Source organism: Strix aluco, chromosome 1 (assembly GCF_031877795.1).
Source record: "Strix aluco isolate bStrAlu1 chromosome 1, bStrAlu1.hap1, whole genome shotgun sequence".
NCBI classification, from domain to species: Eukaryota; Metazoa; Chordata; class Aves; order Strigiformes; family Strigidae; genus Strix; species Strix aluco.
Genome location: NC_133931.1, coordinates 163,603,246 through 163,891,603, shown reverse-complemented (window position 1 = coordinate 163,891,603; position 288,358 = coordinate 163,603,246). Strand labels below are relative to the sequence as shown.

General features: G+C 40.4%; 2 protein-coding genes across 12 annotated transcripts; both read right to left on the bottom strand.

Annotated features, from left to right (window-relative positions):
- Nucleotides 1-6,192: 6,192 nt before the first annotated feature.
- AMPH (amphiphysin) lies at nucleotides 6,193-129,047 on the bottom strand. 6 transcript variants are annotated; one of them, XM_074843550.1, is made up of 23 exons: nucleotides 128,896-129,047; nucleotides 72,279-72,359; nucleotides 59,773-59,827; nucleotides 53,045-53,139; nucleotides 50,332-50,427; nucleotides 48,866-48,973; nucleotides 48,384-48,469; nucleotides 46,329-46,404; nucleotides 45,356-45,438; nucleotides 42,608-42,746; nucleotides 40,963-41,091; nucleotides 35,975-36,082; nucleotides 32,648-32,671; nucleotides 30,982-31,005; nucleotides 28,907-30,691; nucleotides 28,328-28,360; nucleotides 26,896-26,946; nucleotides 24,734-24,850; nucleotides 18,235-18,291; nucleotides 13,979-14,128; nucleotides 12,008-12,274; nucleotides 10,108-10,209; nucleotides 6,193-7,375 (listed from the first exon to the last, which is right to left on the bottom strand). In XM_074843550.1, exons 1-23 carry the CDS (start codon nucleotides 128,962-128,964, stop codon nucleotides 7,268-7,270), a joined length of 3,843 nt encoding a protein of 1,280 aa, XP_074699651.1. In that variant the 5' UTR covers nucleotides 128,965-129,047; the 3' UTR covers nucleotides 6,193-7,267. The 6 variants fall into 6 exon arrangements, with proteins under 6 accessions (XP_074699651.1, XP_074699675.1, XP_074699660.1 ...); XM_074843574.1 differs by having other exon boundaries at nucleotides 30,191-30,691; XM_074843559.1 differs by lacking the exon at nucleotides 24,734-24,850.
- A 34,136-nt stretch (nucleotides 129,048-163,183) lies between these two features.
- On the bottom strand, nucleotides 163,184-272,708 carry VPS41 (VPS41 subunit of HOPS complex). 6 transcript variants are annotated; one of them, XM_074843535.1, is made up of 30 exons: nucleotides 272,646-272,666; nucleotides 269,129-269,171; nucleotides 268,565-268,603; nucleotides 251,916-252,023; nucleotides 248,879-248,956; nucleotides 230,979-231,053; nucleotides 225,366-225,428; nucleotides 224,161-224,226; nucleotides 213,940-214,059; nucleotides 210,671-210,817; nucleotides 209,396-209,462; nucleotides 201,066-201,163; nucleotides 198,641-198,770; nucleotides 196,799-196,914; nucleotides 195,126-195,182; nucleotides 192,563-192,624; nucleotides 191,712-191,793; nucleotides 187,426-187,518; nucleotides 186,795-186,922; nucleotides 185,738-185,882; nucleotides 184,445-184,486; nucleotides 184,265-184,315; nucleotides 182,867-183,004; nucleotides 179,758-179,812; nucleotides 178,504-178,644; nucleotides 176,889-177,025; nucleotides 167,491-167,590; nucleotides 166,645-166,689; nucleotides 165,095-165,174; nucleotides 163,184-163,552 (listed from the first exon to the last, which is right to left on the bottom strand). In XM_074843535.1, exons 4-30 carry the CDS (start codon nucleotides 251,931-251,933, stop codon nucleotides 163,472-163,474), a joined length of 2,415 nt encoding a protein of 804 aa, XP_074699636.1. In that variant the 5' UTR covers nucleotides 251,934-252,023; nucleotides 268,565-268,603; nucleotides 269,129-269,171; nucleotides 272,646-272,666; the 3' UTR covers nucleotides 163,184-163,471. The 6 variants fall into 6 exon arrangements, with proteins under 6 accessions (XP_074699636.1, XP_074699595.1, XP_074699601.1 ...); XM_074843494.1 differs by lacking the exon at nucleotides 269,129-269,171 and having other exon boundaries at nucleotides 272,646-272,708; XM_074843500.1 differs by lacking the exons at nucleotides 248,879-248,956; nucleotides 251,916-252,023; nucleotides 268,565-268,603; nucleotides 269,129-269,171; nucleotides 272,646-272,666 and adding an exon at nucleotides 245,581-245,702.
- Between the last annotated feature and the right edge of the window lie 15,650 nt (nucleotides 272,709-288,358).

Here is a 288,358-nt window from a genome sequence, read left to right as displayed (position 1 = left end):
CCTGCTTGATCTCTACATTGGTTCCTCTGGCTAGTCTAATGGCCAGGGCTGAGGGGAAGGAAACCTGGTGGAAGATGCCCCACAAACCATCCCTGGCAGGTAGGATTTACAGACTGGAAGAGGTCTGTGGCTTGACGCCCGCTCCCACACAGCACAGGAGCAGAACTTGCTGCCTTCCTTCTTATGCTTGAATCCTACGTAGCAGGACACAGCTGTCTTCTTGTTCAGAGGCTGAGGTTTTTCTCTATAGAGATGGCTATTCCCCCACTGAGGTCAGAGCCAGAGAGATGGAGGTGGAGCTGCTTCTCTGGGGCCTTCCCTGGTAGTATTCAGTGCTGATGGATGTAGGTCGCCTCTGATCTGACCATCACGTTGCAAGAGACTTCAGCATTGCTGCCCTTGTGTGCCTGGTTTATAACAGAGCCCTGCTCCAGGCTAATGGCCCACAGCATGTCTGGAAAGTGAAAAGAAAGCAGCGATGAGGAGGCCATAGTTAGAAATAGGCCCCTCCCTGAGGCAGCAATGTCCACCCCTCGGTGCAGGATGAATTTGTATGCAATTTCGCAGACCTAAATCAAGCAGGCAGTATAGAAAAATGATGGAATATTTTACTCACTGGTGTTATCCCTACAAGCCTCCTGTCTCTCTCTGCTCTACTGTTTTGAGGACTCCATTTATGGGAGAGGTGGTTTGGTGCAGTATTTTTACAGCCTCAAGAGCCAGTGTCAGGCAGCTGAGGACCAACTGACTTGCTGGTTTTGAGCACTCTAACATTAAAAAACTGTGAACATTAATTTATCAGTGCTGTTTTGGTTGGAAGTCAAATACTGCAACACTAACACCCCAGAACCACAAGTCAAGCAGGGTTTTCATTCACCCCAGTGAAACCAGGACAAACTATGGGCAGGTTAAGCAGAGAGAGACAGAGACAGGAGGAGACATGTAAGAAAATTACAAGGGAAACTGTCTTTACAAGGTCAAAGTAGTGTGAAGGAGCTAGAAAATGAAGACAATTTTTAATTTTTTTCCCTGTAGTTAATAATTTAGCTATTTAAGCACTGGTAGAATATAAAATTATTTTAAGCAGAGGTAGCATACTATTTTTACCTCTTAAACCAACACTGTCTCTTTGAATTGAATCAGCTGAGTAACTTGTTACTTGGTGCTGATTTACCATGTTTGTTATACAGCATGAGTTTTAGATGCAAGGATATGTTGTCGCAATGATTTACAGTGCAGCTCGATAATATACTTGTCTGTCTTTGCCTGCAGGGTGAAGTAACCAGTTACTGCATACGCAAAACTGGTTTTGCTTCCATTATTGCACGGAATTTGCCCTGTGTGTCTGCAAGTATGAGCCAACTTCAGATAACGAGAGGTATTAATGAAACAAACTTGCAGCTGAAGATTGATCCAAAGGAGAGCTAACTTGGCAAATGCAAATTCTAGCATCTATCACCCTCTGCTGGGTATGAAGGAGTAAAACCCTCAGAAACCCTTTCTGAGCAGCTGTGCAGATGCTATACAGCATCCATAGGCGTGGATGGATGCTAAGAATTCTTACAATTCTCTGAATTTTTTAAGCAAAACAGGTGTGCATCGGTCATTTTTATTTTCATGAGTACTTTTTAGGTGGACAGCAGCGTGATGTTCTTTCTTGGGCCATGAGATACCCAAAGATCCTCAGCATTTATACAGCCTCTCCTGTAAAACATCTTATAGGTTTAAAATACAGTGTTCTGAATCCCTGCCAATCACTATCGACAATTTCCACTTTCATTTGTGTCTCTGCAAGACCTTGGGAGTCACAGCACCATGCCAGATATGGGATCTGTCAGATTTTAGCCACTGAGAGAGAGAATTTTGTATGACCTTCTCATTTGGTGATCTTGTCTTAACTCACACAGCTTATTCCTCAAGATTACATGTATTTTTTTCATTCACTGACACACAGACAGATTATTCCTTCCATTGCAGCGCAATGTGTTTAAATTTAAACACTTATATAGAGAATTTGGCTTTCTTATGAATAATTACCTGAAATATATGAAGTATAGGAAGCCTGGATACGTTCACCTTCTCCTTTGTAGCATGTACATTGGAAACATAATAATTTAAGTATATAACTACTTACCTTTCCAGTGTTTTGGTCCAGTTATGCCTTGTGCTACAAGCAGTCTGTCTGGCACTATTAGTGACCTGGGCTTGCACCAAAGCCTATGCTCAGATAGCACCAGAAGAGACCCCAGCCTGTTTTCTCCTCTGAAACCAGGTTGAGGACTAACAAGACTTCTGCATTTGTTGACCCTCTTCAGCAGACATGGGTCTCACTGACTCCTGAAGACTCTATTTCTGGTGGCTACATGCTCCTTTGTTATTCTCTGCATTGCATCTAGCACTTGCGGCTGGACGGAAATCCTGCATACACACAGGGTGGTGCTTTTACTACTGCCTGGGCATTTTCTTTCACTGAAGTTTCCCTTAGCTGCTATTAAGCATCTAAATACACAGAATAATTCCTTTTGAGATGGTTTCAGCTTTGCCAAATTAATGTTAATTAAGAGGTCTTCCTGTCGGTTACAGGAGACGTCATTTGGGAAGCGTGGCAGTCTTCCCCCTTACGATGCTTCTGTGCTGATTAAACAGGTCAGAGTGAAGATATCCATGCAAGAGAAACACAGATGGACTTGAAATGCTGCCAGGGACACAGTGCACACAGAGACAGAATCAGGGCTGAAATCACGTGGATGAAGACGCAAGAGAGGAATTTTTGAGAAGTAACTATCTCACCGTACATTTAGCGAGCTCTGAGTCCAAAACCATAGCCCACTTCATATTCTCTAATTCTGAACCCGGACACGCCATCTCCTAAAATTCCTCTTCCTAATTAAACATAATTTCTTTACTCCAGAAAGAACTGGGGTTTAAAACAGAAGCAAAGTGGCTGCCGCATCGCTGGCTTGCTTGCGCCAAGTCCATTGCAGTCCCCTCCTCTGCAGTGAACGCCTCGCCACCAGAGAGCACATCAGAGCTAGCAGTGACACTGCTGATCACAGCCAGCTGGAAAAACACTTCCATGCTCCTTTGCGCTGCTTTCAGAAACGGTGACCCTGCTTAATTCACTTAACTGCTTTCTGTATCTGGGGATTGGCTTATCAGGTAGTGTTTCATCAACTGCCACAAAAGACAGATCTTTTAAATCTATTTTAAAAACTAACAGTAAAATCTGATTTTGTCCTTCAAGCAGCAAACTGTGGTGTTTCGGAGGCTACTGGGGTACTTCTGGCTGCTGCAGCTGTGAACTTGCACATGCTCTGCTTACACATGGGTGCACAGGAGGGGACAGCCCTGTAAACTGTTCCTACAACCAGTGGCTGCTCTTTCCCAACTCCATCCATCTAACCTACCCATCATGGTGACTTTCTTTTGATGCCTTTTTTCCCTGTGTCTGCAAGACGCTAAGAAATTTTCATTAAGCATGCACTTTAATGAGACTATGATTTATTTCACACCCTTCTGGCATTAAGGCATCAGTAACCAGAGCATCCTGGAATCAAACGCCACACAATCTGAGTAGGACCAAACCCCCCAGCCTCCCCTCCATCTTCTTAAGGCAGGGACAGATGCACCCAGCTGTGAGGTCTAGAAGAGGTGGGGAGAGCAAGATGGGGAGAGGAGGAGGAGGGGAAAAGGGACAGAAGTGTCATTCAGTTTATGCATGACAGCTTATTTTTCATTATTCATGGAAGGTAGTAAACCAGAGAAATGAGATGCAAATACACAATTTATTCATTCACTCCCATGAGATGTTTCTCCATCTTCAGTTATTTTGTCTTACTTCCAAGGCCACACCATGCATAATCAGCCTGCGGGATCAGGAGATTGGGTCCCTAAATCTTTGAAGGGTTTATCTTATGTAGAATTAGAAATTATAGCTCTGTATAAGGTTAGTAATGTGTGCTGTCTTAGGCATAAATAAGTCTTTAGAGAAACCAAGATACAATGGGCTATTGTTTTACAATCACTCTGAAAGCATGAAATTTGGTAATTTGCCAAGTCCAATGTGGTGTAGTTAATTAGAAAAGTCCAAGAAAAGAAGTAGTAATTCTGGGCTAATACAGCTCCAGGGGGGAGGTTATGAGGGGTACGTAACAGCAGTACATGCTGGAAAGAATTTCTCTTGCTTGCCCTAGAATAAGTTTCTACAGATCACAGAGAAATAAATTTATTTTCACTATTCATCTCAGGAGCTGCAGACATAAAAGTGTCTGAGAGATAAGTCTCATTGTCTAATGAAACTAAGAAATCGAATACGAGAAGCAGCTGTTAACCCAAAATTATAAATACGTTTCTATTCATGAACTCCTTCTGTTAGAAGGCAAAATTAGGAAAATTATCATTCTGGCTAACCTATCAATGCCCTTCCTTTAACATCTAGCATCTTGGTATATGGAATTTTGCAAGGAATTTTAAAGATACAACATTAATAATTCTCCTCACCCTTCCTGTAAGAAATCTTTGCGTTGTGGCTCTGTGGTACATGTGTGAGATAAGCAGACGTATTTAATGTCAGAATGGTATGTCATATCCGCAGTAACCTGCAGCACTTAAATGACACATGCACCATGTGCAATAGCATGGCTTTTGGGACATTATCAGTACATCTTCTTATTGCCAGCAAATAGTGACAGTCCTTGCAGTGAGATGGGGACATCTGATGGGTTTTGAAATTATATTTTTCTTTATACTGAGGTGGAATTAAGAAATGAAGAGTAGAGTCAAGAAGTATTTCTGAAGAGCATGTCAGAAGAAACCATGACAGCTCTTTGCTGTAGACCAGAGACCCTTTCTATCTATACACAACCTCAGGTATGACGAAACCCCTTACCAGGGTATTTGGCACATCGACCTGTACCAAGGGCATTGGAAGAATCAAGGTCAAGGGTGTTGCCTTTCACTTGGGTACTTTAGCATCAAGAGGGCATAATGGTAATTGCACACAATCAGCAGTGGGTAAAGAAATGCTTTGGGCTGATCACAGTGTCCTCTGCTTCCTTAGGGTTACAGCTGTCATGCACGATGGTCTCGCTTGACTGCAGGCCCCAGACAAAGAACAGTCCACACTGAGGCTCCACCATCCAGTGTTGCTCTCTTGCAGTGATCTGTAGAGCAGCTGTTGATGAAATGCAAGTGTTCAGATGTAGTGAAGCAGAAAACTGGCCAGTGATCACTCCACCAGTGATCTGTAGAGCAGCTGTTGCTGAAATGCAAGTGTTCAGATGTAGTGAAGCAGAAAACTGGCCTGAAGGTCATCAGTCTCACCATAAATGAGGTGTAATTGTGACCACCTCAAAGCAGCGCACTGGAGTCTGGAATTTATTGTAACACACCAAAACAAAAAGAAAGTTGTTTCTCTGGTGAGATTCTTGGCCCTGGATCACTACTGACCACCAAACCTGTTAAAGGAATGAACAGAAAACCAAAGAGCTTTCCTGCAACCTCCTTAGACTCCGATTGCTCATTATGACATTTCAAAGCCAAAACCACAGCTATTGCAGTTGAGCTGTTCAGCTTCTTTACAAAACGCAGCTATCATTAGACTTGCTTCTGAAAAAGAGAGAAACCAACTTTCCTTCTCTTCCAGAGCAACAAAAAAATCTGTTTCTTCAACTGAAATCCAACAAATTAGAAATAGAGTGGAAAGAGATACTGTTTGTACACAAAACAAGCCCCCAACCAAAATATCATGAAAAAATAACCAAACTGCTAGGAAATTACAGATGCTCCTAAATATTTGCAGCTTCCATGCATCAGAAACACACTAGAGCAGATTCATGAAGAACTTTCTTTCCACACAGATAAATGGACAAGCGAAAAATTACTAAGAGGTAGCAATCTTCAGCTGTGATGGTCAAGCACAGAGAAGTTCCCTTGGTGCTTGTGGACAGATACTAGCTGGCGGTCAGAGTCTGGAATAGGAGGAGCAGCTAGGAGATTGCTGAGCTGGGGTTCAGACCTTTTGGAGTTCTGGTCACGACTAGGGTTGAGAGCAAGAATTTAGATGGTGCACCTGTTATGCTGTGTTTCTTTGGAAAAAAAAGGTATTAAATTAAGATTAGATTCTCTAATACAACATATAAAATATATCAACTTCAGTGTTGGAAAACTTCAAAAGCACCACAGATGAAACAGTTTCTTTGGATCAAAGGTTTATTTTTAATGACACAGCACTGGAAAACATAAGTTACAGATGACTTTTTGATACAGGATACATTATATATCTTATTTTAAAAGGATCTGTGAAGATACGCTGCATAAATACATATAGTGAAAATATATTGTGTTTATTTTTTCTCAGAGATTAGTTCTGTTTCTTTTTTTTTTTTTTTTAATTTATTCAGCCAATTAAATAAAAAAGTATAGATTAGCATCATAACAGCTCCCCCTCCAGATTATCTCATTGTAACTACTGCAGCTGGAAGAGGAGACTGAGCCATGCCTTCTCAAAGGTTTAGCAGCTTTGAACATGATGTTATTCATCATCTCAGAATGAAAATTTCACATTACAAACACAGATACTGTATCATGTTTTGGCAATGGAGCAGCTAGTTTTGCTTTGGAACAAAACTGTTTCCTGTAATGCCAGACAGTGAAAGAGCAATGCATGTACTGATGATACTACACAGTCAAAGAACTACGATGAAGTCATGAAAATGCATATATATCCATATGCACTTATATATACACATTTAAGTTCTTGTGTGTATATATATTACGCATGTCCAAAAATAACATTGAAAAACGTTGCAGCAGTTAATTAGTTTTTTAAACACATGAAACTAATAATAGTTTGACCTCATTACTACAGGATAACTAAATCTTCTGCAGTGCAACTCAATACAATACACTTAGTGCAGAGAAGTTAAGGTTTTGGTATTGAGGAGGCTAATTTCAGATTTCATGGGAAAGGACCAATACAGGATCACCATAGCTCTGACAAAGCACAAACAAACCCGTTGCCACGTACGTGTGAACAAATAAGGACATTTCTTTTTTATTTGATTTTTTTTTCATGTACTGCTTCAGAGATTGCTAGCTTAACTGTTTGCATTCATGCTCATTTTGATATGTTTCAACAAGCTTTGTCTGGCACCAGTCTGTAAACCATCAACAGCTTAAACTACAAAAAGGTGGGCTCCTGTGTTTCAAAGAGGTTAAAAACCTACTGACTGATCTTTGTATCACGTTCGTCTGCCTGAGCGGAGAACTACTCCAGATGGCGTGTGAAGTTCTCTGGGAAAAGTCCTTTATAACTATTTGCATCTCTGTACTGAAGCCACTCGGATTCTTTAATGCCTGTCAACCAGCCAGCCTCCTGCAAGGAAAAAGACAGAGTCTCTTAAACTTCAGCTCACCTCACTTCCTTGCTACAAGCTTCAGACCTGAAGACGTTTCAGAGTCACACGGCTAAAAGATTTGGTGCTTTGGTTAAAAAGCAGCCTCTGATTTTGCATAGACCATTTTCTCTGTTCTGCCAGACCACAGTTTTGTGAGACTGAGTGACTGTGAGCATATTGTATGGCCTTTAGCCCATCTAACCCCTAGCTGAACTCAAAACTGGATAATCAGTCTTCCAGGTCACCCAGTATTACACCAGATCTACATTTGTGCAAATCTCTGTTGAGACTTTTTCAAAGTTGCCACAATAATACTGGCACACTTGTGCAGTAAGAGCCCAGCAGTGGGCCAGAAATATTACGTGATATGATAGCTGGGGGAAAAAAGTAGTTGTCAATCTGAGTTTTTTCCCCTGAGAGTTCTTGTCTCTTGTTCATGTATTGGCAGGCAGAAGGAATAATAGTTCTTGCAATCTCTGGAGTTACTATCTCTAGAAACTCCAACTTCGTTATTATGCAATTATTTTTCCAAAAACTACTAGAAACCTAAACCAGAACTTGACATGCAAAATTGCAAACAAATCACCCGCAGTCCAAGCAATCAAAAGAGAGATTTCTTATTGGAAAGTGCTGGATTTTCTTAAGTGTGATCAATTCTACCTGGAATAAAATCAATTCAGTATTTTTAAAAACGATCAACCTATTCTCATCTCACTAACTCAGTAACTCTGTGCTTTGTTCTTTTAAGAACAGGAGCCAGAGCAAAGCCATGACAAACAGAATTTCTAATGCTGCCTTGTTAGCATTGCACAGAGTCCACAAGGAGATAGAGCAGCTTGAACAGATCTTCACAGACACCACCATGTAATGATTGCTCAGTGGCTGCATGTGAGGGTGTACTGGCTCTCTGCCCCCAAAATAAGCATCGTTAAAGCAGATACAGATTATGTATGGCATTGCCTGGGTACATGTGACTGGGGACATGTTTTTGAAGTATGTGGAATATCTGGGATACAGGAGAGAGGAACTGCAGCTTTCTAGCACTGGCACCATAGATTGTACAAAGGAATGAACAGTTTTACTAGATAACAACTTCAACTCAATACTAATGGAAAAACCGAAGCCACTGTGTGGGACTGGTTTGCTTTGAATGGGGAACACAGGCTGATGTTACCAGCAATATTAGAATTATGGTTTTAGACAGGTCAATTTTGAAGGAGAATAAAGAATAACAAAGATAAAAAGACTCTATATAAATCAACAAAGTACCTGGGAAAAGACAAAAAGATTAATCTTTATGGTGATGTTAAACATGAAGGGCAAATATGTACCAAGTAATAAAGATATGACCAGAATAGTTTCAGAAACATGAATACATAAAGGTTTATTTTCTCCATCATTGCACACAATTTACTCCAATTAATGCTAATGGAATTTCGATGCACACCAGAAGAGAAGACTATACTTCATGGATTCACCAAGTGAAGATTAAGCATATTTAATACATTCCTAAGAAAAACAGACTGAAGACAGAGAGCGGATTTTGCTGTCCTTACAGCAGTGTCCTATTCTCATATACTGATAATGAAATCAGTTGAACTGCTCATGAGGTAAGAGGCAGCATAATTTGAGTAAGGAAAACAGAATCTATCCCTATAAAAAGAGCAAAGTGCCCTGCTGAAAGAAAAATGTTTTACTCTGAAATTAAAAAAAAACAAAACAAAACAACACAAACCCCCAATTTCTTGTATTAAAAGAAAGTTCAGCTGAGATGATGAACACTGGTGAACACCTACCTTTGGACAGCATCAACCACTGAAACAATTTCATACACAGTGCCCAGCACTTATATGTGCTTAGGGTGTATTTAGACCTATTTTAAGAAATATTCTTCATTCGGAGCAGTGCTCTTAGCTGCCTGCCCAGGCAGGATGCAGTCCCCCAACTCTCAAGCCCCAGATCATTGGGAGACTTTTCACCAACGCTACTGGCACTAACAGTGTTGGTGCTAACAGTGTGCAGTGCAGTCTTCTCTTTTAAAGCAGTGGCCAAAAATCAATTCACTTCACTGCACTTCAATTTAACACACAGAATAAAACTGTTTAAAAATTCACCTGAAATGCATTGTTAAAACAAAATTAAATGTCTTAAATAAAATTAAACTTCTGTTTAATTCAGGTTCAGGCTTCCAGAGGGCAGAGTTAGCTTTAGAGGTGTGCAGCACACATGGCAGCACCTCCATCCATTGTGGTGTATGACAGCACAATTTGTGTGCAGTCCCAGTGCTCTCTGTGGGTGAATTTGTATTTCTCCAAATCCACACATAAAAACTCTGAACATGTAGGGACCATGTAATCAATTCTACTGCAATGTTAAGACAAGATGATATATAGCAGCATAATGCACAATTTGCAAGTCATCTTCTGTATCAAGTCTTTGTGTGCCTGTATAAAATCCACTACAAAGTAGCATAACACAAAAGTCCTAGAAAATATGCTGAGGTTGGATCCTGCTAGTGGCATATATCTGGGACTTTAGCTGTAGCCAACTGTGCTATTTAGTAACAAATGAAAACAAGTTCAAAGACAAAAAAAACCTTTGTGTTTTCTAACAGTAATGACATTTTGAATACACATTCCCATTAACTATAATCTGTGAGAAAAAAGTTGAGACAAAGAAAATTGTCAACTAAAGAATGACATGTTTTTACCTGATCAGCTGTGGTCTCAGAAGGAATTACTAGTACAATATCTCCTCGTTTTAAATTAAGCTCATCACTGTTAGCTGCCTCGAAATCGTGTAGAACTTCAACCTGAAGAAAAGAACACCAAACATATGGACATGATCTAGATGGAGACATTTTCTCAACAAAATTACCTGTTAAATCTTTATTGAAAAAAAAAGAGAATGATGTGCCTTCTTTATGCAAACATATGGCTATAGACAGGTACATTCAAATGGTTAATTTTGACATCGATTCATGTCAAAGTTTTCTGTTCAAATCCTTGGAAGCAGGGACAGCTTAAGTAAGTCTTTCTAAGACTACTGAAAGAAACCTAAGATCCTTTCCCAAAGTTACTGGATCTCAAGGACAGATGATAGTGGAACACCCCACAAGTCCTGCCTCTCGGACAAGTCCTGCCACCCTTATTCCTTCTGTGTTAGGAAGTTGCTTTCATTCCCCACAACCATTACTAGATCTGAGAGAGGGGTGGCAAGATTTTGCAAATAAAATTTGGAACAACTCCCAGAAACTGATATTTCAGACTCTTTCCCATTCTCTTGTTGTGGCCAGTGGATATTATTCTTGCAGTAAACATCCAGAGAAATTTGAGCGGGACGTACAGGACCCATCTCAACAGGTGATCAAAGAGGCGAGCAATGGGAACCCTGCTTAGTGCCTGCCCTGGAAAGAGCTCTCATTTACTGGCAGATGGGTATGCCAAAAATATCTGTCTTTCAAAGGGGAGATTATTAAAACATTGGCAGGATCAGCATGTCATTGCGAACTGACCATTCTAACTAAATGGTTCTACCTCCTTAAGAGATATGCTATTCTAATTTCTCAAAGCACAGCCAGTTCCATGGTAACTCTGCAATAATGAAAGAAAATGGCATCACAAACCAGATGGCAGGCATATATTCTGCTTCTCCTTATTTATGTCTGACCCAAGAGAGTGTGAAGAAAAACAAAAGATGAACTATATCAGCACTGAGTCAGAGTTGCACGATACCGTTCACCCTCACCTAGATGTTATTCTCAAAGTTTGCTGAAAATATTGAGCAATGAAAATAGACCAAGAAGAATGGCATACTTACGGAATGCTATGGGACTAATTAGTCTGAACTATGCAAATTATAATAGGAAGCATGTAAAGTTCATCAATCCTCAAGGAGCTTTGCTGCTGCTCAGTGATTCTGAAGTGAGAAGCATTATCAAAGTACCTTGTGAACCATGAAGCCCTAGGGGTCTTGCCAGCCAAGGAAAGAATTTCTCTTACGCTTCATTAAACTTTTCTGTTTGATTACCCTAACAGTTTATAACTACAGTATTACTAAAGTCACAGAATGACATTTTGGCTTCATTACCGTGAATTGTAGAAGTCCCATGGGTTTCAATAGAACCAGAACTTCCACTATAGATATTCAGGCCAGAAAAATGCTATTTTTTAATATTCATAGAATCATAAAATGGTTTGGGTTGGAAGGGACCTTAAAGACCAAATATATTGTTCGTGTATCTGATATACTGTTAGCATATATCACACAATATTGCTGATTAACTCTGGCAGTGCAGTTTTACTCCATGTATTCATTTTCAGTAGTAATCTGGTGAGATGAAAGGGTTCTTGTACTTCAGTGAGTCTTACAGCTACATAAGGATATGCACAGCGACAATGGTGTGCATAAAATCCATCTTCTCAGGCTTCATGTGTGAAGCAACAGCCCAATGATAAAGTTGTGTTTGTGTGTATTTGTGTGTGCCTGTGTTTGGCTGTTACACTAAGTGTCCTGTGGCCTCAAGAAATTATCACACTACCCATGCGGACAGACACATCCATAGACGCTAGACCTGGAGGGATGTCTAAAAGAAGAAGGAAGAAGCAGACCTTAAAGAGAAAGCCGGGTGGCATCGCAGAAGCTGTGTCTCCTGCTGGAACCGGCTGATCTTGAGAAGGTGCAGCCTGGATTTCTTCAGTGGGTTTCTGCTCATTTCCAACTTGTGAAGTTTCACTCGGAGAAGTTTCGGTGCCCTGAGTGCCCACCTCTGCTGCGCCATCTTTGGACTCATTCACGATGACTTCGTGTTCTTCTCCCTCCCCCTCGTTGTTTGATGCTGGCTCTATTACTACTGAGGGGATGCTGCTGACCTTTTCCTGGGGACAAAAATAAAAAAACCACAAAAGCACCGCAAGAATATTTAGTACTTTACTTCAAACAGAAAACAGTACTTGTGCAAGAACGTAAAGGAGTGATCCCTTCCCTGTTTTCACTGGTCCCCTTAGTCCTCCTAAGTCCACTTTCTATATTATCACAAATCATTGCAGTAAATAATAAAAATGCTCTACAGGTAGTTTGGGTTTCATTTTCAGTGTGCATGGAAATTAACAGACTTTTCTCCTCCACCCTGATCTTAACTTTGGGTGAATCTGGGTAAAGCCACAAGTTCCAAGAGTCACTGTCCTCTATTTCTTTGGGAATTCAAATAAGCAGGACAACAGTAATATAAAGGTGATGAAAGAAGGAAACATGACCTGTTTCTTTGACTGATTGAGAGTATTTCTCCTGACTTACAGCAATGTAAATGGGGGAGAAAGCAAAAAGGCTAAGTAGATAGTATCTGACCAATAACAAAGCCTAGGACAAAAAGCATTTAATGAAACTCGTTGGAGCATCCAACCTGAAAAGACCATGTTCACCAACCCTCTGCCAGATCACCCTATTCTGGCGCAAGAAGAAATACAACGTGCAATGACAGGAGTTGGCAACTGTCTGCCCAGCTGCAGGGTCTGCTCAAGCAGCTGTTCCCCAGCTCCTCAGAGGATGCAGAAGAAAAGGCAGCAGGTCAGATGCAGATACACAGCTTGACCACTGTGATTTACATAAAACAAAGTAATGCTATTGATAGGACACTGTCATGGTTTGAACCTGGCCAGCAGCCACTCGTTCATTCTTCCCCTTCCCTGGGGGAAAAAGGGAGACTTGTAGGTTGAGATAAAAACAGTCTAATTGCAGTAAAATGAAACAATAACAGAAAGTACAAATCGGTAATGCACAATGCGACTGCTCACCACCTGCTGACTGATAGCCAGGCTGTTCCTGGCTAGCAATCCCGATATACCAAGATCCCACAGTTGCAATCCTGAAAGCGAGAGAACCTTCTCCTTCCCGGACACCCCTCCTTCACATCCTGAGCATAACGTTACATGATATGGAATATTCCATTGGCTAATTTGGGTCTGGTGCTCTGGCCCTGTGCCCTGCCAGCTTCTTGTACACCTGCACACGGGCAGGACATGGGGAGTTGGAGAGACCTTATCTCTTAGCAACAACTGAAAACATCTGTGTATTATCAGCATTCTCATACCAAATCCCACACTGAATCCAAAACACAGCACTATTCTAGCTACTAAGAAGAAAAATTAACTCTATCCTAGCTGAAACCAGGACAGATATGGTGCCAGGAGACAAGAAAAATCCATTACTTTCTCTGCCTGTTCCTCCAGAAAGCCCTGTTAGGTTACATGACAAAGCTCGACTCCACAGAGGAGCACGGAGAGACAACAGCAGGAGGGGGAGCCCAAACAATACCCTGCCCATGCTGCTCCCAGGCCCATCACAGGAACCATCAGCCCAAGTCCGTTTCCACAAGCCCAGGGGAGCACAGGGGCACAAAGGCAGGCAAAACCCAAGTTAGGGACTCAGAACAAGGGGCACCCTGCGTGGGAACCTCCCAGGAGAGCCTCAGCCTTGCTGCTGGGTGGACCTGGGCGCGCAGAGCTGCAGCAGCCGTGCCTCTCAGGCTGCTGAATCTGTCTCAATTGCCCTAATACACTCTCCCATGCACTGACATGAGTTACCTGAGACACATCAGCCTCCTTTTCTTCTCCCTGAGGTTTGTCACCTTCAGCAACACCCTCCTGCTCAGTGGTGGCAGCACCATCACCAGCTCCTGCTGCCACAGCCACACCATCTTCTGCTGCTGCAGCCCCTTCGGTGACAGGTACCACCTACAAACAACAGGAGGGAGGGACCTTTCAGGATTCGAGTTCTGGATATCTGCTGGAGAGACCCTGGACCAGTCTCTGCTCTGAGATCTCCCTGGGTGATGCTAACCCACGGCCTTGGTTTCATTGGGGTTCCTCCCAGTTTGTGGGGGAGAGCAGTGCTGGGGACAAGCTTGTGCAGGGAAGCTGATTAACAGGTGGGAGAGACACATTTATGAAACCTCACTAGGCACCTCTCAGCAGAGTCCTCAGGTGTTAGTAGTGGAGTAACAGTTTGCCAAGGCTCTAGTATTTTTAACTTCTCCTGCCTTCAAGGTGTACTGTGGAAGAACTTCACCACAGGTTCCTGCTGAGGAGAAGGAGCTTGCAAGCTGTCCAGGGCTCCACAGGACCCTGCTAGTGGAGTCTGCTCTTAGGAAGAGGCTCCAAGTCTTCTCCAGCTACTATCACCTACCTCTAGACCTGGGCTGGTTTCAAAAATATTGCCTTAATTACGTGCTCCTTTCTAATAGACAGACTTCCAAATTGGGCTGTATCAGCAGAAGCAAGTATACTCTACAGCTGGATAAAGATCAAAAATCTTCAGATTCAATCAGATATCATTAAAAAATATAACGGTAAAGATCTATAGCAAGGTCAGTATAAAAAAACCCCCATACATAAAAGCCCATTCTGTCTTGATATGACTGAACCTTTTGTGATCAGACCATGTTGAAAAGTTAATGCATGTTTTGTTCCAGTTCTTGAAAGATGAACAGAAAAGTATCTGCCTATAGATCAATGCTAAATCCTTCACCCAGCAGAGACTGTTGTAATTTATGTATCACCCTAACATTTGTGTTGGTACATACTGGTATATGCTTACAGTAGCATACGGGATACATACTTACAGTGGATTAATCTTAAGGGTTGGAGGGTGGAAGGTAAATGACAAAATTCATTCTGTTAAGCCAATTAACTTCAACAGGGAATTTTTTATGTAGGGCAGATAGCACCATGATAAAGTAAAAACACTGAAGAAAAATTACAAAGAAAAATTTTCTAGGTACCAGTGTCAAGATGGAGTTAGCAGAAGTATCTCTGATCTCCAGTTAACAGCCTGATGCTCTTTGTTTCCTAAATTTGATCCTTCCTCCATGGATAAGGCTAACTCAGCTACATGAACTCAACTTGAACTACCTGCAGTCGTTCATGGGCACTCTTCAGGCATTGTTTTTTAGCAATACCTAATATTCAGCACTACTCCTATTTGCTGCTATTAATTGATGTGATAAATTCTTCTGGAGTCCTTGGAGGCAGAAAATACTATAGGGTTTTGTAGAAATCATGGGAGTAGATTCAGTTTAAATTGTAAATGTTGCTGATGAAGGATGCCCGATCGTAAAAAGAAGTAACATCAAAAGACATGGGCAGATGTTGACATCTTCTCCTGTGACTTGTAAGGCATGCAAGCCTGCCACTCACAGTATTACCAATTTTAGCGCCTTGATCCAAGAAGATATTCAAATAAATGATGAGTGAAAAAGCCCTGGAAGAGGCTAGTAGGAAAGAGGGGGAACAGAGTGCATATCAGATTGATTTTATACCATGCACTTCTAACAGCATGCTGCAGAAATTGATCTTGCTGTCTGTTGTGATTAGGATCAACAGTTCTTTTCTATTTATTAGATTTGTATAGCCCATTTTATTTCACTGAGGAGGAGAATACTAATTTACATGAGTTAGCTCTCAAATGCCCCGCAGTGAAAGGGTGACGCTCTCACAGCCTGTAGCCATGAGTCACTGAATGTATACCACAGCTCACAATTGCATAATCGCTTGTTCTTGTGCCTTAGAGTACAAAACCAATGCGAGCTAGATAATTAAAAAAAGCTTTTATAAAAATGCATGTGAGTTAACTCAGAATGAACCTCACTATCAGCCTCAAATAGATCTGATTAGTACAGAAAATAAAATAAAAAGAGGGAGACTCAGCCCACTGAATTCATACCCAGCTATGGTGAACCACATACTTGCAGATGTAATTACCTGTCTTACCTTACTTCATATTGAAAACCAATCCTACAAATCTCTTTTTCCATAGGTCATCTATAATATTAGGCAGTCTAATAATATTCCAAATCAGCTATCTCTAGCAGTATTACTGAAATTTGGACAGTTGTCCCATTACACCAACTGCACAGGGGACAAAGAAAGGGTCATCCAGTATAATGAGGGCTGGGATAGAAGAACCACTCCACTGTTTTAATTGCAGCAGAAGTGAATGTTTCTTCACCCAGGATGCAGCCGATTCACAGGGTTGCCCTCTCCGCTCATTAACATCGCTGTCAGCTCATCACAATGCCACAGATTCGGCAGCAGCCAGAACGAGCCCAGGGAGAGGAGGAGGAGGAGGGGTACCGAGCCTGCTGCTGGGGGTCTGGCAGAGGAGCTCCCAGAGCTATGCCAGTTTTCTAGAGATGAAGATCTCGCCCCATGGCTGGATTTAGAAAGGGATGGAGTAATTTTTATGACAGTTGGTTATAATTGCAGCTAAGCTACCTAATAAAACATCAAGGGGAACTAATCATCATGCTTTAGGGAATACATCAATTGCTTGCAAAGTCTTGGAAGACTTTTGGAGTAGTACTGAAGAATTCGTTATGCAAGTTACAGTATCAAAAGGACCACCCTCCACTGGAGGCCACATATCAGCTTAGCAAGTAGCTTGATCTCTTATGGCAGCTCTTCTGCATAGAGTTATACTGTTATTTCAAACAGAACACAGGGTCACACTCTCCAGATGAGAGACCTCAACTTTATAGGGACAAGTGGTATTAGAAAAAAGGGGAAAGATTTCAAAGACTTAGCCTTGGTGTCACAGGATAGTGAGGAATTTCTTGCATGTTTCTTCTTGGACCAGACTTGGTGGGAGTGACAAGCCAATGCAGGAGAAGCGATGCAACACTCTTGCACTGTGTCAGCACCAAGCTGGGCTTGATCTACTGCTCCTGTCCTGTACTTTCTTGCTAGTGTAATTGCACTGATTCCTACGCAGATGTGGCAGTGATGGTAAGAAGTATAGCACCAGCGAGTCCCAAACTCACTTCCCAGTGACACTGGGATACCCTGGAGCCACAGACAGATGCTTGACTCTAGCAGAGCTAATGCTGTTTTACAGCAGGGTAAAAAGTCCAAGCTGGGACAGCTAGACTTACCATTTTCTGAAACCAAAGTGCATGGAGACCAGTTCATGATCCTTTTGTGTACATTGTGGCACCAAAATGAATAACAACAAAAAGGAGGTTGTCAGCACCTCAAGATACGAATCTGAAGTGATTAATAACTAGGAGTTACAATCTCTTTCTTGGTCCCTATTTCTACCCCTGCATTTAATATGTAGCCATTCCTCTTGTGCTGCTCTCTGTGCACATTTGAACACATTACAATCTCATTTTAGTACAGAAGGATTCAGGGTAAGTAATTTTATCACCTCTGAAGAAATATAAGCAAAACACTATCACTTGAGGCCACACATGCACAGCTTAAAGTATGTCATTGAGCTTTTCGGTTGCTTTGTAATTTGATTTTAACTGTGTCTAACTTGATACAGGATTTGTGCTTCAGCAAACAAACTCATAACATGATTATTTTCAAATATTTGGTTTAGTTCAGGGCATATTGTGCTAGGAAAAATAAATGATTAATCAAAGGTGTTTTTTTCTTTTTATAAAGACGTTTGCAGGAAGGCTAGGCAAACACATTTATGGAAAGTGTAAAGGCTACTGGGAATTTATGCAGCATATTTCCAAATGTCAATAGAAACAGTATTATACCTCCTACCATAGAGCTGCTTTTTTTGCTGCCCTGAGATATTTATCACTCTATACTGCTGCAACAGGCAGTTTCTAAGGCAGGTCCTGCATTGAATTAGAGGTGGTCTGGTGTTAGAATATATACTGCAGATGCAGATATATCTGTGCAGTGTTAGAATAAATACCACAGCTAGGTCACAGTTGCATCGTATCAGCCTGTATATTGATGACATGCAAATAGCAATTATATTTTTTGCCACAATCCTCTTGAAGATATTAAAGCACAACTACGCTCTTGAGGCTGCTCATATGTACCTCGCTTTCTTTCTCAGCCACTCCAGTTGTCTCCTTATCCCCTGCCTCGACACTGTCCTGTATAAAGAGGAAATATGGTCATCACCTTACTCATGATGAGGCAATGGCTGCAGAGGAATTAGTATTAATCAAGCTTAATGGAAGCACAGCATGTATGGGATGCAATGAAATGAATGGCTGGAACTAAATGGGATAGTATATAGCAAGCAGAAAGATTATTGCTGCCACATATAATCTGAAATAAAAGTAGTTATAGGTTAAAAACCAATAAATAAAACCTGTTACACATGTCATCATCATCACACTGTAAGCGCTAAGGACAATTTTATTTACTTTTATTATCAGTACTCTCATTATAGCACCAGCTTTGAAGAATTTTTCAGTAAGCAAGAACCCACAATGCTCTTGACCTTGCAGCTTCCAGCAAGCTCAAACTTCTCCCACCCAACACTCAAACTGTTCTCATTATAACCTGCTGCTGCCCCTACAACTCACCAGAGTTTCAAGGTAAACTTTCTAAATCACTTACTTCTTCCACTCATGTTGGACTGCAACTGATTTAAAGGGGCTGTTCAAAAGAGGTGGGTCACAAAGTTCATCATTTTTTTTGCAGAATCACCTTTCTCTAGGTCCATATTCGGTGGTACATGCAGCAGGTGCCTGACATTTGAAAAATTAGACATGTGTCAGTGGTATTCCAAATCTGACACCCATTTAGGTGTCCAAGGGATGGAATGCACTGAACGGGATTGTGCTCCCCCCCAAATAGTACTCTTCACGCTAACATTACTACTGTCTAACACTAGGTCCTTTTCTACAGACAGGCAACAGTCAAAATCACTAAAATTCAGGCCTGGTTTGGAACAGGTGGAAGTGCATTTTTTCCGTTCAGGTTTGACTCCCTGTGGACACAGTCTAAAGACACTGCTTAGGAAAAAGCAAATCAAAGCCCCATTATGGAAATCCACTTTGCTAAATTTTGAGGCTGCTTTGCAAACACAGCTAGGTCAGATTTTTCAAAAGAGCTCCAAGGGTGAAGACAAGTTATGCAAACAAATGTGAAGGCATGGTGGATTGGACTGTCCGCTTTAGCAAACAGAAATTTGGTGACCTCAAGTACTCAGGCTCCAGCTAATTGCCTTCACATACCCACAACTGCCACCCCAAAATTTCTACAAGTTTCAGCTGCAATGGTTGCATGTTTCTTTTTTAATAAAAGGATGCTGAGTTATATCCAAACTTCATATCACTCATGTTTTTTCTAATCTAATCTTCCAGTATTGCCTGCAGTCATCTCATAAGCCCCAAACATGTCCAGATGCCAGGGCAAGGCAGCTGCTGACAGTGGTGTTACCATAGAAACCTCTCACAGCTTTATCCTGTTAAAATTACAGTGTTATATAACCTTTTTTTTAATGATTAATTCTTTTTTTTTTTAAGCTGCCAAGTCTCTGCCACAGAGTGCTCGATTTTATAGTAAGTTTGAGAACACTGTAGAGTCTTAAATAGAAAACCAAATATCAACAGCAAAATATAATTATTTCTTACTCTAGCGATGCATGCATGCACACAGCCACCCACAGAAGTCTCACTTTTTTTTTTTTTACAGAAGAGATGTACACAAAGCCCATAAAAGCTTGATGTCCAACTGCAAGTCGGTAGATAGATTCCTTCCCTACTTTTACTATCAAAAAGTGCTGAATTTCTGCCATCAGCTGTCTTTATAAGTCAATTTGCTTTCAGAAATGAGCATCTTCCTCAACTTTGTAGTTAGGAACATGCCAGCCTCTGCCCTTCTCTTAATAATACCCTGGCAATATTCTCTGGTAAGAATCCCACCAGCCCAGCTTTGGGCCTTTTTGCAGAAGAATCTAATATATACATATACATATTTTTAAATGAGGACACTTTTCCAGGCTAACTGAAAGCACAGTTTTGGTAGGAAAGGGGAAATTAAGGAGAGCTCCCCTTGGTTCCTAAAGCTTGGGACTTCCCAAAGATAATTTGACTATTGTGCACTAGTCAAATTAGTAGCATTTTGCTTTTGCTTTTTTGATTAGCTGCAAGTTGGGATTTTGTGGATGGTGGCATTTGAGAAGAGAGACACGGTAGCGTGAACTGTACCATTTTTAGGGCATGAAAGCCTAGTGAAAAGGATAACTGAAATAACATCTGAGTAGAGTAACATAAACATACATTCTCTGGTTCCATAAACAGAGAAAAATCTGCTTCCGCAGACTTCAACAGAATAACAGTATTCTACAAGAGTTCTCTCCTGTATATGAGAGCCATATATTTTTAATAGCCTCATGCTCCAACTTTGCACCTGCACTTAGCTTCACACTCAGAATCTGTACACAGTTGACCACTCTTCTGCATTTATAACCATTGCATTGCTCTCCCAAATCACGTGCTCTGCCATTTGCACACTGTGAATTGTACCTACAGTGGGATTCAACCATAACTAGATACCCTCAAAGCTGCAGGCTGTTTCCTGGCCTCTGCTGTACTTGCTCAGTGTCTGCAAAGAGCTTATCAGGAGGTAGTTTCATATATGCTTATACACACCTTTGAAAAACACTGTATTTAGCTGAGTCTATGACTGCTTTAATGGGGAAACAGGCTGGCATCAGACCCAAAGCACCAAAAGGCTCTTCCCAAACTAATGAGCATAACAGAAGAAGTTGAAAAGCTCATCTCTGAGCAGTGCTCTCAACCCCAAGTGCTATGTCTCACATGTAGGAGAAGAAGAAAGGGAAATAACAAGATTTCATAAGCTTTCACTTTATTATAATGTCCTCATGTCATCTTTGTTTGAATGTGAAAAATTGATGTGGTGAGAGGGGTAGTATTATTTGAAAAAGGAATGAATCAGTGGTTAAGGCGTTACATCCTTTAGACTGTATCCTTTGGATTTTACAGCTGCCTTTGGGGATGCTATGGAAACAGGGAGAAAACTGTTTTGGTGTGCAGAAGTCCATGCAAGGACTTTTTACCATAGTTGACTTTGCTTCTGTTGGTGCATATGGTCATTCTGACCCTTTAATTACCAAACATTTTATCCCCTCCCCAAAAAAGATCAACTGTTGACAGCTAGTAATAAAAACTTTATTTGTTCTATGGTATTTTGGACCTGAAGGACCAAGACAAAAATATGCAATGAGATCCCAGGAAGCAATTCTGATGAGGTCTTGTAATGAAGTCTTGGCAATCTTGTTCAGGCAGACTATGAAACAGCAAGCAACTGAAACCAAAACTCCCTGAGAGGCAAGTGGTACCCTATCCTCTGGACCATCCTCTCCCTAAATTAAATGAAAATCCCACCAGAAAATTTACTTCGGAGCTCCAACAATAAGGAATGCATGCCATAAATTTTCTGGGTTAATGGGATGTGACAGGAAACCTGCCACAGAAAAATTAAACTGATTAGTAGCTGTCACTCCAAACTGGAAGTTACTAAACTTGATAAAAGATTCCCCATAAGAAAGTATCTATCGATATTTTACAACTCCACTTCTAAAGTAAACTGTCACTCATAAAGCAAATGAATGCAGAACTGCTGTCGAGAAATGACATGTTTTCATCTTTTGCAACTCAGTGTACTTTTCCTTTGCTTTGATCATATTTGTCATTAATCCTAATCTTCAAAACTCTTCTTTGCCAGTCCTGGAAAGCCCTTCCTGAAATAACAACCCCTCAGAGCCAAATGCAGAATGACTCCAATTCAGACATTTTTAAAATTAACACTTTTAGCTTATTTTCCCAAATTAGCAAGGACAACTTCATATTCAAAAAGCAACTAAAAACCAAGCAAATCTAAACTGTTTAACTTTTATTTAATGCCTACTGTCTTCCTCCCAGATTGCTCTTAAATTGCCTGCCTCTTGCCCTGTGTTTCTCTCTGCCTCTCTCTCAACAGCTCGGCAGTCCTGTGCCTTGGCTAGAGCAGCTGCCCACAGACCATGGACCCAGAACTCCTCACGGAGAGTCAGGCAGCAAAACGGATCATCTGAAAAGGTTGTGTCGCTGAGGAGCTGGTGTGGTGCTGCAGCCATAGCCTGTCGTTCAGCGCTTAAGACGTGCAAGAGGTTTCAGAGCACTGCTTTGTCTTAGTGCGAGACAAAAAGGAGACGGCTTCCTTTTAGAAAAATGGTGAACTTTTACAATTTTTTTTCCTCATTAAATCCTTACAGATAATCAAAATAAAGACTCTAGAAACAACCTTTTCAGTTTCATTAATATCTGTTCTTCCACATTATTCCCTGCCATTCACTCACGGGAAGAGGAGAGGTCCAGATTAATGACTGATTTCCCATTCTTCCTCTCTCCACCTTCCCTCCCTCCTCCTTTATTCCAAACTATCAAATTTACCCTGACTAGGCGTGGGGCGTTCTGGACAAGAGTTTGACAAAACAACGTGCCTCAGACAGGCAATTTCATTCATTGCTTTACTATACAGTTGACGAATTATTACTGTGATTTATATCAACTGAAAAGAGAACACACAGGAAGAGGAGAGCCTGGTCACCACAGACCATGGGGCTTTCTTCATTTGGTTATGTTATTGGAAGGGGATGATCCTGAAGTCTCTTGCTCCAGTGTGTACCATGGATTTGAACAAAAGTGAATTTAAAAAAACCCCAACCAACTCAAAATTCCTGCAAGCGTAATCAGAATTAAACCCTAAACATAGTCTGGGGAACACACTGGGACTGCTTCCCCTCCATAGCTGCAATGCTGCTAGGAGTCCACAGAGAACGGGAAGGGTTGGACAGAGACGGGTATTATCTTCCCTTTCCCCCAAAGTCCTTCCAAAGAGCCCATCCAGCACTGCCCCCCTTTCCTTCTACAATAAATTATTTTCCCTCTCTGAGGAAGATGGGAGCAAGGGAAGCATGAATTAGGCAGGTGCTACAGCTAAAGTTCAGCCTGCCTCTTTGTATCATTTGTGCTGGATACCACTTTTTAATCCCATGGTACAGACAGCTGGAACCACCCAAGCAAGCTCATCAATGAATCTTTAAGAAGGTCTTTAATAAACTACATTTGTATTCCAGAGCCTTGCACACCAACATTAGCACTTACTTCTTTCTGCTGAGACACTTTGCTTAGTGTCACCTGTGGCTTTTGCACAGGTTTAACACTGCCAGCAGATAACTAGCCTGTCCTTGGCAGGTTGAGCTACCGGTCCTAATGCTATCCCTCCTAAGTTAATGACACTACCCAACCTGGAATCATCGATAAATATCACCATTAGGTTTGTGGTGTCTGAACCATTGCCATTAATAAAAATGTTAAACAAGATCAGCTTCAGAGACAGATCCATGAGGAGCTACAGTAGCTGCATATCTAGTACGTCTTCTGTCCATGCTCTGCACTGCCACATCTACAGGTGCCATATACTTCACATCTACATCAGCTTAATATTGCTTCCCATGTGGCACTGTATCTAGTGCTTACTAAAAACCACCTAATTTTATAAAGAATTTGGTATCACCATCACTATTTAGCAGATGAAGATACACAGGGACTCACCCAAGGCCAAGAGGGGTTCAGCAAGCTGAACCTTGTTCTTCTTGGAACACCTACGGCACCAAACGGTGCTTGATGGTCCAAAAGCATCCACTGGCTCTCTGGCAGAGGAACCGACCCACAAAACAATCCCTTTTTCTGTCCAGTTTTTCAGTAGTAATCTGCACATTCTATCAGTGACAAATGCTCATTGGAGACTTTGAACATGTTATTGTCTTGAGGAAAGCATGAAAACTGTCAGCCTGCAAAAACAGATCCATTCTTCCTCCAGTGTTTCCTAGCCTGTGGGTATCACCCACCACCAAGACCTTCTGACAGTAGTATGTAGAAGAGGATAAAAAGGATATACACAGAGATACCTGTTATAAAAAGGGATGCTAGTCAGCAGAAAAACACCATCTCAGACCACCTCTTAATTTGTAGTGATATTGGATGCCCCGCTTTGTTCTTCTTGCAGAGCTCCCACTTTCTGAACGTTGACATGTAAAAATCTCCAAACTGGTGCTTGGAGTTCCCCCTTCAGCTCACGGCTGGCTTCTAAAACCATGAGCCTTGTAGACATACATATTACAATCACATTTTTCTAGTATTTTCACGTTTTAGCAAGGACCGTACAAGATGTACATTGGCTTAGTGCTTACAGCTCAGCTTGAAATGAAATGAGAAAACTGCTAATAAGGTCACTTAAAAATGGCATCAATTCTTTCTCCTTCTGAAGTTCATCTGCAAAACCACAATCACTCAGCTGAACTCCAGTCTAAAATGCCAAACATAAGAGGAATGACATTTTAAGGTTGAAAGGAGGACACGTGCTGAGGCATGCTGTGACACAGCTGGGCGCTGGGGAAACCAGCTATGGAGGGTGGTGATGATGGAAAGGATGGCTGAAATGTAGCAGGCACATTCACCATGACAAAAGGTGGCTGGGATGAGGCCCAGGAGGTGGCATGGGGGACAGGTCACTCACCGCAGCCTGCTCTGCTGGCTCAGCAGGCTCAGCAGGGACGGCCTCCTTTTCTGCAACAGCAGCAGCAGGCGTTTCCTCGACCTTGGGTTCCCCAGGTGGAGCTTCTTCAGCCTCAGTCTTTTGTTTTATTGATTTTTAAGTAGACAGTGGAAAAATTGTTGAGGAGCACATGACAATGGGGAGGGAGGAGGGGAATGGGAACTGTGCCTGGCACAGTGCTGCTTCAGGCTCAATACTGCCGAGCTTTGCCAGGGAGAGGACAGCAGTGCTTGGCCTTACAGCATCTAAAGGGCATTTTCATCCTCAAGGTTCTATAAGCAAACTCATCCAGTCCTACGTCCCTCCCTCGCAAGGAATGAAAGGATCAGCTTCCTGAGTTACAGAAGGAGCGACTGATGTGGGAGGAAGGCACTCAGTTTGCTCAGAAATGCTCTAGAAACTGATGGCAAGGCCAGGAGTTGAAACTGGCACTCATGTGTACCAACCCCGGGCTTCAAATATGAGTTTTTAAGATTATCCCCTATTCCCTAGTTCTGTGTGTTCCTAAGACAATATAGTCCCTTCTCCAGTGAAGGTAAGAAGCAATTAGCAGAGACTCAAACAATTTTTATGTGCACAGTGGCAACCACTGACTGGTTGAATTCTGGCAGTGTGAAAATCAGCCCTGGTTTCTTATTAAAACGCATTCCCTCTTGAGCTCTCAATCACCTACAAGGCATCCATTTATCAACCCACTACTGGGATTTCCACCCTTTTAAATTCTGACCTAAACTTGGTTTTTAGCAAGAGGATCTAACAAATATCACCAGTCCTGCGACACGTTCAGTCCTGTGGCAAAACAGCTCACAGCAAAAGTGCGATCTCCAATGGAGACATCACTTTGCAAATACATGTGCACACAAGAGGAGAGCTGCAAGCTGTGCTCAGCGTATTCCATTTATAAGATGGCTGACTCAACCAGATAAAATAACCCCAGTAGATTAATTTGCCATGAACAAATTGCTCAGCATAATATGAAGCTCAAAACCTATTTAGCTGCTTTGCAGTTGATAACAGACAGCTGGCTAGAAGGTCTCCTGTGATGAAGAGACAGCTTCCATGAAACTCTTAAAGATACAGAAATCTTCTCCTCCCTGATATTTTTCAGAAAAAAACCTCCATAGCCTCTCATTTATTTTCTCATATTCCTTAAGCAGACTGATTTGTAATGAGGTACAGAGAAGTCTGTCCAAGCAAGACCTCCAGGATTTGTCATTGCACAACGAAACATTCATTATATTATATCATGTTGTGCAGAAATCTCTGTGTAGTGTATTAATGCCAGCTCTAGGGAATTTCACAAAGAATAAATAGGACTGAAATGAAAAACACAAAGTAGATTTATCCCAGGTAAGATGACTTATGAGTTTCCTGAGGTTTAACGCTGGAAGAAACTTTCAGGCTTAAAAAGGGCAGATTGCATTGATGTGCTTCAAGTCACTTGTTGACAAGCAGTCTTCAGACTAGTTACCACATTTCAGCTACAAGTAAAAATATTCTCACCATATTCCACAACCATTATGAACAGAAGCACCAGAGATTATATAAAAGCCACATTAAATAATACTATCACTGTGCTGCTATTAACTAGCTATAGCACTCTCCCAGCAATGCTGCTATTCCACATCCCTACTCCAGGCTAACCAAAGACTGTAAGAGAAACTAAGAAACTGCCCAAGTATGATCACTTCCAAAAAGGTTCTCCACTCCTTAGAAGTAGACTGTGCCTACTATTAGTATGTGGAGAGTGGATAACACTACAGCAATACTGGAGACGTTTAAACAGCCATCATGTACTATCACCTGCTTGCTGTACACTGGGCCATAGTACTCTTGTCATTTCTTAAATGCAATAAATGAACAAACTGTTTGACTACACCTTTGAAAAGCAAACATATCCTAGAATATCCTGGTTTTCTTTTTCTCTGCACTATCCTTGTGAAAGACTGTTTCAGGGAGTAAAGATTTACTAGCACATGATATCACCCATCAACTCTTCCAGGTTAAGGTTTTGTGATTTAGAGGATAGAAAACACAGGAAAGGAGAAAATATCTTTGCACAAAGGAAAAATGTTGCCATTTTTTACAAGGTATTTAAAAAGGAAGCAAAAGCCACCACTTACCAAAGGCTCTGTCACATTCTCATTTGATTGCACTGTGATTGCAGAGGTATCCTAGATATAGAAAGGAAAAAAAAAATGATGCAAAAATATTTGAGATGGGATGTTTGCAGGCGTCTGTCAAAGACCTGACTTTTTTCAATGGTTTATTCAGGTAGGGACATAAGTAAATTCACATAGAATAAGCTGACAAATAGATAATCTAAATAGGTATTAATAATAATTATTAGATAAGCACTATTAAAGCCATGCCTTTTTCAACTATGTATTCTATGCTTCTAAACCATGCAATGTCATTAAAGGCAGTGAAAAACCCTTTGTTAAATACACACTAATTGCAAGGACTTTGTTTCAGGCACAATGCACTTCTAAATTGTGAAACTCAGAATCTTTTTTTGCAGACTACGTGTGCCTGTGTCTGGGGAGTACACTAGCTCTAAGCTACCTTCACATCCTCTTGATTCTGGGCTTTTATTTGAATAGTAACTATAGTAATTACAGATACAAAATTTTACCTGAATTAAGAAGGTACAAAGATGGAGATGTTTTCCAACATCTTATTCAGAAACAATTAATTTACAAGATACTGATGGGCCAAATCCTTCTGCTACTGCAGTGGGGGCATCAAATTTTGATTTCCTTGGGGCAAACATTTTCCCTTAATTATTAGAGGTGGTAGCCTTGTGCTTTGCTTCTTCCTTACAGATCCTTTACTAATTTAAACATCCTGGAGCAGAATCGTTAATCACTGGAAGACTCATTTCCATCCTTGTATTAGCTAAGCCTTTTTGCTTGCTTTAAAAAAAAGGTGTACAGTGTGTGCTGTGGATGAGCCAGTCTCTAAAGGGATGCTGGAAATCAATGAAGCTCCAGGTTATCCACCTGAAACCTGGGATGTTGGCACAGCCCTGGAATTTGAAAGCATGAACGTGGTATCTTCATGCACTGTACCTCTGCAATGCCTAACACAGAGTCTCACCACCAGCACAACAGCAAACAAATAATATAGGTTTAGCTTTCAGATTAAAATATATCTTAAGTGAAAATAAAGATGCAGAAACAAATAGAACTCATTTTATATGACACACAGAGTCACTGAAAGTCTTTGAAACTGATGAAGCCATGCTTACAGGATTTTGGAACTGTGAGAAAAATCCACAAAAGAGCACAATGAAAAAGCTAAACCAGTCCTTTTAGTAGAAAAAAAATCAGTCCCACTAAGGTAATGCTATTAAATTCACTCAGGCCAAGATTACCAAGAGTATTAGCATCACTGTCGTAAATTCTAGGAATAATTTCTGAGAATAGAAAAGGTTTGGATTTGAGTCAGTTCAGCTCATCTGTAGAACAGATTTCCTGAAATTGTGTACCAGTCCTAATCCCTTCCTAACAGCACAGAAAAAAAAAAAAATCTGAAAACATGTTTATTTCTTACCTGTGCAAATCCATTAAATGCTGTGCTGGATGCCTAAGTAGAAGTGAAGATCAGAACAAATTATCATTTGTTTACTAAACCAGAACATGAGTCAAAACATTTTTATTTTGCAAATAAAAATGTAGGCCAGACATTAAAAAAAAAAAAAAAGAAGAAAAAAATAATAAAATGAAGGGTAAGGCAGCAAGAAATTTGATGACACTGCTATTTGATAACAGGTGTCACAGGCTTAAAGAAAACAACAAAAACAAAAAGCAGAGTAACTTAAGTATTTTTATAAAATGATAATAATAAAAAATGCATTTAAAGTTATACATATGGAACATAAAACCTGTGAGACACTACGTGCCTTCACAGTTCAAAGCTTCATTCACTGTTTTGAAACACGTTTTTGTCAGCCTGCTTCATTACACGGCTGAAGGGCACCACACTATGAACAGCTGCATGGCAATTTCTCAAAAAAAGAATAGCACGGACTTAGGAAGGGCAGTGGGAAACACACAAATGGATTGTTTTAAACAACAAGGTTATGCCTAAGGAACTCTTTGTCTAGACTAGGCTACACACTGGGGTAGGTACCTCTTCTTTATCAGCCTCAATTTCCTGGTACAACAATCCATATCTCCGGTTAGCAATTTCATCTTCAGATAAATCTGAGTTGTTGGTCTCATTGTCTTTGGGACTAGTTGAACTCTCGGTGCTAGGATTTCTGGAATTTCCCATTTGAAACAGAGCCAAGGGTCTAGCTATCTCCTTGCTTGCTCCAGGATTGCTAATGCCTGCCTGCTCCCCAGGCAAGCCTTGTTTTACTGGTGCCTCCTGACTTCTATTGCTTATGCTCACACCTACTTCTCTCCAGCTGTTATCAGTCCCTTCTAAGTCTTGTGTAGACCATCTATCACTAATGCCTAACCAAACCTTTTCCAGGCTACCTTCTGAGTCTTGCTGCTTGGGGAAAAAGGGCCAATTATCCAGTCCATTGGCTTGGCCATCTGACAGATTAGAAAACCCCCAGGAATCATTAGTAACTGTTGGATCCCAGTTTGCCAGCCAGGGGTCTGTTTCCAAGGCTTCAGGAACACCACTGCTACTAGAATGCTCTTCAGCGACAGCTGCTGCTGCCCTACCTGTCACTTGGTCTTCTGCATTATCTAGGCAAGGATTACCACAGCTTGTGCTAGCAGCATCAGCTGTCTCGGGCAGCAATGCCCATGCTTCTTCAGCAGTAGCTTTACCTTCAGCTGCAGCACTACCATTTGGGAGCAGGCTGATGCTATTGTCTTCAGTTCCTTTACCAGACTCTTCTGAACTGAGTAATTCAGCATCACACAGAACGTTTCCAGTATCTGTAGGATCCTTTTCTGTGTGGTCAGTTACCTCTAGGTCAACACATGCTGTCATGTTTATACAGTCCATGGATGTACTCTCTCCAGTACCACTGTCAGTTTGGTCTAAGCCATCCCCAAATGTCCTTTCATGGTCCTGATCCCAGATACCAAAGACTTTCTCAGGTTCAGCATCAGTGCTTTCTGTAGTTTTACAGTTGCTCTCTACTATTTTGTCCCCACCTTCCAGTCCCGTGATCAACAATGGTATTTCTCCACCTGTCTCCTCAATGACATTGACCCATTTGACTACTTCCCTAGGGCTTTCTAGGTTAGCACCTCTAGCTCTCCCAGAATCCCCATCATTATCTTCCAACTCATGCAAATTTTCTACCTCTGTGCTGGCTAAAATTTCAAGATCTGATTTTGCTAAACCCTTATGAAGTTCTGCCTCACTGTTTCCTTTGATTTCACAACCTTGCTCTTCCTGTTCCTCTGTACTTTCTACCTCCTTGTACTGAATAGCTTGGGTCTCTACCTTTTCACTTGGCTTGACACCTGCCCACTCGTCTTCCTCCCGCTCTTCCTCTGCCTGTTGCACATCATATGGGTGGAGTTCATCCAACAAGCTATCAGTTCCCAGGATGGGTGTCTCAAAACTGGTTATGTTCTCTAAAGGCTGATTGGTCACCACATCTTCCCGTGGGACATTTTTGGCATCCAACTGGTCCTCCCGTGAAGTCCTCTGGCTTTCATTTACAGAAGCTGACCCTGGTGCAGCATCCTCCTGCTCTCCTACAGCAGGCCAAACACTAGCAGGCAGAGTACCCGTGGATTCGCTTGAGGTTTGCTCTGCCCCAGGGAAAAGCAAAGAACCGCCTGCAGTAATTTCCTGGCTGACACTGGGTGTGCTAACATCTAGGCCCCAGTTGAGTGAACCTAGATCAGTTTGAGATCTGTTAATATCTTCTGATGACCCACTGTTTGGGGTTTCCTCCATGACCAGGTTACACAGGGAAAGACTTTTTGAAGAATCAGGCTTTAGGCAGACAGAAAAGCAAAGAAAAAACACAAGATGAAAAAGATAAAGGAGGACTTGATGAGAAAACACAAAATTTATATTTTACTAGAGCAATTTTAATTTAAAGAATGAAAGTAACTAAATTAAACCATTTAAGGAAAAGCTCTGTGGTTTGCAACATTTGGAGGCAATAGACTGCAATGTAAAAGAGCAGCACTGATACACAACACCAGAAAACTATATATTACATCACACTGAATAAAGCATGTCTCTAGAGTGGTTGCAATTTGGGGGGGAGGTCTGCTTACCGGCTGCACCAATTCGCTGCTTGTCTGTATAGAAGAAAATCATACATATGAAACACAGAAAAGAAGACATGATGTCATCTGTTACAGCAGCAGTTAGTTAATTAACAGTTCTCTGACCAGCAGCAGTTACCAAATTGGTGTGGGGAAGAAGCAGCAGGTCCTTTCTTGCCACTTCACAGAAGACTAATCCCAGGCCCCTGAGTTTAAGCCATGCTTCCAGCCTCTGCTTTACATTATAAAAGAAGTTCTACATGTATGTTGAATATTTATCACACCGTACTTTCTTCCGTGAGCCACCAACATTTTTATTGCAGGAACCTTACTACATCTTGGTTGAAAAGAGGGGCTGCTCTGGGAGACAGTGGCCAAGGAAGGAAACAACGCAAGTGGGAGTGGGGTTTATTTATTTACACTAAGGCATCACTGCATCAGCCGGGCAGTGCAGAGTGCCCTGAGCTTGCAGCTCCAATTCTCCATTACCTGTGCCATACAGAGGCATTTGCATCCACGCAGAGCAAGGCATTGTGTCACAAAGCCTGCTGTCTACGCTGCCACTTTGAACAGATATAAAAGCTGCAAGGAAGACCAACAGCCACTCTGCACTCAACTTATTAAGAGAAACTCAGTAAAAGGTTGAGTATCCCTAATTTCAAACATTTAGCTGCGAAGCTCACTACTCTATTTTTTTTTAAATAGAGCAAAGAGGAAAATAATATAGTACAGAATACATCTATATTATTAACAAGCTATAAAGAAAACTGTGTGAAAGGAAGACATTGATAAAGCTATCTAATATAAGTTTAAAGCAATAAATTCAAAACATTTCTGGGTTATTTTAGCTGGTCTAGATATTGGCAGCCTTGAAATTTTGGCTAGTCTAACATACGTGACTGTTTTTTCAGGCTTTATTTAACCTTTTCCAACAGAAAGAGATGAGCATTTAATATACATCACATACACAATGTGTTCCCAAAACAATGCTGCAAATCTGAATGTACGAGAAACATCCACAGATTTCTGTGCTGGCTGAAGCTGCAAAAGGTCAAAAATGAGCATAACAGGCTCCACGTCAAGTCAAACCAGCTGTCTCCATGACATAAAGTCAAAGGAAAGCTCACAAAAATGAGTTGTTTTCTTCCTGCAGATCATTGTATCTGATTTGGCACCAGGAGGAAGAAGGAAGAATTCATGCAGTTTCCTAAAGTAGCAGCTTCTTTTGTGAATAACTCCAGTTCACTGTATGCTCACAAAGACAAGTTAAATTTTCTCTTCACTCCTGAATTTTGAGAAAATGTTTGTCCACTGGGTTAAAGTCCTGAGGAACTACACCTTCAGACAATTAAAACAGGTGACTAGCATCCATTCTTACCCTCTAACAGCTGTAATTCAGGCATGAGAATAAAAGCAACACACACTTAGCTCTAATGATTGTGAATCTTATTAGCCTAGATTTCTGACATCATTTAGGTTTTGTAGGCCAAGCAACAGAGATTATTTTTTGTTGGTGGTGGCTTTAAAAGATCCCCGGTGGCTTCATATACTTGAAAGTGTTTGTCATGGTCTGTAAATTGGCTTTTGGTAAAAGCATTGTAAATCTGAGTTTAGGGTGTTACAAAATCAGAGGCACAGAAATATCCCAATTCACAATGCTAAATGTCAGGCTTACCGTCCATAGATCCCATGGCAATGTCTGAAAAAAGGAGCGGAAAAAAGAGACTCTTAGAAAAATACTGTTCATATACTGTATGTTCAACATGCTACATAACTGTGTGCATTAACAAGAGCTAACTTATTTATATGCATAATATGTATATATATTTTATATATTAGCACGTGTGTGTGGGTACCTGTCTGCATAAGACACTTCTTGGTTAAATAGGATGGGCAGTATGTGATGGATTGTCGTATTTCCCACTTCAAAGTAGCTGCTGCTTTCCAGCACATTCACACCACCATGTGCTTAAGTAACAGCCAGATTCTGAGCTGGTGACTGAATGGCTTTCAACGGGTAGAGGAGTCTCTGCAAGGTGTAAGCTTTAAAGAGCTTGCATAGGTCAGGTTTTTAGCCAGCTAAAAAATGACCCAGTTATCCTCTGAGAACAAGTGGGTTTTCTCATAACTCTGACACCAGGAAGGAAAATAGCACGCTTTTTGGGAAAGAAAACAAGCAAGTTGACCAATGTTTTCACTTTTTTGTCCAATCTGTTAAGTAATAAATGTTAGTGACCTCTCAGCAGAAGAGCTGAATAGACAGATGAAAGAAAAGCAGCAGTCTTCATGCCAAATATTAATAGCCCACCACAGCAGAAGGAACTCTGCTGGTTGGTCCCAAAAGCTGTCTGAGATGCTTCAAAACGTATCTACTCTAACCTACACACCTAGGTTAGAGTCCATGAAAATCAAAAAATAAAGATGTTTATAAAGTAAAATGTAAATCTGTTCCTGAAATATTTGCAAATCTTAAATGTGACATCTAACATCTGCCTGAGAGAAAGGATTTCTGCATTTAGTTTCTTTTCTTGCCTGCTTCTTATTTTAGAAGGACAGAATGGCTCTCTGAACAACTTCTGCTTCAACGAACAAGAGACACAGTAGTAACTCACTACTCAGCTTTACAGCCAATTAACATCAACAGACATTTCTCAATCAGTTTAATTTGGTTTAAGTCCAGGTATGTGCTTCTTCTGTGGATGCAATTTATAAGGGCACCTGCTTACTGCACTGTAACATTATTAACTCCACATTCAAGATTTAAGGAAAAATGATAGGTCTGCTCTTATAGTGCTAACTGGTACAAACCTTAGACAGCCTACTGACTTTCATGGGAGGAGAGTTTGCACATTTTCCATTTTTTCATTTTTCTTTCATTGCTCGTGAGACTTTGAGCATGAGGGGGAAGGAACAAACTGAAGGAAAGGTGAAACAGACCACAGCTAGCAAAGAAAGGCGAGGGCCAGCCACATTTAGAAAGGCCACTTCTGAAGCAGCCATAGAAACAGAAAATCAAGTTAGAAAGGGAAGACCGGGGCTCACTTACTGTGGTCTGATCACGTGGCAGAGCAGTGGAGGAAGGTAAGTAATTAAATGATCAATAGGGAAGCCATGCCAGGCCTCCTGAGGCATCATGGCACAGATGACTACTCCTGTCTTCACGTCACTACTTCAGCAGTTTGCTGAGGCAAAAATATCCATGACTGAGGCAAAAACGATGCACATATAGAAACACCACTTAATGCTCTCTTCTTATTCTCCCAGCAATGTAGCACTGGGCTCTCCAAAGACTGCAACGACAAGTTTCCTTCTGTCTATGCTGTCATAGCAATAATCCTGCCACATCCAGTGAGTCCAAGACCCAGACTGCAGGGCTGTCTTCCCTTCTTCTAAAAACGTGGTGCTCTGACTCACACACATGCTCTTGTGGATGTGGACCATTCTTTCTCATATACGTATGTTGGGAGGAAAGGTGAAAGGAGAGGAGAGGTTGAAGGTGCTCGGTGAATGCTTCCTATGCACCTAGATGAAAACTTACAATGTACTTTCCTACATGGAATTCTATTGTGCATTTCATGGTACCGTTGAAACTAAAATAACTCTTTTTCACTAAACTAATAAACTCTTCTACAATATGATGTCAGGACAAACGTCCTCCGTCACGAAAGTTAAATGTCTTTGGTTTAATGATCTCACTGCTCTGATCAGCATTATTACAAGACAAGCTGAACAGGCAGAGTTAGCAAAGTCACAGCTAGAGTTGTCTGTCACTGCTGAATGCCAAAGAATCCCCTTCCCCTTCCTCTTCCCTGTTTAGAGAGATCAAGAAAAATAACAAGAAAAATGCGCAAAGCCTCTGCTGTAATTAAACACTTCTCCTGGCAAACCACAATGAGAAATTTCAGCCAACGTTCGGAGTGCTGACAATACGCTGTTTTTCTGACAGTGCATAACCCATCAGAGATCACTACAGATCTCATTACATAACTAGGACTGCACACCAAAAAAGAAATTAATTGAGGAAGAGATCAGCAGAGAACCAGGACTATTTCAGTCTTAAAGCTTCTTGTCTTCTCACTCCTTTCCCAGTGCTGCATTCCTGAACAGCTGATTAGTCCTCTCATGTCTCACAGTACAATCCAGGTTAGTGATAGCCACAGGGATAACAGGTTTTCTGAACAGTGTCTTAATATTGTTTCCTTCTCTGTGTACAACACAAGCTACAGCTCTGCTGTTCAGGAGAACTTCCCCACTGTACTATCAGCCCTACAGGTATTGAGAGCAAGTTCTGGATCTTAAAATAGCAGGTCCCTTAGGGTAAGCCAATGAAAATCAGCAACTTGATATATCAGCCTTTTTTTTTTTTTTTTTTTAAACTTTTCTTCTTTTTTTCCACATTGCTGCAAGAAACTTCCATGGCAAATATTACCACAGAATGCAGAATTTCTTTAACACAACATCCTGCAAGGAAACATACTATTCCATCCTCTCATTTTCCTTGAGGTTAGGTCTAAAACAGATTTATAAAAGCAAAACCACTCAGATCATATCCACTGCTTGGTACAGAAACTCCATCACAGCAAAGCAATTGCATGCTGACTCCACAAGACCTAGGTCCCCTGAGGCATCTTTCCAGACATGAAGAGTCAAAGCCAGGTCAGAAAAATTGTCAGAAAAACAGGTGCTGGAGAATTATAATGTTGGCACTAAGAGTTATTCTAAAGATGGAAAATAACTGCATGCCAAAGTCATGGCCAAGGTCCTGCAACCATCCTCACTGGCAGATATCTCATTTTACCACCTGACAACTTTTCCTTCCAGTACATCATCAAGTACAGGGCTACTGAAGGGGAAAGATAGATGGCTGACTAGAGCTGCTCAGGAAGATCAAGTTTTTCAGACACCACAGATACACTGCTCATTAGCACACGAGGCAAATCTTTGCTCCCAAATACAGCGCGTTGCATTCATACGCTTCGCCTACCTCAAGGCAAAGAGATACCTGAGACATGGGTGAATGAGTGACTCCTGTTGATACAACTTCTGGCTTGAAAGGGTCGAAGTCCAAATCTAGCAAAGATTCCTCTTTTTTAGCTTCAGGAACTTCATTCTGTTAGAAGAGAAACATAGCTCTTGAAAAACTCATCTTTCAAAAGCTGCCCTGGGCAGCAAAATATTAAGAGGCCAAGAAAAAAAAATTAAAATAAAATCACAGACTTTCTAGCTATGGTACAAGCCAGGAGGGAAGGAAGCTCTGAAGACCTTCCTGAGCTTTAGTGTAACTTTTAATTTTATTTTTATGGGCTTCACTCTCATGATGCCTTTGCTTGCTCTGTAGTACAGCTTTGTCTTTTCAGGCTAAACAAATCACAGCCTTTTTGAAAAAGTGCTGAGTGTTCAACCGTTTGACTGTGAAGGCCCTTTTAAAGTGATTTGAGACAGATACCAAAATTAAAACTACATAAATGGCACCCAATGTCCATACATTCTAATAACTGAATCTCTCCCCAAAAACTAACATTAGTAAAAAGCCAATATAGAAGGACATAAATGCATTTGAATTAAATTTCAGTGCTGAACATGAATACAAATTCACATTTAATGCTGCCTTAGCTCTAAACTTTAGGAAATACCTTACGTAACACTAATTAAATCTTGCTACACTGGTCTTCTCTTACAAAACTAGATTACATGGTAGAGCCTTTTTTTATTTGCAATTAATGAATTAGCCAAGGCCTCTGAGGATACTATAAATATATATATTGGTTCAATGGGCTACAGGTCTTTCCCACTGTAAAGTAACAAGAACAACGAATTAGCATGCTTCAACATAAAAGTTTAATTAGTGTGAAACTGTAGATGAGATTTAATTATCACTAATGCTAAACATTCTAAGCAAGCACCTCGGCTTTGGTAACAAGGCTAGTACTGCCTACTGCTAGTTGTTCGGTGTTTATTAAATAGTGAGAGAAGTTTGTCTTTTGATGTACAGAATACGTAGATAGAAGGGTATTCATTAGAATGCTACTTTGAAAGGTGTTCAGATTAGAAACGGTACCATGGGAAATTACTTTTACACACACATTCGCATGTAACCTTATGTAAGAATGGTAACACTGGGTCAGACCACATAGTCCTGTCCAGTTCCTGACTGCGACCAAAGTATATGCCAGGGGAAGTCTACAACTGGGCAGTCATAAGAACAGCAAAACTAGGAGATAATAGTAATGATGATAATAACAATAGCAAAATAAACAAACAAAGCCTTTCTATTATTAAAAAGTTTAAGAGTGTAAACTCTCCAAATTACTGTTACTATTGGTAAACATGTTCAAATGCAGGCAATTAATGGCTTCCATACGACAAGACAACTGAGCTCTCTGTGTCACCCAAAAATGTGGTCAAAATAGCTCCTCAGCTCTCATTCTAGGAATGACAGAGTGACCTGGAACTCTTCAGTTTGGAAGAGGGGGGTGATGTGAGCAGGGTCTACACCAGTGTGAGAGGCACAGGGGTTTGGCTGCTCCGTGACTCCTCCACAGCAGGAAGGCAGGTGGCAGTGAAGTTGATGGGGGCAGATGTGGAATAAAGAAAAGGTGGTGGTGCTCCACGTGGCACAGAGTTCAGCTGGGGACTCCTTGCCATCAGGTAGTATGAATGTGAAAAATTTACACCTGCTGAAAGAGTGAACAAATCTGTGGCAAAGCAGACTGTTGAGGATTACTAAATAGGTAGAAATCATGTTGAGGAAGTCCCTGATCTCCAAATGGCTGGAGGCTGGGAAACTATAGGAGAAGGAGGTGTAAGGAGTACCAACTTTACTTGCCTTGTTTTATATTCTTCCCTTGGCCTCTGCTTTTGGCCACTGGTGATGACAGATACGTGGTCTAACACACTGAAGCCACTGTTACGGTCTCACACTTTAAAAAGCCAAAACCAAAACATCCCTTCCCACCAGCATTACGTTAATTCTGTCATAGCTTTTATCTGATGTATTTAGATTTCATCACATATGCCTTTGAGGCACTAGTACTCATATGGTCATACAGCTTGATGAAACGACACAACATTAGCTCGCATATCATCAGAAATGGATGGAGATGGAAAAGTTAATTATCTTTCAGTGATGTTCCAGAATGAAGTTGTTATTTATGAGGACCGAATCAAACGAATAGGAGTCTCACTTAGGCCATGTGTGATGACAGTTAAGGTGTCTGTAGTGACAGGGTACCGATAACTGAATGCAAAATTTACCACTACCTGTTACCCTCAGATCAAAATTAAGAGAACACTTGTCATAACTTTAGCAGCAAAGACAGAAACAAACATATAGAGTAACTGAGATATCATGCTAGATGAAGATTTAGGAGAAACAGGAACCTCAGGACATCCCTTGATAAGGGACAAAGCTGTGACAGGAAGGCCTGCCAATCATCCTATGTTAATTCCACCATAGCATGACGAAGCATGAATAAATGCCACATTTGAAAGAGGTGGCTGTGGCAGAAGCAAGGCTGTACCTCTCAGAGGACATGTATGCACAAGGGATGGAGAAGGCACAAGAAACCTGCAAGGACCACCAGAACTGCCAACCCCTCTCTGCACACAAGCCTTAAAATAGCCCTAGCAAATATGAGTTGTTCATTTCAGAGCTGCTGGACACACTCAGACACGTTAAGTACCTGGAGTGGGCATACTGTAAATGCCTACAATGTCCAAGCTAGTAACTCAACACTAGGGAGCAATGTGATGTGAAGAAGACAAGAAATAAGGCAAGGAGCACTCACCTCTAAATGATCCTTTCATCTGGTCACCCAGATATCACATCTTCTCACCTCTTTCTTTTACTTACCAGTAATTAAATCTATTCTTGGCAATGAATAAACTGGAAGTGTGAGCTGCTTTGTTGAATCAGGGCCAAAATATTCAACAGCATCAAGCAGAACTGCCTTTCAGCATCTTGCACAACGCCAAATGCATTAGTACTGCTTGGTAAAGAAAGATGAACAACAACAATTACAGGCTATTTGTGTTCCAGAGGAGAAAAGTGTTTGGCCTGTTCGTAATCCTCTCTGAAACACGGGATTAAAGCAGCAAAGCTCTGTTCATCAGCCTGTTGGTTTCGTGCCTCTGCGTGAGCACACCAGGGACACCAGCGGTGGTCTTTTGGGAAGTCCTGCACCATTAGCAGGCTCTGCAGGCTCAGTAGCTCCCTCCACACTGCCTAGCTCTGGGAGTATGGGAGATGCCATAAGCACCAAGAAGAGTAAGTCCATGTTTCCTGTGAATTTCATGCAATATTTTCAATAACTGGTTCTCTTACAGAAGGATATAAAACCTATACATCACACCATCCAGGTTTGCCTGTACATACTCAGAGATCTGACATACAGTAAGGATGCTTTAGTGATGGGGGTGGGTTTTGTGGAGGGAGAAGTGCAGATGAATCATGAGAAGGTGACCAGGGAATTGGTTAGGTCATTCCCAGGTCATTGACTGTGGGGGAGGGAACAACACGAATCACTCACTGAAGGGAGATCAATTTTTTCTTGAGAGACAAGGGAAAGATTGCACTTCTCAGAAGCATGCCCTACCTTCATTATACCATTCAACTTTTATACCAATCTCTCGTAGAAAGGATGTAAAGGTTCTGGAAATGTGACTTACACTTATTTAAAGCCCTGTTCCAGTGTCAGCTCTTAATGGAAAAGCAAACCAGTTCCTTTTCTGCTTCCCTGGCTGGCCTGACACGTGAAGGTTAGGTGGATACAGCATTTAATGCAGGGGGCCATATCCAGCACAGGTTACACCAACTCTTACCACTGATGTCAAGGCTCACACTGCCAGAGTGATAATTCCCATGAAGTCAGGGTACAATGATGCAACAGACCTGCAACCTCCCTTCAGCAGGAGGGCCCAGCAGTGGCTGCATACTGGGAGCTGCCATTAATTCTTTAATTGCATGGGGACTTAACTATAAATAACTCTTTTCTCTTCCAAATAGATCCCTATGGACAGCAATGCCTTTTTTCTCCCCTCCACAGGAAAACAAAACATCACATGTTCAAATTCTCTAAGATAATTTTGTTTTTCACTGCTGTGCCTACATTCTCCTGTGTTGTCAAATGAATTAGTACAAACACAATAATTCACACGAAAACAACAACTCATAAACATTCTGCATAAGCTTCAGATCTGCATATTTCTCCCCAGTCTATCAGACACAGGCTCAGAGTTGTAATTACCATAATAGAAAGGGTCCATTGTTGAACAACCAGCAGTTACCATAACTGCATAAAAACTGAATAACTGAATACAAATTATACTGACTTATTTTCCACAACTCTGGATTTTCTGTGTTATATGCAACTTTAAAAGATTTCATAATTTCATAATAATGAGATAAAAGTAATTTTGATCACTCCTCTGCTGTGTAACTACTGTTTCTATGATTCAAAACCAAGTGGATGAATAATCTAGCCGAAGCAGTCTTTTATACCTGCAAAAAGTTGATTAAAACAGCCATGTTCCTTTTTTTTTAAATTACTCAAAAGAAAAAAGGAATACTTTTTATGATTTTGACTGCAGAAACAGAAATAACGAAGGATCGCTGTAAAATGCCACTTGAGATGCTTAGGATTAGAAAAAAAGCATCTTAGATGAACTCTCAGCTTGTAATGCAACCGGGATGCAGTTAAATCTGAAACATGGTTGCTTCACAGTATTTTTAGTCAGGCCTCTCAGGAAAGCTCTAATGTATTTCAATATGTTAGCAATGCTAGCCCTTTTGAGAGATTACATGTGGCCTATTCAAAGATAAAACACCATATGTGCGACCCTCTCAAGAGAAAATAAAATGGTAATTGTGTCTCTGCCTTCTACCTGCACCCTCCTCCTCCCTCCCCACGGAGATCAGCCCCAAAGGCCACTATCTTGGAGAACTGAGGGTTATTGCAAGGTTGGACCCATACACCATCCTCTGAAGCTTACCTGTGATGGAGTTGTCACATTGATTTCTGGGACAAAGTTGTCGTCAAAGAAGTTAATGATGTTCTCCTGCTGCAACTCCTTGGTGGGAGTGAGTTTAGGCAGTGGTGGGACTGGCGGACCTTTCCTCAGCTAGGCAGACAGCAAAAATGTCACAGACTAGTTCAGGGGTAAAAGAAAGAGCTTTAAGCTACGCCTAAACAATTTGTGTTAGGTTTTTATCTCTGCTGCGTCACCTTAAATGTGGGAATAAGCCATGGTTTGAAAGGAACTGTTCGGTTGTTCACCACCAAATGCCTTGAAATAAACATTGTGGGAAAAGCAAAACAACTTTATGTTTCAAACTCATTCCAACTCAAGTTTAAGATTTCATACAAAAGCATTTCTTGGCTGATATTATTCTGCTGTGACAGGCACACAGTGCAAGACACTTCCTCTCCTATGCAGGCCATAGTTGGAAGGGCAATACTGCAGAACCAGGTCTCTGCAGCTTTTTGGTTTCTTAAGTTAATTCTTGTTTAGCTTCGGGATTTTGTCCCTGCCCACCTGCCACTACCTTTAAAGCCTACTTAATGCTAAGACCATATCATCTCTCGGAACCACAGCACCTCAAAGGTGCTTAGGTTATTAATTCCCCCTGCTCTCCAGAGATTCACATAACTATGACAAACTAATTGCTTGGAATAATACCAAGGACTATTGGATAATTTTAAAATCTGTCAAAATACCAAGAAAAAAAAAATCCACAAAAAATCCTCAGGTGGTATAGTGACATAACACCATTGGCACCAGTAAGACTAGACTGAGTCCTACTAGATGAATGTTGCGGCAGTGAGGTGTCACATCGTGGGAGACCAGAGAAAACAAGTGTGCTTACATGTAACTAAATGCAAAATTAAATTTCTTCTGGTGTGCTCCCACCATAGAAACAGCAATCAGCACAGAAGCTATCCCAATTCTGAAAACATCAGCAGCATCAACACAAGTCTTTGATATATTCAGGAAGTATCGCATACAACTCTTATGCTACAGATGAAACTGATGCGTGAAACTGATTCTTATTTCACCAATACTGGTGAGAATAGAAATGACTCCAGTGACTCCAACAGCGTCAAACTTCTCAATCCTGTGATAATAACAACCAATAAGCTTTTAGTTATCAGTAATTATCACAGAAGTATTTAAGCTATTATTTACTGTTTTAGAGGCTGGCCAGACCAGTGATACTCACTGGCCAGTTTTTTCCCAGGGTAAGCATAAATTTGTGAATGAACAACGAGCAGAAATATATAATGTACTGAAATTCACAAGGAGGTTTTAGAAATATGTTTTTCAAACTATCACTGCTGGGATACGGGTCCTTAGAGACAATGCAACTTTTTCACAAGTGTTTTGCTTTGTCACCACAAGTCCCCCCAGTTCACCAGGCACGTTACATTTTCTTTATTCCCCCTTATATAAAACCCACTTTCCACCCATGCTCATGACACAGGGATTAACAACCGATGAACTGAACAGAGTGCAACAGAGCCAGTGGCCTCCCTGACATTTCTCAGTCACAACCTAGATGAAAAATCCACCACATAGATCACCTCAGCTGTCTTTTATCACACAACAGGCCAGTTTCCCCTGCTAGGTTTCCGCTTACCTGTGTGGGTGACTTAGGTCGGGCTGGTGCCGGAGATGCTGGTGCCAGCATATGATTGGGACTAGCAGTAGGGCTGGGCAGGGGAGAGACCTCCTCTGGTGGTGACGGTGTTTTTGCAATGCGGAGTGGACCCGAATCACTAGACAGAAGCAAAGCAATGGCGAGGATATACATACCATGCTGACTTATTACCTTGACAATTTGATACAACAGTTGAACTGCATCCCTGCTGTAATGCCAGTGACCACAAAAGGCAGTACACACTGGAGACGAACTGAGCCATTTTATAATGACCAAAACTAAAATTGAAAATAAATTAAATTAAAATTCAATGATCCGCAGTGTCAAAGGAAGTTTTAATTTTGAGTGATCTTGATTTTTGGAGCATCTGTTTACCTGATCATTATAACTCGATGGAAACAGAACACCCATATTTTTTCAGATTCTGTATTTGAAATAATGTTTCGTTTATGTTTTTAACTATCACAAAATGTGAGATGGAATTATTGTCTTCGTTTCACACAGTTCTCGAATAAAAGGGTCTAAAGATAAAAACCCCCGGGGAAGGCATAACAATGAATAATGCAAATAATTTTAAAAGCTCAGCAACTTCAGAAAGGTTTCAATAAAATAGAACACAACCAACATTACTACAAAGATACCATTATTTAGAGGGACAACTCACCCCAACTACAAACAAGCAGTAGTTAAGTGACTTCAACAGAGCTCTGCTGTTATTAACAAAAGTTCTGCTGAAGTCCTGAGAAAGGATCTGCCCTTCCCGTGAAAGGACCTTGTGCAAACACTGAGACATATTCAGCTACCTAGAAATGCTGAAAGCTTACAACTCAGGGAGGCTATAAACTACAGCACTCAACGACCACAGTACTGGATAAGAGAAGAGCAACTCCTACACATCTTCAGGAAGAACAGAAGCGCTACCTGATTGAGGAGAGGACACCGTAAACATGTTCCTAATGCTAACACAAAAAAAATTTGTTCTTTGGAAAGGACAGATTTAGCTCACACTCACCACCTCTTTCTGTGGAAATGTTAAAAAAGAAAAAATAAGCAGTTATTAAGAAATTTCTTTCCCAGGTACAATATTTGCCTTCAGGATAGAGTAGACAGTAGCATATGAGTTTTCAAGATGTTTCTTTTTATACAGTTCTTTAAAGGAAAGATTAGATACTATACTTGTCTAGCATCTATTTCTCATGCATCTAAAAAGGAAAGCTGTTTTATCTTACAAAGACTCCCTCCTGAGTAGTCTTTTAGAGCATCAAAACTAAAAATGTAAGTCAAAATCTATCCAGATTTTCACACAAGGCTCTGTGAACAGTACAGCAAAACAGAGTAACATGATAACTAAAATAATAACGTATTTTTAAAAATCATTTTCAAAATAAGATAAGAAGATCACACCACATTAACCTATGCCTACTCGTTTGCAGCAACAATTATTATTTTTTTGTCTCGTTGATGGAATGAGTAATTCAGTGGGAACGAGCATATGCATGCTCGACATGGTCTAGGAGACACAGATGACCAAAATACCTGTTTATTACAAAAACTGTTCAAAGTTTTCTAACACTATCTTATTTTTCATCCCATAGAAGTATTTTACAAATCCTTTATGGAAACATAGTCCAGCTCGTGAGTCCATCCTAAAGGGGCTGGAAGTGGTGATGCATGAGCTAACAACTCCAGAGGCAGCATGTAAGTATATATGAGCATGGATTAACATTGAACTTATCCAAAACAAAAATTTTGGACACATTCTTAATAAAGTAGATCTGAACCTTGCAAACAAACAAATGTAGAAATATCAGCCATATGTTTGAGGCAGATGTTATGTTGTTTGGTCAGTCTTAATTGTTGCTAATCTGAGCCCATCTTGAGGGCAAATTAGCAGTAGTTATTGTTCAGATTGCTTCTGGATTGGCTGGAAATATGGGATTTATATATTCACTCTAAATGTCGTCATGTTTTGATAAGTCTCCCTGTTTTATAATTTCAACCTCTTTTGCCTATCACTATTACAGTACCAAGAGATCAAATTATGGCAGAAAGGCTACATTTGCTGCAAGCAAAATATCAGAAATACTGCACTGGCATCCACTGACCTTAAGAAAGCACCACCTGATTTTGAACTATTTTTGCTTTTGGTTTTATTTTAAGAGAAGATTTCTCTTGGAATTAATTTAAAATATGGTATTTTGTGACATTCTTTTTACTTCAGCTTTTCAGCTGCACTCAGAGATCACATTTCTTGACTTTTCCCCATGAGCAGAAGAGATAAAAGCTGACTTACAAAAGGAATTCTCACCTAATCATATGCCTTTAGGAGCTAAAAACACATCTAAATATTTCAAGGCTTTAAAAAAGAATTATGAGAGTTAGCAACATTGCTGTAAACTAAACATCTAAGAATAAATGAGCTATAGATTAGGTGGTGCAAATCGGTGTAACAGTCTACAATGAACTAGGCTAAATTGCAACAGCTGAGACTCTGGCCTTTATTCTTTTTTTGAAAGGAAAAATAAGTGGGTGATGAAGGAAGTTTTGCACCTTTACTCATGCTGAGAAGAACTTCATCCAAGGTACCTTCATCCACCATCCTGAACGAACAGACCCAGTGACCCTGTTGTGCAGCAATCCCTACACATGGTGCAGGCAATTACTACATATGCTGAAACCCACAAAGCCTACTGCAGTGCAGTTCATTCAAAAAAGCAGTAAATTCACCTTGGTGCCCCTTGAATGGTGAAGGCCTTGTCAGCGTGCTGATCTCCCAGCTTCGTCATCACTTCGTATAGTTTGTGACATAGCTGAGAAAACAAAACACTTGCCTGAGTTTGTATGAAGCACTACCATCATGATTAAAACCACAGGTGATAAATCTGGTCTGATAACAGATAACCTGATAATATATAACCTGGTAACTTTAACATGGCATCTAGATCCTTCCAAAAATACTCAGTGCCGTGTATATCAAAAGCCTAAGTGGAAACCTATCAAAATCCATAAAATCAAAGATAACAGCAGTTCTTCAAAACATAAGCTGTTTTTCAGAGAACAAGGTTATAAGCGTGACTGATCTCTGATGAAGGAGGTTGCCTAAAGTTTAAAGCAACACAGGTAGTGAAGAACATTGATGTTTTCTCCTCAAAAACCTAATCCCAATTTAATGGGACTTCAGTCAAGTGAGTTTTCCAAACAATTTTGGTTCCTATTAGTAGGTTACTATAGATACTACACTACCACTTTGCAAGGTACATTCAGAAGATCCTCACTGAAACTGCTTGATTTGCCTAACAGACACAGATATCATGTTGCATTGCTGACAACGTATATAGCAGTCCTGAAGGGAATGCTTGACATGGTTTTCTAGTACTGATTAAAGCAATGAGATGCTTAGCAATTGGACATGGAAAAAATACTGATGGCAACAGCATGCTAAAAAGAACGGAGAAGTTATAAAAATAGAAAGTGAATTTAGTGCTACAACGGATGTAAAAGTGTATGGGCTGCCTTTTCCTTAAGGAGAGTACAAAAATGGCAAGTAGAAATGAATACAAATGTTACACTACAAATGTGGATCTAGGGCACATTCTCATGTGTGCCTCTGCTAGGTTTCTCTTGCTGCATTACAAGACAGTTGCTTGCTGTTACGCATATCACATAAGTCATTATACACAAGATAGTAATTTTTACTCACTAAAGCTATTTCCTTGTGAAACTTGGCTTCGAGGCTGGATACATTTTTGAAGGTGTTCACATAGAAGCCAACTCGTCTACAGAGGATGGCACAAAGAAAGGAAAAAGAGAATAAAAGATAGGGGTGGGAGGGCCACAAAGGCAAATTAATTATTTTTTTTTCCAGATTACGAGCAACAATCGACTATTATTCTCAGCAAAGCAAATAAATGGATTGAATGTCAAAATTTCTAATTCATTCATCATTATTTCTGTTTGTGTTAAGAACCATCCTATTTCACACTGCACAGTGTGAACCGAGTTGAGACTACTCCACAGCAGGGGGCTTCAGCTTGTTTTAGAGAAGGGGAAGACTGGAAAAGGATTGGCATGAGTGCGGCACAAGCACAGGGAAGGCAAGGTGCTCTGGGCAGCCCGTCTCCCACCGGACAGCAGTCAACCACTGACTGAAAGGAGGGAGGTACCACTCTGGCACTGCGTGTGCCTGCGCCCTAGATGCTATCGCAGCACCAAGGGGATGGATGCAGGTGCGTCTGGAGGCAGCTCTAAGGTATACAGCTCACTATGGCCTGCGGGTGGGTGTCCCATGCTCAGTCCTCCTTACATAAATTAGCCCTGAAATACATGCATATGTATGTAAGAGAAAATAATTTCTAATACAGGCACATGCAGTCAAAAATCTGCTTGCTTAGGGTGAGTGATTACATACCTCTTGTATACTTTGAAAGTAGAATGTGTTTTCTTAGGTTTTGAATTATTCTTTTTCCTATTTAAAACTTTCATGTGTAATTTCTCCAAATAGAAATTTATTTTTGTTAATAAAATTTTGGAGAAATTACACATGAAAGTATGATTTTTGTTACAAAAATTATCTTTGCCATAAGAATAAACCTGCAAAATGTCAACTCAATGGATTATTTTCTTCCTGAAGAATTGTAATAACTTAAAAAAAAAGGACTCTGAAACCAATTGCTTTCTAAATTATGCCTATTGCTCAAATTAAATTATTTCTCTGAGACTAGTGGGCAACACACATATTGAAATGGAAGGGCTGTTACTCTAAATCATTCACATGCAGTTTTACTTTTAGTAAGCCCATAAAATAAGTATCTTGAAGTGCTAAGAAGCTTTTCAACTGAAATAGGCAGAAACACGGCAGAAAACCCCTCTTTTGATCTGAAATTTAACAGGAAATAATTTAGAAGCAGAGAAGACAAAGGATACTTCAGTGACTCACAATACATTTCCATGCCAGACTGTCATTTGTTAAAGAACATAGCACACTAATGAGATGCTTATTTTTCTACTGCTTTTGTTCTCCAGTTCATTTTGTTTGCATTTTCTGTATATACACAAGTCATGATTAAACATCTCGAATGAATGATCTATGCCATCAAATGCTTTTATATCGCAGACGTAGTCAATGCACTATGAAATGTGTATTCTGATGTAGTAATAATGCTGGTTTTCCCTTCTACTGCTTTGGTGGTGCCTTAGAGGAACTTGGAAACAAAAATTGCCATAAAATCTTTATACATTTGTACGGTTCTTTGTTTTGATACCTTTTACAGAAAAATTACCTATAAGTAGACTCATTGCAAATCTAGGAAAGCATGAGGCTGCTCTGTACAATTACTTTTGACACTGAAAACATTTGATCCTTTTTATTAACAAGTGGCTTTTTTTGTTCTTGAAAGGATCAGGTATTCACCACCAAGGTGTCAGAGAAAGGTTATAGAAGCAGTGGGCAGTCACAATCTGCCATTCTGTGCTCTGACACAGTTCTTTACCCATAAAATGGAGACATTTTGCACCTCAGAATGAAGATAATGATTCTTAAGTGCCAAGATACACTGAAGGGAATAAGCATAAATACCTTATAGTAAGTACAATTTTGGATCATTTGCAGGTATTTTCCCTTTTACTATTTCAAAAAGATAATGGATGGGATCTTCAAGGAGCCATCACACTATTTTCTATCAGCTCATTAAAATCCCCTGGTTCCCTTTCCTTACTCCCTCTTTAGGCCTTCCAGACAATCTCTGCCTAGACTTACCGTGACCACAGAGATGGCAACTCTTCTTGTAAATCAGTGTTAAACTCTTCAAACACTTTCTGTGCTTTCTGAAATTCTTCTTCTGCCTAAACCAAAATGAAACAGGGTGACTTCTGCAATCACTATGACATAGCAAAACCTGCCAAAATTGGTTTTCTGCACTTTTTTTGTGGGTCTTTTACAATTTTTATTAACAACGGATGTGACTCAGTCCCATGTCATGCAGGCTGGCCAACACAGGACTTGCTGTCCCCCCCATACTCATCAAGAGACAAGGTTAGGGCTCAAATGGGACCCATTCCTGAAAGAGGCTGAGCACACTCTCCCCGTGCACCAAAATACTCAACAGACATTTATACTTAAGGCTATCATTATTTCCGAGAGAGGAAAAAGAAGAGAAACTTTGTGCTCTGTTTCTGCACAGAAACAAATGCCACCCAAGCTCCCTAAGTCTTCTGCCAGCACCCGTCTGATTGTGCTACCTTGGTAATTCTGCCTTCATCTTTCCTTTTTGAGCTCTGCAGGGCTTCTAGATGATGTCTTGCACTGTCGTAGTCCACCAGCTTTCTGCTTCGTTTTGCAATGCGAGTCTGTACAGGGGTAGAAAGTCAACACAAATAGCACGGTTTTAGAAGCTATTTTACCTACGTTGTCATTTAAGTTTTTGACATATTTTTATTCTCCCTTATCTGCTGTTCATATCTGAATTACTATATCATGCAGGAACAGTACACGGTAAAAGAAACAAATTAATCACCTTATTTTAAATAAGGAATCCATTTACAGATGGTTTGGAAGGGGTTTTTGTGGGTGTAGAGCTTACAGGCCTTAGAAGTGAGATATCAATGTTATGCAAGACTTGTCTCATCCTCCAGAATAAGTGGACCTGTTAAACTCATGGTAACACCATCATTTTCCCTTATATATAGCATGAAAATTTAATAAATGATTAATGTAATTTTTTTCTAGAGTAGGAAAAATGCTTAAAATATACTTCTTGGCATAGTTGCTCTGACACATAACTAAGATAACTGGAGTCCAACATACAATAGGAATTCTAATTTACCTGCTATAATTCTTTTAAAACTAAAGAAAAGTCTTTTGGTATATGCTGACTTTACAAAGCTATATATTACATATAAATTCCACATGCTGAGAGGGCATAAGAGCAATTTGATTTACAAGCAAGTTCAAGACTGAACGTCAGTAATGTTGGGATGTTTAAATTATTTTTTCTTTAGTCCTTGATGTAGATGACAAAGGGGATGACTGCATGATACCTACTCAGCTATAAACCATCACAAAGAATTTCCAGCTAAGTCCATTCAGTCACATTCAAATGTAAAAGTGTCTTACCTTTTGCCTGTAATGATTCTTTATCCCCACACATTTCATTTAGCAAACATCTCCCTGGACTTTACACTGGACAAGCATCTGGGAGAGGCTAGAATCTGCACAAAAGTCTCTCCTGATGTGTATTATGAAACCTCTTTACAACTAATTGAAAGACAGGAACTATGGCTTAGTTAAGAGAAAGATATTTAGATATGCACAGGTGCATCTAGCCAGTAACAAAAGGCCTGCTTTTCATGTTGTATTTTGTCTGGTGTTTTAACAGCTGAAGAGCTTGATGTGTCCCTCTTGAAGCTGGTGAGAATTATCTCATACCAAATAAACAGGAGCAGGAAAAAACACAAAAGTTTTCTCTGTGAAGGCTAATTTACTTCCAAGTACTACTGCATGAAAAATATTTTTGTTCGCTTGGAAATCAGTGCAGCCTAATGTCAGAGATTTACTTACAGGACAACATTTTTTACATCGCAGAAGAGAATGACTTCCACCTTCCCTTCTTTTTTTATTTTTCTTTGCTTGTAAACTCATTTTCTATTTATTTTATGGCTAAACAGCAATTTTACAAATTGTCCTTTATAGGAAATCATTACTGTACTTTGATATCAGGAAACTGTCCTAGATATGTATCCAAAGTCAACAAGGAGCCATCCACCAGTTTTTGATGGAAGTCTTCCCAAAGTTCATCACATTTCTGTAAAGGTAGAAAAGAGAAAAATGAGCTTAGTAGTTTAACTCCACTCCAAACCTAGGAGAAACAGAAATGTAATTTGTAAAGATTAATCTTTCTGAAGTTCTAAAACCTTCTTTATGACAATAAATCAGAGTGCACTTATAAGGTAAATGAAAAGGAATACCTTGACATTGCAAGTTTTAATTCACAACAAAAGAAGATTTAGCTTAATAACTAATTTGTGTTTTCATTCTTTCAAATAATAACTCCTATGTGAAAATAAGGATATCACAGATTCAAGGTCTTCCTCAGGGTTTCAGGTCCCTGAGGGTCAACAACACAGACTCTGAAGATGCCCTAGTTCTTACACCTAAGTATGTTCACTGATGATGAACATTCCTTACAGAGAAAAGAAGTTCAACTAAAAATATAAGAGTAAGTAAAATAAAGGAAAAAATAAAGCGCGTTTCCCATCAATTACAAGGATTTGTAAGCTTAGCTTTGCTTGGTCATTTTGAAAACAAAAGCTGTGGAGAGCCACCCTAAGAAAGGTCTCTCCACCCCATATTTTTTTGCCAATAAGGTGTATTTGATGAAATGGCCAATGTACAGACAAGAAGTCTATCTCACAGTGCTAGAGAACTGGGATGCCAGATAGGAAACGTGCCAGCATCAGCAGACAAAACAAACAAAATCCCCTCCGGAACCTACAGTGCTTTTCCCCAGTTCCCTTTGCAGCTCTGGGGTAGTCACCAAGAGACTCCCTTTGTAGTTTTCTGTTCTTTAAGAACATGTTAATGCAGCTGATGTGACAAGGACCCCGTGGGAAGCAGAGTGAGATTCCTTGCCAGAGCAAATCCTGTTACATAGAGACTTGTGGTGCCGGGTTCTCAACTGAACAAGTCACTAGCACGTGTTAAACATCCTTACCCACCTTTTCTTTGCAAATTTCAAAAACCACTGAACTCCCTTTGGTGGGAGGGAGGCTAAAGGGGGCAAGCACTGCTCTGCAGGGCTGTTATCCTCACTGGCAAGTCTGGAAAGCTGTTCCCTAGCATTTGTTTTATCATGAGCTACTATAGGGCATATTATAAATGCTGTGTGATGCCGGCATCCAGTTCATTCATTTCCTACCCTAACAGAGTCCCTAATGAATAATTACAATCTATTAACCATGCTTAAAAGAAACACCTCATTTATTAACACAATATTTAATCACAGTGGTCTACAGAGCAGTACAGCATTAGATCATAGCAAGCAACTGCCGGTCTTGTGCATTTGCCTTTGTATCTTGCTGATACATATTTCAGACACATTAAAATCATGGAGGTTTTCTGAAAGCTAATGGGCTCAGAAACACTGCTGAAGCCATCCTTTAAGCCATCACCTTTCCTACCATACAGAATAAGGTCACTTAGGTGGATCCCTTTTGGAATAATCATTTATATCCTGGACTGCACAAATATATCATTCTTTTTTACTCTAGGTTGAGGGGTGCATAAATCTACATTTGTGATTATATAGGGAAAAAATCAGGAGCAGAGATTTAGTAATATTGCCCACATGAGTCTCTTATTAAGACAACACATCTAATGTTTATCCCTATATCTAATACAGTTTAAGAGACAAATTTTGGTCCTTTCATACACAATTACAAATTTCTGAGTGTAAAATCAAATAGTCTACAGATACGAGATGAGATGCTACAGCAAGATGCAGCAGAAGATCTTCCAGCTGTTTAACTTAAAACAATATAAATGGTATGGTATCTTAACTTACGCAGTTTGTAAGTTGGGTGCTTTTAAAATCAAAAACACGTCATGCCTTCAGCAGCAGGGAAAGGGGCAAGAATGCAGTCACAGAGAATAAAAGCAATCATTACACAGATTTGGGAAGACTATTTGTCTTCCAGTTTCTTGTTAATTTTATTATCCAGAAGGCCTTGCAAACTGAATGCCAGGTGGTTAAAAGCTGCACTGGTAACAGTTTGCACTTCCTTGTCACCATCAGCACATCTGCTGACAGACTTCCCACAGAATTAAGGCTGTTTAAGCAGACAATTCAGAGCACCTCAAGGTTCTGTAATCCTGCAGTGCCCTCTAGAAAAGCCTATTCTTCTCTAATGACTAGAAGAAGCTAGAAAGGCTAAAATGAATAGTGTCCTGCAGCTTAATTTGCCTTTAAATTCCAGATTCTTGTCAGAGAGAGGTTAGTGTCCCATCAGATATCCTGTTAAGTGCTACTGGCTCAACAGTTGTTGATATCCTTGTGCACACAAGGATAAGCAGATCTGACAATTTTTAACATTCAGTTGGATTAAGAATCCTGACTGTAAAACTGCATGTAAGACACCTCGTACAAACTTGTCAGCCAGTTGCTATCAGGACCAATTCTGCTCCTGCTGATGTTGACCTCACTGGGAGCTTACGTCAGCTAGTTCATAAAACAGACATTGCAAATGTGGCATCTGGTCAGTAGGAGGTGCCTTTCACAAGACCAATCATTTCTATGCTCAGAAAAGAGGATTTAACATGCAACAAAGAATTAAGGGAAATTTCAGTTGCACACTTCTCCTCAACAGCTCAGATTAATCCATTTGCAGCCAAAACACTTTTTTCCCGCTCTCCACACATCTTACCTCTCCGATCATTTTCACATCTTCTCGTCCGTACCAATCTGGCTCATACACTTCATGAAGAGACTCTGTAAGCTTCTTTGAGGCATCTTGCATTCCTGTAATTGGACAGAAGGAGGAACATATAACTGCAAACTACAAGAAGCAGTTGCTAAATATCTTTATTTTGACCCACACGTACCCACTACACTATTCCCTCTGGCATGTTTAGAATATCCTTTTCAAGAGCTGAAACAAAATCTTTATTTTCACCCAGCTCCCCCAGGTTAATGAGGAATGTTCCTCACAGAAGGATTAACCCATATTTACATGCAGGAAAAAAGTTTCTATCAAATTAAGGATTCCATTTTCTATTCTGAACTAAACATACCTGAACATGAACATGAACAACAACTCAGGGTAGTCCTGCCCACATGTAATACCCAACTGAAAGACCATCACTGAAAATACAATCAAATAGTGACCTGCCTTTGGTTATTCTCAGCTCTTCCATCCTTCAGAAGTTTCCCACCTTGTCTGTAAATAAGTACCAGGCCAACCTGTGTGGAAGAGGAGGCATCTCCAGGGTGGTACGGTTAAAACGGCAGATTTATGGGAATTGCTGGCTATAAAAATGGACTTAAGAGAACAGCTAGAAGAGGTCTGCGCTAAACAAAGGTTCTCCACAGAACAGGGGAGGTCGCACACATGTAGAACGTATCTCAGGATTTTTCTGTTTCCTTGTTTTCAAAGATATTTAAGTCTCAGGAGCTTTCATGTGTAAAGTGAAAGTGGTAGAGCTTGTTACTCTTGTGCCCACAATAACGATGGTGGACTAAAGGTATGTTCATAACGAAGCACAGGACTGGCAAGAGCTGAGACATTGTCTAGGGAAAAGAGATGCCTGAACTTGGGGAGAGTGCTGTAATGGAGCTGGTTTTATGAAGAATGATTATCTTGTATGCTCACCCAGTAGGTTTAGAAGTATGTGGAGCCCGGTGCTTATTTATGCTCGCAGCAGGGCAGTGTCTACAGAGAAGTGGGCTAAATCAAACTGCATCAGTCACCTTTGGAGCTCTTGCTACCACAGGTGAAACAAGAATGGGGACTGTTCATTGTTACCAGTCTGTAACACACAGAGGAGCTGGCTTAAACATAAAGTAGCTTCAATGATATGATGAGAAAGAGCCTAAATCTATCTTCAGTAACATCAGTTTGACCCCAGTGGATAAATTACTGCCCTCAGTGAAGGCACTGGGGTTTGCCTTTCCATTTTGATGGAGCACCAATACATTAGATGTTGAATATGGTTCTGAATCCAGAGAAACCAAACTGATCTCACCTAAGAGTCAGTTCAGAATCAGTAATTTTAAAATGACATCTTTATTTCAATTTCTTTGCAAAATCTAAACACTGTTGATTTTTTTTACCTAGCATTAACTTTTTTTTAAAAAACACATTTTTTTCTCCAGCCAAAGTCTGTTTGCTGCAGCACATCTGTGCTGTCTTGAAAATATCTCTAGCGTGATCTTCAGATTTAACTGCACAGTGGCTGAATTTAGGAATAATATCAATAATTCTGCACAAAGAAGTGTTCAGGAGTGGAAGAGGAGAATTCATTTGAAACTTGAACATCTAGAAGAGCAGAGTTGACCTAGTCAGTAGCTATTCCACCACAAACTCCAAAACACACGCTCAAGATACGACAGGAAAATAAATGCAGTATTGCACACTTCCTAATATAGAAATGGTGGTCTATGGAGTGAGTAGGATAGGAAAAAAGATACTGAAAAAGCTGAAAGTAAAAGGCTGTTCTCAGACCTTGGGTTCAAGGGAGAGAATAGTGTGGGAAAGGGAGAGAACAAGTAAAAAGGAAACCCTGCTGTTCAGAGGGTACAAGCTTTCACTCTTAAATTGAAAGGTGCTGAGCCAAAACAGAGTATTTGATCTCTTCAGGGATTGTCTTGGGGGTACTTAGAGCTCAGCTCAGAGAATTGGTATAGCACAGGAACTTAAGATGCATTTCTTCCTTTTCTCCTTCATGGCTAATGCTTAGGCGGATGTATCACAAGCTAAGAAAGGGTTCCTAAATAAAGGGGCTTTTTTTGCCTAGACTATGCCAGATTACAGTAAAATACAGATGATCTTCACATACTTTTCCAGGCAGGACTCATTTAAAATCTTTAATGCCACTCCAAATTAATCAGCTCAGGAGGTAAGGCAAAACCAGCACAGTATCACCGTGCTTAAGAAGGCTGCTTCTGTCCACTCAGGGCGAATGCACAGACGTTCCTGGTCTGTGTATCCCTGCTCATGCTTGATCCTTTCTGATACCTGAGCTTCTGCTCTTAAGCACGCTGTGTGCTAACCCTGCCACGTACGTTCCTGGGGCAGGCAGGCTAGCACAGCTGCTTGCTAATCCCTCCTGCAGCTTGCGCTCAGCTCCGTCACAGACCAGGCTTGGGTAGAGCACCTTTTCCTACACAGACTTTCTTAAGCACTACAGGACTCAGGCATGTATCATCTTAAGAGAATAAGTAAAAGACACTTAATATTCCACGCCTGAGTCAAACAAAGTTGCACCAACTTTCACACTTTTTTCAGTTCTGAGAATCTGGTAATCCTCCATTCTACCACATTCCTGTAAAAAACATCAATCAAATCCAGATGCAGTGTGAGGCAAATGGCATTACAGTACTTGGCTTCTTCAGTCAGGGGCTTCAGTCTGAAATTTCCACAGGCCTAGACCATCCACCCTACTCCCCTCTTACTCATCTATACTACGTTTACTGCAATACCCCAAATGAGTGGATAGGTAAACACCAATCCAGTGGCTTCCCATACTTTTTCATGTCTGTGGGCATAAACTTAAAGTGTCCAATGATTTTTTTAATTGTCTGGTTTTTGCATAGAATTATTTCTTATGCACTGATACCTTTTAAGCATTAGTCAGCACTAAAGAGGATTAATGCCTCAGCCATACTCTGCTGTTTTTAACTGCTATCACTGAGAAAGATAAATTGTTTAAAGCAAGTCATTAAAGTACTAAGAAATGTGAAAAGAATTTTTACTGCTGATGAACAGTTAGAAATTTATATTTAATATCAATGGTTTCATTTAGGATCGCTTCGTCTTGGTAACTGGGTCACTTATTTAATAACTACAAATGCCAAAATAATTTAATTGCTTCGGAAAAATGATACTAAATAGTCCAGTTACTGACGTCTGAGGCTCTCGGATGAAATCATTCCTCTTTCTACAGGGAAGAGCCCCTGTCCCTGGAAACCAAAAGGACTCCTGAAGGCCCCAATGTGGTAGGGATCCTGGGAGTGGCCGTGCAGAGACATTCCCATTAAGCACCCTAGAGACGGCAGAGGGTAGGTGACTTTGCCATCACAATTCCAGTGTACTCAAGCTCTGATGGAGATTGAGACTGGCCTAGGACTCCATCTGGGACGTAGGACCCATATACTGTGGGGATTCCTCTGCCCCCCAGCAGGGAAATCTAGGCTGAATCATGGAGAAAATTCCATTTTCCTGATGGAGTGGGGAACCTTGGTCTGGCTCTTAATATTTAATTATTTGAGTGGGGAAGAGAGCTTCACGTGCAGTTCTTCAGGGAAATGGCCTATCCTGCCACAAGGGTTGTATCTGTTATTGCTAGTTACCCATTAAAGTTTCCACTGGAACAATTCAATCATTTCATAATTCATTTTGAAATTTTACAGAAAGACGATGAATAGTTTTATTGATTCTAAGAAATTACATGATCGATTTTAAGATTTGTGCGTCTGGAGGATATGTGCATTTTTGTCAGTCACAGACTGACAACTAGGCAGCAAAACTGCTTACATCTCCCCTTCCCTTCCTGTAGACCAGTTAATATTTCTCACTACATTAAGCCACCTGGAAAGTATCGTGCTGCTTTTTCATTATGCAGGATTCCTTTTTACCTCTGCCACCTTGCCACATGCATGCACATCCAATTTTCTATCTCCCCATCCGCACTGGTACTTGCAAAGAGCTCAGGGTAGAGAATGGGAGGCTGATTTAGGGTTTCTTTAACAATTGGCCCATAAAACCATTCAAGTCACCTACAGCTCTCAAAAGCTTAAAAAAATAATCATGAAGTAGAGAACCAAGATACATGTTGCCAAGGAGACTGGAAGAGACAGAAGACTGAGGCACGAGATGACTATAGCTATGGGGGATAGCGCACAGTCTTGTCTGTACAAACACCACTGATACATAGCAGATGTTAAACTATCATGCAGGTGAAATAAAACAGCACATAAAAGCCATTCACAAGTTCAACAGCTTTATGACATGGTTCCTCTGTGTCCTTGAGTAACCAGCAGTAAAAATCAAGATCCAGCTAAGACTAAGAAGCACTTCTGAGGGAGAGAAGGAGTCTGAATACAGCAAAAATTCTTTTCAGAATGCATGATACTAAACCGCAAACTGTCAAGTATATTAAAACTCAGGGATAGAGGGTCATAAGAAGGCTTAATTGAGCATTCCTTGCTTAAACAATGCTTGGTCCTTGTACTTCCAATATCCAGTCACTCAAAAGTCATGCAGCAAAATTAAACTTACCACTGGAGTTCACAACAGATAAGCTTCATAAAATGCTTTTAGTTAAAGTTAGCTATCTTGACAATTCCTGAAACCTTTTAAAATGAACTGCTTTTCTCATACTTGTAAGAGTACAAGGATGTCAAGTGCAATATTTTCCAATTATATGATCAACCTTTTTCCCTGAAAAATGAGCCCCTGATGACAGCATGCCTTCCAAAGCTCAGATGTCCTAGGTACAGAAATCCCACTCCACTGCCTTAATATGGGGGTTCCCACCTTTTGTGCATAGCCACCCCAAAATCTTTTAATGATGGCAGTCCTTCAAAGAATAGCAACAAAGAGACTGTAGCAGTTGCTGGATCTGCTGCTGACATTCAAAATCTGCAAAGGTCTTTGTCACTGCTCCGCTAGTCAGCTTTGGGGAAGCCCCAGCCAGAGCTGTGTATTGTGGACTACTATCTCAGGCTGTCCTCTCACTCCATCGCACGAAGGTGTGCCAACGAGTGTGCCAAGGATGCCCACTGGTGGCCTGTTGGCTTTGGAGAATAACATTTTTAAGGCTCCTCTGAGCTGCTTATGACTGGGTCTTTTTTAAGACATGAAGATAATGAGATGTTAGCAAACACTTTTCATTCTCAGTAAGAAAGTCAGTCCAAATTATTTTCAAATATGGACTTACAGAGTGTAACAAGAGAAAGATGCTGAACGGAAAAGCACGGCTAAAAAAGATAAAACTTGCACAATGAAAAATTTCACACCAAGTTAAAAACAAAACTTGGTGCAAAGAGTAGCCCACTAGACAGTAAACCAGCAAAAGGACCACAAATGCACAGAGTACTAGGAAAAGAAGAGAAAGAGAGAAAGAAAATGAAACATGGAGAGGAGGATTGTTGTCACCAACACGGAAATCAAAGCAGCATGTAAACAGTCAGCCTACGTGACAGAAAAGCCATCTGGCCAACAAACACCCTCATCACGCTGCTTCTGAGTATCCATCTGATAATGTGTGTGGGAAAGGGACGACTGAAAAATAAGAAAGTAAAATCAGCATCCAATGGGTCCCCAAAAATGACTGATGCTGAAATTTCCTCTAAGAACAAAACACACTGTGCAAATCCCTACAAGGCAAAATATCTTTTGTCTGGTACAGGATTTCCCTTGACCAGCCCATCCAGCAAATAATAGATGGTCAAAGACATTAAGCTACTGCTTTGCTCCCCATTTTACAATCCCCATTAAAAAGAGCCTTTTTCCCTGCCTGTCAACAGCTGCTGAAGCTTTATTATGACACAGTGATCTCCAGGGATGTTAATACTCATTTGCAATGTTTTCTCTACTGAACTGGAGCCAGGCTAAAAATATATACACATATATACACACTTATATATATTTATCACATATATATAATTTTTTTTATCTCAAGAGGCCATTACTGTCTGTCAGTCACCAAATCTTATTCCCTCCCCATTAGCACCTGGCCTCCAACTCCTCCAAAGAGAGGTGGCATGAGAAAAAGAACACTCTGCATATGGTGCTAAACTGAGTGTTCTGGATTTACAAACGTCCAGTAGGTTCTAAATAGCTGTTTACTTAATCTCTGATATTTAAGCGCTGACCAGTGAGCTTCTGCTACTTGGATTTCCAATGTAGTATCAAAAGAGATCACATTTGATTTTTAAACTTTTTAAAAAATTGATTAAGCAGTCAAATACATAAGAAAACACATCATTGCAGGGAGTGCGGTTCTGGAGGGAGATCATCATCCAACTAGTAATACCTGGAAATGTTACAGTTGTGGAGCTCAAGCAATCCCTTGCCTTGCATGGGGTATTTCATATTCTAGCATTTGCAAAGATGAGTAACCAGATGCGTAGATTTTGTGGGTGTTCAAAATGCATGCAACGTGAGAATCTGGGCGGCAGTCCTGCACACAAAGGACAGCCAAGGATGAGCCGTGCATGCAAGACTGTACCCACAAGAGTTGACATCGAAGCTGCAGAATCCCTAGCAACAGGCTAAAGAGCCTGTGCCAGATCCAAAGCAGAAACGTGGAGTACTAATGAAAAAAGCAGTATTACTTGTATTTATCTTTGTATACCTTAATCAAGCCTACTTGTCTCAGTTTTTTAAAGAAGTTTGCTTTACATAAACATGATGTAAAACTTAAAAATCACCTTTGATGGCTGCTAAATAGCCTCTCAGTTCTCTCTGGAGCCTGGAACCCTCTGCCTGGAAAAGAAAAAACAAAAAAAAGGCAAGGAAGTGAAAACACATTTCAGTTACATTATTGAAAACAGTTATGTTATTGAAAACACATTTCATTTATATTTTATGCCTTAAAACATGCATACAGTATGTCAAACTTAACTAACAAAAGCAATTTCAGGAGCTATCTGATGAGTGGTGTCATATGTTGCAAGCATGCACAAGTTCATACAGAAAAGGTGGCCTGGCCAAAATGCTATGTATAGTGTACTCTCTAGGATAAAATTTCTGGGTTTATTTTATCAGTCATGGGCACAGGGAAGAATTCCAGCCAAAGAAAGACAGGTATATTTTATGGCCAAAGTCCAGTTCAAGTCAGCCTAGCCAATGTCCTAACCAGAAACACAAAGAAGTATAATCAAGAACAGTGCACCTCCACTGGAAACCACTCAAATGAGCCCTTACATAAATGGCTTACTACTTTTGCAAACACTTTTCCAAGTATTTTAACGTTTTAATATTTTGCAAGCAAGTAACTACTAAAAACCAATAATAACGTTAGTTATCTTTTTTAGCTTGGCTACTGCATCTTGCAGTCTGCTGCGAAATCTCAACTGTTTCTTTGATAAATACATCAAAACGATCTTTATCTTATACCAACAGCCTTTGAAAAACTCAAAATAGACAAAACAAAATGCGTCGCTTTACTTTATCTCTGACTATATCACACGTTGGACTTCACAGCTCCTAGAATTTGCAATAAAATCTGTGCTACAGTATAGCACATACTTTATTGCTAAAAAGCTGTTCTTCAGGACACCTTCGATAGCCTGAAGATTTTAGAAGCACTCCACATTTATCAGTTCCCAATATCCTTCAAATTATTTATTTAAGCAGTTGGAAACTATAGGATTATCAGCCCGCAGTCACATTTTCTCACATACAGCTACACCATATGGAAAAATCAGCTGCAAAATATGACTGACTGCTTTGGAGTTTCTCTCATATTTTTCGTGTGAAAGTCAGAACCCAAAAGGGTGCATGTGTGAGTACTTTAGAAGACAGAGTCTCAACTGGCATAAGCTGTTATAATTCCACTTAAGTCAAAGGACTTCTGGTGTCAGTAAAGGATTTGCCATCAGCGACAGTGATACTCAGAGCATTCAGACAGAGGATCATACGAAATTCAGGTTGAAAGGGACCATCTGGGGCTTACCTGCAGCTGTGTTAAATCCAAATGGTGGTTCTCAAAAATACTCACTTGCCTCACCAGCACACACATTGCAATGCAGATTGCATCCACCAAACTCACTTGTCTCTCCCAGCTCCCTGCAGGGAACTGAAGGCCTTTAGAACCGGATGAACCTCCCCCCAACTGCATGCACTGTAAGAAGACAGCAACTGGTTTAAGGTCCTGGAAACACTAAAGAATTTAGAAGGGAAAAATGCCCGAGTGGGCTTAGAAAGCAGACTGAATTCACTTTACGGATTCAGTGAACAGAAGGTTGCTTTTACACTAATTTGATCTGAAGCAAAACTCCTTTTTGAACCTAAATCCATTATCAACTAAATTCTGAGCACAGGAATAGACCCACCAGGGTGGTATCTGAGAAGCTGCTGAGTAACAGCAAGAGCGCAGGAACACCCAGTCCACCAATCTGTCTCTGGTTTGAGACCATATTCCATGCTCCAAGGAAAGGTAAACCCTTCCCTTGCTTTGGGATCAAAGCTGCATATCAAAGCAAGGGCCAGATAGGCACAGGCCAAGTAACCAGCGGAATAAACCTCAGGCTTAATTACTTACAACACAACAGAAAGTTCTGAAAGTAGTAGCAGCTTGATGTTGGGTCCCTTAAGAAAATATATACATGTACATCTTAATAGCACTTTAGTAAAAAGTACTACCCTAACGCATCATAACAACACATTTTATCATCCTACATAACACAGTAGCATCCTAACACACTTCAGAAGCTGACTTTTTTCTACTTCTTTCTGTGCTATAATGGGAAGCAGAGAGATGACAGAAGCTGTCTGCTTTCCACGGAGCAAGGCATTAAGTGAACAACACTGCCACAAAGGAAGGGAGATTGAACCCGGGAGCAGAATTTCTCGCTCTCAGATCTGATGAGGAGTATCTGTAAGCATGTGGCAGAAAGAGGAGGGAAGTTCCCTTTTTATGCAAGCCAGTCACCTCCTGGGAGGATCCCTCGTACTCAGAGAAGTCACATGAAGGTCTAGAAATTATCTTTCCAATTTATATCTTCTTTGACCTGAGTGCTTGGGGTGAAAATGAGAAGTATATAGAGCAACTTTATTCTTTATCATGGTCCACCTGGTGTCCATACAATACAGTTTTTAGTTATTAAAGAATTTCTGATGTTTTAGGAGGAGCAAACTGCAGCTGGAAGGCTCAGAACCCTGCTAGCTGTCCTCATGTTCAGTAAAAGGTCTATATTTACTCATACACGTGCCATTTTGTCACTAGGACTAACTAGCAGACCACAAATGTCACGTCACAGGCACACACACTGCTCCAACAGTATGTTTATAGCTGTACTGCTGTGTAGTTTTATGATTGGTACCCTAAACCACTCTGAGATCTACCGTGGTTGGTTAGCATTGTGCATCATCAGCAACCGCTGCCCAGGAAAACATATAAGAAAAAGTCAGAGCAGTAAAACATGAGCAAATATTTTGCCATATCTGCTGTTATGAATGCTGACAATTCATTCAAAAGAATAATTTTTACATGCATCTCCCTCAGTCTAGGTTATTAACAGGCCACACACCACTGAAATATTTAAGCAGCATAGAGCCATATGAGTTTTCCCTTATTAGCAAATGTTGGATGACACGTGACATTAAAGCATCCACGGGCAAGGGCCATCTCCCACTGAATGTGAGAGATAATCTCTCAGTTTCAATGCCAACAGAATTAGACCCTTCTATAAAATAGTAGAAATAAAAATTTCCATCAAAAGTTCTTAGCCCTATGAATTCTGCAAAACATGCCCCTGGTCTACATATTTTGTTATAGTAAACACAATTAGTGAAGACAGACTAATTAATATCCACAGGATGAAAATACTGCATTGCTGGCTCCACACAAGATGTGTCACAACTGTGACATAAAGGTTTTAAAAAGCACTGTTTTAAAGATTGCCACATATTTAATATTGCCCCTTCTCGATGTTTACTGATACACTCTCTCCTTTCTGGTCTATCAGATGAAAACATCTGGTGGCTCTGAAACCACTGCTCCAAGTATCTTCATTAAGGGCATCAATTTTGTTAATTGAGATGCAGCTTATTGAAGAAGAATGAAAAGTAGGTGTCATTTTGCAGATGTTGTGCTCCTCTGAAATATTTCCCAAGAGAGCGCTGATGCTTCCTTTAACATTTCATAATTTCTTTTATTTGTTCTACATGAGGCAGCAAAATGAGTCAGAGTTTCATAATATGCAGGAAAACTCCAGAGAGAAATCTCAATAGCATACTTAATAGCAAATTTCTCACAGTCAGGTTGTTTGATAACAGCAGGCATGTTCTCACCAGACATCAGTGCTCTTAGCTCACTTGGTCAAACATACAGATTACCAAAATTCTGTCAGGCAATCCTGTTAAACTGCACATAAGAGCAAAGGAGGCACGCTAACAACACAAACCAACATCCCTCATTAGGAAAATCGACACAGCTCTCCACAGTGATGTCCCAAACAACAACCTGTTGCTCTGAACACTGTAGCACGCGGTCAGCGTCACTGTCAGAACCCCTTTTCTACTCTCTGGCCTCATTACATGGTCAGTATTATGCAGCCTGTAAAGACACATGCACCCAGTGAGATAAGGAGGCTCAGTGTTTCAGGATCTTGTCATCTACAGCCACAGGTCTTACACACCTTTATGGCAGCATTAAGCCCTTTCAGTACTACTGATTCTTGTGTATGTTTAGTTTTGGTTTTCTTTTCAAATAATAGTATTTAAGCATATCTTAGCACTGGAATTAAGCCAAAGAGAGCCACAGCATTGTTGGCTGTAAGACTGACAAGATCTACAGCAAGTTAATGACTAAAACCATAAAAAACATGGTTTGTGTCTTACCAGCTTTTGCTTCCTGAGGCAATAGAAAAATCGTTGCTTCCACTCAGAAATTAAAGGCCACCTTGCCTCCACGAAAGCTGGAATTGGATGACCTATTTGCCAGGCATCATTTATTCACAGCTTTCCAGGCAGAACAGAAGAGTTTGCTTTTTCTATCATGTCACATACAGGATATAAACACAATACATCTTTACAGGAAAGGTCAGCACAGCATGTGCTTGATACCAAAAACAAATAAATCACTCCACTTCAGCGAGAGTCAAGAGCACTGTCAATGCTGAACCTGGAGCACAGGTTAATTAATAACCTGTCCATAGAAATGCAAACCAGATAATTATTAATGCAGCTCCAAGTCTAATACTGGAATTTTGTCATTCCATCACTAAGACAGCAGGGAAATAGCTCAAAAGAAAGCATTTTCTGTAACACCTGGAAGACATCCTTTATTGTAATGTGCAGTTATCAGCCACAATGTAAAGCAGCATTGTCTCTCTGTTCGTAAACACTTTAGGTAGTATTTACTAGTAAGTCTTTTAGGGAACTCAGAAGTATGAATACAAAGGACTATTGCATTAAGTGAAGATTAAAATAAGAGGCTATTAGGACAAATCCATAACTCAGTATGAAATATATCTGCATACCAGAGTACCCTATTTTACCATTTCTCAGTCTCCTTATAGTTCCTAGAACTGTCTCCCAAATTTTGGAATCTTTTTCTTAAAGAAATACATTTCTTCTTTACTCTTTCTACAAGCTGTAAGAGTCTTGGGATTTGAATTATGTGTCTAGTGCATCACTTGAAAATAGTTTGGTTTGAAACCTTCTCTGGAAACAGAGGGTTTTGACATCCCAGTACCTACCAGGACAGCACCAAATTTGTAGTCCAGCCACTAACAAGGCTCAAGAGCAAGATTTTCATCATTCTAGTTATTAAGCAATATGATGAGTTGAAGTAAACTACAGCAAATCAAACTGGCTCCTCAGACAACCTGGACTAATCCAAAACGTATGAGCTCTAAAGGGAAGGACCAGTGAGCTCTGTCCCGTATTAGCAGTGACTGCCAGTCACTGAGAAAGCTCTGTGCCTGGTGTGGTGCTTAACTAATTAACTCTTTTACTGAACCAAGGGTCTCTGCTTCACATGAGGACTGAATAGAAAATATGTGGCACCCTCCTTAAATGAAATGCCAACCCTCTCGCCTCACAACTATACCTCTTCCTCCTCAAGCTACTTTCATACTTATTACATCTTCCTACAAGCATACTCAAGTTCTCAAAGTAAGGCCCAGACTTACAGTTCTAATGAAAATTTGGGGTGTGCAAAGACAGCAAGTGCAGAGTCTACAAGTCTATGGCTATGGCTCTATACATACTAAATGTTGAGCTGGACTTTCTGAACACGTACTTGGCCTCTGTTTATGCCTATAGCTGCATATCCATAACTATTTTTTAAAATAACATATATAAGCTATGTATTAACAGGTCTGGTAGAAAACTGTCCAGAACTGTTTGTTGTGAACAGCATCACGTTCAATCCATGTGTTAAATCCCAAAGCTGGGCTACGTCACCTATCCCCAGAGTCAGTTATCCCAAAGGGCTCCAGAATAAACATATACCAGTCTGTTTGAAAAATAGGCAGAAATAACTCAATCATTCAACTGCACTGCCTGGGAGAAAACAATTAGCACAGTTACTAAAGCTGCACAGGCATAATAGTTTATATCCAAGAGGCAATCAAAACCAGCCCAGTGTGACAATGGTTTAGACTTTAGATATGGAGCAATCAATAGGCAGAATCAAAAAAGCAAAACATCGGATCAGCCGCTCTCTCCTTTGAACTGAGGAATTAGTTGGAATGGATCTGGGCTGTTCCTGCAGAGATGATTTTGTAGCATAAAAGAGGGCCTCACCTTCCAGGGTATCCTAACTGATTTAAAATAAATGAGGTTGAGATGAGATTTAATGGTACACTACACTTCTTATCTTGGGAAAAACGGCCCCTCAAACATAAGGAAATTGTTAAACGTTTCAGGATGTATTACCATTCAGGTAATCAGCAAAGAAGCCCCTCCCATAGCCTCCAAAATACTTTGCACGTTGTATTGCTTGTATTTGGCTTAGCGGTCATCCAGTATCCAAAGTATGTTTTGGCACTGCCCCTGAAAAGCTGCCTGTCAGATGCAGTCCCCCTGAAGGCAAACACTTCCTGGCTCACAAAATAAAGCTCCCTCCCACTAGTCTAGACCGTGTTTTCCTGTGTCTAGTTTACTTCGAAGTGTCTATCAAGGACACCATTTGGCATCACCTTTGTTTAGCAAAGGAGTCTTCTTATGGACAGAGCTGTACTGAACCAACAATATGTTGCACCTTAACAAGTATCAAGAATCTCCTGCAATTTAGAATGAGATTGTGCAGACAACCAAGGAAATCTGGGTATCAGCTAAGGAGAAATAGTGTCTCCCATTCAGAGTAATTTTAAAGCTCGCACTTTTTGTTTATTGCCTGGATTCTTGTCTCTATCTCAAGTCCATGCACGAGATCAGTAAAATGAGGGAGTCTAAGGGGAGGACATAAGGTAGGTTTAAAGATGGTCAAATAGATGTATGGGGTACGTAATAATTCCCAAAGAAGGTGTTGCAGAACACAGATTGAATTTCACATGATTATAATACATATTGGCACTCCCCCTCTTCATCATGTTCTTCGTTCAACTCCAGATTAAGACACCTATCACTGTCTACAGGAGTTGAGTGCCCCTTCTTGTCTTAGAGGCAATGCAGATCTCTTCAGTGCAACCTGTGGAGTCAGGAAGGCAGTTAAGAAAATCCTCCAGTCAAAACCATTCATGCAGCATAACTGTCTAGTGCCATGTGTGATACATCCACAAATGGCAAACACAACTGGTCCTAAGGCACCTGCCAGCTTTGCTGAACAGCATTTGGAAGCCAAGGAGGACACACTAGGGCCTCACAAGTGGAAAAAGGTGCAACGTTTAGACAACTGACTCACAATGCCCACAGCAGCTGCTCAACTCAGTTGGTGGGGCTGTGCCAGGAGCCACAAGTGACCCTAGCGCAGGCCATGCCCTCATTGACGGGTGCCATCCTGCAGGGTCTGGGCCAGAGGGGCAGAGCCAGGGGCTGGTAAGAGGCTTCACTGACACCCCCCTGACCTAGCAAGGGTTTGAATCAGGTCCAGGGTCTGTCTGGGAGATCCAGATGGGAGCAGCAGGAGATCCAGCTGAAGCACAGATCCCGTAGGCATGGGGACCAGCCTAAGACATGACTTAGGGAGGGACTGCGTGCCTAGGGCTTAGCTAAAATGGGACTCCTAGGCTTATGTGCAGGGTTAGGGGTCCCAGATGGGGCTGATCAGAGCCACTGAGGCCCACAGATGCCCCCAGAGAACTGACAGGTTTCTGTCTTGGCCCTCTGGACCACACTGCCCAGTTCAGCATAAGCATCTGGGAAGATCCAACTCAATCTGACACCCATGTTCAGGTGTCATAATCTGGAACTGGATCACTCGCCAGGGGCAAGGTTCAGCTTCCAAAACACACGTGGCTGTTGCTGCTGGAGATGCCACGGGATGCTTGAGAGGACCACAGAGCCAGCAGGTATGATACAGGGCTGTGGCCAAAGGCACATGCCTCTGTCTGGGGCAACAGCTGGGGGCCAGGCAGGACACCGTGAGGCACATCTGGTGCCTATGTGTAGGTGGTGAATCTCATCTTGAGTATCTTAACTCATGAATAAATGTTAAGAAATCATTGGCACGTTTGATGCAAAAAGAGCACTTCAATAAATGCTGTCTCACAGAACAACTTTAAGACAGTGTTGTGTCATAGCTGTAAGGCAGCTAAGCATGTTTGCATGAAATGAAGACCTGGCCAGGATAAACCCTTCCAGGACCCCTAACAATTACACCCAGGGAGCAGCTCTTACTGCGAGGCACACATTAAGTAAAACCAGTCCACAGAAGTAGTTTCTTCTTGCTCAACAACAGCAAAAAAAGGCTCTTCATTTTCACCTAATTCTATAAACTAGCAATAACAGCATTTGACACCTTCATGGGCAGCTGCTTTTGTAGTAGCAACTGCTATATCTCTGTGTGTATATATACAATACATAACATTAATGGTTTTAAACACTAAAATATATTGTAACTGTAGTCTGTAAAATAAAAGAATGCTCATAACTACATATGGAAAAATAATGAGAGGTAAATATGCACAGAAATGAAATAGAATATTGATCTCTTACAAAAATGAAGCAAGCACTGTGAGTCAGTAAAATATACTTGGGGATAAGGGAATTGCTACTTCCTGTCAAAAAAGAAAGTGTAAGATGCAGTTGCTTGAACAACAGAACAGAGATGAAATTTCAGGTAAATCCCTGATGGACTTGATATTTTCACAGTCGAGAGAAATATGCAGGAATTATCTTTTTTTCTTCCCCCCCCTCTGAACTTCAGGGTCGATTAAGAGGCTGAGCACATCCACAATTAGCTGTGCAGAGAGAAACGGTTAAGCTTCAAGAAATTTGTTGCAATACACTGAAAATCTGTGTTATACTGTGTCATATATGAGTTACATATGTTTTGTTTGTTCCACAATTTTTGATTTAGAGTGGCAATTTTCAGTTTTCAACTTAAGTGGAAGGGCAGAACTTTGTAGAGTAGGGCTGATGGTTGGAGTTGATGATCCCAAGGGTCTTTTCCAACCTCAATGATTCTGTGATTCTGTGAATATCAGCTGTATTCACTGTTAAAAATTAAAATGTTTTTACTGTTGGTTTCAGCTGCAGCAGTTTACTGCTTCTTATGGGAAAGTCCTGAGGCTCTGCAAAGCCACCATGCTCTGTTCTCTCCAGACTCAGTTTCTCCATGGTGATTCATCTGGGTAATTCAACTCTGGGTTGTCAGGCCCAGAAGGGGCTCTTATCCAGTGGTACTCTGAAAGAGATGGGAATGACCACTGGGGAGTCTAAATGAGCTTTTCCTACAGACAGATCTGCTGGACATACCCTTACACACATAGTCTTCTGCTGAGTTTCGTACATACTCACCATCCAATCTGCTATTAAGCAAGGAATAGCATGTTAAGATTTCAGTTTTTCAATTATCTGTTTCCTGGGTAATGAGCACTATGCACTTTCCTTTCCATGAGCTGAACTGGAAGTCTTCATTTATTATCTTTGGCAAGTATTAATAAAAAGATCATTCTATATTTAAGACTGGTTGACCTTCCAAGTGTTGCAGCCTCAATAAGGTAGGGAAACAAGAAAACCAGACCATTTTCACAGTTTTCAGCTTACCAAGATCCCTAGAGCCCACATGGCACCAGCTGCTACAAACAACTTACAAAGAGACACAGAACTAAAGTGGCAGTCTTCCTCAAAACCAAATGTAGGTAGGTGAGATGGCCGGGGAACAGCCAAATTACTGCTAAATGAGATTGCAAGAAACAAAGTAAAGGTTGGACCTTCTCTCAAACTGCCTCTGCCATAGAAAGGCCTTGTTAGGTCAGCAACAACCACAGAGACAATAATCCTGGAGGGAACTGCAAAAGAGAGGAGGGGCAGTTCTGCTTGCAAGCCACCTGAATGGCTCACATCAACAGTTTGGTGGACCTCAAGCACAAGGATCAATCGCCCATTCTGCCTTTTTATTCTTCAATATCTAGAATTTAATTTTTCTTTTTCGAAAGGCTCTAGAGTTGCAGAGATAACCTTGAAAGCAGCACTGAATGTAAACCAAGAAGAAATGGCAGCCTGAGTTCACAGAAAACTGCAGTTCTGCAAGGTATTAATCAGTAAGAGTAATAATTCAGGTGCACATTGTAATGCTTTGCATTGTTACAATGCTATTCATTTGTAGATCAAAGCATGGACAAAACTAAGAAAATTTAAGCAATTTCTATGCTTCTTATTGGTGAACATGGCAGAAACAGTGCTTTTGCAGCATTTTTTCCCCCAGTATTTAAAGAATTGAGCACAACAGAACTCTTTGAGGGCAAGCCCAGCAGAGCAGAGTAAGCACGTGTGATTAGTTTAATGTACAAACATTCTCACTCATTTGGTGTGCCAGTGGACCTAGCCTAATCTGCACGTGCCCCTCAAGAGAGCTGTAGTAGTTCCCTCTGCACTCCTCTGTACTCAATTCCTCCCCTGGCCCCGAGTCACATTTGCATCCGGATTTAGCATCATGCAGTTCCTGCAGAGTCCTTGACTATTTATTACTGTCTCTGTACATCAAAGGAGGAGGAAATAAACAGAAAGCAATGCTAAGATCCTCCTTAGCCCTTAGCAAGCCTTTCAGCTGATAATCACCATTACAGAAAATTCTTGGTAAAGGACAGAAAAAACAAACACTTGAGACATAATTTTGCTTAAAAAGAGTTTTTTCCCTCTTTCATCTCTTTTTTTAAAATTTTACTCAGAATTTTTAGCTAAAAAAATATCCCACAAAACTCTGTTGCTTCATGGGGATGCTCCAGCTGCTCCTTCTGCACCCAGTAAAAATCTTACAGATGCACCTTATTTCTAGTAACACAGTTACTAGCCACGCAAACAGCTGGGATATTGACAGAAAGGATAAGCAGCAACATAAGGACAATCAAGAAGAAAGAAATGCTCCATTGATATCCCAGCATACTTGGAAAAGAGGAAGGGGAAGAAAAGGGAAAATGTAACATCTCTGTAGGGTTTCAAAGCTTCTGAGTGCTTCTTCAGGCCTATTAAATCCCACCATCTTCCTGACCTCAAGAAATTTGAGGGAGGAACCACCCTCTTCGGAGAAACAGATTCTTTGACTTCCCATCTTTTTCACCTTTGGGGAAGAGTGAAGACCTATGCAACAGCCCAGTGGCTCCTGAAACCTCCCTCCATTCTACACTGAGAGAGGAAAATAAAGGCTAAGTGACCATAAGATGCAAAAGAGTTAATAAGCATCCCAGCAGTCAGGACGCAGGGTTTGTGTTTACATGGAAAGGACAGAAGTGCATGTGACAGATAGGACTGATTCAGGGCAGAAATTGCAAACACTGACATGAGCCAATTTTTACATCGTGTAAGATGTGTGGGAGTAGTTCTCTCACCCTCCAGTGCCTTTCTATATGAGCTCTACATGATAGCTCACAAAGACGACAGATACCTCAGTTCATACTTACATAACAAGACTATTTTCTCGGTGGTGGTAATGCAGCTCATGGTAGGCTTTAATGTGTACTACAAAGCTACTATTTAATTAATCGCAATTAATCACCTCAGAGCCAAAAAGTCTGTCCAACAAAGCAAGGAGTAATTGAGATTAGAATTTAGGATTGCACTGGGAGTAGATTATAAACTCTTTGGGGCACCTTCGTTTTCATATGTTGTGTTTACATTAAGAATAATTGAGCACTGCTCCCCAGTAGTGCTTCATCAGCACTGCCACCATAGCCCCCTGCACCCACAGGGAGCATAACAACACACTGCACTCTGAAACTATTCATCTATTCACAGAATCACAGAATCATCTAGGTTGGAAAGGACCTTGAAGATCATCTAGTCCAACCATTAACCCAGCACTGACAGATCCCAACTACACCATATCCCTAAGTGCTATGTCAACCAAACTCTTAAACACCTCCAGGGATGGGGACTCCACCACCTCCCTGGGCAGCCCATTCCAACGCCTAACGACCCCTTCTGTAAAGAAATACTTCCTAATATCTAGTCTAAACCTTCCCTGGCACAACTTGAGGCCATTACCTCTTGTCCTATCACTTATTACTTGGTTAAAGAGACTCATCCCCAGCTCTCTGCACCCTCCTTTCAGGTAGTTGTAGAGGGCGATGAGGTCTCCCCTCAGCCTCCTCTTCTCCAGACTAAACCCCCCCAGTTCCCTCAGCCACTCCTCGTACGACCTGTGCTCCAGACCCTTCTCCAGCTTCATTTGTTTATTCACTTTGTTTACAAGTGGTACTATTATATTATGTTACATTATATGAAAGCATTTCCACAAAATGAAACAAGGAAATATATCTCTTCTCTGAAAGAAGGCAACTACAAAGCTGCATGTAGTTGGGGTTGGGTTCTGTTCTCAATTACCCTGTTGAAAATGTGCTGTCACTCTGCTGATCCCAAGCAGTTCGAGCACGGTGGTGTTATACATGATCACAATATGTGCTTTTACTAGGAGCGCATTTCTTAGCCCTCTGCTTGCACAAATCCAACTCTTCTTTCTCTTTGAAAATAGCAGAACAAAATCTTATACCCCCACAAAAAAAATCTTACCTGTTGCCTTGCAACACCTTCTCCAAAATCAGCAAGTTCAGATACACTGCATTATTCTTAAGACACAATTAAAGGAACTGAAAAAGTAACTGACCTCTTGCCGTTTGAAATTTTGAACGTATTCTTCAAACTGCTCATCTTTTGTTTCATCTGCTTTTCCTAGTTTTTGAAGTACCTATATGGAAAAGAAAAAGGAATAATTTAATATTTCTGTCACAAAACAAAAATGCTGCTACTTTCAACACTTCTGTTCTTGTAGTTAGACTTAAATAGCATTTTATTTTTGGGGGTGTTGCATGCACTGCTGTTTCCAAAGTTCATATGGAAAACCATTTTTGTCAAAATAAAAAAGGATAAAAGCAGAAGGATCGTGTGTGTATGTGTGTGGAAATACATTTCAAAGTATGGAGTCCTCCGGGGTATGTGGTTTTTTTAATGAAGCAACTTTTTTTAGCAAAGAATCCCAGGGTTTCAAAGCGAGGAAGAATGAGAGAAATTTGCTGGAACCGCAAGTTGTCCTTTTCAAGGAAAGAAAAAAAAAAAATCAAATTTCATTAGGTTTTTCTTGTTTATGGCTCATTACATCAAACAGTATTAACATTGTCCTTATCTATATGATTTTCAACACAAAGTCATAGAGAATCAAGAACTGTAAGGCTTCATGAGAAATTGTTACAGCTGATGCTTATTTAAAACTTCTAGTGGTCTTCATATTTGCTCCCCTCATTAATTCAGAAGTGGATTGTCATCCTCTAGATAATAAACATACTGCAATATGTCAGCAGTAAGGGCTGTTCATGTGATAGCAATCTCAAAAGTAATTTGACACAACTACACTGTATACTGTACTTAACTACAATAAATGCATTCTATTATTAAATCCCAGCGCTACCCATTCATCTTAATATTGAAGACTTATATCTATCTGCAAATAGGCTTCACCCTTCTTGTCAAGCAACCCCTGAATCTTTATAGAGTACTTGTATGCAGAATGAACCATCTCACATAGTGATGTTGATTGCTCTCCCATGACAAATTGACCAAACTTTCCATTTTCACAGGAAAAAACAAAAACAAACTAATGAAAAAAACCCAACCAAATAGAAAAGTAGTAATACTAATAATGATACTATGAATAAATATATGAACATCACCACCTGTTCTTCTCAAAACAAAGACTCTATAGCTCCAGTCCTGCCATATTCTGTCTCTGACCACCTGTCTCTCCTAACCCCAGCCTCTAGACCCACACCATGAAACCAGGCTGCACAAAGGAATGGTGAGCATTGCCACAGTGGCAACTGGGGGTCAAGATGATCATGAAGGTGATGCGATGCTACCTGTGGACCTGGCATGTAGAACTTCAAGGAAATTTTGATGTATTTACAGCAGAAAGACAGAAAGAATGACATCAGAGGAAAACATGAAGACCAGTCTTTTGCTGCCTATAGCTATGCTTTAGCTTTTAATTTCCCCTGCTCATCTGGGCATTTTGGGTTGCTTTTGAGCCTGCTGACTAGTCCCAAAGACCTCATGCACTCTTATCACCAACCTCTTCATAAAATATTAAAATGTATTGCAGATGGTTTTACAGAGGAATCATTTAATTTAACATTTCGAATCATCACAGGCCTTCACATTGCTCCTTGTCACCAATAAGCCAAACAGGCTGCCCCCAACTGTGGCTCAACTTTGATCCACACCAGGTGGCTCTCTGAAAATCCGACATTTTGTTTTCAAAGAGGTGGCTGCCACGTAAGCCTCCCAACCTCAGCAATACATTCAAATCATGTTCACAGGAACAAGCAGCAGGCATGTTAATTGTAGTTTGAGTGATTCGTAACATAGGTAACAAACCACGGCAAGAAAGGTTGTCATGATAAACTCTTTTCTCTTTCCCAAAATACCAACAGCACACATCCACACCTCGTGTGCTCAGACCCAATAGCGCAAGGCTCATAAGGGAACAACCTACCTCTCACAGCACCTACATCTTATGTGGGTTTTTTTTTATCTTATCTCCAACTTTCAATTTCTCTACAGGTATTTATCTAAACTGAGACTAAGATGCAGTGTTAGAACTTGGCCTCTGCAAATACCAACCCTAATCTTAATCCAGGATTATGTTAAATAACCATTAATAACATAGCTTCCCCATTTTCCTAATCCTAACCCAAATCAGAACTACAGATATGTCACATGGTTGGAACTAGAAGGTCCAAGCCAGAGGCTTGGCGTCAGCTAAAGACATCTGCTCTCATGGAAGTCCCGGAGCCTATGCCGTACACACAGATAACTGGGGTTCACTCACTCTTTCCCTAAATGCAATCCTAATCCTATCCCCACAATTCTATATAGAGACAGAGGAGCAGGCGGGGGCTAGAATAAACTATTCCTCACAGGTCCCTTTAGATCCCATCCATATAGCCCCATGGACCCCTGAACATCCTCAGCCTTTTACAACCAACCCAATTGTAACCACAATTTAACTGCAGGTAAACAGGTAGGTGACCAGAATGAAGGTAAGGCTACCTTTCAGCATTTATTTGTGCACTCCTGTCTCAAAGTGGAAGTCTCTTGTCAACAGAAATCTTGTAGTTTATTTTTGCTCAGTTTGATCACCACCTATAGAGAGTCTTTGGAGTAGGGTTAAGGCCAGATGCAGGCTTATCTACACCTACACACAGGTTCCTCCAACTCCTCCTGTGGACAGGCTGAAATAAATTACAGACACATTGTTCATCTTGTTATATAGAGCACCTGGATCAAGATTAGAGTCAGGGTCTGGTTTAGGGCTAGGATTATGAAAAGGCAAGTAGACAGCCCACTAGCATTAGGCTTAGATATTGGTCAAGAGAAAACAGAGTTAAAACATCCAGGTTACTGGAAAGTATCTGATGGCCCTTAAAGGTAAAATGAAGGCTGTGCTCAGGAGCAGCAAGTACCTAACCTCCCCCTTAAGCCTCAGTTCAACCACCCTTCTAGATAAGGATTAGATTTAGTAATAGGAATAGCTCAGTTTATATGCCCCTGGGGACAGGAGAAGAGTAGATGGACAGTGTTTTACAAAAGCCTTGGAGTGCTCTACAAGGTGCCAAAGAAAGTAGTTCTGGGTGGATAAATGGCTAACATTTTATCTTAGGTCCATGTGGTAGGTAACATATTGTGGATTTGGATTCAGGCACTAGAAAAAGAAACAGCAGAGGAACCAAAGCCGTTGCTGAATATTCAGTGGCCTGTAGGGCTCGAATGAAGCCTGGACTCGGAGAAGGCAGGTGGCTAGCTTTTTTTCTTTATTTTTTAATTAGTATGCCCATACAGAGAAATAATGTTTGGGGTTAGGGTTAAGAACCTCTATCAATGTGTATGAATAGCCTGTACCATTTCAAATAAAATAATTTTAAAATATTAAAGAAACAGACATGAACTAAATCTCACTGTTCTACAGTCAAGTATTCTGTGGTCTTCTGAAGACTATAAAATAGCTGGTGAAGATGATCACCCTATCAAAAAAAAAGAAATAGGTAAAAAGCTATCCCATTTCATATAATTAGACTGAATCGGCTACCAGCAAGTTTTCTCTTAAAATGCCATTAAAAGACCAAAAAAGAGGGAGAGAGACAGACAGAGACAGAATTTGAAACAGCTGCTTTAGTTTTTTCTTAATTTAACTGTGGTCTCCAGACATGATATTGTACAATTTGCTTAATGCACTGAATTACCTTAATGCTCTAAAATGAATATTGGTGTTGACCCAGCATGTCGCTAAGAATATATAAACTAAATAATTAAGTCAAATCAGCATTGATAATGAAGTAAAAGCTACATTTGAACTGATGGTAAACTTAGATGCTGCCGAGTGAATATGTGTAGAGAGGAATTTTCTGGCAATGTGGTACTGAGATAAATAAATGAGATTCTACACAAATACATAAAATGTGAGTAAGGACATTAAGCATGTACGATATCATTCATAAACAGCATCAACAGTACACGTCTAGATACAAAATACAAGAATATTTCCATTTGGCTATGCTGTATCTTCAGTAAACCTTTTGGAAAACGCAAGACTAAACAGTTCCCCTTCAGTCTGCTAAGTGCTTTCATTTACCAAGTAATATATTTCAGTTCTATGAGGATCTGAAGTGTTAGTAAGAAAAGTCAGTACTTTGCTGATCTTGAATTAAAATGGTCAATATTATGACTGTGATGTGAATGTTCTTAAGTGTCTGCAAAGTGCCAAAGAAAGGAAACTAATATATTAGAAAAAATTACAGATGAGCTTCAGTAAGCTTGATTATACCGAAAACTCTTGTCTTGTGGCGAGGACGACAGTGTTACTATAGTTGCTGAGAGTACCACTCTGACAGGCCTACCCATCCTCCCCTAAAAAAGTTTCTGAGAAGATGGCAATTCAAGGAAAGGAAAAAAAAAAAAAGGAAAAAAGAAATTAATTCTCTGATGTAAACTGTGGCCACTCAGGAGCTGCCTCAAGAGCAGCTCAGGTCCCTGCACAGCAGCAGCAGCAGGGAGGATAGGAATTGACTGTAACCTCATCAGACATCCCAACATGCATCATCCCCAGTCACGCATCAGTATTCTTAAAGAGCAACCAACATGTTCAAAACCATTCAGGGCAGGAAGATGCAACTGCTCAGACAGGACTACCCAGGACAAGAATTTATCAGAAATTCCCAGGACTGTTAAAACACTGAAAAAGCAAAACTAACTTGCCATAAGTAGCATTATTTAAGGATATAACAGAATAACCCCAGTATGAAGAGCAAGACAAACACTTGTGAGAGTCCAAAATGGTCATGGACTCACTGCTCAAAATCTTTTGAGAATAGTGAAGCGCTCCAGATCTCAACAGATGCAAACTCATGCATCTACAATACTGTTCCACAACACTTTTTTTCTAATACCATACGCTTCTACAACCCGTAAAAGAAATACTAGGGCTGCATGACTAACATTTGCAGCTTTCCAAAGGAGTTTCAAGATGGTACTTCTGAGCAGAAATTGGTTAAAATGAAAGGAGACCATTCAGGAGAAATCATTTTAGAGTCACCTATGTGCAAAACTTCATAGGGATTTCAGCAAATGCTCCCAAAACTGAAAGAAGTATTTGGTCAACATAAAATAGAAGCTTTGAAAGAAGCTTATGATGCCCGACAAGAATGCTTACCCAAGGTGAGAAAAAAAAAAAAAAGGGATAAGTTTGAAGAAAACTTACCCAACTACAAAATAGTATACAACAACTCATATGGCAAACATATAAAATGACCCCAAGCTTAGCACAGCCTGACAGTAATTCTAGATGTACAAACAACTCCACCCCACCAACCATCTCCCCCACAAAAAAACCCACACAGGCACCTTCAAGTTTAAAAAGACAAAACTTTTCATGTGATGGGATGCTATACAAAGCATCCAACACCACAAAACCATAAAAAAAGTGTCAAATTAGACAAGTTAAGCATGATCCATGATATCCAGCTGGTATTTGAGAAGTGTAGGAAAAAAGTTTAAGAAACCCCGTTTGTTCCAGAAATAAAAGCTAGCTTGGAAGACAACACATCAAAATATGAAGCCTGGAACAGAACTAATTCCAAAATGCATCTACTGACTCTCACTTAAGCGTGAGAGCAGGGTGCTAAACACAAGAAATAGAACAAATACTCAAGACTCACTGAAGCCACATGAGCTTCCCACCTCCTCACTGTTAGCATGTGGGTAGCTGAAGCGAAACCAGAGGGAGAATCATTACAAGGATGCTACTTGGTTGTTCCCCTGCAAAGAGGGGCAGGAAGAGACAGTGAATTGGATTACAGATACCTAAGTATAAAGCCTATGGAATTACATGTTTAGTCCAACTAATGAAAAGTCTCTTCTCCAAAGAGGTGACATTCATCTCTAACTACTCAAGATCTACTTGGGTGGCATTTAAAAACAAAACAAAAAACTTTTTTTACTATGATGTTGAACTCTACAGTCTTATCCTGCTTCCATTTCACTCCAGTATTGAAATCTCAAAATATGGTCAGAAAGAGAAGACGGGTGGAGAGGTATTTTTCAATATTATTACATGGCAGGATTAAAATATGCACAATGTATTTCATAAAAATTAGATGCAATTCCCTAATTAGAAAAATAATAAATAAAAGATTCTTTAAAAACGTGCTAATTTTTCTCTAGCGCTGTCCTTTGTTTTCTGAGGGATTTTTTTTGAGCAGAATTATAATTGCATATAAACAACAGGCATTTTAAAAATATAAAGTCCAAGAACTTTTTGGCATTGTTTTAATTTCTGCAAAAATTAATTTACATAGAATATGACCTAAAGTCTCGAGGTATGTGTGCAAAGCAACTGCTTTTATCATAGGTGGGGAAAATGAGTCATGGAGTAAACAAGGTGGGTTTTGTTTGGAGCTTCTTGGGGTCGGAGTTTCTCCAAGAATTTCCATTTGAGGGTGCTGGAGTAAGTTTCTGACTAAACAGAGGAAAAGATGAACATTCTTTGGCTTTCATGCTGGTAAGTTAGATAGCTGAGCACTTTAGGGAGAAAAAACCCAGTATTTAACATTTCCTTTTTAGGGTGAAAGCTTTGGCTTTCCAAACAAGCTCAGTTTTTTTGCCTAGCCAGAAATCATACTGTATTTAACATTATTAGGGTTTTGTAAAGTAAGTAGATCAGCAACCAGAACATACCCAATAAGTATAAATTACTGTTTTATCACAGAGTTAAGATACACATCTGAAACAGCACAGTATATTGGTCAGCTTCAATTCTGCTATGAGTACTTGGATCCCAACATAGCTCCAATGCAACAGGCACTTCTTTTTTTCCAAGAGGTTGACTGAATTTCATACTTTCCACGCTATACAGCCATACACTTTCCAAGAACTCAGGCTTGCCTTTGTACTGCTGCTGCTATTCCACCATTGCGTTCCTGCAGAAACAACAGCTGACAGTGACAAATGTTTGCCCAAGCCTCTGTTCTCACTAATACCTGCTGGAGGGCTGTGAAAAAAAAATCCCTTTGTCATTGACAGACTCTCAAAAGCCTGAAAACCTGTTTAAAACAGAACACTGAGCATTTTACTAAGAGGGTTATATAAAATGCAGAAAGACACTACAATGAAACTCTTCACTGATAAGCAATTGCTTCGTGTGGTGCTGGTTTGTATCAGAACCACTCCAGGAGTCCTGAGGACTGCAGCTGGCCACCAGGCAGACACGAGACCTGAGTCAAGAAGGGTGATGCTCTGGCCTGTTTCTGAAGCTTCAAAAAGATCCACTGGTGTGTAAAACACAGAGATGATAATTTAAGAAAACACGCTTTAAATCATTAAGGAGCAATGACCCTCCAACTCAAACCACTTTAAAAGAATTACTGTGGAGATGGCAAATGAATTTACAAGAGCTCAATCAGACACGGAAGCAGAAGGCTTGCAAGAAACACCTATGCTCTCACTCTCCTCTGGTCACTCTCTCTTCTTCCTCATCTTCAGCAGAATTTGCAGTCCACATTGTTTCCATTACTGATCTTAAGAAATGACTAAACCTAGCTCAGGTTTCCAGATCAACAGTAGGTGATCTGTAGTTACCACTCCTGTCTTCTGTGCACACTTGCACTATTAATGATACATAGAACAACTGATCCTTCAACAAATTACAGCCAATCTTCACTCTCACATAATGTGTCTTATATCTCTGTTACTGTACTGGCATTTGCTCCTCAGCCTCCCAGTTTGGTCTTCCCTTACACCTGGCTCAATCATCCTCATATGCCCACCATTTACAGTTGAATTTCATTGCTGAAGTTTGACAGAGTGGATCATGTACTAGAAGAAAGGCCATCACGTAAACTTCAATTTGGGAATGTACCATTTAGTAAAGGACTGCAACTCCACAATCACTATTTTAATATATGACAGAGGCAATTTCTGCTGTACGGGGTCACAAAGCAAAAGAGAAGCCATATCCTGAACTGCTTTAATGCATGAAATACGGCCCAAGCAATGGAAAAGGGCTGCTGCTAGGTACCAGGAACTCTCTGTTATGGAACAGCATAAAAACAACTGTACAGGTCAGACTAATTGCCCCTATAATATACCAACCTCTCTCCACCCCACCCCCAAAAAAAAAGATGCCTAGGGAAGATACATGACAAGTGTGCAGTGACACTCCTCCAGAACCCTCTTCCAACCCTTAAAAAACTGCATTTCAACAGATTCCCAACATGGTCTCCACATTTTATAGCCCTGATGGATTCTTCTTACTGATGGTTTGTCCTGCTGCTTTGTGAAGCTCTGATAAGGTATTTACTGTTTCAAGAAGCATGAATGTTCACTTTTCTCATGGCTGCTTTTCTTTTGTTAATTTTTTGTCAGCTTTTGCTTGCTGGTGCTTTGAATACTGTAAAATACCATGATGCATGGGAACAGTTTGCTAACAAATGAGAATAGTACTGAATAATATCCAGACAAGCATAATACATTATGAGAAGGTATGTTCTCTTAATCAAAATTGAAAGAGGGAAACGTGGTCTTTCTACACAGTCTAAATGACAAATGGGAACACCATGCTATGAGAGATGATTATAATAACCTTTCTGCAAATTACAGAATCTAATTGTACACCATTGCCCAGATAATTTAAAAATGCTCTAGAGAGATCCACAATATAAACAAGATTACAATTCCTCTCAGAATGAAGCCACAGACTTCTACGTTGTCTACCATAGTCCTTGGTCATTTGGTTAAAACCAGAAAGCTTTATGCAGAGCACTGACTTGCACATTGCAGTGCACCACAACACATAGACCATTACTCACCCTTTTCTTTGCAACATCCAGAAAATTTGGTCTACTGGAAGTAGGTACCCTTGCAAAATTTAAGACAATAGTAGGTGGCTATCGTTCTGTGTGTGATCCTAAGGGATCCAGCAGTAAAACCTAGCTGAGCAGTAGGAATTGAAGGAGACTGAAGGATGAGCTTTGAAGTTCGCAAGGCCTCATATTGCTGGTGAGAAGGGAAGGGATAGTACCAGCTATGACAACGTACTGCTAGGGACTTCTCCAGCTTGTCTCTTACAACTTTCACAGGGTTTAATGCTATGGGGCTCTCCCACACGGTAAGGTGGCTCATCAGACACTCTCTGCAAGTATTCTGAAAGGTGCTTATCCCCAGTAGATGGTGAAAGCCTAGCACAGCTTCAGAGAACTGCCATGTACTTCAAAAAATAAACAAGCTGTAGACCAGTTTTCCACCATCAGCTCTATATGACTAGCCTGTATAACAGAGGATAGCATCCAGGTAGAGATACTGAAATGGTGCACGGCAGGTGATTTTCATGGGATGTAGCTTAAAGAGGAAAAAGAAAAAAAAAAATTGAAAGAAACAAGAAACAACATAAGACTAAGATGTAGAGAGAAAGAGTGAGAAATCAAAGAAAGAATTAAGAGGGAGGAAAACCATTATGAGAGAATAGAGATCAAGCTAAAAGCAAAGAATCAACTTTGAGAAACTGTGGGTTTGAGTCATTTGCCTTCCCGTAGGCATCTCAGATGGCACAGGATGTTTCAAACATCTCCGTGCAGGTGGCAAACATGACACAGGACCTATGGAAGTGTCTTCTGGAATAGCAGCTTGAGCCTAGGCAGAATACAACTTAAGCAGCCTATGTGTGGGCAGCTGAATTGAGCTATTAATATCACAGCAACATCTACAATCCTCAAGCTTTTGAGTATTCTTTTTCCTCAAAAAATCTTTTAAAGCAATAATAGTTCATTCTTTGATGACTTTACCATTAGAGAAACAAGGTACAGGAAAGGCAAGTAACTACTACATCAAGGTCAGAGAAATTAATCACAAGCAGGGTACCAAATCTGATTATTCTAGACCAGCATCCTAACCTCTGGGCTACCCTCCTGTGAAAAGGAGTTTCATAATGCAGAAATCTGTGTTCAGATTATCTGCACTAGAGCTATACAGAAGAGGAAGAGTGAACAAAAAGGCATCTTAAAGAACTAGAAAGACAATCTGTTTGCCCTTCTCTGGCTATTGTTGCTCTCACACTTTTTGAAAAGATTGATCACTTATTTTGGTTGAACAAGAGCTAAATTTAACTGCCTGCACAATTAGCAATAATATCCTGGGCTGAATTTCTGTGTCCTTTACTGTATCCCAAATAAATCAAAGCGATACTCTGCTGAATTAATAAAAAATCCAGTCAGTCGCTGTTGTTTCTGCCTATACTTACTCACCTAGCTGAAAAAGACCTGGATAGCTTTGTAGTAGTGACCAGAGTGTCTCAGCCTTGTAGAAACTAGCTGTGCATCCAGGCTCACTTACACTCATTACTTTATATTTTTACAAGCTCCTCCACTTTCCTACTCCCCTTTGGTTTGTCCTCTATACTTAGTGTTGAGCAGACACCTTCCCTAATGCTGCTCCCTCCAAAAAATAACAACAATGGAAGAAATATGTTATTTACTGCCCTGACAACATTTCACTCTGTTCGTGTGGCAGCTTCATTTACCCAATCTTCAATTTGCTTTCTGCCCTATTTGGGCTGCAAGCTTTTCAAAGCAAGAGACTAGTCCCTTCCTTTACCCTTTTACAGCACCGAAGACAAGGGGACCATCATTTTGATTTGTTTGAAGAGCCTACCAAAAAGCCATGATTAATAATTTCTTTTCTGATGTTTACATTCACCTGGTGACCAGCTAGTTCTTTTGCTGTCTATTTACTTGATACTCCTAGTCCTTACGAACCAGGAAAAAAAAAAAAGACTAAAGCAGCCACTTGAAAAACTTTTTTCACCATATTTTCAAAGTATAGAAAATAGCATAGAATTAAATGTAAAAAAAAAATGGCACTGACAAAACTTTATTTATTCACATTAGATTTGGATAATTATAGAAAATAAAATGGAGTAGATTGCCTATATAGAACTTTTTAAAAATTAACTTCTGAGATCTTGTCAATAGGACATTAAAATCAACTACAAAGACATTTAGCACAAAAATCTTTTAAGCTGGAAGCAGCCACAATGCAATAAACAATTCTGTCTCCTGCACAGAAGGGCCACTAAAGCTCATCCTTGAACAAGGAGCCTAATACAATTTATCCTACCAAAGTCCTCAGCAGTGATACCTGACATGTAATCTGTTATCTCTAAATTAATCAAGTTTTTCCTGGACCAAGAGGAAAGATATCAAATATAAAATTGTAATTTATCTGTGGGTAACATAGTTTTGCTTTCTTAATTTAACATTTAAATTATACCCAGAAAAAAGACATCTTTGTCCTTTACAGACTGTCCCTTTGAAATTATCACAGCAAGTATGTGATGTTCTTCCTGTCTGCTGGGAGTCAAATAGAAAATAATCAAGCAAAAAGCTTTTCAGTCACAAGGCCAAAATTAAGATCACATTCAATATAACAGACCTTGCATTTAAAAGTGCACATACATTCTCCCACTGTCTAGTTCCACAGGATATATATAGCAGACTCTTGTTTACTTTATTTAGCTCTGATGATATGCTTTCAGTGGATCAAAGAACTTCAGGAAACCAGGCTTTCACTTTAAGTAGTGAGGCATTTCAGGCTATTTCCCCCTATATTCCCATTGCAGTAGCTGATTTTCTCAATTCCGAGATCCAGTGACAATATTTCGTATCGGTCTTCATTAAAATCAGACTGAATCAATTTATAATAAAATAAATGGATTTTGGCACTAAGTAGATAAAGAGTGTTAGTGGTAAAATATAATGTCTCCTCGGGAGAATGATATGAAGTTGGTAAATCTCATCTGATAGCACTATAGGTATCTCTAGGTTACACCTCATTGCAAAAGGCAGACAAAAAATAATTTATAAATGAAAGTAATTTCTTCAACGTGGAGGAAGAACCACAGAATCACAGGATCATCTAGGTTGGAAAGGACCTTGAAGATCATCTAGTCCAACTGTTAACCCAGCACTGACAGTTCCCAACTACACCATATCCCTAAGTGCTATGTCGACCCGACTCTTAAACCCCTCCAGGGATGGGGACTCCACCACCTCCCTGGGCAGCCCATTCCAACGCCTAACAACCCCTTCTGGAAAGAAATTCTTCCTAATATCTAGTCTAAACCTTCCCTGACGCAACTTGAGGCCATTACCTCTTGTCCTGGCGCTGGTTCCTTGGCTCAAGAGACTCATCCCCCCTCTCTGCACCCTCCTTTCAGGGAGTTGTAGAGGGCGATGAGGTCTCCCCTCAGCCTCCTCTTCTCCAGACTAAAAAATCTGATTTAAAAGAGATATTTTGATTTGACAGAATACATTTTTCTAATGGTTGCCTGTGAGATTATAATCCCCATCCTTAGACCCAACATTACAATTACATCAGGAACTGTGCAGAGATGATGACAAACAGAGACAAGAGTTCAGCCATTCCTGACATGGGTAATTAACAGAGCTCACACATTTCTCATTGCACAGCCTCAAAGAGTTAACAGGTGAATTTTCTTTCCTTCGACTGCACCATCTACAAGACAGGCTACTAGTGTTTTTGTGTTTGATCAGTTTGGCTTCTAAATTAATCCATATGCTCAAAGTAGCAATACAGATGCCTAATCTGGACTGCCTCCTCCAGTCTGAGCTGTGACATTTCCAGATACTCTTCTCGTGAAGGGTATTGGCTGAGGCTAGAAAATGACGCCCACATTTGGTCCAGCAGGCACGGAGGTGCAGATGCTGCCCACCCTGAGGCTCCTTCACGTCCAGCGAGGACAGGATTTCTCTCTGCAGACTCAGGGCAGCCTTCATTACAAGGCTGATACAGTGGAGCCCTGGGGAAACAAAACCAAAAGTTTCCAGTGTGGTTTGATGGCTTGCCAACAGAATATTTCACCACCTGTTAAGACAGTCTCATGTCAAACCACACACAGCAACGCAGAACATGAAGATAACTTCATCTAGTACTTTGCAAAACATTTTCCAGATTGATGTTAATCTGTGGAGGAATTTACTGTTTCTTCATAGATCATGAATATATTGCACACTAAATATCAGTGATGTGCCTGACATGGCAACACTTGCTGATGAGGTACTCTTCACCTTTGGGATGCTCCAGACCTCCCTTCTCTCTCCTAATCCAGAGGAAGACAGTGACACTGATATAACGCTTCCAGGTGAATTCACTCCTCTCTAGATGGAATGATAAATAAGTTTGTTTCAAAAAATTGAGGAAATTATCTCCCAACAGTGTGAAAAATTAGATAGAACATATACACTTGGTTCAACTAATTTAACAACTTGGGAAATCTTTGAAGCCACCCAGGTCTGTCTGTCTTTTTTAAAAATATCTTTGTCAGAAATTTACTGATCCACAGGAGATTTATTTCAGACTTAATGGAAGAATCTGTGAAGACATAATCTCGTAACAACTATAATTTCCCCAAGACCAGCTCTATAAAGGAATAATTAAACCAGCATATGGCTAGCATTACGTGCTAGTCAGGTATTTCTGAAGAAAGTTCCCAGTTTTCCTTCTCATTGCTTTTTAGAATTATTCAGCATTTTTGCACTACTGAAGGTCAAACAGTACCTCACAACATGAAAGTATTCTAAAGCCGCTCAGCTAACATAGTATATTTCTACTTTTCTCATTAATTGCTGCTAAGGGTAAGTTTGCCTGTTCTCAGGAGTTACGTGCATCGTTTCTTCACGCTCACGCCAAGTCATAGCCTTTTAGTTACTGAAAAGGAAAAAAAGCTCTGAACGGAAGGTAAGTTCAGCAAGGACTACCAGCAGTGGTGGTATCAGTGCTCCAGCTCTGACACCTAGACTCTGCATGAGACACTGGAGGTAAATATGGCTTCATCTTCTCCCATGGGGCTTGGGGATGAGACTCCAGAATTTGCCCTCAGAGCTGCTGAACGTGGAAGCAGATGTGGTGTTGCTCAGGACAGCAGCATGCAGAGCACAGGTAGGGCCTGCTTTCCAGGGAAGTCTTGTCTTTGCTGAGCAAACAGCAGTCCTGTTGTACTCAATGTGCTTCTGCAAAACCAACACATTTAAGAGCTCTCTGACGGTCACAGTTTCCAGGCAAAAAGGTGTCCAGAAAAGGAGCCTATCTGCTGATGCTGAAAAAGAAATGGCATGCAAGTGCAGCTCTACTGTAAGAGAAGCCATGGTCTTCTGGGGTTACTGCTCATCTGGAGTCACGTTCTGATGCCTTTTAATGGTGCTTAGTCAGACAAACGCCAAGTCAGAGGAGTGTATCACAGTGAGAGCAAGATTAACAAGGGGAAAGAATTCAGGATCTGGACAAAGGACATTTTCAATACAGAGAGGGGGTTAAGACAGGTAAGAAAAAAATATCAGAAACTGTGTCAGGAAATTTAGAAAATAGTACTTCCAGAATTGAGACAAAATAAAGTAACAGTGGGATGCTGTAGCCATATAACTTGCTAGTGTAGTCACCAAGGCATGCTGGAGAAACAGCAGCAGCAAAGAGATGGTGGAGTAACCTTCATCAGCAAGTCCTGCGCTGTGAGGCCTCAAACTCTTCAGAAGCAAATGGTCTGCACTGAGGCTGAAGCCATGCTTTAGCGAACAGCTCAGCAGAAATCTCTGTCATTGCATGTAAAATGGAATGACCTTCTTCCACAGGAAATGGGCACAGGCTAGCTACTACGGAAAATCACCGGGAATATGGTACATAGCTGAATTCAGCTGGAGGGAAGAGGCCGCTAATAGTCTTTCACACCTTAAGTGTCATGGAACAGCACAGGACAGTGGCAAACAACTCTAGTCTTTCTTTTGAAGATCAGCTGTGCCGGTGTCCTGCGTCCAGTGGCAGATGGAAAAAATGATCGCCATTCTCCTTAAAATATTTTTTAAAAATTTTTATTTATTTAATGAATTGGAAGACTGTTATCATTCCTGCTTTCAGTCTAGTCTTTTCTACATTGAGCAAATGCCATGACTTCAACCTTCCCTTGCGATCAAGTTTTCTAATATTTGACTATTCTCTTGGTTCTTCTCTAGACTCTCTCCAGCTTGGAAGTAACTTTCTTCTCTAGTAATAATACGTCTAAATTAGAGTTTCCTTAATTACTCCAGGTCCTTGAATTCCCTTTGATCTTCCCATCTTTTCAGCGGCTTTGAAAATCACTCATATGTAGGAAAACAATTAGAAAAACACTTGATGTATTTCAAAATCAGTGGTAGAAACAAACGTGTTAAGCACTGAAAATCAGCTTACATGTGAAAATGGCATCGGACATGAAAGCAACAAAGGAGATTAAACTACAACAATTTGATATTCAGGGCTAAATCCTATGAAAAAACCCACTTGGCACATCTCTCATCAAACAGATATCCATTCCTAGGTGTCTCACTACATTTGGAGCTCAAATGTACAATCAGTCTGAATACTACTATCCACCACGATCATCACAGTAAGTGACCATCTCCCAAGCACCTCTTACAATCACTCCGGGATTGGATTACAACACCTTCATTTCTAGGGGGAGGAGACTGAGGCACAGGAATTGATTAAGCAGTTGTGCCAGATATGGCATGCAATATGCAAAAAGGAGAGCTTTACACTGAACATGCAGATGCTGTCCATCAAGACTGTGCCTATAGAATCCTCTCTCAACAACTATTGAGCAACACAAACAACTAAGAAAGCACGTTTAACAGAGTAGAAGTATATAAAAAGGTTGAAATCTTGATTATTTCACTCAGGTAATTAAATGTGGATCTGAATGTGTGAGAAAGATAAGCAGGATTAGTTTCTCTATCACTCCCAAAAATAAAGCGATACATATGGTAACTATCACTTAATATTGTCTATCATACCTACTCAAGCTGTCATATTTCTTGTAGCAAAAAGTTAAAAGTTAAAGATACTGGTGCAAAAATAAGTAAATCAAAGCTTACTGGGAATAGTTCTGTAAGTGTAAAGCCCGATTTGATTTTTTTCCTTTGTATCAAATGCAGTCCCTGAAATTTTCAGCTGCATAAAGTGGCTTCTGCAGCAAGTAATTTCTTAATAAAGGCATGTTTTAAGCGATTTCATGTTTTCATAAAGGATGCTTTCCACATAATGAACCATAACGGCTTTAAAAGGCAAGCAGAACTGTAGGCATTTATAGATATAAATTTAACCTCTGGCAGCTACTAAGAGATTAGAAATGCACCACAGCGGTAACATTTTGTTCATTTATAGGAATATAAAGGAGTTTTTCTAGGAATACAGAAGTATTTGTCACCCACAGGTACTGAAGGTAAAGAAGTACTTTAGAAAACACATGATGTTCTTAAGTGTCTTTAAAAAAAAATACTGGTTTTGTTATTTAAATGTATAGAGACATTGTTTCCGACTAACAAAGATCACTCCATGCATTGTAACAGGCCAGAAGTTTGTTTAACGGAATAACTAAAGTTGCAGGGATAAATTGTCTGGCCAGGGATGTATATCTCAGGTAGCTTTAGGATTCCCTTGACTGAGCAAGATCATAGTTTTAATGATGTAAATCCCTTCAACGCCAACAGGATTAATTACGTAGTGGGAAGTATACGGCGGTGTTTCGGCCGCGGCCCATGTATAGCAGAATCAAAGCTGGCCAGTCTCATTGGAGGGCTTCTGGAAAATCCAGCCTGACACCAAAAGACTTTCTAGCATTTACACTCAGGGTGAATATTTTGATTACCAGATGCCTTATGCTGTTGCAAGATAACAAGAAAACAACATCTAGGTCTTTGAGTACTGCAACGAAAATTGATCCAAACAACTCTATAGAAAAGGTAGGAATTTTCCTTCTAAAACCTGTAAAATATAGACCAAAACCAGTTCAGGGATGTGTGGCCTAACTCTAGTAGCAGTAGTTCCACAGTAACATGGAATTGATCCACACTTGTGACTGTCTCTGTTTTGCCTGCCTGTAAGGTGCAGAAAGCTCTCCAGTTTGCACCCTAGAATGCATTTGGGCTCCCTGATCTCTAGAGATCCCCTTCAGCTGGGATGGAAGCTTCACCCTTTACAGCCGAATATAATTGCTGTCTTTATTGGCTATTTTACTCTGTTAACCAGATGCTATGAAGCATAGTATCAAAAGGATTTGTGAGAAGTTTGATGTTTTTTAAATGTCAAGGTGAAGACTGCTATCAAGCCAGTCTCAATTTATCTAAAATATCTGTATGATACCCAGTTGAGGGCAGCACAGTATATGCTACAGTTGAACATCAGATCTGTCCCTAAAAAGCCAGCTTTCCACTCAACAGTGGAAGGTATTGATGGCTGGCTGCTCAGGTATGCAGAAGGGATGGCTACAAAAAGGCTGAAAAAGAAGGAGATGTACCCTGCTCCATGGTGTGCAAACCCATGCACATCTGCATGGTTATTATAATTATATTAAATTATAATACAGGAGGGGAGTACTACAGACTCACTCTTGATCCAACATACCTATAAAGAAGGACTTGTACTTCAGCCTGAGTCTCAGCACCCCCCTGTTGCTGAATTCCACTTCCCTGCTCGTTTCATACAAGATGGTTAGGATGGTACTTGAAGGCAGCAGCTCCCAGAAAGACTATGGTTTCCAGGGAATAGATAATTATTTCCAGAATCCCCTTATCTACTATAACAGTAACAAAATAATAGAAAGATTTAATGCATGCCACAGCAAGAAGTCCCATAATAGCTGACATCTAGAGGTTGTGGAAGTTGGTCAATAGTTTGCTTCTTTTATAATTTATCTCTGAGTATTAAGTTACACACTATAAGATGCAGTGTGTTAAATTTTGCCCAATGCTTATTTCTGCACAGACTGTGAGATTGCTGGTAGAGCTAAAATAACTGCAGTTCTCCATGGGGACTACGGGAGGAAAAAAAAAGAAGAATGGTACCTACATCTATGAATATTTAGAAACAGAAGTTTTTAAAGACCTCCCTAATACATCAATCAACAGAATCATGGCCATATTTTTGCCCAATTTTTGCCCAATCCTGTTTACAGGGGAAAAAGGCCCTCCAGGTATTTGCAGTGATCCAGCAGCTTACTCTGCAGGTGGTTTACACCCTTAGACTATGGACCAGAGGTTTTAAAAAGCTGTCAGGCCATCTTTTTCCCTATGAGGGAAAAGGTATCAAGTCGTTAGTGTTAGATTGGACTTTCTCAAATTAACTAACCCCTGCCTTGTTCATGAAATGCAAGTATTGCAGCAGTACTCTGGCATCCAGTGTCCTTCTAAATAAGCAGCATTTGCTGCCTTTCAGCAAAGACAGCATCTCTTCTCCTCAGCAAAACAACAGATACTTTAGATAGCTAAATGTTTACAAACTTTAGAATGGCTCCATTACACTGATCTCCTGTCACAGGAGCAGTTTAACATTAAACAGTCAGCTTTTATACTTTACTCCAAGTCCTTATTCTAGAGCAGGGTAGTAGTATCACCACTGCTCTGCCCTCGCCTGTGGGATGCCCAGTGTAATCACAAGGCTATAAACCTGCAAGGACTGCAGGGAATGAGGCATCCATGGGTAAGTCTGCCCAGGGATGTATATACATACATATACACAGCCATATATACAAGGCATACACACACACGTGTGTGTGTCCAGTGGCGCACATATATATATATTTTTAATTTTTTAAAAAATATATATATGCACACTCCCCTATACCTGTATATATACTCTCCAGTACACTCCAGCCTCAAAGTAACATTCAACCCATGGTCCTAGAGATAATCCAAGTTTAAAAAACTAGAAACGTCTAGAGTGCCAGCTCCTCAACACCTATTGTTTCATTCTAGAGGTAGAGCATCATCAGTTCACAACTCTATTGTAGACACAGCCCATGTGTCCTGGTCTTCAGGGAACTGATAAAGACAAAACCCGTTGCACTGTGTGCCATTTTATCCCGGGTGGGTGTCCTGGGGACAATCTCTCCTTCAGGTGGGCACATCTGAGGGGTGTGGTGTGACTTAACCCCAGCTTACAAAGCACCTCTGCTATGAATAGGTAGTATAGCCCCATTCAGGTTTCATGTACTCCACCCAGGAATGTCCAATTTTGGAGCTCTGGTGGTGGGTTTTTTTTAAAAAGCATTACGAAATCACAAATGAGCGTGGATCATATAACCACAATTCTGCTGTTCACCTGTTTTCAAAGATTCTGTAGAAGACTATTTTTTCTACTCATCCTTGCTATGTTACAACTGATATGAAATAGTGTAAATAAAAATATACATATTAAAAATGCATAATTATAAAATGAAAATCTTAAAACTACGCTTTCGAATTTCCTTGAAATACATAATTTCTAAAAAAAATTCCACAAATATATACATAAGGTTCAACTCAATACACTAAATTGAGCAAAATATTTTTTAAAAAATTTGCCTGTATCTGTCACGTTTATCAGACTTCCCTTTACAATGTGAAGAACTCCATTTGTACCAAAATCTGAAGCACAACATTAAGGAAATGTATCATCAAGTACCACACACAAACCTCTTCTGACTCCATTAATAAATTAGAATGCTGTGGGAAAATAAAGCAGGAAAAGCTTTATTTAATACACTTTATAAACTCAAGGAATCAGCTGTTAGTGTAATTTTACAAATGTAATTTCCTAATTCTTAATAATGATCTCAGAACTAGGAGACAGAAACCTTAAGTTGACTTATGACCTATCCTGTTGCGATCTAAATTACAAACACACATTAAAATCTCATGCCTCTTTTATACTTCATGTCATGCTGAGTGATAAAACTTTAGGGCAAGACTTTTCTATCAGCACTCCTGGTCATTTCAATGTGATTTGTGCTAATTTAATCCATGCAATGCTCTTGACTGCTATGATTCCTGTAGGCCTGCAGGTAAACTGATGAAAGTAAAGGCAGGGGATTACGTGAGGTACTCCTAAACCGTGACAGTGTTAAGGCAACAAAAGCTGACAAGATGCAACCTAAAGGAATTGCCAGAATAATGAAGCTACTCCTCCGAGGGTAGCTCTTGCCGTTACCCACGTGTTCCTCTTTATAACGACCCAGGGCTCTACATCAAAAGCTCCTAATATTCAAAGCAATAACAGGACAGAGTCATTATTCTTAGCTTTGTGCCTTTTTATAACTTTTATCCTTTTTATTTTTTCTTCAGGAGATGAATGTTATACACTAGAGAGCTACTAAGATTGATAATAACCACAACGGAAATTCTGGATGCTGCAAAAAATCACGTTAGTTATTCAGCAGATGCCATTGCTTCCTCAAGTTTAAACTCATCCCAGCACCTCAGCAGGTGACTAGGAGGCCATCAGAGATGCTACGTTTTCATAAAAGTAGCGAAGCTAAATCGTGTTAGTCCCAGGTATTGATCACAGCATATTTTTCACAGCAGTAAGAATAAAATTGTTCAAGTTATGCTCTACCTTTCTTAACGTTCTCTTATCTCCTGTTCTCCTCTTCCTGACCTCAGACATTGTCAGCACTGCTATGGGCTGTGAGACATTTGTCACATCCTTCAAAAGGAAGCTGCATTTCAATAGTGCCTGAAATGTTTTCTGCATAAAACACTGTGGTCCTCAGGGACAATAAAACAATATAAATGCAAAGCTGTGTGATTAATGTAAGACTGTGTGATTAAGTGCAAGTCGGTGTGATTAACAGGGCTACAACATACGAGTCCTCTGCTTTCTCCTTCCATAATTAACTTAATTGGTTCTAAATCAGCTCTGAAATTAGGATGACACTATTTAAAGCAAGGTTTTCAGATTCAAAGTACCATGTTGATACAGCATTTCTCGTTCTAACCTTCAGCTATTTACTGTTTTGTTTCAGAAGAAATACGCATCTGTGAATGCCTGAAGATCTCTCTCAGTGTCACAAAGGCAGATTCCTGGGGAAATCACTGTGCATGGATTACAACACTGGTCTAAATATAAATGTTTCAGAGATTTCAGGGTCATGTTTGGGTAAGAAAAAAATAGACAGTGTTACTGCAGCAATACAAGACTATGCATATGAGCAAGGAAGGTTTTTCGTTACCAGGTATGAAAGTAGTATTTGAAAGTATATGAAATCTATTAGAAATTCACAGACCAGAAGAAGAATTTTTCAATCCCTGGAGAAAGACAGGGAAAAATCCAGCCTGGGTGTTGAGAAATCAAGTAGACATACCTATACTGCTCAAAGCAGTATCCTTCTAAAAACCAGTTATCCTTTACAGGAGTCAAGCTTAGTCTCCCAAAAAGCTTTGTTTTTTTCTTACGACTACCTTCCTACATCCACCAGGCTGTCCACACAGTGGGAAAAGACCGACAGTTCACTAAAAGGTAACATTGATGCTGCAGGCAACAGCGGGTGCCACTCTGGGCTCCTTGTTCACGCGGCGTAAGTCAGAGTCAGCTTTGCCGCACCCAAATCGCTGCGGGCTCAGAGCCTTACGTCACGGCATCCAGCAGCCCTCCCATCGCTACCTGCTAAGCAGGACCCCTCATCACAGCACCCACACAGTCAAGTATTAATAGCCTGAAACAATTGAAAGAAACAGTGGAAGACCAGAAATATAAAAGAGATTTCAAGAGCTGCTGGTTTTTATTTTTTTTGTCCTTCTTTTCTTCAGTGCAGAACTTAGCCAGATGAAGAACTCATGGCTGTGCAACTGCATAAAAATCACTGCAGGTAAATCGCATTCATCGAGAAACGCTGTGAGAAGAGAAGCGTGGAGATGAGGACAATTTACGGCAGAAGGCAGGGCCCTGCATCCTAGATAGCATTAAGCAGCCCCAAATATATGAAGAGTCACAGTAAGATTTGGCGATACCACAAGAATTTGCACTTAAAATGCATGTGATCAATGCAAAGATTTTAATAAATAAAGATAGATCCTGGTCTTTGTACTGTATTTGGGTTACAAAATCGAGCACTCAGCATCCAGAGCAGCTACATTACATTTCTCAACCTCAGCCTGAGCCTTGTCTGCCAGAGGGGCTCTTTATGGAGGGAAAAGGCTCTTGTCCTGTCCTACTTCCCAGCTCGTGCTGGTCAGGAGCAGTTGGAAAGTGCTGGGCATATTCAAGCATATGCTGAATAACCCCTAGGAAATCTACTAGTCTCTGGTCAGAGCGGATTTTCCCATCACTCCCACACCTCCCCTTGCTAGGACGCAGTGCATGTTCCAACACTATTTCATGCTTAGGAGTTCCTCTCTTCTTGATATACCCTTTCTGATGAAAAAAAAAATTATGAATATTTGCTTCTTCATAGCAGTGAGTCTGTCCATTCTATTAAAGAACAAAAAAAGAAAAAAAATCAAAGAGATATTGTTTAAACTTAAATGAAAATGCAAAATATCAGCAAACCTATTTTTAGCATAGAGGGGACCCTGCGAAACTTCACCTCCAAGACAGGACAACTTGGAAAACCATCACTATTAAATTGACGGGATATCAGAAAGGAATCAGTCAAGTAATCAAAGAGATTAAGAATAAGAATGCAACATCTAACTCTGCTGCCAGGATAATTTAGAGAAGAATTTGAAGTAGCCACAGGGGAATTTACGCTGTTACCTTGTACAGGACAGAAAGCCCATGAAGTACTGGAGGGATTACTACACAAGTAAAAGAGAAATGCAGAGTATTTTCCATAATATGCCATAAAGTGTAAGACTTTAACTTTACAACATTTTACCCATAAACCTAAGAAATCTAATTTCTGCCGAAACAACCATGCAATCACTGCCAGTTAATTTCAATGCAATTATTTCTCCTTTGAGCAGATTTTATATTTCAAAAACATGGCAATAAAGATGCCAACAGAAAGAGACACTCATATAGCCACAGTTCAGTGACCCTAAAGTCAAGTTGCATTAATAAATAGTTAGAAATTAAATTGCAAGGTACCTCAATGTCTAGTTATGGACAGAAAAACCTCATCTTTGCATAAACCGGAACCCTTTAGCCTGTCCAAAAGCTGTAACGCATTTTGCCAGTTTCCTACATCATGGGGTAAATTATCCTCAAAAGGATTTTCTGCCAGTTTCAATTCAGGACATACTACAGTAAGACTTACTGTAGAGAATCAGTCATGAAAAAAGTTAATAGTCTGTGAGCACAGATTTTTAATAAGGCTTAATCTGAACCCAACAGGGCCATTCTAAACATTTCCTTCAAGAAAACCCATTATTTGAGAAACTTTCTTCCCTCTGCCATATCATTCCAAATGGCAAATCTGGAAACTCATACACAGCTTTCAAATAGCTGAAGAACCTTACAATAGCTGTGATATGAAAGGTAATGAGAATTCAGCTCTTCAGAGTTGCCACTTTGTACCTTGCCTAACTTAAAAGAAGTATAAAAGCGTTGTATACTACTTGTAGGGACAGGACAACAAAAGCTCTAGCTTGCCCCTCGTACATCAAGAGTGCTGAGATCTCTCCTGAGTTTGCATGTCCTAGATCTGCATTTGCAGCCAGAGTTCCTCCCCTTCTCTTTTTGTGAAGTACTACAGCATACCATCAATCAAATATAAATAGGCCAGTCACATATCAAGCAAATCAGAGGCCAAAAAAAAAAGTTTCTTCTGTCTCTGAAACACAAGGATAGAACAATTTTCATTAAGTGAGAGACGTGATGGACGTGGTGCTGCCCCGCAGTACCAACCCACGCTGCTTCATTGCTGTGGGTTTTAATCTTTTTCTGTGGGATCCAGAGTGCCCAATCTTTGTACACTGCACAAAGAGGCCATTACATTGACATCTCCAAATTTTAAATGGAATTTGAGGGATTAGATTCTTTTGAGAACAACTGATCTGCTCAGTCAACCGTTTTCATACAGTTTAGTAATATACACAAGAAACTGAGCAAGAGTCCGTAACTAAAGATCAGAATTCCCCTATTCAAAGCTGGAAATTATATTTTCTCATCTATCTACAAGGTTTGCATTTTTTAAGTCCGCTTCCTCTTAAATTGACCTTTTATTCAAGAAGTGCAGCTCCTGTGTGATTAAAGCCCATTATATAAAAATACCTCCTTACTTAGCAGAACAATTTCCAATGCCTTTCAAGAAGCATGTCTAATGTTGGTCTTTAAAATACAATTATTATACCTCGTTTTGTTAGAATTGCTATGCCAATAGAGAGCTGGATTGTATTTTACATTAAATTCACCCATAGACTTTGAGAAAGAAATTCTGATTGAAAAGTCTATTTTATCATCAATGAGTATGACAGCAAGAACTTCATTTAATTCCTGCATTTTGGGTTGTGTATGACGAGATATCAGACCAGGAAAGCTTTTGTGGTTTTGGTTGTTTTAATTGTAAATTGAGACACTTTACCCTTGAGAAGTATGGTGAACAACTGTGCCATTTCTAGAATGTCTTTCTTCTCCAGACTATCCCAAATTTACTAGTTTTTCAAATGTAGAGGGGAAAAAATATGTATGGGAGAATGCTACTGAAAAACTGAAAGATCTGGGTATACAATATAACCTCCATTATGTGTTCTCACCATTTATTGGCTAATTTACATGACCTTGTTTGTAGTCATCAGATTAGAAGGATCCTCTGATACTGAGCTGGTATCAGAACAGTGTATCTTCATTTTCTCAATCTTTTCCTTAGAGATCAGATAAACACTTCCCAGATGATAACACAGTCTCTGATAGGAAGATGCTGTTGCTTCTGTTAGCAAAATGTACTCTTGGAAAAGAAATTTTGTGGGACTGCAGCATCTGTTCAGTTGGTTTTCCTTCTTGAAAAAGGGCGTTTTGTAAACAAACATTTTTCACAACCATGCTCATCCGGGGTCTGCTGCGCTGGTTCAGCTCCTCCGCACTGAGCTGTTGTGCTGACTCACCGCGTCCCTGGGCAAGGTGAGCCCTGCCACTGCCAGCTCAGGGAAAGGCTGAGCATGGGAATGGAAGTACACGCTCACTGTCACCGCTTGAGGAAGCTCTGGGAAGGATGATGCTGCCAGAAAGAAAACTTATGAACAGCTGAGCTTAGCTAGAAGCCCTCACTGAAGGTTACCTGCTTAGTTTTATTTAACATAGCACAGGGAAGCACCAAGACTGACATATATTCAGAGCCTCCACGCACATAGGCGTACCAGTGACCAACGGGGTGGAATATTTACACTGACTTTTGGCAAGAACATGGAGTATTTTCTTCCTGATAAAATGTACTGGCTGTACTGTTAACAATATGCAGTATTCAATTTATACTTGCCATCCACTGAGCCTTTGGTTGTCTTATGAAGAAAAAAAAAAATCATTTCTGTTATTGGAAAGACCAGATTGCTGAAGAAAATTACAACCCAAGAAAGATGTCAATTTTTTTCTTTTATTTCTTATAATTTGATATTTTAATTATCCTGCTGTCAAATGTCTAAAGTTGTTGTTTGACTTAAAGGATTTGGAAGCTGTTGCAGCAAAGGAAGGAGGCAGATACGACAGCTAAATGAATACCAGATGGCTTACCGAAAAGCATAAGTGTAGGGGTGTGCAGAGACACCAGGCTTGGGTGGGTTTGCATGGCTTTGCTAGAGTAGCAGCTCCATCCTGGCTAATGAAACCCCTTCTTCAGCTCTGGTGGGCACACTAACATGCCTGTACAGCTCTTGGAGATGTAGCTTCGGTACCACTGCACTGTATTTTATTTTACAACACAGGCACACTTGGTTACAAATTTGGTTGAATGTTAGCAATACTTAAAGAAAGGCCTGGCAACCATAAAAACAGAGGCAACCTTAACCAGATACGAAAAACCTTGGGAGATATATTGAAGCTTTCTATGTTGTCACAGGTTTAAGGAAATAATGATGACCGGGATTTCAGCTAAGTAACCTTTGCTAACTCAGAAAATCATCTTTTGAGGAGCACTTAACAGTGCAGCACACAGTCAAGTTGCTTCTGTGAATCATGGCTTCATTTGTCAAAAATCCCATCGACGACAAACAGGTAGTGTAAAAAGTTACATCAGGATTTTCTGTCCTCATAAATACTCCTGTGCAAGAGTGAAACACTGCATCAAGCCCCCAAGGTATACCGTGAGAAAACAACAAAACTAGTCAGCATTTCTGAGAGAAAACAACTGTTACTCCCCCAAATTAAACACACATACAGACAACAATCAGTGATGTCCAAGTGATGTGCAGCTCTGCTTGTTGCCCCTTTCTCTCCACCTACAGCTCTACTATCACCGCCAGTTCCATTTCAAACATGCCCTTTTGGTCTTCCTCTTTTATTCTTTGTTTTTCCCTTTTATTCTATATGAGCATCTCCGAGATTTCTGGTTTCTTGCTCTGTCCTCAGTCCAACTCTCATTCTTTTCTCTCTCAAGAAGCTGTCTCCTCAACTTGTTCTTCCCTCACCATGTTTGTGATCACCTCTTCTTTTACGATAGGTGCTCTTGACCTCCACTAAAAACCTTACTACACAATCTACTTTGGCATTACCTCTAAGATCCATTGCCTCAATTGAACAGAAGCTTCGCTCATGACCAGACACATAATTTTTTAGCTCTTAATTACACATGCAGCTCGATGAACTTCTCTTCCCAGTTTAAATCAAGCCTATTTTTGGTTTGTACTAATAATTTAAACTACTTGATAATATTTTTAAAAAACCCACATGAGTAGTCAAACTATTTATTTTTTTTTAATCGATTTTCAAACAAATGCGGTCTATGTATAGACAAGGCAGTGAGTGACCACAGAATACAACAATAAAGAGAAATTCAATCTGGAGGTTAGCACACCTGAAGGAAAAATAATTGAAGAGTTATTTTAAAAAGTACACTAGAGCAATAACTAACTTTAAGAAATTGCAATCTGTTCAGAAGCATAAAAGAAGAAGATAATCAGATTAAATTCAGAAACATATATTATTTCGACAAGAATAATTCCTTCAGCTGTAAGTGGACAACTGCTCACGCTTTGGTATCATCACCTCCAGCTACGCGGAGACCTCCCTGTGCAGTCACAGCAGCGCTAGCCAACCTCTCACAACTGGGAATCGCTCCTATATTTATGTAAATAGTCATATTCGTGAGGCTTCTCCTGGGAATAAGTCACAGGAGGCTCGTATTTTTGCAGGAATAGCCTGCTACTGTTTGATCCGGTTAACTTGCAGGAGGAAATCTTGCTTTGGTGCTTTTCTTGCTGTGCATCTCTTGCCATATGGTTGAACAACCAACAGATTTTTGGGTAGGACCATGAAGACAACTATAAAAGAAAATGGCTTCAGTGTCCGTCCCCCGCAACAACAATCAGTACACAATATTCCTAATAGCAGCAAGTAATAGTAACAACTGCCTGATCTGGAAATTGCATTACAAACTGTGGTGAAAACTTTAATCAAAGAATTGATTTGAATTATATTTTTTTTTTTTCCTGCACCATTCCTTTTTTTTATTTTTTTCCTCTCCTCTGAAGATGAGGCTATGAATAAATAAAATCAGGTCTTGAGGCTCTTTATCTGAACTTAGCAGACCTCAGAATGATCAAGGTTGGCTATTCATCACGCTTTCAAATTCTTGGTAGCAATATACAGCCTCTGTTCTTCATTAACAAGTTACCAAGCAGTAATTGCTAGTTAATCACATGAAATCATAGAATCATAGAATGGTTTGGGTTGGAAGGGACCTTAAAGACCATCTAGTCCCAACCCCCTGCCATGCGCAGGGACACCTTTCACTAGCCCAGGTTGCCCAAAGCCCCGTCCAACCTGGCCTTGAAGCCTTCCAGAGAGGGGACAGCCACAGCTTCTCTGGGCAACCTGTGCCAGTGTCTCACACCCTCACAGGAAAGAATTTCTTCCTTATATCTAGTCTAAATCTACCCTCTTTTGGTTTAAGCCATTACCCCTTGTCCTGTCACTACATGCCCTTGTAAAAAATCCCTCCCCATCTTTCCTGTAGCCCCTTTAAGTACTGGGAGGCCACTATAAGGTCTCCCCAGAGCCTTCTCTTCTCCAGCTGAACAACCCCAACTCTCACAGCCTGTCCTCATAGGGGGATGCTCCAGCCCCCTGATCATCTTCGTGGCCTCCTCTGGACCCACTCGAGTAGGTCCATGTCCTTCTGATGTTGGGGGCCCCAGAGCTGGAATCCCCTCCCTCGACCTTCTGGCCACACTTCTCTTGATGCAGCCCAGGACACGGTTGGCTTTCTGGGCTGCAAGTGCACGTTGCTGGCTCACAGTCAGTTTCTCTCCACTCGGACATTGAGCCGTTGACCACAACTCTTTGAGTGTGACCATCCAGTCAATCCTTCCCCACTAAGGGGTCCATCCATCAAACCCACATCTCTCCAATTTAGAGACAAGGATGTTGTGTGGGACAGTATCGAATGCTTAGCACAAGTCCAGGTAGATGACATCAGTTGCTCTTCTCTCATCCACCAGTGCTGTAACCCCATAGTAGAAGCCCACCAAATTTTGTCAGGCACGATTTGCCCTTAGTGAAACCATGTGACCTAGCATAGTTTTCAGGAGGATCCACTCCATGATCTTGCCGGGCACAGAGGTGAGACTGACTGGCCTCCCCAGGTCTTCCCTTTCTCCCTTTTTAAAAATGCTTATTAGCAGTGTACAAATCTGTAAGTAGCAGCTCAGAAAGATTAACTTGTAATAAATAAAAAATATTCTAATTAACTTATCTCAGTTTTCCTTGTTTATCTCAACATTTTACCATCTCGCTGTTAAGTAGCCTAAATTGCTCCTCAAAAAGCATTTATTTCTTTAAATATAATCACAACCTAAATTAAACACAGAGGAGTATCTAAACTTATTTCAAAGAGTATAAAAATACTGCTGCTTGTTGGAAATGGGAGTAGTTCATCTATGTATTAGTCTTTCATATATTATATTTTTAGAAACATTTTACATGTAATTGCATTTAGGGTCTAAGCGATCAATCTTTTCTGAGGAATGCATATATGGTTCCTTGGCATGTTTTCTTCCTTCATGTAAGCCAAAATTTAACAAAAAAGCTATTCAACAGGAACACAGCAAGGTGAGAGGAGTGTCTCATAGGGCAGCGTACATCAGAGTCCAAAGGCAGTGTGGAACAGAGGGTAGGGAAGACAATCAGACCCATGACTCAAATTTATATACTTTCAGATAATAGTTTTGCTCTCTGGGAATTTATAGAGGATATGAGCCAAGACTGTAAAAATTTAAGCCTTTTCTCAGCAGTGAAGGATTATACTAACCAGAATATACCAGCAGTTGTGTAACTCCATTCTGATCTGTTCAGCCACGAATTGTAAGAATTCCTGAAAAAGATGATTTTCAGTTTTTGCCTGTTTCCCTTGCATACAGAAAGGGTGCATTTACCAAGCATGAGCCGTTTGGAAGTACTTCAGCATGGACTCCAGCATTTGGCACACACATACCACCAAGGGCCACCTTGGACCACCTGTTCTGGAAACCAGTAAGTGCAAGGATATTGAACAAAGACTGTCATGAAATCACCTGAAAACTGTTTCAAAAATTGTATTTCCAGCCATAAGCCTACTAGAGATGCTTTGACACATGCAGAACCTTGGATGTTTTTAAGCTCCCGGAAAAATACTGCTGGCAAGGTGCCAGATAATTCAACTTTGTAATGCCAGGTGGAGAGAGAACATGACACAAGGAAAGTGTAGAAGGTGACACTCTCCTCTTCGGTTTATCTCCACCAAGTATAGTCTTGGTGTTTTACACCTCTGATTTCAGGCACAAGAGAGCCACAATACCCCAGGTAGAGTCACACAGCTCAGTCAGCACTTGCTGGAGGCTCAGAGCTGAATCAATAAAGACCTGGACATTTGAAGAGAAGCATAGAATATTCTTCAAACTACTGGATAATGAATCTTCATTTGAAAATGTCCATACAGATAGTTGTTTCAAGATCACAAGACTCAAGATTTTATTCAGATGAGCTCTTTCTGTTTCACCCAATTCCCTTTGATGTTAAAAAGAAGAGGGGGGAGAAAGCAGCAAGTACTGTAATCTACAGTGTCAATTAACACTTCTGATTATATTTCACCCCATAGTAACATAAGACTCTCGGTGTTTATACAGAAACCATTGCTCAACACATAATTGTTCCATTTACGTTTACTATTTCCACCTGATTTCTAGCATGGCATTTTTATTCAATCTCTTTTCCCATTCAGGAGGAGGTCAACAGGATTACAGGAATGCTATGAGTATCTTATGAGTAACAGGGATATGGGAAATTAACCTCATTTGTAGAGGGCCTGAGTTAGCAAGACCATACTGGTGTCAGCAAGCAAGCATGCCTGCCTAGTCCTTCAGCAAGCTGATATTGGGTAAACAAGTTTAATGTCAGGAGCACTTTTGCTAGTGAAGATCACAGCCATTTAGCAACTTTCAACATGGGGTCATCCCCTGGCTAGGCTGGCCTCCCGTAACCATGTCACTCCACCATGGTTTAGTGAAGTGGCATAGGTACAGCAGAGCAATGCAAGACTCATTACAGGCATGTATTTAGTAACCCATCACACCGTTTTCCTCAGCTTGTTTCATGGTCTTTACAACAAAGAGAGTATTTGCTCAATAAATGTCTTACTCAGCTGGCTGTGTCTATAGCTTATGCATTTAGGTGCATCCTGTTCCCGATGCCTACACACCACTCTCTGGGAGTTACACATTCATCAAAATTAAAATATGTTCCCTGGATTCAGACATCACAATCAAGGCTTGAGAGCAAAACTGTGAGCAATCAACACATTAAGTCATTCCAGCTTTGGCAGAAGACAATAGTGTTCAAGTCAAGAAATAATTCATGCTCAAAATAAATAATTAAGGGCTGTATTGTGCCTTTGAGGTACAGTGCTATCCTAGGAGTATCTCACAGATACACCACCAAGCCTGGTGCCTTCTGCAGCCTCCAGAGGGCTGTCAGAGCAGGGCAAGATGATACCAGTCTTGAAGAAGTCCTTTTCTCCTTGTAATTGATCTGTAAGCTAGCATCTCACTCACAGTCCAGGTACTGCGAACAGCCTGCCATTAGCAGTGCCCCACTCTGCTCTGTGAAAAGGAAAATGAAGTGTATGCCACCTGCAAACTGCTCAGGCTGGTTTGTAACTGAAGATAGCACTTCTAGCAAATGACATCTTAAGGTTGGAAATTTCCATTTGGATCCTCCCAGTGCTCCCCTGACGGGGTCCCAAAAGTCAAATCTTGACATCATTATTATGTCATGTCAAAACAGATTAACTTCTGTGATGTGTTGTCTCGTTTTGCATGGCGACAAGTAGTGAGACACACTAATATTGCTAACAGAGCAAAATCTAGGGAGAAATAAGTGATGTTATGGTCTGTCTCTAAATGGCAGAGATATTCTAAATGACAGGGTCTTTTATGTTATCGTTTTATCCCTCTCCCCTCCACAGCAGCAGGGGAAGCTACAGTCTCCCTTGCAGACGTTCATAAATCTGGCTGAGCAGGAAAGAGCATTCCAGCAAAGAAGGAAAGACTGTCAGCTCAGCAAAAGTCAAAGAACTTAAAAATTATTTAATAATGTTTCCCTGCAGGCATTAATGATTCCAATGGCTCATACTTTACCTAGAAGCAGCAAAAATGTAATCTCGTTCATAAACAAGTTCATGCCAGCATTCAGATTCAAGACTGTGCGAGATAAATATTTATAGACTGGCTTTTGCAACTTGTCATGTCCTAGCACAGACCTTCATTAGCAAACCACGACAGCAGTTTAGGCAAAGAAAAGGCCAAAGCTTTAGAAGATACAGCAATCCCCCTTCCATTAACATGGGAGTTGCTCTATTTTGCATTTTAAATACACCAAACACATACAACTTCATATTTTGGTATGAACCCCAATTTTACTTCAGTCTCATATTGGTGAGATTTAATTCCTTCCCATTTAAAACATTCTTAGTGAATTCACAGTCCTCATATAAATACCCTTCAAGTCAAGCCACTACTTACGGACTAAAATTTTAAAGTTGTGTGATGATTAAATTTTACATATATGCTCTTAAATAAATGACAATCTAGAGAAGAGTTTCCATGAGTTGAATGGACACTGAGCTCTCTTCAGCCATCCCAATTAGCCCATAAAAAATGTACAATCAAGGTGCCAAACTTTGTGGAGGATAGGTCTGTAATTTCTATTCTGGTTTAAAAGTTGCTTCCAGAAGAAAACCAGAAAACATCTGAGAAAGCACAATCAGCAGAAATACTATTTATAAAATATAAGTATTTCCAAACTTGTTGATTATGATTCTTCCACAGGACAGAAGACACAAAATTTACAGCACTCCTAATGGAGTAAAAACCACATGAAAGTGTGCTTATCAGCCACAGACAGCAGAGAATCTGCAGTCACATAAAAAAGCATTGTTATCAATGCCCTAATTGTGAATCTTACTTCAGACAATAAAGTAATTCCTTTCCCAGTCAAGGTATTTCCGCATGTGGACTCTCGGGAGTCCTGGGTGGTGCAATTGAAGGTTTTCTTGCAGGCTGAACTTAATCCATCTTTGAATCACAACACAGATCAGTCAACTGAAATGAGAGACACAAACCCATTGGAGTCTAGGCTTCAGTATTTCTGGTGACTCTGAGATCCTACACGTCCAATAACTTCACCACAAAAATGTTAAGTTTCCACATGTATTAGAAGCTCCTTATGCAGCTTTGATCTCACCTGTATGAGGAACACGCACTTCTTCAGGCTTTGTTATTACCATGTCATACAATATTAGGCAATAATTAATACATATATTGATTTTTCTCCTCTGTCTCTATAAATATATATGTAAACATTTGATGTATGTGCAGAGCTGAGGAGCCACTGGTGCAAGGCTACCATCTGTGGGATCATGATGGAATCCCTCTCTGCCTGAAACCTCCTAAATGGTTAGTTTTAACCTACTGATACCATTTTGCTTCTCTCCCTGCTTTGCCAAATGCAGTATTTTCAGACAATTTTCCCTTCCCCGGGAAAACTATCCATGTTTTAATGCAATTTTCATACATCATACCCAGTAATACATAGCTCACTTTTGTTTCATGTCATTTAGGTGGCTCAGAGTTTGCAGGTATGCTGCTTTGAAGAAAATAAAATAGGTTGCCCAAGCACATTTGTCCTAAGGTATGACTTGGCCCCACAGCTGCTTTCCCAACAGTGAACAATACTGGTATTTCAAGTAAAGAACAAATTCAACATAAGGCAGCAAGAAAAATACTTAAATAACCAAAAATTCTTCTCCTAAATAAAAACATACAATCACATATAGAATTCAAAGCCTTTGACCCGCTTCCCAAATCTTGTTTTGAGCTGAGGCAGTGTCCAAGGATATCTGCCATCCCTCATGTAAGTACTGCACACTAAGCAGATTTGCTTACCCCGGGCAAGTATGAAGTATCAGATTTTATTGAAAATATGTTTTTTATCCTTAATAATATTTAGCGGGTTTGAAAGAGGTTCTGATGTACCTTCCTATATGGGAAGTTGATCTATCTTGACAGGTCATAAGAAAGGTTTGGTCCTCTAAGTCAAATAGCATAAAGGTGTTAAGACTTATGTTTAAATTACCCTTACTGCCTTTTGGCTTCTCCATCAGTTAGATAAAGATTAATTCATACTTCAGAACTGTAAGGAGTAAGAGACCTCAAGACATCCTTTTTCCACACTCCTGCACTAAAACAGGGTACACATATCCACACCAACTCTGACACGTTGGTCAGACCCGTTCTACAAAACACAGTAAATAAAATACAGCCTAAGAGAGTCCATGACTAGTAGCCAATTTCAGTGCTTCATTATCATTAAAGACAATATTTTTCCTAATAAGCAGCCCAAATCTTTCTTTCTTCACATTAAGCTATTTGCACCTTCTCCTACAGCCAGCTGACAGAGAACTCAGTTGATCACCATCATCTTCATAAAGGTAAGCAAAAGCAAGTAGTTTCACACATGAGAAGACTTATCATATCTGCACTTAATGCCTTCTGTTCTAGACCAAGAAAATGAAATTTCCTCAAACCTTTATTATGTGTCATTTTTCTCCCTGAATCTCTGTGTACATCATCTATGTATTTTTCAATGAATTGTTGCCCAAAGCTATACAAAGGACACCAGCTGAGATCTTAACATCTCTGGCTTGAGTAATTTACCATCCGCATTTTCATAAACATTTCTCCACTAGCTCTGATCACGCCAAAGTGAACTTCTTCCTTGGACTGGCCTTGGACTGTTGGCTTTGGTTAATTTTTACTGAATTTCAGCTTGTTGGTTCTGTTTGCCAGATTACTTTGGATTATCATCCCATCCTCCATTCTGCCTTGGGAAACCTGCACCTGAAGTCAGACAAACACTTTGTCTAGTCCATCAAGCAGTGGTAGCTGCAGGGCTAAATTAGCATGATGTGGGAGACATCAGCCAGCATCTTTCTTCTCTACCTACTTCTTACCAGAAGTGATAACGTTTGTCCCAAACAATCCTCTCTTCATACAGATGTCCTCCTTGATTCTGCTCACTTTCTCCCCCCTAAAACCAGGATTTTCTGACATCTCTGCATTTACCCTCCTCCCTGTAACACACTTGATGTCTTCTCTACCAGTTCAGTAACCATGACACTTTCATCTGTCCTTTTAGGACTCCTTTTTATAGATTTGGGATGGAAATGCTATTTGTTTCTCTCATCGAGCTGTTGTATTTACACAAACCCAACTTCTTGGTCAGCTGTTTTGAGATATTTTCAATACTTCTATACATAGGTGGATTTCAGAGATACTGGAGTGACTATTCAGGTTCCATTCCCCTCCACCACCCAACCTGTCCCCCATAACTAATAAATTGAATTAAAGTCATCTTCTGAGCATTCATGGAAAAAATGCTCTCGAAGAAGCATGTGTATTTGCTCAAGACACCTTACCTCAGCTACATGCCACCCAACCCAGCATACATTAAGAAATTTGTTTGATTTACAGTGTTGCAGCTCAGCATTTGATTAATCTTTTTTTTTTTGCTTGAAACTCCCTCATCACATCTACACCGTTTACGAACTTCCCTTGAGGATGTAGCTGGATTCCTCTATAGGGCAGCTGTGATGAGCAAGTCTCCTGTCTGAACACTACTGAAAACAATCTCCTGACCCAAGCACTCCAACGTTTCATTGGAAGTGTCACACAACAGTAAAGACCGAAGACCTGACAAAATCACAAAGAAACATGGAAATTTTGTTTTAAAAAATGTAAGAAAAATAATCAATAGGGGCAGAATGGCAGACCTTATTTCACAGTATCACATAAAATAGCAAAGAAGGGAAAGCTACTTATATTTTGACGTAGTCATTTGTTGAGCTTCTACCACTCACCTAAAAATGTATCTTAATCGAAATAATCAGAAGCTTTTCCCAAAAACTTTTTGACTTAATAGGGGAAAACAATATTTTTGTTAGTTTTGAAAACAGATGTTATTCTGGTTTTATCCCAATTAGGCTGCCAAAGTATTTTGTTTAATTCACGGAAATTAAATGGAAAATGAACTACCAGTAGAAATATTTAATTAAAGTTAAAAAAAAATGAGATACTCTGACTTTATGCTGGAGACTGACTTTTTAAACAAGGGGCTCACAGAATGGCAAGAAGTAAAATTAGTTTTGTTGATTTTGCTGTAAATTAAAAGTATATTGAAAATAATTTCAGGACAGGATGAAAGTAATTGATAGACAAATTATACTCAATATTTTATACACTAAGGGGCACTTTTCAATCGAAACTTCATCTTGTTCCCAACTTAGAAAAGAGTTTCAATGGGATAATTTCTACCATCCACAATAATTATATTTGTGTTCCTCACAATCTGTACCAGAGGAATTACTTGTAGAATATTCAAATTACTTTGTCACTATGCTGTGATTTGCAAATGCAATTAAAAATAACACAGAAAAGTTTCCCACATCCCAAAAGATGACCTACAGGACACTATAAAAATAAAACTCAGGGCTAGAAAAATTAGAGAAGTGATAAAGATGAAAGTCTTTTTAAAGTTGGAGAGATCTAAAGATTTTCTGACGTCCTTCCACTATAAGGGCAGAATTGCTGACACTAGCTTTTTATCATCTGGGCAGCGTAAGGTTAACAGTTTCCTGTTGCCTCTTTTGTTCTGTCCATAGAGAAAAACAATGACCCCTAATGAAAAATACATGCAAGCCCATAATATCAGAGGTATTTTGACTGTCACTGGACTCAACCTGAGCTTTTCATATGAAACTTCAGAGAAGGATTGATGGCATTACTCAACAGAAGGGATAAAAGAGGTTTGAAATATTGTTTTCTGAGCTGCCTTAGCCTTAAGGGTCTTGTGCCCACTCTTTCCCACCCCCATGTACTTTGGAGGTGAAGAAAAAAATAGAAGATAAATATGACCTATCCAGAAAAAAAGAAAAGAAATGCTATGTTATGTTTTATGCTTTGATCAAAGGGACAAACATATATATTGCATGCACTTAATATTGCAAAATAAACCAGTAGTTCACAAATCTTTGGAACTGAGGTCTAGACATTTTTATTTGTAAACATCCTAAAGGTGAAAGGATGCTACAGACTACTTAATGCAGATCTCTAGATCTCTAGCCTGCAGCAGAACAGAGCTTTACCAGTGGATTTACAGTTGGTCTGCATTTTGGCATTCATTATGTTAACTGCATATTAAACACTGACCAAAACCTGCAAAAACATACTGCCTGCAAAATCAGTTTGTAAAAAAGTTATTAGGTAAAGAACATATGGGGTCTATCCTGTGCTTCAGAGTATCCGTTTTGTCAGGAAAAAGAAATAAAATAAAGGAACATAACAGAACTGAGAGCAAAATATGCTGCAAAAGCACAAATGTATTAAAATTCTGAACATATACATAGTAAAAAAAAAAAAATCTATCAAGGGCTATTAATCATCAAGTTATAGTTTCTTGTAAAGCAGAATGGTACAAGCCTTCTACTGTCCTTGGCATATGTTTGCTCAGGCAGCAAGATCCTCTGAAAGACAGATGTATCGTCAGCCGTAAGGTCTTGGTTCAGACAAACCCTTCAGTTTGTGCTTAGCTTTAAACTAATCAGATGTGAGCACAGTCTAATTGTTCATTCTTTTTTTAGTATATTGGTTTATTACTCCTAAGTGGAGATGAAGCAAAGCACGTCTTACTAAGGCTATGCTCAGGACCCATATAAGAAAACAAAGGAATATGAATTTTTGCTGCCTCAGGTTCATCCTTGATACTGGTCTCGAGCCCTTTCTAGGATCAGCGCCTTCCAGAGAAGACTTTTTTCTAAGAGGCTACAGATGTATCAGTAGCAACCACCATCCTCTGTACGGACTATGACAATTTCAGGTAACACTCCCTCCTTAGACAGCTGAAGCTGCACGCAATCCACTGCCATACTGTAAAGTATAATCAGCCAAGTATCAAGTACCACTGTAACTGCATTAAATATTGTAAATCCCTCAGCCACAAAGCAGCAAATGAAGAGATGGCCCAGAGCCCACACAGGTAAGACAAAAATAATGCAAGTAGCAGTCGCCACTCATTATGGATAAAAACATTTTCAAAGCCTTTACTCAGGTTTTACTTTGTTTCTGCTCTGGCAGCGCTCCCACGTGTGAGGGAGTTTGCTGGTGTCAGGGAACAGGGCGAGCAGGGCCACGCCACCGAAGGGCTGAGCTGGGAGGCTGAAGTGAGGTCCTGGGCCATGGCAAGTATGGGGAGAGGCTGGGCCAGGACTGTAATGGCCCCTCAGGGCCCTAACAGCTGGAATTACACTGAAACAGCAACTTAGAAAACATCTACTTATGATGCCTATTTCCCTTTTTTTTTCCCCAATGTTTTTGGAATCACAGGCGGCTCTTGCCTCAAATAACTGAACATCTTTGTCTACCTCCCAGGGCAACACAATCCTCAGAAAGCAGGTAAGATCAGTCATATGCATAATGATACTTCCTATATTTGCATGTGTGATGCTTAAATACTTTTTCAACAAGGCTCTGCACGTACGAGGGAGTCTCCTAGGGCACAGAAGCTGCCGCAGCAAGAGCATTACATTTAACGTAGGTAGAGTCACCAGCAGTGGGCCAGGTGTTCACCTGGTGTAAGATAATCAACGTAAAGCCAGTGAAACCAGCAGACTGACATGAGCTCACAGCACCTGAGAATATATCCCTGTATTTCTACTTCAGGTTGTTACCTTCAAATTAGTAATTTTAATATGTATCATACACAGCAGCAGTTTCCATAGCGTAAACCTGGCAACACAGCAGGTGAGGGCAAAACATGAAGAAACACTCTTAATCTTCCCGAGTCCAGGGTTCCCAGGCAGGAAAGTACGTGCTTCTGCATTGAATACATCGATACAGCTTACGCTTACCAATCAACCATAAAGCACACATGGAAAGAAGTCTAGTCTGAAACTACTCCCACACACTAAATGCATCCAGGAAATGTCAAATAAAATGTAAAAAATCTCCAGCTCTCTACATAAAGTATGTCTGTGTAGAAAAAGAAGGGAGTCTGGGGAGAGCCCTTCCTCCCTGCTGTGGGAAACAATAACATTTCCACCTGATATATCATATGCACAAGGACATTATTTCTTGTTATTGGACTCTCCAGAAACATTTGGACTCTCCAGAAACATTATGAGAGCAAGTTAACAGCAGAGCACAGATACCAGAAAGTTGATAGGTGCTGCAATTCAACTATTATGATATATTGGCTGCTGGTGCATACAAAATCATTTTACAGCAACAGAACGGCACTGTGAGTGCATCACATACATAGGCTGAAGCTAAATACGTTGAAGTAATTCCTAAATTTTCCTAGTCATTGTGCAAAGAAGGGTTCCTGTAGTTACTGCCCCACTCCATATGGTCCCTCCACTTAGCAATTTGGCCCTCAGGCTGACTAGTAAGGGTGTCTGGGTCTGAATCCTGACCTTCTCCACAGAGGCATTGCCATTGCTTTGCTGCTCAACAGAACTGTCCGTGAGGACATATAACAAAGGAGGAGCAACTCAGGCCCTGATTAAGCAAAAGCTCTTGTGGAGATGAATCAAAAGATTTAAAAAAAAAAAAAAACAAACCTACAAAACCACCAAAAAAACTCAAAACCCACAAACACTCTCAGCCAAACTGAATCCATTTCCAGTGATTCCAGAGAAACCACACATGTGGGCCAAAGGCTGGCAAAGGGGCAGAGCAGCCCTTAAATTTCACTTAGGCATTTTGGGGACCTGTCTCAGGAAGTCAGCCCTAAAACCATGAATGACAGGAGTTACTGAAGTACCCAGTAGCTTTTTACCTTCTCCCTGTTTGTCCCTCCATAGCTCTCAGCTCTTCTGACCAAAGAAAACTGCTGCTGATCTTCCCCACTGAGGATCTGCGCCCTGAAAGCCATGAGCTCCCTTGCAGGGATGAAGGTCAGAACTGCGGTGGTGACATGGGTCAAGCGCAACGAGTCTCCTTCACTGTTTGGACTTCAGGAGGCTGCACCAGGAGCACTGCTGCATCCACTTCTGGGCTGCCCAGCAAAAGAAAGATGTGGAAAAACTAGAGAGAGGCCAGTGGAGGACCACTCTGATGCTCAGAGGGCTGGAGCACTGTGCGTAAGAGAGATGGGCTTGTTCAGCCAGGAAAAGACAGAGCTAAGGGCAGGAAAGCTGTTTTCCATTTCCAAATCCCTAACTAGCCATTACAGAGAAAACCAATCCAAGCCCTACTCAGAGGCTCACAGAGAAAGCAATAGAGCAACAGTCACAAGCTGGAACAACAGAAATTCGGAGCAGATATGAGGGATAAAAAAAATCACCATGAGATGGTGAAGTGCTGCAACAGGCTGCTCAGAGAGGCTGGGCAATCTCCAACCTTGGAGATAGTCAAGACACAACTAGACACAGTCCTGAGCAACCTGACCTAGCTTTGAAGTTGTCCCTGCTCTGAGCTGGAGTAGGTAAGTCAGCATCCACAGGTCTCTTCCAACCTACATTATTCTACAATTCTAAATCCAAACTTAAATGTTGCTGGTCTGAATGGAAGAGAGAAGAGGCAGAAATGGGGATGGGGACTGTACAGGCTGTATATGTGACTGAGAAATGCACTGAGAAAGGCTCAAAGGGAAATGAGGGGAACCCATGTGCTCTCATTTTTAATAAACCCATGTTAGGTCTTTTTCTTTTATAAGATAAAAAACCCCCAAGCTTATCCTTTTTCCAAAATACGAAGAAACCAGCCTGGTACGCTGTCCTCTCCTGTTTCTTGTGACAATGCTGGGGTTTTCTGAGGGGTTTTTGTTGTTTATTTTTAATTAAATAAAGCAACATAAACAGTTTGCATTTATTCTGAAAAAAATCAAAGGAGGGGAAGAAGGACTATCTTTTAGCCCAGTGATTGTTTGGGTCTAGCCTACACATTGCACACCTTCAGCCAGGCCTCAAGTGAAGTGAAACAGAAAAAATAAGGTGTTGATGTGCACAAAAAGGGAGCAATCAAACTGCATGCACTTTCCAAGTATCATCAACCGACTGGTACAAACAGGCAAGGAAAAATTAGCAAGATTAAAAACAGTGACAGACGGCTCCAGACTGATCTATTAAGCCCTCTGTACTTGTGTGTGGGCGTTCGTTGCAAGGGGACCAAGCAAAAGGTTCGAGCAATGGAGCCTGCACGCATCCTCGCAAAACGGTAGCACAGTGACACGTCAGGCACTTCCCCCCAGTTGGATGTAGTAGCTGTGCAGGTTTACTGAAATTTGCTGAAACAGTTATAATTAGCTGCAAACTCACAGTATCAGCGAATTAGAAATATTGATTTATGCAGGCCAAGGGTAGGTCAACCAGGAAGTTTATGATCCCAGGACAGATTTGCTGCTGGCGTAGCCAGGCAAAGTCCCTCCGAGCAAGGAGAAACCCCAGCTTATAACTGCTCAAGATTTCACAACACGGCTTCTGACATCCTCAAGGTAAAAATTCCTCTTACCTCAAAATATACGTATGCACATTACTACACCTATAAGCACAGGTGTGATTTGCAGAAAGCTATTCAACCAGCTACAACTTAAATCCAGCCTCATGCAGAGCCAGTACAGAGAGTACACGTAGTATTAAATCTTGCGCTAGCACAGTGAACTGGATTATCTTTAACCCGCAGAGCCTCATCCGGCTGCAAATAAAATCAGCATGAGCAGAATCAAATCTTTAAAGGATAGCTACTACTTTGATTTGATATCAAGTTCATCACAATTTGTAATAGGCATAAATCCTAAATACTATGATGGATGTAATCGGTGTTTCTTAATGCATGGCTCTGATCTGAATTCTTTTATTCTGACTAAACTCCCACACAATTCAATTCAACATCAGGTTTTGTATTAAAACAACTCAAAACATTAAAAAAAAGACAAAGGGAATAAATGGATCCTATGTGGAAAGCTGGGTGACACTGTATTTTTGCACATTTTTTTGCACATTTCTTCCGGCTATACGTACATGGGAGTAATCTGCAGAGTCCACTATATTTCCGTAAGATTATTGACAGAGTAAAATACCTCTTGGTATGAGTATGAATCACAGAAACACTCATGTCGATGAAGGACCATTCCCCATACAAATCAACCACTGCCTCTTCTTTTGACGGTGGTGAGGAAGGAAGAGCTCTATCACTCCTACGCTCATCAGAGACCAAAGGATCAGTCAGATCCCAGATGGGAGTACAGGCATTTTCTCATGTCTCTGGTAAAATTAGCTACGGCAGATTTTAGGGACCAAGCAACAATACACACCCACACATCCAGGATTAGAAAACAACCCGTTGTTTTGAAATTATTATGCTCTTTACTATAGCTCAGGTTTACATAACACAAAGAGTAACTGGATTTGATATTCTACAACAGATACACTCTTCTGGAAAATATTAATTGTAAATCTTAACAATTTGTCATTTTTTCTAATATAGCTATAAAAACACTTCATGTCACACACATCAGTGTTCATTTTTGTACATATTTGAACCCCTAGTCTCCTCTTTTCTTATTTTTTAGTACGTGGAAAGATATTGACAAGTTACCAACTTTCCCTTTAATTTTAAATAGGTAGCCTCACTAAAACTTAAACTCTCACCTAGAAGTGCTCGCCTTTGCTAACCATTGTGTCACTTCAGTCCTATATCAGCACAATCTTGTGGGTATCAGACCCAGTTTCTTCATTGTTTACTAAATTATAAATGCTTTGAGGCCGAGTTCTTTAATTCTCATAGCATCATACATTATATAAAAGTTATCCAGCCATCTGTTTGGGTTCAATTTATATTAACACATCCATATCAGCATAAAGTTATTACAAAATTCTTAAGGCTGCAAATGTGAAAGACAATTTTTTAATCTTAGTTCTTAAGTAATACAGAAAAGGATGTTGTAGAGAAGGTATAATGTTTTCCTAAAACTTCAGATAGGAGTTGCATTTTATTGTGGGATAAGGTCTATAAAGAAAATCGACGTGTATCCCATTCAGGACTGACAGAGCCTTACAGCAAATGTGGTAAAGCAGGGGAACTTAGCTAGTGGCTTTTCATCTTGACCATTGGTTGTCTACCAGCTCCCCGTGGCAGCAACGTTCCATGGCAGGCTGGTGTTCAGTTTCCCAATGATTATTCTCATTCACTTCAGCGGATGCCCAGTCTGACCACGTACCAGTGTCAGCTGTAATGCCTTTTACATGTCTCTGTTTTGTAACCGGTCAGTGACTTTGCTGTTGTGCATCAAACTAGGCTGACCCTAGTTTTCTATGCAAAAAAACATTAGATTAGGGATACAAAAATAACGTGCTCTCACAACTTAGCTAATACCGTAAGGACCCGACTAACTGCATTTAGGACGCAGATCCAATTTTTTCCTGGATGAACGCGAATGCAACCCCCCTCTCCTGCAATGCACAGATACCCCCCTGCCCAGGCATGGGGCTTGACACACTTCAGGTGAGACCTTGCTTCATGCCACACCAAATGAAGGTTTGGAGAACTCCTGCTTTGCCGGATGGAGATGAGGATGCAGACAACGCACCATGTTTTCACAGAGTAACCTATAACTGTACTCTCTGCATCTCCCCAGAGCCACCACTTCTAGACAACTGAGGGGTGCAGGGTGGAAACCCTCTGGTACCACATACAAGCAGATGCTAGCAGCACACAAAGGCATATTCAGAAATAAGGAACTGAGTTACCAACAACCCTAAATTAAATGAGGAAGGTCAGTGGGAAACTGAGCTCTTTTGAAAGTCCCAGAGCTAAAAACCTTGCATGAAACATACTCTTTTTACTACTTTTCAGTAGTACAGCAAGTAATTTTGGCCTGATAGGAAATCACTTGCTCACTACTGGTATAGCTAAAGTTAGTTTAGATGTAGACTTAACCTGTTGGTGTACATATTTTACACTGTTTGTGACTCTTTTTAGAAAACCTTTCCCTGCCTTTCTGCTATTTCTACTTTTTTTTTTTTTAATAAGACTTAATAAAAAAGACAGAAATCCATCACAATCCACCAGAGGTGTTTTTTGGTCAACACTTAATGATAACACGTCCCCTGAAGCAGAACTGAAAATACCCTGAGCTTCAGGGAGAGAGAGGAGGAATAACAAGTGCTTTGCATCTGAGACTGACTTTTCACTGCCTTTTTTTTTCAGATCCATTAAATGTGAAAATATTCTAAGATGCAGTAATGTGTAATAAAATTTGCTTGATTGGTGACTGCTTGCATGCAAGCAAGGAATCTTTCTGTATAATGGAGTGTAAAACAATATCCTTCTTTGAGCCAGAGGAGTGAAAAGTCTGGGCTGGGTTTATATTACTCCTTCAATCTCGCAAACACTCCTGGTAACAGATACTCCCGAGCAGTCCAAGGCCTCTATTAAACAGCCATACTTCATGGTAAGCCTTTGGTAGGATAGGCTACTGGTGGGTGTCAGCAAACAGACACCAGTATAAACGCTTTGGAACTGGAAATTGGATACTCGAGGGAAAAAAATGATTTATTGCTCACAAAAATAGATCCTTCAGAAAAGTGACTTAGTAATCCTGACACTGCACAGTGCCTCCTTTAAAATACACTTTCTAATGGGGTCCAATTTTTTAAATTCTTTTCCAGATAAACACTCCTGTGGAAGACAGCTCTCACTATAGAAACCAGAACTGAACAGCACAATCCAAGTTGAAACACTGAGCAAAACACACCGTACTCAAACTTGCATTCATCCTGCAGTCTGCAAACACAGGTTCTTGATCCAAAATATCTGTCAGTCCATATTTGAACCATATTTGACAGAGCTCGTTCCTCCCTGTATTGCCATGTTGCTATGTCATGACTCTTGGAGATGTAACTCGTAAGGAGTTAAGATGCCATTCAAATGGCACGGGTGTGTCAGCTAAGGGTTGCCCAAATTCCTTCCTGATTTGCCTCTCAGCTTGGCTGTCAAATCAACCTAGATTCTCAGCCAACTTCTGAATTACCATTTATTTTTACCCTATTACAAAACTTTGCACAAAAGATGCTGGCACTATGCTTGCAACAAATATGTTCTTGGATTGGTGCTACAGGAAAACATGATGCCAGGGTGGTGGTAAGAATAAAACCCTCTTTAGCTCTGCAAAACGTCAGTGAGGTTTGCCTTCTCTGAAACATGCTTTTCAGACCTTGGAAGTACAGATTTCATACAAGGGGTTTTTTTAGTACAAGGACAGGGGCAGAAGTTCAAAAGCCCTGGGGCACACACAGCACCTTGACTTCACTGAATCTGGGGTGACAGCACTGCTGGGCTAAACCCTAAGGTGACCAGTTGAGTGAGGTTGGAGTTGGAGTGGGTTGGAGTTGGAGCTCCCCGATAAAAACAAAGCTTATGAAGATAGCCCACTGCAAACTCCTTCATTTTGCACATTTGCACGTCATGCACTTCAGTCTTCATTACCAGGCAACTCTGCTCTCTATTTCACCTTCCCTGTCTTTCAGTGTTTCCCCAGGTACTCCGCACTGCTTACGTGGGGTGCTGTCACTTCATTCCCAGCTTCCCACCACACGGGGAGGACCTGGGTCAGCCCTGCAGACCCTGAGGGAATAGCCCTGTTCCAGCAGTACCATCTGTCCCTCCTCTCAGGCACAACAAGAGGCAAATAAAACAAGATGAACATTCAGTGCTCTTCAAAAGTCTGCAACGTTTGGAAGCCCAGTACTGATTTTTTAAACGCACAATCATCTCTGAAGTGTGCTGCTGTGCTCACCTATCAAGTAACCAGATGGCACAACAGAAGTCAAATCGTTTTCTAAACGGCTTTGGTGGTTAAGTCTGCAACAATTTGTTTGGTTAGAGGTACGAGAAGAGAGGAGGGGAATGAGAAAGCAGCAAGGAAAGGATGACAGGAGAAGAGAGGGACAGAGAAGGAAGAGGGGAGATGAACAAACATGAAGGAAGATACAACTGTCCTGATACTAACTCTGCCCACACATTTTTGCTGAGAATTAAGTAGGACAATATTTAGAGATGTGCTATCAAGAAAGTTACATTTTGGCAGTTTGCAAGACTGTCACATCCTAAGGAATATATTCATTTCTTTCCTAATTAATCCAGAAACTATTTGAGAATATAGAAGGAAGGCTGTACTATTTTTTAAAATAAAAATTTCCCTGCAGATGTACTTGCACATTTCTTGAAATCCAAATTCCATATTTCAAATTCATATCTCATCTCCAAATGTCCAGCTTGGTTTTGGACCTCAGCCAGCCATCTTCTCACCTGGACATTAACCTCATTCTGTTGTGGTTGTTTTCAACTTGCCACTTCACATATAATGAATCCACTCCTTTACTGCTTCCTGAACATGGTCCTGCAGTGACCATGCTGTGGTTGCAGCAGCTAGCCATCCCCTGCCTGCCCAGGATCCCTTCAGTTACTACCATGCACTTTTCTCCCTATGCATTTCTTCCCTGAGCAATATCAGCCATGGGGACATCGCATGGGGACATCTGCCCTAAGCCTGCACCAGACCAACCTGCCTCTGGACTGACTTGTACTCTCAGGCCAAAATACACCCAGGAATTTTTCTTTTCCTTTGTTCTGCCTTTGATCCTAGCACTTGTGTGTCCTCTGTGATAACAACGTGGTTAGTACAGATCTGAAAAACATGAGGCAATCAATTAAATTCTTTCCTCTCTGATTAGTCTCATTAACCATTCCTTATGATTTTTACAGGACTAAAATTTGTTCTGTACTTAAAATTACTGACAATTTCACTTTGAAAAAATGACTTCATGCTCATAGCAGATCCATTTCAGCAGTGCTCTTTATGCATTTAAAAAATTCATCCAAACTGCATAGAGTGGCTACACCAACATGAAAAGATAACATCCACATAAACCAACAAGGATTTAGGTGCAACAGCGTCCACACACAGATCTGTACAGGCTTAATAACAGTATCACTTTTTTTTTTTTTAATTCCTCTACATGCCCTGCATGCAAATAAGTCGTTAAACAACTTCCTGAATCTAAACCGAATATACGCATTTTCTGTGAAAAATCAGTCATTTCTCAGCTTTCAAAGACTGATTATTCTCCATAGAAAATGGATCGTCTTTATTCAATCAAGCATCTTCTCTGTGTGCAGGGTTTCATCTGCTTCTACTTTGTGCTTAATGTGCGTTAACCCTCATGCATGTGGGTCACTTAACTGGGCTTTGCTGAGACATAAAGCGTGAATCATCGGCAGAAATAACTGTGTTCCCATGGCACTGCAGACCATCACCTACCTCCGCTACACACTGCTAACCCCTTACGCTTCTGTAAGGACACAAGCAAAAGCTTACCAATGATCACAGTCTAGAAAGGAAATTCTGATTCTCTGTGTTCTTTAGGCAATTTTTATTTTCTCAAACCCTTATTTTGCTAAAAATAAGACATCAGTCTATTCTTATAGTATTTTTCAAATTGAAACCTGGGAAAAGTTTCTTGTAAGCATGTGCAGGCACGAGCACACACTATAAAGATGGCATTTTGTGAAATGTTTCTGGAAAAAATAATAGGTGTTTGTTTGCTAATTTAAACTAGAAATTATTTTTCAAATGGTTGTTGTAGTGACAGCCCAAGACTTTGGCAGGCCTTCCTCTCCTCTTTTGTATCACAGATAAAGAGGACTGATTGCAGTTCATGGGCTATAGCACTGGCCTCTACCACTACAAAACACATATTTAGGAATCTTGTGGGTACAAAAAAGTGGGGTGAAAGTGACTCCAAGCTGAGCCTTCAAGGAAATATCAAAGGAATTAATCTGCTACAGAAACAGGTGGAACAAAGGGAGCAAGCAGGAGGTTTTTGTTGGAAAAGAGGTGGTAACAAAAAGAAGGAACAACAACAGAAACAACTGAGAAGTAGTAGCAGGGCACTGGGAGTCAAAGACCAGACACTCGAAGTGTGGTCCAGCCCCTGACTTCTCTGTGCCCCCACCCATAGACAGGCTGCTGAACTCCTCTCCCATTGCCCCACCAACCTTCTTAGAAAACATCTAAACAGATTTTTACCAACTAAGTGCTTGTCCACACCACTCCCAATTTTGCAGTCTCTCACAGGTGCTCCTGTCCTACAGATAATGAAGAATAATTACTGAGAAAACAGAAAGGTAGAGCAGCCAGGAGAAGGAACAGGCTATTTCCTGCATCAGCTTTCTCAGGGCACGAACGGACACTTCAGAAACGTGTCATACGCATCTTTACTGCAGACCTATGTTTTACCTCACCCTCTTAAACAGAATAAACTCCACTTAGCAGATACTCAACATGACAAAACAACACAACTGTTTTTCCAAGATGGTCATTGGTTTATGATTCCAGCAACTATTGACTACCTTGCTACTCATTAGGTCAGGAACAAATTATCTTGTACTCGAGAACAGCAAAGGCTCAGTGATGACAGCACTGATGCTGCAGAATATTTAAGGAAGAGCAACCCAGCACTTGAAACACTTTGGACTGGAGGCTCCAAGGAGCTGAGTTTGCAGCAGAGCCCAACGAACTAAACCAAACAACGGTGCCCTAGGGAAAATGCTGTCCATGTGGAAGCAGCAAAGCCATCTGCTACCCCTTCTCCCCCCACTGCAGTCCCTGAGGTGAGCAGGATGACTGGCATAGCAGTGACTGCTGCCTGATCTGAGGGTGTGGTGGGGGTGAATCCCACTGTGCATATTTTAGGCAGGTGAAGAAAAACCCTCCTGCCAGGCAATTTCAGGGACCTATGGTCCTCTTCATGCAGGCAACTGCAAAAAAGTGTTAAAAAGGTATCTTTCACTCTTTATTTTCTCCCAAGCTCAGTAGTCTGTCATTCCATACTTGTTTTTATTACCTGGCAAGCCAGTAAGAGGGGCACCCTGCAGCCTGGCCAGCCGTGCTGAGTTGCTGCTGGCAGGGCAGGCACAGGCATGCTGCTCTTCCCTCCATGCTCACCCTCACCTCATACTTACCCTGCTTTTCTCTGCTATTTATCCCCACTGAAGTACCCAGCTATGACAGGCACCGAGCAGTTTCCTTCACAGTTCCTCCTAGCCAGCACAGAAAACTTGGGCTACTGAGATGAAAGGCAAAGTGTATTCCTGTTCCATGCCCTCACTCACTGCTCTCTCACCCTCACCATCTGCAGCAGCTGCTTGGACCAGGGGCCAGCAGCACATCCTATTCTATGAGGCAGGGCATTGGTGATTAATCCAGACCAGGAATTCCTGTATTTTCCAGACACACAGGTTATCACCACCCCAAAATCTCTCCACTACGTGCCTGTGAAGTCACACTCTTTAATTGTGCCACAAGACATTTCTCAGGATGGTAAAACCCCACATCTCTGACCCTAGCGAGGCTCAAAGATGAAGCCCCCAGTCTGAAGCAGGATATGCTCAACTAAATTGTTACAAATCTTTCTGACGTGAGCACGACCTGCTCATTACCCATGGATTTTTTTTTCCTCCCTGTACTCATTGTTAGAAATGCCTGAGCTGTTTCCCATGGAAAACCAACCTGAAACAAAAGAACCTGAGAACAGCAGCACTCGCTCAGAGGGGGGGGTCCATCTGGCCCAACACTCTGTCCCCAAAGTGGCCAACCATCAGTACCTACAGAAGAGAACATGAGCGGTGCATGTCTGCTTCTGTCAGGGTCCTGGGGGTGCTCATAGGCCTCAGTGGCTGGGACCAGCCTTCCTGGGACACCCCCCCCCCCCGTCCATCTCCTGCCAAGGACCCAGGGGACGTGTCTCACCTCAGCCTGGGGCCTTCAGTCCCTGCCCTGCAGAGAGCTGCTCTCCTGGAGGGACCCCTCAGACCTGGCTCAGAGCTGCTCATGCAGAACTCTCGGCATAGCACAGTGTAACTGTTTCCTCTTCTCCCCTCTTCTCCTCTTCTCCCCTCTTCTCCTCTTCTCCCCTCTTCTCCCCTCTTCTCCTCTTCTCCCCTTCTCTCCCCTCTTCTCCCCCCTCTTCTCCCCTTCTCCCCCCTCTTCTCCCCTTCTCCCCCCTCTTCTCCCCTTCTCCCCCCTCTTCTCCCCTCTTCTCCCCCCTCTTCTCCCCTCTTCTCCCCTTCTCTCCCCTCTTCTCCCCTTCTCTCTCCTCTTCTCACTCCCCTCTCCTCTCCCCTCTCCTCTCTCTCCTCCTCTCTCCTCTCCCCTCCCCCTCTCCTCTCCTCTCTCTTCTTCTTCTTTCTCCTCTTCCCTCTTCTCTCTCCTCCTTTCTTCTCTCCTCTTCTCGACCTCCTCTTCTCTTCTCCTCTTCTCTCTCCTATCTCTTATCCCCTCTTCTCCCTCTTCTATCTCCTCTTCTCTCCTCCTCTTCCCCCTGTGTCCTGTAGAGTGAGCACTTTTTGCCTTCCCAAACTTGCTCCACCGCTGTGCTTCCTGGCCAGTGATGCAGGAGAAGCGCTCTTCTGCCTGCCCGGCGCTTGTGTTGCAGGCAGGGAGAGCTGGAAAGGGGCAGCTCCGGATGGGGCAGCAAGCCTGGAGCCCTTCCAAGCACAGGCTGCTGGGCACGAGCAAGAACCCCCGGGGAAATGGAGCCAAGGGAAGAGCAGAGTCGCTCCCGCTACAAGCTTGCGATGGGCAAGAGAGCCAGGGAGAGCCAGGGCACGAGGGGGCCTTGGAGGGGCAAGAGCTGCAGGCAAGAAGCGAGCGAAAGGGCTCAGAGCCTTGGCAAGGGGCTGTGCTCAGTGCTACAGAGGACAAGCAGCAACCCCCAGGGGCACCCTTGGGGCCCACCCTGGGAGTCTAGAGAGCTTCCTCCCCCCGGACACGGGGCACGAGGGCCACCTTCGTGGAGCAGGAGCAGCAGGCACCTGGCCAGCATGGCCCAAAGGAGCCCTGGCCAGGGGCCGTGCTCAGCGCTGCAGAGGAAGGCAAAAACCCCCTGAGGACACTCGCTATAGCCCACCGTGGGGGAAAAAAAGCCTTCCTCCCCCCAGCTGCAGGGCACGAGAGGCCATCTTCGTGGTGCATGAGCAGCAGGCAGTGACCCAGCCAAAAGGGACCGGAGGAGGCCTGGCAAGTGGTCATGCTCAGTGCTGCAGAGGAAGGCAAAAAACCCCGGGGACCAGTGCCAATGTGCCCCGGGGGAAAATTCCTTCCTGACCCCAGCAATGGCGATCGGCTATTCCCTGAGCAGGTGAGCAAGACCTGCCTCCTTGTCCCACAGGCTGGTCACGCCTCCCAGGAGATGCCCGAGCCCTGTTCTCCCTCACCCTGGAGCCATCTCAGGGGCTTCTGAGAGTGGCCAAAGGCCCCCGGCCTGATCGACCTTGGGGACAAGAATCCTTCCCACGCCTGGCAGGGCACCAGTGGGTGCTCCAAAGCACTGGGATCCCTGGGAACATCCCTGCATCCCATTTCTTACGGCTGCTGCCCCTGGCTCCGCAGGGGATGAGGACGGCGAGCTCTGCAGTGCTCCTCAAGAAGGCATTCCCTTGGGCTGGCCACGGCTACCCAGATGAAAAGGCCTGAGAGCCTCGGGCACCTCCAGGGGTTGGTGGTTCTTCTCATCTCCTGAGGGGTTTGTGTCTGTTCCCTGAAGGCTGAAGCAGGATTTCCTTCCATCCATCCATCCGATGGGCTTTGAACGTGGCCATGCCAGGAGCTGACCTTGCAGCGGAGAACCTCCAGGCGCCTCCTCCAGCCACTGGTCTTCCTCCCTCAGCCCCCTCCCAGTAATCCCACCCTCCCCTCAAGGATCTCCTCTCAGATGTCTTCGGGCTGCCCCCGGGGGAGCTCTGGCAGTGGGACACTGGCAGGTGCCCCCTTTTATACTGCCCCGGGGCCCTGTGACTGCTGCGTTGCCGGGGGTGGCACTGTGACATGGGGGTGGCACTGTGACATGGGGGTGACTGACAGAGCCCCCATGCACAGCCCCGCCCACCCCCCTCCACCCAGCGCCCTGCGGAAGAAGCCTTTGGGGTGCTGGCCCCAAGGCAGTTGCTGTGCCCAGGAGGCCCAGGGGCTGTCCCTGCCCTTGGTGGCCATGCTCTGGGCCCAGCTGCTGGGTGTCCCTGACACATCCTCTGCCACTTGGCTCCAGGGACAAACCCAGGGCTGTTACTGTTCTCTCAGGCCATGGCAGAAACCTGCCCTGCAGCCCAGAGACCTCCCCTATTTGCCGTCCCCTCTCTGTGCCAGAGCTGACGACCATGAAGATACCTTGGGCTGCCTGCATGACTGCAGGAATAGCACTTTTCCATTTGTGGAAACTGATATTGTAAGGAACCAGTTGCATCAGTTGAATATTCATAACTCCATGGAGCCTGAGGGGTTTCATCCCAGCGTTCTGAAGGGACCCCTTTTAGTCATCTACAAAAGGTCCTGGGAGGCTGGAGAGGTCCCCACCGACTCGAAGCTAGTCAACACTACTCCAGTTTACAAGAAGGGTGTGAGAGAACACACAGGGAACTACAGACCTGTTAGTCTAACCTCAGGACCTCAAAAAATTGTGGAGATCATACTGGGTGCTACTGAAAGGCATTTAAAGAACACTCAGCATGGGCTCACAAAGGGAGAGTCCTGTTTAACTTAATATCCTTCTACAATAAGGTCACCCACTGGTGGATGTTGTTTTCCTGGGTGTTAATAAGGCTTTTGATACTGTCCCTCTCAGCATCCTTCTGGACAAGTTGTGCAGCTGTGGGATGAGCAGATACATAGTGCGCTGGGTGAAGAACTGGCTGAGCAGCTCACAGGGTTCCAGTGAATGGGGCTACATCTGGCTGGTGACCAGCCACCAGCGTTGTTCCTCGGGGCTCAATTCTAGGACCAGCTCTGTTCAATATTTCTATCAATGATCTGGAGGCAGGAGTTGAATGCACGGGTAGTAAGTTTGCTGGTGATACTAAACGGGGAGGTGCTGTTGACTCTCTCGAGGGACAAGAGGCCTTGCAGAGGGATCTGGATAGATTGGAGCATTCGGCAATCATCAGTGGTTGGAATTGCACAAGGACAGATGCTGGATTCTGCCCCTGGGACAGAGTAACTCTGGGCACAAGTCTAAACTGGGAGAGGAGTGGCTGGAGAGCAGCCCCGCAGAAAGGGGTCTGGGGGTGCTGGTTGACAGGAGGCTCGTCAGGAGTCAGCAGTTGTGCCCTGGCAGCCAAGAGGGCAAACCACACCCTGGGGTGCATCAAACACAGCATAACCAGCCGGGCAAAAGAGGGGATTATCCCCCTGTATTTAGTACTGGTGCAGTCTTACCATGAGTATTGTCTGTGGTTCTGGGCCCCACCATTTAAAAAGGATGTGAAAGTACTTGAATGTGTCACGAGGAGGGCACCAAAGCTGGTGAAGGGGCTGCAGGCATGTCCTCTGAGGAGCAGCTGAGGGCTCTGGGTTTGTCTGGTTTGGAGAGGAGGAGGCTGAGGGGCGACCTCACTGCTCTCTGCAGCTTCCTGGGGAGGGGAAGGGCAGAGGGGGGTGCTGAGCTCTTCTCCCTGGTACCCAGTGCCAGGACGCATGGGAATGGCTCAAAGCTGTGTTGTCGAGGGAGGTTCGGACTTGATATGAGGAAACATTTCTTTACTGGGAGGATGGTCAAGCCCTGGAAAAGGCTTCCTGGAGGGGTGGTTGATGTCCCAGGGCTGTCAGTGTTTGAGAGCTGCACGGTGCCCTTAACACTGTTGTTTAACTTGACCTGAAGTGGTCAGGGCGTTGGAATAGATGATCATTGTAGGTCCCTTCTAACAGAACTATTCACTTAGACAAGGAGATAACTACTGTTATAAATTGGCTTAGCAGCTTGTATTCAAATTTCCAGAGGAACCTAGGGGTACAAACTCAGCCTTTTCATCCAAGTAAACTTGTCCTCAGAACTGACTCAACCAGCTCCAGTTACCAATACGACTATCCAGGTTTCAGTATAAACAGACATTTAAATGCATGTGTTTCATTTACTTTTATTACTGGGATGTAGGCTCCTAAGTTGCTCTGATGCTTTTAAAACTTTAATCGAGGTTCTTCAGCTGACTGTTGGCAGCTTCCAGCAGATGCTGCAAGCTCAGCACATCCATGCTTCCTGAATTTTGGGGGACAAGTCATTGAAGAAATGCATGAAGAGCAGTGTAATTTAATAGATGGGACACTCATTGATTCAAAATCAGGGTGCCAGGCCACATATCCTACCACCAAAAGTACCATCTTCTGGATGTGAAAATTGGAGTGACCAATTATTTCTAGTTGTTTAAAAATCACGTTTTATTTTGAGTACTAGCCTGGTCCAGCCCATTTTGGACAACTGCCTTCTTGCCCTCATTAGCACTTCAGTTCATGATTAAGTGCACAATTGTCTTCTTTCTTGAGCTTTACAATATTTTTTAATGTCATCTGGCATATCAAGCCATTGACAAATTTACCCATTTCCACAGCGTAGAATGATCTAAATATTTCTGGAATCTTATAAGAAAAACCAACATTATTGATGTTGTCAAGTCTGCTCTATCACAGATGGATGATTGCTTTTGTTTAAACTAGGAAAACAGAAAAGCATGCATCCATGTAACTCTTGGATTTAACACTTATAATGCAAGACAGATAGATTTGCCCAATATGGTATGATTTCATGTCAGTTATTTAGCTTTTGTCATATAAATAGTGACTAGACACACATGTATATGGGCACATGCACCACCTACACTTACAACTCAAATTTCTCCTAGGCTGCAAGGAACTGAAGATGACAGCATCATTAGAAAATAATTTCCATAGATTGAGGTTTATGTTTTACAGCCAGTCCATGTTTTTAATGCATATGTTGCATCCATAACAAATAATAGAAAACTATGTGTAAATGCTGTATAAACACAATTGACTATAAGGACACATTAATTAAACTGAAGGTGCCCTAATTCAATATAAGCCAACTCAGAATGTATTTTAAAACTTTTTAAGCCAGTGTGGTATTTACACACCTGTCACAATGCCATCCTACTCACACTATCAGAAATCAGATAAATCATAGAATTTAAAGTCCTAGATAAAATTTACTTGTTGTCATCATGTACCCAAAGCAAACAAACAAAAAACAATCATTCTGTATCATTCCTATTTGGGGGCCTTTTATTTTTTTTTTAAAGTAAAGTTTTAGCAAAAGTAATGAAGGATTTTATGTTGTATAACCATAGAGGAACTCAAAGCTAACCGTAAATGTAGGCACGGGAGAGCACGTGCACAGCTCACGCAGTAACCACACAGGCATACCATGAAGAGGGAAGCAGGAATACAGAGCTACATGGTACTGTGACCTGCTCTGTGTCCGGCCACTAACAGTTTTCATTCCCTCTAAATAAGCAACGTTTAGACCCACTGACATAAGAAACAGCCACCATAATGAGGCCAGATTTGCCAGATGCCCAATTGCAATACACACAGATGAAACCAGACGAAGCGGAGGTAGGGCAGCCCAGCCGCCAGAGCCCACCAGCATCCCCAGTTCGCACCCACAGCACCCACCCTGGGGCTGGCGAAGCAGCAGTCTTTGCCAGGACACCAGGACCTCAGGTACTCAGATTAAGGTGCGCTCCCTGGTATGCCCACACATTTCTGTAAACAAGCCCTCCCATGTTTGAACAGACACACCTGGACGCACTACGTGTGATTTTTAAGACCTACACCAATTCTCTACCAGAATGTTAATAACAACAACACTGACAAAGACACAAGGAAGCACATAGTATTCTTAGGCTTCTGCTCCAACTACCGACCCAGCTCAGCTCACACCATAAAGTCATTAGATCTCTTCAAACTATTAAATATTATGTGTTTTACTACAAACCAGTTGCAAACCAAACCTGCAAGAATGGAAATGCATGATGACTTTGGTATCAAAAAGTCGAGTACTTTATGACCTTGTGAGCTAGACAGGAGCATTCGAAAGGGAAAATCCATCACCTGCCTGTGACAGCCTCAGCTACTAGATTCTTAAATAATGACATGATTATATACGAGACTTTTCTACATATTGTTGCAATTTTTATTTCCTTAGAGCTCCACAGAGTTCAATGTGTGGCAAAAAGGAAGTGGAGATTTATAGGTAGTGAAGTATGAGAAACAGTCGTCATAAGATAATCTCTTTTTAATTCTCCAGAGCCCTATTACATGGGGCAGGTAACAACACAGGATACACACTAGAGGGGTATAAAGGTTTCATTAGCCCTCAAAAGAAGTGACTTGCAATGCTTGCTGACAACTGTGCCTTTCAAATTCATGCTGAGAACAGCTTTGTGACAAACTGTACTAATAGCTGATACAGATGCTATATATAGTCACACACAAACGCTCTGCTGCTTGGTGTCTGTATCCGTGGTCCTGTTCCGAGACACCCAACAGCTGAACTTGCATGGAACATCTATACCTATCAGCTTTTATCAGCCAAGCCGAACAAAATAAACAACGGCCAACAGGACCCTCATGTTTTAACAGAAACTCCTGCAAATTCTCCCCGACTTTGCCCGCTGTTCATTTCCAGGCTACGGGAACGCAAGAACCGGCGCCGTTTTCCAAGGCACAACACCCCCCCCCCAATCTGCCCAACGCCGTGAGCAGCCTCATGACATTGCTGAGGAGCTCCCCAAAACCCGAGCAGCTGCGACTGCGACTGCCAGCACCCCCCTCCCGCTCCGGCCGCCCTCCCGGGGGTCCCTCGCACACCAGGGGGTTTCTGTCCCACCGCTTCGGCCGGGGATGAGCCGGCGCGGATATTAAAGGCACCGCAATCCTCTTAGGAGGGCGGGCGGCGGGGCGAGCCCAGCCGAGCCCGTTATTCCCGGGGCGGGCCGGGGCGCGGCCGCTCGGCCTTGCCCCCGCGGGCAGCCCCGCTCCGCCTCAGGGGCGAGGAGCCGGCTGCCGGCCCGGGCCTGCGGCAGGGGGACACCGGCGGGGACCGACCCGCCGGCGGGACGCGGGGGGGGCGGCGGTGAAGTGGGCCGGTTACATAATAACGCGCCCCGCCGCCCCCCCAAAGCCCAACCCGCTCCCCGGCGGCGGCTCCGCACCTCCGCGGGCAGGGAGGGGGCAGCCGCAGCGGCGGGGAGCGGGGCCGCCTCCCCTCACGGACCCCGGGCACCGCTGCCGCTGCCCCCCCCTCCTCCTGCTGCCCGCCGGGGCGAGGCCGCCCCTCCCAAGCCCCCCCTCCCTCAGCGCACCTTCTCCTGGGCGCGGTTGAGGCGTTTCTGGACGTTTTTGGCGAAGATGCCGGTCTTCATGTCGGCCATGGCTGGCGGCGGGGATGGGGAGGGTGGGCTGGGGGGGAAAGGCGGGCGAGGCAGAGCCCGGCGAGCGGCAGCGACGAGGCAGGGATGGAGGGAGGGAGGGCGGGCGAGGAGGAGGAGGAGGGCCTTAAAGACACAGCGGGGAGAGGCGGGGCCGCCGCCGCCGCCTCAGGTGAGCCGCGGCCCCCCGCTCCGTCCGCCGCGGCCCGCCCCCGACCCCCGGGGGGCGGCTGTTGGGCCCCTCGCAGGGTGCGCAGCGCTGTCGCCTGGAGATGAGGCAATACCTCCAGAGAACAGAAGACATCAAGAGAGAGCACGGGGTGAAGGTTTCCAGAAGCCACCAGTACTGGGGTGGCCGTGTCCGCTACCGGCACGAGCCCCCTCGCCCAGCCAGAGAGCCCACTTCTTCCCCGAGAAGTTCCCACCAGCTCGGGGGCGCTCTCAGTTTCCAAGCTCTTTTGACGCCTTTCACTCCGGGTTCAGGGCTACAGCGTCGCCAGCCTCCAGCACTGCGGTTCGGGGCCCTGCACCCCTCGCTGGGCCCGAGGCGCGCGTGCTGGCCTGGCCATTGGGCTCACGGCGTTGACTCGCCATTGCGCGGCTCTCGGCACCCTCCTCCCGTCCTTCGCTCGCTCATCTTGGTGCAGCAGCCAACAGCAACAAGCTGGCCCCAGGTTGGTTGTGGGTTTTTGATCTCATTCCTGAAATTACAACTTGCAGTCAAAACTAGAGGGCAGTCGCAACAAAGCTCTCCATCCTCCCTTGACACTCAAGCACCCCAAAATCTTTCAAATACAGAATCGCTCCGCGGCGGTCACTCGAGGTTAGCAAAGTCAGCCTTCCCCAGTACCGTGGCCCCATGGTCACTTCTGGCATTTATTTCTGCTCTTTGGCCAAGCACAGAGTTCCCTGATCTGGAGAGTAGGAACCCAGCGACAAACACAGCAAAGCAATACAAACCAAAACACAGAAGCTCCAGGCTCTGAGCCTGCAACTATATTCTTCTAGAGGGAGCTGTTCTATGTTTGTAATACTGTCATTGATTTTTCAGATTGGTACAAAACCCAAGCCAGAAGGTCTTGTACCTGTCAAAAGAAGATGTCTCGTACACCCAGTAAGTCCACTATGTTCCCCGAGACCTTGTATTTCTGACAGCTGCCCAGTCCCAGACCTGCATGACACATTTTCCTGTAGTATTAGGAAGCAGATTTAACACACATGCAGCAGCCACAATGTTTATTAAAAAAGTCTGACCTATATAAGGGTAGGTGCTTGCTTAATTCTCACATAACGTTCTTTTAAAAAGAAAAAAAACCCAACTCAAACCAAACCAAAAGCAGGAAAACAAAGGAAACACATCACAGCAACCACGGAAACTATTTTATCCGAAAGATTGCAGGCAGTCTCTTATAATGCTGTCAGGCTGGTGAGAGATCAAAACCTCATCCCGGTGTGCACAGGGTTCCCAAAGTCTTTGAAGTAATTTTTCACATATGCTTCACAGTTTGTCTTTCTGGCCAGTTTAGCATCTGATTCCAAAAGGATCACAACGCTTTAATAATAAAAAAATCATGAAAAGAGATGGTCTTAACTTTTGTTTACTTGCGTATTTTCTTCACCAAAGGATAACCAAGGTAGCACGTGTTGCCAGCAGAGTATGTTATTGCATGTGGACTATCAGGGGGAGGGATGACACCCTCCCATGCCTTATTGTCCCCAGTTGTCTGATATAACAATAGTAGATCCCTCACTGCCAAGCCCAAAAATGCTTTTTCATGCTGGTGGCTGGGGAGCGTGAAGATGTGTGGGCTGCACTTAGTCATACAGCTGGTCTCTTCCTCCTCAGTCAGTCCACCTGCGCTGGCTTTGCCCCATTTAATGGCCTTGGACAACAGCCAGGAGTGGCTTTTTCACTGGCCAGTTTATCAATGCGCGTGTTGCTCTCCATCAGCTAGATTTTGGATGGTAATTATCAGCAAACAATCAGGCTGATCTCCCTATACTCCCTGTTTGTCACGTATAACGTTTACTGTTAATCTCTTCTAATAGAAAACTTCCCCATTAAGATGTTTTAAAGCAAATTTATTTCTCTGTGTTGCTGATATCTTTCTGAACTAGATGATGTTTAAAACTGAAGAATCATTTACTACAATTTATCCTGCTTGTTTTCCCCTTTATATTTCTTTTGTGTTATTGTTTAGTTATTTTAAAATGAAATTTCACTTCAGTTTCACTCTTGAATAGCGGGGATGATCGGTCATTCATAGAAAAATGCTCCTAATGGAGCAGTCATTTTTGAACGTAAAATCTCTAAGGGGAAGGGAGTATTACCACTAATGCCATGTCACCACTTTTGCCAGGTGACGATCCCTGTTCACCCAAAATGTTAGTCAGAGAAAGAAGAAATCTGCATCTCTTCTGAGTCATCAACAGCATGGCTTCTCATCGCACATTTCTGCTTTTCTGAGCACTCTTCATTCATGTAAAGCAATAAAATTAGAAGACACTGATCCATAGGAGTCAATTTTACAGTATCGTTATGAGAAAAAAATTGGCAGGTGTCTTGCAGCCATCTCCATTGCAATGATAATTACAATATAGATAGCGACTGCTTCAGTGTAACACAGTGACTTTCGCCTCACAGAGCTCTGCAAACAGCAACAGAAACTCACAACTCACACCCAGACACGGCAGATAAATGACATCCCCATCATAAGCACACCACTTTAATAGTCACTGCAGTGGCAAATTGGAGTGGGAAATGAAGATTATTCAAATGAAGCTGCAGGACAGCCCGGGAGTTGAAATTGAACTGTAATTGCCGATTTTGGGAGGCAGAATGTATGGACCTAAATTCAGTGCCAGTTGAGACAAACAGATTAGCAATCATGGGAAAGCAACATGAGAAGTTAAATGATTTCAGGTGTACAGGACCTGAATTCTAAATCTCCTTTTCCAAATGACAGCTTGGTATTATACTTGCAGTTTAGGTCAGCATATAACGGGCAGTAAAAGACTAGCTAAATTATCAGGGTAGTTTCTGTAGGTCTCACTGCCCTTTTGGGTGTGGGTGACAGAGAGGAGAGCTGACTGTCAGACTAAGGAACACAATGGAAAATACATGTCAAAAGAAAAAATGTTTTCATAAAATAAATGTGGTGCAAACCCTGTAAAAATCTAGTCCAGAGGAAATTTTTAATAAACATCTGAAATTAAAAAACTTACATGTTCTATATTTAAAGACTTAGGATTTTATTTTTAATTAAATTTTTTATTATTAAAGTCAAATATAGTTGTTTTCTTTTTTTTTACATTTTCCTTCACCGCCATAACTTCACATTAACACCTCTCTCAGTCATTAAGATGCTGAATGTTGAACCTGTAGTTAAATTCTGGCACAGAATACCAGTTCCATCACTGGGAAGCATTTTATCTGAAAGGTGCCCTTCGATTTCAGCTTCATTATTTGAACCTATCTGGCTTCGCAGAGCTACATACAGGTAGGCACTGCTCAGCACTGGCCTCGCTTTGTTCCCCCAAAGGACTGTCCTGCCACTGACTTCAGTCACCAAACTGCAGGCTCTGAGCCCCCCCAAAATGAGCCTTATGTGGGAAAGCAGCACTAACGAGGGGCCCGCAGAGCTTGCTCGCAGAATGAGCACCAGTGATGCTTCTCTGTGAATTCACTCCTGGGTAGCACCCATGGGACATGGATTTCTGTGCTGGACTTCTGCAGGAGGGGGGGTGTGTGGGTGTGTGTGTGTGTGGGTGGGTGTGTGTGTGTTCCTTCCCTCTTCCAAGTCCTCCTCCCTGAAGAAGAAGGAATTAGAGAAATGAGCTTCAAATAGAGGGAAAAAAAATATGCTAGAGAGAGAATACCTGGAATTACTGCTGCCTTGGGTAAATCTTTCCAGGTTTGAGGCTGCACAAGTAAGTAAGAAGACATGACAAGAGATCCAGAATCCTTTAGGCTTAGCAGGTGGGGGTAGGAGTGAGTAATTAATATCATAATTAATAGCAGGCATTTTTACTTTTTACACAGTTGGAGTGTCAATAAAATACAAACTTGAGGAAAAGACTAGGCTGATGGGAAGGACAAGCTCTCTTGAGATCTGAGAATGAGTTTCTGCATGGCCAGAGCTGCAGGGATCCACAGCTCCCTCCCCCGGTGAGGATAACTGCCAACCTGGACCCATTGCAAAAGGGGCTGCGCAAAGAAATCAGCTTTCGGGTGCGACATTTCGATGTCAACAGTATCCTGATGGGCTGTGTATACAGTACTGATTCCAGCATTAGGAATGAATGCTGAATAGGATGCTCATGCTCTGGTTGGCCTCATCCTGATGTATCAGTTTTTAAATTAAAAACACAGGAAATGGTACAGAAGATGAATTTTGGAGAATCATGCTGACAACATATGAGCTTTCCCACCACGTGAGCTTTCCCACCTAAGTACAAAAAACTCCCATAACACAATTAAAATTGAAAAAAAAGGGTCCCAAACTAAGGCTCTTTAGAAGCATGTAATTTTTCTGAAAAGTACCAACCACTCCTAGCCAAAATCCAGGCTCCCTTAGTCTATCTGATGTCAGCAATCAGAGGTCATTGAAAATTGCTTTTGAAAAATCTGGGCATAGATGTGCTTGACACATTTCATCTTCTCAGTCAAGGTCACAGACCGGAAGCAACTGACAGGTAAAAAGGACAGAAAGGCTTTCTGTAGAACATCCTTTGGATCTCTCCTGAAAGAAAAGAAAACCTCTTTGCTTAAATAGTGTATTCTTCCACACACAGTTTTCCATACCCCTCCTCTTCTCTCTCCCATCAAATATATTTACGATATTCCTAGTATTTACACTGAGAATCTAGAAAATCACACCTTTGCTTTGCATAACAATAAAAATGAATATTGTGACACTTAATCTCTCCCTTTTTTCTTTTCTTTTTTTTTTTTTTTAAAAAGCCATTCCCCACAATCAGGCCTTCTTTGGGGAATGCCTCACCAGTGGTCAGCTCTTCTCACAAGTTAGGCACTTGTAAAGGGAACAGCTGCATGGCATCCATTTGATTCCATAAATTACTCTTTGCTCATAAATTGTCTGATAATGGCATTATGAGCACATTATAGCATCATCTAACATCTCCATTTTATTCCTAGTTCTAAAGCACATTTACGCAGTGCCGTCACTTCCACCATTCATGTGGGCTAGGAGGAGTAGTGACAAATGTGTAATCCTAATCCTGAAATGTTTAGCATTTGGAGAACGATGACTAGCCGTAACTATTCTGATTGTGTGTGCTGCTAATTTAGAAAGACCATGAAATGCAAGATAATATATACATGCAAAACAATAAATACATTTATTTTATTAAGAAGGTCATAGGATTTGTTTTTCTTCAAGACAAGCATTATGTAAACCATTGTGGACTAATTGTGCCGGTTTAATATCCAACACAGAATTTTCTAAATATCAGTTGTTTTCCTCCTAGTCACCTGGAGCTGGGCTATGGAGGTTGGAAGCCTCCTCTCCTGCAGCAGATCTTCTTCTCTTGACACTCACTGCTTTCAAGCAAGCGGTAACAGTTTAGAGTAACCAGGGATCTGCTTGCAGGGATACAGAAGAGTGCCTGTGAGAGCAGCACTGCACAGCTGTTGCTATAGCCCTAGACCCACCAGGCATGTCCTGAAAAGCCGGGGTCTGCAGGGAATGATGTGACTTCTGGCCACAGGAGGGGCACTTTAATGATGAAAACTGTACACCATAGCAAAGGATTAATCCAGGCTTCAGAAAGGTACCCCCTCTCGAGACTGTCAGATTGTAGCATCTGCTGCTTTAAATCATGGAGTGGAAAGTCAGGTTTTAAACCTATGGGCTCTCTGAAGACACCCCTAGCTTTTGATTGTCAAGGATCCTTATTCAAATCTCTTAGTACATGCTTTGTTCTTAACTGAGCTAGACTGGTCATGACTTCTCTTACCATAATCAATGAATAGTTCCAAGGAATCCCAAACTGAATTTCATGCCTGTGGGCTGGATCAGAGCTTTGGGAATGCCAGCACCTCTTTTCTCAAAGTTAGTAAGAGCAGCACACTGAAAAGTTGCAACATATATTTCTATTGGCAGGAATAAAATATTTCATTTACAACAGCTCCAGTTATATTATTGTTCATCCCAAAGCTGTCCCAGGCAGATTGCAGGGGGAAGCAATCCCTGGAGTCAATTAAAACAGTCCTACCTGTAAATGGCCTGACTGGCTTAAGAGATGGTTATTTAGCTGTGGCTAGTGTATTCTTCAGCATAGTTGAAAAGTTGTGTTCCAGGTTTGGGTTTCTGTTTGTTTGTTTTGGTTTGTTTTTTTTCCTGGAAACATATCTCTGCAGCATTTAAAAAAGCTATAAGCAAACAGCGGGGATTGGAGGCAAGATAGCCTGCACATCTAAATTCCAGCAAAACTTTCTTTGGCCCATCCCCAGACTCCATTTCTGATCTGTATCACCTTATTATAGATGTATGCATGGTAATAAATACTCCACTCATCCAGCAACTGTGTCTGGAAGGAGATTTTTCTGAACTATTTCAATCATTAGATGAAAAGACACTTTGGATGCTAACAGTTGCTATAACAGTCACTATAGGAACCAAACTCTGTAACTGTTGCAGGCTTCCTAGTCCTTGGCATGTGAGACAGTGATTTTTCTCACACTGTGGGGAAAAAAAAAAAAAAAAAAAGTCTTTAGCTAATAATGTTATGCTAGTCTTATTTTAGAAGCATCTTTTTACAGCTTTTTGCATCTTTTATCAGAGGCAGCCTTGGTAAAAGTTAGTTATACATCATCCAAATTAAATTTTAACACCTTTTCCCTTCCCTTTCCCCTCTTCAAAATGGTATTGAGAAATGTTCACACATCGCTACTCTTCTCCCTGTTGTATCTCAGAAATGGCACGCAGCAAGACAGGAGAGCTAACTATACAGTATTGATATCTTCTAACTGTATGTCTCTTGAAAGGAAATGCTTCTAAAAGGAAAACCTTTAGTAAATCTTAATCACCAATGTATTAATTACTATTAGATATCAATTAATTTTAAAAACCTGCAAATGCCTTTAGATGAATACATCTTGTATAATCAATAATGAATTCATTGCTCTGTAGAGAGAGGTCATGGACTTCATATACTTCTCTGTATTCCCTGAACACCTGTAAAACAGGGACATAAAATAAAATCTGTCATACTAAGAAAAATGAGGAACAGGGTCAGAGAGCAGACTGAAGGCTCAGGCCTCTTGGTGCTGCACTAGAATAAAGATTTTCAGTGGATGGGGCAAAGATTTGCAGAAAAGGCATGAGTAGAACCTGGTGGTGAATATTTTTCACTGTGCACTGATTTCTCTTCACTTCAGCACAGCATCATTCAAAACCAGTATTTTCAGGTACCCTCCTACCTTTCTTTTTAAGCAGAAGATCTAGTCATGTCCCCTTTAACGTCAAGGAAAGAATTTCTGATCAAGTTTAATGGAATAGTAGATGAGCATTAAATAAATTTAAGAGTGTTAGAAGCGTAGGTGCAGATGCCAATAGTTTCACTACGCTAGAGCTGGCATGCACCAGTTGACATGCACCTTAAGAAGGAGCTCAAAGGGGCTGCTGAGAGATGGTGCGGAGGCACGGGTCAGAGCAGTGATACACACAAAGCTAATTATTTCAGTATAGTTGATATCTACCCGTGAACAAATCTTTGAAGCCTCCAATGCTTCTGTATGTCAAGCGTGAAACAAGTTTCTTCTGATCCTTCTCTTTATGTCTGTTAAAATAACCTTTTTCCTGTTAGACAGTATCTGCTAAAGTGCTTCGAAAATCCAAAACCAAAATTATAAGATATGGGCATTTTGGGGAAGGAAAAAGACGAGTCTTCTTGGAAAGTCTTTTTCTCTTGTGAGGTTGACTTTGTCTCACTCCACCTTGCTGGCAGCAGGGAGAGCTGAGGTGAGATGTCTGGGGCCCCACCTCACGGGTGGAAGTCCAGCTGTGCACCTGAACCTGCCGTGACACCCACGTTGGAGGTGCTCGCGGAAGCAGACCCACAGCACAGGCAGGCACATGGCTTCTGCCCCTTCAGTTTAACCCCTGGGGCAGGAATGGGATGAAAAACTTGGAGGAAATGCTATGATGTTTCAAGAGTGCATGGGGAGGTTAGGGATACTAGTTGGCTTCATGAGGACCAGACCTATTAACCATTCATACTGAGTTTTCCCCCAAATGATCCCTCCATCCCTTGTCAAAAAGACTTGGGGTGCCAACGGACTCGGATTTCTGAGGCAAACTGTAAAACTCAAGAAATTCCAGCCTGGCTGCACATTTTTGGTCTATTTGAGGATTTCACTGGGCCTGTGGGGAAGTAAAGGTCCACCTAACACCAGGAGACTCCCTTGTAGCCTTTGTGGTAGCCCTGCAGAGAGCCGTGCTGGGCTGTGGGCTGCTGCAAAGCCATTCCCGAGCTCTGCTGGGGCAGCCCCATGTGGGCAGGCACTCACTGCAAAGCCAGGACCAGCCGCTGCCGCTGCCTGCAGACTAACTGCCCTCTAGCCCAGTGCTCACAGTGCTCTTATGGGACTCGAGAGACGAGGCTTTAAGTGAGGTCCAAAACCCATGTCTCCCTTTGCAGTGTAGATGCTCCAAATGCTAGACTATTACTAGACAAGTGGGTGGTAACAATCTCACCTCCTACCCTTCCCACCCAGAGAAGAAAAATCATGATTTAAGGCGTCAGTTAACGCTGAGTCCCGGTTTCACAAAGACGCCTAGCTACACCTACGTTCACGTGAGAAAAACATCCCTGTCTTCAGCATTTCATAGCAACTGGCAGAGGTGTGCCCGCAGTCAGACTTGCTCCGAGGAGCCCATTTGCAATCCTCCTCCCCAGGTTGAGGGGGCCAAGGGCTGTGTGAGCCGAGGGCTGGGCTTGATACAGCCCAGCTGCACAACCCAGGCTCAGGCTCCTCAGATAACGGCTGAGATGTGAGGAGACACTGTGAGAAAGCACGTTGGCTAGAGCCGTGCAAAGCATGGAAAGTAAAACAGCAGGCAGAGACAAAATTGTTGAGACTGGGGTAGACAGTAAATTGAGGAAATTTTACAGGAAAAGCTAAGACCTGAAAAGGTATTAAAACATAAGGGAAAAACAAGGACTCAGAAGAGCAACATGAAGGTTCAGCCCTGTTGCAAGGAGGGATGGAGGCCAGTCCTTGGCCTGCTAAGACTCATCCAGTGCCTTGCTGGGGAGGTGACATATTAGCTCAGCATCTCACTAGTCTTAGCTATTAGACAATAGCAAACTGCTTTGCAATTGTATGTGTGATATGCTGTGTAAACCCTGCTATTTGTTTCCATCTGCTCATGGTAAAACTTGCCTGAACAAAGTGACTGAGGGAGTCTGGGTTGCACAGTTAACGAGTCTTTTCTCCCTCTCCCACTCCTCAGAGCTCAGGAAACTGTGGAAACTGTCTCAGCCCCTCCAGACCCAACTTTGCAATGCAGTGTAGGCTTTGCAGGACTGAGCTGCTGAGCTTTTTATTTGCATCTGGGCCTAATGACCTGGGAGATGAAAGGCGATGGTGACATATGGAGACACAGGGGTGAGCAGAGAGCAACGGGACATGATAAAGATGAGCAGAAGCAGACTGAACCAGATTGGTGTAGTGTAGATGTGAAAAGATATTTTAAGTCATGCTTTATATTACATGACTCATCAAAATATTGCTTAACATTTAGAGTTTACATGACACATTTCCACATGCTTTGAGATATAACTCAAAACCTTGATCCAAAAGAGCAGTGCTGCCAATTCCTGGGCTCCAAAATTAGCCTGCAGATGTCAGAAGGGCAGTAAGATGGGATCATTCAACAGCGGAAACCAACAAGACCCCTCTGCTGACATCATCTTTTGCAATATTCATTACTTTGAAAAACTTCCCTATATAAAGAATTTGGAAAAGGTAAACAGCACTCAGCAAGAGAGAGGGAGAAGTTGTCTATGCTCGTATTGAAGTATAACATGATGCAAATGAACAGAATCTGCTTTCCATATTGATTATCATCTTTATAACTAAGATAGAACACATTTAACTTAGGTACACTATGAAAATGGTTTTAGAAGAAAGCAGAAAGAGAGGAAAATAACTTGCACAAAAGCTTTCAGTCTTTTATGGGGAATGAGAATTAAAAGACCACACAAATGACTATAACAGTATCAAAACTGTTGACTGGTTCCCACAAACAGATCAATGCCCAAAGTTGGTCTCCCTTGTAATCTGATGTGATCAAGAAACAGCCCTTGGTGGAGGACCAGGTGGAATTGCTTACATTTTTCATGGATTTTTAATTGCAGTCACAGAGAACTACAAAGCTCGTTTGAAGTTCTGGGGCTTCGAGGCCTGTCCCAGCTACTATCAACATCAATAAAAAAATCTATTTGACTTTAATAAGCTTTGGCTTAGGATTTCATACTCTGAGGCAGAGGATGCATCTATCCACATGTTTTAGTTCTATGCAACACAAACGAACTTTGATTGTAACATAGGCTTTGGTACTACCCGACCTTAATGTGCAGTTGCCTATGCAAAGACTATGAACAGTTTTACTCGGAGTTTTCAGTGCAGCTGTTACTTTTGATTTGTTTTTACTGCGAGTTTCAAGGCACACGTTTTTCTTAGTGAGCCAGTGTCATTAGGTGAAAGTGAAAACATGCTCCTTTTGAAATGGAAAAACTCCAAGTCTAATCCCTCTAATTGTATTGCATCCTAGAGGGAACAAAATTAAAGCACGAGGCCAGCATTCAAGATTGTTGAGGAAATCAAATTCTTTTGTAAGTCTTTACGGTAATTGTTAAGGCTGGGTTTCATCTCCTCTCCCTGCAGCCCTCTACAAGTTAGACCTCTGAATAGAAATTAGGCTCTATTTAGACAAATGGATGGAAGCACTCTCCTCCTAAGGCAAATGACAGCAATTACCTATGGCCCACATGCTATGAACTTTAAACCTAACATTTTTAAATGGATAAAATATGGACTGATGAATCAAAGTCATCACCAAGAAAAGCCACCAAGAAGATTAAAGTAAACATCTAGCCAGGTAGATGCTGGTTAGTGCCTGAAAGGCCAGAGGCTGGAAAGAGGAGAGGGAGAAGAGGTTAGGATGCGTATCAAATGATGCTGTGGTATCTAGTTCAGCCAGCGTGGTTCAGGCAGATGGCCACGATGAATATTTAAAGAGATGTGGCAGGTGAATTGCAACGGAAGCAGAACTAACGCTGGTGTCAACATGAAACCATACAAATATTGCTCAGGACCATCAGGTCCAAAGTATTAAATTTTTAAGACATTTTTCACTGTCCCACCTAACAGGATCACAACATCATTTTGATGCCATCATTTTTACATCGGTGATCCATCGTGTATATGACAGTTACACCACTGCATTTATAAATTCAACATGTATATCCCTTGTGAGGCATTCATAGAAGGAGTCCCAACATTTTACTGTAATATCTTAATAAATCAGGTCATGCACTTTATGACTATACTGGAACATTTGTCATGAGAGGAACATATTAGGAACAGCCGTTTATTAATCCTAAGAGATGCTGTACATAACTCACCACAGAGCAAAGAAAGGCAGCTGCCAAAAGCTGACATAATTTCAAAATAGACAAGACAACAAAAGGCAGCAAGCAGAACACCACTGTTTTTTTTCCTGTACCTACAGAGAACCTTCTAAAGTGCCTAATTAACTTCATGAGCAAACTTTCTTACCGGTCTTCGCTAATTCATCTGCCTATGGAGAAACTGCAAAGTTGAATGATCAGAAAGATTATATTAGCTCGCCAGAATTGTGTGAATTTAGTGTGAGGTTTATTGAGGGCAACAATGAGACTCTTTCAACTATTTTGTTTGGGCAAGACAGTTTTTTTGAGTCCAAGTCAATAATCCAGTGAGTTTTTTAAGTAATGTGCAGATGAGGACACAGGGCATGTGCTGATAAGAGCTAACAGTGGGAATGTATTTCGTGCATTGTAGCACTTGTCAGCAGGTGACAGAGGAGGGACTGCTAATGACAGGCTAAGCTAGAGAAAACAAACCCACTTTGGAACAAACCATTTGCTCTAAAAAGAGCATGTTATACCTTCATTAGTGCTAGTAGCCAGAACTGCAGAAGTTGGGAGTATCATTTCAGGGAGGATCTCCAGTTTTGGACATTTGGTTTCATCCTGAATTTTACTGAGCACTGAGAGATAGAAAATAAAATTAAAACTCTGGAAACAAAGATCATGCCTGTACTATGAAATTTTTCTTACCCATATCTACTTTATTTATGAAGTTAAAAAGTGACTAAATGAAAAATGGATTTATGTGCCAATAAAAACATATTATATGAAAGATGTCTAACAAGAATATTTTGACTCCTTTTTTTTTTTTTTTGTCCCAAGGTGCTCTGTAAAATATTCAAGTGAAACTGATTTAATTTGCAAAGCAGGGATGTTTTTGCACTCTGGCACAATACTTACCAGCAGCTTGGGGTGTAAGTCTATTGCAGACACAAAGAACCAATCTTATAAACAGATTCACACAACATTAAAAGGAGGTTCTGTAGCTGGTTACGCACCACCCTTTCACTTTTTAAAACACATAACTGAGAACAAACCACCAGAATATTATGTTGAAAGAGATAGCATCATTTTTTTCTATTGCTTTCCATAGTTAAATTAGGCTTAAATGTTGTATTGAAAAAAAGGATGAATGCTTGAGTATAATTAAAATTACAGCAGTGATTTTAACTGTCAGTGTATTGAGGTTCTGCTTTCATAATTCTTGCTTTACACAATTGATCCAAATGGAGCCCAGAATAACAAAAAAATTGCAGACATCAAACTGAATACATCTGAGGGATAGCATCTGTAAAAAATAAATTAACTATGTTATCACATATAGTATTAATCTACCCTTACCTTTTTGTTCATAACAAACATTAGAAACCTACCAAACCAAATTTCCATGCAATTCTGGCTAGGTTTTGATATCCTGTTCTCATAAGTGGAGATCACAACAACAGACCATCACTCACTGTGTTGGCCTTGTGGTTCAGGCCATCCTTGAACCATCCCCACTCACTGTGCTTCAATTCACACCCCAGAATAGTCACAACATGCAAACTGGGTTCCTTTTGGATGTAACTAAACCAGAAAATGTGCTCCCAGAGTTGATCTTTTTTGCTCCAGTTGCTTGTGGGTGCACAGCCCACAGGACCAAACTGGACTGATTCTAAAGCAAGGCAGGTGAAGCATCTGTAATGCAGACACTGACTCCTCAGCATTAGCTGCTTTGCTCTACTCGCACCATGCTGCTCGTTGATGGCATCATAGCCAGAGATCACTTTTCTCTGGTTTTCAGGACCAAGAAATCACTCCAGAATATGGATTTCTGCCACCTCACTCTGGCATGGTTGCACCAAGTGTGAGACAGAGGTTTTGCCTTCATCACAGGAAGGTTTTGTGTTAGGTATTTCTGCCTGTCTTCTTTCTCACGTTTTTTTTTGTGTGGCTTTTTTTTTTTTTTTTAGTTGTTTTCTGATTTTATTTTTACAGTTCAGTCACATAATGGAAAGATTCACACACATAAATAAAATAGTTGCATATAGTCATTTCTTTGCAAAAAACACATCAAGAGGACATAAAGGAGGTCTATGCAGTGGCTGGGCCCTGTGCACCTTTTCATGGACTTGCTTATTTTAACCCAAGCAGTGAGATATCTCATTCTCATTTACAAGGTCATCTTGACCTTTATATGTCTATCAAGTCATTGTGGTGCCCAGGGTTCTCAGAATAGCACCAGCTATGAATTTTCTCCTTCATTGTCCTTCTGAAACCTAACCATCTGTCATTATGAGATTTATTGGCCATCTGAAGTGAAGCAGGAATTGAACTGTTGCCTTCTCAGGATTGCCACTACCTTGGGTACGGGCTTCTGTGGTACCACCCAGTAGCCTGAGGAGCTGAAAGTGTTGCAGTGTGACATTCTCAATGACAAATTTTGGCTGAGTGAAATCATTGATTCTATTTGCTTTCATGCCAATGACCCTTTTAAGAGAGATTAACAACAGCAGGACAATGATGGCCATCTCAGAAGGACTGTAAAGCTCCCTTCTAGTATGTCACCTCCACTCCCCATGCCAAAACCCAAGCAGCAGCCAGCCAGGAGTCTGCTACAGTGAATGCAGTGGGAGGGTGGAAAAGACACAAACCCTGGGACAAGTCCTGTCTTGAGAGAAAGAAGGATCCAAATTTTCTACGCTGAGCAAATGAAATGAATGATCCTGTTTCATTTCTCCTTCGTGCTTAGAGTAGGAACGCTAAATTGCTTTTACTGGCTCCTTGACCAGGGAGAGTTTAGCATCCTGGCACAACTTGTGCCAAACAAAGCAGATCAGATGGCCTAGGGTAGGGGACCTCATCCACGGCAGAGGCTGGCACATGTCCCTTGCGTGAGCTGCCATCACAGTAGACAGGGCAGCATCTGACAGGAGGGGAAGGAAAGGGGGACTGTTACAGCGCGCACATACAGGACCTGCCAGAGACAGGCACAAACACGGGTTTTCTGCTGACACACGGACCTGCCACCAGTTGCTGCCCCCCCCACAGTCTGCGGGCTCCACGCCTGGACACAGGACACTCACCCCCATGCTAGAAATCGCTGAGTTTCCACAGAAGGGTTTTTTTCATTGCTGCTTCCTGCTTCTTTAAAACATTTTAACTGACTTTAAATTGGTTTCAAAATAGATTTACTACCTTAGAACAGATTTGAATAGAAAAATGTTTACTCTGAGTCATTAACCCAGAAACCTCCCATTGCAGGGATCATGGGACAACTGGCTGTGTACCTGATGAAAGCACGTCAGAAGAGGAGATTCCTCAAGGACTGAATGAACCTTTGCATGGAGCCATTAAAATCCCAACATCGTCTCTTCTTTGTTTGTGAAGCTTGTGTTAAAGTTAGCCAAATATTTTTTGTGTGAAGAAGCAGTGGAGAGGAGCACTGGCACATAAAAGAGACCACAGTTGGAGGAAGTAAATGCTGTAGCTAACTCATGTCCACAGCAATTTCAGCTGCACAGCTCAACCTCTTCTGGAACAACTGTCTTTGTATCAGGTGAGATGCAAAAGAAAATAAAAGAAATTCACATGCTCAGTACAAGTTATTTATGATATGATCTATTAGACCTCCCATGTAGACCTTCAAGGGACCAGCAGGATGTGGTATTGTTTGGAAATATCTAAAAGCAGATTCTAGACCTCTAGACAACATGCTAGTTCTGCAGGAGCAACTCTTCAGTGACAGGAGGGAGGAATAAGAGACTTGATGTGCAGCAAAGCAATATTTTGTTGTGTGTTCACTCTGCTTTTCCTTAAAAATTCCCCCATTTTGCTTGCTCTTGGCTGCCACTAGTTGATGGGGAGACATTATTTAAGAACTGCACATATTGACTCCCAGGTCTCCATACTCAAAGACCTAATTTAAAATCCATCATCGTTTTTGCATTACTGTTTTGGTTATTAAATTTTCCCTCTAGTATTAATGAAGAGGTGAAAATTGAACAAAATATTTCCCAGTCACTGGACAAGAACTTTTAGGATATGTTAGAATGGAACAGGACAGGATAGGACAGGATAGGACAGGATAGAATAGAATAGAATAGAATAGAATAGAATAGAATAGAATAGAATAGAATAGAATAGAATAGAATAGAATAGAATAGAATAGAATAGAATAGAATAGAATAGAATAGAATAGTTCAGCTGGAAGGGACTTACAACGGTCAGCTAGTCCACCTGCATGACGACTTAAGGGCTGACGAAATTCAGGGCATAGTCCAAATTTTGCCATGGCCTGAGAGAACAGTAACAGCCCTGGGTTTGTCCTTGGAGCCAAGTGGCAGAGGATGTGTCAGGGACACCCAGCAGCTGGGTCCAGAGTGTGGCCACCAAGGGCAGGGACAGCCCCTGGGCCTCCTGGGCACAGCGACTGCCTTGGGGCCAGCACCCCAAAGGCTTCCTCTGTAGGGTACTGGGTGGAGGGGGGCGGGCAGGGCTGCGCATGGGCGGCCCTGTCAGTCACCCCCATGCCACAGTGCCACCCCCATGTCACAGTGCCACCCCCGGCAATGCAGCAGTCACAGTGCCCCAGGGCAGTATAAAGGGGGGCACCCGCCAGTGTCCCACTGCCAGAGCTCCCCTGGGGGCAGCCCGAAGACATCCGAGAGGAGATACTTGAGGGGAGGGTGGGATTACTGGGAGGGGGCTGAGGGAGGAAGACCAGTGGCTGGAGGAGGCGCCTGGACGTTCTCGCTGCAAGGCCAGCTCCTGGCATGGCCACGTTCAAAGCCCATCGGATGGATGGATGGATGGATGGATGGATGGATGGATGGATGGAAATCCTGCTTCAGCCTTCAGGGAACAGACACAAACCCCTCAGGAGATGAGAAGAACCACCAACCCCTGGAGGTGCCCGAGGCTCTCAGGCCTTTTCATCTGGGTAGCCGTGGCCAGCCCAAGGGAATGCCTTCTTGAGGAGCACTGCAGAGCTCGCCGTCCTCATCCCCTGCGGAGCCAGGGGCAGCAGCCGTAAGAAATGGGATGCAGGTATGTTCCCAGGGATCCCAGTGCTTTGGAGCACCCACTGGTGGCATACCAGGCACGGGAAGGATCCTTGTCCCCAAGGTCGATCAGGCCGGGGGCCTTTGGCCACTCTCAGAAGCCCCTGAGATAGCTCCAGGGTGAGGGAGAACAGGGCTCGGGCATCTCCTGGGAGGCGTGACCAGCCTGTGGGACAAGGAGGCAGGTCTTGCTCACCTGCTCAGGGAATAGCCGATCGCCATTGCTGGGGTCAGGAAGGAATTTTCCCCCAGGGCACATTGGCACTGGTCCCCGGGGGTTTTTTGCCTTCCTCTGCAGCACTGAGCATGACCACTTGCCAGGGCTCTTCCGGTCCCTTTTGGCTGGATCACTGCCTGCTGCTCATGCACCATGAAGATGGCCTCTCGTGCCCTGCAGCTGGGGGGAGGAAGGCTTTTTTTCCCCCACGGTGGGCTATAGCGAGTGTCCCCGGGGGTTTTTGCCTTCCTCTGCAGCTCTGAGCACAGCCCCTGGCCAGGGCTCCTTTGGGCCACGCTGGCCAGGTGCCTGCTGCTCCTGCTCCACGAAGGTGGCCCTCGTGCCCCGCATCCGGGGGGAGGAAGCTCTCTAGACTCCCAGGGTGGGCCCCAAGGGTGCCCCCCAGGGGTTGCTGCTTGTCCTCTGTAGCACTGAGCACAGCCCCTTGCCAGGGCTCCTCTGAGCCCTTTCGCTCGCTTCTTGCCTGCGGCTCTTGCCCCTCCAAGGCTCCCTCGTGCCCTGGCTCTCCCCGGCTCTCTTGCCCATCGCAAGCTCGTAGCGGGAGCGACTCTGCTCTTCCCTTGGCTCCATTTCCCCGGGGGTTCTTGCTCGTGCCCAGCAGCCTGTGCTTGGAAGGGCTCCAGGCTTGCTGCCCCATCCGGAGCTGCCCCTTTCCAGCTCTCCCTGCCTGCAACACAAGCGCCGGGCAGGCACAAGAGCGCTTCTCCTGCATCACTGGCCAGGAAGCACAGCGGTGGAGCAAGTTTGGGAAGGCAAAATGTATCCTTGTCTGTACTTTGGAAAATACATCGTGGTACCACATACCTCCTCTTACAGTGGAGCAAATTTTGGAAGGCAAAAAGTGTGTTTGTCATCGATATGTGTCATACTTTGGAAAATATGCTCTAGTACCGCACACCTCTTATTATTCTTTTGTGTGTGGTCAGTCCTGATCCTCATTCTTCACGTTCTCACTCTTGAGGACACAGGGACTGCTTGGCCTGTATTCCTGCTGCTGCTTTCTGCAGCTCTGACCTCCCTTTGCCAGACTGCAAGGGATGTTTTTTCAAGCTAAACTGAAGAACGCATCAGCCTGCTCCTGGCTACACATGTGCATTGTGTTAATGCTTGTGAGCATCGGCTCTGAAACAGATTCAGAAAAATAAAATCCTGTTTCCAGTTGTAACCTTTGTGATTTGTGTCCTTGAATGTTTTTGGAGCTGAAAACCCCCTGGCATTTCAGGGAAATAACCATCTCCTCGTTACTCGACTCATGGTGAGCACAGGGAATAGAACAGAACAGTTACACTGTGCTATGCCGAGAGTTCTGCATGAGCAGCTCTGAGCCAGGTCTGAGGGGTCCCTCCAGGAGAGCAGCTCTCTGCAGAGCAGGTCCAGGCCCCCCCAGGAGACAGGGGCAGAGACGGGCACAGCTACAGCATCGCTCGGGCAGGGACTGAAGGCCCCGGGCTGAGCTGAGACACGTCCCCTGGGCCCTTGGCAGGAGGCGGGGGGGTGGGGGTCCCAGGAAGGCTGGTCCCAGCCACTGAGGCCTATGAGCACCCCCAGGACCCTGACAGAAGCAGACGTGCACTGCTCATGTGCTCTCCTGTAGACACTGATGGTTGGCCACTTTGGAGACAGAGTGTTGGGCCAGATGGACCCCACCTCTGAGGGAGTGCTGCTGTTCTCAGGCTCTAGTATGTTTTTCCAAGGGAAATGTATCTAAAAATGAATGGAAGGAGAAAAAAAAATCTACAGGGAAATGGACAGGTATTGCTCTCCTCAGAAAAGTTTGCAAAAATTTGGTTCTGGAGCGTGTCCTGCTTCAGGAAGAAGAATAGCATAGCATAGAACAAATTGTTCAGCTGGAAGGGACCTACAGCAACCATCTAGTCCAACTGCCTGACCACTTCAGGGGTGACCAAAAGTTAAGGTATTAAGGGCATTGTCCAAATGCCTCTCAAACACTGGCAGACACAGAACATCAATCGCCTCTCCAGGAAGCCTGTTCCAGGGTTTGACCAGCCTCTGGGTAAAGAAAAGTTTCCCCATGTGAATTCCAAACCCCCCCCAACAACACAGCTTTGAGCCATTCCCATGCATCCTGGTGCTGGGTACCAGGGAGAAGAGCTCAGCACCTCCCTCCGCCCTTCCCCTCCCCAGGAAGCTGCAGAGAGCAGTGAGGTCGCCCCTCAGCCTCCTCCTCTCCAAACCAGACAAACCCAGAGCCCTCAGCTGCTCCTCACAGGACATGCCTGCAGCCCCTTCACCAGCTTTGGTGCCCTCCTTGTGACACATTCAAGTACTTTCACATCCTTTTTAAATGGTGGGGCCCAGAACCACAGACAATACTCATGGTAAGACTGCACCAGTACTAAATACAGGGGGATAATCCCCTCTTTTGCCCGGCTGGTTACGCTGTGTTTGATGCACCCCAGGGTGCGGTTTGCCCTCTTGGCTGCCAGGGCACAACTGCTGACTCCTGACGAGCCTCCTGTCAACCAGCACCCCCAGACCCCTTCCTGCGGGGCTGCTCTCCAGCCACTCCTCTCCCAGTTTAGACTTGTGCCCAGAGTTACTCTGTCCCAGGGGCAGAATCCAGCATCTGTCCTTGTGCAATTCCAACCACTGATGATTGCCAAATGCTCCAATCTATCCAGATCCCTCTGCAAGGCCTCTTGTCCCTCGAGAGAGTCAACAGCACCTCCCCGTTTAGTATCACCAGCAAACTTACTACCCGTGCATTCAACTCCTGCCTCCAGATCCCTGATAGAAATATTGAACAGAGCTGGTCCTAGAATTGAGCCCCGAGGAACAACGCTGGTGGCTGGTCACCAGCCAGATGTAGCCCCATTCACTGGAACCCTGTGAGCTGCTCAGCCAGTTCTTCACCCAGCGCACTATGTATCTGCTCATCCCACAGCTGCACAACTTGTCCAGAAGGATGCTGAGAGGGACAGTATCAAAAGCCTTATTAACACCCAGGAAAACAACATCCACCAGTGGGTGACCTTATTGTAGAAGGATATTAAGTTAAACAGGACTCTCCCTTTGTGAGCCCATGCTGAGTGTTCTTTAAATGCCTTTCAGTAGCACCCAGTATGATCTCCACAATTTTTTGAGGTCCTGAGGTTAGACTAACAGGTCTGTAGTTCCCTGTGTGTTCTCTCACACCCTTCTTGTAAACTGGAGTAGTGTTGACTAGCTTCGAGTCGGTGGGGACCTCTCCAGCCTCCCAGGACCTTTTGTAGATGACTAAAAGGGGTCCCTTCAGAACGCTGGGATGAAACCCCTCAGGCTCCATGGAGTTATGAATATTCAACTGATGCAACTGGTTCCTTACAATATCAGTTTCCACAAATGGAAAAGTGCTATTCCTGCAGTCATGCAGGCAGCCCAAGGTATCTTCATGGTCGTCAGCTCTGGCACAGAGAGGGGACGGCAAATAGGGGAGGTCTCTGGGCTGCAGGGCTGGTTTCTGCCATGGCCTGAGAGAACAGTAACAGCCCTGGGTTTGTCCCTGGAGCCAAGTGGCAGAGGATGTGTCAGGGACACCCAGCAGCTGGGCCCAGAGCATGGCCGCCAAGGGCAGGGACAGCCCCTGGGCCTCCTGGGCACAGCAACTGCCTTGGGGCCAGCACCCCAAAGGCTTCTTCCGCAGGGCGCTGGGTGGAGGGGGGTGGGCGGGGCTGTGCATGGGGGCTCTGTCAGTCACCCCCATGTCACGGTGCCACCCCCATGTCACAGTGCCACCCCCATGTCACAGTGCCACCCCCGGCAACGCAGCAGTCACAGGGCCCCGGGGCAGTATAAAAGGGGGCACCTGCCAGTGTCCCACTGCCAGAGCTCCCCCGGGGGCAGCCCGAAGACATCTGAGAGGAGATCCTTGAGGGGAGGGTGGGATTACTGGGAGGGGGCTGAGGGAGGAAGACCAGCGGCTGGAGGAGGCGCCTGGAGGTTCTCGCTGCAAGGTCAGCTCCTGGCATGGCCACGTTCAAAGCCCATCGGATGGATGGATGGAAGGAAATCCTGCTTCAGCCTTCAGGGAACAGACACAAACCCCTCTGGAGATGAGAAGAACCACCAACCCCTGGAGGTGCCCGAGGCTCTCAGGCCTTTTCATCTGGGTAGCCGTGGCCAGCCCAAGGGAATGCCTTCTTGAGGAGCACTGCAGAGCTCGCCGTCCTCATCCCCTGCGGAGCCAGGGGCAGCAGCCGTAAGAAATGGGATGCAGGGATGTTCCCAGGGATCCCAGTGCTTTGGAGCACCCACTGGTGCCCTGCCAGGCGTGGGAAGGATTCTTGTCCCCAAGGTCGATCAGGCTGGGGGCCTTTGGCCACACACAGAAGCCCCTGAGATAGCTCCAGGGTGAGGGAGAACAGGGCTTGGGCATCTCCTGGGAGGCGTGACCAGCCTGTGGGACAAGGAGGCAGGTCTTGCTCACCTGCTCAGGGAATAGCCGATCGCCATTGCTGGGGTCAGGAAGGAATTTTCCCCCGGGGCACATTGGCACTGGTCCCCGGGGGTTTTTTGCCTTCCTCTGCAGCACTGAGCATGACCACTTGCCAGGGCTGCTCCGGTCCCTTTTGGCTGGGTCACTGCCTGCTGCTCATGCACCACGAAGATGGCCTCTCGTGCCCTGCAGCTGGGGGGAGGAAGGCTTTTTTTCCCCCACGGTGGGCTATAGCGAGTGTCCCCAGGGGTTTTTGCCTTCCTCTGCAGCGCTGAGCACGGCCCCTGGCCAGGGCTCCTTTGGGCCACGCTGGCCAGGTGCCTGCTGCTCCTGCTCCACGAAGGTGGCCCTCGTGCCCCGCGTCCGGGGGGAGGAAGCTCTCTAGACTCCCAGGGTGGGCCCCAAGGGTGCCCCCCAGGGGTTGCTGCTTGTCCTCTGTAGCACTGAGCACAGCCCCTTGCCAGGGCTCCTCTGAGCCCTTTCGCTCGCTTCTTGCCTGCGGCTCTTGCCCCTCCAAGGCCCCCCTCGTGCCCTGGCTCTCCCTGGCTCTCTTGCCCATCGCAAGCTTGTAGCGGGAGCGACTCTGCTCTTCCCTTGGCTCCATTTCCCCGGGGGTTCTTGCTCGTGCCCAGCAGCCTGTGCTTGGAAGGGCTCCAGGCTTGCTGCCCCATCCGGAGCTGCCCCTTTCCAGCTCTCCCTGCCTGCAACACAAGCGCCGGGCAGGCACGACAGAGCTTCTCCTGCATCACTGGCCAGGAAGCACAGCGGTGGAGCAAGTTTGGGAAGGCAAAAAGTGCTCACTCTACAGGACACAGGGGGAAGAGGAGGAGAGAAGAGGAGATAGAAGAGGGAGAAGAGGGGATAAGAGATAGGAGAGAGAAGAGGAGGAGAAGAGGAGAAGAGAAGAGGAGGTTGAGAAGAGGAGAGAAGAGAGGAGGAGAGAGAAGAGGGAAGAGGAGAAAGAAGAAGAGAGAGGAGAGGAGAGGAGAGAGAGGAGAGGGGAGAGGAGAGAGGGGAGAGGAGAGAGGGGAGAGGAGAGAGGAGGAGAGAGAGGAGAGGAGGAGAGAGAGGTGAGGAGGAGAGGGGAGAGGAGAAGGGAGTGAGAAGAGGAGAAAGAAGAAGAGGAGAGAGGAGTGAGGAGAGAGAAGGGGAGAAGAGAGAGGAGGAGAGAAGAGTGAGAAGAGGAGAAAGAAGAAGAGGAGAGAGAAGAGGAAAAGAGGGGAGAAGAGGAGAGAGAAGAGGAAAAGAGGGGAGAAGAGGAGAGAGAAGAGGAAAAGAGGGGAGAAGAGGAGAGAGAAGAGGAAAAGAGGGGAGAAGAGGAGAGAGAAGAGGAGAGAAGAGGAGAAGAGGGGAGAAGAGGAGAGAGAAGAGGAAAAGGGGAGAAGGGGAGAGAGAAGAGGGGAGAAGAGAGAAGAGGAAAAGAGGGGAGAAGAGGAGAGAGAAGAGGGGAGAAGAGGAGAAGAGGGGAGAAGAGGAGGGAGAAGGGGAGAAGAGGAAACAGTTACACTGTGCTATGCCGAGAGTTCTGCATGAGCAGCTCTGAGCCAGGTCTGAGGGGTCCCTCCAGGAGAGCAGCTCTCTGCAGAGCAGGTCCAGGCCCCCCCAGGAGACAGGGGCAGAGACAGGCACAGCTACAGCATCGCTCGGGCAGGGACTGAAGGCCCCGGGCTGAGCTGAGACACGTCCCCTGGGCGCTTGGCAGGAGGCGGGGGGTGGGGGTCCCAGGAAGGCTGGTCCCAGCCACTGAGGCCTATGAGCACCCCCAGGACCCTGACAGAAGCAGACGTGCACTGCTCATGTGCTCTCCTGTAGGCACTGATGGTTGGCCACTTTGGAGACAGAGTGTTGGGCCAGATGGACCCCACCTCTGAGGGAGTGCTGCTGTTCTCAGGCTCTAGTATGTTTTTCCAAGGGAAATGTATCTAAAAATGAATGGAAGGAGAAAAAAAAATCTACAGGGAAATAGACAGGTATTGCTCTCCTCAGAAAAGTTTGCAAAAATTTGGTTCTGGAGCGTGTCCTGCTTCAGGAAGAAGAATAGCATAGCATAGAACAAATTGTTCAGCTGGAAGGGACCTACAGCAACCATCTAGTCCAACTGCCTGACCACTTCAGGGGTGACCAAAAGTTAAGGTATTAAGGGCATTGTCCAAATGCGCCTCAAACACTGGCAGACACAGAACATCAATCACCTCTCCAGGAAGCCTGTTCCAGGGTTTGACCAGCCTCTGGGTAAAGAAAAGTTTCACCATGTGAATTCCAAACCTCCCCCGACAACACAGCTTTGAGCCACTCCCACACATCCTGGTGCTGGTTACCAGGGAGAAGAGCTCAGCACCTCCCTCTGCCCTTCCCCTCCCCAGGAAGCTGCAGAGAGCAGCGAGGTCGCCCCTCAGCCTCCTCCTCTCCAAGCCAGACAAACCCAGAGGCCTCAGCCACTCCTCACAGGACATGCCTGCAGCCCCTTCACCAGCTTTAGCGCCCTCCTCGTGACACATTCAAGTACCTTCACATCCTTTTTAAATGGTGGGGCCCAGAACCACAGACAATACTCATGGTAAGACTGCACCAGTACTAAATACAGGGGGATAATCCCCTCTTTTGCCCGGCTGGTTACGCTGTGTTTGATGCACCCCAGGGTGCGGTTTGCCCTCTTGGCTGCCAGGGCACAACTGCTGACTCCTGACGAGCCTCCTGTCAACCAGCACCCCCAGACCCCTTCCTGCGGGGCTGCTCTCCAGCCACTCCTCTCCCAGTTTAGACTTGTGCTCAGTTACTCTGTCCCAGCTGCAGAATCCAGCATCTGTCCTTGTGCAATTCCACACCACTGATGATTGCCGAATGCTTCAATCTATCCAGATCCCTCTGCAAGGCCTCTTGTCCCTCGAGAGAGTCAACAGCACCTCCCCGTTTAGTATCACCAGCAAACTTACTACCCGTGCATTCAACTCCTGCCTCTAGATCATTGATAAAAAAACATTCTCAGCTTTCAGTTTGACTGTGGCTACTTTTATATTGTTAGCAAATGTTTTTCTTTTTGCTATCCAGCTGTTTTCCAGATGATCACTAATTACGGTGAATACCCTGAGCCCCAACACTTATTTCTGTGGAACTTCACCAGCAATCACTCCTTCCTTGTGAAAGAGTATCGTACATCAAGTCTAATTTTAAACAGATTTAAATCTATTATGATCCCTTCCCTGCTTGTTTCTAGGCCTTTTTTTTTTTTTTTTTTAAAATCCTGTTGAGGGATTTTAACATGAGCTTCTGGGTGTTTTTCCAAGTCTAAAAAGACTATAGCATCTGAATCAGTTATTGACAGTTTCATCAAGTCCTTCTAGAAACCCAGATAAATGGGGGGCATAACTTCCATCTCCGTAATCCATGTTCACTTTTCCCCAACATAAAAGATATATCCATGTTTTGGGTTTTTTTTTTTGTTTGTTTTTTTTTTTTTTTTTTAATAGCACTTCTATTGATTTATCCAGTAAAGAAGTAAGAATTACTGGCCTGTGTTTCTATGGATTTGTCATGGAGCCTTTCAGAAAATATTAGTGTCATATTTATTACTATCCATTCTTCTAGTATTAAAACTTCCTTTAAAGACAATTTACACATCACAATTAATCATCTAGAAATACCCTGTTTTGAGATCCACCAGTGTTTTAGGTGGATACATACTGATGCATGTAGTTTCATACTATTTATTGATTTTTTCCTACGTTTTCTACAAATAGTTTAATTTCAGAAGTCTCCATGTTAAAAAAGGCTCCATTCTAGACTTTCCCTGAACACTTTCATAATAAATACTTATTTAATACTTCAAAGAACTAATTTGGTTTTCTGCTGTTGTCTCTCTGTAGAAACTCTTTTTGCTTCCATTTTCTACCGGTGGCCTAGTATACAGCTTGGTTGGGGGCTTTTGTTGATAGCTTTGCCAGTTTTAGCATATTGCTTCTCACCGAGTCTCTTGGCCTACTTTATTATGGCTTGACATTAACTTGCCAGAATGTAATGTTCTTTTCTGTTTTCCTTCTCCACAATGTGCATTTTTTGAAGATCTGTTTACGTCTAAGCTCTTTACTTTGCTGTCTCTCAAGGCTTGCTTTGGAAATGGGAGATGCTTTTTAAAAAAGCCCAATATCGTGAATGTAGCAATTTCCATACCAATTGAAAAGACTTAACTACTGCTTTTGATTTGATCCCTCATTTTTATATAGTTCGTTTTTTTGTTGTTTTTTTGAACAGTTAAGCTTTATCATGACAGATATTACTTTCTTGCTTCTACATCTTACAAGGACATTGAGTCTGATCACATTAAAGAATCTCTTACTAAGTGCCTTTCAGTTGTAGCATTCAGGTTCTGTGCAGTTCCCAGGGCAAAAATCGAGGATTGCTTCTCCTTTTGTGCTCTCTGGTGAGGTGCTTGGAGGGGTAGTCTTTTGGAGCGCTGAAAACGTAGTTTTCTCATGATGCCTCATTGTGATTTACACAGACTTAGCTGAAGTCTGCCAGTGTTGCTGATCTTTCTGTCCTCGACTGCCTGCACTGTGTTACCATACTGGTCAAGTGGCTGGCAATATATCCCTACTATTATTATGTTTTATATGCAGGCATAATATTTCAGGTCATTACTGATTCTCTATTACTTGTTGATAGTATTAATTTATTTACATCCTTTGATTCTAATCTTCCCTAAATGTAGTGCCTGCCTTTTGCTCACAAGGTTTTCTCCGATACTTCTACATAATTTGAACGTTGGTATCGTGGTGTGTTAGTGATGTCACCTTCTCAGCAAAACCTCAAGCCTGGCCTAGATGATCTCCAGATAATCCCTTCCAAACAGCACTTCTATCATACACATTACAACTTGGTCTGAATTTTATGTTACCCAATTACAGGTTTCAGGGTTTTTATAACATTTTTTTTTAGTGTTTCCTATCCAAAAATCTGTCTTTTTGCTTTACAGTTTTTGTAGGTTCACCCTTGGAGTCTCCTGGGTGAAGACTAACAAAATTCCTTGTTAGTCTTTGGTTTAAAACATCTCTAACTTATTTCAGTGCCAGAAACTTAATTCCATACCATCTTAGGTGGAACCCATTTCCTCATAATCTTAAATCCCTTTTTACCACGCTATTTTCTCAAGTATATTTTGGGACTCTGCCTTTCTACTTTTCATGCTTCAGCTACTGGGAATATTTCAGAAGTGTTACCATGAGGATTTTAATAGACGTAAGTGGTTTATATTTCTAACCCCTTTTAGGTTATTTCTCATACATGATCGTGTGCTGGCAACAGTTACTATGAATACTCTTGAGACAATAACAGCCACTGTCACAATGGACAAAAAGGGAAATAGGAAGGGTTGTTTGGGGTTTTTTCCCAGAAAAGATACACAGAAATTTGCAGTAGACCAGAATCAAATGATAAGCACGACATCACACCAGAAATCAGCGACCAGTTTTAGATTTTCTGGGATTCAGCCCCAACAAAATATACAAAATCATCTTGTCACCTGTCACTGCATGAATTGCAAGATAGTAACTGAATGAATAGTAAATGAGTTCAGTAACATGGTTTGATTCAATTCAGAGTAAAAGCTGGTTGCAGTCACAAAAGAGCAGGTTGGGGTGAGGCACAAGGAGGGAGAGGAAGGATTCAGTATCTAAAAAATATGTTTAAGAAATCCCAATAATTTAATTTCTTTACCTAATTTCATTGTGCAACACTAGTTTTTCATTCTTCAGATCCAGCAGCATAAGCCTTTCCAGTATAACACTGCAATGCAGCATATGGGAAGAGGCATTTAAAAACAACTGTCAACTCACTCATATTGCACAGGGGCAGCACAAGTTATAATCTCTTTAAATGCCCTTATAATTTTGTTTTAATACAGTTTTGTAAGTACACATTATTAATTAAAATGGGTTTTACCATTTCCTAGAATGATAAATGAGAGTCATAAACCTCTTTAGAGGTGAATCCTATGGATGGCCACCAAGCTTCGCTATTTATCTTGTACTACAGGCATCTAGGGAGTTACAGACTATCACAGCCAGCTCAGAAGGAAAAGCTCCTGATCTAAATGATTTTATAGCATTTACTCATAATACAAACTGCTATCTAAGGAGGGTCAGATGCGGACCTCATTCCAGTCAAGGCAAATTTGTCATCAGTTTCAGGAGGAACAAAACCTGTCTCATGTTTCCAAAGCTGCAACATGGACTTCAGCAAAGGTCCTTCCTCCTGACATCAGTTTGCAGCCTTGGAGCCTGTGACTGCTGAGCTGCCTGTATCTATAGATGTGAAGTGTGGCCGCTGAGCATCTCCAGGCTACGTGCTTTTCAGCCTGCTAAAGGTGAGTCAGTCTCATCATGAGAAGTCAACCAGAGGGAACAGCAGTGAATACAACACACCCTCTAAAAGCAGAACTTTTATTAAGCTCTAAAATAGCTGCAGAGAATCTTGTATATGCTGTTGCCTGACTTGAGCTCATCACCTCTGATCTGTGCTATCTAGCATAGGCATTACAGCCCACTTTATGCATAGTTTACCAAAAAACCTGTTGTGGATTTTTTGGTTTTTTTTTTGTTGGGTTTTTTTTTTTTTATGGAATACCTGATCCTCTATACTGATTTTACTAAAAAAATAAAATTTATTCCGCCCTTCCCCAAAAAACGGCCTGCCATTTTTCCCTCTTCCCACCATATGCAATGTATTTTCATTCATTCCTCCTTGGTACTTAGAGACGAGTAAGTGTCCAGCTTCATCGTTCCTTCACCAGTAATGAAAAGGTATTATATCTGCTTGCGGAGCTGATGCAAGACTAACAGCTTCAAAGCAGCCTGACATAGCTCTTGGTACAGACAATGGAGGAACAGAGGATTTCCACTGCAATTCCCAGGCAGTGAGAGTTGCAAGGGCAGTTGTTGGTTATGTGAGCAAGCAAGACAACAGGAGCAGTTACCTGTGAAAGAAAGAGGTGGGAAAGGAAAACCTGTGTGTCAGAAATGTGCTCAAATGCAGCTGCATTTATACCACTGCTAAGGAACTCGGCGCTGTTTCTGTGAATAGTGATTGTAAAGACTAACACATCTGCCAAGCCCGGTGCTTAGGAACATCTGCCCTTTTGTTGGGGACCATGCTCTAACCCCACAGCAGTTTATACTGGCTTCATCTCTGGACTGGACTGCAACATTATAAAATACCCATGCACAAAGGCTTCAGTGTGAAGAAAATGTTCTTGGTTATCTTTAAAAGGCCATGTCAATCTGAAGAGGTTCCTGAAGACTGGAAGAAAGCAAATCTCATTCTTCAAGGCTGTAGTCCTCGTTTTAACTGATCCTCTGGGATACCATCATTTTCAAGAATGGCAAGAAGTAGGACCCAGAGAACCACAGGCTTGTCAGCCTCATCTCAAGCCCTGGGAAGGTGATGGAGCAACCAATGCTGGAGCAGGGGCACTTGCCCATCTTAACACATACACAGCACTGTGTCTGTGTTTGCAGACACTGACTGAAAATCACTATTCAAATCAAATTCAAAACAAGGAACTCCCTCCAGTGCACATACTTGGGGATGGGGGGGGGGGGGGGAGGGGAAGGAAGGAGAGGGAGAGAATATGGGATAATGTAAACAGAACATAGTCCCCTTAGTGCATCACCAGAAAGTTTTTTGATACTACAGAGAGAATGAAACTGCATAGCACAGAACTGAGTTATGCCAGAAATATATTCTTGGCTCAGCTTTACAGATTGCACAGAGAAAATGCTTCCCAGCTTTGGTTTTGTTTAACTAAAGATCTCCATTACTTTGCAGAAATTCCAGATGAAGGCTCTTAATAGCTGGTGTTGGACACACTGAAAAGTGCTTCACTGATTCTTGTGACAGCATGTGCAAAAATAGCTGCTACTGAATGGGTCCCACAGAGTAAAACCACTATTGTCACCTGCACCTTCCAGTGCTACTACTTTATTGTGTGCAAGACATGGTAATGAGACAATTGCTCATTTAAAAAAACCATTTCTATTAATCTGATTTTTAAAAAATCCACAACTGTTTATTGTGGCTGTCATCCCTCACTGCCACCAGAGACAGACAAATCTGCATCCCACATGAACACTATTTGAAACACATCATCCAGCTGACATCTTGCTAAATGGGATTTTACAGCCATCAGACACCAAGATAGCGTTACCTCGTCAACCTAATTGGACTTAAATCCTACTGGGATTAGACTAAAAGCAAGGGGAAGAAAACCCCAACAATTCAGCTGCCCTCTGCAGCTCCTGCCACTTTCTAGCCCTTAATTACTCTACTACACCTCCACTTCTGGCAGTTCCTCCAGGCTGGAGGGGTACCAACCTCCCCTCAGCAGGTTTCTGACTCCTGCTGCTGCAGCACCACAACTAGTCAGTCCTAAGCACAACCCCGGAGCAGAAGCCACTGGCAGCCTTGTTTGTTCAGATTGCAGACTCCTGGGGGAATGTCACAGCCTAAACACATCAGAGCCTCTAAGACCTGCTCTACTGCAAGATTATGATTGCCATTTATTGATGCCTTTCAAGACTAAATTTAGGTCATTCCCACTATGACTCATTGACTTCTCTTAGAACATCTCACACATCCTATTCTCTTGTGCGTTTGATGCCTCAAACACTTCAGATGTCCTGTTTTCTGCATAATTCAGTATTTTATTATAGTAAAAGAAAGCACACATTGTCTTGAAGAACAGAAAAACCATCATCTAGGGATTTCTCTAATGCCAAGAGAAAATTAATCTTTCATGGCACAGTGGAGTAACAAGACAGTCCCAAAAGTATATAATTAAAGAGTCATTCTCTAAATGTGGTACTTCGTTTCTTACAAGTCTTGTTTAAATTGTTTTGAGAGTACAGCAATTGATTTAGAGCTAGTATTTGGCAAAGATCTGCTCTTTTCTAGAAAGGAATAGACCCTGATGTTGTGTTTAGCATTTAGAAACACAGGTAAGTTATGCTGCATGGATATGAAGTCAGAAGCGTACAACAGAACAGGAGAGGGGGAAAACAGGCTTCTGAGACAGATTTTCTTCATTCAGATAATGGTCCTTGTTCAGCATTAGGTAAGAATTTTCCGGCAAGTATTTTTTCAAACTGCTGTCCAATGACACAGGCAGGGACCAGTCCAACCAACTTGAAAAGATGACACTGTATTTTCCAAGGCAACTGAGACATACAATACCTGAATGCTAATTCACATTTCAGAAACAGGAAATCCAATGTGAAATTTTCATTTAAGAGGTTATTTGCAATTCCAGTTCCCTTGAATTGCAGTCAGGAACTCTACTCACCAAGCAGAAAACCACTGTGGTAGTGTCCACAACAGCAAAGAGTAAAATGGTGCCTGCTAAAAAGACTCTAGCGGAATAACCATTAACTTTAAAGTAGAAAGTGATTAAATTTCCTCAGATGAAAACTTGATAAGCCAACCTGTGCAGTCTATACCGAATATTTACAGCCCCTATCCATCCAGGTATCAGCCAAAATTCAGAAAAAGATGTTGCAGCATAGTCTCCTACTAAAAATACATTACAAAACATAGCAGACAACTGGATATTTCTTGGTTTTTGTTTTATGGTAGTCCTTGACAAATCTGCAAGTCCTTGGCAGCAACTGTCCACAAAAACACTTGTTTCAAGTAGAAATATGACGTGGATCTAAAAATGGGAGAACAACTCATCTTGTATTTGCTCTGCCTCTGTAACACAAGATCAGTGTCAGACACTGAGCAATTTACCCCTGTTCCAGCAATACCCGCTGTGTTCAAGGTTTCCCACAGGTGAGCAGCTGTTAGGTGCAGTTACAGCTAGAGAACACACCCAGTATATAGAATGACCCCTCGAGGTATTAAGTGACCCACTGAGTCGTGTAACGCTGGGCAGCAGATTCGCACCCAGGCACCAAACACAGCTGATGGAATACACCACTGAGCTGCCAGAGGAGCTGCCTCAAGCCCATGTGAGACTCAGCTGTGGCAGGAGATGGCAAAAGCCAGTCATGCACCTCTCAACTTGAGACCCAGAAGATCCACAGAGCCTGTCCCAGTCCCTTTCAGACATTGTCTATCAGCCATAAAAAGACCACCCAATAAAAAATTAATTTATTACAAGAGCAACAGGCACCTCCTACTTGCCCCACAAATTACTGGCTAGAGCTTTACTCCCAGCAGGTCCCTTCCATTCCCCACAGGTCTGTTAGGAACAGGTTAACTCTTCCTTTTGAAGAAGTTAACCTTTATCCTGATGCTGTCCCTTTTAACTGAGCTCTCAGCAGGACTAAATAGCCTCATGCTCACCAAGCACCACCAGCTCCTCACTTTTTTGGGCCCACCAGAATCTTCAGTGTAGCCCAACATTGCCACAAAGCCTATCACATAGCATTGTGGGTCTCAAAATAATAAAACAAGGACAGATGAGAAAAAAATCATCCAAAGACTCATCATAACCGAAATACTTTTGCCTCTTTGATAAGGCAGACCAATGCATTTTTACTTGACCCATCACGTATCATTTCAGTTAACTTTATTGGTCACTACTGAAGAAATCACACAGAACTGGATGGATCCATGAAAAAATAGTATTGGCCTTGTTAAATTTACCTTAAGTTTACATTCACTATAAGTACAAGCACTTTGATAAATGGATTGACATCTTAAATAAACTCTGGTGAAACTGGGTAAATGCTATTCTGTACTGTTCTGAAGGGTTATGCCACTTTAAGGCTACTTCTTAGGCAGAACTGTTCTCCAGAAGAAAAGCTCTTGGGTACTTGAATATTTTAGACTCTAACCTCAGACATATTCTATGATGTGAAGGTTTCTTAGGAAGAAAAGTGAATCAAAGTCAGGACTGTACATTTCTTGCTGCATCTTAATGAGCAAATTTAGAATTCAGGAACATAAAAAGGGGAGTCCCTGAAGCCCAAATAAAAGCAGCTTTGGATTTAGAGAAGATTTTGATTAGATTTTCATACAGTGATTTAAAATTACTTGCATAATGCAAAGAATATGCCAGGGTATAATGCAATATGATTGCTGGTGATGGCAGGCAGGCAAACTGAGTCACTGAACGCTCAGATGCTTTAGGGAATTTAAGGCCAAGCTGAAGTAAACAATATCATATAACTCTGAGCTACACAACACTTTGTGGCAAAACTATATAGGAGTAATCTGACTTTTTCCTCCTGCAAGCTGAGAGTTTATGGCATTGCACAGTGCATTCTTCGGGTACAATACAGAAAAGCTGCTTAGAGCTACTGAGGAAGAGGTTTTTAAAGAAGTTTCTAAAACTTGTCTACAGGCATGCAATAGCTCAAATATCAGGGTAAAACAGCCCTTGAGCTCACTGGAGCATTTCGTTTACTAGGAATCAAAGCAGCATTCCTGATCAGTGTAGTAAAGAATGGATAAGTGAACAATATACCTGAGAATGTGTACTAGACACTGAAAATGAACTGCTGCAGAGCCAGGCAGTAATTCTTACGGGTGAAGCTTGACATACACAGACTATGCTCTGCACTACAAAGCTCCTCTCCTCCTGTTATTTCATCTACTGCATGTCCATAAATAATCTGCACCATTTTTTATTTTTTCCTCAGCTGCCTGTATTATCACAATAGAATATGATTGCTATATTTTTAAGAGATCTACCCTTTTAGTGATAACTTTGCCTCTGCAACCATGCAGAGTAAATCCTAGCATTTCTAATACACTTAAAATTTTATTCCGGTATTATACAGATCTACACAGTGGACAACAAAAATCACTCTTTAGATTGCTAGACCAGCTCAGCCAGCTGCCCGGGGGATATCAAGAGAGTACAATGAATTTGCATAAACTAGAAATCCAGGTTTCTACAATATAAATTATTTTAAGGCATACCCACACAGGCGTAAGGTACAGAAGAACTTAGAGGTGTTATATTTCCCAGTTTTACAGATACACTGCAGTATCACTATACCATTGCTTCATAACTTATGATGTTAACTACTTGTTTAAACCTCACAATTTGATGGTAAAACAATGTATCCTACTTTCAAACTCCAGTTATGAAAAAGGGGAAAAATATCTTGGGAGTTCTGAAAAATGACTTTTCTTAGGAAAAAGATGCTTATATTAATTTAATCAGAGAATATTATAAAGAGATTGCATTACTGTGAAGACATTTTGAAATATCACCTCCTTTGGATCAAGAAAACAGAATACTTGAAATTAAAAATAAATATGTTTTTTGCTAACATCCAGATAGACTTATTTAATTTAGCTATTAAATTGCTAAGACCAAAAGAAACTCCTAGAGATCTTATCTTTGAAAGGTCAAATGGTTTTTTTTTCCCCTGTAGTTAAATGAAATCATATGCTACAGCCACACTTCTAAGTGTAAAGACCTACTGCTAACATTTAAAAATAAAGTTTCTGGATGAGTTTAACATGCAAAAAGCCCACCTTAAACTACTGCACTGTGCAGATCACTTGAGAAAATAACCCATTTATAAGAAACTATGAACGCGTAACCATACAACCAAGGCAAATTGCCAACGTCTGGAATTAACAGTTAACGAATTTGTTAATTTAATGTAGGAGTCAGCCCACAGCCAGCTTCAAGTCCTGAAGCAGTTCCACTGAAAGCAGTCAGACTCCTATGGGTCTCATGTTAAACAGTTCTCTAACAGACTAAATCAGGACTAAAGTAGTTTGGTGAGCTGAATTCACAGCAATTCATCTTTCTTTCAATATCTAACCATGAGCCCGATAGGGCTCCAAACTGTAAAGCACATTAACTGATAGCAAGCACAAATCTCCAAACTGTTTTGGTTTTTTTTGTCTTCCCATTTTATTTCTATTTTCTCTTCCAGAGTTAAGTAATGAGCTGAGCAAAGGAACAGTGACATAAAAATTGCGTAAAGACTTACTAGGGAAAGATTTTCACATTTTCTGTTCCCTGAAAATGTTCAGTAAGCTGGATAACTTACAGAAACCAGTTTTAAATCACAATCAGAATTATATACAGAAATGATGACTTAACAGAAACTACAGTGGCTCTGCATGGTCTTAACAGATTGGTGTCACAGACCGGCATGGAGAACTAGGGGACTGCTATTTCTTCATCTCCAGGATTGCACTTCCTGGTCCTCGGTGTTTGGCGCTGCATATGTTGCAGAACTGGACAGGAGATACCTAGAAATTGGAAAGAAAACAAGAATCTCTTAGAGAAATGTAGCCACATTAGAATGTGGGAAGATGAATGAGAAGTGCTAATGCCTTTCTCAACATTCCCATTCACAGTCAGGCTGTTACCTATCAATGTATTCATGGATAGCTGTAGGAAGGTGATATAGAAGAAAATGCTACAGCAGACTGTTCTGGAGTCAGAGGGCAGTACACCTCACCACTGACTCCAAGGGCATTGCTACCACCCTCCAGGAGAGCAAGGTAAAATTTCCCCCACAACAAAAATGAATAATAGAGTCAACGGTATCACTGATTATCTTCATAGATAAAGAAGAGAGTAAGTCACTTGGTCAGCTCCACTGACCACTGGACGTCTTAGTCACAGCTCTGTCTTTGGGTAGTGCTCCCCAGATTTCCAGCTGCTGAGAATATGGCCTGAATACTGTCCATTTGATATCAAATGTGTGTTGAATGTTACTCCTGCGTGTAGCTCTGTGCAATGCTTTATGCATGCAATACTTTTCTTTCAGAATGTCACCAGTAACCAAGTATCAGTAACACAGCTGATTACCTAAGGCCAAGAAATACTATGGCAGTGGAGAATTTGGCTCAGATATATGCAGATACCTGTGTATTTATACATACTATAGAATATATATCATGTAATATGCATGTCACATAAAAATCCCATCTGGAAAGTTAACTGTCCCAGAAAACTGAGAAGGCTAGATAAATTTTAGATTATTTCTCAAATAATAAAATTTGTGGTAAATATTGCTTGAATAAATATTTACTAGTTGTTGGACTTTCTCATGCAAATGATCTAATTCATTAAGATTTTCATAACATATTTAAGTATACATGCTGTACCATATGGCTACTTTGCTTGGTTACTTACAGATTAAGCAATTCACCAAAGTTACTTTTTCAACAGATGTTCATTTTCAGAGACAGATACAGAATCAGAAGAGCCTAAATTCCATTTTCTTTGTGATTTTGTTACTATTCTGACGCTTTCACTGGTTATATCTAGAAGTTACCTTTTTGGTTTGTTTTCATTGAAAAAAAAATAAATTTCCCTGATGAAGAAAAACATGTTCTGAGCATAAAGATGATTACAAAGATATTTAAATATTCACTATGAAATGAGTGATTTTTTTTCTTCCAGGTCACAATCATTTAATACGGTTCACTTGAGAAAAAAACATACTTAAAGTGAGAGCTGCAACAGAAAAGAATTAATAAGAAAAAATAAAACAGGTTGTATTCCCTTGTCTCAAAGCTGCATTACATATTCAGATTGAAAAAAAGTGATAAAATACTTCTCAAACAGCAGAAATTTCCTTCTAAATTGGATGAACTTTAGTTGCAGAGGCCCTGAACTCCATTTCCTTAGTCACATACTACTATGGGGTATCATCACAAATAATTACTGTAATCATATTACAATTCCTGATAGACCTATGCCGTTCTCCGCAGTTAACAGAAGGTAATAATTTGTCCTTTTATTTTTGGCAAAGGTGTCAGAGAGATTAAGCTATTCCTTACTGTGTTAGACACCGGGAGGCACTCTTTGTGAAACATATGTCTACAGTGGAACACTACCACGTTGAAGGACTTGGATACATCTGGGAAAGAGTAAAGTAAATTAATTACAACAGAGCATTAAACAAATGATTCAGTGGCTACATCAGTATAAGTCTATATCATATTATACGCATAGAAACATCAAGTAACATCTCTCAAATTAATTTCCAAATTATTCTGGTTCATTTACAGAAACCATGGAGAGTGATGGTCTCGGATACTGTGTCCCAGGGATGGAGTTAAAAGACAATTTTATTCTGTGGCTTAAATGCTGTATACTGTTTCACCAGAAGTTTTTCATGCCAAAGTCTACATGCTAAGTTTGGGGAGGGAGAAGAGTAAACTGCCACCAAATAATTCAGCCATTTTGAAGAAAAGTAAAATCCTTGTGCTAGCGCAGGAAGAACCCGAACATTAAGCAGTTCTAGCGCCTACGCTGCACGCCATGCTCTTGAAATTTGGCAGGAAGCTGCCTAAGTGCATGGTGTGCCTTTCAATTCCCACAGGAATATTTAGTCCAATTAGAAGCCTACATAATACATCCACATATCCAAAGAATAACCATCTCGCTCATCAGCATCATCCACAGTTGATTCCTTGGCTCCCATTCTCTCGACACACATATCTCAAGGCACTAGCACATTCAGCTCTGCCAGGTTTTCTACCACCATGTGACTGCTGTGGTCTGTACGTTAGTGCATGTGATCGTAGTGTAGTTGGTTTTATTTATTTATTTAAGTGGAAAATGGTAGAAATCAGATTAAAAAAGTAAGTGATTCTATTGGGCTACACACACTCTGCAAAAAAAAAAAAAAAAAAGAAATAGGTCCATACATATACTTTGTCTCATGTATTCTTGTTTGAAGATGCCATGACAGATATTCTCCTAGTAAAACTACTCCTTCTTAAGATGTTCAACAACTCAATTGGTATTTCTGAAATACAGTTGCCTTGCAGAATGTAGGTCTTTAAAATAACGTCCTGAATTTCTAGTTTCAAAACTAATTTTAGAAGATGTTTTAAAGCTACAGTCTGTTGTAAGTTGTTTCAAATACGACAGCAGTGACTGAAGCCAAGAGTTTTCCACCACTCAGACAAAAAGTATATTCCATAAAACTTTATAATCTACAAGTTCAGTCTACGTCGTTCAGAGCTGGACAAGATTTGGTGGCAACATCTCAGTTTTGTGGTTCTAATAATCTGATAATATGTATGTTAATGGAATTAGAAGTTGCCTTGCATTCCATGTATTTCAAAACAAATAAGGAAGTCAAAGATGAATAAGAAAGAAAATCTGGGTTTACTGCAATAAAAAAAGTTCAAATTAAACTTCACTCCCACATCAGAATTCATAAGCAAGCTTTGCACAGGAGACTGAAATTTATACAGTGATTATTAAGGAAGACTACTACACATTTCTATGAATAAAAGCAAACAGTAGTTCCTCAAAAAAACCCAAACCAAAACCAAAAAACCAGACAACCCCTTTCTCTTCTAGAAAAGCATCCTACCTGAAGGAAGTATTGGAGACAGGCATGACTCGCAGATATTCTCCTCTGGAAAAACAAAACAAAACAAACTTGCAACAGCTTTGTTAAACTCCATGTTTACTTTTTTTATAAAGTAGGCACAAACATCCTGCTATTACAGAAATGTAGCTTGGTCTTAAACTATTTACTTAATATGCTTAACAGAGACTATTAAAAATTGAAGAGCAATACTGGAGCAGCATTTCTATTAACAGCATGAGAAATGATGAGATCTTCTGATTCTGATGATGGCAGAACTGCAGGAGTGAGGCTGTTCGGGATCAGTGCTGTAGAGGCACAAGCCAAACTGGAAAAAAAAGAGCATAGGATGGGTGCCTGATATCTGCAGCATAAGCTCTGATCCTCTGTCCTTCTGTCAGCTTTTGCCTCTTGGTATCAACACTCAGCTGGTGTGAATTACAGCGCTGCTCACATGCATCAATAGCACCTTGCAAAATATTTTCAACTATTTCTGAAAACTATCTGGTAGCTTTTGATTTGGTCACAGATGATTATCATCTGCATATCTCGTGTTGGAACTGAACAGCATTTTTCACCTTCATAGCCAAACTGCAGGACACAATACATTACTGGCTACGCAGAGACTGATCAAGAGAAAAAGCTGCATGCTGGGTCTTGTAGTTTTTGAGATATAAGTAGTTCCTTTGTAAAGGGGAAAGCAGCTAGTATCCTACTACAATCTAGAAATGAGGTACAATACTCAGGCTTTTGGGCAGCTTCCAAAGTGGACAGTCATGTGGCTTCCATCTATAAACCCAGTAAAAGAATTCAAAACCTTGAAAGTCACCATGTTTCCTCTGTACCCACCGTCTACTAGAACACCTTTCATCTGAGTTCGATGCATTTTCTTCAATAAAGAAAGAGAATCGGCAACAAGTATCTTTTTGCAGCCTTCCCGCAGCAAGATCTGTTGGTGCAAAGAACACAAAATACAGTGGTTGATGAATAGATGGGTATATCAACTATCTTGGCAAGTCTCCACTGGGTTTCTGCTGCCAAAGAGAGTTGAAGGAATGTTTAAGACTTTTCAAACTATTATAAAGGAGGGAAAGGAGTAACCACCTGTTACCGTCACCTCTACCTAAATGAAAAGCCCACAGTATAAAACAACCAACCAACCCTCAAAAAAACCCCCCAAAACTTCACAAATATACTATTGTCATAAATTATGATCTTCTTCCTATGAGCTTGTCTTAATAAAATACTATGGACAGGGATTTTTAAAGTGCCCCTCACAATTGCTTTCCAAACCATTTCAGTACTTCTACCCATAACTTTCCTGTCTTCTTTAGGAAAGGCATTTGATAATCATAAAACCTTCATAACCAGAGCAATTCAAAATTTATTTTGTTCAAACATATGTCCTGTTGAGGTGTCATTTATTAAGCAGTATTAAATGTCCATACAACTAAGCAAATTCCAGAGTTCGTTCCTCCGTAGCAGAAGTCTCAACTCATTTTCTACTTATTTAATATTTTTCATTAGATTGACATGTCATTGTCTGACAACGTTGTGAAACACAAAAAGGAATCAAGGGCAACCAAATTATACAGAGCCTTATTTCACAATACTTAATGAAGCAAGGATGAAAATATGAGAAACCCAAATAAGTCTTGTGGAACTTTTCTTCCTCCTCCCAAATTGATGTTTGGAAATTTGTTTTCCAAGACAATAATTCCTCTGAAAAGCGCTTTCAAAAGAGGCTCACAGTCAATTCTAAGCTGAACAGCCCTACCAAAAAAGCAGTATAAAAAGGCAATGTTCATTCCTTTCTCCTGATTATTTGCATTACAGGAGACATTGAGCGTTCTAAAATAGTCCAAGATACAGCTAATGTAAATACCGAAAAAGAAGTATAATAATAGATTTTACAGCCTGGTGAACACTGTCCAAAACCCTGTCTTCTCACATACACATTGTAAAGTAATAAGGACACACTGCCAAGAATGATATGCAGTTAAGTCTGCTAATCTGAAATACATTAAAAAATTAAAATTGAGTAACACTAAGCATTTCAAACTGGGCATGTCAGTGGGTAAATTACATTCTCCAGTACTAGACACACTGAGCTATAAAACATTTCAGAACACCAGAAACTGAATGCATCTCTACAAGACAAACACTCGGAAAATTAATCATTTTTAGCTGTGATAATCTCAGGAACTATCTACGTACATCTTTCCCCTTCCAACTTTATCCAAGGGCAAAAGAGAATATTAAATTTTGTTTTAAATATAGAAAAATGTCACTAGCTCTGAATAAACTACTAGAAACTTTTTGCAAGGACAATTGAACAACACTATCTTTCAGAATGAGGGCTTGTCTAATTCAAAATATTCTCGGTCATCAAATTATATCCCAAAGTCAGGTAAGTAACTTAGAGCAGATGAGGTCTGGGCTACACACTGGAGTCTTTGCTAGCTGCACTCAGCATAAGCTGGTGAAAAATCCCATGTTCAAGTAAAAGGAGCAAAGCAAGCATGTTAAATGAGAGGGGTGGAACAGAGATACAAGGGGAAGAAGGGAGCATGATTTACTATTTTCTGCTTAAAATACAGTATGCCAATGGGAAAACTTAATTTAAAAAAAAAAGAAGAATAAAGAGGGAAACAGTAGATATCATTAGGTCACTGGAAAACCTCAATACTGCTGATGCCTTAAAAATCAGAAGTAACACAAATACAAGACACGTGCTATCTTTCCCCCGTTATTTAAACTCTGCTAAGATTTTTCCATACCACATTCAATGACTGTTTGTCAGACCTTATATTGCTAGAAATGGAATACAGAAGGCAGCTATTGTTATATAAAAGTCACAATGAAGAATGGAAAATGTCAAATCTCAAGGTAATAAATCTCAACACTTCTGCAGAAACACATTTGAAGAGCTCAAAGATGAGATGGATAATTTAAGAGAAGTAGAAGAAGGAATTTGGAGGTGAGACAGAGGGAGAAAGAATGTTTGAATTAACTTCTTCACATTAAAAGATGGAGAGAAGTATATAACTGTGCACCCTAAGATTAGGCTAAACTAGTTAAAACAGACATCAGGCATAAGTCTGTAATGAAACCACTTTCTGAGGAGAAGAAATAGGACTCGGAGAGGATGAAAATGAACTTTTTTTTTTTACCCTTTAAAGGCACATCATTGCAAGCACAACCAGGACAGCACCTACAAAAAGAAGTTTTAGGCAGATATAATGCTTTTTACCAAATTAATGAAGACTGCTGAAACCAAACCCGTTATTGCAAAAAAGAATCCTAGTTCATTTTCTGCCTGTATTAGGGAAGATGCTACTGCATAATTAAAATCAGAAGCCATAAAAACTTCTATTTAATTAAAAAAGTCCCAATTTACAAATGCCTCACATTATCTTTAAAGGAAAACACTGCAGTATGCAGTTAATTTAAAAGGGTATACTCAAAGCTCTGGGGATAAATTCAGGCCTTGATTCAGCTTAGCACTCAAACAAGTCCAAGTTTCTCAAGGCCAATTAACCAAACTCTTCCAAACAGCATCAGGACCACAATTAAAAGCACATTATTTTTAGTCTTTACAACCAAAAGGCAGATGTCTTGTGCAAGCTGACCCCTGTCCCTAGTGCCTCCAAGGTATCTGGAACAGCAGCCTATGTTCAGGAGCAAAACCTAACAATTTTTCTAGGTGCTGTTTCAAAGCAGCGTTCATCAGATTATCATCAGGGTCTATGAGTTCATAAATTCTGTTATGGATGGATAGATGTGAATGCTATGAACGGATGAAACTCTCTTATCCATCAGTTACTGCAGGTTCAATCAAAGTGCAACCTAGTAAGTCAACATTTGAGTAAAATGGCTAATTCACAAAATTTAGAGGTGCTGCATCTAAAGAAATTGATTTTATATTGTAAAACAAGGGGGGGGAAAGTCTTAGAATACTAACAGCTTTTGAAGTTTTCATCTAACAACTGTCAAAGGGTGAAAAATTAGGCATTGCTTTCTGAAATTTCTTCCAAAACCACAAGCATTCCCTGAATTTCACTCAGCTATAGACACCTATTTTATACATTTGGAAAGTGTAATGGGCTTACAACTAACTCACAAGTGCATAAATAACAGGGTTTTTCTATCAGCCTTCTCTGTGAGACGTGCGATACGATGCTTTAGAAACCTGAAGCATGGTTACATGGCTTATTTTAAGAAAGGCTCCTCCATTCCTCCTTCGTAAGTTAAGACCACTGTGTAATCAGATACCACAGACTTAAACACATGTGAACACTTCATATTCTTTTTCAATTTAATTTCCAGGGAAATGAATATAAAAGTTCAATAGTACATTTGAGAAACAAGGTCTTTGTTAAGATCAAACTGTTGTACGACTGATGAGTTTCAGTTCAAAGAAGTTGTGTAAAGACAACATCAGTAGCACTGGTTTCAAAATAATGAATATAATGAAAATAATGACTGGAAAAAAATAATAGTTTGAACTTATATTTTGCATAGCAATACTAGTAGTAAATGCCGATTTTGCTACAATTTTCAAATACAAGCATTACCGCCCTAATTGTATTGGCTAAGGAGTTTTTAAAAATAATTGCACTGGTAAATTTCTAATGGGAACAGAGGTTCTGTATGAGTCTCAGAGAAGCAACCTCTGTGTGGAAACAGAATTAAAGTTACACTGACAACAACTTTTCAACTGTACGGAGATAAAGTTGAATTTTGTTTCTGTGTCTTTGAAAACACTTCTAAATGCAAGCAGTAAAGATAAAAATTCAACTTTTGTCAGGGTATCAATCTGACTTGACTCAATTTGGTTAGCTTGCCATAGATTTGAATGTTATTTAGTTATGTTGAAACTGTTGACAGAAGAATGGTGATTTATCTGCCATTAAATAAAAAATGTGCTAGCAACGTGTCATTTCTAATAAATAAGCAGGTTTCTCCTTAAGACAACACATCTTCAGTTTATAAATTCAAAGGAAGTAGTCCGTGGTCTATTTTATCTATAAATTTATGGCACCAAAGAACTAGATTTCAGGAGTCAGATATAAAGTATAATAAAAAAGTTTTAGACTACACTTTACTTGATAAATACTCCTGCTAAAATTCAGACTATACCTTTTTTTCTTTGTTGCCTATGTCTTCATAACTTTGTTCTCTATGAATGTTACTGTATATAAACAGTAAAATCAGTATGCATCACAACAAATCAGTGTTGCTCAATTATGTACTATGGTTTTAATACAATAATTCAGATGATGACAAAAAGAAAACATTACAATAAATGATCCTCAAGAGGGAAAAAACAAACAAAAATAATCACTTGGAGTTTTAATCCCAATTCGGAAAAACACTTAAACAAGTACTTAAATCTTTCCCTGTTTAACAGAATACTTAAGAGTGTGCTCAGTTTTAAGTTCATGGCAGAACTACATTTCCTGAAGTCGGAAAATAAAAATGGGTATTCTTGAATAATAAGGCAGCTTACCAGATCCCTACTTGTAAAGCAGAGCTGCAAGGCCAGAGCAAAAGCAAATTAGTAGTACTTAGTTGAAGTTGTAGCATAAAAACAAAGTCTCATGTGATCTACATTTTATTTTTACCCAACAAAACACCTATTTCTATCTTAGTGCCATGTTTGGTTGGTTGGTAGTGAACAGATGTTAACTCCTTTTCAAAGGTGTAAGTTAACCACATTAGAGCTGAGGTGAATTTAAGAGTATAGAACAGTTGCAGCAGTTCATCTAACGGGTGGTAATTTGTTAAAGTGAAGCAATCAGTCTGCAACATGCCAGCATTAGTAAAAAATTACTCAGGGAAGAGTCCAGATTTTAAAAAAACTTAAATTTTGTTGCATTAGTAGACTTCCTTGTTGGGTTCTTTAATGCACACTGGAAGCCACATATGGCATGCTTTGGCAGCCACTCAATTTGATTCACTTGGTTTTGCTGGGATGTAAAGAATTGCTTTCAAAAAGACAAAGTCTGTCAAAGGTACTGCTTTTAGCTCCTACCCGTATTTCAAATCACATTGTTACGGAGGCTTCCAAATAAACAACTCACCACCAATTTAAAAAAATAAATAAATTTATTTTTTTCTAAAACCACCAATCAGCCCTCCGTATATTACAGATCTGGATGTCCGCAAGAGGAGGACAGAATAACTTTCTGGGGTTTAACAATAACCCCAAAGACTTTGCAAAACCCCACTCCCCAGGGGTTTAACGAGAACCCCAAACGCAAACTCCACTTCCTGGGGTTTAACGGGAACCCGAAACGTAAACAAAACCTCACACCCCAGGGGTTTAACGGGAACCCCAAACGCAAACTTCACTTCGTGGGTTTAACGAGAACCCAAAACGTAAACAAAACTTCGCTACCTAGGGTTTAACAACAACCCAGAACGCGCTATCATTCACCTGGAAAATGAGGACTCTCAACCTCGAGGACCTGCTCAGGGCAGCATCCCAACCCAAGGCACCTCGAGGAGTTCCCTTGGGCAGCGTCCTGACCCAAGGGGAGAGTCCTGACCGCAGCGTGCAGCTCCAGGGGACGAGCTCAAAATGGCTCCCCCAGGGGACTCCGTTTATACCCAGACCGAATCTGACCTGTAGTCAATAGTGGCTCCCATTGGCCAAAGGTCTCAACTACCGCGAGACCCTGAAAACAAAGACAGCCAAAAGCTGCCACGTTTCAACAACCAGGAAGCTCTGTTTTCACTGGGCGGATGCACCTGCTACACACATCTAATGTAAAGTTTACTGTTGTGGAAATTTAGGAGACACTGGCACAGGTTGCCCAGAGCAGCTGTGGCTGCCCCCTCCCTGGCAGTGTTCAAGGCCAGGTTGGACGGGGCTTTGGGCAACCTGGGCTAGTGGAAGGTGTCCCTGCCCATGGCAGGGGGGTGGGAACTGGGTGATCTTTAAGGTCCCTTCCAACCCAAACCATTCTGTGATTCTGTGATAACAGGAACTTTGCATCTGCATACTTACACAAGCATAAAATAATCTTATCAGGGCTTGCAAAAGGAGGCCACAATTAAATAATATAATGGCACAGCTGTAGTACCTTTCAGGGAGACAACATTATGAAAAGATCAGCATAATTTTCATATTAGGCAGTGACTTGCAAGCCAAGCAACAGGTTCTAACTTCACCTGCATGTCTCCTTTGTGGATCTCAGCACAAGATTTTCTTTTTTGCCTTTGAAAATGGGAACAACAAAAAAACTTATGTGCATACAGATCTTGAGATCCAAATAGATGAAATTACAGTAAGTCTTACACAATGAAATTCGGATTTCTGTATGACTTCAAAATGTCTGGTACATTACGTGATACAAATCAGGAAGTTTTTAGCAAAATCCAAAGAGTTGTGCCAGGCCAGAATAGAGGATATGGACTTCTCACCACGAACAACATGATGCGAAGGCATGACCAGGCATCATACAAACACACCAAAGAATACCTTTAAAACAGCTAATGAGGCAGCAGTAATGATGAAGCTAGGGAAGAACTGCTTTCAGCAATGAGAGGCTGCTTAGACATTTAGCTGATGTCCCAGCCAGGTCCTGAAGCACATGCTGAATGCAGAAACAGTCCTGCTATAAATTGAGCTTGCCAACCTAAGGCTACTTAGGTGAGTGTGCAAGAGCTGTGATCGCATCTTTAAATTTCAGTGTAGACACACCATCTGTTCATAAACGGTGCACTTTTCATTGCCTGTAACGCTTCCGGAACAGTCTTATTTTAAGCTGTAGCTCACAGTTTTCTAAAGAAATATAGTTGCCCCCCCCCCTTTTTTTTTTTTTTATAGATTGTTTTGCTATCGTACGAGCACGCTAAGCACAAATTACATTAAGCTTCCCTAATTTCTATTATTCCTATGAGGTCTAAATTTTATCCCTAGAGCTATCCAAATCTACTTCCAAATTAATTAATTTGAAATCCGTGAAGCATTTCAATGCTAACAGCAAATAATTTTAGATATCACTCCGAAGGTTAAATACATCCTTTTAATCCCAAAGTAATTTTGTTAAAAGGTATTTGAAGACAAAATGGTTCTTCCCTCCCCAAAATGTGACCAAAGGATGTCATTGGCTTTGTCTGAAGCCACGCAATATACTTTGCATACGTGTAAAGCTGCAGCTATGCACACAGCACTTTCTCAGTGTGCCTGCAGACACACAAAAATTACATTTTGATTTCAAAAGAACGTCGAAACAGGAGGATCAGCAGTAGAAGCAGAAGAGTACTGACACCAGCAAGATTAACATGCAACTGTTTAAATGCAGCATGCTATTTAGCTAGTATCGTTGTGGAAGGATATTAGTATCTCATGAAGTCAATTAAAAACTGGAAGTAATGTTACAACATGCATTATATGCAAACATGTATCTGGTTATCTGGGGTAGCTCCTTGCACGTAACAACTGTCAGGAGAATAAGACACGTAAAATGCTTCTTTGAAACAGTGAAAATCATAATCTAAAGCCCATATAATACTAAAATAATGGAAAAGCCTTGGAAAAGCTTAAACTCTTCCTTTTTAAAAGGCCTTCTGACGTTGAAGGCTCTAGCAGATATAGGCTTTATTTGGCCTGATAAGAGATCAACCGTGACCTTCCTGAAAACCATCAAGTCCATCTATTTCCTAGAGATGTCTGAAGACTAATAGCAGAATCACAGAATCATTCAGGTTGGAAAAGACCCTTGGGGTCATCGAGTCCAACCATCAGCCCTACAAAGTTCTCCCCTACACCATATCTATCCCCCAACATCTCATCTAAACGACCCTTAAACACATCCAGGGATGGTGACTCCACCCCCTCCCTGGGCAGCCTGTTCCACTGTCTGACCATTCTTTCTGGGAAAATTTTTTCCTAATGTCCAGTCTGAACCTCCCCTGTTGCAGTTTAAAGCCATTCCCTCTTGTTCTATCGCTAATTACCTGTGAGAAGAGACCAGCACCAACCTCTCTACAATGTCCTTTCAGGGAGCTGTAGAGAGTGATGAGGTCTCCCTTCAGCCTTCTCTTCCTCAAGCTAAACACTCCCAGCTCCTTCAATCTCTCCTCACAGGATTTATTCTCCAGGCCCTTCACCAGCTTCGTTGCCCTCCTCTGCACTCGCTCCAGCACCTCGAGATCTCTCTTGTATTGAGGTGCCCAAAACTGGACACAATACTCCAGGTGTGGCCTCACCAGTGCAGAGTACAGGGGGACTATCACCTCCCTACTTCTGCTGGTCACACTATTTCTAATACAAGCCATGATGCCGTTGGCTTTCTTGGCCACCTGGGCACACTGCTGGCTCATGTTCAGCTGCTTGTCAGTTAGAACCCCCAGATCCTTTTCTTCCAGACAGCAGATAGGAAACAAATCTATATGAGGTTCAGAAAATTGGGAGTTTCAGCTGCTTACTGGGCTATGTTTTCTTGGACTCTGCATAGTCACACCATAGGCATTCAAACTGCTCTATATCCTTACATCACTCAGTAGAAAGGTGCAGAGCAGCATTACAGAGAACTCAAGCCTGGGCCTCCTTTGGTTGCAGAGAGATTTGAAGTATGCAATGCAACACTCTGTTGTTACATTCAGGAACACTGAAGAGTACACTTCTTCTGAGTTCTTACAAACGTGCATCAGAACCAGTCATGTAGAGAACTGCACATATCTGTATAATTATGCTGGGATAAGAACTCCCATAATCCAATGAGCAGTTCTTTTTTTAAATGCACAGATGTCAACATATTCTGCACAACCGACATGAATGTGGTTTTAAAATTTCATCTTCCTTTAGTTAGTATGACACTTAACATATGACTCTAATATCTGGTGAATGTTTTAGTGAGTGCGTGTTGTGTTCTGCCTCCTCATATATGAAACTGAATGATAAGTATTGGTCATGATACTTTCCAATACTGGACAGCCAGGCAGTATAAAACAGTCTGAATCACCCAAGATCCTTCCAGTTCTACTTACCCGTCAGGTTTAAAGCAGCATGGGAGAGATTTAGAAGTGCTAGAAGCCATCAAGAGAAGAGACTATTCACCTTGATGAATTTTTACCCTTTTTGTCATAGTTTTGTACTAACCCACAGCGTCAATGACAGATGTCTGAACAAAATGAACAAACCTTCATGATAGCCATTTCTTGTGCTGTTCAGTGGCAAAGCAGTTTTGCTATCTCTCTGAAAATGAGCATCACAGAAAGAATGCAACATTTACCTGCAAGTTGTAGTCCTGAAGAATTTTCACTAGTGAGTCTCTCAAATTAGGAATCTCCATGCCTTCCTTAATGCGGTGGATCAAAAGAATAGGATCAACGTGTGTTCCAATATTGTTCAACAAACCAGTAATAAAAGCTGTGGAAAGCAAGAGGCAAAGAAATTAAGAAAAAAAACTTCAGCAAAATACCTGATTAAAGGATGCTTTGGTGACAAGCTACAGGCTTTGGCTGATTCTATGACAATTCTCTACTAAGAGCTAACACTAAGCCTCTTTTACATAGCCTTCATACGTTTCTTGCAGCTGTATGTACTTGAATACAAGCTTTTGGGGAAGAGAGGATGATACAGTTTGATGATTCACAAATCTTCTAGGGTACTCAGAAAAGGGGTACAAAGTATCCAGCACAAACCCACAAGTAAATAATGCATTTCCACTCAATAAAAAGGGCACTCAAGCAAACAGAACCAGAAAATTAACTCCATTCACAGTTCCAGGGTTTAAAAACAAATTTTCAGGTGTTTAACCTAACTCCAACGTGTTTCTAAACATTGGTGAGAGTGACACAAAATAGTCTTTTGCTTTTTGAAGTGCACCTGGCTAAACAAAACACTAGAAGGACGAACCTCAAGGCTGTGCTTTTTCTTCAACCCCCAAAGCTGAAGAATATCACTGGAGTTGCTCTGCATATGGGCAGATAGAACTGAGAGAATTCTATATGCTTTGAATCTCTTTTGCTCTAAAGATGACACTAACTGTAGCATCACTTTTAGTGATGGACTGCACTTAAGTATGGGTAACTTGAGAATGCCATTCTTCTAAAGGAGTAACAGATTTTGGTTGCTTCTTTCTGTCAGAATTAGCAGCCAAGGGTTGAAAAGATATGTATTCTGACACTAATTCTACAAGACATTCAATCCTTCAGAAAAGAGATCCCAAGAGAGACTTTAAAGCCTTGATTTAAAGCCCCAGAAGAGGTTACAAAACTAATGGAGTAGATAATTAAAATAATACTGTTTTCTCAATCCTATGAACTCCTCTGAACCTGCCTCCTGAACAAAACTGATGTTGCTTACAAGATTCTGACAGTTTCTGATTCCATCTGAACTTTAAACTTGAGTAGCTATTCATATAATGGATGAAAGGCAAAATGCACTCATTATTACAGATCTTACCTTTGTGCCACAGAAACAAAACAGTTATTCTACTGAGGGCCAGAAAGGTGTAGGCTCTTCATTTCAGAATTTCAAAGGGAAGCAGCTGCAATAAACACACTACACAACATCCTCATCAAGCCTGCAGACTGTGTTTTGAGGCTGTCTAAAAATAAAGCCTCGTTCTGCCAAATTAAAAGCACCATTCCCCCCTCGATTTGTCATTAAGGACGTAACTATGCAGCGCTTAGTCAAATGTTAAATCCCCAAGTACTCATGCTGTAGCAGGCCCACATGTTGCCTTACTGGAAGTTTTTATGCCCAGTAGGACACCAGAACACCTCCCTGGCCATCCATAAACACCTTCTCTAATGCGCATGTGGGTAATTCAATCTTTTAATTGCAATAGCATTCTGCAAAAAAATACACACACAAGGCTTCTGAGAAACTATCACGCTTACGTGGTTTGTCGATAGAATATAAGATGAGGTCTTCCCAAAGTTCTCCATCATCTTGTTCCTTGGCAAATTCAATAGCTTTATCTACATCTTGCAATTCTTCCATTATCATCTTCAAGGCACTGCGGCTATTACCCATTCTGCCTAGAAGGAAAAAATAAGTAAAGAGATTATAAATCCTAAATGCTTATCAATGCTCAGTGCTTTAAGAAGCTCTTTCAATATGAATTTTATAAGTGTGAAGTTGCCTCAGACTAATTCAACCAAACCCAAATCTAATGTAATCTGATGTAGGAATGCATATCTAAATAAGTGCTTGGAGCACTTTGCTGGATTGGGACCTGGAGCCTTTCTTAAGGGTGTGTTGGGTCATATTAGGGGTTCTGAACTGCAGCAACATCTAATGCAAGGGGAAGTGCGTGTATGTGTATGCATGTAAACTATGACATGAAATGCCCCCTTCAAGAGCCCACACAGGCAGGCTTAATTTGCAGTAAGTATAGTGCAGCTTACAACCATGGAAAATGAGAGAAGGGAAGACGAAGAAGTAGTAGGAAGGCTGAACTATTCTTTAAATAAATACATGAGTAAATTCTACTTTGCTCTCAAATGGTCCACAAAACATTCTACTAAAACAAAGATTGATTAAAAAAAATGCTTTTGGCTCTGTTCAAGACTAATACATACACATACATAAAAATCTTAATCTTACAATGCCTCCCATTCAGAGGTAGATTCCTTGGCCCACTGGAGGAGTTAATTTACAACTAATTTTATTTAAAAAAGAAAAGAAAAAAGGCAACAAGCCAATCTTCCAAATCAGCAAAAGATAATACTAAGCTTCTGAAATGTTTTCAGAATAAAACATTTGTTTTATTTCTCCCCTCTCTTCAAACTGACAGTATTACTCTTCTCTTGGAGAATGTCTCAAAAATACTCCCCCCCCACCTGTTCCCCATAGCCCCCCAACACCTCCAAAACCCCAGAAAAACACCAAATCAGAAACACAGTAACACTATATATAGAGTTGTAACACTATATATAGAGTTAAGATATGATATGAATAATCCAGTGCTTTGTTTTATTTTATTTTTTTGTTTTGTTTTTATGTTATTTGGTTGTACTGACTGCATACCAACTTTGTCTCTGTGAAAGCATGTTAAATGATATTAGACAATACATCATACATTTTCGCAGCATAAACTTTATGACAAGATTAAAAGCATGTTGTAATTTATCACACTGAGTGTTACTTACTCAGAAGATAGACTGTCTCTTCTACAAAGTTCCTCTGTTGGCAGATCTCAAGAGCCTTGAATTTAAGGGAAGGGAGGAGGGAAAGAGAATACAGGGAATCATGTAACATGATATTTTATTGATCACAAATGCTGCAAGAGGCTTAAAGATATTTTTCCATGAAGTTGTATTACTCATTTTGACAGGAATACAGCTCCCTTAATATGTATGCACTGTCAGGTCCTCTGGCATTAATTAAGAGGAGAAACTCCATGGCAGTTTTAAAAATTTTTCTTAAAAAAGATCAAATATATCTGGGGACAGGACAGCTATTTCAGTCTGGATTATGCCAATCTCTACCTTTAAATCTACTGGCAACTTCTTTCTTCTGATTCCAAAAGTTGGTTAATCCAAAAGCATTAATGTTATCTGCTGTCAAGACTTATGTGGGTGGATTTATGAGGTCTCTAGCAATGGAGGTCTCCTTGACATTCATTCACACAAGACTGCAGTTCTCCTCAGGGTAACCAGAATGGTTCTGGGAGGTAGAGAGTACCCTCCAAATTTTGTACCAGTGACCTCCAAGATGACAACACAAAAATAACTTAGTGCAAATATGAAAGAATAAGGAGGAAGTGTTTCTTGTAAATTTGGTTTAAAGACCTGAGGGCTAAATACCATGAGCAGTTACAGAATCTGTGTGTAGTTGAAAAACAGTTAGCACAATTTCAAAAATTACCGAACTGATTACCAACAAGTTTTTAGTAACAGAAAATTGGCAGAGCTGGTATGCCGTAAGTGATGCCATGTCTGTTTTCAATTTGGAAGCAGAAAGCAAACTCAAGATTCATGGCATTCCTGTGAAGACAGCTGTTCACCAATAAAGAATTTCATACTTGGAAATCAAAACTATAAATGTGTAAGATACAGCTACAGCTAAAGATGTAGGTAGGAATTAACTTTTCCTTCCATTCTCAAATTATTTCAGATGGGTTACTATGAAGAATAGAGATATGGACAATGAATTTTGGGGTAGGGGTAAGTGAATTACCCACCAGATACTTCAGGGAAATGAAGGTATGAATAATACTAATAAGTTATAAACACAGCTGACAGCCTTTTTTCTCCCTCCACTTTGAAGTTAACCTACAAAGTACCAGGTATTCAGTATTCTGTATGCTGCATTTTCTTGACTGTCATGCTCCCTCTAGAGGAAAACAGGGAACATTCATACTTCTCTTTCAGTTCATTTTATAAAATATTTGCTAAACTGCACTTAAATAAAAGTGGCTTACTTTTAAAGAACAAGAATTACCTCTTCCTGCTGGATTTATAATTTCTTTAAAGCAATAATAAGCGTGAATTTGTTCAACTATCATGGCTTTTTGCAATTTATACACTGCACTGGAATCTGCTTAACAGGAACTGAAAACATTGGTAACTGGGAAATTCGTGGTCCCCTTTTTATTTCCTTAGAACAAAAATACGTATGTGGCAAAAAGTGTTACTATATGATATGTATGGTAAGAAGTATAATTACAGAATTAGCACTGACAGTATTCAACTAAGTCTTTTATGGTGTCGGTATCCTCCCTCTCTTCCTTAGCTTCTTACTGAAATGTATTAACATTTTAACGTAAGGTTGGAATGACACTTTTTCTAACATCCTTTTCTCTCACTTTGGTGATTATTGCACCACACCTTCCAAAGGTTCACAAGTCTCTGACATATTTTTCTTGCTCACAGCCCATAACTTCAGCAAAGTAGTGCCAGCAATGTGCTTACATCATTTATTCACAGCGCTTTTCTGCACCACCCGTCACTGAAGACAGGTGGCTGGATCTGCAATAACTAAAACTAATTTGCAGCAAAAGGAAAAAAAACCAAACTGTGCAGGTAAGGTTTTATACATAAAACCATGACCACACAAATAATACATAAGGCTAAGAGAGAATCAGAGAGTTAAAAACAAATAAGCCAACATTGTAGACAGAAGTATCTGGCTGGAAACCTCTCAAGCTCATTGCTTAAAAAGATCACTGAGACAAAATAGTTTCGTGTGACAGTTTCAACAAAGACTAAGCCTGCAACCCTAACAATGTGTTTTCTAGTGTTTCCTGCTGTTGCACAGTATAGTTGACAAAAGCATGCAAAACTCGAGAAGTACCAGGAACAGTGCTAGTTCTCTTTAGAATGTCAGCCACGTAAAATGCAATATTCAGTATTACATTTGAAACTATGCACTGGTGTCATCATTTTAGCTGCATACAGAGAGGCATCCTTTCACAACAGCTGCTCTGCTCGGCCATTACAGAATCACAGAATCATCAAGCTTGAAAAAGACCTTGAAGATCATCCAGTCCAACCATTAACCTAACATTGACAGTTCTCAACTACACCATATCCCTAAGTGCTATGTCGACCCTACTCTTAAACACCTCCAGGGTTAACAGCAACAAATACAAATAATAAAGCACTAACCCAACTAAAGAGGAAAACTTAAATGTCCATTCAATTGACTTTAATTCAAGCAGAGGATAAAAAAACAAGACTGTCCTTAACTTTATCAATTTATTTATTTATTTGACAAGAAAGAGCAAGGAAGAAAAATGTAAAAAGGTTAAAGAAGGTGGAAACATGGCACTTTGTAAAACCCCAAGTCTACTAGTGGAAGTACAAAGACAAAATACTTTTAGCTCTGCTACTTCAGTGACTGTTATATTGTGTATGTTATTTGAAAGCAACTTAGGACCTTAGAATACAAAGCTAGAAAAGCTCTAACACTGACTAGTCCTAGATGTAGCAAAATTATTATTGATGTCTTGCAACCACAACCGGCTGTTCAGTCAGGCCAGGCACTAATGAATACATACGCTGTAGGTACGTATCACGTGTGAATTCAGAACTTCTGCATTAAAAAAACCCCACTGATTCCTGCCCTGTGAGCTGAGAGAGGAAGGTCTTGGCAGTCAGCCAGCCCTGCAAACCAAACTTCTGCGGGTGATGGACACAAACTCAAAGGATCCCTCCTTTTGGCAGTAGAGGGCAGTACCAGACACAGTTACAAATTCACAACACTACAAGCTACAGACTAAAATCGAGGGCCTGTGTTTAGATTTCAGGGGCTTACCTTCTCTAGCGGACAGTGCGTGCTGTCTCTGAGAAACGGTAGTAAGTTTGGACGATCGTATTCAGCATAAAGGCTGATCTGTTTCTCATGATATCGTTGGCCTTTATGGTGGTCTCTTTTGAAAAGCTTGTGCAAATACTAGGAATCAAAAAAAGAGAATCAGAACTCAAACCCACTTATACAATATTATTCATTCTCCACTAATAAAAAACTTCTCCTGATTTCCTCAGGAATGTGCTAACACATACTAAAAGGCACAGAGATTAAATCCTGTTACAAAAGACTATTTTTTCTGAAATACCCTCATCACAGCAATCTCCAAAACCAGATCTGTAAAACAGGTTTTCAGACAATTAAGTAACTGTCCTTTAACCTTCAAGGAAAACTACTGGATTTTGAATTTTATGGAAAACTTTGGAGGAATATATCAAATTAAACATTTCCATTATCTAGATATACTTGACCATTACAGATAACTATAGATCAAGTTTTTACCACGTAAAATGTTTTAACCAAAGCACCTTGAAGGATAGATACTGTGGCAAAGCTCCTTCCTCCCTAGATGAGCACAGAAAAGCCTTGAGAATAATCACAAGGGTCACTTTTATTCAAAGGGAAGTAGGTTTCACACTTTGAAACTGATGCATCCCTTCCATAAACTGATAGTCAGTCAGTCAGTCATCTTTGCAAAGCTCTTGGGCTGCGGATTGCACACTTCACACAGCTGCTTCCTATAATCAGATCTCTAACACATAAACCTGTTCTTCACCAGATCGATGCCCTGAGCCCCACCTGTACACAACAGCAAGTTAAACTTCCCTCCCTAATACAGCCCAAGTCCACGGTTACACGTTACATATTCCACTGACAGCACGTTCAAACCAAAGGTGCTTTTGGAATAGCAATGTGGAGCCACAGCCTTACAGTGATATTGTAATTCTGCACAAACAAGAACAATCCTGCAGCATATGGAAGTTACAGCACTAGAAAGACAAGCAGTTCACTGGTCTCTGTGGATCAGCAAAACGTGCTTTAGAGTTGCACCCACCAGCCAACCCCATTTTTGTGTAGGAAAAGAGGAGGGATACAAGCAAGAAGCAATTGACCAGAGAAGACAAGTGTCTGCAATGCCATAAGGAGTATTTCACAGTATGTTAACAAGTAAGCAGTATGTGATAAAGCTCTCACAGGTACACATTTAAAAATTATTTTAATACTGTAAAAATGCTATAGCCATGTTAAAAAATGGATTAGCAAAAGTAGCCACTTTGGCTCTGATGCTTTATGACATTTCGGTGTCATGTGCACTTCGACGGGATCACCACATCTGTAAAAGATATGCCCAGCAAAGAGTTTATTCAGCTCAACTTGAAACCAACAGAATATAGAAGTATTTACCACATGCTGTAGCTCAGGCCTGTTTTCTAATTCTTCAACGACTCTGTCAATCTGAAAGAAAACAAGTAAAACCCAACAGATTAGCAAACGTGTGATGAATATCACATTTACAGGACTGAAAGAAGGATGGATAATACAAGCAAGCATTGGACTGCCATGCCATGAACTTGTTATACTCACGGAAATTTTATCTTCGTTATCCAAAAGCATGTCTACTGCTTTCTACAGTAAAGAAAGAGAACCCAGTTAAGAAACAGGTACACACATTTTCCTCTCACTCTATATATTATTACACTTGTTCACTGATGGGTATCAGATGGATATTGCAGACCTACTCTTTTCAGCAACAGTAATTCAGAGAGCAGTTTGCATAACATCAGCATTCCCCAACAGCACAGCATTGCAAGAGAACATATCATGTATCCTTCCAGAATAGTTCTCCTAAATTTCCACACTAATTGCAATCAATACTGTGCACTTACATTGCAGGTGAAGTATGCCCATTGAATCATGGGCCACAGAAGGCCACTACCAAATGTGCAGAAACACTATTTGTCCCGTTGCAAAAGGGAACTGGAGGGTGATGGCTCTATAAGAAACACACGACTCAACTTGCCTTCCAACTGGATTCCACCAAACTGTCTGCACACCAATACCATAACACAAGCAGACAAGACCATCCATGTATGCAGAGTGGCCACCAGGATTCCAGTTCTACTTCCTCTTACAAGAGCAAATTTTGCTTCACATTCAAAAAATACAAAACCACAGATCCCTAATATGGTTTACTTTACTTAATAAAAAAGAATTATACTCTTTTTTTCCCCCATGCAGTTTAGAATGGGCATATCAAAGATTATCATCTTTGGTACAGATGGCTCCATATTTTATCCCCAGTGTTTAAACAACCACTAAACTGAAAAAAGAGCAGATCTACTTGGTTTCCCCTCAAGGATCATACCAAAACTCATTTGCTGAGGTTTTATAGTCAGCTAGGAAGAAAGAAGATTGAATTCAGCACAAAATGCACACTTCTTGATTTTTGGAATTTAGGTTAATAACCTTGCAAACTTTGAGAAGCAGATTAATTGACTGCAGTGAAAGAAAAGTGGCAGGTACATTTAACACATGCCTCACAATACATTCACTGCCTCCTTTCTTTGGCTTATTAATAGCATTATTTGGTTAGAAATGCAGAAGGAATGTCATGAAAGTCTACTTGAGAATCACAACAATGATCTTGGATCTGGCACTCTTTTCACTGTGAGTGATACTCAAATGGAAATACAAAGGAAAAAATCATCCTTGGGTCAATTATTTTGTGGTCTAGGCAAACATCATCTTCCTTACCTCTGCATGTATCCAGACACAGCAAATGCACTCTGCCTCAACACTATCTTTAGCTCATTTATTTTTAATCTGTTAAAATATCTCTAGTGGAAAGTGAATATAAAATCATTAAGATCACCATACCTCTGAATCAAAATCCATGAGTAGAACAATTTTGTCTCTGATAGAGCTGAAAAGATTGTGCTTGTGGATCAACTGGAAGACATCTTTGTGCCTCAGAGTTAGGTAAATTTCTAGGGCTCTGCCATAGCGCTGGTCATAAGTATATCTGATAAAAAACAACGTTATAACCACGTGATCTTACATATCTAAGTGTAGGAAAATCACCTGTGAGGGAAAATATAAATATACTCTAGGATGTAAAGCTTGTTAGGATGGTACTTGATGTGGTAAGTATCTAAATAGTTGCTGTGATTAATTTTAGTTTAAGGGAAAGAAAGCACTGGGCAAGTTTAATTTCAACTCTGTTTATACTAGCCACCACATTTGTGTTCTGACCTGTGGTTCTCTACATTTTCATCTTCCCATTTTCAAACCACAGGGGAAGTCACACAAAACGCTAGCTTTTCTATTTTTGGAAACTAATTGGAACTCTCTTCAGAGCTAAAAACATTGTTGTCTTAAAACTTTGGGACAGACCGTAACATAGCAATAGACAGTAACTCTGCTTTCTTCAAAGAATGAAAAGAACTTAACATGGGAATCAGGCTGAGGAAACCAAAGAGCTTTATCCCTGTATGAAGTAGCCTAGAGGCAGATCAGTTTTGGCACATTTTCCAGTCACATATTTCCAGCCACACAGTAAAACTAAATATACTATTTTTGAAATAGTGGGGGAAAAATACCATTTTATTTTCCTGTGGGTAATTCTGAAACGCACACTTCACAAAAGAAGCTTCCTCTTACAGCATAAAGAGGAATGCTAGCTATTTGCTTTGGAAAAAAGGAGTAGCAAATCCAATCTTATACTAAACTCTTTGCTTGCATACTCAGTGTATACTTTGTAAGGAAGGGAAAAGAACTGATAAGCTGTGCAATCAGTAGGGAGGAGAAAAAGCCGATATTCTGTAGAATGCAGCAAAGCAGATATTTCTGTTAAGAGAGTTAGGCAAATATTTATAAACTATAGTACACTATTTCAAGCTTACTTTTCGTAACAGGAGTTTAAAATTGTACTCACAATTCTGCAAGTGTTCGTAGCAAAGTCCTGTTCTGTGGATCTTTCTTCAGGTGATCCACTACAGCTTGAACTATGATTGTGTTGTTGTAGAGATCTCCAGGCCACTCTTTTATCAGGGTTGCAAACCCCTAAAAGTATAAGAGATTGTAACAGAAATAGAAAGAACTGCCTAAGGAACATTTCAAGACATCAAAGCTTCAGCTAGGACTCAGAGATGATACCTGCTGTGCTTCACCTCTAAGCCACTTTTACGTGCCCACAGACACGTACAGTGCAGAACGCAGATTTTCCTTCTTAGGGCAATGTTATTAAGATTCATGAAGCTGAGTCTTTTTCAGGTGCTGTAGGCTTTGTGCAGCACCTCGACCACTTATGTTACATTAAACAAACAAAAAATAACTCTTTATAAAAAGATAATCAATCTCACAGTATTTGCACGCTCTGAAGAACATTTTACTTAGTCTTTTAAAAACAAAACCAAAATTCATCTTTCTAATCTTTTCATTATTGTGGAACTGTCCATTGATAAACTGTTTGAATACAACAGAGAATTTGCTGTTAGGATTCTACATTGCTGAGGGTGTTTGGCTGGCAATAACGATTACTTGTGGACACGTAAGGCTGCAAGTACCTCATAGTCACTCTCCAAAAACTCATGTAGGACCATTTCGTAGATCAGAGGTTTCAAAACTGGATCCCGTCTGGGCAAGTAACGACTAATTGCCTATAGGAAGAAGGAGAACAAAGTGTCAGAAGGGAAATGACATATAACATCCTGGTACACTGATGATAGAAAAAAAGAATTGTTGTGAAACAAAAAAACCCCAAAGTTATAGGCAAAACATGGCTCTTGGTAAACATCGGAAGTGCTGTATACTGACATTTGTAAGCAGTATCCTGAAGTTATTTACTTTAGGATTGCATACATTGGAATTGTATTACTTATCTGAAAGCATTTTCATTAGGAAGATAGGTGGTAAGACAGTAGTTAGAATGGGAGAATCAGCCACTGCACTTAGAGAAGTCTGAATATTTACTGCTAGTCATTTAGAAAATAAAACACATTAAAGAACCCTCAAAAGAAGAAATTTTCAAAATGCATTTTGTCCAGTCTTGGTCTTATATCTTGTAAAAAGGTATAAGCATTCATTAGATGAAAAATGTGTACTTTTGATTTATGACTTACTGAGAGGTCACTACATTTTATGAAAAGTTCTGTTTTGCTAGCTATTTTTACATACCCAGATGAAAACTAATTTGAGAATACATCTCTCCATGGAAAAGGTGAAGGTGTGTGATCTGTTGCTCTACAGGAGGTATTAAGGAACTGCATTCTGGCAGGCAGGAGAAGAGAACCTGCCAGAATGAATCAGCTCATACCCTGGAATTTCAGCACAGCATCTTATTAGCACTACTATTCCATGCAACTAGAGGCCAAGGTTGGTACCACCTGCCAAAATAAACCCTATTGCTACCAGCTGTGTTGGGACTTTGGGGTTTGTAGCTGAAGGTCCAACACTGATGAAATTCCTCCAAACACTCAGAGATGTTGCTTGTTGCCCACTAATGGCACATGGTGCAGTACCGTTTTATTACTGAAGCTGCTTGTACAAAGCAGGAGAAATAACATCTCACTACGTTTATTTTCTGCAGTTTTACAGACAGCAATTCACAAAAAATTCTCCTAGTATTTAAACCAAAACAATTGCCTAAATTACATACTTCATTAAAGTCTTCCATCCGTGGGTGAAAAAGGAGGTAAAAATGAAAGACCAATAAAAAAAAGCATTGTTAATAGCTTTGCAAAAATTAAAAGTTCATTGCTCACAGGAGACCTCTTCTCTCCCCACGCTTTGAGCTTGGCCAGTCTTTGCAACGTAGCACACTGCCAACATCAGCTCCCACCATCTGTCACAGAATTTAATAGCTAACGCAGGGCACGGTCTTGCCAGCTGCCCTGGGGAATCATATTCCTGACCCCCTCATAAAAAAGCCTCTTCCGACCATAAAGAAAGCAAGCAGGACATCAGCTGGAGACTCGAAGGCAGAGGACATTCTCCAATGGCTGTTTTCATTCCCACTTTCTACCTTCCTGCTACCTCCTCAACGACCAGCCCTGCCCGCCAGGCTTTGCTGCAGCTCTTGGCTGCGGTTCGGCTGCACAGCGAGGTGCTGAGCAGTGCAGCTGCCTCGTTGCATGGGGGCCAGGCTGCCTCGGGAAGGAAATCTCTCCCGCCCCATGTCCCACTGCTTTGAAGGAAAAGCACAACCACCTCCTGCAGTTTGGCCCCTGTACTCAGCAAAGACTGAGAAGCATCCAAGTTAATTTTAAGCCTAGGCACAAAGGTGAACTAAGACCCATGTTGGAGGTTACAAACTCTTCCTGGTTTATTTTTAAGCAGTCATTAAGGAGCGAGGTCAGACAGAAAAGCTCCAGAATCAGGATGCCTTAGTATCAATTCCTGAATCACGTGGTGAAAGTGACTGTAAATAAAAAAAGGATACTATACACAAATATATTTTCTTCCTTAGTTTCTTCTTAAGACCTGCTTTCAGACTTTTGATCAAATGGTATAACGACAGGGGATACACAAGAAAGCCCATATAAAAGTTGACATGAGATAGCCTAAAACATCTCGCCAATAAGACCAAACCACAATTATTTATTCCTCAGAGGACACCTATGAGATGAAAGAGGCTGTCTGGATAATGCTGCTCTATGCTTATGCCCACCGCAGTCAGGTGAAGTCTTTCATGTGTCCTCTAGACAACGTTTTGGTCATTAAAACATTGCTGCCACTAGCTGATCATCCTGCAACCCTGCTGAAAGTCACTGCTGTCACAGCAGAGTCAACAGAATGGAGCATATCCCTCATGCCACAACGGCCAACGCTCACAGAGTTTGGCATTTTCCTTCACATCCACCTTTGTTAGCTGTTTGAGCCGAGACATTGGATTTTACACTGAAATGACGCGAGCACAAGCACGTAACTCCAGCAAGCCACCGCTGCTGGAGGAGGAAAGGAGCTGAGCATTGCAAGGCTCTAAAATCTTGAAATTGCCATAACAAGGTTTGCTAGGGGACATTCACTGAAGACACGAGAGACATCAAGATACCACAATGCAGCCTCTGGTAGCCAAACAGGACCTTTTAGTACTGAACACAAAAATCCCCTAGACCCATGGCAAACAAGACACTCACCCCACAGGCTTTGACATTGGGGTATCACTAATTAGTCCCTCTGCAGGAACAAAAGTTTAAACTTTTAGTTTTACTGCCACCTTAGTTATTGGCAAATTGTGTTAGATGGGAAATGTCAGATTTCAGGCAGCCACTTATATACAGTGCATATTATCTGAGACAATTCCATTTTGAAACACACTTTGTCTCCAAATCTCAAATAGAGTCTCCTCATCAAGGCTTAAAGCCATTATAGCCCAGTTACACTATCGTGTTTGATACCTGCTGGTTGAATAAATAAGTAAAAATTCCAAATAGCATACAAGTGACCCCACGCATTACAAGAACCGCTTCATTTAGATCTGGCTTAACTTAGTTCAACCATTATGATATTCAGGTATTTTTGGGAACTTGGGAAAAGTTATGTGTGGTTGAAATAATAGTAAAATAAGAAAGGTATCTTCTAGAACTGCAGTTTGAAGCTGAATAATGTAACGGACTGCATCTTATGTTTTTCTAAGCCCACTTTCAAAGGGATGAAAACAACCAACTGTTTAGAAAAGCAGTAATTTAGCAGAGATGTTTTTGCAGCAAACCTGCAAATATTTTTATATTTTACAGTCTGCTGGATGACATAAGTGGAGACAAGAAAAACATCCATTCCAGGCACTTGCATCTAAAAACCAAAATAAACCCAAAAGGACTAAGAAGCAGTATATCAAAATTTCACCTGTACCTGCACTCAGGTCCTTTATTGGATTGAAATAGAGACAGAAACATGAGATTTCATCTTCCAAGGTGGCAAAGTGTGCACCGAACCACTAAGAACTCATACAAAAGTCAAGGCTGTTCTTGCACTGGAGTGGCTCTAAAACAAAAGCCAGACATTTCTGAAAACCGTAACGCTGAAACACTTTCGCTCTTTGAACAGAATTAAACAGCTCAAAACCAGCAAGGGACTGCATGCTGTGAGATCTTAATAATATGTCCTTTTAGGCTCATTGAGTTTGAATAGGAAGACATAAAATTCAGAAATAAACGTACACGTGTTACCAAAGGGAGTGTGCATAATGTTTTCTACTGGTTTGGCAGTGACAGCGCTATAGCCTTATGTCCTGGGCAATTTATTAACTGAGAATCTCACATTAAATGTGTACTGTTATGGTAGCTGGCTTGCGACCAGGAAAAACACAAGACAGGGCAGACTGCTCCTCTTTCTTGCTACCATTTCTAGCCCACAGCGTAAGTTTTCCCTGTTAGTTTGCAACTTAACTATTCTTTGACACTTAAAACTGTGACTCTGTTGCAAGGGACTTGGATTTTCAGGAAAGGCTGGCACCCACAGAGGTTATTTTCCTTAAGAGTTGGGGTAGGATTTTTCAGGACATACTGGAAGGGAGCGAAAACTAAATAGGAAAGATGTATTTAACTGTGAGCATCTTTGCACGTAAAAGCCTTGGGGGTGTCTTTTACTTGGGGGTTGTCAACAAGTTAAAAATAGGTAGCTGAGTACCACATGTGCTACACCTCCAACCCCGTTTTGAGGCTTGTTAACGTACACATGTCAACCTGAGAGACAACTGTACAGCTAGAGATCTGGGGCAGGAATTTCAAGGGCAGTGTTGTATCCTGCTACCGCACTAGGGCCATTAAACGCAATGCTTAGATAGTTGGTCAAAACATACGAGAAATACAGCATGCCAATTACTTGAGTACAGAGAGAGAAATTAAGTTACCTTAAGCTGACCTATTTCTTTAAACTTGTAAACTTCAAATTCCCAGAGTTCTGTGTTTTTGCCAAGAATTTTCTGGCACTTTCTGGAAGGAAGATGAATGGGGAGAGAATAAAAGTAGGTACATTGAATAATACAAGTGTGACAGCATTACTGCAAGGATTCATTTCTTTTTCCTATCAAGACAGTTTTGAAGCTGACTTATTTTGGAAACCACTGCTTCAAGCAGAGTATGCCAAGTACTCCTCCTTTCAGATCTTACAATGTTGTTGCATCCAAAAGGACTTAACTCCTTACTATGCATTCACCCTTATTGATTAGGGCCATATTACCTTTATGAGTGACGCTTTTAAACCTCAGCTGAGAGAAATTGAGCACATAAAAATATATGCTTATGCTTACACATACATGAAAACACAAATCTTAGGTAATTTCTGATCCTTATTTTAGATACCCATATTTGGCACTTCTGTTTACACTCATCTAACCACAAATTATTTTCTGATGGTCTTACATGTAATGACACACTAATAAATTTAGATTATCAACATCCAAAGAAAACCTCCGTTTTGAAAATCTAGTGTGACTTTGACAAATCAATGCTGACTTTCCCAAATTTACATGTCCCAAATCTAGTTAAACTTTAGAAAGTTTACAGTAACTTTTGGGTCACTATAGGCAAGAAAATATACAGCACAATAATACATCTGTATGTTTTTGAAACTTCAGAAACTCTAGAACAATAGAAAAAAATCAACATCACAAAATACTTCAGAACCAATAATTTGGTTTTGCTTTTACCCCACACACAGACACACTTTAGCCAGCAAAGAAAATCTTTAATAATAAGTTACCGAGCTGCCAGGTCATACTCTCCTTTCTCCACTAGGTGATTTATATAGGCTAAGCCAATGTCCTAAAGGAAATAAAAATAAAGAATTAGTTATAAAAGTTTGGAAGTCAACTACTTGGCTGTCACAATAACTATCATTCCAGCTGTATGCACTGCTGTTAAGTCAAGCACCAGGCCCTAAGTGGATACTCTGAGTTCTCCTTTAGATGTAGGGCCCACAGAACAGACAACACAAAATACCTGTGTAAACCACTCCTGGGGTCAAATTAAGATGCTCTTTTAAATAATTCTCATAACCTCATTGACACTGAGAAGACTGTGTCACCTCTACATATTAAGGATTATTCAAAACACATAGCTGATCATTCAGTGCTTGCATTAGTTATCTCAAAAAGAAAACCACCAGCCACTGTATGAGACACTTTCTTTGTCAGCACAGTTTGCAAGGGGGAGAATATAAATCCTAGTGCTGCTCCATGAAGTAAAGGAATTACTGAGAATTTAGCAAGATTTTTACATATTATTACACATTAAATTCCCCTTCCCAAGAGTTTATCACACAGGGCAGCTGTAAAATTTTTCTGGTAGGTGTTTAAAATATTAAAATTTTGGCAAAACAGCCATGCCTTCTGCTGTAATCTCAACACTGATGTCAAGGTCAACACAGTCCAGTGTACCCACTGCATAAAGTAAGAGTCACATCACTAAAAGCACGTTGTTTCCAGGAAAAAGAAAAAAAAAAAAAAGAAAAAAAGGAAAAAAAGAAAAGAAAAGAAAAGAAAAGAAAAGAAAAGAAAAGAAAAGAAAAGAAAAGAAAAGAAAAGAAAAGAAAAGAAAAGAAAAGAAAAGAAAAGAAAAGAAAAGAAAAGAAAAGAAAAGAAAAGAAAAGAAAAGAAAAGAAAAGAAAAGAAAAAGAGATGTGTACAATGAAAAAGTCCTTGTTTCCTATAACAATAAACATTTTGGTCTTCTGAGGCATAATATAAATTTTTTGATCAAGCACAGTACTGAGCAGACCAGAATATGAACAGAGGTATCTAACAACTTCAATTGGTCAATCTGCTACAAAGTTTAAAAAAAAAAAAAAAAAAAAAAAAAAAAGGCATGCACATACACCAGATTTTAGGATTTCATTCCACTATAAGAACCACGTTTGTATTTTCAACTTCACCATTCTCAAGAATGAAGATTTCTGGCAGCCTTTTTCTCCTGTGGGCCAGTTCCCCAGTGAGCAGAGAAGGCAGTATAAGGAAAAAAGCTGTAGATGTGTGATGGTTTAGGGCCCTTGCATTCTGCTCAAGAGGTGCAGAGGGGCAGTGATCATTACTGCAACCTCAAAAATCCCCAAGACCATCAGACTTGTCAGGTGGTGTGAGTGTGGTGTCATTGATCTGATCATTGCTGAGCAGTGAGAGCATGAGTTGTTTTAAATCCCTGTATCACTAATCCTTTACTTAGGCCTTGATGTCAACATTTTTCCCCATCAGATTCTGTGGGTTTTGCATTAGACACCAAACACTCAACAATTCTGCTTGTATATACCCACACTGAATTTCATCCTAGTGGAACAAATTTCTGCAAACCAAAAGCTTTTTTTTTCCCCTCTCCCCCTCTAATGTATTGGCAGGACCTCCTTTAACAATACTTTACATCTTTTGCAAGGGTCACAAAGCAGTTAAATCCTACAAACTCTGTGAAAGGTTATGGCATGCCATTAGGTCTTGATTCAACTTCTGGACAACACAAGAAGAAAAGAATTTTTAAGACATACAGATATACAGTGTGCATATTATAGCAGTAATCTGGCTAAAAATTAAGCACATCTTCTAACGCTTTGTACTTAAATAGAGACTTCCATTTAAAGAAGCAGCGGTATTAATGAAACACCAATGTGTTCACACTGAGGTCAATTTAAACAAACAAAAAAAGAGCTAAAATTAGTGATGCTTTTGTGGCTATTACACTTCTCTCCTGCCCCCTTTTGTCTTAAACATCGATACCCTTTGTTGCTCTGTGAAGGGACTTATAAACATGGGAAATAACTATACAGGAGAAAAGGAGCTTAACTATGTAAAATTATGAGAATTGCAAAGCACATGAGAGAAGTAGATGTGAAACTGTAACTGAATTTCAATAGCATTTAAAAGGTCTTCCAATTGCACCTTCTAAACTCCTGCCAAAACCCTGTCACATGTACAAGGTAAAAGTTAAAGAGAAATGTGTCATCCCCCACCCAATCTCTAATATTACAATTCTGTGTGTTACTTGAAACAACAGCAAATTTAATACAAATGTAAAAGCAAACAAAAACTCCATCAGCAATCAGAGAAGTGGAATTCTCTTCTTTTTAATGGCAATAGCACCTTCATAAAATCCAGATCCTTTTGTGTTTCACATACTAACATTCCTGTTCTGCAGCTGAAACCAAGAAATCGAATGCTAGTTGGAGTATGCCTAACAGCTATTGTCTGGTGCGATACAGAACAGGAAATGTATTTGTAGCATCTCACAGCATTCTAAGAGAAATCAGATATTTTGTTTTGAATAGCAGTTTTGAGACTTACCAAAATCTTGTGCTTTTTTATGGTTTTCTGACTGATCTCAGCTGCCATCAAAGCTTCCTATGTTCAAAAAGTAGAAAACAGAGATACTAGCCAAATACACAAACTTTCAATACAGAAAGCTCTAGAACTGCATAAATAAACTATTTTTCAGAGCAGGGTGTTTGAAGCACTAGAATTTTTAATGCCATGGTTGGATGAACAGCTTTGAATTCATACTCAAACAGAAGCAGTCAACCAAAGAGAAAACTACTTTTGTTTCCATCTGGGTTCACTCCACATTACTGTATTAGGATCAAATTGCAAGATTACAACGAAACAGACAATGCAATCACATTGGATCATTTTCAAATGAGAACCCTTCACTACGAAAACCTATGAAAAAAATCATCAGGAAAGGGAGTGGGGGAAGGCTACCTTTCACTTCGCCAGCCCTAAAGTCTTCTCCAGTCAGACTGATTTATATTTAAATGTCATTTGCTGTTCTTCTACTTCTTTCAAATGTACAGAAACAAGGCTAACACTTTTACAAACAACATGAAACCTTTAACATACATCATAACACACAAGCTATCTACTACCTTGAATGGCTTTCATAAAGGCACATGCACAGCTGTCACTTGCAAATTACTGGAGTCTTCAGGGACCAAATACTGCGATTTACATAAACTGCAAAACTGCACTCATCGTATGAGTTTGCTATTCAGATGCGAAAGCATCCACAAGGATTTAAACGAATCTGCATAAGGAATGTCATGATTACATTAACAAAAGGAATATGTGCCAAATGTCTTTCCCATTTTTTTTTTTTTCTTATTATGGGCATCCAATGAGTAACACGTAAATAAGAATTTGCAAGTTACTTTATGCATTGTAACAACTGTTCTAAGCCATTAACTGCTGGACATCAGAATCCAGAACACTGGGCGCATGTTGATATTGTCTGTAAGAATTTATTATCATTGTTTTAAGTGTTTAGATATACATGCTTAAACACACTGACATTTATGCAACCAAATACCGAGCTGCTTTTTCCCAGAGAAGCTGTATATCCTTATTTTTAATATTGGCTCTGTTTTTTGTGACTAATGCTACTTTCACCACGAATACCTACAGTTCAAGCCTGTATTATTTTACTTTTAAAAGCTTCAACACCGAAGGTAAGTAATGTGGAGCAATGCACAATACCCTAACACAACCCTTTTGTTCTACAATACCCTAACACAACCCTTTTGTTCTATAGTGGAAGTCATATAGAATGGGAAAAATCTAATATCGTCCACCAAGTCCACTTCCCTTCCCTCTTTAATTGGGATAGATCTAGAAAAATATCCACGTAGCTCATTAGTTAACTGTTCTGCTGCTTTAAAGCCAAAACGCAGCTTTAATAATTTTCAGTGACAGCTAATACATTTCATATCTGATGCTGAAAGCCATATTCACAGCATCTAATTCAGCTACCTCACTTGGGTGCAATTCAGATGAGTTGTTTCAGTAGGAAGACTAACTCTCCAGAGAGATGGAGAGATGTATAGTCAACTGCTACGCTTTACAAGCATTTAGTCAATGACTGTAGGAACAGAAACTATCCAATCCGAACGACCTAGCAAAGTTCATCATCCCACTCCAATTTCCAAACCAGGAAACCCTGAAGGAAAGAATGTTGTAAAAATTACTTCGTATTTCTTCTTTTCAAGAAGCCAGTCAATGTGGTCATCTTGGTCCCGCTCTTTAGCCACAACCACATCTCTTGGGCTGATGATATAAAAGAGTGATTCACCTTCGGAATACTCTGCAAATGCATACACAGTTTTATTATTATTATATTTTCCTTAAGTAAAGCCCTGCTTTTTAGTACACCCTTGAGGGGAATTTTAAAAAAGGAGATGCAAGGAAGATAGCAAGGCTACTCCTGCAGAACATGCTTGTTTGGGAAGCTGTATTCTCCAATAAATTAAAACTGGTTTAAATGGCAAAATATCTTTCAAAAAAATCACTACAGCTTATTGCAAATTCTGATTCATCCACTATGTGTAAACTTTATGATGGTTTAGAACACATTATTATACTTTTAGAGGACTATTACACTACACAGCCTGCAATAAACTTATCCTCCCCATCAAGGTCAAGGCCATCAAAAGCATAAATGATAGATGCCATAACCCCTGGGGACACAGCACATCATTACAGCGATGCATTTGCAATGTGATAAGTTAAGGTTATATGTATAATGCAGTTGCTTATACCATAAGCCTTTATTTTTGAGTAAGCTCAAAGTAAAAATGTACTTAAAGGTAAAATCAAACACAGAAGATGACTGCTCAGAATAGTTATTATTTCCACAGAACCCATGAAGAAACACCATCAATATTTTGTAGGTACAGGAAAGAAAACCATCCCCCATCCCTCATCTGTATCTATACACGCATACAAATACACTCCTGAGCTGATAAGCAATTCATAAAATAATGCTTGTTTTAAAGCCATCCAAAAAATTTAGACTTGTCAGATCAACTAGAATATTCATTAAGCATAAAAGTACAACTGTGGACATGAATGTTCTGCTTAGGGACAGGTATAACGAAATCCCAATTCTATTGATAGCAGCAGAGATGTTTTGGACATCAGGAGGAGATATACTGTATTTCTAGTGGCTTAAGGGCATTGATGTGCACAAAGAGGCCTGCCAAGCCTATGATTTGAAGCATGCTGCCAGAGAAGATGCTTAAAAAACAGATTCATGGATTTTAAAAGCCAGAAGGAATGTTTCTGTATAACACAGGCTATATAATCTTCACCAAGGAATTCTGCATCAGCTTTGCCGTTTGTCTTACTGAACTACAACACATATATCTGAAAACCATCCCATCGTATCTAAAAGACCCTGGTATATATTGTGCCAGGGCTTCATCTCCCTGCCTGTTACATAATTAAACCTATCTTCTAGGCTGAACTTGCCAAAATCCAGTTTCTATTCATTACATTTTACCATTCTGGGGTCTGTTACACACCGAGAGCTTTGTCAGTACAGGAAAGCTAAGTATCAGTGTGCCCCTTTTAAGTTGATCCAGGTGCATCTTGCTGTTGAAACATCAATTATTCCATCTTTGTCTCTAAAGCAGCTTTTCCAGACACTGTACCACTCATTTCACTATTCCAGAAGTCTTTGCATCCAAAGAGACACAAGAGCTCCTAGAGATCAATGTTGAATACATCTCCATCAAAGATACTGCCTTCCATGATACTGGACATTACATGAGCTCCGTATTTCTGCCCTCCCCAGTACATCTGACTTAATAGATGGCACTACAAATCATGATGTTTAAATATGCACGTTTGTTTTCTTTCATGTGACTGCTTCTTGTGGATTTACACTTCACACTTCAGTGTCATAAGCAGTTACAGACAGTTATTCAAGAAGATGACATAAAAATGAAAAAGAAGGCTGAGTCCTCTCAAATCAAATCTTTTTTAACCAAGTTATGAAAATAAAACAAAACAATATTAAGAACACCTACCTAAATGATAATCTCTACATTCATTTTCCTGAAATCCTCGTACTGTTAGTGCATCAGAAGAGATCTCTTCACAGGACTCGGGTAGGGGTTGCACAATATCCAGTCTAGGCCTTGCACAGCACTCCACTTCCTAGAAAAACGCCAACGTCTTAGTTGCATCCTACATGATTTACCTTAGTCATGTCTGTTGATGGTCATCTACAAACAAGGCTGAAATTCAACAGCTGCAAACATCCCCAAAGGTCCAGTACTTTGCACTGGGTACCCAGCTGCAAACCATACGTGTTGCAAAGCTGTGCTCCGCAGAGTAGCTGTAATTGCATCTGAACCACAAAGGAAAGTTATTCCTACTCTTGGCTAGCTTCCCTTAAACAGGTTAGTGCAGAGAAGGAGGTTTAGACAAGACAGAGGTCTAACCCTACCCCTGAGTTTGCTCGCTGTTTTTCTGCTCTTAGTCACAGAAGTTTTCAGGACTATCAGAGATGATAATCAACCACTGCATTCAACGAGCAACAATTTAAGACACATTCTCAACTGGGTTCAGGCCCTGAAGGACAAACTTCTATGAATCAGTGATATTCTGGTACCAAGATGAACTGGGGGTTTTTTTAGCTGGTGTTTGAGTTTGCACTTTTAAGCACCCAGCAGCAGTAGGGAAAGAATTAACCTAAGAATAATCTAAAACATTTGCTGTGCTAATGATCTTACAGTAACAGGAACTTTCAAGAGCAGTGTAGGTGTTTATGGTAAGACGACATCATGGATTTTCATCTTCTATCCAAGAGAAACCTCTGTCTTCAACTAGCTGTATTTTTAATCAAGCCAAGGTCCAGGACAATCCATTATTTTCTACCTCTGGTCGTGAATTATAACAAAACACAGAATGAAAGAGCAAGGAGACATACAACGTGGATTTACACAGCTCTAGCCTAGCCATTTGGCAGCAGCACCACTTGGGGCTTTTCTCAATTTAACTATTCCAGTGCAAGTGGGGAGAAAAAAAAAAAGCAAGCCACAAGTTCAATTTTGATCCAATTTGTAACATGCAGGAAGCTGTCATTTGAAAGCTGTGAAATCAAGTGTAGGAATAACTGTGTTCCTCACAACCCAACAGCATTTGTAGCGAGCAGCACTTCTGCTAAAAGCTCAGGCAGCTCGTGCTCATGGAGCCAAGATGCTAACAGAGGGTTTCCCACCACACCAGGGCACAGACATGGTGTCAGGGAGGAGAGGACTTTTACTTCCTTGCTAGGGTTACCCAGAGCACTGAGAAGTTTATCAAAGTCCAGCATTCAGAGTTTGTTTAAAAGGCTAATTAAAAGCAAATACATGAAAAAAATCTTTCCTATGTTCTATTACCATTATATCACCTGAAATTCTCTTTTTATCTTTCCTTCCTGAAGCAGTTAGAGTGACTTTAACCTTTATCAGTCACTACCTCCTTTACACTAGCTTCTTTCCCACGCTGCTACTTCATTAACAGCAGCTTCCCAATTTCCTTGCTCCCTAGCACTTCAACACACCTTTTCCTCCCCCTTCCTTATCCCATTTGTTTGCCTCCTTTTCTTTTATCGACTCTCCCGCACTAGACGACTACTGTACTGGCTCTCTTGGGAAACACTGCTGTAACATTATTTTTCTCCTTAATATAAATAAAGAAATAATAATCTGACATCCTGCAGCAGAGCTAGAAGCTAACCCTATTGATTTCAGCAGGCTCGAGCATTTGTTTGAACCTACAGCATTTCATTGCCTAGCAACTTGTGCACCCAGTTGCTTAAGGTTACTATGGTGATGGTTGTCTAATGCAGACGTACTATCAAAGAGATGATCAAGAGCATCTGCCATTCTCACACCGCAACTTCAAGGATTTCCTCCACTGCCTCGTCTTTTATTTGGCAATATGAAATAAATGTCGGAGACAGACGCGGCACTCGCCTGCGCGCAGTAAGAACGGCTGACATGCATTCTAATTTCTACCTATCTACGCACGTATCTGGGTGTACACAACTAGAGGTCTTGAAAGCAAGGGAGACAATGATGCCACTCGCTTGCAATCATGCATCCCACCCTGCCACACTGACTCTTATTGCTTGAGTTGATCAACTTCACTACTCCCAGTGTCAGCAAGCCCCTCTTATTGCTAAAAAAGATTCTTCATTTCTTCTGGTGGAGAAACAGCAGAAAGAAAGAAAAGGAGAGAAAAAGAGAGAGGGAAACGAGAGAGGATTTCTGAAAGGTAAGTACATTAGTCTCCAACATCACCTCCACTGACCTTATTTTATAGGTCAGAGAAGTTTCGAGCACTGTTCACTATCAGCAGACTACAAATTTTTTCACAGATAATCAGATCTGTGTGACTAGTTTAAGCCCCAATTCACAGGGCAGTTTAGTGCTGTGAAGAAACTAACATAAAACCAATTACCGTTTTTTCGGAAATCTCCTTTACATATGAAAGTATAACAAGCTGGTCGCAGAGAGGCGCAAGTCCGCTGATGTAGAATTCGGTGTCAAACTGGAAAACTGAAATACAGGAAAGACAACAGATTGTTAAATAAATGAATGTGTATGAACTACTCCCTAAAAAACCCACACAACTGATTTCCAGTGGCAATCAACAGCATGCAATAGCACTTCAGAGAAATGAAGACTCAATACATATAACAAACCTACAGACTTCCCAGTTGGATCAGCAAGATGAAAAATTACATTTAACAGATTAAATTCCATTAAAGCTTGCAAGAAGAAATGTTTTTGCTCTAGGACATGCTAGAGATGAAACACTTGAAATGAACGGTCAGCCTGATTTTCAGTAATCACGTTGAAAAAAAGGAAGCAAAACCAAAACCAAACTTAATAAAACAAGCAATAAATAGAACAATTTAATTGGTTTGCATATTTGCAGCAAGTTCATGTGGCCGTAAGAGAATTGCACCTGCTACATCTATTGGCATGATACATGAAAACACAAAGATCATTATTTATTTATCATCACTTTAAACATCATAGGAAGATTTAAACATACCCTCATTACAAAGAAAACACATGGTTAAATAATCCCTTTTCTTGTTCATAAAACTGAAAATGTAATTTCCTAGAATTGGACTTGAAATCAAGACAATTAAGGGATGACTATTTTGCGAAAGAGAAAGACAGCTGAACTGTACTTACAAAAAGGCTCATTAAAGCAGACCTCTGCCACAGAAATAGCTATTTAGTTTTATTCTGCTGGATTTACAGTGCAGCCCTTTTTGTGGGCTCCTCTCTCATGGGGCCCAAAGGAGGAATCATCCAAGTGCTTGTAAGAGAAAAACTTACACCTATAAGCTTTTACAAAAGTATCAGATGCATCATCATTGTCTCCCAAAATATGGTTTCAGGAGAATCTAAGCACAAGGAGGAAAAAAAAAAAAATTTCCTTGTTTACTGCTTTGCACACTACATTACTAATATCTACTGTTTACTAAAATAGTTACTAATCATTTTAGCAAAGCCCACAGAAAATGCAGCATAATGACACTAAAAATAAAGCTAGTTTTCTTTAGCTAAGGTAATAAGAAGGAACAGGAGAAATAATTGTCCTCCTGCTAAAGGAGAAAAAAATACTGTCAAGTAAAGTACAGATTTGACACCTGTCTCTCAATGAATAAGCAAATACTGTTTTTCTCTTAATGACTGCTGACACTTTGACATCACTGCGGGACCAAAGCACAGCGCAAGAGTAGAGCACTCAATCTATTCTAAGAGAGAATAGGTTCACATTTGTAATCCTGTACATAATTATTTTGTTCTAGCCTGCAAGACTGATGAGATTACTTCGACCGTGTCACATGTTGCTCTGAGTGATGATTTTCAACAAAGCATGTCAGAAACATCTACATAATATATCTTATTCCCAGTTTATAATTTAGAATTCAGCATTTTAAAGAATATGGAAGGCTGGAGGAAAAACATGGAAAAGAAAAAACAAAGTCAAACCCATAATGCTGGCTGGAAGAACAAGCCAAGAAACTTTAATTTCCGCTTTAAAAAGTGACAAGAGAAAGCTCTCAAAGGCATATAAAATATTGTGGTTTGAATCTGGAGAGAAAAACAGCATGGTGAATGGCACATTTATAAAGATTATGGGGACACTTTAAAAAAAAAAAAAGTTTCTTTGACTTTCACTGGAACTTTAGTTCCTTTGCCAGTAAAAATGTTTGTAATGTTCACATAATGGTGTACTTAGGATCAAGCAGCAGTAGTTCTGTTCTGCGAGACAAAAATATATAAACAAATAAAAATCATCACTTCAAGTTTTGTTTTTTAAATCGAGTTTAGTTTCCTTGGTTTCACTTTCAGCTTTCTCTCAGCTCATCCTCCTTAAGAGGCCTTGTTGAAACACAATGCTCTAGCTCTGCTGCTACAGCCTTGAACAAAGAATAGCTGGCATAGACAGTGCTTCTTGACCTGATAAAAACCTTTGATGCAGCTAATCAAAAAAGTCTCACTGAAAAAAAATATAGTAGTTATAGCTGCACAGAACACTAATAGGTTAATTTGACTTACTCTCTGGACACTTTGTCGTGATCAAGGGGAAGAAAATCCAACATAGAGGCACTGCAGAAGTGCTGTTAATTTGAAAAGGAACCAGAACAATTAAAACAAATGTAGTATTGAAGTAAATGGGAATGACCGAGGTATGGCCATGTGTCATACATGTTTATGCCTGTCATAGGAGAACATGGAAGATATGCTGACAGTGAATCCACTCTTTGTGCAGCATCTATGTACAGCTGTCAAACAAATTACCAGGAAGCAAAAAGAAGAAACCTAAAAATCTTTTTTTGTTGTTCATTAAACAAAATGTATGAAATATACCACACTACAGAAATAAAACAATATATGCCACATTATTTACCCAAATGCTATAAAGCAACTTTCTCCGGAATTTAAAGATCCACATACATGTGGTGGACGGAAACTAAAAGTCTATTTTGTTTGATCAGCTCTCGAAAAGCAGCCCCTGCTCTTCCACTGCAGATTTATAGAGTGAAATTCTGGTTACAGTTTTTGCCACTGATTTCAGTGGGGCCAAGGTTTCAACATTGTCTTTTGGGAAAGTAAGCAGGAAACTGAACTAGCATGCAGAGAATTAACATGAAACTTAACATGTGGAGAAAAAGAAGGATTTTTTTTTTTTTTAATTCCATATGATACATGAAAGAAATGGAAAAGCCAGCACACAAGCTAATTTTTAGATGGCCCAACCATATATCAACAGCAGCAGAGCCACAAAGCACCATGAACTGGCCCAGCTTACCTAGAACCCTGGTGCACTGTTAGCTGCTGGGGTGATGCCACTACGCATTCCCAAATTACCTTTTAACCAGCTACCTCAGGTACACCTGCAAAATTTGCAGTCATTGCTGTAGACCACAGTATACCATACCCTTAAAGTGTTTTCAAGATGGTATCTCCACCACCAGTGCTTTTACTGAGCTAGGTTATTTATACAAAACAGAATACAAAATGGCAGGTTTTGATTAGCTATGATCATGTCCATGCAGTTGCATTTGATATAAAATATAAAAAGACTTTTCTTTCCTTTTTTCCACAGTAAGTGCATTCAGCTCCAGCTAGAGGACCAGAAAAGGTCCCATATAAGTATCACTTAAGCTGTCTTTAAGATCAAAATCACAAAGCATAAATATATATACATGGTGTATTTTTATTGAAATAAAAAATATTCTTGCTTTTAGGTGTGCTACCAACATAACCCTTGAAGAAAATACAAATCTCACTTTTTAACATTCATATTTTTCTCTGAAAATCTTCAGATACAAACACCTGCCCCAGCATTTAAGTATTGCCTTACGAATGATTGCTATCTCCCATAAGACTCCACAACAGCCTTCATATATTCAAATTTCCAGGACAGACCTACCTCAGACTAGAAGGCTGAGCAGAAAGCTCAGGATGTGCCCAATTAAAGAAATGTCAACTGTGACTCAAAAGGAACTGTAAACTTCTGGGAAGGGGCCGTGAAGTAACCCACATGAAGGTCCTTTATTTGGGCTTGGATATCCTTAGAACTCCCTACAAATTTTCCACCCATACCACTACATGTGAAATCAAGCAACTATTTACCTAATCATGTACATATTGCAATGGCATTTTAATGGACTATCTTTTTTGCTTGAATTTCAGTAGGAAAAGTAGTAGGGTAAAACTAAAATCTATGGTGGGTCCTATACATCAATGATTAGCAAAAACTGATCCTTCCAGACTTGGAATTCACATCCTCCACTATTTATTTATAATGAAAACGCTTGGAAAAGTCATATTCAAATTTATTTTTGTTCGAATGTTGAAGGTTCTGAAAAGCTTTAGTGAAAATTTAGCAATCGTTAATCAATCATTCTATATATATTGGCATGCCACACAGCAAAGAGGATGAGCATTTTCATTAAAGCAAAGCAGGGCAATGAAAATGATACTGTTAATTAAATATGATCACTGAACAAAAAACCCACCTCGGCTTAAAATCAAAACTCTGTAAAGCCTCTGTCACTGAAAGCTGTTGCCTTACTACTTGCTACGAGCACAGAATGGAAATGAGCAAGAATTTTGCTACTGAAACAAAACAATTTCTCTCAATTATAGTACCACACTAATCAGAAACCATCAGGAAAAAAAACCACTACCTCATCATGCCAGTAATCATCCATCTGGTGAGGTCTACTCTTTCAATTAAATTAGAAAAATGTTTTGTCTACTGTAAGCAGTGTTACAATTTGCTGTTTTACCTGCAGTCAGGTTGTGTGTAATAGAAGTGCTACCGTGGTGCTGAAATCATCTTATCGCTATTCCATCTCACACAGCAGTAAAAATAATCTTCAGAAATATGGCAATTGCCTACACAACTCTGTAGCTACAGACACACACAACCTTTAAGGAAATCCCGTGGAATCCTTGGTGACAATTGGAAAGTCAGGAGCTTAAGTTTCAAAGCTTCAAAGTTGATTTTCTGAAAAACTCTTTTTTCCATTACCCACTGAACTGAGAAAACTTTGTTAACCAACACGGAAAATACTCAGGAGTCTGACAGTCTTGACTAATTTTATCAAGAAATTTATAAATTTGGCTTGTGGCAAAACATGATGAGCAAAAGGCTCAGTGGAAACAGCTATATAAATGGGTTGGGGGATTTTCTCCTTTTTTTTTTTTTTTTTTTGGCAATTTGCTTCTCAGAGTGTAGCAGACTTGCTCCAATGAAATATTTGCATAAATCAGCATATAAAGTTGATGACATTTAGTCACAGTTAATTTCCTGCTCATCACATTCATTAAGCAAGCTTTAAGTTCTGTCTGTATAAAGAGGAAAATGCTGGTATGGTAGATCCCAGTATCTCACTTGACAAACCAAAAAAGAAGTATTCCCATGTTTTCTTCTCAGATAAAGATGTGCAATCTCAATGCTTGGCGGTTGTTTGCCATGCAGTTATACAGCTATTCCCTCACAAAACATACAGATGTGGTTTTACAAGCACAGCCACAAAACATGTAATTTTTAAAACAGAAGTCTACTTTGTGGGGAATTTGGGCAAATGCAGAGGGGAGACAAGTGCTCAAGGGTCATTGTTGTCTGGTTGGCACTTTGGAATTAAGCTGAGATTCCTCAGATAAAATTTGGGCTAAAATAAATTGAATAGAAAGTGTCTAATTGACTTAAAGTGTTTTACTGACTTACAGTGTTAATCTCTATTTTCCACTATCATTAACAACCTGAGTAACTGAGGCAGAGATAAAGTACTTCTCCATAAAAGTGTATAAAAACCCAAGCTACTTGACAAGGCCATCAAAGACTAGACACTTTCACTTTGAAAAGGCATCATATTAACCGCAAAGTGCTAATTAGTTCTTTAGCAACCAGCCTTCTCACAAGCTCCAGTTGAGGAAGGGTCCTTGTTCAGACCAGAAGTTGTCCAGCATTACAGCTTTTGTACACACATCAGGAGTGAGCACAGAGGTCAAGCACTCTTTAAGAAGGATCACAACAGCATTTAGTCCATGTTAAGCCTGTAATTCAATACCAATACTTTCTAATCAATACACTACTTCACAGCGGTAGCTGACAGAGCTAAACTGATAGGATCTGCTCAGCTAACATACATTTAAACCTAAATAGAAACATTTCACTGGAGTTTATCTTCGACACTGAATGAAGACCCTGGAGGCAATGAACTGTAACATATAACCGGAGACCATGGATAAGATTACTGAAGAAAAGCACCATTAATGTACTGAAAGATGTAAATAAAGTCAGCCGTGCCATGCAGATGTCAGTGCACGAGACCTGTGAAATTCATCTAATTTCTCTTACAGGTAATCACAGAATTATCTTCTTTAAAATTAAACACCTAGAACAGTTCAGTGGTGTTACTTTCCAACATTATGGGCCGTCTGGTTTAGCATCATAGTAGACACCGTATTAATCTCCTGCCTCAGAGTAAGTATAGCTATGTGTCAAGACAGAATCAGAAATGAGGAGGACCTTGTTACACAGGATCCTATGCACCTAACTTGCAATGCAGGAAATGCTCTGTTTCCTTATTCACTGGGCTGCAAACCATTGAAGAAACATTTATGATCTACTAACGCCATCACAGTTTTTACTATGATACTGTTGTGGAACTTTGAGGCCCTCAGAATGGCTCTGAAAGAGCATAAATCTGAAACCACTGAGACATGAGAAAACACGGTATTGTCACAGACTTTATATGTATTACCCTGATAAGCAGAGAATCAACTATTAAGTCTCCTACTCCACTCCTGGCTTTCATTCTGGGTGCAAAATTGTAAAAGCAGGGGGAAAAAACCCCAAAAACCCACACCACTAAACATGACAAAAGTTATACTGTGTTATGGGTTTCATTTTTCATAAGTATATTGCCAAGATGCATGAGTCAAAACATCTGAAGGATATTCAGCTATCCTGCCACTGAAGGATATTCTCGCCTTGTATAAATTCTTAACACTATCAAAGTGTATCAGCTTGTGCATCCACTTAGGATATTAATGGTCTTGCAAAAAACTAGACTAGTTGCTGGTGTGCCCATTAATGACATCAGACCTTCCAGCTATGCCTTTGAAAAGTAAAATTGAAATAGATGCTTGGCATGACACACAGCTCTCAAGAACTTCTATGTGACTACGTCAAAAGCTATTGTAATTTATACTGAGACTTGAACAAATAATGTCTCTCTCTTTTCCCTCCCAATCTAATACCCATGTTCCAATGAGTGCTGCTGACAGCATTTGGCAGAGCTCTTTCAGTGCTCTGACCTGAAACCAGAAAGAAAAATCTCAAGCACGTCATTAACAGGTTAAGTGAGATAAAACACCAGTCCTCAAGAATACAGAGAAGATTTTAGGCTAAAAATTGTAAGACGAAAAAGTTATTTCCACAAAAATCTCTAATGTTCAGTTCTGCACTTAAATAGTCTAATGACAGCTTTTTTTAAAAAAAAAAAATTACGTTCCAGTAGACAGTCAGGTAGAACTAGCTCCCTCCACACAGAACATCATAGCTGAACTAGAAGTTGCTTCCATTCATTTGTCACTGTGTAAACAACCCCACTTAATTATTTTCTAAAAGCTACTTAGAGGTACAGAAGAGTATATAAAAAATCTGAGGCTAAAACTCAAGACTGAACTTCTCCTTGACAAAATTATCTCAAATACCCTAGAAATCTGCAGTTAATTATTCTGTTAAGACTATGTAATCTTAAACAACAAATAGCTTTCAGGTCTCAGTTAACTGTTGGGCATGCCACTGTTTCCAGAGTTCCTACAGAGTTTAACAAGTCTCCTAGTTGATTTTCCAAAGCTGTTTTAAAACAGTTCCTTCCTGAAATCAGAAAGCAGAGTATATGCCTATGCCATGCATGATTCTCATATGACGAGTCAGGATCTTGCTTGAACGTTCTTGTCTACAATCTCATGTCATTATAGTCAAGACAAGGAAGCACCACAGTTTACAAACTGTTGTCCACTCTGGTCTGCAGAGTCCCAGAAGGCCTGTTTATCTTCCCAGCACTATCTCTTCGTAGATTATTTCCTTTCCCCAGAAGAAGCTTCTGGGGACAGTTGTGACTTTTTGGTTAGATCCCTTCTTCCCCCCCAAATTTCCTTTGAATTCCACTTTAAGTTTTACTTAATAAACACATATAGTCAAGACCTTTTTCATTAATCAACAATAACGAAATTTATTCACATCATCTAAGGTAGACAAGTAAGAAAGCAAAGGAGAACATAAAACACAGAAGCAAAAAAGGCAGCAAAAAGAAATTCAAATCAATTTTCTAGTGCTATACCAAAGAGATGATTAAAAAAAGTTAAAAGCAGTGTGGTCAAATAACACATAATTGAATAAAGTAACATCTGTTTTCTCCTTACTACACTGATCATCATTTAACCAAGACAAAAATGCAAGTTCTCTGTAAGAATCTGCATGAAGGGAAAGTCAAGACATCCACTCTTCACACAAGGATCTCTGATTTTAGACGATCACAGAATTTAAGACTCTCTACAAATAAAAAAAAAAAATAAAAAAAGACTATGCAGGAGAACAACCTCATCAACTAAAAATGAGGAGACATTTATGTTACTACATGTTGCCTCTGAACAGTAACAGCTTTTTCAGGTTAGAATGTGAAAACAGACCTTTAAGCTGATAGAATTTTCAAAAAGAGCGCATTCATACAATCGTACCTATTTCCACATAGCGGTTTGGAAGGTCACGCATTTCACTGGCATGTCGTTCTTTTACTGAGCAAATCTAGGAAACAGAGATTTGGATCATTATGATGAACAAACTGTAATTCCTAAAATGATACTAGCATTTCCCAGAAACTCCTTTTCTTATTGAGGCATTCTTGGACACGCATTTCTGTATTTTGAAAAACACACGCTGTAAAACATTGACGATGGCTCAATGAAGAAGAAAACCAGACAGGACAGTTGCAGCTGTAAAGTCCACAGCCTTATAAATATGCTGGGAGAGAAGAAGGAAGATGGACCACACGAGGGAAATCTGAAAACATCTGCCCACTATGATTTCTTCATAGTAGCATATATGTGAGTTTGTTTTTGGTATCTTCTCACACTTTGTGTTTCATTACCTTACAATTTCAGTAAGAATATGCTATTGCAACTCCCAGTAACAAGAGGAGAGTATGTACGTATAAAGAAATGCAAATGCCCAAATGTTGTGAAGCACACACAATACAAGGGGGAAGACACATGCCAAACTTGGGACAAACCTCCTCATTTGTAAAGCTCTCAAGTTTAATGTTCCAAAAGCTTTTTATGCTTCACCTACCTCACTTTACCCTCCCTTTCCACCTACTCTTAGCAAGCACTTTTAATTTCCCGCTGTGCAGGGATGTAGCAGTTTGTTATTAGAACACAGCTAACAGGCTTGTAACAAACTCTTATCAGGTGCTGGTCTGAGCAAATCATAATCAGTCAGCAGCACACAAGTTCAAAATGCCAGTTCCCTGCCGAAAGCAGAACGAAACACCAAGCAGCCTGTCCCTCCTCTCCACCCCTTTTTTTTTTTTTCCATGGTTGACCAAAATCATGCGGCTGTTTAGCAGTCACAACCTCCTCAGCCCTCAAAACAATCCCCTCTGAAAATACCTCATGGTAAGTTGTTCTCCCTTAATGCTAATCAAAGGAAATGAATTCAACAGCCCACTAAAAGCTTTCAAAAGAGGAAATCTCTCCAAGGCACAGAGGAGAGAAGTGTCCCTGAGGATTACATTCGCCTGCGTGCTCACACACAGAAATCTGTCTGACCGCTGGGTGTCTATCACTCCTCCTCCTCATGAGGGTCAGTCCAATGACATTTCTATGGCAGCAGGAGCTCTGCACACTGTAGTCAAACCAAATTCTATTTTTTTCGATTGTCTTTGCTTTTCAGAAATAATCCTCTGTTTGTCTGTGATAACAGCAAGCATTTATTACAAAGACAGGTAATTGCACCTTTACTGAATTTCCCCAGCCAATAATCAGCGTTAAATTATCCTTCCAGCAAAGGCTGCAGGGATACATATCTGGGCGAAGGCTTATGTCATCTCGAGGCACATTGGTAATTCTTTGCTTGGAGATCACGTCAAGTATCTTCACACCCTGCAAGTTTAAATACAAGAGAACTTTACTCAGTACGACAAACTCCTACTCACCACCTCCCATATTATTTTGTACGCTAAGGCCATCATAGCAGTTTATGTCATAAATTTCAGGGTAGGGCTGAGCATGCCAACAGAAAAAGCTGTTGATACAAAGACCCATCCAACCCAGGAGGTGACAGAAGGAACAAGGGGATTAGAGTAAGCTAGATATTTTAAATTCATGTGCCAAATAAAAAGATATAGTAAGTGAATGAGTGGAGGATTAGCAACTCCAGTCATGAACCAGTTCATCTTGTTGGGCTGGTGCTACTACTGGAGAAATTAAAAAATCCCAGCTCTTCCACAACAGCCCCTGTAGAGAAGCAGAAAGTTCCACCTTGGAAAAAGCAACAGCTCATTAAGATAAATGAAGCCAATCTGTACCTCTCCAGGAATGCATTTCTACTCTTACTTTAAAACAGAAAAGCAAGCATATTTAAATGATGCTTGTTTTGTATGCTGTGATTTTTCACTGCCTCCTCAGAGAATCTCCTAAACTAACAGAAGAAAAAGTTTAAAGAAAGGAAGATTAAAGTCATTTGAGAGAAAGATGAAAAAAAAAAAAAAAAAAGAGCCATTAATCAGATTTTTCCATGTCATTTAGACAAGGTGAGCTATAACCTTTCCAGCAGCAAAATGGAGATTAATTTCATATTAAGTAATGACTTGTTCTTTGGATTTAAAAACAAAAGTCCCGTCAGCCGAAACCAGGACAGTCCTGAAAATAAAACAAAGTGTTTTAGTAGATATTTCTTTTCTGCTCACTGAGCTTAAAGAACAACTCTTATAATCACAGAAGAGGGGATGGAAGGGACCTTGAAAGGTCAGTGTCCAGGACGCCATTCCATGTTAGGATTTTTCTAATGACAAAACTGATTTAAAAGATTTCCCTGCCTGTTTCTGTTCCCCCCCCTACTGTGAGTTTCTATGTCTCCAGCTGTACAGATTCAACTGTTTGTAAGTCAAAGAACCTAAACATGGGGGTCATGGTCTAAGCAAGGTTTTGCCCTTATTTTTTTTCCCTTATTTATTTATTTATGTAAATAACAAGGAGCAGTAAGTGCTATGGGGGTGGGTTGGGGTTTTTTTCAGTGATCTTTGTCACTGAAGAACTATGAGTATGGAACACACTCCTATTGGCATGGTTAACAGCCATCAAGGTTTCAGAAAAGAACTTGCACATAACATCTGCAATGTACAAAGCCCAGATCTCTGGGTAACATAAACAAGGTTATGCTTTGTGATAAAACTTGCAATCTTGCTTGAACTGCATTGTATTAAACTTGTCTTTTACTAATCTTACCACTTTGTTTTCAAGGATAATTTTCAAAGAAATGTGATGCATATCATACCTTGTGTTTTTCTACAAGGTAGCAAATCCTATATGGGATAGACTACCTTAGGTTTAAAGTGCCTTTCAAACCAGTAGTGTAGAATCCTCTATAGTTATGCCATTTGCACCATTAACTGGAAGGACTTCCAGAGTAAACTTCCTATCATGAAGGAGCCTAAACCCTGTACAAATGGGCAGTAGGCAGCCAAATGCCTCTAAGGATTTGGTCCTCAGCTGTCTCGGTTTGTAAAATTACACTCTTGGCCATGGATGAAGGAGAAGAGGCCACAGCAGCAAACATGAGTTACCTGAGCATCTGTCAAGCAGAATTAGACCTTGCCTAAACAACTGCAGACTATCCAATGTCTAAAAAGCGCACATACAGCGTGCTTAAAAAAAAAAAAGGCGTAATAAAAACTAAGTAGCCATGCACAGACATTAAGAAGCAACCTATAAAAGATTTTCTCTGACTTTGCAAGAAGAAAATAGAACACAAAACCTTCCTAGAGGATGGAGAAATTTTTAAAAAGATAATGGGGGAGGGAAAGGCCAATAATCAAATATATTAATCTTTTGGAGGGCAAGTGTCATTTAATTTTTCATTGAAAGATAGGCCCTGACCATGGCTTTTTGTCTCTGACAGATGGCTCTCAACATTTTATTAGTATTCTGTGTTCTGATGTGGCACATCATCTCTAGGGATAGCTCTCCTCAACTGTCCTATCCATTCCCAGCAGATTCACATAGAATACATATTTTAATTGTATGGCTCAAAAGAACAAAACCTTCAAAAAAAGCTAATGTTATGTTGATCAAGCACTTATTGAAGTTTTAATTCGAATGCAGTTATTAAAGGGGAGTGAACAAACAAAAGTTCACCTCTAACAATTTCATATCAAACTGGTTTTGAATGGCATAAAAGAACAATGACTTTAAAATATTTTAATAAATGCTTCCCTTCAGGAGGGAAAAAAACAGTAGAAGGAAAAATGCTAATGTTTCAGAAGTACTTTCACCACATTTTAAAATAAGACTGGAATTTAGACATGATACATGCTTAAAAACATATCCCTCACTGCTGAGCTTTAAAACACAGACCTTGACCCATCAATTAGATATACAGTGATAGGTGAAATGCAACACTCAGCATGAAAGCAATGGTTCCCTTTAAAATATGAATTACACTTAGAGCAAAAAGGGCCTATTTTCTACTAAGTCTAGACTTCTCTAGTGGTCTACCAAAATGAGAAATTATTACTATTATTTTTTATAATCTGCAACATTAGAAGTGCATATAATAATGTCACTTCAGTACAAATTACAAAATCCAGACAGGTTTGTTCTTTTTTTTTTTCTGGGGGGTGGCAATGTTCTATTATTTATATAAAGAAGAGTTACACTAGCATTTCTTCCTCGCTACACTTCAATAAATTGCACTGGTCAAAATTCTGCTATACCACAGTGTACAGTAGCGACCATCCCCAACAGCCGTATGTAGAGCTACTTTTCTTAATTTCTTCAGAAGTGTCAATCATATGGAGAACACTGACTAGCCAGCAGGAAACACCAAAAGAAATGTCTGTGAAGAAATGGGATCTAAACCACTAACCATCAATGCCTTTTATACTGGATTCTTCAAATGTACCATTTTTCAATGGAATATTTTGGCAATTAACACTGAAACATTTCAGATATCAGTGTAACGCAACAGTATTTTTGTTCATTTTACAGAAGTGCTGAATACTTACCATATTATTGGCCCAAGCAATTAAGTGTCCTCTCCATTTTACATTTCTTATATTTCCTTCCCCTTCGTGTAAAACTGAAGGCTTCCATCTATTCATCCAGCCTCTCTCATATAACAGCAACTATGACGAAGTGCAACAAGAAATATTTCTGTGACACAGTGCTGTATGTGAAGATGGGAGGTATTTTTTGCTTCATTATCCCCTACTCGGATTCAAGGGCAACGAAAATACATACCTATTGCAAAACAAAAAAGCAAATACAACCAAACATTTTCATATAGTACATATACATTGAGAATCTTGTGTATGACAGAATTCAAGTTACTTTAATAATAGTATTAATAAGCAGCCTTTCCATCAAGTTTCTCCAAAGAATGGTAAGTATACTTATTTCCATTTTAAGGAAAAAGAAATTAAGGCATTTGAGAACCTAAGCCTACAGCACTAGTGACACCACTTCAGAAAGCTGTTAAAGAAACCAGGCTGCCTCACACCTATCCGTTGATCTCGGGATAGGCTCCTTCTTCCCTCAAAAAAACCAGGTAGTCAGAGCAAATTTTTGAAGACCCCCAAGCCTGTATCCTTCTGCTTGGTCCCACATGGGGGGAAGTGGAAGAACTCTAGAGTCCTGTGGAAGTTTGGCCTTCCACAGGACTCTAGAAATGCTATGTGTTAGTCCCACACGTGCAAACTGCACTGTACCACAAGTGCTGCTGATTGTAAAACTTGTGTGATTGGGAATCTTGGGTTCTGCAAATAGGGAAGGTATTTAGAATATCTAAATGCATAGGGGATGTTATGAAATGCTCTGCAGCAGCAAAGAAAAACCCAACTACATGCAGACAGTCTGCACGACAGTGCAGCTCTTTTACGGGTTCCTGTATGGTTTCAGGAAGTTCTTTAACAGGATTGTAACATGGAATCCCTTTGAGTGATGCAAAGTGCAGCACTTGGAGGGAGACGCAAGTAAGAAGCTGAAGCATCTACGAAGATCATACTCTAAAGTACCAGTTCTGCCAACTTTTGGATGAGTACACCCACGTACAGACACATGCACAACCTGAATCCAAGCTCACACAAGTGCACAATGACCTTTAAGAGGTGTAGAATTGCTACCTGCAAGGACTTTTACTGTGCTAAAACCTAAATCACAGAATCATCTAGGTTGGAAAGGACCTTGAAGATCATCCAGTCCAACCATTAACCTAGCACTGACCGTTCTCAACTCCACCAGATCCCTCAGCACTATACAACCCTACTCTTAAACGCCTCCAGGGATGGAGACTCCCCCACTGTCCTGGGCAGCCCATTCCAACGCCCAACAAACCCTTCCGGCAAGAAATACTTCCTAATATCTAGTCTAAACCTTCCCTGGCGCAGCTTGAGGCCATTCCCTCTTGTCCTGGCGCTGGCTCCTTGGCTCAAGAGACTCATCCCCAGCTCTCTGCACCCTCCTTTCAGGGAGTTGTAGAGGGCCATGAGGTCTCCCCTCAGCCTCCTCTTCTCCAGACTAAACAACCCCAGTTCCCTCAGCCGCTCCCCATCACACCTGTGCTCCAGACCCTGCACCAGCTTTGTTGCCCTTCTCTGGACACACTCGAGTAAATCAATGTCCCTTTTGTAGTGAGGGGCTCAAAACCTATGTTGCTAATGTTTCCTAACATCCAGCTGTACATGATTTTTTATACGTGGTTTCCCGCCACCTGTATTTGCATAAATATGTCAAATGATAAGACACTAGTTTTAAAATAAGATCTTTTAACAAAATAAGGGATTTTAACGGCAATTACACAGACTGCCTTTCTCTCCTAACGCCACAAGATGGCACCAGAAGACAAGTATTTGCTCCAGAAGTTTAAAGCAGTCACTGGCTAGGACAGTCTATCGGAAACTTTTGCATGAAGTGCGCTGCAGACATCAAATTTCTCACTCAAGTGCATCTTGCCACTTGAATCCACCCGAAATGACTGTGTGTCCTTCACATACCTCACATGAAGACCCACCTTTTAGACAGCCTACGGGTTCCCCTCCCCCCCCATGAAAATGCTACTCAATAAAACTCTTTACAGAATATGCTATTTTACAGCAACCAAGGCAAGACGCTGAAAGCAGAGGTAACATCTACACTCATAAGGCAGTGCCATACAGAGGGATTTCCATTTGCAGGCTGGTAGGTGGATGTGAAACACAGGAGCAGTCCTTAGCCCAAATTAATTAGCTCCACTCAGAAGCTGAGGATGTGATTAAATACTAAGTGGTGTGCTGATCCAGATTTGAAAATTACTTTTCTCCTAGTTCACAAACTCTAAGGAGAGACTTGACAGAAAAAGAATTGTCACTTGGATGCTTCTTTCAATACTGTCCAATAAAGACAGCAGAAAAATACACAGTACTTTCAGATGGACCTACTAGACAAGGCTGTGAAAATGGATGAGGATGATATGAAATGTTAAGAGTGGCTGATATCCATTATATTAACTGAACTTTACTGCTTGTGAGTGAATTGTGATTTATTTATTACACACATGATCCAGAGTGAGCTTGGAATGACACTTTGCAGCTGCTTTGTTACTCTTCATGGTTTGTGAACATCATGCTTTTTCATGACTCTACTTGAGTAAGAAACTGCAGAGAAAATAAATGACCTAAGAACTTGTGAGGAGAAAAAAAAATCCTGCTTCAGCCTGTGCTCAGCTCTAAGCACATGATTAATTAAATTCTCAGACCAAGGCAGTAGAAAACAACAGTCTGATATTGCATGTAATAAAGATGTAAAGAGAATCTGAATCACTGCAGCACCCAGAATTCCCTGTTTCATATCAGCAGGTGCAAGAGGTCCACCACTGAAGCCAAAGGACACTCAACACTGTGGCTTCAAAAAAATAATTTTATTTCAAAACGTGCTTTATGAATTTATCTGCAATGCAAATATCTGCATTTTACTGATATACATAACGCGATTTATTTATTACTACTTACAGCAAGGACACCTGGAAACTGAGTTACTGAACCCAGAACTTTGCTATGCATTTTCGAACTGCTATCCACTGAATGCATCTCTCTCAAAGTAAGCAGCCTAATTTATTTCTTAGTCTTCCTTTCTGTCTTCACATTGAAATGTTTATCACACCAGAAAGCCATTTAAAACTTCAAGAGCAGCTAGACACATAAAAAAATTTCACTGTTTCTGGAGAGGGTCCTCCTACCACTTCCCTCTCTTTTGGTTGGGGAAAAATATTTTAGGGTTTTATTTCCCATAAATCCCATAGTTTGGCAGTCAGCATTCACAGTACTTATATTTCAACAGCAGACACAAAAATCACTTTCTTGCATTCTCTGCAATACAGTTTATATTTTCCCCTTTTTGATTTGCTCTGGTAAATCTTTCTAGTCCTTTGTTACAATACAGTAGTGCTCAGAACACATTTCCAGCATCCAGTATTGCAACATAATATAGCTAAACTAAACTAACCTTTGACTTCAAGGGTCCCCACCCACACTCCTTCATAGTACACTGCAATCTTCTGATAGTTCCCTAATTATTTTGTGAGTCTTCTTAATTGCTTATGCTTGTCCACTGCATCATTAAGAAAAGTGACACACTGAAATGCATGAGACAGGAGGATGGTGCAGGACATATTTTGGTTTTAAATAAAAGTAGATATAATTCTCTTGGATTAGTGAATACATCTCTCTGTATCGTTCATTACCAGAGGATTAATCTCCTCCAAAAAGAGCTCAAAACTCTGTTTTAGAGTTCATCCACTGAAGAGAACAGACTAGTGCTTGGATTTAACGGAGCCTCTCATGCAATTAGCATTAACACTAATTTCATGTAATCCTGGTCTTTAAACTATGTACAGGAATTCTCAATCCTCTGAACAAAGAGACTAATGATTACAGCTTTGGTAGTATCAATACGGTGAAGTAATTCAATTTCATCCCACTACCAAATACTACCTTCAAAACACTGAAATAAAAGATGTCCTCACACTGAAAAGTTTCAAACGAAACATACTTTTGCTGAAGCACTATGCGCAGCATCATTACTTTATTTCAACTTAGCACCTTCTCTGTAAAGATCTGGAGGAGTTTTACAGAAGGAAAGGGACTGAGACTTCAATTTGTAACTGAAAAGCCACCCTTCCCTTCCCTATTACAGCGTTATTGGATTAGTTTTTATTTCACAAAATAAAAACTAGGAAAAAACTCCCTGTATTTTCCTTGCCTGAGTGTGAAGATGTGCCTACCTGTGGCATTTGTTCTAGTTTTTGGCACCTCTGTCACCAACTCTTCCCTCAGCCAGGCAAGATCACAAAAACTTAAAATGTTACTGCCATGGTTACAAGTGATCGCTACAGATATTTATTGTTTTCAGCATAAACCCAACATTTACAGGCACAGCCAAGATTAACAGATATCTGAGAGTAACACAGAACAGCATGCCACATGAAGACTTACTGTTTAATCGTGCATCCCTAGAAAAATATATAGCAACAATAAAAAATTATCACTTCTGTTTGCAACAGTGATGGACTGGATGAGCTCAAACGAGGCAGAGAATAACGTAAACCTCAAATTTTCAAGTGAAGATGAGTTTTCAAAATTCCGTCACAAAACACTGTTGTCTAAGGAGCTGGGGTGTGGATGGAGAGGAGGGCAGGAGGTGCAGTCAAGGGAAATCAAGCACAGAGATAGTGGCAGACAACAGCAGCATTGGGAGGTAAGTGATGGCAACGGTGAGATACAAAACAGGAGCTGCTGCTGTAGTTCATGGACAAAGAAGCTAGAAATGTGGAGATTTTTAATACAAACATATGCCATAGGACTTTTATTAGGCTGTACTTTTAATAACTCAACTGCTAGATTCCAGCTGTCTCCTATTCACAACGAGCTACAGAATTAACACCTTGGAAAGCAAGTCCTGCAGCCTTGCAGGCGGAGACACAAGCTCTCACACATTTCATATATTTAGATCCTCTTCGCTTGTCACCTCAGGCAATGAAAAAAAGTTTTCTACACAGACATTTGCAAAACACACAACTATAGATTACACGCACACAGGACTAGGATCCATTCTCTCTCTACACAAACCAAATTTGTTCATTACAGCACATTGTTTTGTTTTCATGATAAAGAACAAATGCACATCCAAATAATAATAAAGAAGAAATGTAAGCCAAATAATCTGCCCATTAAGTAAAAAGCACATCACTACATATCAAAGTCTCATCTGCTCAATAATATGGGATACATCTGGGCAAATCACAGACCTGTATTCTTGTGGCTTGCTTGCTGCTACAGTTTATTACCTGCTTACGGTAAATTATCCAATGCATGGACAGAAATTGCCATAGTATTTATTCTTTCTTCACTTAAACCAGACCTTTGAGTATTTACTGACTGACATTTTATAGCTTACAAAGCAATCTGCCTTTCTTGTCTGGCACTCTTCTACCCAACATAATGCCAAACAGCTGACTATCTGCTTTCTAAAAATGGACTGTGCTGCAAACAGCATCCTGACAATTTAATAATTTGTCAAAGCAGTCCAACCAGTTATTATGAAGTACATATCATAGGGTTCAGAGGTAAAGGTCATCTACTTACTCACAAAGCAAAGTGCATCTGCTGACACTATAAAGCAGACAATTAAAAAAAAAAAAATCTGAGACATTCCCTGGCAGACTTGACTTCAACATACAAATTCCACTACCCATACCAGCAGCTGCAGATCTCCAAGAATATTATTTCTTTTTCCACTTATGCAGTGTTTGCAATCACTATCCCTTCTCTATGACGTTGCTTCACCTGGAGTGGAAAGGAATTTAGACTGTCTTGGTTTGTGTCTCAGGCAGGAGACACTGTGGGTCTAGCCCAGGATTCTAACACTGAAGTAGCATTTTCGATTTTTTTAAATACTGAGAAATTTGCCTTGGGTAACACTAAGTTCTCTGCTTTTATTTCACAAAGGAAAGAGAGCATGGGCAATGATATGCTCCGATGTTAATTCTGGGAGGATAAACAGGACAAACATGTCTAGACACATCTGCATTTGAAAACCAGTTCTTATAGTTATCTTCTCCAGCAAAAGAAATACAGGCACCATTAGAAATATGTTTTTGTATCTATTTCTATCGTACATATATATATATAAATATATTATGTGGATATAGACACAGATCGATATAAAGATGTGACTGCTGACAGTCATGAGAGAAATTTTCAGTTTTATCTTGGTTCCCAAGCCCTTAAAGTGTTTCAGACTGGATGCTCAAATCAACACTTATTATACAAAATGCATGTCCCAGGCAAATGAGGAGGCCCAGTCCTTTAAGATACTGAATACTCTACTCCCACACTAGCTTCAGAATTCATTTGCTTAATTGTGCTGGTTCCCCACTACTACGCTGGGTAGAGAGCCCTGAAAAAAACCTTCATTAGCACACATTCAGCAGAGTGACTCGATCACTCCAGAGGATTTGCTCTCCTAGCAATTTTACTACAAAAACTTTTGTGTCTGGTTATTGATGTTAATCAGAACATGAAATAGGGAGTCTTGTCAACGACTCTGCCAAGAAAGAAACCTCAAGTTGTCCTTCTCTCCTAAGTTATCTTTACATAAGGTGCAGTAGCTGATACCTTGACTTTGGAACTGAAATATCCTTCAGTCTTGTCTCTTTGTTAGTTCTGCCTCTGCCTCCTTAACCCTTTGGATATAATGGATACTTGGATATTGCAATAATGATCATTTAGTTCATGTGCTGGGAAGGACCAGCACTCTAACAGTTAAATAAAGAACACCTTGTTTTCAGCTTTACCACCCTCATTTTGTTGGCTTTTACCCTGTTATTTTTTAAGATTAGACCCTTTTTTAAAAGGTAGAAGGTTATGGCCTTCAACAACACAGTATTTGTCTTTTCCCTTGCCTTGAAGCTCTACTGTCTGCTCTGGACAGGAATGCCCTGTTATTTACAATATACAATATTATTATTTCAGGGTTACCATCATCTGCCAAGTCATCACAATGGTGCTGTAGTTAATTGCAGAGGTAAGGGGGAAGGGAGCAGGGAAGTGCCTCTATTTAGTATGGTACCTATTGCTTCTCACTGCAATTGTGTCATTTCCACAGTACCTGCCCTGTTTCCAGGCACAGATAACATTCATTCATTGAAAAAAAGGGGTGAAAAAAGCTTTTCCAGACCAAAACAGAAGGTAATGATATTATCCCAAGCTTAATGAAAGTACTTTGTTTACTAAAGCAGTAGTTTTTAAAACCATTTAAATTGGTTAATTAGTTCATAATACAATTTAGAGAAAAACCAAAACCACTCTTAAAGAACTCTAGTACATGCCTAGTTAAGCAACGGTATAAATATATGCATGGTAAAGTTATGTGTCCAAAATCTGCAGTGATTTAAACAGTCCAGGGAGCACTGCTCTTAAATCAGCATTAGGTCAGGCTGAGCTTCTGAGATGTGGCAAATCTCAGCATCACACAACAATTCACCCAGGTTCCAAACATCCACCTGTGTTGGGAACCGAGGACCTGCACTGTGCATCCCTGAAGCACATCACTTAGCTTTTTTCCCCTCCCTCTCTACATTTTTAAATTTTTTTTCTGAAGAGACTGTTGCTCACCTTGAACATTTGCAGAATGGTCTGCAGTGGGTCTTTGAACTGAAAAGTATATTTTTTGTACATTTTATATTGTCATGAAGAACTGCTTATTTCTCAAAAAATTAAGGAGGTGGTAATTTACAGTTATAGGCTCTGCACCCCATTCATTAAGGACCCTCCTGAGGCAGATGCAGATAAAATTAAAAAATTTAAGCAGTTCTTAAAAGTGTTTTTTTGAGATGAGACAAAACAATATTAAGGTCAGGGGGGCAAGATCTTGCTTCCTGTGTGCATGTGTGGTTTGACTTCTCTATTTTGTTTCACTGTAAACCAAAATCAGCATGAAATTCAACTAGGAAATCAAGAACATCCTTCTCATTCCAAGACAGCAATGTTTGTAATGCAACCAGAGGAGTTTGAGGAAGTTACCAAATTTCTTTCTGGGTCTTTTTATCTGCTAAGATTATCTTAGCAAACAATTTTAAAAAAACCCCTAACATTTTCAAATGTTAATACATATTATGTCACTATCTCTCAGAACAAAAAAAAATAAACACAGAGACCCTCACAACCCTTTAAACAATGAGTTCACACACTTCACACTACGTTTTTGAATGCAGCTCAGGTAAGGAGCATAGCATGAGGGCTTGAAGCAAAGCTTTTCTCTTAAGCTTGATCCAAAATGAGGATAGCCTTACCTCTATCCTTACTGCTACCCCTGCCTCGGTGCGGGTGGGGAAGACGGGCAGCATGTCTCCCATCACTGCCAGCTATCAGCTGTGGAGTTGCTGGGTCCTTGCAAAGACTAAAAGCGCAGAGACCTCAGCAGCCCCCGTCCCCTGCCCTGGAAGGAGCTCACCCAACTACACAGAGGGACAATCTCCAAACAGAGGGAGAGAGATGCGAGGTCCGCAGCCTGAGGTGGTACACTTCAGCCTGCTTCTCCCTGCTCTCGTTGACCAACTTCCCGTTGCCTGCTGCCCCCATAGAGCTCTTCGGCTTTACACTTAAGGAGAGGTGTAAATAAAAAGCAGGGATGTTTTTCAAGGCCTTTTTATTTTCAGAAAAAGAAAAAAAATCTCTGACAAATAAGTGGAATTCAACTTTCTGAATTTTTTCAGAGCATTTTGTTGTTGCCTTTATAGAAGCACATACACTCCTCTTGGAGAAAAGTGGAAGGGTTTCTACCACAAGGCTAAGAGGTTTTATTTGTTGATTTTATGTATCAATAAAATCAAATTACAGGTGTCAAGGGACATTTATTTCAATGCTAAATACCTTATGTTAAGATGTCAATTAAAGTTTTCCTGAAGAGGAAAGTTCCTCAGCAAAAAATGAATGCATTAAGAACAAGTATACCATTCCCCAGAGGACAGAATATAAAACAACCTGTCAAGTAATCAAAGATAACCAAAGAGAATGTGTTAACTCCCTGATGTTTTTTTCTGTTCGGCATCAGGTGAATGCAAGCTCTTTTACCACCTGACGGAGCCCTGTTCTATTAATTCCCTGCTTCTCTCTTTCCATACCCCTTTTATCAGCACTAAAAAGCTTCACAAACTGGTGGCTGACAAAGACATACACTGACTGTGCATTATTTTAAGGACAACACCAACTCCGACCAGCCAGCAAAAGCTGTCAAGCATACACGCCACTTAAAAAGCAAAATAAAACACAGCTACACTTTGAAACATATTGAACTGTTAATGAAAATTAAGTTGTATTCAGCACTAGAAGTCTGTATTTCTTACACGCTGGTAAGGGAGAGCCATGGCATTTGGTTTGATGCATCTATAACTGAGGATTGCTCATCCTTAATTCATAAGAGAAGGCAACAGGAAAATTCCATGAAGTCAAGAAACTGTTCCAAATCAAACTTTTAATATTTTGACTGAAAATATGCAGTGTGATACAAGATACTTGTAGGACTTGGAAACAGCTGTAAACTGGAAGTCAAACTTGCACGCTACGCCAATGACACCTAATGCACATTTAAAATAACAACTGTCCCAAGTAGAAGACATTAACTACACAGATAGAAGTACTTAAAAAAGTGGGAGCTCTACTCTACCAACAGCTCCCCTGAAATACTTTAAAAACAAACAAAAAACCCACACCATGAAGAACTGATGAAGATAAGTGGGTTTGTTCACTTTAAAAAACCAACCAAACAAAAACCCAAACCAAAACAAAAAAATCACCCACAGGTAAAAGCAAAAGAAAAATCCCAACCAAGACCAACATGCATTGTAAAAGATCAGTATTAAGATCTAATTTCTGCTCCCACTTCAACAAATTAAAAGGAATGGAGAAAGTCTGCCCTAGGAAATGCAAATAACCTTTTTTTCAGACTGTGTAGACAGAAGTATTTCTACTCTGAAGCTCAATCTGTTGCAACACGTTTTTAGCATTAAAGTGAACTTTTCGCCCCCTGGAATTAGTCTTAATTAAGTCAGGATGCTTTGGAATACAGTGCATAAAGAGAAAGTAAAAGCAGAATTCTTTGCTCTAGGTGTTAAAAACCACATACACAGCCTTCTGAGAGCTATTTTTAAAGGCTGTTTAAAGATAGCTTAAGTTCGTTACACTATGACTGCTTACCTTTTTCCCTCCTGTTACAAATTGCTTGAAGTGGGATCTTACAAAATGAGGATGAACAGCAACAATCTGGGGGGAGAGGGGGGAAGAAGGGAGTAAAAAAAAAAAAAAAAAAAAGAGGATTGTGGCTTAAATAAGAGTTTACAGGGAGCACCACATCACTTTTTAAACTAGATAACCCTTCTCCAAGTATCAAGTATTACAGCTGAGTTAGTTCTCTGAAGTAGAGCTTAGTTGTTTCAGACATTTCTTTTTCCTAGAAAAGAAGAAAATTCTCCATATTACATGGCGTGTGACAAGTCACACACCTGACACTGAGGGCCAGTTACACCAAACACCTACTTTTTTTTGCACTGCAAGCAGCAGATTTAGGACGGTGCAGCACAGGACTGCCACAAGCAAGGGTTTGAGGGCCTGCCTAGATGGCACACACACCTCAGCCAGGTCCCAGGACAACCTCGTGTAGCACCGACACACCTTAAACAGCCTCTTTGCCTTATGTGTTACATGTCAAGCGTGGGAGATCCAGCTGTAAGAGCAGTAAGGCCTGAGGAGGCGAGTTGCATCTGATGTGTGAAAACTTAATGACCTCATTCATTTTTCCCCCCCACAAGAGCAGCTGCAACACCCCAAGCAGCAAAATGCAATCATTTGCCCACACCACCTTTCCTCCTGCAAGAAACATCTCTTGTTAAAAAAAAGCTAGATCTTCCCATACACCTACGAGAGGTGCTTTTCAACAGCCAGGCAGCCCCACGTCTCTCACGCAGAGCATAACTGAAGTTTTCCCTTCAGGGAGGGTACATCAGCATCGCCACCCACTGCCTTATCCCAAGGTAGGTTTAACGGATATGAATTGGTTGCAAAATATTGACCTCATGGTTAGCAGAACCCTCAGAATTTGTATCACAGAATCTACAAACAAGGAAATACATTGAGACAGGTAACAGCTGAAACAGGACAATTTCTCTTTCACTTTGCCTTTTGTATTTGAAAAACTCAATAATACTTCTTACGAAACCAAGATTGGCTTTCTTCCTGCCTAACCAGATCAAAAGCTTTTATATTGAGATAGATAACTATTTTCTAGTGACTTGAATAACATTACAAGGAACCAGTATTCCTTTCTCTCATTTAGATTCAATGTGACCTTTCTGTTATTAAAGACGGCAACAACACAATTACTAAAGATTAAAACAAGCACTTACTTTAATAGGACAGTCAAATGTTTCATGAAATTCTTCCGCTGAATACAATCCAAACACCTGCACCTAAAGAAGTATATAAAAAAACCAAAAATATTTACCTAATAACCACTTGACAGTTAAAGGTGAATGTAGATCCCTAACCACTAGAAGATTAATTTGAAAGCTAACAGTTACATCCTTTTTCCTGAAGAAAGAAAAGTCATATTTAACAATTCAGAGTTAATTGAGACATCTTGGGCTTCTATTATGGCCTATCTCTAAATATTGGCAGCAGTGAAAAGTACTTACTTGAATCTTTTTCTTTTTTTTACAAACACAGCAAAAACTACAAGCTCCTTTTGCTTTAGGCTGATCAAATCTGTTTAACAGATACTGATCTAAGTAAGGTAAGAGCAACATAATAACATTCAGAGGAAGATAAATTAAAAACTCTTCCTTTCTGTGAGAGAACTGTAGGATTTTTTCCCCTCCAAGCAATACAGGGTTTACATAAGAAAAAAGAAATTTGTGACAATAAAGCAAAACCAGCCTGAAAAACAAGACCCATATGTTTCTTGGCATCCTCTCCTCCTCCCAAGTGTATTCAGTGCTATTTTGTATTATTCCATGACCACTGGAAATGTCTTTCTCTGAAGATTCCTCCCTTCTCATCTGTGTTGATGTCTCAGTACATTTAATAGTCAGCACTGAAATTGTAACCATAGGCCATCAGAATTAATCCATCTGAAGAAGGCTCAACATTAAAAAAAAAAAAACAAAACCAAAAGTAGGTTCCTACTGTCAAAAGAATTAATGGATTTTTAAATGTTTTCTTCCCTTTACTTACAGAACAGGTACAGAGATATCAAGTGTTAAGAAATTTTATTAGACTTCAATGCTATGACTACGGAATAGGATTTCTCAAGCTTTTTGTAAGTACAACCCTCTTTTGGGCTCATGTCTCTTCAACACGCAACATTCCCTTCTCCAGTTCTCAAATGAGACAACTGACAACTCAGTTCCTACAGAACTTAAAGAGTAAAACAGGGCTGAAGACTTACAGCCAGGAATTAGTAATTGATTTACTAATTATGATTTCTGCAAAGAATAACAACTGCTTTGCTTTTTCGTTATGATTTTAAGAGGTTTCCACCCCCTGCCAGAAGCTGTTGGAACAAAATCACCCCGTGGGGATGGGCACTACTGGTGGGAGAAGGGAGAAAGAAAGAATATCCCATGGAGTGATCAGTGGAAAACTGTATCTGACAGCAAATCTACTTTAGAAGGTTCTTAGACAGTTTTAGTCTTAAAAAGGTAATCCCTTCAGTAACTCTGCTCTGCATGTTCAACAAGTTGGACTCAAAGGTCCAAGAGATCTTTTATCCTTATTTCTTTCTCTCTCTCCATCCCTACCATGATTCCTTCAGGCGGAGAACCAACAAATACTAACAAAAAATAAAATTAAAAAAACACTAGACAAAGATCTGCAGAACAAAGCTTGTAAATAACAGTAATGGGCCACAAAAAGTGAGTTTACCCCCAAAATTCCTGCAGACAGTGCAGGAGACAGAGTAAAAAAATTCAGACTTCAGGTAAACTACAAGAGGAACTAAGCCATCAGCAAGGAACTAAGCCATCCTCAGAGTGGCTCAAAGTTCAGCAGTCTAAGAGAAGTTAAAAACATCTCAAACCACCTCATCTCCCTTTCAAGCTTGTCTCCTGGATACATCTCCTAAGCAGCATTATCAGCTCTGTCCATTACTCATTAGCGAATATACTGCCTCTAACAACACGCTTTAAAAATACTGCTGCATGCACTGTGTAGGGCTGAGCTACCGCTCCAAAGGATTAGAAAAATCAATATTTGGAGACAGTGAGATGTATCGCAAAGCTGTGATTATGTAAGCCAACCAAAGGGTTGTATTTGAGTTGGGCCTGGCTGTAAGCCTAGAAAACCTTCAGGCTGATGTCTAGAGGATTTTGTTTTCTGGGGTTTTGTTTTCATCAGTTGGCACTGCATATCCAACGCAACAGACTAAAGAAAATAAGAAACAGAGGAAGGACAAAATAAGACAGAAAGAAGGAAGGAGGAAGAAACAGACAGAGTTAAAATGCAACACTGCAAATTCCACGGAAGCAGAGTCCTTAAAAACAACAAAACACCCCTCTCAAATTAAAACAAATTAATCAAAATTAACATTAGCAACAGTACCTTCAACATTTTCACAATACTGCATCGAACATGGCAATATGATATTCCTTTAAGAGTATGAAAACAAAATGGAGCCAGTTAACTAAAGAGTCAGAAACAACTCAGCATAAAATACATGTTATCATGTTTACTCTAGGGACACCGTATAACAGTTTATTACTTCTTAATGTCTTTCATTCTTCAGAGAGAAAGTGATTTTTTTTTGATATTACAAACTCATACTGGATTTATCTGTTTCTACTTTCTATGCCCACTGAGCTCATGATGTTTTTGGGTACCTGCAAAAAGGATTTCATGATGGGAGTCCACTACATTTTGCCAACCCTGTCCAACTTTAAATATATAGAACCCACCACTCCAGTGTATCCAGACTTAGCTGGTATTTTGCTTCCACATGTGGAAGAAGCAGCCAACCTTCATTGATTGAAAGGCAGGAAAACAAACGCGTTTTATCTACAAGCCACGTTTCTTCAAAAATTAGCAAATATTTCATGGATATTAACATAAATGTTACAGACATTAAACATGTAAGCACGTGGGTTTTCAATATAATTTATATTTTTCATATAAAAAAAAGTCACAAGCCAATATGAGTGCAAATTACATCGCTGTTATGCAACAACATAAGACAGCTTTAGCAAAATTGGGAGTCAGATCCAGGTTTTTCAAGACAGCATACAAGTAGGCAAAAAACCTAACCTAACATAACTTCGTAATTCTGAAGTTGCAAGCCTGCTTCCCCTTCTGTTTATTCCAGCACCAAAACTCTCCTCTTATACCCTGATACTTGAACACCCAGCAGCCAGACTGAAGTGGTGGCTTCAATTTCTGTTCCTCTCCATGCCAGTGGTGACCAGCTGCAGTTGAGTCCATTGGCGAGGAAGATTTCAAAGAAATCTGGTGGCTCTCAAAGCACTTGTAGGCCACGTATGACATACAGGTGTTTCGACATGAGGTCTGGACGCCATCTGACAATAAGAGGATTACAGAATTGCACTATGTGGCTATGGCCCCCCTCCCAGTCAACATAGCTGGTCCAAATCTAGCTTGAGAGTGGAAAAAGAAAGTAAAAAGTAGTAAAATAAAATACATCGGAGAGCAGAACAAATACAAGGAGGGGGTTCTGATCATAAGGCCTTTCATTCAAGACGACAAATTGTTTCCATCTTCCTCATATTGGATCCACTTTAATATGGGAAAATGCACTCCCTGCCTAATGCAAAAATCTTTTGCAGTGGTCTAGAGGTCATATCTTCATTAATTGGTAGAAAAAACTTGCTTCAACCCATCTGGCTCAAAATTCACAAGTCTTTTTAATATACCCCTTTTTTTGTTTAAAACTGATTTAAGAAAACTAAGCTGTTTCACTTTTTCTTTTCCTTTTTTCTTTTTTTCAATAAGTAAAACTAGTGAAATCCTTTTTTTATCCGAGTTAATGACAACTTTGCAACCACTTGTACAAGTGTTTTAACTTCTTACAATACGAAGACTTCCACTGTAGTAAGGAAAGAGGGTAAAGTTACACTTTTGTTATGACCCAGAGCCTAGAAGTGCTACGTTGTCTGGCCAAGAATTTCTGTCATTTTCTTATATAGCAGCACAATATACAACTATGTGTTTTCACCCATTTTAGGGGTGGGCTTTTTCACAGACACACACTTTTCTGGGTCAGGTGAAAAGTCTACCTTCCAAAACACCCAGATCTTTCAAATCTCCAGATGACCTTTTCAGTATGGTGGTGCACCAATGTCTCTGGAGTCTATGAAACGCAGACATGATTAATATTGTAATTGTGATATTCCAGGTCTGCATCAAAAACATTACCAGAATTAGCCCTGGCTTGGGGACCACAGTTTAGACTGCCTTGTATAGCATGTAATGTCACCTACTGGATCCACAATAGCTGTTTCACTAAATGAACACAGATTCACCATTTAAAGTATTGGAGTCTTTAAATACAGCCACACCAGAGTAGGGATTATGGATTTTTTAACATTTCTAAAATCAAATACGTATTTTTAATATTAATTTAATACACGAGAAATGTGCGTGGCTTGTAGTCTCACTGCAGCATACATATTTCGAGTCAGTAATCCACAGTCACATCCGAGGAGCCCTTATAGCAAGTACTTGCTTCCCCCCACCATTCAAAACACCCAAACCAACAACGTTAACTCAACATTTTATTACCTTGCACAATTACTGACCCTTCCCTTATCTTGCTTAGACAATTAGGACACTCTTGCTGTGTTTCTGAGAGGTTGTAAAATTCTACAACCCACTTTGATAGGCACTAGTATCCCAATTACCGTGTCAAGATACTGACATCAAGATATCTCTGAGAAACAAAAGGCTTGGATACATAAACTGGCTGCCTGCCTGTTGAGGAAAAATACCACCTATTTGGAAGGAAAAAAACCCAAGTGCATATAGTCTAAAGGGGTTGCTTCCCCATTTTGCCTACTGCAAAATCCAATTTTATTTTTAATTTATAGAACTTCTACTGAATGGGATGCATCCATTAGGATCACCAATATTCCTCCTCCCCACAAGTCTACTCTGTAAGAAATGTTCTCCTCAGTAAATCAGATGGATATTGAGAAATTATTTAAATTATTTTTAATGCACTGCATTTGTATATGAGCATTATATTAAAAAAGCTTAAATGCATCCTGTGCATTAGAATTTTATCATTGCAAACCAACATTAGAAAAGACTGCCATCGACTTAAAAACAAAAAAGACATTCTTATAAGTGAAAAATCAATCACCAAAACCACTAAATGTCACAGCTCAACATTCCAGAGAAGCACTGATAATTGTTAGTTATACACTGCACAAATGATATATGTCCTCAGCCAAGGAAGTAGGTGCCAGTTTTTTAGGAAACTGTACATATATTGATTTTACATTTATTTAATGTGGCTGTTGTAAGACACTTTATTCTTCTGATAAACTATGATTGCTTATCAAAAGATTCTATAATTCAAGAGAAACATTCATAACGTGTGTGAAAATGAAAACCACCAGCCCACAGAAATCATGCCCACAAAATCCAATTTTGTGGATTTATAGCAGAAAGGCATTAAACTACTGTCTTGCAGGAACAGCAGAGTAGTCACTGAAGTATAACTGGCACAGCAGTAATGATTAAGGTGACATGTCCTCCTGCCACAGCTGTTAATCAGCTTAATACCAGTTACATTATTGACATTCTTGTAATTACTTTTCCTACGGCACATTTGTGCAAAATATATTTGACTTTAATTTTGAGTATTCAAAGGTGAGCTCAGTTCTCAAAATGGATGGTCAAAGTGGTGGTGCTAAATGCAGGAATTAACTCCACAGGTATCACAATTACCTCAAGTGTAATACTGAGGACTATCTGCTACCTCATTAAATATATAAATGGGTTTGTTGTACCTTGCCATCTTCTGAGCAAACACCCATGTGTTCTCCACTTTCATCCAGGCTGATCTGATTTATCTTCACTGGGCTCTAGAGAAAGAAGAGAAAAGAAAGAAAAAAGACTTTTAGAGTTGTCTTTAAAGTTGCATCACTAATCACATGCTTTAACACCCCCCACACTTACTGAGATTTACGTGTTAATGCTTGTGTAATGTTTAGTTCCATGAATCTTAAAAACCCCACAGAATAGGTATTTCTATGACAATGCCAAAAGACAGCCTTCTTTCCAGCCTTTTGCCTAACCCAGAAATCTGACATTTTTTGCAGTTACGCACCTCAGGGCTCTGCAGCTCTCATGAAGTGCCAGGTTCCCAGCCCTCGAGCATCTGCGCCTGTGTACCACAGCTGTTCGTTAAGAACCTCTCCCACTATCAAAAATCAGCATCAAACACGCTGACCACACCAGCATCAAGCCAACTGAAAATTCTTCTGGGTTGGTCTGACAGCTATACTGGTAATTATTTCTTCCTTCAAATCCCTTCTCCCACTTTCATTTTTGCCTCTAATAGTGTTCTCAGAAGCGAATATTAGAAGGTATTGAAGTGCAACATAGGCGTGGTCATTCTTAGACATATACTGAGAAAAGCCTGAAGACTGCCCCAATTTAGCAAATTTTCCTCTCCCTATCCAGATATATTTTTGGTTCTAATCTACAGGGTTATATGGCATCTGTTACTGTTTACTTTAGCTTAAACATCCTTACCTTAAGTACTGAGGACTAACTTATAATGTCATTTGAATAATGTGATGTGTATCCTCTTGCATACAAAACCCCATCCAGTTATATTCAAGTACCAAGAACCTTCTTATATACCATGATCCTGATTTCACCCTCTGTAACAAATGTATTTTCAAACACCGTTGAAGGATCTTCACCCAAGTACACATTTAAGAACAACTTTTCCTACTCTCATAAAATTTTCAACAGACTGAACCACAAAACAGACCACTTCTGTGTTTTTAAGCATGATAAAAGAGAAATCCATTGTATGTTTGCGTGAAAAGAAAGTGTCACTGGAACAGCGCTGGAGTCGTGGGGTCACATTAGATGTTACAAAACTGTGTCTAAAATATCACAGGTCCTTATATATGCTATGGCAGTTGGAATTACATAAGAAGTACATCATCAAGAGTTACACAAAACCACACTGTCCAGATGGACTATCCACAAGAGATAAACTGAGGTCTTCTCACAGCTTTTGGAAAACTTTTCCCCATAATCTTTCACACACACAAAAAAATTCCAACTAGGGAAACGAAGTTTTCCTCTCTTCCACCTTGAAAAGAATATACACCCAAATCACATTTCATTTTCTAGAAGCTTCTTTCTAATCAAGGTTGAACAACCGAGCCCTGCACTGCAACAGTTCCTTGATGAGTTGGGAAAAGAATGCTGCCAGCCCTTTTGCTTTCCTGCTTCCTTGTGTGCAGGAGACACCACTCTTGGTCCCACTTTGTGTTACCACAGACCACCACCTGGAAATACTGCAACTACTGGCTATCACAAAGCAGTCTTTCTGCTCTGAGTTGTTTGCTGAAAAGCGCACTGCTGAGGAAGAAGTCAAACTAGTTTTCCTTACGTGCTCCGGAAGTATTTTCATTCGCCACAGAGCGGTTACACTGACTTGCTGCGTTTCAGAATCAGAAGCAAGCGCACCACTGGCAGTACAGGCAGCTGGTGCACATTCCCCGGCTGCGTTCTTCCTGACAAGTTTGGGGGTGTCAGCTGAGGAGCACAGCTCAAGCCCATCAACCTGCTGGTGCAGTCAACACCCTTGTGAAAGCTCTGATTCTCAGATGTTACACACACAGTTGGCTAATTCCAGGCCTGGAGGATGCTGAGCAAGGCAAGACAGGTCAGTTGTCAGTCTCTCTTTCCAGAAGCTTCATAGAAATTGCTAGCACATACTTTTACTCCTGCCTTACCTTGAAAATGCCTTTCTAAACTTCTGTTTTGCTCATCGAGGTGCAAGAGAAGATTTTTGTCTCTGTCTAGGGGAAAAAAAAAATTAAAAAAAAAATGCCAGCACGTCTCCACCATTCCCTCTACAATGAGAAACAACTCTGGCCCTCTGAAAGGACAGGCACAGAAAAGTTCAGCTGAGTTCATCATAGAAGCGCCATTGCTTTTTGTTCTGGGCTGCATCTAAGTTGCCACTGCCACAACTTTCTCACAAAGGTTTTTCTGTTCTTTTATTACTCTGCAAGTTGAAAGGCATAAAGTCCATCTTGAAAAGTCCCATTTTGACACATGGTCATATGCGAAGGTACAGTGTTCAATTGGCCATGTTATTCTCATCTCTCCAGCACCTACATCTGTATCGGGGCTGCAGGACAGCAACAGGAAACCTAGCAGCACTCCTGTGTGATGGGCCTCCTTGGAGACACTCTACTGCAACAAAACCCAAGACAAAAAGAAATAAAACAGGACACACCAGGAGAGCCGACAGCTCAATCCTACAGTCCACACATTTTCCTGCCAAACGGCTTTGGTAAAGTTTGACGCTGATACAATGAAGTGTAGGAAGTAGGCAAGGTAGACTATGGAAGTTATCTTCACATAAAAGTTAAAGACAAGGAGCAGAATGATGGAATTTATCTGTCATGCTGCGGTTTAAAAGCCACGTGGCATAATTTGGAGAGACAAATGTGTGATTGCACTCAGGTAACCAAACAGTGCCTAGGCAAAACCTCCTTATATACCCAGAGAATGTTGTCAGTGGGGGAAAAGGTGATTCCATGTTATTTGCATTTTTCCCACATTCAAAATTGTGCACAATACTTCAGAACGGTTTGTTGAGTAAAAAATTGATGATATGGTATTTTGTAACACTGTATATAACTGGCAACTTGACAAGCCTTCTGCATGCTCAACACCTCTATCAGTTGCTTTTAACTCTTCCTTTCTCCAATTCTTTTTCTCCTGTTGTCGGCACTATACACAGATGACAATCAGGGAAAACAAATAAATTCAACTAAAAGTAGAGCTGCTCGCTTACCCAAACCTCCAGTTAAGTTCCAACAGGAGATGCTATTCTAGATGATGTACACAAGGCAAAGCAAACAGAGTAATTTTTTTTCAGCACTCAAGTTGAATTGGCACTACTGGCTACTAGCTTGTTCACTGACTCTACCAGTCAGAACTTTCTATGGAGCTCAGAAAGTGATGATAGACCATGAATTTAAAAACAGTCAAGGCTCAATATTAAATACATTTTAAAATAAAGTTCCAGCAAGAATAGCTAATGTCAGGATCTTCTTGTTCAGAGCTGAAAAACAGTCAAAACTACCATTTCCGAAACTACATTCCACTAGAAAGCTGTTTAAGATTTGTATCTAAAACTATCCAGGAAATCAGAGATAAAAGACCACAGATAAAAATGGTGCATGTGTTATCTAAACCAAAGTGTTTCTTCTAGAATCAGCTCCAATTCATCTTTTCGCATCAATTATTTTTATAAATATACTCCTGTGCCAGTCAGCAAAGTTCCTTACCATTTCAAATTTAGTTGTATTTATATCCTGCCAACACCCCACGGACAGTTTTGATATTTCAGAAAAGAGAAGCAAAGATAATTTTGTGGGTTAACCTCCCTCACCCTGCTTTTATTTTTTATTTTTTATTTTTATTAAATGTTATCAACTCAGCCTTGGAGTTACAACTGTCTTTCCCTTGTGGGTTTTTAAACCTTATTCCAGCTAACCCACTGAAGAGTTTAATTTGCCTGGCAAAAGAAAATAGGTTTTGGTTTTTACAGTACAGAGAATAAACACCCTTCCTGCAACATTCACCTTCACAGGCCGACAAAAGATGAAGAATCACTGAAGGTTAGAGAGGACACAGGTAGTCACTAACTTATCACAATCTGGAGGACTGATCATTTGATACAGTAGGAACCAGGATATGCTCTGGGGTTTGGTCAGGTGACTGTTTTAAAGGTATTAAATGGGTGGGGAAAAAACCTGTCCAAATTTACAGGCCTCATATTTTTAAAAAAATAATTTAAAAAGTTAAGAATTAAAACGGCAATCTGAGGTCAGTGTCAATCTAAAAAGTAGGAACATATAATCCATGTAAATATTACTCAATTAAGAGATGATCTAATCTTAAACCCCACAGGCGGCTGCCTATAAATGTTGAGGAAATTACTAATAATTATTTAATTAACACTACATTGGATAATCTTTTTTTAACCTACTCAAGACCCCTAGCTTTTGGTCAAACAAGTAAAAACACACAACTTCCTTGTGGCCACCACGATACTTCCAGTACTGTATAAATAATAGTAACACGCATAGTATTTCTAAAGCAACGTAATTCAAATCTGGCAATAAGAGGATCCTGTTAGTTAGGAAGGGAAATACACTGAAATTATTAACCTGGGAACAGCTTCAGAATTTCATGCAGTGTGGAAGTTCTGGCAAAGAAGGAAGAAACGCCTTCAGTTGAATTTCCATTAGCTGCAGTTTTCTTTCTGATGGAGACATGTTTGGAATTCTGGACAACATAAGTAAGTTTGACTGTTCAAAATCAATAATGTCAAGCTGACACTATAGAACAAAAAAAATGTTACCTTAATGGAAGAAAGAAAAGTTTAGGGAGAGGGAGAAAAAGCTAGCAGGCACCTTGCACATAAAGATCTAAATGCAGGCTTTTGCAAAATCCTAAATTTAAAGGAAAGGAAAATCAAGTATCTATCAACAAATGTACCTTGTGATAATCAATTACCTAATGTAAAATGCTTGAAATAAACGCACTTAGTATGGATTATGTCAGCTCTTCAATTAGGAGTAAATTCACTGCCACTCAGAAAGCTTCTTTTAATTGTGTTCTTTGTGGCAATTCCTTCTCCCCTGACACTCATCATCAACCCACCTTATACTATCAGTCCCCCAATGGTGAACCTGAGAAATCAATCTGCTAATGTATAATTTGTAAAGCTCCTCTGACTAACAAATGGATAATTGATTCTTTCACAAATGCTGCATCCCAATGGATATGAAGTGGATGAACAAGAAATATAAGACTGGATTTCATTCCGATTCTGTGAGAAATGCAGTATTTACAAGCTAGGAATCTAAACGTTTTAATAGTTGCCTGTGACTTCATGCCTTTCAGCTACGGTTAGCAGGCAAGCAACACACACATTAGGAGTGTGAAAAGCAAAGCACTGTTCAATCATACTTACAGCAAAGCTCATTTTACTTCAAGAGGTTCTCATCACTAATACAACTCCCTTAAGCGGCGTTCTCATCCATTCTTTAAAGAGAATTTTCAGAAACTTTTCCTAAATTAACCCAAACATTTTTATTCATCTATCGATACACATACACATACCCAAAGAAAAACACCCATAGGTCTTTTCTGATACATTAATATCAATCTGGATCTACATAACCACCGTGTAGCTGCTCTCCATACTAAGGCAAATTGTATGTACACAGAGTTTGCATAGTAATAAAAATAAAAATGTGTCTCCTACGAGTGCCTATTTTTCATTTATTCATATGTTTCCACCTGCATGACATTCACATAAACACGCATGTAAAACTCAACAGAACAGCAATATGACCAATAAAGCCACTGCTTCAAATGTTAGCCCACTGGAGCTACCATTGCTATGTTTGTATTACTTCCACCATGGTGGAGGTACCCAAGTGCTAAACACCGATCTGTAAACAGAAACTGCCACAGTTATTGTCATAACTAAGATAGGACACTCTCAAAATATAAGCCTTGCTCTAGGTAGGATGAAGAACTTACTTTGAATACAGCCCCAATTCTTCAGCTTTTACATCTGTAAATTAGACTTTCTATATGCATCAACACCAATGAATTAAGAAACAGACATCTTTAAGACTATTGGAAAAAACCCACAAACTAGGCAAGTACTGAATATTCTCCTTCTCTAAGGGTACCTTTCCAATCCAAAATGATACCCTCAGCCCACCTAGAAGAAAGCCTAATTTACCTAACTTGTCAAAGAAGGAGTTCTATTTTTCAGGGCCTTTTCATTCTGGGAAGCAATAGGAGGTGACAGCAAATAAACCAGATAGTGAGAGAATCTTGAACTATTAAAAAAAAGAAGGAAGGTGTGCAGCAGCTAAGCATTAAGCGTATTACGTGTTGTTTGCCCAACCTGTATTGACTTCAGAACATTAATGCCCAGAGATCTCTTGTACTGAGGAACTATCTTTAAAAAGAAGAAACTGAGCCCATGCACTTTTCTTGCCCCAGATGCTGCAGTGCCCCACTGACTTATGCATATTTTGCCTATTTGTAGAGTTTTACTGACACAATAGAGGGAAAAGCAACTCAGAAGAGCAAATTCTTATGCTGTATTATAACAAGGTAAAACTACACACATACCTATGTGTTTAGACACAACTGCGAAACAAAACAGCAACACAAAGGTTTAAATTGAAAAGGCAGCTTTAAAAGTTACAGAATAAGCTCTTCACCACTGCCTGCAATAGCAGCAGTATACTCTAAATTTACAGCACTTAAATTTTCATTTGATGAAAATTTACTAATATCCACACCAAAGAGGTTTTGTTCAACAATACTGGCAGCCAAATTCTGATAAGTAAGTGAGGATTCCTGCTCCAGTGCTTTTCCTATAACACTCCTGAATCTGTCATTCTCCAAATGAAAAATGGGAGATTATATTGGTTAGAAGAAAAAGGAGGGGGGAAAGCTTGGGAGAGTGACAAGGTCTGGGACATAGAACAATAACAACATTAACTTTTCTTTTGTCTGCGGGAAGGCAGACCTTGCCTACAAAAAAGAAAGATCTCAAAAGCTTGTCTAAAACTAAGGGAATATGAGGACAAGGAATCTCTCATATATAGTCTGAGAAGTGAGAAAGACCAAAAAGCCTACAGTGATTTCAATATTTTCCACATCAGTGAATCCCTTAATCTTGTTTGTCAAGTAAAGGGACTAAGAAAAAAGGAAAAAACATCCAAGGAAAAAAAAATTAACAAGGGATCTCCCTGAATCTGTAGTAGTTGCTAGATAATCAGAATGCTTGTCTAGGAATGCTGGAACTTTATTACTGAAAACAAATCTATATTGAAAGCCTACACTGCTTCCTAGCAGAGTTTAACCGTTAGCTAATTCCTGACCGATCCAAAGTAGAATCTCTTTTCTATTAAAAAAGTGGTGTGTAAGGAGATATCCTCACAGGAGCTCTGTGCCAAGGTAAACAAATTACTCCCATTTCCTCCCCTCCCCAGGTCCCCTTTGCCATCCACTGTAGAACTGTACGGCTACAACGATGGTATGTCCTAAGCTTGCCTCTACTTCTTTGTTGATATCTGGGTATTAAAGCCATCTGAGGATATGAAGCAATATTCCCCATCACACACCCACGTGGAGGGCTGAAGTACAGGTGGAGGGCTGAGGAAGGGCTGCAGGCAATGACTATATGCACCTTCTCTGAAAGACCCAACACAGTGTGGGAGAAGACTAAGCCAGGCAATCTGCAGGTTCACGTCACTGATTTCTCTAACTGTTTTCTTTTCAGAACAGTTCCCCAGGCACTATGAACTTGGAGAATTCATCACAGAGCATTAACTTTTCACACAGGCTACTGAATTATAAATTGGGCTTTGAAGAACAATCCAAAAAAGGTATCTAAAGCTCTGAGGATGAAACTTACTGGGGCACTTTCACAGCTTGTTTCTAACAGAATACCACCAGCAGCATCATTAATGAATTTTGTAGAATTCTACCCTCCAAAGTAATAAGTATGAGATTTTTCTCCATTTCTTGATAAGCCACATTTCAGAGACACGACTGATGAGAAAGGCCAACCAGATCATACAGTGCAAGTTCTTGTCAGGACAGGTGTTCTTTTTAGAGACTATTTTATTGGTGCTTTGACCAAACAACTTTTAAAGAAGCAAAGAGGCTCTTGACTATTTTTCTCAAGGGTCATGCACTGTTGTGCCAACATCATTTTCAGGAAGGTTTTCACAACAGCCATGACTCTCATCCCCCTCCTTGACTGAACACAGAACAGAGGACATGACTACATGGAGCCTACCATCCCTGCTTCTCCATATATGCCATTACGTAGCCACTGTTTTCTCCACAACTACATAGTTTTCTTCCTTCCATCAGCTCCTGCAATGAAAAACTGCACTAAGTATTTTTTCCAGTTATTTTAGCCTGCCAACCATTCCACCACAGACAATGATCCCAACCCAATGGCTACTGAAATCAGTGAAAAGATTTCTCACTGACGGAATCCAAAAGAAGCAGAAGTACTATAAGGGAATGAGTTCCCTTTCCTGGCTGAAAATGACAGAACTAGTCATATTCCTGGCATAGTTAAATATTACATTGGGTGATCGATGCTGAAGTTCAGCCAATAGCTAGAGCTAAAGTGCCATTTTCCATATAAACATTCAGTTATCAACACTGGTATAGACTGGCGTAAGTCAGAGCTATATGCAGCAATAAACACATTTCCTGCTTACTGAAAGCACTGCATTCTCTTTGGACACCAACTCTGGAACTTCCTTTATTTGTAATTTCATCATCCGGGAAAGTCTCACAAACCCATCAGAGATACTCAACAATGATCAATGTTGGGTGTCTGATGCTTGACAGGATCCTAAAAACATGTGCAAATCAAAAATATGGGGGGAGAGAGAGGGGAGTACTCACACGAGTAGAAACTATGGATCATGAAGTGCACTGTAACTTACTGTAAAAGGCATATTGTATGCCATATCCTCACTGTGACAGTAAGGCAGGGAAAGCTAAATGTGAAGATTAATTGATCCTGTGCAACCTCCTCAATGCATTTACATACAAAGAGGCTCTATTTCAATACCAGTGAAGTGTCGACATGATTGCTTATAATAAACTTTATTTAAAGTAGATCAAAAAAGCAAACAGACAGATTCATTCATTCCTCCACCTTTACACTCCTCACATTTCACAGCTCCTATCTTCGAAACTGCCAAGACCTGCAGCAACTACAGACTTCAATTAGCAGCCAGTTTTGTGTTACAGTGGTGAACCTTCCAACACCAAAATACTGATTTCTGAAATTTCTTATGTTTTTATTCTTCTCTGTCACAGGACACTGAGTGGAACTAGCTTCCTCAGCAGCATCATAGTGGAGATTGTCAGTTTGAAAGTAGCTACTTTTGTCAGCAGCCACTCTGAGGGTATTAACACCCAAGACTGGACTGTCCACATTTAGCATTCCATCAGGAGTGCAATGAACAACTGCTATACACACTGTCATGTCTTTTAAAACAAATAAGTCTCATCCTTCAGAAATGAATCTTTATTAGATTTACAAAGTTCATTATCAATAATATCTTATCCCCTATGGGAAAAAATACTTAGTTTTGCCTTCATGTTTTGTTCATCATATTATGCCCCTGTTATGTCATTCTGTGTTTTTAATAGTGCTGCATTTTTATTGTTAATGGAAACAAAGGGCTGTAGCTCTATCATTAATGTCAACTTGTATAAAAAACATTGTCCTCCAGAACTCAGTTGCTTTGGACTTTCTAACTAGGAAAAACATTTTCTAATGCAAATAATATTTTATTAATGCCAGAACTCTGAATAATTCTGACAAGCAAACTGCTATTATTTTGTATATGTGCACGTAAGTGCCTGCTTTCTGTATAGAGGAAAATGCCATTCAGGTATAATGTGCCATTTGAAAGGAAAACAGCTATAGGAATCAGCAGTATACCGGCTTCTTAGGAATCAAACCTTTCTAAACCTTCCCTATACTTTTAAAGGTTGTTAGGGTTTTGAAAACGCACATCTGTGTTATCAGTCTTTTATGAAAAGACTTCATCAGTGCTATCTGAAACTAGTTGTTTCATTGCTGCTAATAAAAACTCTAGAGCAACTTGGCCTGGTGGTTCAGCTATATATCAGCAAAGAGCATTTAGGGGAGGTATGAGACAGATGTGGCACAATATGCTTCTGAGACGACTGGAAAAAGGAAGTGGTGAATCACTGAACATATGTCTTGTGCCAGTCAACATCACCTGGTCAAACCAGAAAGGTCCCAGTAGAGCAGGGACATCCCTGATGGTGAAAATCTGTGGCTCTCTGAATAAGTAGTAAAAGACAGAACAACCTAGCAGCATCTAGCCCTTCCTGTCACGAACTAAGCCTCTGGAAGGCAAATAAGGAACATACTTTTCTATAACAGTTGTTTGAAATTTGTTAGGAGTCCTTTGAGGCTTTCTTCTAAGAGCCCATTACATGTTAGAAAAGTAATCCTTTGCTCAAAGCAGAGATGTAAAAATATTGTTGTGCATGGTTGCTTAATATCTTTGAAATTAGAAACTATGTATCTATGTTTTCCTTAAAAACAAATAAACTTTGTTGCCTAATATTGTTGTCAAATTATGGTGCATAGGGCAATTTTTTAGAGAAAAAGTCAGTAATAGTTGCAAACACAAATTACATTTTCTATATAATCACAAGATCTAGTATGCATTCAAACAGCAAATATTGCCAAACCTGGATGGTGAGAGAGTTAGGAGAAAAAAAAAAATTGTTTTGATGATTTTGATGCTTCTGCGTAATGTCACAAATAATTTTGTTCAAAAATGTTTGAAAATATCACATGTAAATCTCCTCAGCAGAATTACAGTAAGGTCCTTTACTTGGTCTCTCACAAAAATAAGTTCCTACAAGGTCTGGTGAAATAAAAGAATGCCTTGGATACTTTGACCCTTCATTGACCAACAAGGCTAGATTAAATACTATAGTAGTAATGTCCATGTTTAGCATTCTCCCATAATGAGATATTTTTTCCCCTAGAATTTTCCAGATTTCATTTTTTTTGAGAAAACACACAGAATGTGATAGGACCCTACCAAGTCAGAAGAAACTCAACCATTTGCTACGTCTAGATGACTGTGACAAAACAGTATTCAGTCACAGTCCTCTGCGTCATTAGGAGGTGACATTAACAGAATCCTACTGAAATCAGTGACATTAAAGAGGACTCCTAAGGTACCTTAAATGTAATACCTTTAGAGTTGGTCATGAAATGAAACTAATAGACAACAGGATACCCACTCTCTAGAAAAGTGACCGATATTGGAGAACAAAAAGGAAACTTCTTTCTATGCCTCTATGTCAAAAAAATAGAGGAAAAACAATATGCGTTTGGAGGGTAATGAAGTTGTAGAAAGATCATTCAGTTCTAAGGATGGGGCTAACATCCTTCTCAAAAAAAAAGGACATGGGCAACATAACTGCTAGTGAAAAGTTCAAAAGAGAAGGCAGAAACAATTGCAGTCCTAGAAACAGCTGATAAACTACGTAGGCTTTATACTTTTAACTGAAATAAATTTAATCTACAGCATACGTGTTACTGTTTGTGCTTGCACAAGCACACATTTGACTTGTATGAGCTAACAGCATTCAAGAAATAAATGGCTGGACCATACAAGACCTTCTGTAGCTGAACCCATACTTCCAACTACACTTTTTTCATTATTCTGCACTAAGCTGCAGAGTTACTGAAGCTACAAGCTTGAAAGAATAATTGAATGAAATGATCATGCTTTCCTCAGTTTTGAGCTTATAAAAATTAATCATACATGATACTACAATTGTTTAAAACTCCCATATTTCATCCATACTCCAAGCAACATTTCTAGTGATAACGAATGCCTTCCACATCCAACTAATCCCTTTAAGTAAAAATTTAAGCAACACTCCCTTCAAAGGAAAGTTAGATACAGTGGATACAACGATGATGTGTAAAACATCTCTGAGAGATTTTTTTGGTTTCAGTCGTGTCAGACTAGAAACTTTTCTAGACCTATGGAATAACGGCCCTGACACCACAATTTTTGCTGGTCTAGGCAAGCTACCTCACTTCTCATCCGGTGACAGAGGGACCCAGGTACACCATGATTCCTGCCAAAGAACCGTCCTGATCTTCAATAGCTCCACAGTTCCCCTTGGAAACACTGCAGGTCACAAACAACCTAATAAGCACAGACCAGAACAAACATCATAAGACATATTTTCCAAGCCTTTATAACATCCAACAAGCCAGACTCAAAGGCCATCTGAGTTACTCCCACAACTACTGTAAAAACCTCTGGATTTCCAAATCATCTGCGGTTAAAATGAAAAGACAGGTAGACAGAAGGAGAAGAAGGGATATTAAATTGGGTGTAGAAATCCAAGTCTTAAGAGCAAAATCCCAAAGAATGTCACTTTTCTCCAGTTTTTCCATTGGGCAGAGCTAGGGGTTAACTTAAAGCATTTTAAATTAAATTAAAGCATTAACTTAAAGCCATAGGACTGCACCACCTGTTTGGGTGGGAGGTCCCATGGAGGGGAAGGAAACCTGTCCCTTGCATAGACACTCGCTCCTATCAAAACCTTAGTTTTTACTATGTTTTTTGGAGCCTACATTTATAGCAGCCCACTTGGTTTTGTACAAAACACAAGATTTCAGTTTCAAATTTAGCAGGCGCAGCGACACCCTGCAAATACCAACACACAGCTACCCAGATCTTTACTCTAAATTCTGTTGCTTCACTTCATTTCCTAACTAAGTCTTCTTTCCTAGTCTGACAGTGACAACTAAAATGATGTAGTTAAAGTAATAAACAGGGAATTTTAAGTAGCCTGTCAAAATAAGTGACATTTATATCATCTTAAACTCTCACGTAAAGTTTGATTCAAACTAACTTCTTCATTATACAAATGCTAAAACTTACCTTCCCCACTGAAAGATGCTGCATTATCTCTCAGAGCAGTTAGTGGGCTTCACCTAATTTCCAGCAACAGCATTTAGAGCTTAACAACAGCTGTTTCTTCATTAGAAATATGTTTTTCTTGTTAGCAATTAAACTTTTTTGAAAGCACATCAAGTCAACAGAAACCTCTGACATTTTGTCTGCAACTTGCTGAGTTATCAGCAAAACCAACAGGCCGCTGACTGAGACCTTCAAGCAACACACGTGCTCCAAAGGCTGGCAACCGCTGTAACTTTAATACACCCAAGGCAAACAATACCACCACAGAAGGAACTCCCCTTTAATTTTTCAAGGTAGCAGAGATGACCTAGTGATTTTGGATTTCTGCCACACTGATTAAAAAAACATAAAGAAATGTTTAGTGCTATACAAGATGAGACAATTAGAAAAAAAATGGTGAGGCCAGGAAAGAAATACGTGGTAAAAAGAAATGCTGTGAGAAGGGGCCTCTACTTAAAGCTTCATTCTTTCTGAAATTCCAGCAGTCTTGAATAGATCACAAATGTTGCATGCCAAAGGGACTTCAATTTCTTTGCACTAACAGAAGCTTTAAAACACTATTTACATTGTTTTCTAGGCTCATGCATCACCTCCGAAACACCTCCAATGCATTAAACATTTAAATCCCCCCTACTTGTAAAATAGGCGACGTTTCCTCTTCTCACAGAGTATCACTGGCATCAGCCAAGACTTCTCACCATTTTTGCTTTAAGCTTGATGTTTATTAGAAGACTAGAATGGAGGCAGGTTTTCTTGCCCTTTGAAAGGTTTTTGATTTGTTACTTAACTAAACATGTTTGTACAGCTTTCTTCATATCTACAGGTCCTTAATCCACAAGATGTCAGTTGAAGCAATAATTATATTAATAAATTGTAGACAGTCTAAGAAGAAAAGAAAGATGGAGAGGCATTTGGAATTAACATGCTGTGAATCAGTCCTGCATCATCCTTTGTCAGTGGCATTAGCAGGCTTTTTTTTCCCTGTTCTTGTTGCCTTTTAGTAATAATTTTCAGTGCGTTTGACACATTTCATCTCACTCAATGCACTGAACCCTAATACAAGAGAACACCAGTTTGTCAAACATACGTTATTTGAGGATGCATATCAGTTAATCTTAGGCAGCTGACACTGTCAAAGACAGCCACACTGGCAAGAGCTAAAAACATGCTAGGCAAGCAGGAAAGAGGGATCACGTGAGAGCAGAAGTGTGGCTGCTGAGATACCAGCACCACCCAAGGCCAAAGTCCCCAAATTCCTCTCTCTCAATTCTCCCCAAACCAAAAGTCTCCCACACCAGTTTCAAAGCACACATTTCCACTGCAGTTGACAAGAGGAGTTGCAAACCTGGAAAGACTAGTCGGCCACCTGACACAGGATCTAGCAGCAGATATCTTAAGGGCAGGATGAGAGGAAGACTCATCTGAAAAGACTTTTTAGTTGTCTACATCAATTTCACAGAAGCCTCTGTGAATATTTATGGATTAAAGTAGAGCACATGATTAAGTCTTTGCAGCACTAGGGCCAGTATTTGCAATTCAGGATACCAACATTGTTTTGTTGCTACAGACCTTAGGGACTGAAGTCCTAAAAGGCTTTTATAAACAACAAACAAACAAAAAGGTGTGCTACAATAGCAGAACTTCTAGGGATGCCAGGCTTTACATTTTAGTGTTTCTTACAGCTGTTTTTAGCAATTTAAAATGCTAAATACGTTCAAGTCTTCAACAGGAGGGCTATCATTCAAAAATTGGCCATTTTGGAAATTATGCAACATACCTGTGAGTTTTCTCCCTCAAAGTTCACAGGAGCTGGAGACATGATAAAGTAAATATGCTACAAATCCTCTGAGATCAGTCTCTATTTCTGTTTTATAATTTGGCTCAAATCCAGATGTGAGCCAATATGGAAAATAAATGATTTATTTTAAAACCAAAATTCTTATTTCTTCAATTTCCAAGCCCATTGACATTATTGAACATGGTTACCTGAGATTAGGAAAGAAAAATGGAAATTAAGAGGACTACAGTAGCAGTAATGGAATTTTCTACATATATTTAGTATGAATTTGGCATTAAAAACCGATTTTTTAAAAAAGGATAAAATAAAAACCCTTCTCTCCATTCTGATTTATTTCACATACTAACACTATTTTGAATGTAGTGACTTTTAAAGTTTCCTGTGTATCATTTATTGTTCTGTTTACACATTTGACAGACTTAGATGTATAGAAAAGTAATTAATTTTTTTATTCCCCAACTTGGCTTTAAAAAAAACCAAATCCCTGAAAAATCCAGATAAAGACTCAAATGCAGAACAATTCCTTGAATTAAATAACTGATTTCTTCCAGACAAAGGGCTTCACCTTGTTATCCCTACTATTCATTTCTGCCATCTCACAAGACAGAAAACGTCTGCTGAAAAGATTCTTTCACAAAGAAAAATATGTAAAAGTCACTCCCCAGGTATACCGTTTACCATAAACAAAAGATTTCAGTGGTAATATTGCTTGCTTTTTAATGAGAGACTATTTTATTTACTTGGAATAATTTTTATACACTATTAATTTCCAGAAATTAGTAACAATAGACACTTCTTCTATTTACAATTTCAAAGTAAAACCATATCTGCCACTCCACCAGTGGAAATGCTTCTCAGAGGAATTTGCTTATTTTGAACCCAACAAAGAACCAGAGAAAATACCACTAGAGAAATACTCTTTGCCCCTGCACATTTACAAGGAATGCTTTGCATCTATAGGACTTCAGGAAGTGACTCACTTTCTTCTCAAGAAAGGGTTAGGTTTTATTTGGGATTTACAACATGGCAATGCTCTAACACAAATCCCTCAGGAGGAGAGACAGTAAACAGGCATTGGTAGGAGAGAACAGAAGGAAGACTGCACCAAACATTTTGATAGTGATGCCTCTATGCAGTCCAAGATCTTGAAAAGTTCATGTTAGAAGGAAAATACTCTGACATAGAGCAGACAGTTCAGAATAAACTGTCCACGGGTTCAACAGCTGACACCATTCATTCAGAAAAGTTATCTGTTTAAGCAGCCAAGGATGTCACAGAGCTGCTTTGTTTCTCACATAGGCAGCCCATTCTGTTCTACACCATTTAGTAGTTCCTTGGAAAACTTTTCTTTTCAAGGCAAGCGGTCCTAGATCAAAATAATTTCTCTTCAAACTGTAAAAAAGAAAAAAAGAAGCACCCTTTCCATCTGATCCATGATATAATTTATCTATTGCACTGGAGACATGTATGTTACAAAAAGAGACAGAAACATTAAAAACAGAATCTAAGAAACATTTCTTTTTCCTGTTCTCCATCTCAAAAAGCAATCACTGCCACCTCTATAAGACGACATGGCACAAAAATCTTCATGCTCAAGCAGGCCAAGTTTGGAAAAGGGATAACCAAGTAAGTAGAGCAGAAAGTCGTTTATATAACCCAAACTTAACTTCACTGTAAGAAACCACCCTCACAGCAGGCACTGGTAGGACTTTTTATTAAGGAAAAGAAAAGAAAAGAATAGCAGATTTGGGTGGGTGGGTATAAAGAAGATGCAGGGATTTTGTTTTATAGTCTTCAGTAGAACAGGTCCACTTGTTCCTTGCTCTACATCTAGGCAGTGCTATATGTCTTCACAGAAAGGGGGAATTTCACCTTTCAGAACCAGTGTGGGAGAACATGGTGTTGGTGATGCACTTAGGAAAAAAAAAAAAAGCATTCTACAAATGAAGTCTTCCAAGCACCTGACACAGAGTGGAACGAATACAAGCCTAACACATTTAATGCCTGACTCAGTAGAAAATCTCGACTTCATTTAAGTAAGTCTTTAAGTCAGTCTTTTACTGCAGAGATGTAAGAGAAGAATTCAGGTACACTTTAATCTGGTCTGCCACAAATATTACCTGGAGAGAAAGAAACTATCTTTAGCAAGTAGCATACATGTAAAGTAATTAGAAATGTAAGGGAGACACCAAAAGTTTTTCCTCATTTGAAATGCAGTCAGCATCTCCTCTGTGAGGCTGATAAACATACAAAGCTAAGAGAAGAACATAATTAGCTTGACTTTCATTAATACCCAGTAAGGTCATTGTCAATCTGACCAATGCTATATATAAAATTTCCTCCAAAGGTTGTGCTTAAGAGTCTAGGTTTTGGCTGTGACTCCCCCCCTCCACCCCCTGCACAATTGCATAATTAGATTTGAAAAAAAACAGAAACAAAACCTTTCACCCCTCCCATGCAGCTAGCTGTGTCAGCTTTAGAACATACGTTCTCTTTGCAAACATGCCACCGTCTTGTGATGGATACTCTGACAGGTGCTGACACTGCTATGAAAAACCAATGCTGGCTACTAGATTTTGTGACAATGCCAAGAGAAAAAAAAATTGCTAGTTCTCTTCCTCCTACCTCCTGTGGAAGATAGGGAATTTGAAAATGAAAGATTAAAAAATAAATCAAAAAATAATCAACACATATCCACAATTAAAAGGAACATTTACTACTCTAGAACAGAGCTTTAAATGTAGCATTTCATTCACCCTCTAATATCAGGAACCACAATAACAAAAAAGTCTGCCTCTTCTCCTTCAATCAATACAATCCCTTAAGAGTCCAAGCTTCAAAACATTCACATAAAATATTAGCGTTATATATTTGCAGTAGATAAACTGAACCACCAAGGCAATCAATCAATTTTCAATTACTTGTGGCAACTAGATAAGATGATAGTGCACACACTAACAGCTGACAATAGTCACCTAATGAGCAGGCTTATGTCTTATGGAAGTCACGAGCCTCTGGGTTACATAATTAATAATAGCCATTTACAATCATAAATATGTATTTCCTCTTCCATCTTCACAAAGAAAGTTTATTATATGTAAACTGAGATGTGCTCATCACAAAACCATCCAGTGTAACTTCTTTTTGCAAGGACCATACGCTGCCTCTTATGTTAGTAAAATTTCAGGTGTAACAAGAGCATTAACTTATTTATTAATTAGTGCATCACAGCATTTTTACATCCCAGTAGATGTGTTTGGAATAATGCCATACTTACAACATCAAACTTCTGTGTGATGTTCCCCTGGACATCAAGCAAATAAACTTTGCCATAATGTGTTCCCAGTGCCAAAAACTGTAAAAGAAAGAGATTGATTACAGAAACACAAAGACACCACAACCAAAACTACAGCAATGCTAAATGAACTCTGGGATGTTTAGCAGATTAGTGATTAGCAGGACCAGGGAAAAAAAAAACACCACCTTCTATAGAGAAAGCTTATTTTAACAGCACCTAAAGAATAAAACAGGGCTTCAAGCCCATATTACTGTGATAGAGCAAGTTAGCTGTCAGAATGAGTCATGAGGACCCTCATCCACTGACAACTAATGGTGTGTCTGCAGTCCGTACACACTGCCTGATGGACTGTGGCAGCAAATTAAAAATGCAGTGTGAAAGCAAGGACCAACACAGACCTGAAATAGTTCCTAGATCCTTTACACAGCTTTGTTTCAATCATTATGGTTTCCTTTGGGCTTTATTTTTAATTCTCCTTCATCATTAACACAAACCCAAAACATTCAAACATGGGAAGAGGCCACCAGTAAGCCACCAGTAAAATACTACTGAATTATAGAAGGTCTCAGAGACACAGATAACCACTGGGTTTGCTTTCCTTCATGTAGTAACAGTCCTACGTTGAACGCTCTCAATACACTTTTCCTCAGAAATCTCAGGAGTTTCATTCTAAAAAATAGTAGTAAATAAAGAAATCTCCACACAAATGCATGCTATCACAAACTTATTTTGATACGATCAAGAAGGGAATTGATTCTGAGAGATCTGCTGTTAATTGAGCCATGTGAACTACACCTAAACAGAAAAGGAAGAACTTCGGTACTACCTGATTTATGACAGAGGTTTCTTTTATTCCCCCCCTCCTTTCAGCATTACTCAAATAGTCTAGACTCCTCAATTCTCTGTATTTCACTGCATGTGAGCATGCTTCATTGCAACCTATAATGAAATGCTCAAATTTACAGGCACTGCTAAGCGTGTCAGTCAGGCAGCACAATCTTTAAAAAATAACCTTACAGAAAGTCAAGGTTTAAAAGGATTTATCAAAATGGAATTGCTTAAAATGAAATTTCAGTTCAGGCACTTAAAATATGAAGCTACATTAAAAGGAGTCAAGAAAGGGAAAGAAGGGGTTCATTAGAAATTCATCCCCTGCAATGCCTTTCACTCCTGCAAGGTTGCCTTTTTTCAGGAAGAAAAAAGTCCCCCGGGTAAAAAAATCAATACTGGTTAATAAAACATCAGGTGTGCAGACATAACTAGGTATGACTATTCCACTGCACAGGCCTGCTTGAATGCACCAGGTGCCATGACGATTAGTCATCCAGTGCAGACAGCAAGCCTGGTGAAAATATGATGCTTTAGCAGTGAAAAGAAAAAAAAAAAAAAAATAATTCTGAGGGGAAATAAGTCTGAATACAGAAGCCAGATTTTCAGGATTTCCAGCAAAGTTAAACTGCTTTAATTAGAGGCATATTTTACATAGTACTGTATAATTTTGCTAATGATGACTTTTTAGTAGGGCTTTTCCTGCTCCTGCAGAGTTAAAAAAATAAACCAACAGAACAAAACAGAAAACACCCTCCCAAAACCTATAACCCAGCTTCAGTTTTAAGCTCTCTGTTGTAAGAGACCTATTCCTAAAAGACTCCAGTACCTGGCTTCTAACAATATTGATCCTTCTCATAAATAGTGTATCTAGTTTGCTGAAAACTAAAAGTGCTGGGATACTTAAACAGCTTTCTTGTATTGTCACTCTTTGTGACACTACAGTTAAAGCTATGTCTCTGCACATCCTTATAGAAAAACCTTGTTCAACTCTTGGCTTTCCAAATTTACCTGAGGCTCAGGAGAAAAAGGTAACACAAACAGGCCACAAACCAGGAGGAAATGCTTGCCAATTTTCCAAATATCTGTGTAATCCTAAATTGTCAAAAACATTTTTAAAAGACTTATTGTTTTCATTCGCACAGTTAAAATACAAGCTTCATCTTAAGAGCCTCTTGAGCCATGGCAACAGTCCTTTGAGTAAAAGATACAGAGCACAAGTCAATCTAAAAATATAGCCAAATAATAGAGATGGATCCCTCAGCAATAACTGTTAAGGAGCTATTACTGGCTGTGAAAAATTATAGATTCAGAAAATAGCTATTATGTTTTACATACAAATAGTTACTTGTCAAACCATTAACTCATACTTTCAGATGCTCTTCAGAATTCCTCAATACTCTAAAAATTCTTCAGTATTTATAAAAGAGGAAAAAACCTCAGAAAATAAAAAAGCAATTGTTTAAATAACTAAAGAAACATATGAAGCTTCTTTCTTGCAAGAACAAAGGAATGATTCATTGTAAAATTTCTTCACTTTGCATTGTCCATCACTTTCTCCCTTTCATTCTCTTGCATGTCTCAAACCTTACCAGTATTAGAGCACGTGCATTCCCCCTCCTTGTTTTTGACATATTGAATCAGAGGCGGGGAGTAGGGAAGTGTTAGTATGACACCTCCCCAAAAAACCCCAAACAAACAAAAAAGAAATATTGTAATTACTTTCTTCTACACTGTATTAACAGAAACTCAGCCTTCTTCCACAGCTGAATACATGCTAAGCTGGCCTCTGGCACGATCAAGTCTGTCTTCAGTGATTCAGGCTGTACAAATAAGCTCAGTATCTGCCAACTTCCTTTCTGAATGAAGTAAAATTGGGACTGTATCCCAATTCTAGATCAAAATACTGCCCATAATTAAATTCAAGTGAGCACTTTCCCAGTAGCTTATGTAAACATACCATCCAACAAATCACTGCACCTTGAATTCTCACCTCATTTTCTCACTGAGAAAGCGTGGATTGTTCAACACAGGTTTACCATGACTCTTGTTTATATTAGTGTTGGCTTGCACTGCACCTCTAGATTTGGCAGCACTTCTACACAGAAATATACTGATGCATTCAAAGCGTAGATAAATAAATAAAACCAAGCAGAAGTTCTATCTCTGCCACAAAGTCACGTAATACCTTTTCATGCACCGTCATGCAGCTGGCTGCATCCTTCTGGAGAATTTCAGTCACTCCATTAGAAAGCCGTTCATACTTCAGCTTAGGTTCTTCTTCACTCTCATCTTCCTAAATTTTTAAGAGTGTAAGGGAAAAGGAGCAAGAGAAAGAACAAACATTTAGAAGTTTATTTTACATAAAAACAAATTAAAAGATACCCCAAAATTATCACACAGCAACAGGCGAAGGTGGATCACTACTATCTCTTTAACAACAGCCATTACAATCAAAAGCCAAACTTTCACATTTTTATCATTGGAGGGGGCTTGCATTGTGCTTCTTTGTTATTGCTTTCTTTTTTTACTCCAAAGTTCTGGGTGCACACAATGACTGTATAGCAGCATATCAATACAGCTGTAAGAGGCACTTAGTCGATATCTAAAAAGCAGGAAAAAAATGTACATGTACTTTGTTACATAAAGTTAGTCATTCACAATTGAGAAGAAAAGTATAAAAGGGATGGACATGGAAAAACAGATGATGGTAAAATAAAGTGTGCCACTGAAGCCACAATTAACTCTAAGCTAAAGCATGCAGGTTATAAGAAACTTCAAGACCTTTACATGATGCTGCACCTCTGTAGAAAGGATAGAGGCAAAATGCTGTGAATAAAAATAAAAGAATCCACTAGGAATAAGTTAATTGTATAAAACGCACCAATGGGTTTACATTAAAAAAGAAAAACAAAAAAGGTATAAATATGTTGTTGCAAAACTGTCTGGGAAAAGGATCCAGAGACAGCATATTCCTAATGATTACCTATACCATCTGCATGTTAGGAACTTTTTCTGGTAAATACCGAAACTTTCCTTTCTTTCTTTCTAAGCATGTTAGGTATTATCACCAAATCACTGATGCACAGATGCAAAGAAAGATGATGCACTGAGTGGCACAGAGTGAAGAGAAAGGAGACAGAGCTAAAAAACACAAGCAAGCAAATTCATCGATCAAAAAACACCCAACACATTTATCTCTTAGAAAAAGAAAATCCAAGGTGCAAAATAGCTCCCTGGTCATAGGCATCTATTTGTAACAGACAGTCTACTGAAGTAGAATGCGAGAGAGAGATTTCATAGGCTTCAGTAAGACTCAGTTAATACTATACATGCATAGACATACACAAACCCATATATATCCCTTGGTCCTCACTGGGAAACATTATACCTGCAATAATAGTCTCCTACACTCACTATTCGTTCTAATGAACACATTGAGTCTGTTTCTCACATAAAACATGTCTTTCATTCCTAAGCAACCAGAATATACCAGTACAGTGCTCTAGTAAAGGAGTGCCTTTACTTCCCACCAACCAGTGCTTTCCAATCCCTAGAAGATAAAAATGCACAGTGTGAGCTATGGCAGAAGAACTATATTTGTGCAACATCTTCTTGTAGCTAATGATCTGAAAAATAAATTTGGAAAAGAGACATATTAACTTGTTAATAAAACATATTTTGTTCAAATTGCCTTTGGAGCACTAAAGCCAGTCTTTCCCCAGTTAAATATTATGGCGATTTACCATGCGTGCTACCATCACACACGGTAATAATATGTACATACCCTCACATGAAACACATAAAAGCCATACGGACCCATGGAAACACTCAATATTTACCCCCATGCTTATATAAATATGCTGCAAAGAGAGGCCCTTTTAAAATGTTATTTGAGAGTTTTATGACAGAATACAAATGAGACTAATATAAGGATGTCAACAGTCCATGACGTAGCAGTCTGAAGTGAGGTGTCAAAATGTCCACCAAGAAACAATTTTATTCAGTAAATCTAACACTGAACAAAGTTGTTACTAGACAGAATGACAATGTCAAATTACAGGGCTGTACATAAATCAGCCAAATTCCTTGTGCCTACAGATTCTTAATAAATGACTAGAGGGTAGAAGGGGGAGGTAAAGTCAAAGAAAAAAGTGTACATGTGATGGAAGGAGAGCGTAAGGAAGTATGCATGCAGTTTACAGCAATTAATACCTTACCGCATTTTATACATTGCTTACAAAGATTACACTTGAAATGCATGGGTAATCATTGAATAAATTCATAAAAGTAAAAATTGAACTCCAGTCATCTAGCTTTTATAAGATCCCACATGTTGCTGGAGTCTGGACATCCAATGTGCAACCAACGTGAAAAGTTAATTCTAGTCTCTTGAGTAGTCTGCATAAAAGCATTCATCCATGGACCATTAGATAAAGTTACTGTAAATAAGTTTTGCCTGTCTTATTTATGAGTGAAAACTAAGTAATTTTTCCTGCACACACATATACAAAAAATATATACTTTCAAAAGTCGGTGCACCGAAGCATGCTGCCAAGCTTCAAAAAAGTAAATAAAATAAAAACTTCAAATATTAGGCACGATGATGTACCCGTTTCACCCTTTCTTGACAGGTATCTTTTATGTCAAGTAAAAGTCAAGCAAAAAGGTGAATTGAAACAGGGTGGGGGCACTTTTCTGTAAACAAAATTAAATTAAAAAAGTCATTTGCAAAAAAGCAAGATTTCTCTCCACCTGATATTAAATGCATTTGATGAGCTCTTATTCAGAGTATCAGAGTTTAATAATTTTAAAGGTATTTTTCTATCAGGAAAAGCTTTTATGCAGTCTGAACTTCTAAAGTAAACACAAGCCAGTGTTAATAAAAAGCAAATCAATATTTTTTGTTAAATTTTAATAATCCTGAAAACCTACAAATAAAACCATCAGCAGCCTGAGTTGAGATGACAGTTAGCTGCGTTTCTATGACAACCTAGAGGAATAGTACAAGTCCTGACTTGCAGCAAAGCTAAGATATAAACAGAGTGACATTTACCCCATACAAGAAAACTCACAGCTTTCCTTTTTTAAAGAAAAAAAAAAATCAATTGCTCAACTAACATGGATTTTTACTAAGTGTATGGCACTTTTAATTAAAGAAGTCCTTTAAACCATTCTACAGGATTCTAAACACTGGAAAATAAATTTTATAGCACCTACTTCTTGTACCACTGCTTAACACTTCTTCTGTATTTTCTGCCTGAAAAAACCCAAAACAAAACAAGCCCAGCAACACTGAATTTTGAAATTCTTGACAAATGTATTAAGAGAAAAAGAAATAGATACTGCACAAAATGTGTAAAGTGCTCCACACATGGCAGCCTTAAATTCTGAAAGGGAAGGATACCCACAGAGCTGACAGGAGGAAGCTACCTTCATGGTGTTGTAAAATAAATAATAACCCTTTTCCAACCACAGGAATGCTAATTTGAAACTTGTATTCCATTTAGTTTTCTACTTGCCTTTTACTGCCGAAACTAGCAGTCAAATTGCTAAAAATAGACTGTAAAGAACCTGTAAAGAACAGATATCCATAAACATTTCCCCTTGAAAGCACATTTCCAACTGAATGAAATACTCTAATTAACCAGTAAAACTAATCCAAATCCCCTTCTACTAAGAACTCTTCCATTTGTCACTGCTGAACTCCTGAACTGAAACCAAATTCCTCTTCCCAAACTTAACACCTAGTAGGTCTCAAGCTTGTTACCAACTCTTCTTCTGCAGGAGATTTACAAAACTGAGGAGAGCTGCAAATATGCAATAAGCTCTCAAAAGGCCAGTACCACTGCAAGGGATGCTCATCTGCCTTTCTGAATGCCCCGTCTTTCCTAGCTTTGCCTACAGGAACAACTGTGGTGGAATCGTGAGTAGAGAAAAAAGAAAAAATAATCTGAAATTGGTCCTCATGAAGAAAATTTCCAGAAGGAACCTGTGGGCAGTTCCCGGAGTTATTCCATTAGCCCACATTTGCTCCTGCCGCAGAGGATCTGCCCACAGGACAGTCTGTCACATGAACTACATGCTCTACTGATTGCGGATACTCTAATTATGTTACGGGCACTGACAGCAAAGTGTCATCCTTCCTGCACGATTTGCCCTCGAAGTTTTTCAAAGCCTTTATGGAAATAAACGGTGCATACATTATAAGGCAAGTGCCCTTCCTCTTTGCTGCACATCATCTGTCCAGTCCCAGCTAGAATTCCAATCGCTATTCCAGCCTTGTTTATGCCTGCAAGTTTTGACCCTGCAAAGCATTTAAACTCTAATACCAAGATACCCAAGGTCCCTCACTCAAGCAATTTCAAAGGAGCTACACTCACACTATTGCAACAAGGTCCTGATGTCACAGGCCTTCCTAAAAGGCCGTGTCTTGAAAAAAAAAAAAAAAAAAAAAGACAAAACCAAACAAAAACCCCACAGCTCATTTTCATTTTTTTCATGCTTTCAAGTTCACGTCGATTTCGGAGATTATAAGAAAAAAGTTAAATTAGCTCGTTTCCTCCTAGCTTAACATCCTTTAAAAGTGCTCTGCCTCTATGTGTCTTAGCAATTTGTGAGAGTTACTTTTCTTAACGCTTATAATGGGCCAGATCTTTGGAAACCACATAGAACCTACTAAGAAATCAGCATTTTTATTTATTTAAACAGTCATCACTATCACAGAAGAAAAAATTAAACTAACTAGTTAAAGCTCCAGAGTTATTAGTTTACAAACTACATGAAAACTCGTAGAACCAAAGAAAGCAACTCTGTTTATTTCTGAGTTAAAATAAAGGTTCACAGAACATCCTCAGTTATGCAAAAATGAATAAACACACCCTTAGCGCTTTGGTGGGGACAGCTTCACTTACACTGACATTCAACAACAACTATTAAAAAAACCCCGAAACATAAAAGTCCCTCAAGTCCCCACATGCAGTCTCCAGGGAGAATTCTTTACTTTTCTTCTGTGTGTGCAGAGCACAAAGTGCAGTAAAATACACAGCAGAACCCAGTTGCCAAGACCATGTATTATCTTTCTGGTCTTAACATCCTGACTTGATACAAAGCATAACCATCTACAACTGTTCACTTTTTAATGGAAATGATGTCTTAATCAGGGGGTCAGATTGGTTGTCTCATTTTTGGTTTTATCACAGAATATCACAGAATCATCTAGGTTGGAAAAGACCTTGAAGATCATCAGTCCAACCATTAACCTAACACTGACAGTTCTGAACTACACCATATCCCTAAGCGCTACGTCAACCTGAAAGGGACGGTGGGCTGGGAAGGATCTTTCCTCTACAAATCCCCTAATTGACATGGGAGCAATGGGTACTTATCCAAGTGGCTGGTACCCTGCTGAGAAACGGAATGGGTGACTTCTAACCACACTGCTAGGAAAGGGGGATCATCAGAGGCGTTTACACCACTGCTTGACCCCTAGGACATCCACAAACCTTCCCTATCACCAGCATTGCCTGGGAGGGCAGGACTGCACCAGGGAGGCTGTGCACACCTCAGCTTGGACAAGGGTGCCCAACAAGCACCTTACAAGCTTTAGGATAACTGTTGCAGGACTTCCATGAGGAAGCACGTACTACCCAACAAATTATACAGCTAAAATTTTTTATTTAATCTTCACCTCATTACCACACCTGGGAATTGTACCACATGGGTCATAATGCCTCCTTTGGCCTGGTAAAGAAATGATGATTATTTTCAGTCTTTACCCTCTCCAGTTCAGTTCCCAGACCTCTGTTAGGACCTGACTATCCCCCTTCATTCAGGGTCAAGAAATATTGAAGCACGGATTTATAAATGAACTTGACTTTAGGTTTGCTAAACCCCACTCCACAAATTCTTCAGAGAAAATACTCACCTAACACTGAGTCCCTCAGACAAACAGGTTCACCATTCCATTAATCTGACATCTCTAGTTCTCTCTACCCAGATCGTATTTAGGCTAAATGTGGCCCAGATTATCTGGTAATCCAGATGACCAGACACAAATCTCCATATTCCCAGTACCACTCCAGGAATACCCATGTGCACTTCTCACTTCTTAATTACCATATTTCACACAAAGATATTTACTTTTTCTAATAGCTGTATGCTAAAATGCTGAGACTTCCCATATTTTTGTACCTAAAGGCAGTGCTTAGGCCTGACAAACTGTATAGTTTCTCCACCCTGGAAATTTTGTGTCAGTTTAGACACCCTTGCTCAGCTAGGACAACAAGCAGTTTCTCCAGCCTGATCTGGAAGGCAATGGTGCAGGCATGGCAATTCTTTACTGCAGCTCCGCAGGGCTGTGTCTGCTGAGGGGGCAACTCTGGACTTTGGGATGCCAACAGAGAAGGAAACAAGTGATTTTGCTCACCACAATGCTACATCAGACAGATGTTGAAGAGGGTGGCCTGCCTTCAAAGCACCAGTCAATCCTGCCTATAATCCAACTACGTAAAGCCAAAAGGTTAAGGGTGCTGGCTCCCAGTGTAATGCTTAATCTCCACTTCTAAGACTGCAGAGTCCTGAGCCCTCAACAAGCAAGAGGAAAGAGAACCTAGCCCTCCCCTAGCCTCCCCCTTCCAAACCTGCTCTGGTTTGTCCCCTGGCAACCCTCAGATGGACCTTTGCTGATCCCATAACTCCCCTCGAACACTTCACCAAACCCTCCCAGCCTGGACTCCCATCCCAGTTTCAACACCTTCCAGTGTGCCTGCCAGGATCCCCATTTTCTTACTCTTCAAAGACACCACATCCTGAGTTGGAAGCTCACTTCCAGACAGGCAACCCTCACGGCAGAACAGCTTTCCTCTACAGATTTTTTAATGACGGCTTACAGCCTGGCATGAAGTAGCTGTTCACAAGACACCAGAACCCAGCATAAACAGCTCAGCAAATATACTAAATCTGGATCTAAGAAAAAGCAGAGCACAGCTTCCATCCCAGCAGCACAGCCACGCCAACTCACAGAGAGACAGAGATCAAGACTGACCACCGAACAAGAGGATTCGGCAATGCAGACAATTACCATCCTGTATTTACACGTCCTCCTTCCATGCCTTAACACCATAGATGTTCTTCAAATACATGGAAGGAAAACGCAATTATATTTTACTAATTCAGGGTTCACATATGCAAGTGAACATGCTGCTCATTTGCAATACATGGGAATGTGGCTAGTGAATTAAAAAATTAAGCAGAAAATCTGCTACAAGTGAAAACATCGCATGGGAGCAACACAGGACATAACATGCAGGAGGATTAATATTCTTAAAGCAGTTTTAGAAAATGTTAAAAGGCAAGTTGTAACAAATTGCTAACGTCTGTTGATGAATTTAAAGAAGTAACATCATAATGTCACAACACAGTTTGGAGATCCCTTCAACTTCTATCCCAGGATCATGTTTTAAAGTCACTGTATTATTTGGTAGTAATACTGAATAGGTTTTTTGTTTTATGAGAACATGAAAATAAAGAAAAAATCCTAATCTTTATCTGCTAAACGGCTTATCATGCTCATAATTTTAAGTATAACACCTTGGTTAGACCTGTGATGGGGTAAATCTGCCTTCTCCCCCTCTTCCTTGTTATATTCCCATTTAATAGCGACAAAACACCTCTTCATAAATCCTACTCTTGCCTTATGATTGCAGGCATCAGATTATCACTTGTACTTTAAAGAGGAGAGATAAAAGCTTTGAACCCAGTATATTAAATTGGAATTGATTGGTATAAGGGATCCAAGAATATTTTTGGACATTTGTCCACTTCCCTCTACCCCAAAAGCAAACATGCTTTTTGTTTCCTTACAGCAACTTCAAGTGACCTGACCTGCTATTAACTGCATTGAGCATGTATGCCAGCAGTCTTAAACCTTCCTTAGCACCATTTGGAAAGCTCACCTTATTTGAAGATGATGACCAGTTCTGGTCAGAAATGATGGGAGGTGTGCCTTTGGAAAGTTTTAGAAGTCAAATTTGTCAAGAGATGCAAATTACTGAGATGGGCAAAGAGGACATATCCCTATCCTTGTAAAAGATGTAGCTATTCACTCAAATTTCTTCCATTGTAACATCGGACTTCTTCAGTGTTTGCCTCTGATGCTGCCATTTGTGAAGGAAACGGCCCACAGGACAACCTATTGCCTGCCATTCTGACATGGGAGTCAGAAAAATCCCTAGCCCAAATCAAGTTTCTTCTCACAACAACTGGAACCTAAACACTTATATTGAAAAAAAGTTAAACAATCATTATTTCTGATAAAAATAGATGGAAATTCACAACATGAAGATTTGCCAAAATTTATGTTTTCATTGTTGCAAACACAGTAGTCGATTGTTACTTTGTATAACCAAGAAACACACAAAGTGCAATTTAAAAGCCCATTGAGTCCTCAAAAATATAACAACTCAGACTCATGTATTAAAGATCTTCAAGTAGATCTGGCCATATTTGCTTTTTAAAAAGATTCCTGTGTTCTAAAATGATGCAAATGTCACCCCTTCCCTGCTGCCCATTTCTAGGTCTTACTCCACCTTCTTTTAAATGCAAAAACAAATCCAAAAGCAAACCAGAAGAAAGCACTCTGTCCTCTGCTGTTTTGGCAGATATATCCACTTGTGCTGAAGAACCGAGTGACACAGAGCAAACAAGAAGAATTATAGTAGAAGAATACATAACTATTACAAAGTGCAGCTTCATCATTACTGTTTCTCCATCCCTAGGATACCGTTTCCAGATGTGTGTTCCTGTCTCAATGATAAAGGGACTACCTATGCTATTTTCAGGATTAGGATCCTGACTCAATTTCTCTCAATACAATCAAATTGCTAACACTAAAGGGATGCCAAGAAAAACTCAGACTAAGGCCTTTAACCTTCAAAAGCCCAGTTTGCTAGATAGAGCACAAATTGGAACACAACTTTATTCCAAGTTCTTGTTTTATTTACTGTGCTGAATTTAAATATTGAGCACTTTATCAGAGCCTCTGGAGACTAAAACTTATTGAGAGAACATAACTCTCTTCCTCTGTTACTTCTGTATTAAAACGTTTGTTCCTATAAGAAAATCTTAACAAAGCAGAAACAAATAAATTAGTTGGTTTAAGAATGAGAATAGCAAAGAGCATTTCGTCTTGAAGTCACTGGTTCAAAAGTAGGCAGAGCAATAGTGAATAAAAACTAGGAACATCCATGGCCTTGTTTATTAGCCTGCTTAACCAAAATTAGATTAAAAAAAAAAGAGAGAAAAGAAAAAAACCCGCCATTTCCTATAAAAAGAGAGCCATATTATAAAGTTACTGATCTGAAGTGACAACCTGGGTAGTAACTTCAACAAAGATGCAAATTACTGAGGCAGACATGGAGGACATCATTACCTTCGTAAAAGACCTGGTTATTTACTCAAGTTTTGTAACACTTGCAGGACTGTGCAAAAGAGCACAGATTGCTGTATTTTGAACCCTGTATAAACACAGGTTTTGTGAAAATTAATATAGTTTGGAATAAATGTTACAATCATTTGGAATAATTGTAAAACCTATTCAAGTTTCCAATCAGTATGAGAATTGGTATCTATTCTGCAGCTATTACTACACAAGACAACAAAAGGCATGGAGACTGAAATTTCTAAACCATGAAAACACATCTGTGCCTTATGCTGCTAAAAATCTTTCCCCCTAATCTGTGGTGAAAATACAGTAATGTTAGCTCAGTTAAGGAAGTGAATAACCTCCCATCCAGTTCCTTTATGATTCCTCATAAGGCAAATCACCAATACTTTCCCAGTACCTGGCTGTAAAATTGGTAAATATGGATTAGGATGGTAAAATTTCACACAGCAGTTCTCTGTTCTCCCCGGCCATTTTCTGCAGGGATTTATTTAATACCTTGACCTCTTTGGGAAAATGCAGATATACACCAGGAGCAAGGAATTAAGATGATATGGCTGCCTGTGAATATGTATCAAAATGGGCTGCATTCACAGTATGAAATGACACAGAGATGAAAAGCAAAGCAAAGAGCATTTTATTTCTTCACAAGGCTATTGTGGTATACAGAATGTCACACCATATTTGCGGAACACCAATTGAAGATTCACTCCTACAAGTTTGAAGGAGCTGGGCACCAGCCAAGTTGTGAAGCAGAAGTAACACACAGATGACATACTGCACATGAGCAATCATCATAAATGGCATGTTTAAAAAAAAAAAAAAAGAGTAGTAAAAAGTCCATATAGTGCAATTTGGTTTCATTTCAACACCCATCAATTTGTATTATTTTACTGGTAGCTTTGTGCATGGCAAAGAACACCTGAAAACTTCCAAATCCACTTCAGTGTTCAAAAGCACAGGATCAGTCCATCCACATCAAGTGCACCATACAGAGGCAGCACAGGATAGGCTGTTTTATCCTCCATGTCCAAATCCAATTCCAACAATGAAAAATCCAAACACAGTTCAATTCTCAATGAAACTACGCATTTCTACTTGTATTTTCCTTTTGCTGAGTAAGGAGTTTGGGCAAACATTTGTTTCCCCCATGAACACTACTCAAGCAGCCCGGTTGCCACCTTGTGATGTACTGCATATGAAAACCCTACAGTGCAGTTTTGGGAACAGCAGTTTTTAAAGTTCACCCACTCACCACGGTGGAAGAGCTAGCTGGTAAATGGCTGAATTTCCCCGCTACTCTCCTTTTTCCAGCCCAGAGTGTTATTCCACCCAGATGAATACATTCAGTATTTTGGAGAAGCCACATCTGCATACTCTGTAAACACACTAGCTTTGCAATTGCATTTAATTTATGTAGCACGCACAGCAGCATTTTTATTTTTTAATGTATTCCACAACACACTGATAGAACAGGCACTTCTGGTTAATATTAATAGCTCATTAAATGGAGTATCTAATTTTCACTCAAAACCAGAAGATATTAAAAGAATATAGCAATAATCCATTTTTCCTGCAAGTCAATCCTCTAACGATGTACATTATAATGTTAGTTACTAGTCACTGCAAACTTGTTTTTCAAATTAATGTATGAAAAGATTCCATTTAAACTTCAATAAATTATTTACTATGCTCATCCTACTGACTCAAATTGATAAATTATTTGCATGATACATTTTCTCACTAATCAGGAGGAGAACTTTCTATTTGGAATTTATATATCTCTTCCTTCCATTCTCCCCATTTAAAAGGCCAATTTCACTTAAAGCCATGCAGGGGGAAGCAATCTCTCTTTGGATTGCTTAGGTATGTGAAACATAATATCCTTTTTGAGCACTTTTCTCCCATTTTATATTTCTAAAACAACTGGAAGAGAAAAATGGCAACCTAGTGTGGAGCCATGCAATAATAAGGAAGAGGCATGATGAAAAGAAGTACTTTGCCAAAGGTCAGACAGGAGACAAAAAAAGGCAAGCTGGACTGAGGTATGGTAGCCAAATCTACTTTTCAACCATCCATTTTTTGATGCAATGCTGATGCCCCTTCAAAAGCCACTGGTCACAGAAGAGCTCACCTCTTCCAGCCCAATGCTCCACACTCCATGTTAAGAGAGCATTTTGATGGAAACAGAGTATGACAAGGAGCTTTTTTTACCAGATGCTTTATTTACTTGAAATGATTTAATTGCTTTGACCTAGTCCAGACCCAACCTACAAGACTTAGATCTGGAGTGCACTGAAAAGGAAAACATCAAGGCTTTTTAGTTGCCTCTTTTTAAGGCTTACATGTTTCCTAACTGCTCCTACTCTGATGAATTTTGAAAACTTTAAAGTACAAAATCACTATCAATTTCAGCTGTAAAAGTGTATCAGTGAGGGATATTTCTAAATCACCATAAATTTTTTGAGCACTGGGCTAACCAAGAATTTCTACAATACTTTCTACGAAGTCTCATAGAATTCATTAATATAGTGTTTAAAAAACTAAAAGAATAAACTAAATGAACAAACATATTCCTTTCACAGGGATCCAGTGATCAAAGATCAGAAAACAGGCCAAAAAAATTAAGACCAGGAGATATAAAAATGGAAATGCTAGAATGGAAACATATGCGACACTGATGACTAACACACGTAAGTACCTAGTTAAAAAACTGCAACGAACATACTAATGCAATTTAAATATATATATATTATTTTTAATAACTTTTTGCAGAAAATTAACATCTGCACCCACCTGCCTATTTTTTTTATGTGGTTTCTTTTAACAGGTCAACAATACAAAACAAAAAAATTTAGCCTGTACTGCAGCACCTACCAAAAAAAAAAAAATCAAAAAAAAAAAAAATCAGTGAAACTCCTTACATAATCACAGGATCATTTAATGGGACATAGCACTAATTTTATGATTCCGGTGACACGTGTTCTTGAAAAGGTGCTTCCTGTAAAGAACACACGGACTGGACCAGGGCAATCCACTCATAGCCCCAGCAGTGAATTAGAATGGAGTGGAAAACTTTAACAAATAACTACACAAATTCCTGGATGATAACTCAGCTTTGATTCATCAAGTATTAAGGTTCTGGTTTTTGATACATCACGACTTTAATTTTATCAGTACTTCACACTCACAAATGGGGTTTGAAACCCTCTCTTCTCAAAGATAGGAAACTATTGCTCCATTTTATAAGAGGCAGGGGGAGGCACACAGGCAAGAAAGATGCAGAGCATAATTAACCCGTACATGAAGTCTGAGGTTGAGAGCGAAGATGTAGGTCCTAGGACCCCAAGGCATGGTTCCAAACATTTTTCTGCTACATACAAGTTACCTAAAATAACTGTTACTAATTTATGCAGACCAGCAATTTTCCAGGGTACAATATAGGGTTTTATCAGTACAAATTAAGTCTTAATGGAAATGTTTTGTGCACTACATGTACAGTGAAAACACAAATAACATTCACCTGACCTCACAAGATTTATAGTATAACATAGTGAATGGTGACTCTGCCATACCGTGTAACTACAACACACTGTAAATAGATGCACTCTATAGCAGTGCAGAGCAGCATGGAGGTTCAGGGAAGACTCAAGTTGGCTCTATAATAAACTTTCTTTTGAATTAAGAGATATTCTTCATAGAATGCAAGTGATTCATGAATGCACTTCATAAAACATGCTGGTGTGTGTGTTACTGTACTCTAATTACCCCTTGTTTTAAATTAAAGAAGCTCACATTTTAAATTAAAATAACAATTTGTTTAAATCGCTTCACATCAGTCCATTATGTAATATAACAGGATTCTCTCATTAAAAGCAAAACTTTCAAGGACAAAATTACAAGCTGAGCAGCAGCAGCAACTTAAATGCAAGAAAAATACTATTGTGCATCTGACCACCACCTTGCACCGCTACCGAAGAAAACTTAACTATTTACTTACACATTTACTAGCATCATCTTTTGCTAATTAGCTGGCAAAATGTAAGTATCTGCCTGACAGAAAACAACTCAACAGAGAAAAGTAAGATTTTACAGAAACAGAGACATTGCAAGGAAGAAAATTAATCTGAAAACTGAAATACAGATTCAGGCTGTACATAATTTATGCAGACTTTTTTCCTCCACAGTTTACAAACAGCCAAAAGTCTGATTACTTTGTTGTCTATTTTTAAGATCTCATCAAATGTGACAATCCAAACATGTAGCTGTAAAATAAAATTAAATAAGCCAATGAAACCACATTGTACTAAGACTTTTCAGCCAAACAAACCTGCTCATCAGGCTTAGCCCCAAATGTAGCGTATTTGATGATTAGACAGGGTTGGGAGAAATAAAGCAAATATACTTCACAAGCACAATTAAAAAAATCCAAAACTGAACAACCAAAATCAGAAGATACAAGAAAATAATTGTGCTTCAAGACTGCAGCAGAATTATTTAGCAAACCAAGTAGGTTCTTCTCCTGAGAATTAAAAGACTGTGTTAGCTATACTGCTTCTGCATCATATCACTGTATAATATGTAGCAGTCTGTCTATAAGAAAAGAAGCAGCTTATAATACCCTATATCATACATAAGGATACGAAATAAAAGTCTAAACTGTATTGTAGTTATCAGGAAATGTCTATTACATTTCTACAGGTGCTGACACAAGTAACTACCCTATCTCCACACTGAAAAGTCTGCTTAACATCTCAACATATGCACCACCTCTGGCTAATTGACACCTTTGAATTTTACACATTCTGATTTAAACAGCTGAAAAATATTAAGACTTAAGCAGCCTTAGGAACTCAATTTGCTGAGAAGCCCGAGTTGGAACCAAACTTACAATAAAGGGCTCTTAGCTCACATATATTCAAGACTGTTAATTTTTGCAGACTCCCACATTTGAGGCCTGTTATAAAGCTCTACCACCAAGACTGTGTGAGCATCCTGGCATTTGTTAAAGTGCCTGTCATTCAAAACAAACCAAGCAGGTAGCAAGTTACAATTAGCATCTTATTTACTAGGAGCTACTAAAGGAAGGATACTAAAAGAGTTGCTGCATAAAACAGAATCACCGTATGTTTGATTCTGTACTAAGATAATGGCACAGCAGTGTAAAATACGGGAAAAAAGTCCATATTTTTGCTTACACATCCAATTCAGACAGGACATCATTCACTCAAACCCAGGAATTTAAAAATTACGTTCCTCCATAATAGAAAATATTTCTATAGTAAAGCTTGGATATGTGTCATGTGCCCTCTGAAATCAACAGTAATAATTTAAATTCTTCGCATAAAATTGAAAATTAAGTGCAAGACCAACTGTATATGTAAAAATCTTTATTACTATGATGACAGGATGTCTATAAAGTCCCTGCCATAAATATTATATTTTTTAACGGGTAAAACTGGACACAGGTCACAAGGATTAGAGTCTCAGATTCTAGTACTGCCACCATAAACTCCATCCCTGATTATTCAAACTATAGGCCACCCAAAAGAAATAATACAATTTTATGTTCACAAGAGCTAAGAGTGAAGCGATCAGTTCAATCCTATTGCTGACCGTACCTCAAATAATATAAGCAAGCACTGACAACATTTAAGACTTTGTGATTCTACCACTATTTTTGGTTTATATCTGAATGATCATTAGAAACAGTCTAACAAGTGATGTAAAAATTAAGACTGTGAAAATCGTTCATTACTAACTTTTAAGTACTTTCTAAACATGGTTTCAAAGTTTCATTTCATCAGCTACCTGCACAGTGTCAAGACACTACAGACTGGACTTACTATTCAAAGACATGAAAAGTGTTTTCACAGGCATTAGAATGACAATTGGATTGTCAGATCCAACATCCTCATTCTCAACATGAAAATTTCCTTTTCACTTCTCTACACGTGTGAAATTAACATTAAAATAGACATCAACTTTAACAAAGGTTTTGTTGAAATTTCATGACTTTCAATTTTGTGAAAACTGCATGATGCCTATTTTTACTTAAGGTAAAACCCTGACAACCTGGCAACCCATTTATCATTAATTCTGCTGTAAATACTTATATACTATGGACTGAAATGTTGAAAGGCCATTAAAAAGGCCACTAAAACAATTTCTCACTTGCAACAGGCTTTAAAGGAAAAGAAGGTCTCAGCAGATATTTGTGTTCACCATCCTGTGAACGTCAACCCTTGAGAGAATTACTATTCTAGTAAACACTGAGTTGTTGTCCAGTGACTGTCTATGCACACTTCACATCCAAAGCAACATCCAGAATGAAACCACTGCACACTGGGCAAAAAAAGTCTGGTCCAGGTGGCTGTTACACACAGCAAGGTTAAAGGGCCAAAGAAATCCCTGCTTCTCGCCAGGAATGACCTACAGTGCCACTGCAGACAGCCACTCATGAAAGGCAGAGGGGAAAAAAATTATCCCACGAGAAATAAAGCCACCATCCTCTGCAAAAAATTTTTTTCAGAATCCACCACTGCAGTACCCACTGTCTTGGAAATTAGGATTTCTGCCTGCTTAGTGCTTAAACCCAGATCCCAAGAATGAAGATTTGTCACTACGTAAAGAACCGAAAATCCTCCTAACAGCAAGTCCATTAAGTTTTGGAAGTCTGGGAGCCACTTTCACTGAGATACATACTGCTCTGTGTCATCTGTCCTTGCTGGTGGCCACAACCAAAGCTGCTCAACCACCCTTATTTCTTCCTTCCTGTAGCCATCCTAGACCACACTGAAGTCAAGTATCCCTTTCCAGATCTCTCATGGTTCCTTCAGTGATGGCAGGTTTGGAGTTAGTACACTGCTGTTTGGGGAAAAATTCTTGAACCCTCTGTAGCTGCTTTCCTCTCCTCACCCCCAGCCCACTTTTTCCAGCACCTACAGCACGGTAGGCAGACTTCTCCACAATGTGAGACAATTTTTGACAAAATGTCATCTCTAGAACAGAGACTCCACAGAACATGATTAAATCTAGACTGTGAAGCTAGTAAAAGAACACAGTAATTACCTGCAAGTAGTATTACTGCATATATAATTATACTGACAATTAAATTTTCATTTGATCAAAACAGAAGTGCACGCACTTGAATCTGTCTCTCAACATAATTCATTTTACTCTAATGGGGCGATTGTGGGGGTTTTTAAATACAAAGAAGCTTCTAATAGCAATCACAGCTCCTTTTTAATAATTTAAACCCAGATTAACATTCCTTGCTGTGCAGTACTGGCAAAACTTCTAAAAGCAACCAATGAGGTAGTATTTTTCCCTCTATAGTGACAAGAACTAGCACTGACACAGATTCAAGTGTGAAGCATTTTAGGCAGGTTTACCTCAGATTCATCTGTTGATTCCTCATTAGACCTGGTTTCCTGAAAATGACACAAAGAACAAAGGTGAAATTAGCTAAATACAAATATAACTGAGCAGCACTTCCCTTTTTAAAGCACTTTTAAAACCTTTATTAAGAAACAGAGGGCAAAGCAGAAGCAACTCAAAGTTCAGTTTCCATCCTTTCTGTTCACACCCAATTTGTGCTTGCACTTGCAATCTAGCGCCACACTGACACTCAGTGGCACCAGTTGACTGTCAGTTACCCTAAAAGAGTGATCGGATCATCTGAGAACCTGTCCCTGTGAAAGCTTCCCTCCTTCCACACGTGGTAGCAAGTTTTGCAAAGCAACTGCCCGTGTCTTGACTTGCGAGGCAGAACAGCATTCTCAAGTTATCCACAAACTAGCTTTGGTGTTCAACTACTCAGCTGTTGATAGGCTTATTTTAAACTTAAATCATTTCAAACCATTTTCCATAGAAATCCAGCACTTAGAGACTTTCTCCTTTCCATCCCATGTCAATGCAAGCCACGTGGCTTTCTCTTGCCTTTGAAGCAACTGTACCTTTAAAACATCTCCCTCTGGCAAGACAATGATTCTTACTGCCCTACAAAAAAAAAAAATTTTGTAAGTCAACTCCTGCTAATCTCTCACCTGTCCACTGAGAAAATCTGCTGATGCAATGCCTCCTCAAAGAGGTCAGCAAAATGAAGATTTACTTAACGTATTTATCGTTATCAATAGCAATAAAAGGTTACAACTAATACGCTGACAGTGAATGTAAGCGTTTTAACAACAAAATATGATATAAACAAAGAACGAGCGAGAGAGAAGGCAGCATTTCAAATCTTATGAAGTAGTATTTGGACAGTAAGATAAATAGGTACAGAATTTCACCAGAGAAGGCAAAAAAAAAAAGATACAGTTACCAACAATTTAAAGAGAAATGGGAAGGGAAGAAAATTTAATGCACTGACAACCAGTGTAATTTTTAGTTTGCCACATTTATTTATTTTCCACGTTTATAAAATGCACTGATTGTGACCTCTAGGCAAAAAGCAAATGCCATCTTTGCGTTAGCAGAGGTTCGCCCTTAGTGACCACAGTGACCATCACAACAGATGGGGGAAAAGAAAACCATCATTTCTACTTGCTACCTGAAACACAGTGCAAGGTGTTTCCATGATTGCTGCCATCAGTTTCCTCCATTTTACTCGCTACAGCCAGGTCCCCCTCTAAAATACACATCCCCTAGAAGGGTTATCTGTGTAGTCTATATTCACGACATGAGTTGAGAAATTCCAAGCAGAAGGAACATGGGAGTCAAGGGAAGATGAAGAGGGAGTAAAATCCTGGCATACTTTCAAGCTTAGGTTTGACTTCGCAAGTACAACTGTTTGTCCATCAGTCTCAGGGTCTCTACTCACGAGATGCAGTTACCTTTCAGGAAATAACAAATCTGTTACATATAATCTTTGTGCATCTTAAATTCTCCTTAATAATAACCAAATAAGGACAGAACTACAATACTGTAGTGTAACACTGCCAGCCTACTGGATGTTCTAGAGCAACATACGAAGTCCAATGCAAAATATCACCAGATTCCTAATAAAAAAACTCTTCCTTTCTCTTCTGAATACCAGGAGTTGCCTACTCAGCTCCTTAATAAATCAAAACTATTAGCACTACCATTTTGATATAGTTCACATAGTTTGTAACAACAGGAGAACTTTCTTAAAAAGGTAAAAATCTGTTCTCCCAAACAAAATCAGCAATTACAGCAAGTGACATTTTTGCTGGTACACATAAGACTTTCTAGTGCAGCTTACGCTTTTTTCCCCCCATGGTTCTAATTGCTTTGGCTATTCAGGAGAACACAAATGTAGGGAAAGACAGCGACGATAATTTTCAAGATGAGCTCCCTATCTAACACCACACAGACAGACTTACAGACGTGCAGAGTGGAGTAACAGCCCACTTGCTGTTACAACAGCTGATCCTTACCTCTGCCTGAGTCACTTAATAAAGATTAAACTGAGTTGCAAGTTGTTACATGCACGGGCATCCCTGGAAAATATTGACCTACAAAATCAGGGCACACCAGAAGTTGATTCAAATAATCAACCTGTGTGAACCAAGAAAGTATCAATCTGTTTTGATTTAGGACATTTATGCTGTATCCCTACTGTATTCACAAGTCACTGCAACTTTCATAAACGGCATACAAATTCAGGCAAATGCTTCATGGCCTTTATGTTTTACTGCAGAAAATAACATGCGAAAATTCAGAGGGAGTCTTGGCTTAGGAAAGAAACATAGAAACTGTATTTGTTCCCTGACAAGAACTTAGCTGAAGGTGCTTGGAACTGACACTTACCTACTAACTCCCTTTGCTAGTAACTTACTATGAAAAGCTTTTTGCCCGAGTTCTCCCACTCGTGCAGGCAAACCGGAGGAGTAAACTGCAGTTATGACTGCCCTGGGGTTTGTTCAGTTTCTCTCCCCTCCCTCCAAATGCATGAACCGAGAGGATTATCCCCCACTTCTACTTTTTAGTAGTCTTGTAACTGTGAAAAGGAAATCCCTCAACAGGGATTTGTAGACGACCAGAATCCCAAATCATGTAGGAATAGCTGTCATTGGTCCGTCTAAGACTCTAGGGGAAAATCAGCAGCACACTTCAGCCAGCTGGCAAATGCTGTTGCTCAGGCAGCCTAAGAACAGAGAAAGGGAACACGGAGGAAGAAACCACAGAAATGTGAAGTAATCTCTCACCATTATGGCCTCTCACTTAGCAGATCCAACATAACTTCTCAATAAATTCTTAAACTGGCTTTCCAATATGATGGTTATAGGGTTTTCCCTTCCCGGCCTTTACAAACATCAGATGCTATTCACTATATGTTTAGGCCCATAACTTAAAGCTGCTAGGACAGGAAAACTATTGGACCAGGGTTTCAAAGAAACCTACACACGCAACATACACATCCCTTTCAGTAGGGGTGTACCTGCTCCCCACAGGAAACAAACAGAAACAAATAAAGTAACTTTCCTTCTACAGTCCGAAGAAAGCAAAGCACAGGCTGTTTTAATTTCTTCTATTGTTAGGTAAGAAGACTTGTCAGAGTTGCTTTTATCCCAAGAACCCTTTCAAACGCTACCAACAATTCAAAACTCAGCAAACCAGGCGATGAAGCCTCTCCCACAACAGCCAACCCCTCCCAAAAACCCCTGACAACAGGGAAGGTGGAAACCAGGTGCCAATCTCCAATTAAGGCCAATTCCCTTGAGGTAATTCTAACACTTCCCCACCCTTAGGCATTCGAGACAGACAAACATCACACATCTTTGCCGTGTGTCAAAGTCCTGGCTCAGCAAAGAAACATTGAGAAACTATCTGAAAGGACTGGGAACTTCTCTTCTTGTTTTTACTTTATTTTTTCTCGGGAAGGAGTGGTCTAGGCAGGGGGAGCTTTAGGAGGAACGACGGGTCACAAGCACTAAGCTCCTCAAATTTTGCCTCAGGAGAAAACTCCCCTGTTGAGATGAACTTGCTCACGTCTCCTGTGCCGCTCGGTAAACGACAGCTTCTCAACCGTTTTGGACGGCCCCTTCAGCTGGCTCTGCAGGGGTGCCAGCTCCATTTCTAAACCTCTCCCTCCCGCCCAGCCCCAGGTTCCTGCATCGGGTGTTATCTAAAAAGCGGAGCCCTCAGGGCTTGCGCCACCTCCCCTGGCCGTCTGTCATGTTGTTTGGGTTTTTTTTTTTTTCCAGACAAAACCCGACAGGCAGCCTCGGTCAGCCCCACCGGCCGCAGCGCGGCGGGGGAAGAGGAGGCCTCGCCCCGCCGTCTCCATCTTCTCTCCTCCGCCCCAGCGCAGCGCGGCTCCGGGCGCCGCTCCCGCCCCGCCGCCGGCCCTGGCGCCCCCCGCAGGGCTGGCTGACGCCCCCGGCCCCCTCACACGCCCGCTGTCCCTTCGCCCCGCCGCTCCCAAGGGCCGCCCGGCCCCCGGTCCCGCCGCCCCGCTCCCTGCCGCGCTCCTCGCCCCCTCCGGCGGGACAGTGCCCTCACGGCCTCTACCTTCTCCTCGGCTTCCGCCATGGCGCGGCCGCGGAGCTGTCATGTGAGGGGCGGGAAGCCGGCGAGGGCAGAGGCACCCTGGGAAATGTAGTTTCGAAGGGGGCGTGCGTTTTCCTCTTCCCCCCCCTTTCTTTTTCCTTTTTCTTTTTTTGTTGTTGTTGTGGTTGGTGATTTCGGGGAGTGGCTCTCGCCCAGCTGTGGGTATGGTGGCGCTGCCTTACAACCTACACCAAGGGCAGAGGCGAGGCTGGGCCCAACAGGCCAGGGATGACACATCCCAGTGAGGTTTTCTTTCTGCCCTCCTCAGCTGCAGGTGAGATGCTTTTTTAACCTGAATTCCTTCAATTCCCTCAGAGGGACTTTTGTACACCCAGCTGGGATGAGGCTGAAGGCGGCCACCACGGTGAATGATGAGGTGGCCTCTGGTTACCCACAGCTTGGGTGTAGTTGAAGCTGAGAGCCTCTTGCAGCCTGTCCGTGCCCGCTGACGTGTCGCGCGCTGGTCTGCCAGTTCTCCAGGACAAGGCCCCTTTACCAGTGCCCATCTGAGCAGCACTTGGTCAAGCACAGCTCTGGTTTCCATTAGATCCTCTGGCAAGACGTGTAGCAGCTTCTGTCCTCTCTGTACTTTTTACTTAGTCAATATTGAAATTGCCCACATGGTTCAGTGTCAGGAGAAGGAGTTTAGAGAGCCTAAATATCTTTCTACAGTTCTAGAAGCTGCCTCATTTTTCTCTTTTAAAACTTTAAAGCAACACTTGAACGCAAATTTTATGTTAGAAATATAACCAAAGCTAAAAAGCAATAGGCAGTAATCACCTGGGTTTTGCCATTGGAGCTGTTCCAAATCTAAGGGGGAGCTACAGTATTAATGTACCCAGCCTCTACCCTTGGGACCAAAGCCAAGTATTTAAAAATGTGCAGGTCAACTTTGGCAATAAAAGAGAAAGCTTAGAATATTATACTGGAAGACCATAAGGGCGTGCAATTAAAGTTAATTGCAGAGAGTATTACCTTCAATATGAAAATCATGTATATAGTTTCCATACCTTTAGAAACTAATTACCAGAATTTTGACTGAGAAGAGAGAGAACAATCCTTTAAAATCACAGTGAGAGGTTGACACTGGGGTGAGAGAGAGCTATCAAAGTTAACAGTGTCAGTACAAGAACACAGGAATATAACGATCATGAATACACTTCATTTTCAAATGACATAAGAAAATCTCCTTTTTGGGCCTGTTACCAGATATCTATGGACTATCAAGGTACCATGGTGAAGGAGTGTGTAAATATCATCCTGGCCATATGAGCCAAAGGATATCTACAAAGAAGGAGGTTTTTGGCTGCTATTGTACAAAATATTGTTGAGATCTCACCTGGATATAACAGTAAATTTCAAGTCACCTTTGTTGCAAAAGAGATGAATTCAAACTGGAAAGGGGCAAAGAACCACTAAAAGGATCACAGAAATTTAGGGTCTGTTCTACTGGAGAAGACTGAAAAAAGAAGAGCTTGGCTTCTTCAGTCTAGAAATAGAAAAGAGCTCAAGAGGAAGAAGAGCTATTAAAGTAAAAGGTATGAGATCAAAGAGTTATCAGCTACTCATTTAGGCTGGAAATGAGAAGTAGATTCCTATGTGTAAGACGTGTGTGGTCCTCAGAAGAACCTTGCTGGCAAGAAATTTAACTGATTTCAAGATGACACGTAATAAACTAATGTAACAGACTGTAAGAAAAGTTTGCTGACAGCTGTGTTGCTTACCCAGAGAACTCATTCCGGTCCCATTCTGACGTTCTTGAATCTTAGTCCTGTTCAAATCAATGAAAGAAAAGTACCATTGCTGCCAATGGAGCAAGGATTTGTCCTGTAATATGTAATGCACAAGCTATCTTATCTGGTACTCGAAGGCTGTGTATACCTAGTGAAGGAAATGTGCCCGATACATTTTTTTTTTCCCACTTTCAGGGAGGAAAAAAAGCTGCATAGGGGTTTTGGGCTTCAGGGTTGGTTTTCTTTTTTTTTTTTTTGTCCTCAAGAGAGACATTTTGTGGCACTTTTTAAACTGGAATGAACGTTAATAACTAACTTTATAAATGCCAAGAAAAACAGAGTGTAAGGGAAAGGATGGCAGATCTTGTAAACTTTGCTATTATAAGGGCTAACAGTGCACATTTGTTACAAACAGAGCAGTCAAGGAACAGCTGTTCTTGTTTTCATTGCACATAGAATAAGTGGTATAAACAATGTGATTTACTTACACTGTGCTACTTATTTCTGGCAGAAACGCGCAAAACTAATTTTTTTCTTGTTTAGACTTAAGGTATGAAGGCAATCTGCCATGATTATAGGTTTTTATTGTGTCAGGAAAATTTAATATGTTGGCATCTGATTCTGCCACCCCTCCCACACCCACCGTCCAAAAGTGCTGAAAGCCATCAACAAGCAATGACGTCAGTGGGTTTTAAAAGCTTTCAGCACCTCCCGCAAAGCACTCAGCATCCTACAGACTCAGGCCTGAGAACATCCCAGTCAACCTTTGGAGATAAAAAGCTTAAGTGTAGTTCAGCATAAGTGGAAAATATAACACTGCCTAAGGGAAGTAAATGTTCTGTCCTAACCTTAAAAACTACTCTCTCTCGCTGTCTGCCAGCACGTAGATCTGACGTTTGGGTTAAGTAGTTGTACAAGAGGGAGAGGTTTGGGATCCCTGATGAGATTATGAACACTTTGAAGTTTAGGTAGAGCTTTTTGGCTCAGATCCATCTCAAGTGATAGACCAGCTCTATCTTATCATTTAGTTTTAACTTGGTTCACCAAAAGTTGCACTCTTCCTAAGTCTTTTTGAATAAAGACTTTAGCCATACCATGATGCTTTTAATGTTCATTGTTCCTAATTTAATGCAGAGCTTCCAGTTGATGGGAATGCTTCAGGACACTTCTACAGAATGCTGACACCCCCATCCAGCTTTCTAAAATTCAAGTCTGTCATGAGTTTCTGGTTGACCTTTTGCCACAAAAATCAGAATTATCATTGAAACTGGGACCTTGACCAACATTCAGATTCCAAATGCTGATAGAATTTTTATCTCTTGCTTTAACACACTTCCTCCCTGACTACTGTGCAAAATAACAAGTAGCAAGTATCAATGCCATTTGGTAGAGATTATTGTATTTCAGTCTCCAAGAGCTCTCAGTTGCTTTCAAGTAGGACTGATTCATCCAACAAAATATTCAGCTGGGTTATCTCTCACCACTCTCGCCACCACTTAGTAAAAAAAAAAAAAAAAAAAAGCGGTGTTGTGTGTAAGTAAATAGCATTTAAAAACACTATGCTGGATAAAACATAGCTGATATTGTTGTCAGAACAACAGAAGTTCAAAGGCTTTCCTCTTTCTCTTTGTAGAAATAAACTTGCAAAGGCTTTTTTTTTCCCCCTTATATCAAAGAATTATTTCTGTGAAAATACTTTCAATTTGTACAATACCTTCCATAAACATAATTTTGAATATGTTCAGGAACTTCGTACTTTTAAAAAGATCTTATTTCACCTGCTAGCATTATATTGTTTTCCAGTTGTTTACTTTTCTCTTCTTAATCCACCTCTAAAATTTATCACATTTCTTCCTGAAATAAGTATCAGAACAATGACTATAAAAACCATTTCAATTACAAATTTTTTAAAAAATCAAATAACACACTTTAATGACTTGAAGCTAGATAAACTATGCTCATATGCAAATCTTCGTAGGATAATCATTTACAAGGATAAATAAACGTCTTTTTGTTAAACATAGTAGTACTATATGAACATCATAGTAACTGCCTTCTTCAGCTGGTGCTAAATATCACCCCTGTGTAATTTGCAATATCACCAAAAAGGCAAGGTAAGAAATGGAAGTATACATTAGCACTCTGTCCCACCACTGCAGCATATTTAAATTAAATCTAAATGATCAGCTGTTTTTATAAAAATGAGAGTGGCAATAATATCAGAAACATTATTACAAATTCATTAAAATAGTTGATCTGTGTTCTCTGACATTTAAAGAATTTTCCAAATTTTAGTGAATTATTTTCAAATCCTTCTGGAATAACATTTCCCTTAGTCTTTTCTTTCTTCCTCTGACCCTCACTCCCTGTCCATGTTTCTTCTGCTCCCTTTCTTCATCTTCACTGTCAGACAGTCTTTATTGAAAGATACCTCTTTGTGCTGGGTATAGCACACAGAAAAGATGAAAAAATATGAAGAATAGTAAACAACAGAAAGCCAGTACAATTATCCATTTATTAAAGATAAACAAGAGCTATATATAAAGGGAGAAGTAGTAAGGGACCCTCTTAAAAACCATATAGTTAAAAATATAAAGGGCCTAGTAGAGAAGGAGCAAGTCTGAATTGAAAAATTATTATACTATGAGAAAATTTCATAGATCTATAGATTATGAATCCAGATGGGAATAGCACTGTGATTTAATCTGAACTCCTCCCTAACATGGGCCATGAGATTTACCTGAATTAATTCCTCTTTGTACCATTTTTTTAAAAGAAAACATACCTTGACATAACATTTCCAATTACACAGAACTCCCTGCACTTCTGATAAGTCATTTCAAGGGCAGTTATACTCACTGCTAGAAAAATAAAGAACACAAAAGAAATGTCTTGCTGTGTCAGAACAGTGGTCCATCCAGCCCAGTGCTTGTTCCTCAACAGTGGCAGTAAGAGGTGCTATCTGGGGAGAGCACATATCTCTGAGCTCCACTGCCCTTGTCTTACCCCAGCATCTACTGGTATAGAATTAGGGATGTTAGAAGGCACATCCGTGACTGCTCCTTCTAGTATCTGTTAACAAACCTGCTGTTGATAAATTTGTCTGTTTTGGACCTGCTGATACTGCTTGGCTCCACAATCTCTTGAGGCAATGAAGACCAGAAGTTCTCTGCCTGCTTCTTAAAGAATTTCTTTTCTTCCTTTTTTTCAACTGCTCTGCTATGGCTCTCCAATCAGTTTTGATAAGAACCCCTTAGTTCTAATATTTCAGGACTTGGTATGTAATGGTTTTTCCTTATCCCTATGGCAAATTTAAATTTGTCTTAACTTCAGCTTTGAAGCGCTCCATTGTGTCCACTACAGCATCATCTGTCAGCAACTTTTGCAAGTTCTGTATTAAAAGATTTCTCTTCCCCATGTGAGTACTCATAGCCTAACATGAAATCACTTCTCGGTTAAGTTAAATAGAAAGATGCCACTGGTTCTTTCACAAAAGATGTTTTACATCCTACAAATAAATTTTGTGACTGTTGACTGCTATACCTCCTATCTGTTACCATCTTTCTTAATTTGTGCCTAGTGGGATATGACTCTCTTAATGTTAAACTAATGCAAGATACTCACCCCACTTGCATTTATTTTATTATTGTGAATAACTCTACCATTTCCAGCTGTCATTCCATTTTAGGATTCTTTCCCTTTCTTAATAGAATGAAAACAGTCCTTGTCTTTAATTCTTCTAACATTGACTTCTTTTTTCCTGTTTCCTATAATATGTATTTTTATGATTCCTAGGTTTTAATTTACAGTTACTGCCACTGATTTTTTTCTCTTTGAAACAAAATTTATAAATGAAAGTCTATAGATATAAACCTACAGCGATGCTTTCACATCTTCCTTAAGGATACTTTGTGTTTTGTTGTCTTGTTGTAGAGTCCTCACTATTCTTATAAGAGTTCTCACTTCACATTTATATATTCCTCCTAGCTGGTTATTCATTAGTTTCATCTTTTTAAAGCAGCATTAGTGTTTGTTTTTAGTAAGAGACATATTCCATTGTCAAACATAAATGTAATTCGAGTAATGAGCATTTTCATCAAAGAAAGCACTCAGATTTGATCTAATTTAAAATTAACGCAAAATGGTTAGAACATTCTTAAGATATTGTTTGGTCTTAGATGTTAGTTTTTAGCAATTGGACTTCCTTCCTGTCTATCAAGAAGTGCTGTCTATCTTTGTAAGTGTGACCAATTCTTAAAAGAAAATATATATTTAGGTAGGACCCCAAATCTTGACTGTAGATTTTATAGTTTTATTAATATTTCTGGAAATTGAATTTGAAAACCCAGAATCCCAATTTCTGAAACTTCAGTCTAGGTTAAGATAATTTTTACAAATCTTACAGTGTGACTTTAACAGAACTGTTTATCATGTTCATTATGATCATTATCGTGTACGTTACTGGCATAGTAAAGTCCTTGTCATTATCAAGAATTATCGAGACACTTCTGTCTATATTCTTGTTATAGGTTGTGCCAGCAAGAGAATCCTGGTTCCCAAGGTAATTGGTGCAGACTGTCTTGAGGCATTGCTTTCTTGTGAGTTACCAATTTTAAGTACCTGAAATGATGTGAAGATAGTTTTCCTGTCTGTCAGGTAGGTGTCTTGTATTATGCTAAGCTTTTTCATATTCAGGAAGGAGACACAAAGGAACATGCAAAGGCACAAAGCCTTCTGGGGTAGTGCTGGAGGACTGTCTCAAGAGGAAGGAGCCACACTTGAAGGGGTCTGCCATGGTATTGTCAGTCTATAGCAGACCCTGGAGCAAACTGTCACAGAGGGCACAAATTTCCTCACTACAGAGGGGAACCTGGGTGTGAACAGCCATATGCACAGTTTTGGTGATCAGGGCAAGGGGGCACTGGAGATAAAGAGTGAACCCAGCTGGCAGTATGGACCCATGCACGAAATAATTTTGTGCTCCTGGGGCCTTTCTATATACAGGTGATATTACCCAGGTATTTTGCTATTATTTTCCTCAGGCCATTAGAAATCTGCACGAATCTCAGTAATATACTGCTGCTATACCCACCACTTCTGCTTCCAGATACTGATAATGGGTAACCAGAAGATGATGTAGTAGTAAGTTTCCCAACAGCTCTGTGTGGTGTGTGTTTCCTTTTAAAGACCACCTATTTGAAAAACATCTGAACTGCAGTTACCTAAACTGACACATCACAAAAATATCTCTTTTCCAAATCTTAGTGACCTTCTTCTATGTAAACTGTATTACAATGATAAACAGACATACCTTGGATATAATTGATCTACTTGTATTTTAATTTAAAGAAAAAGAAAGTTCAGGATATAATGGAACAAAATTAGTAGAACTTAAGCCATTCTTCTTTTTAATCTCAAATTTCATGCCTGATGAAGATTTTTTCATTGTTATGATAGGAGGCATTCATTAAAAGGGTCAGCAATAGCAACATTTGTTCAAGTAACTTAGAGAAGAATTTTGCAGAAACAGTGAAGGAACAGATTACTACCTAAATAGCAACATTTTCATCAAATACAATCCTGAAGAAAATGTAATATGGTATATTTATAAATATAGTGGATAGATGAGTTGTCACTGGAATATAAAACTTCTTTATATTTGGCTTGGGCTGTCTCACTTGCTGTGTTGTGAAGACTCAGTAAATCAGTTTGTTTATGCCACATATTCTTACTGTTAAATATCTGGAGTTCTTTTGGAAGTCTTTCTCACCTGAAATAAAAGTGGTATTCTTTTTGAACTTGACATATTTTGTGTGATTTTGAGGTGAAAAAAACTGTAGATTACATGTATTTTCAGAAGTAGCTGCTTATCCCTGCTGCCAGTGAAGTTGATAGGAGTTCTATTATTGATTTCACAATGAAAAGATTTAGACTTTTTAGATTTTGTGCTTTTGATTTTATGCTTTTTTAGATATTATGTTTTTGAAAACATCAACCATTATTCTTCAAATAATTAATATATAAGAAATAAATATTTAAAATATTGGCACATAGACACAGAAGAGTCCATTTTCTTTACAGCCGTGTTGTATCTTGCCTTTGATTCTCAGGAGTCAAATCACCAAAGCCTAGTAAAGCTCTCTCCTATTCCTTTTCTTCACAAGTGTTACTTCTGATAATTATTTTCCCTCACTACTTCTGATCTGCTCTGTTACTGAAGGTTTTTAATGGAGTCAATGTTAAATAGATCATTGGAAAATCTATTTTGTATTTACAGTGAAAAACACTTTTCTTCTTCTTCTTCTTGACATACACTTAACCTCAAGGAAAAATACTTAGCTTTCCACTTACTTAAATAGTGTACATAACGTACAGGAAATGATTGATGAGGTTATCAGAGTTCCTACCTCAGGAATACTGCATGCTTTCCATGCATAATATTCTGGTTATAACCATAGAGCATATTACGCTAACATTCTGAAGTGAATTTCAACTTTGCCATCTTTGTATGTGTATTTTGTAATACTGCTTAACTGAGATCCAGGGAGTGGAAGGATGGAAAGAACTAAAAACATGAAAAGGGAGGAGAAGCAATGAAATAAATTAAGCCGCGATTAGACTCCTGCCAAGCAGATAGCTCCTGATACTGCCAGTTGACAGATGTGACATAAAATTCTAGTTCCACTAAATTGAATAAGGGTTTTGCTGTTCATCAGAAAGGGGTTAAGACTTCACCCAAATATTCCCTATTCCCTGTTAAACAGAGGATTGAAACATTCAATAGGTATGAACACATGAAATTAGAGGCACATAGCTGGTTGCAACAGCAAAAAAAAGTGTCCATGTATTTTCTGATGATGTAAAGCTGCTTCCATTCCCAGTTTTTACAGCATAACTGAACCAGCTTAATTTGGGTACAAGTCCTGCAATTTCATTCATGAGAGGAGTCCAGTTAGATCTCCGGCAGCCCAAAACGTTAAATTGAATGTGTCAGAAGCCTGTACAGACCCTCTGACTGGTACTACCACCATACCAAGGTGCTACACTGTGTGAGCAGAGGTGCAGAATGGATCCTGGCCAGCAGAATAAACCCTTGAACTTAAAAAAGATCTCAGTGTAACTGAAGATCAGGCCATGAGCTTATTGCCATTGGGCCTTTTAATCACAAATTCCTGTACCTATGAGACAACCTCTCCATTACTGAAAGCACAGTCCTATGTGTTCTGTTGTTTGATGATCTAATCATAATCCATCTTAGAAAAAAACACGTAAAACCAGTTCTTTCATTGATTACATCTTTAGCTGTGTGTATCAACGCGTTTCTTTGCACAGCTGTTTTCCTTGCCATCTCTTCCCATCCTCTTACACCCCCTCAGGATTTGACCCTAGACCACATAGTTGAAGTCTGACAGTTCACCCTGGGACAATCCTTGACTATGAAGCAATGTCAGAGTCAAAATCCAGGTCCCTGGGGTGCAGGATAGTGCCTGTAAGTGGTGCCTGAGGTAATAATATACAGAATATTTAAGTATCTCCTCTTACCTCCCTCCACCTTGGAGTGGAATATCTTTAGTCAAATACATTGCCAGTGAGTTTTATTTTGATGCGGGAAACATACCAAGCTCTGGTAATGTATCAGCAGATTTCAGCAAATTCAAATGTAAGGCTGTTGAAGTCGTCATGTTATCCAAAGGCTGTGGATTTAAAAAATGCTGTACAATCCACCAACCTCTGACACAGAAACAAAACTAATGAAACGTTAACGGTCCTGCTGAAGTCAGTGGTCCCTACCAAGGAAGTGATTCACCTCCAAAGGTTTTAAAACATATGAGTATTTCATAGAAAAAAAGGCCACACAGCTTTTATACATAGCATTCCTACACAGCATTCCTACAGTATGTGGTTATAGTATGAAAATGTTAACGAGATGATCGCTCTTGATGTGGATAAATACAGCTGCCACATGGCAATAATAAGATGATATCCTCCCAAAAAGCCGTTTTTTTGTATTTGAAATAAATGCTTTCCATTCTTCTCATTCTTTAGGGCCCAAGAAGGTATCCTGTGGTTAATAACACTTTTATGAGCTATTGGGTCGGATATTGAAGGGCTCTACCCATTGCATGCTAAGTGTGCATAGCAGCAGCAGAATGCTCACCTTCCCACTTCATTTAAGTAGATTTTAGTACAGTGTCAAGAAGCAGCCTCAGTTTTATCTGTGCCTGGATTGCTGTCGCCAGTGATAGTGACAGGTCACCAGCAACACTTCTCCACAATGTTCACTGCCAAACCAGAAAATACCCATAGTGCTTGAAAACTGTTATCATCTGTTTGCTTCATGCAGCACCCACAAGGAGCAACTTCCCTTTTTTCCAGGGGGGAAAGTGAGGCAAAGAGCAATACTAACTCATTTTAAGCAGTTCAAAAGGAAAATCTCTGTCTCCTGATTCCCAGCCTTATGCTTTGGCTACAGGACAGCTCTTCCACCCTTGATGGCCTGCCTCAAGTATTGCCTTTTTCCATTAAGCAAATATTGATTTTGTTCTCCTGCTTGAAAACAGAATAGAAATTAACATGGCTCTTTTTGGTTACTTCATTGTTTGTGAATCACTTGGGAATAGTATTTATTAGTTAACTGCTGTTGCTCATCCAATGGGCACTCACAACCTTTTTTTCCCATGGTATGTGTTAAACAGCAGCTATTAAGAATGCTCCTCTGTGACAAAGTGCCAGGCTTTCCCTTTAACTATTTAACATCATGCAGACAGTCCAGCCCCCAACATATAAAACAGATGATACAATTTAGAAGAAACAGGACAGCGTCACTCAAAGATTTGGTTATTTATTTTACAAGCATCCAGCTCCTTATTATAATTAGCCATTTATATTGTGGTGGTGACGATAGCATGTTATTTATTTTTGAACATAGATGACAGGATACAATTTCTGTCTGAAAGAACAGGCTTCTGAATCAACACAGGATCTCATTTGAATTCCGTCTAATCCCTTGAAGTAGCTGGGATTACTAAAGATGGGGAGGATCAAAGGGCGATAGGAAAAGATGCAGGTGAACTGCCATGATGAGAGTTGGTGGTGGCAGGCACAGCACACTGGGATTTTGGAGGTTTACTAATACATCTAGCACTAGTCCTGAGGGATCAGTATACAGATCTCCTCTGTCAAGTGATATATAACATGTTACTTTGGAGTTTAGTCAGAAGGGGGGCAAAATTACTGGAGTAACAAACCTATTATTTCCTAAGGCAATCTCTGTGTGAAAATGTGAGTGAGACGGCAGAAAGGGAAAGTCATGGGAGCTGACTGCTATCCTGGGAGGTGCCACAGAGCCACTAAATGATAGGGGAGGAATTGTTTCACTGTTCTATACCTCAGTTTCCCCTTCAATGAAATAGAAGTAATGAAATGTACTGATTGTTGTGAAGTATTTTGATATCTAGAGATGAAAAGTCCTAAGAACTTGAGGCTCAATCCAAAGCCCTTTGAAGTCCTCAGAAGGCCCTTGATTCAGCTATCTTAATTTGCATTTGCCTTAGTCTGCAAGTCACCCACCAGTCTCCTGAAATTTGGAAATGTACCACCCAATGCATTTCTCGAAGATGGAAAAATATATTCTCAAGTAATCATTATCATTATCTTTGACTATTTGACTATTCAGTTTGAATTTACAAAACAGCAGTGCAATATATGCATTTGGATTATTTGTAATATTTTACAAGATCAAGGTGAAAACTTAGAAGATGGAGAAGGAAAAAACCCAGCATGTTTCCCTGACACCAAAGAACGAACTCTGACAGAAACAAGCTTTTTTTTTTTTATCTTTCTTCTCTGAAGATAGATGAAAAAGATCGGGAGAAACTACGTCTCATTAGAAGTAAATGCAGTCTGTGGTAATCCATACTAAATTTACCAGGTCATATCTTCTAAGAAGATATTAGGCACCAAAAGGCAGGTAGTTAGATTGCAAAAAAAAAAAAAAAAATGCTAAAAGTATTTAAAAGTTGGTGTTTAATTTTTTTTTTAATATAATAAATGAAGTGGCACAGACTTTCCAGAAGAATTTTAAATCTTTCAGTGTGATAGGTAAGGTGAGAGAAGGTTGTAAGACGAATGACAGTTTTGCTCATTATTCAACAAAGCTCACAACAAATGAAATGGGTGCCTTCAGAACATACTTTGTTTTCTTTTTCTGGAGACTAAGCAGCTTCTTTTTGCTAAAAGAGAAATATTATCTTTATGAAGAAAAAATTTTTCCTAATCAATATTTTTTTAACCTCTGGGTTATTACTTCCTCAAATCTCTTTTTAATTTTTTTCCTCAAGATTGGTCTGTGTACTTTAATGAAAAATCTGCAGAACAGACACATGCTATTGTTCACATTAAAGCTTTCAAAGGTTATTAACTGTGATAGGGCATTACTTGTCTTCAGCACATTTTTCTGTAATGTATCACGTTCTTGGGATGTATGTGTGTGTATATATATAATTGGGAGCGGAAAGAATTAGCTGTTGGCAAAGCAGAAATATCCACATGCTGGTTAAAGTCAGAGATCCAGGAAATACACATTCTGTTCTTGCTATGCCACATATTCCCTGCATCTTGTACATACCACTTAGCTTCTTTCTGCTTCAGCTCGGGTATCTTTTAAATGGGATTAATACCATAGGGACATTTATGTATCTTTTTTGACCATTTCAGAAGCCTGGTGATTACTGGAAACTTTTACATTTATTTTTATTAAACTTCCTGTGATGAAAAATAATTTAACTCTTCGATTTTCTTATTTTTCTTCACTTTTAGAACAGAAAATATGCAAAGAGTATAAGAAGTCATTTACATCTAAAAACCATTATGCTAGCTAGTCATTCTCCAGGAACCTTTCCTCTTCTGCGAGGTCATTATTTTGCATCGCAAAGCAGCTTAAATTCTCAGGAGTACAAAACTCCAGTTTACTTCCATCAGGACTTTGACTGTTTGCGAACTGTTGGAATTAGCCCAACACTATTTCTTTTGGAGCCCTCCTTCCAGATCTAATACTAGTCAATGGGTTTGAATGTATACCCTCTAACCAGATGTAGACCGTACATCAAAATAGAGCCTTAGATATTTTATTATGTCTTGAGCTCTGGCCAGAACAGGATGATGAACACTGTGTTTGAAACTGCTGATGCTATTGAAAAACCCTACAATAAAATATCTCTTGCTATCTTTTTTACTTGATTACCAAGCTGAAAACAAGATTTTATAATAAATGGCAAATCATGATCACTTTCTTTTCTATGTCTGTCACCTAGCTTATTTGGAGAAACTTGGACAACTATTGCCTGATTATTGGGCTCAATTCCAGTATGCTTGTAAAATTTCAGCGTTCTCTCTCATCACAATTCCACGTTATCGAAGTTCTCTGTGCACTCTTCCCCTGCCTCTCAATCCTCTTACAAGCTACACTCTCTATCCCACATGAGTCTGAGTGCACAATTTTAATTGAGCCTATATCACAAAGCTGATCACTTATGTAAAAGTAGATAGAAGCCCAGTTCTCACCTCACTCATAAACACTTTTAAATTAGAGTTCTTAACTGCCCTGGACCCACTTTTAATTACTAATCAAGCTAAGTCCAGAAAACTGATTGTAATAGAATAAAGATGAATATATAAGTGGGAGTACGTGATACAGTAGTATGTGGTATGAGACTGGACTTGATCCTAGATGTTCTTGCCTAGCATATCTGCTATGTAAACATGAGGATTTTTTCTTTTTCTCCTGCTTAATGTTTTTATTTTAATGAGTTTGGGGACTTTTCCAAAGTGAAAAATCTTACTTTAAAATATACACATAAATGATATAAGGGTACATTTCTTTTTGTGAGATCTGTGCTGACAGAAGTACAGAGGGAAGTTGCTGGCACTGCAGGGAAGAATGTGACATTGCAACTTTATATCCAAGCTCTTCTACAAGTTGAGACTGTTCAGACTAGGGGCCAACTCTCTCTACTTTAAATTCTTGTTTCAGAACTGTTTGTATGTAAGATTTTGGCACTTTTTCTCATGTTTAAGAACATGATCCAATGCTGCTAAAAGTACTAGAAATTTTCCCATCAATTTCAACTGATGTTGCATCAGAACAAAAGATAATAAAATACTCAGTGGATTCACTTTTCACTCTACAGGTCTTTAAGTTAGAACTTGAATAAATCATCAGGGAGGAATAAAGTATCTCTAATGTTAATGTCAGGGGCAGAATAGCAAAATGTACAGTATCATTTTTGTTCATGGTGAGTTGAACACATCACTGGCTTGAGCAAAGGAAAACTGGTAATGACAGGTCTTGTTTTCTAAATATATAATTGAATCTGTAGTAGAATAGGTTCTTCCAGGCAAGTAAATGGATGAGAAAACATTTCGTATAGAAATCAACAGATATCTCAGTGAACCTCATGCTCCTAAAATTAAAAAAATATGTAATTCCAGAATCCTCTTACCATACTTCGTGTGACATGCCAGACTCACTTCTCTGAAATACTAACAAAACAAATTATTTACATCATGGTTAATGGGTCAAAAATTAAGTTTCTGATCTTGTAATAAACATGACTCAGGAAATGCAAATGGAAGGCCCTTAGCATTAGGAAAGTTAAGGCTCCCAGGGCAGCACTACCCTAGCAAGCCCTGTTTTTTTCTTATATGGTACTTACCCTTCCATTTGTACTGCATCTGCTGCAAAGACATGGTTATGCTAGCCAGGTGGGCACAGGTTCCCTTATAGCCATAGTCATAATGATTAACAGATAACTTGATTACCTTTTTCTCCTGCTTTCCTGCTGCATCCTACTTGCTTTATTTCTGCTTACGTAAAGAGTACTACTTCTAGATCAAACTGATCACAACAATGCGTCATAAACACCACTATTATCCTTTGAAAGTTTTCTTCTAAAGCACAAAATCATGTCTGCTAGAGAATGAATACCTAAGATACAAGCTTACTGAGATTAGCATCTACGGTTTCTTCTAAAACCTTTCTTCCAAGCAAAATAATGTACAAAGTACCTTCCAAGGTCAAGTTCAATAGCAGGAAATCTCCAGCCGACAGAGGTGTATAGGATAACTGATAGAGGCACATGCTGGAGAATGAGAATCTGCAATGAGTGAACATCCACCTGCAGCTTTTCCCTCTGAAGCATTAATACAGGACCACAGGAAGCTTCTGTTGTTTCAGCTTCTCAGGAATTATAGGCTGTTTCTGTGCCTTGGTGGTACATTAAACAGAGGCTGAGCAATGCAGATGCATATGAAGAGCCTCCTTCCGACATGCTGAGCAGTTAAGGAACATTGGCACCTCACAGAGTTGGGCCTCAGAGGAAGACATCCCTATGGCTTTTCTGAACTTAGATATTTTCTGAAATAGATGTTATGGAACAGGTATTCTAAAAAGCTCTATAACAGTGTCTTTTTTTCCCAGAAGAAAATTGTGTATGCATAGGAGGTTGAGGAGAGGAGGTGGGGGAGCTCACTAGCCTAAGAAAAACTTACACAGAAAATGTGGACAAATCCACAAGTTAGTAGAGCTTCCAGACATATTTATCTTTTGCTTGCTCAGGCAGAAGAACTGCCTGCCTCCTGGCTTTCTGGAGCATTCCAGGGGGAATTTCTGGAGCATTTTGAGGGAGGTGATTCTCCCCCTCTGCTCTTGTGAGACCCCACCTGGAGTACTGTGTCCAGCTCTGGGACCCCCAATATAAGAAGGACACAGACCTGTTCAAGCAGGTCCAGAGGAAGCCACAAAGATGATCAGGGGGCTGGAGCACCTCCCCTGTGAGGACAGGCTGAGAGAGTTGGGGGTGTTCAGCCTGGAGAAGAGAAGGCTCCAGGGAGACCTTATAGTGGCCTTCCAGTACTTAAAGGAAAGATGGGGAGTATCAGGGG

Bases quoted from the DNA above. Each gene is read 5' to 3' on its own strand.
- AMPH (XM_074843550.1), bottom strand. From the start codon at position 128,964: ATGGCCGACATGAAGACCGGCATCTTCGCCAAAAACGTCCAGAAACGC. The intron at 45,439-46,328 runs GTGAGTAAAAAT...TTGTTTTCTCAG, and splicing joins TTCACAAGGAAATAGCTTTA to CTATGTCACAAACTATACGA. The intron at 10,210-12,007 runs GTCTGCTTCTTC...TCTTTTCTTCAG, and splicing joins CACCCGGCTTTCTCTTTAAG to GTTGAAGTTCTACACGATTT.
- VPS41 (XM_074843494.1), bottom strand. From the start codon at position 272,666: ATGGCGGAAGCCGAGGAGAAG. The intron at 184,316-184,444 runs GTGAGTATAACA...GTTTTCTTTCAG, and splicing joins ATAACGAAGATAAAATTTCC to ATTGACAGAGTCGTTGAAGA. The intron at 167,591-176,888 runs GTAAATGTTGCA...TTGCACCAACAG, and splicing joins TTCAGGACTACAACTTGCAG to ATCTTGCTGCGGGAAGGCTG.